General features: G+C 40.6%; 1 pseudogene; it reads right to left on the bottom strand.

Moving 5' to 3' along the window:
* Positions 1-269,250: 269,250 nt before the first annotated feature.
* On the bottom strand, positions 269,251-269,878 carry LOC102274392 (protein Abitram-like; annotated as a pseudogene).
* Between the last annotated feature and the right edge of the window lie 18,480 nt (positions 269,879-288,358).

Genomic DNA, 288,358 nt, shown 5'->3' with positions numbered 1-288,358 from the left:
TGTTAAATGTTATGATTCTTTGTGCCTTGCTTAAGAAATCCTTCTTCTACTCCCAAGGTCAGGAAGATATTGACCTATCTAAAACTTTAAAATTTCCCTTTTGACATTTAAGTCCTTCAATCATCTGGAGCCAATTTTTGTGAGTGGTGTGGGGTAAGGATTCAATTTCTTTTTTCCTCAGTGTGGATGACCACTTTGCCCATTTACTGAACAGTCCCTCCTGATCTGTGCCACTGCTCCGTCATATATCAAAGTCCCGTATGCTTATGGATTTCTTCCAGGGCTTTGTCTTTGTCCCACTGGTCAGCTAGTCTATCCTCTGCCAATAGCATGCTGTTTTGATTACCCTGGCTTCACAAGAAGTCCTGATATTTGTTATGGTAAGAACCTCCTCTCTCTTATTCTTTTCCTTGTCCTGTTCTACTACTATTTTAAAATAACTTTGTCAAGTTTCATAAAAACTTGGACTTCTGGACTTTTGATTTCAATTCCATAGAATTATTGATCAATTGGGAAAGATTAGACATTTTATAGTGTTAAGTCTTTCTAGTCATAAACATAGTATTGTGCTCCATTTATTTAGATCTTCTTTAAGGTCATCTTGCTGTAAAGTTTGAAAATTTTCTATATACAGGCCTTGCACATCTTTGGTTAAAATATTTCTCAGGTACTTTAAAGGTATTATTGCTATTAAAGATCTTTTTTAAAAACTAGTTTTCCAAATATCTGTTGCTGTTGTATAGAAATGGGATTAACTTTTGAAAGTTGATCTAATATCCAGTTATCTTGCTAATATTTTCTTTTATTTGTAGTGTATAACATTTTCAAGTAGTGGCAATATTTTTCCTATTTTCCAGTATGTTTTTATTCAAGAACTTTTAAGTTATAAGTTTACATACAATCAAACGCACATATTTTATGTGGATGGTTTTGACAAATGAAGATACCTATGTAATCACCACTCTAGTCAAGATAAATAACATTTCTATCATTCCAGAAAGTTTCTTGCCCGTTTGCATCTCACATCCCTTGTTCTTGCCCAAGGCAACTTCTAATCTGATTTCTATAACCATAAATCTTTTCCAGTTCTGGAATTTTATATAAAAGGTATAATATCATATGTACTCTTTTGTGTTTAGCTTGTTCCCTCAATATTATATCTATGAAATTAATTCATGATTCTGTGTATTTGCTACTGGTCCATTTTTATTACTAAGTAGTAATTCATTGAGTGAATATATCACTATTTGTCTACCCATTCATCTGTTCTGTTGTTTCTAACTTGGAGTAAGTGTTTTTAAAGATTTCTATTTTCAACTTTTGTAGATAAAAACCTGGGAGTGGTCTTTCTGGGTCAGAGAGTACTTTTATGTTTATAGTTTTATAATAATAAAACCAGGGTTCTCCAAAACAGTTGTGCCATTTTGTACTTCCACCAACAAAGTATGAGTGTTTCGATTATTTTACATCCAACACTTGCTATAGTCAATTTGGTATTTTTAAAAACAACTTTAATGCAATGTGTTATATACAATGGGACTTCTCCAATGGCGCAGTGGTAAAGAATTTGCCTGCAATGCAGGAGATGCATATTAGATACCTGGGTTGGGAGGATCCCCTGGAAGAGGAAGCAACAACCCACTCCAGTGTTCTTGCCTGAAAAGTCCCATGGATAGAGGACCTGGTAGGCCAAAGTCCAAAAGTGTCGCTAAGAGACAGATACGACTGAGTACAGAGCACGTCTCATGATATGCAATGAAACACATCCATTTAGGTGGATAGTTTTGGTGAGTTTTCATAGATGTATACAACCATCTAACCACCACCATAGTAAAGACACAGAGCATCTTCACCATCCACAGAAGTTAAAAACACATGCCCCTTTACGCATGGCAATCCCTTTCTCCCAGCTCTAAGCAGTTACTATTGTACTTTCTGTCACTATAGTGTTTTTTTGGTCACTATAGCCTTTTATCTTTTTACTTTTAGTCATTCCAGTGAATGCAAAATTATACCTAATTATAATTTGTATTTTCCTGATAACTAATGATATGACCATCTTTTTTTTTTTTTTTGTACTTATTGGATATATGTATATCTTCTTTGGACATATCTGTTCATATATTTCGCCCATTAAAAATGGAATGTTTGGCTTCTTTTTCAAAATATTTTTGACTATTCTAGATCTTTTGCATTTTTATATAAGTTTCACGATTAGCTTATCGATTTCTAAAAAAAATCCTGCTGGAATTTTTATTTGGATTGTGAATCACCAAGGGAATTGACACGTTAACAATACTGAGCCTTCTAATCCATGAACATAGATAGCATTCTCCTTTGATTTTTCTCATCAGATTTTATAGATTTTAGTCTCGAGTCTTTTAGTCTTACACACATTTTATATATTTTATTTCTAAAAAGTGTCTGTTGTGCTAGTGTAAATGGTACTATTTTTAAAATTTTATTTTCTAAATGCTTGTCATTAGTACATAGAAACGTAATTGCTTTTTGTGTATTGAATTTGTATCCCACAACCTTGCTAAATTAACTTGTTAACTCTATATTTTTCACTGATCCTTTAGGATTTTCTGTGTTGTTAATCATGTCTTCAAATAAAATATTTTGCACTTTTCTTCACAATATTAATATCTTTTGTGCCCTGTAATATGCTGGCTTTCTGTCTTGCAAAACTATTGAATAGAATTGAAAGTGGGCACCCTTGACTTGTTCTTGACTTTAAAGAGGGTTGTTCTAATGTTTTCCCATGTAGGATGAGGTTTGTTGTAGACTTACCCTTTCGTAGGCCTCCTTTACCTGTTTGCTGCTGCTGCTGCTGCTGCTGCTAAGTCGCTTCAGTCGGGCAGAACACTGGAGTGGGTTGCCATTTCCTTCTCCAATGCATGAAAATGAAAAGTGAAAGGGAAGTCGCTCAGTCGTGTCCGACTCTTAGTGACCCCATAGACTGTAGCCCACCAGGCTCCTCTGTCCATGGGATTTTCAAGGCAAGAGTACTGGAGTGGGGTGCCATTGCCTTCTCCGCCTTTACCTGTTTAAAGATGCTTAACTCTATTCTTAATTCACTGAGATTTTACCAATAATAAGGATTACTATTTTCAATACTTTTTTGGATATGAGTATGTAAATATGTTTTTACATTTTTAGTCTGTTGATGAAATGAATGATATTATAGATTTTAAAATACTAAGCCAACTTTGCATGTAAGTAATAAATCCAATTTGATCATAATGTACAGTGCTGGATTTTGTTTGTTAATTGTTAATCTACTGGGGCATAGATTTTTACTCAACATAACACATGGAACTACTCAAGAGAACGTAAGTTGTTTTACAGGTAGTGAGTTCACTGTCACTGGAATTATTTAAGCAGAGACTTGAGAACTGGTAGTCAGATTTACTTGCTCATTCTCTAAACATTTATCGAGGAGCTCTCCTGTGTCTGTCATCTTGCTAGTAAATGGGAATATAAAGATTCACAAGAAGTGACTCCTTTTCTAGGGAGTCCCTGAGTTAGGGTGTTCATGGGCAATGAGAGTCATAAGCTCTAGATATGATGTGGTCCAAGTTCTCAAAGAATTTACAGCTTGGTTCACAGGAACTGATTAAATACATATAAATATATAACCTACATATTTTTCATGTCATATACCTATATACATCTGCATATATCTGCTTATGTAAAGAAGTGTCAGGATCTGGTTGGAACTGAGAGTCAAGAAAAAAGATGGATTATTAACAAGAATATTGGATTGAAACTCAGAGACCTGGGTTCCAGGATACTACCTATCATTGTGACTTTGAGGAAGGAAATTACCCTCTCTGTCTTTATGCTTTCCAAGTGGCTCAGTGGTAAGGAACCTGTCTGGAAAGCAGGAGACTCTGGTTCAATCCCTGGGTTAGGAAGATTCCCTGGAAGAGGAAACGGCAACCCACTCCAGTATCCTTGCCCGTGAAATCCCATGGACAGCGGAGCATGCCAGGCTACGGTCCATGGGGTTTCAAAAGAACCAGACATGCTTAACGACTAAACAATAACAATCTATAAAAAAAAGAACACTGGACAATAATGGTGCATTTCAAACTTCAGCATATATTCATTATTATTTTTTTAATCTCAGCTATAGAGTTCTGATCTGATAGAGTTCTTTTTCAAGTGAAATTTTATGAAAGAAGCTCAACATGTTAAGTGTAAATATGTAAAAAAAAAGAAAAAAAGTTTAGTTGCTCAGCCGTGTCTGACTCTTTGCAACCTTATGGACTGTAACCTACCAGGCTCCTCCGTCTATGGGATTTTCCAGGCAAGATTACTGGAGTGGGTTGCCATTTCCTTCTCCAGAGGATCTTCCCTACCCAGGGATCGAACTCGGGTCTCCCACGTTGTAGGCAGATGCTTTACCATCTAAGCCACCAGGGAAGTCCTAAATATGTAACAAATACCAATAAAATAGTCTGAATCTCCAGCCGCTAGGTACCTCGTCATTCATCCACAGCCACCATCCCACTGATTCCTAAGGACACCAAGTACAACCGCTGTGCTGTTCTATGCTTAGTCACTCAGTCATGTCTGACTTTGTGACCTCATGGACTGTAGCCCACCAGGCTCCTCTGTCTATGGGGAGTCTCCAATAAAGAATACTGGAGTGGGTAGCCTATCCTTTCTCCAGGGGAGCTTCCCAACCCAAAAATCAAAGCAGAGTTTCCTGCATTGCTGGTGGATTCTTTACCAACTGGGAAGCCCAGTGCAATCTCTAGGACTCCTCATAGTTGAAAGCCAGCGAATAAGATGACCTATAAGGTTTATATGAGTGCTGACATTTTAATTCTATTAATCCATTCTTTTATTCTGTCTAATCCACGAAAGCCTTCCTGGAAGTAGAGGGTTCTGAGCTGGACTCTGTCAGATAAAATAAACACAGGTCATCTGGCAAATGAAAGCAAGACACTCATTTCCAGCCATAAAATACGTAGTATTTGTCTTTGCTCTATAAAAGACAAATACTTGTAGCTTCCAGCAGATGTTGGAAGACCCTGTGCTTGGGAATCATATGTGAGTTTTCATCTCAGCCTTTATCTCCTAGTAATTATGTGACTCTCAGTAGGTTAGTTAACTTCTCTGAGTCTCAATTTCTTTCTTCTTTTTTCTGTCAAATAGAGTCACTGATACAAAGGTGGATTGTTGTGAGTGTAAGGAAGGTGAGGGGATATATTACTTATAAAATCTCACAGTACAGTACCAATGAGTCAAGGGCCCAGAATGTAACAACTGATAACATATATCCGTTTTTCCTGAGGACTTCCTTAAAGGCTTTTTTCCACCCATTCCCCCTGACATTTCACAATTAGAGAATCTCTTCCAGAATTTCCACAGCCTTTGCAATTCCCATACTAGCTGTTGTTTGCCCTCTGCCTGTGCCATGTTTGATAAACACGCATACACCGTGTGCCTTTCGCCTTAATGTAGAAGCTCTTCTACATTATTCATCAAAGTATCATCTCGCAAGATCAGCCATAAAAAGTTCTTCACACAGATTCACACAAACAGGTTTTCGAACCCTTTCCAGAAGTAGAAATTGCAGAAGCAGAGGCAAAGGCGTGATATTGTTTGTAGGCCTTTAAACATTGCCTCACAAAACCACTTTTCATCTTGTTCTCAAAGGGATTGACTTCTGAGCAGTGGTGATTAACTGATGTCAGGTTAGAAAAGCAGTCAACACAAGGGTCGACCAGCCTGGCAAGATTAGTCCCCAGATAAAAAATTTACAACCTGTTTTAAGACTGTAACTGTAACTTCTTCCAAAAGTTTTCAGTACCTTGAGAAAGCAAGCAAGTTCTTGAGGCCAGGGGCCATATGGCTCACAAGCAGGCCTTGAGTGAGGAAGAAAAGGTAATAGGAAGGTTGGACCCTCCTGTCCATGGGTGCCCAAAGGAGGAGGCCACATTTGGGTACCACATTCATGGATGGAAAATAAAGTAGTGAGTCTCCTCCTATAAAGGAGTTCTGGCAAGATGCAAAAGCCACCATCCATAGGAACAACTCAACAAGCCATCCTGGATGGCCCTGGAAGCATCGGGTAGGACATGATAAGCTCTATCATGATGAAACTATGCATATCTCCTGTCCTCCCCTCCTAACACTTAACCACACTTTCCATCTTCCAGTTTTGATTTCTTTCTTCTGCATGCCTGGTTTCGAAAACTTCCCTGTCTATAGTGCAATACTTCCTCCTAACCCACTTTCATGGGTTGCTCTGAGATGGTGACTGGACCTTGGTCAGTGGACTCCCTGAAGGTACCTTGGCTTCTGTCTCTAATATGTTCCAGGGCCATGTTGGGCTTGGCAAGGTTAGGTATGGGGTTCAGCACGCAGGTCCTGGAGTCTGGCTGGGCTTGGGTTCACACAAGTCTAAACCTTAGTCTCCATATATATAAAATGAGCTTCATAATAGTACCAACTTCAAACATAATCAAGAAAAGAAAAACTGGGCCATTATCACACACCAGGCACATCAGTTCAGTTCAGTTCAGTTCAGTTGCTCAGTCTTGTCTGAATCTTTGCGACCCCATGGACTGCAGCACACCAGGTCTCCCTGTCCATCATCAACTTCCAGAGTTTACTCAAACTTATGTGCATTGAGTCGGTGATGCCATCCAACCATCTCATCCTGTCATCCCATCCTCCTCCAGCCTTCTGTCTTTCCCAGCATCAGGGTCTTTTCCAATGAGTCAGTTCTTTGCATCAGGTGGCCAAAGTATTAGAGTTTCAGCTTCAGCATCAGTCTTTGCAATAAATATTCAGGTCTGATTTCCTTTAGGATGGACTGGTTGGATCTCCTTGCAGTCCAAGGGACTCTCAAGAATTTTCTCCAACACCACATTTCAAAAGCATCAATTCTTCAGCACTCAGCTTCCTTTATAGTCCAACTCTCACATCCAAGCATGACTACTGGAAAAACCATAGCTTTGACTATATGGACCTTTGTTGGCAAAGTAATATCTCTGCTTTTTTAATATGCTGTCTAAGTTGGTCATAACTTTTCTTCCAAGGAGCAAGTGTCTTTTAATTTCATGGCTGCAGTCACCATCTGTAGGGATTTTGCAGCCCCAAAAGATAAAGTTTGACACTGTTTCCATTGTTTCCGCATCTATTTTCCATGAAGTGATAGGACCGGATGCCATGATCTTAGTTTTCTGAATGTTGAGCTTTAAGCCAACTTTTTCACTCTCTTATTTCATTTTCATCAAGAGGCTCTTTAGTTCCTCTTCACTTTCTGCCATAAGGGTGGTGTCATCTGCATATCTGAGGTTATCAATATTTTTCCCGGAAATCTTGATTCCATCTTGTGCTTTATCCAGCCCAGCGTTTCTCATGATGTACTCTGCATATAAGTTAAATAAGCACAGTGACAATATACAGCCTTGATATACTCCTTTTTCTATTTGGAACCAGTCTGTTGTTCCATGTCCAGTTCTAAATGTTGCTTCTTGACCTGTACACAGATTTCTCAGGAGGCAGGTCAGGTAGTCTGGTATTCCCATCTCTTGAAGAATTTTCCACAGTTTATTGTGATCCACACAGTCAAAGTCTTTGGCATAGTCAATAAAGCAGAAATAGATGTTTTTTCTGAAACTCTCTCGCTTTTTTCGATGATCCAGTGAATGTTGGCAATTTGATCTCTGGTTTCTGTGCGTTTTCTAAAACCAGCTTGAACATCTGGAAGTTCACGGTTCACGTATTGTTGAAGCCTGGCTTGGAGAATTTGGGGCATTACTTTGTTAGCATGTGAGATGAGTGCAATTGTGTGGTAGTTTGAGCATTCTTTGTCATTACCTTTCTTTGGGACTGGAAGGAAAACTGACCTTTTCCAGTCCTGTGGCCACTGCTGAGTTTTCCAAATTTGCTGGCATATTGAGTGCAGCACTTTCGCAGGATCATCTTTTAGGATTTGAAATAGCTCTACTGGAATTCCATTACCGCCACTAGCTTCATTAAGTGATGCTTCCTAAGGCCCACTTGACTTTGCATTCCAGTTTGGCCCCAGGTAAATAACAGGGAGGGAACACAGCCCCATCATCAGAAAATTGGATTAAAGACTTACTGAGCTTGGCCCCCTCATTGGAACAAGACTCAGTTTCCCCCTCAGTCAGCCTCTCCCATCAGGAACCTTCCATAAGCCCGTTATCCTTCTCCATCAGAGGGAAGACAGGCTGAAAATCACAATCACAGAAAACCAACCAATCTGATCACATGGACCACAGCGTTGTCTAACTCAGTGAAACTGTGAGCCATATCGTGTAGGGTCACCCAAGATAGACAGGTCATGGTGGAGAGTTCTGACAAAACGTGGTCCACTAGAGAAGGGAATGGCAAACCACTTCAGTATTCTTTCCTTGAGAACTCCATGAACAGTATGAACAGTATGAAAACACACCAGGCACATAGTAGATACTAAATAAATGCATGTCAAGTATGAAAGTGTTAGTCGCTCAGTCATGTCTAGCTCTTTGAAACCCATGGACTAAAGCTTGCCAGACTCCTCTGTCCATGGAATTCTCTAGGCATGAATACTGGAGTGGGTAGCCATTCCCTTCTCCAGGAGATCTACTTGACTCAGGGATCAAACCCAGGTCTTCTGCATTGCAGGTGGATTCTTTACTGCCTGAGCCACCAGGGAAGCTCACATGTATGCATTAGATGTCCCTGTTAGGGATTGAATCATTTCCCTTCAAAAAAGATATGTTGAAGTTTGAACTCTGAAGACCTCAGAATGTCACCTTACTTGGCAAGTCTCACTGTAGATGTAATAAATTAAGATGAGGTCGTATTGAAATCGGATGAGTCCCTAATACAATGACTGATGTCTTTATAAAAAGAACACCATTTGAAGAGAAACACAGGGAGAAAGGGACATGAAGACAGAGGCAGAGATTGGAGTCATGCACCTGCAGCTAAGGAAGCCAAAGTCTGCCAGCAAACCACCAGAAGATAGGAAGAGGCAAGGAGGCCTTCTTCTCTGGGGTCTTCAGAGGGAGCACAGCTATGCCAGCACCTTGATTTTTAACTTGGGTTTCCAAAGTGGTGTGACATTTAAGTGTCTATTTTTCAAGTCACCTAGTGTGTGGTACTTTATTACAGCAGCCCTAGTGAACCAATGGAACCCCCCACCAAGCAACACAGAGGACTTTTCTTACCAAGGCCTGCCCCCATGTTTGTTCATTCCATTCTTCTGTCTTTTCTTTGCCTGGCTCCTCTGTAAGGCTCAGAGCCAGACTTGCAGCTGCCATACAAAGACCACAGTAGGAGCAACAATGTGTGGTTGTTTGATCGATCTGAATTGAATGGGAACATAGTCACAGAGATTTACATGTTGCTGTCCCAGGTATGTCCTAGGTATAGGAGAAGCTGGTGGGTGAGATCCTTTATGAGAGCTGGCCTCTCTTCATCCTCCGTCTCACTGCACAGGTGCTCCCCTCCAGAGGCTCTGCTGACACGACTCTTCTACCCCGACTTGGACTTGCCCTAGTAGTCAGTTCTTCACTTGACCAGTCCAGTTAGCCCTGAAGACCATGGGCTCCAAGTCATGATGAGCATGTACCTTGTCATCTGAGCAGATGGTCGCAGAGCTGAGGGTCCTCTCGAACCCCCCCAACTTGTCATCCTACTATTGGAGAAAATGCATTTCTTCTTCTACTCTTTTGTGTGTATATTTTCCTTCTGAACAAAAATAACAAACCAGTTGCCCCATAATTAGATTGGATTACAGAATAATTACAACCTTGTTTGCTCTCGGCAGATTACATGGTAATTATACTTGGCATTACCATGAAGAACCAAGAAATTCCAACGATGTCATTACATGGTTATTTGTACAGTACAATGCAGCAGTGTAATTATATATGCAACATTTGTTTTCCAATAGGAGAGTGATTAAAACAATGCTAATGCTTCAAAGTGTTGACTAGGTGCCAACATGATATGACATTTATAACGTGGGGGGAGTCTGTTTCTTAATTTTTTCTTGAACACAGCAAGGTTTACCTTCCTCTAGACTCCCCAGCAACCTCAGTGGGCTGTGCTGTGGTCAAGAAGGTTTAAGTGACTATATGAAATGCTCTCTGCTCTCACAGTTCATGCGTGCGCACAGCAGCCAGGGGACTGTTAACCCAGTAAAACCCAGAGGTAGCCAGCCATTTATCCCTCAGCAAGAGACCTGCTTAGTCATTTTTCACTGTTCTGTGAGGCTGCCTTTCTTAAAGCCTTGATATGAGAGAGACCATGGGATGTGCGTGTGAAGAGAACATGGTGTCAGACACCAGCATTCTGTTTAGAAACTACCATCAACACTGCATAACTTTGCCTAAGCTGTTCCTCACACTAAGCTTCTTTGGTGGCTCAGATGGTAAAGAATCTGCCTGCAATGCAGGATACCTGGGTTCAATCCCCAGATCAGGAAGATCCCCTGGAGAAGGGAATGGCTACCCACTCCAGTATTCTTGCCTGGAGAATCCTATGGACAGAGGAGTTTGGTGGGCTACAGTTCATGGGATTGCAAAGAGTAGGACACAACTGAGTGACTAACATACTTCATCTTCAAAACCAGGGTATTGAAGGTGACCTCTAAGAGTCCCTGTAGGCCTAGGAATGTATTGACAAAAGGTGGCTTGTAGCACTTCTTATTTAAGTTTTCATATATTTTGGGATTGTCAATGATAATGACCTCGCTTTGGGAAGGGACTTCGGCTTTTTTTTTTTTTTTTTTTTACCTCCCAGAGTGCCCAACACATACTTGAAAACAAGAAGGAGTGGATATTCCCCTCTAGTGCAGATGTCACTGAGAGTCCTTCATGTAATTGGCAGATTGGATCCCAGTGTCATCATTTGGGGGAAGGTTTCTGTGGTGTCGTGGGAAGAATGGGATTTCATAGCCTGACAGTCTAGATTTGAATCCCTCTTTCAAGAAGGAAATGGCAACCCACTCCAGTATTCTTGCCTGGAGAATTCCATGGACAGAGGAACCTGGTAGGCTACAGTGCATGGGATTGCAAAGAGTCGGACATGACTGAGTGACTTCACTCACTTCACTTCAAGACCTTGAGTACTTCTTTTTCTTTTTTAACCTCTTTGAGCCTTAGTTTCCTCACTTGCTTACCCTAGAACGCTGTAAAGCTTAGAGACAAAAATATACAGGGACACAAAGTTCCTGGCACCTTGTCCTATACAAGGTAGATAACACTTGGTCAGTAGTGGCTGTCTATATGACCATCAGGCACCAAAAAGGCTTTGAGGATGTGGACCATTGAGCTTCTGACACTGAGATCTTGTTACAGCATGCAGAAGGGTTGCCCTGTGTTATGTGTCCTCCTGGACAAGTCAGAATTAGGGCCAACAGCCCGCTTGCAATGATGTGTGGCTGCAGGAGCTAATCTCCATTCAGCGCCTTGGGTGCCAGCTGCTTCCCACCTGGTCCTGCATCCATCCCTGCAAACAACTTTCTGAGGATCCCCACACATGTTTTTGCCAGTGAGAGACACAGCTGTGATATCTGCAAGAACTTGAGTCTGGTTAAAAACCATCCTGTCTTCCTCTAGTCTATGTCAGACTTGAGAAAGGAGATGAGAGTAAAAGGACTGAAAATCAGACACCCAGTTTCCAGTAAATGAATGTGGTCATGCTCTTCTCCATCTGTCTGTATTGGTGTGGAAAGTCCTGTGTGTGTGTGTGTGTGTGTGTGTGTGTGTGTGTGTGTGTGTGTGTGTTTGTGTGTGTGTGCGTGTATGAAAACTCTGCCGACTCGTGTAGAAAAACACCCATTCTTCAGACTGATGCTGGATGTTGCTGGGTCTGGGGAGGGAGATATCGATGAGTGGATGGTGGAGGAGGGGTGGTGGAAAGGACTCTGGGAAATACAACCAGTCCTATGAGCAGCTTCCAGGCCAAATGATATTTTTGCAACCTAGTGCTCGCTGAAAGCTATTTGGAAGCCTGCCAATATCCCAGTCCTGGCAGATGCAAACATCACTTATCGAAAATCTGGGAAACCAGAGACGCTGGATCACTCTGGAGTGCAGAAGTTTGGATGAGGAGGCTGGCCTTACCCAAAAGGACAGGCATACCTCGTTTTACTGTGCTTCACTTTATTGCATTTCACAGATATTGCATTTTTCATAAACTGAAGGTTTGTGGTAACCCCGTGTCAAGCAAGTCTATCGGCACCATTTTCCCAACAGCATCTGCTTACTTCTGTGTCTCTGTATCCTATTTGGCAATTCTCACAATATTTCAAGCTTTTTCATTGTTACTATATTTCTTACACGACCTGTGATCACTGATCTTTGGTGCGACTCTTGAAAAAAGATTTGGACTTGCAGAAGTTTCAGCTGATGGTGAACATTTTTTAGCAATAAAGTATTTTTTAACTAAGATATGTACACATGCTGTTTCTTTAGACATAAAATGATTTCATACTTGATAACTATAGTAGAGCATAAAGATAACTTTCATATGCATGGGAAAATAAAACAATTTGAATGACTCTATTGTGCTATTCACTTTATTGTGGTGGTTTGGAACCAAATCTGCAGTATCTCCGAGGTCTGCTATAATGGGTGTAGGTGGAGCCCACAGGAGATGGTCCATTTCCCAAGGCAGCAAAGCTTCAGGACAATGAGCCTATGGTTCTAGAGAAGACAAAACTCCCATTTGACTCAAGCACACTCTGCTGCAGGAAACCATAAAAAATCATGGTAGAAAGAGAGTAAACCCTTCTCCATACAACAGATATTTTAGAAAAATATTTTTTCTAGACAGCATTGTAAAAAAACAAAATTTTATTATGCCTCCCCAAGCCCTGTGCTACGCACTGTGTAACAGGAAATGAAAATGAGGCAGTCCTGTTTTTCATCCAGGTAGCATGAAGGCTGTGGGGGGAGGATGTGGGCGGGTGGAGGTGCAGAGGTGTACATGGTTTCCAGGGCTGGGGAATTACTGAGTATAAACTCTGTGTGCACATTTAGTCAGGCTTCCCAGGGAGTTCAGATAGTAAGGAATCCACCTGCAATTCAGGAGATGCGGGTTTGATCCCTGGGTTGGGAAGATACCCTGGAGGAGAGAGTGACAACCTACTCCAGTATTCTTACCTGGAGAATTCCACGGACAGAGGAGCCTGGTGGTCTGCAGTCCATGGGGTCACACGCAAATGTCATCTCAGCATTTCACACCAACTTTGCGGTGGGCCTGGACTGGGTGGAGTAGTAAATAGTTTAGAGTCTTAACAGGTTTGGGGAAAAAAGAGCAGGCAGGAAGGAGAGCCAGCTTTTAGAGCCCAACCACCACCAGGGGAGAGGAAGCACAGACGTGAGTCAGCAACACCAAATAGGACACCTCACCAAGGAACATATCTTCTAGTCCTGTCCTCTTCTGGGTGGTGCTTTGTCTGTCCTTTGAGTGGGTGAGTGAAAGTCGGTCAGTCATGCCCGACTCTTTGCAACCCCATGGATTACACAGCCTGTGGAATTCTCCAGGCCAGAATATGGGAGTGGGTACCCTTTCCTTCGGAGAAGGCAATGGCACTCCACTCCAGTACTCTTGCCTGGAAAATCCCATGGACGGAGGAGCCTGGTAGGCTGCAGTCTATGGGGTTGCTAAGAGTCGGACACGACTGAGTGACTTCACTTTCACTTTTCACTTTCATGCACTGGAGAAGGAAATGGCAACCCACTCCAGTGTTCTTGCCTGGAGAATCCCAGGGACGGAGGAGCCTGGTAGGCTACCGTCTATGGGGTCACACAGAGTCGGACACGACTGAAGTGACTTAGCATAGCATAGCCTTTCCCTTCTCCAGGGGATCTTCCCAACCCAGGGATTGAACCCAGGTCTCCCAAATTGCAGGTGGATTATTTACCAGCTGAGCCACAAGGGAAGCCCTGTCTGTCCTTATGTCTCACTTTATTCTCAAGTCTTCTGTTGGAGTGGCCGTGTCACTGTGGCAAGGTATACGAGCCCTGGAGCCTGACAGTGTGTGTGCTTGGTGGTGTCCAACTCTTTTCTGCTCCATGAACTCCTCTGTCCATGGGATTCTCCAAGCAAGAATACTGGAGTGGGTTGCCATTTCTTCCTCCAGAGGAATCTTACTGACCCAGGGATTGAACCCACATCACTTGTGTTTCCAGCATTGGCAGGCAGATTCTTTACTGCTAGTGCCGCCTGGGGGAGCCTGACAGACCAGAGTTCAAATGCCAGCTCTGTCGCCTCAGCTGTGTATTCTTATGTAAGTTACTTAGCCTCTCTGAGTCCTAGTATCCTTGGCCGCAAAACAGAGTAAAATATACTTATTTTTCAGTGTTGTGGTTAGAACTATGTGGAATAACTTTAGACAAAGTGCTTTCCATGGTTTCTGGAATGCACTCCAATGCTCACAAAATGGTGACCATAATTATCTTACATGTGGGTTTCCAGTGGGCTTAAGCCAGATTTCGACGAACTCTGGAAAATACCTAGAGCGGAGGACCTTGGATAAGAAGCTGTGTGGCTTCTACATGTCTTACTGACCATTGGAGACAGAACCCCCATATGGCTAGGTCCTGAGGTCACTCGCGAGGCACCCCTTAAAGTCTAACGCCTAAGCCAGTGAGTAAACTAATACTGGCCTCATATTTTGGTCTCTCTTTGCCTACAAATAAAATTCTAAACACTGGAGTGGGTATCTGGAGACGAGCCCGACTCTGTAACAAGGAGCTGTTGGACCCAGAGCAAGTTTCTTGGCTGTTCTGACCTCAGTTTCTCCAACCGTAAAATTAGGGATTTAAATTGGATAGTTCCGAAGGTCCCTTCCTGCTATAAAATTTTATAATCCTGAGAAGGATATTTTTCCCCTTTCAGGAAATGTGCCCACAGTGTATATTTGGGATGAGTTTAGTTTTACTGAGCCAAGCTTCATTCTACACATACATATGCGTACTATAAATACACACATAAGCGTGTGTCTGCATAGGCACTGAAAGAGGAAATTGTCCCTACACCTCAGTGCTTTCAATTGAGCCATCAAGTTGCTCAGGTATTTATGATGGAGAGAAAACTATGTGCACTGTTTTCCTCTCTCTGGAGGATCATGTCAGGATGTAAGACTCAGGTTGAGAGGAAGAAATCAGACATTAATGAGTGAGTGATGGCTGTACAGAAATGATAGGAATTGTCTCCTCTTTGATTCTATCTTTCCACGGACCAACAGGGCTTGTCCTCTTGGAATATTTTATGGGCCTCACTAACTGACATCCCTCTTCTCTCAAGTACGGCTGCCCTTAAAACACTCTCTGTATTTGAATTGGTTTTACCCTATCATGTCTGCATCCCCCAGTGCTATTTCCTTGGCCGGTTAATTTCTTTCTCTGTCATTCACGCAACAAATGCTTATTAGTCCCTTCCAATTAAACGCATATTGTGTCAAGATGTGTGCTCTGTGCTGGGGCTGCAGAAGTGACCAGGACAGACCCAGTATTCTCCCTCCATACTCTTGCAGGGCTGTGCTAGTTAAGATAAAGTTGGCTACCAAAAGTATCAGTGTGAGTGCCTTTCTAATGAACACCCCCAAAATCTGGTTTCTGGAGATAAGATTTCTCAGGACAGCTCTAAAGAGCCAAACTCAGTGCTTGGCAGGGGTTGTACTCCAAAACAGACAGGAGATAGATCTTCTGATCCCTGAACAAGGAGGCACTTGAGCCATCCTGGTGATGGGAATTCGGAATTGGCTAATGCCCCACTAGTCCTTGTTATGCCATATTGATGCTGTTTATGATTGCTTCATGTATTACCAATTGTCTGACCCATTTTGTCTCTGTCCAGGTCAACAAGCTACAACATGCAGTGCCAGTTCAACAAGGATATATAAAATTACAGCCAGCCATGGAAAATATCACACACCCTTAGATGGACACTGCTATAAGGACTCTGAGGCTTGAGACCAGCAAGAAGGGGAGGCCCAATACTCCTTGCCGTCCCAGTTCAGCAGGAAGTAGCCAGAAAGACCTCAAAGCCACTATTCCAAAGAATTGGGCCTCCCATCTCTTGAAGGGGGAATGTTAGGTAGTTAGAATAGGAAACAGGAGTCCAAAATGGCGGTGGCTAATGGACAAGGAAGGGAAAAGCCCGCGAAAATAGAACAAAGGAAGGGACCTCAGGTAGAACAAACAGCACTCCTGGCTAGCCCAATTTACATAGGCAGGCCCGGGGGGAGGAAAAAACATAAAAAGAGGAGCCAAAAGGCCGGGGGTCTCTCTTTCTCTCTCTCCCCCACGTGTGTGCACTCTGTCTCTCTATCTCTCTCTCGCCCGTGTGTGTGCACTCTCTGTCTCTCTCTCTTCCACGTGTGTGCACTCTCTGCCTCTCTGTCTCTCTCTCTCTCCCGTGCACATGCATTCTCTGTCTCTCTCACTCTCTCCTGCGTGCATGCACTGTCTCTCTGTCTCTCCCACGTGCGTGCACCCTCTGTCTCTCTCCTGTGTGTGTGCACTCTCTGTCTCTCTGTCTCTCTCTCTCTCCTGTGTGCGTGCACTCTCTGTCTCTCTCTCTCTCCCGTGCACATGCACTCTCTGTCTCACTGTCTCTCTCTCTCTCCTGCGTGTGTGCACTCTCTCTCTCTGTCTCTCTTTCTCTCTTGTGTGCTCCCGCACTCCCCCACTCTCTTCTCTTCGCGTCTTTGGGTCAGCATGCCCTCATGCCTCGGGGATGGATTTTCCTGCTATTTTCTAAATAAAATAGATCTGTAACATGGAGCTGTATTATTCTTGGCTTCTGTAATATCAGTTGGACTTATCTGACAGGCAGTCTTCAACATAGGCGTTCAAGGACCCAGGATCCTTCTACCTCATGATCCTGCCGTGACCAGGAGCTGTCAAGTCCCTCACTTCCATTTGGTTAATGGATAGCATGTGTGCAAGAGGAGACTCATCCATGTCTGAATCATTTTTAATCCAAAGTTTGACTCTTACCACTTGTGTTAACAGAAGTCCATGTCTCCATCCAGACTCAGGGGTGCTAGGAACAGCAAACAGGATAGATTGGGGGACACAAATCTTCAGCAGACAGATGTTAAACAGGCAGTTTCCATACAGATCTTTGGAGACAGTGAAAGAGGAGAGTTCGAGAACTATAGCAGGTCCAGTCCTGCCTAAGGGACAAAGATGGCCTAGCAAGGGAGCAAATAGGAGTCAGTTGGATATGAGAAGGTTGAAGGCTGGAAGCTGAAGTTACAAACTGGGTGTCTTCAAAGGTCATAGGGCAGGGGAAGGTGAGGATTGAGGAGTTAAGTGCATGTCAAGTGCACTGTGTCAGAGGGAGCAATGGGCTAGAGAGGGGGAGAGGAGGGGCTGCAGACCATGAAGATTCTTACAGGCCATGATGAGAAATTCTGACTTTGTGCTGAAGTCTTAGGAAGCTATGAGAAACTTTTCAGGAGGGAAAGTAAGATGATACCAGCGGCAAAGCTCACCCTGGCTGCAGGTGAATGTGTAATCCTGGAGCCCTGGGTGCTGGCAGTGGGCTGGAGAGAAGGCAGAAGATGCAAGAGGCATGGCAGTGGTCAACTCTCCAGAATGACTTGTGGGACTTCCCTGGTCAGGGCCCTCTTCCCTCCAACTGGGATCAGGATAACTGACTCTCAGCAATCTTCTCACCATCACTTCCTCCACTTCTACCAGTAAGCTTCAGTGGTGCCATCATGCCCTCTCTGGGTCAGGGCTCTGCATTGCAGTGACACTGTCCACTCTGGTCAGTCTAAGCAGGAAGAGATATATTTATAGGTAGAGAAAATGCACAGAATTACTGGGAGGGCTGGTGAAACAGATTCTAGGTGGACCTTCCTGGAGGAACTCTCGGCACCCGCTGCAGAACTGTTGGGCAGAGGAGGGGCTGGCTCTGTCATCGTTAGGAGCTGCCACCTTAGCTGCCCCCTCCACAGCCACACTGTCACCTTCTACCAGTGAAACAGATGACCCAGACCCGCCTCTTTCACCCTATAACTCTGCTCACCTCAGAGCCCAGCAAGGGCTCATCTGAGCAGTAAAATTAAATCATGTGTTTGCCTCCCCATGGCCATGGAAGCTGGGAAGTGTAGTTTGGGAGAATCTCTGATGGGAAGGTAAGTTTTACATGATGAAGAATGATTAGAATAGAAAGTGTTAAAAGGTTACAGGCAGCTGCAGGTGACAGTGACCACCACACTGAGTCTGCTTCTATCATTTACAACCCCCAACAATGCTATTGGAGGCTTTTCCTTCTCACTCACAGATGAAGAAACTGACTCAAAGAGGCTGATGAGCCGGTCAGAGAATGCACAGCCCACCGCTGGTTCAGTCCGTATTTGAACCCTGTTTTACCTGTCACCAAAGCCTACATTTTCTCCACTGTGTACATGGAATTGCAGTATTTACCACTGTTTATTAGATTCTGCTCAGTCTGCCCCCTCCTGCCCATCCAGTTTATTTTGCCCAGTGCTGCTGGGCAGGTGGGCAGACAGACAGCAGCCACCTGTAAAGCAGGCTGTCCTCTCGCAAGCCTGCGCAGACCCAGGCTGAGCCATCTGTGAAGTCAGGCCCCGACTTTCAGAGTTGGCCTTGTTAACACACAACCTGCACTGTGGCTCTGGGCTATAATGGCAGAAATACAGTCGTTAAATTTTAATTAGGAAGAAAAGAGGTTCATTATTATTTGTCATTCCTCATTGTTCCTAATTATGCTTGTTGGGTGATAAAATGAAAGAGTACATTTCATGTGCATTGTTCTCGCTCAGGGCTGATGGGAATGAAAGGTATATCCTGATTCTCCCTCCTCCACCCCCTGTCTCATCTGGACTTTCCCTCTGGAAGCATAGACCAAAGAGCCAGGAGGTGAAAAGGGAAGATTCTGGGCCAGGGGAGCCTGAGTTTGAACCCTACCCTCCACCTTCCAGAGGTCAGGCTATTCACTACAGTAGGTTCGCTTTTGCTTTGCTAAAATAGAGATCCTAGAACATTCTTCCAGAGGTTGTAGTGAAGATAATGTAACATAAGATCGTATTCATCAAGTGCCTGGCACAGGAGAGACGTTTCAGTAAGTGCCAGCTGCTTTTATTATAATTTTAAGGGTTATTATCAACCAGAGACTCACATACCAAACTAAGAAGTCTAGACACATCATGTAAGTAGTGGGACGTCTCTGAAGGGTTAGTCAGCAAGGAGTGCCATGATGGAGGAACGGGTGTTTAGAAACATCCTTCCAGCATCTGTGCAGTAAGGAAGCCGCTGGAGCTGTGAAAGGAAGAAAATTCACAGTCAGTCCTTCATATAATTTCATTTTAACTGGGCTTCCCAAAAAAGACGTGGTATTTGACTCGTTTCTCTTGTTGTAAGGATGGGTTTGCCTTGAGCTGCTTGGTACCCTGAAAGTGAAAGTGTTAGTCGGTCAGCAGTGTTCCACTCTTGGCAACTCCATGGACTGCAGCCTGCCAGGCTCCTCTGTCCATGGATTCTCCAGGCAAGAATGCTGGAGTGGATTGCTATGCCTTTCTCCAGGGGATCTTCCCGACATAGGGATTGAACCCAGGTCTCCCACATTGGAAGCAGATTCTTTACCGTCTGAGCCAACAGGGAAGCCCTTGGTATCATGGAGCGGCTGTAATTCTTGGTGGTAAAAAACAGACTGACTTTGGAATTGCCCCATTGGGTAAGAGCAAAATGGATGGATTTGGGGGTTTAGGCCTGTTCTTGTGTCATCTGTAGGCCTCTGCAGCATCACATGGGCCAAAGACTGGAACTTTGTCTTGCCCTCAAAGTTAATATGTAATCATCTCTCAGTAGGGGAATGGTTCCAGGACCTCTGAGGAGACAAAAGTCCTCTGCTGCTCAAGCTTCTTAGGGACAGTATAGTACGTCAGCCCTCTGTATCTGCAAGTTCCGAGGGCCCAGGGTACCTCCATTTATGTTTAATTATTTGAGGTCTGTAAAATTTAATTCACTGGGAATTGGAAGTTTTGCATTGAGCTGACACCCTTCTTCTGTGTGTGAAGTTCATTTGCTCTTGTGGAAAAATGAAAGAAAGAAAGTGCTTATGAATGATTTTTTTCCCCATTTGATACTAAGCCAAATATATTTATTTGGGTTAAAATGTGTAACTCCCAAGACCAATGGAAAATTTACAAGGGTGAGCATACCTCATGCCTGGCTTGCTGTGGAAACACTAACATTGAAGGAAAACTGTTCTCTGTTCTAATTCTCTTTCCAAGAGTTACTGTTAAATGAAGGAGGTGTGTGATTACCACCCTTGTAGTGAAAATGTTTCTTTTACACTTAGAAACAAAAGAATAGGATTCAGTGGGTCAGGGAATGGAGGATTAAAGAAAACAACAACCATTTGGATAAAGTTAAGCTATAGTTTTTCCAATAGTTATGTAAAAATGTGAGAGTTGGGCCATAAAAAAGGCTGAGCACTGAAGAATTGATGTTTTCGAACTGTGGCGTTGGAGGAGACTCTTGAGAGTCCCTTGGACAGCAAAGAGATCAAACCAGTTAATCCTAAAGGAAATCAGTCCTTAATATTCAAGGACTGATGCTGAAATGGAAGCTCCAATCCTTTGGTCACCTGATGTGAAGAACTGACTCATTGGAAAAGACCCTGATGCTGGAAAGATTGAGGGCAGGAGAAGGGGACAACAGAGGATGAGATGGTTGGATGCCATCACGGACTCAGTGGACATGAGTTTGAGCAAACTCAGGGAGAAAGTGAAGGACAGGAAACCCTGGCATGCTGCAGTCTATGGGATCATAAAGAGACACAACTAAGGGGCTGAACAACAATGAAAGGTTTTCAAAAGCTCTGCTGGTCTGAATTTTGGAATGTTATCGGAGGCATGGCCAGAAGCCTCTAGCAGTCAGCACCCTAGCGGGCCCTATTAGGTGCTTGTTCTCCACAGGATGAAGCTAGTGACTTTAGGATACTTAGAGGGGGTTCAGCGTCTGCCTCTCAGGGGTTAAGCAGTGGGTAGTCTTGGCAGGTGGTACGCTAAGACTTCACAAGAGGGCTGTGCACCGGGAAAGTCGCTGCAGTCCTGTGTTGGTGCTCAGCTCGACAGCATCTGAATCAAATCCTTGTCTGTCACACCCTAGGAACCCAGCCACTTTAGCCAAAGACCCCAGAGACAGAAATAGACATCTGGGTCTTCCTGGAAGGAGCATGAGCTGGTTACAAAACTGGGGACCTGCCTTCACTGCTGGTTTTTATATTACACCCTGGGCATATCTCTGGCTCCAGCAGAGATGGCTGAGGGATGGGGCTTTTGGACCCCCATGCCTACTTGATCCAGAACTGCTGTTTTAAAAATTCTGTTTTACCTACTGGGATTCTGCATGATATTGTGTTAAAACAATTCGGAAATTATTATTTTTTTCACTCAAGTAAGTAAATATCTGTCATGAAAATTTTCTCAATTTTGAAATAAAGTTATTATTTCTAATTATAAAAGTAATATAGGCATGAAACAGAATATTTGAAAAATACTGAAGAATAGAAGGAAAAGAATTTCAATTACTCCACCACTCCTTCTGACTTTGTTTCTGTTTGTATTTTTATGTGGTTCAGATAGTACTGCATTAAGCAGTGTTTTTGTTCATGATTATTTTTTACTTACAGTGACTTCAGAAGCACCTGTGTTAGGGATTTTTAAAAATTATTACTCTTACTACTACTTTTACAAACAACTTCATACATAAAATTTTTGCCAGTTTTAGATTTTTCCTAAAGATCAAGTCTCAATAGTTACTAGCATTATAGTTTTAAAAGATCTGGGTGTTGTAAATGCTCTTGGAGTATAACACAAACTTCTTTTGCGAAAATGTTTCGCTGATTCACTCATCCACAAGCCGTTTATGACACTGCTGTTGGTTCATATCTTCATCCACACTGGGTACTCTTGTTTTTAAAAATAGCATCTTGGGACTTCCTTGGTGGTCCAGTGGTTAAGAATCCTACTGCCGATACAGGAGACACAGGTTCAGTCCGTGGTCTGGGAAGATCCCACGTGCTGCAGAGCAACTAAGCCACAACTACTGAGCCTGTGCGCCAAACAAGAGAAGCCACAGCAATGAGATGCTCATGTACTGTAACTAGAGAGTAGGCCCTGCTCACCACAACTAGAGAAAGCCCTTGGGCAGCCATGAAGACCCAATGCAGTCACCAATACATAAATAATTTTTTAAAGTGATTATGCATATTAAAAAATAGTGTCTTGTTTCTTTTGTTATCATTGTTTATTTTCATATTTGTTTTCTGGTTGCATTTATAGGTATTCTTTCTAAAAACAATACTTTGCTTTCCTACTTAAAATGGCCCTTTTCACCCAGTGCCTACACACAGGACAAAATTCTGTGGAGCATATGAGTGTGAACACACATATCTGATACACACTTGAATTGGAGAAATGTTTTCCAGCCCGTTTTCCTTGCAATATTTGCATGACCTTGGATGAGTTCCTTGATCTTAGTTTCAATTTTCTTCACCCATAAAAATAGGAAAAACAACACAAAACTCCTAGACTTTCATAATGAAGATTAAATGAGATGTCCTTCGTGAGGATCTCAGGGGAGGATCTGTTATGAAAGAGAGCTTGAAATCTGTGATGTCATTCTGCCACGATGACATGTGTGACCCTTTAGGAGAGGGAGAGTCAATATTTCATGAGTGACCACTTCCTACTCCCCAGGCACTGTGCTAAGCACTTGACAAGGACTAACTCATATTCACCTCCCAGCAGCATGTGGGGAAGGTGATAGTCCTGGTGATTTGGTAGGTGAAGAAACTGAGGCATAGGGAGATCAGGCAACTTGCCCAAAGTTACAACATTCATAAATGGCAAAGTGGGAACTAACCACTTTACATTGGTTCCACCCTTTGTCTTAGAGTTGCTCACTCCAGGGCTACACAGTGGGGCCATTCCCTGACACTCCTGGCCCTCTCACTCCCAGGCCTTTGCACATGCTCCTCCCTTAGAAGCACTGTTCATTTTGTAATATCTAACATAAGTGTTATTTTCTCTGTGGTCAAAAGCAGCCTCCCCTTACTTTGTGTTCCATTCTCATTTGTACTTCTATCCCCCAAAATACTGAGTCAGTTGTGAGTGCCTGTGTCTGTGTTAGCACTTTGATTACATATTTATCTTCCACTTAGACTCAGGACTTGTTGTTCAGTTCAGTTCAGTTGCTCAGTCGTGTCTAAGTCTTTGCGACCCCATGGACTGCAGCACGCCAGGCCTCCCTGTCCATCGCCAACTCCCGGAGCTTACTCAAACTCATGTCCATTGAGTCGGTGATGCCATCCAACCATCTCATTCTCTGTCATCCCCTTCTCCTCCCACCTTCAATCTTTTCCAGCATCAGGGTCTTTTCAAATGAGTCAGTTTTTCACATCAGGTGGCCAAAGTACTGGCGTTTCAGCTTCAGTATCAGTCCTTCCAATGAATATTCAGGACTGATTTCTTTTAGGATGGACTGGCTGGATCTCCTTGCAGTCCAAGGGACCCTCAAGAGTCTTCTCCAACACCACAGTTCAAAAGCATCAATTCTTCGGCGCTCAGCTTTCTTTATAGTCCAACTCTCACATCCATACATGACTACTGGAAAAACCATAGCTTTGACTAGACGGACCTTTCTTGGTAAAGTAATGTCTCTGCTTTTTAATATGCTGTGTAGGTTGGTTCTAGTAGACACCCACTATTTTTTCTGTTATCCCTAACTCCTCATCTGATTCTAATCCCTGCTGCTGCCAAGTTGCTTCAGTCATGTCCGACTCTGTGTGACCCCAGAGACGGCAGCCCACCAGGCTCCCCCGTCCCTGGGATTCTCCAGGCAAGAACACTGGAGTGGGTTGCCATTTCCTTCTCCAATCCATGAAAGTGAAAAGTGAAAGTGAAAGTGAAGTCATGTCTGACTCTTAGCGACCCCATAGACTGCAGCCTACCAGGCTCCTCTGCCCATGGGATTTTCCAGGCAAGAGTATTGGAGTGGGTTGCCATTGCCGTCTCCGGATTCTAATCCCTAGAATGTGCCAAATACCTATTTGTCATGTGAATGAATGAATGGTGGCATTTCAAGCCCAGTGAGAGGTTGACAGGTGACAGAACCAGAAGCACTGGGCTCTCTGGTGGCCTCTGAGCGACTTATATTGGGTTCTGTATAGCGCTAGTTATGCAGTAAAATAACTTCTCCCTTTTCCATTGGCTGTTGACCCCAGCTTGCCTTCCCTGCAGAAATGCCTGTGGTCACCAGCTATACTCCCAGGTGGCCCAGAGAGCTTCAGCCACACACTTTGAGATTTGCATTCTGGCTGGTGATGCAGCCAGTGGCTGCTTCTTGTTAGCTGGTCCTGCACTTGGGTCCCACAGGCAGCCCCAAAGGAGACATCAGCTCCTACGTGGGCTCTAGAAAGCCCACTCTTTAATTATTTTTATTTTTTTATTTGGCTATGCCTGTGGTGTGTGGAATCTTAGTTCCTTGACCAGGGATCAAATCCATGCCCCCCACTGGACCACCAGGACAGGCATGGTTCATAAAATCCTGCACCTGTATCCTGATGCTGGATGGCACTTATGTTGGGTGGTCCTAAGTTGGTTTGTGTCAATCATTCTGCTTCCTCAAAAGGCACTACTGTCCATGTTGCAGATGTTGTAATTGTCTTTCAAACCAGATGTATACTTACCCTGTGCTATATAACCTCTGGTTCCTTTAGCCAAGGTGCCTAGTCCAACTTTTTTTCCGCCAATTAATTGTATCCTGAGATCCAGTGTGTAAACGCCTGCCTTTTTAGAACTTGCTCAGCTGGGTTAGAGAGCTTTATGCAAATGCACCAGAGTGAGTGAGTGTGTGTGTGTGTGTGTATACAAGGGAGAACACAGAATGCAGCTGCTCAGGTTTTGAGTCTGGATTAGGAGTGAGTGCAGTGTGTGTGCAGGCAAAGCCAGAACTGATTGTGTAGGGTGCAGTATTTTAAAATAATGTCTTACATTTCTATTGCTGCTGTAAGGCACAATCACAAATTTGGCAGCTTAACAGTCACAGGTATTCTCTCACAATACTAAAGGCCAGGAGTCTACAGTGGGTTTCAGTGGTCAGCAGAGCCAGAGACACTACAGGACACCCTGTTGCCTTGACTTTCCCAACTTCTGGAGGTTGTTCTCACCCCTGGGCTCATGACCCCTCATCACATCTCCTCTTCTCCCTGTTTCTATCATCTCATCCTCTTCTTTCTCTTCTGTTCCAAATGTCCCTCTATCTCCTTTCTATAAGGAAGGACACTTGTGGTTGTGTTTAGGGTCTCCTCAGGTAATGCAGGACCATCTCCCATATCCAGATCCTTAACGTAATTATCCCTCCTGAGAAGTCTCTGTCCAAGGACTAGGACATGGGTGTCTTTGGGGGATCACATGCTTACACAAATATGTATATGGGGTATCCTCACCACTATCCCTACCTGAGTGTGAAATGCTGGGCCCATTCATGTCATGCTGTCAGTAGCTCATTTCCACCAGCTCCTGCCCTGGACCAGAACTGTGGTAGGTGCTGGAGATTCAGGGGTGGCACGATCTTGTCTCCTAGCCAAGAAGGCGTTGCCAGTGAAGAAAAGCTGCAGATGAATGCAATGTGACAGATGCCACGAGAGAGGCTCATCAGGAACAGAGCGGGGCCATCACCTCTGGTGACAGAGGAAGGGAGGTGACTCCTTGGAGCTGGTTTTTAGTGGATGTCCAGGCAGACAGTGTGTGGGGAAATAGCAGCCAAAGTGCAAGAAACAGCAAGGATTCAGGTGTCTACACAAGTGTACTCAGAACCTCTAAGATGAGAGAGTTGGATGAGATCGTCCACTCTCTGGTATGGAATTCCCAGGTAGCTGATTTTCTATGATTCTGTGATACAAGTGATACCTGAATAATGAGGTGAGGGGCAGTAAATGGCTTGGGGATATATCCCAGAAGGCACTAGTTACCACCGACTTGCGGTCACCTTAGAAAAATCCTGCATGTGAGAGAAACAGGCTTTGGTCCTTGATCAGGGCACCTGTGGGAGGGTCTCAAAGGGCACATGCCCATTCTTTCCCTCTGGGTCTTTGGTGTCATTGATGATCTTTCCTCCATTGTGCCTGTACACCACCCAGCCCAGGTCTTCCTCACCTTTCCATCTCACCCTGGGAATCAGCACAGACATGGGGTTGAGGTCACAGTCTCCGCAACCAGATTGTGTGGGTGCAAAATCTCCTGACCTCTCTATACCTTGTTTGCACATCTGCAAATGCGGCCAGTGCAGAGCACTCAGCCTGCAGGAAAAGTGAAAGTGTGAGTCACTCAGTCATGTCCTACTCTTTGCAACTCCATGGACTGTAGCCTGCTGGACTCCTCTGTCCTTGGAATTCTCCAGGCAAGAATACTGGAGTGGGTAGCCATTCCCTTCTCCAGGGGATCTTCCCAACCCAGGGATGCAAATCTGCCTTGCATCGCAGGCAGATTCTTTACTCTCTGAGTCACCATGGAAGCCCCAGATTATAGGAGGCATCACTGAACTGAAGCTGCTGTCACTGCCATACAGTTTAACACTTGGATCCATCTGCCTTTACATCAAGTCTTCAATGGTTTTGGGAGCTAGTTTCTTCCTCTGTTGCTTATGAACCACTTGAGGGTAGAACTCATTTTTTTAAGGTTATTTTTGGCTTATAATATTATATAAATTTCATGGTGTAATGTTTTATTTAGACTACAGTATAGCATGTTCACCACCAAAAGTCTGGTTTTCATCTGTCACCATTCAATTGACCCCCTTTAGCCATTTTACCTTCCGCATCCTCTCCCTTCCTCTTTTGTAACCACTACTTTGTTTTCTGTACCTATATGTTTGCTTTTGTTTGGTTTGATGTGTTCATTTATTTTGTTTTTGTTTTGTTTGCTTTTATATTCCACGTGAAATGAGTGAAATCACATGGTACTTGTTTTTCTCCATCTGACTTATTTCACTTAGTGTAATATCCTCAAGGTCCATCCATATTGCATCAAATGGCAAGATTTCTTTTTTTTTTTTTTTCAAAATGGCCGAGTAGTATTCCATTGCACTGCAAAGTCAATTATTGGGCAGACAAAATGGACATGTCAAAATTCCATCCTTCTCCATATGTTTAATGGGTGCTGGGAGAGCTTGTGACTTCACTTCTAGTTTTATCCACCAGAAGGGAGGTTCTTTTTGAACCAGTTAGGATTTCCAGCGCTTCTTGACTCTGGAAGGCCATAACTAGCCCAGGGAACCCCGATTTACTGGAGGCAGTATGTGCAATTTCTAATCAACAAAGTAATCAATGACAGAGATATCATTTTCCCTGGGCCTTCTCATTGGCCTCTGGGCAGAACTTGCTCCATTATTCATAACAGTCTGAGAGCTACTCTGGCTCCTACTTGCTTGCAGGAGGTGTGTCTTTACCACTCCTCTCTCATTGTCTCTGGACATCTCCAAGGAACTCACAGGTCTTCATTAATAAGCTCTTGTAGTTTTCATAGGGGTCAAGTACCTGGATAGCCCCTTCAGGATGAAATTTTTCCTCTGGCATTGGTACTGTGTCTTCCTGGGAATACTGATCTCCTACCTAGAATGCTACTATTTTCTGGGCTTCCAAGATGTAAATCCTGGAGATGCCAAGACCCATCTGAGTTCCTTCCAGTTTCCAATGTTGCCAAGTTCCCAAGGTTCATGCAGAGGATGCTCCTATGTGCCTATCTGTGGACCACCCTGGGTCTCATCCAGCTTTCCTGTGGCCTTGCTGCTCATGACAGCGTCTCTTTACTTTTTGCCTCCTGCTCTTCTTCCCATGTGACTGGTCAGGAGATGGATACCATCTCTCTTTCTCTGTCTTTCCTTCCAGGTATGACTGCACTAAGTTTCTTTAGTTAGTTCTTTGGGAGCATGCCTCCAGGTTCCCCATGGATGCTTGTTAATGCCTCACTCCTTGCAGACAACAAGCCTGATTGTAGCTAAGAGCTCAGAGATGCAGGTTTTGTGGAATGATGCCACTGAAAACTCACAGGCAAACTTCTGTAGACATTATGAGTATTTGACAATGACTCTCAAGGATGGCGAAGGCCAGAGTTGAAACAAGTATACAACGCTGGCCTTGTGGAGCACACATCTCCTCCCTCCAGCATTATTTTATCTGCTGGATTAATTGCATGTGAGTGAGGAGCCCCCAGAAATAACTAGAACAGTTCAGACATGTCAGAGAGGAGGGACTGAGGACATATCCAGAAGCTAGATTTTGGGGAGAGTGACAGGAACTTGGGTTAGAACCTGCCATGAAGGAAGGAGCAATCTGACTCTGGAGCTCCCCGAGTCTTGGAACGTGAGAGCTGGAGGGGAGCAGTGGTTCCTAAAACTGTGTGTACCTGTCTCTTGAATTCGAGTTTGAACCATGCATCTGTCAGTGGTGTTTGTTATGCAGAGGAACAAAAGGTATACAAATTAAAATAGAAAGGCAAATAAAGATGTAGCTTCAAGGGACCCAAACAGGAGGTGTCGGATCCTCTTTAAAAGTGCAGAGTTCAGGGCAAGAGAAGGCTGGAGTGGAGATCAGTCAGCGGGCAAGGGTCCCGGGCAAGGGTTCCAGGTAGGGTGGGAGAGAGAAGAACTGGTGGAGGGGTAGGGAGGGGAGGGAGATGGCCTGAGGGCAGATCACAGCTCCCAGTGGGGCAGGAGGGATGGCAGCCTTTATAATAAACTCTTCCCTTGTCCCGTCCTGCACCCCCACTTCTCTGCCTCCAAACAACCCTTACTTCTTAAATGGGGTGATTCGATTCTATCTGTGTCAAGGAGCTGTCATGAGATTTCAATGAAATGAAGGTCAGGGTGTTTTGGAAACTTTCAGATGCCAAGCACATGTAAAGAAAATGTGAATCATTAAGGGATTGGAATATGATGTCATAATTTCAGTTTAGTGGAGAAAATTGTAGGAAATACAATTTGCTTTGAGTGTGAAAGCTTTTCTTTTTCCATTTTACATCTATTAACACCAGAAACTTTGATGGGATCCATGTCTCCACTCATTCATTCATTCATCGCTTGCTTATGACTTCTTCTGAACATCATGGCCTTGGCTGGGTGTGGAGCTGAGAGGAGTGGCCACATGGTGTCTGCCCCACAGGGTTCTCCTATCAATGTGGTGGTGGGGGACATGAGGAAGCAGGGTTCTGGCCTAAGAGGGTATTACAGAAAGGGTGTCTCTTTCAGGCTCTGAAAGCTGAGGATTTCAGACCCACTGAAGTACCATGTGATGCTGCAGTGTCCTTTATAAGAGCTGCTGACAGCTGTCATTAGCCTGGCTTTAGGAAGGGGGGTATGATAATCATTGCTGAGTGACTGTACACACCAAGTGTCCCCTAAGAGAAGAAGAATATTTAGACTATTAGGCAATTTGCTGGCTCGTGTCTGTGCTGGGGAGAGGGGAGGGAAGTCCTGTCCGGGAAAACATTTGCCATAGTAAAAACAGAAAATCAATCGTATGGCTTTAATTTAATTTTAATTCACATTTTTATACATGGAGTTTGTTACAAGGGCTGACATATTGCTGTGAAAATCTATAAGGGCTGAATTGTCCTTGAATTAGAAGATTTTTAAAGGAAGTTCTTTGCCACTGGGTTGCAATTTGTTAAAACAAACAATAGTATAACCACAGTACAACCGGAAGCTGAGATATCACTGGACTCAGCGAAAATCAAGTAATCTTTTTTAGGTTCTATTCTCTCCCAACTAAGCTCCCCAGCAGTGTCAGAACATGACAAATTGCAGGATGAATCTAAGAGCAGTGCCTTCAAAAATACAATAGTTATACAAGCCATCTATTGTTAATGAAGAATATAATGCAATTTGCCTGTCTGTAATACAATTATGCAAATCAAAGGAGGAACTATCCCAAAATCTCTTCACATTCCGATTAAAATGAGATAATTTATCAAACAGAATATTACTGATTATGTTTATGTGTTGCACATTAATCCTGTTACAATAATGTATCCTTCTCCTAATGTAATGGATTTGTGCAATCTAACAGAAAATGACTTTTATACTATCCACAATTATAAAAATATTCAAAGCATATCCATCCCAGTGCAATAGCACATGTCTGCAAGTGTACAATAAACCTATTAAAACAAGCAGAGCCTGTGAATGTAACCTTCATCCCAATAAAGATGACAGTACATTCAATTTCCTTATACTTATTAAATGAACAACTCCATAGGTAATATACATGAGGGGTAAATTAATTTAACTTTTTTGTTATTTTTTTTTTTTTAAGAAAAAAAGCAAACTTTAATCAATGGCATTAAAGTACTCCCTCCCAATGTGAATCTTTTTTTTGGTCAAATAGGATATGATTTTGTATATGAGAGATTTTGAGGAAATTAATCATAAATGAATTACTTCTGTTTCACCTCTAGGTAGGTCTTTGGACTTGTACGTTTTTGTAGGGTCAGGAATATATCACGTCCCATGTCTTGTGTTCATGTATATTGGGAAATACAAATGCTTCAGATGAATATATGGCTTGCATGGCAGTCATCTAAAGGGGCACATGAATTTCCATTCTAACATGTAAATCAGAGCCAAAAACTAATGAGGAGTATTGTCAGGAAAAACAAGAGCCCAAATAATTGGCTAAGATCTCACTAGTGCTGGTATTGCCAAGGATAATCATTTTTGCATTTAAACCAATCTCCTCCACCTTGAGGAGAGTCATTAGCATCTGACAGTGAGTGATAATGTGCTTAAATTTCACACCTCTTGGCCTTGTTTACATTGTCAACATTTCCCATATGCATACCTCCACACCAGGCAGACAGGTTGACTTAAACAAATGTTTATCTTTTGTGGTGAAATTGTAAACCCCAGTGTACTGCAAGTTCTCAAATTGTTTCCCATGCCTTTAAATACCTCGGAGCCAGTTTGGTTTCAGAATATGCGTGGAGCATTATTTTTCCCACAATGCATAGGGTTCCCATCCCACTTTGATTAGATAGACCTGCCAAATCAAGAAAATACACTCTATGAAGAGCAGCAATTTTTTTCACTTCTAAATAGTTGAGTATGCACTCACACACATATATGAACATAAAGTACAGTTGTTCTGTCTCTCAGTCCTGTCTAACTCTTTGCCACCCCATGGATTGCAGCATGCCAGGGTTCCCTGTCCTTCACTACCTCCCTGAGTTTGTACAAACTCATGTCCATTGAGTCTGTGACGCCATCCAGCCATCTCATTCTCTGTCCCCTGCTTCTCCTCTTGCCCTCAATCTTTCCCAGCATCAAGGTGTTTTCCAATGAGTCAGCTCTTTGCATCAGATGGCCAAAGATTTGGAGGCTTATCTATTAGTCTTCACCTCAACTAGCCAGCATTTGTCACAACAGTAAAAGAATAAATACTCTTAGAGATATCTATGAGGAAGGAATGGAATGGAAGGGAAAAAAGGAAGGAAGGAACGAAAGAAGGAAAGGTGGGTGTCATTCATTGTTCAATAAACAATGGTTTCATAGAAACTATTGAAACACGAGGGATGGGGGCAGGACACAACTTTTGAAAGAATGATGTAGCCCAGGGACACAACATAAACTGATTAGAATCAAATGGGTCCCAGATGGCTGACAAGTCAACTTGACTCCTGAGAAATATGTATGCAGGTCAAGAAGCAACAGTTAGAACTGAACATGGAACAATGGACTGGTTCAAAACTGGGAAAGGAGTAATTCAAGACTGTATATTGTCACCCTGCTTATTTAACTTATATGCAGAGTACATCATGCAAAATGCCAGGCTGGATGAAGCATGAGCTGCAATAAAGATTGCATGGAGAAATACTAATAACCTCAGATATACAGATGATCCACCCTTATGGCAGAAAGCAAAGAGGAACTAAAGAGCCTTTTGATGAAAGTGAAAGAAGAGAGTGAAAAAGCTGGCTTATAACTCAACATTCAAAAAACTAAGATCATGGCATTCAGTTTCATCACTTCATGGCAAATAGATGGGGAAACAATGGAAACAGTGACAGACTTTATTTTCTTGGACTCCAAAATTACTGCAGATGGTGACTGCAGCCATGAAATTAAAAGATGCTTGCTCCTTGGAAGAAAAGCTATGACAAACCTAGACAGCTTATTAAAAAGCAGAGACATTACTTTGTCGACAAATGTTTGTATAGTCAAAGCTAAGGTTTTTCCAACAGTCATGTATGGATGTGAGAGTTGGACCATAAAGAATCCTGAGCGCTGAAGAATTGATGCTTTTGAACTGTGGTGTTGGAGAAGACTCTTGAGAGTCCCTTGGACTGCAAGGAGATCCAACCAGTCAATCCTAAAGGAAATCAGACCTGAATATTCATTGGAAGGACTGATGCTAAAGCTGAAGGTCCAATACTTTGGCCACCTGATGTGAAACACTGACTCATTGGAAAAGACCCAGATGCTGGGAAAGATTGAAGGCAGGAGGAAAAAGGAATGACAGAGGATAAGACTGCTGGATGGCATCACCAACTCAATGGACATGAGTTTGAGCAGGCCCCGGGAGTTGGTGATGGACAGGGAAGCCTGGTGTGCTGCAGTCCATGGGGTCACAAAGAGTTGGACATGACTGAGCAACTGAACTGAACTGAACTGTACTTGCCCTCTGCAATGGCCCACACTCTGTGGAGTGTGTTTCTCTCTGAATAAATCCACTTCTTACCTATCACTTTGTCTCTTATTGAATTCTTTCTGTGATGAGACATCAAGAACCTGAACTTCATTATTGTGGGTTCTGGCTGGGTTTGAGTCCCAGCCACGTGGGTTCAGGCCCCAATCTGAAGAAGACGGTTTCACTACTGTCACTCAGCTTTTGAATGGTTTTGCCATATAAATTGTTAAGAAGTGAAATCTTGCTGCTAGCTTCCATGTCCACAGGACAGAGTCTCTACAGAAAAGGAATGACGGAGTTGGAAGATGGCTTGCAGTGGCTGGTAGGTATTCTCTTTCACGGTTTACCAGTTGGTTTGGGGAGCTGTTGCCATTCCCTCCTCAAGTGTAGACTGTCCCAAGTGGAAACATTTGATGAAGAAAGAATACATTTTACCCCTGGACGTCCTGGGCAGATTTTGCATCCCTGCTCAGGATGTAGCAAAGGACACCTTCCACTCAGAAAGACTTTCTGTAACTAGAGCAAAAAGATCTGGAAGCTTTGACCATCAAAAATGGGGGCATTAGAAATGTAGTCATAACAGTGGGAGTGAGAACTCTTAGGAGACAGCACATATGGAAGAGATCAATCTCCCTGCTGCTGACCCAGAAGAAGGCCACACCTCCCTTTCAAATTCTAATGTGGTTGAGGGTATATTTAAAACTTAGGGTTGGAAGACAATTGCAGTGAGAAATACAATTTTGATAGGTGGTCTGGACTTCCATGGTGGCTCAGACACTAAAGAATCGGCCTACAATGTTGGAGACCTGGGTTCGATCCCTGGGTTGGGAAGATCCCCTGGAGAAGGGAACGGCTACCCACTCCAGTATTCAGGCCTGGAGAATTCATAGACTGTATAGTCCATGGGGTCGCAAAGAGTTGGACATGACTGAGTGACTTTCACTCACTTTCACTAGGCTCATCAGAGCTGTGCTAGGCTGTGTGCATGTGTGTAGACATTGGGACAAGGATTTCTAGACCCCTTTGGCATGAAGCTGTGGTGGAGAAAACACATGCATGTGTCTTCAGTCATGTCCAACTCTATGCAACCCTATGGACTGTAGCCCACCAAGCTCCACTGTCCATGGGATTCTCTAGGCAAGAATACCGCAATGGGTTGCCATTTCCTCCTCCAGGGGATCTTCCTGACCCAGGGATCGAAACTGCATCTCTGGCGTCTACTCCATTGGCAGGCGGATTCTTTACCACTGGACCACCTGGGAAGCCCATGAATGAACTATTATCTTTAAGAGTCAGGGAGATTGGGCTGAGAGCAAACACAGAAGGGGGAGATAGAATGATGCCATTCAGAGCAAGATGAACAACTGCAGAGTTCATGTTTGCATTCCATGAATAATAACTGAGTGACACTGTGGGTAAGACAATGATCTTGGCACTTGGTATATATCAGTGAATAAAGGCACACAAATATCTACTTTCATGAAGCTTACACTTTTAGAAGAGTAAAGCAAACAATAAATAAGTTAAAAATGTAGTATGGTAGTAGGTGACAAATTTTGGGTAAAAATAGTAGATCAGAGTGAGAGAGATCAATCAAGAGTGTAGGGGAGTGGGATTCAGACTTAAAAAAAATAATACTCTGGTTGTCAAACTTGAAATAAAAGTTACTTTACATAAAGCATTTTTCCTGGCTAAGGCTTCTGTTGCCATGAGAATATATAATCACTTAGCATTTCCATATATTTATTCCAAATAAGTGTGAATTTTGATGCATAGATCTTTGAGGGGTTTTTGTCACTGGTAACAAGATATTACTTTGCCAACAAAGGTCCGTCTAGTCAAGGCTATGTTTTTCCAGTGGTCATGTATGGATGTGAGAGTTAGACTGTGAAGAAAGCTGAGCGCCAAAGAATTGATGCTTTTGAACTGTGGTGCTGGAGAAGACTCTTGAGAGTCCCTTGGACTGCAAGGAGATCCAACCAGTCCATCCTAAAGGAGACCGGTCCTGGGTGTTCATTGGAAGGACTGATGCTGAGGCTGAAACTCCGATACTTTGGCCACCTCATGTGAAGAGTTGACTCATTGGAAAAGACCCTGATGCTGGGAGGGATTAGGGGCAGGAGGAGAAAGGGAAAACAGAGGATGAGATGGCTGGATGGCATCACTGACTCGATGCACGTGAGTTTGGGTGAACTCCGGGAGTTGATGATGGACAGGAAGGCCTGATGTGCTGCAGTTCATGGGGTTGCAAAGAGTCGGACATGACTGAGAGACTGAACTGAACTGAACTTCCTGGAGTTTCCATTTGAAATTAAGATACAAGGAAAAAATCTTGATTCATTATTTTACTAGTTATTCTCTTCTGCTTTCGACAATAATCAGTAGTTTTAATTGGAATAAAATATTCATAATTGATTTTTGCCTGATTATGCTTTGCTGAGGCAGTTTAGCAAGGTTTCTTTAGAGGGAAAATGGCTTAGAGAGCCCAAAAGATAGCTTTAGAGACTATGCATATTCCCTAAGGTATATGGAGGGTTCAGTTTCTTGGTGGAATTTCCCATTTCAGCTGAAGATGTCAACCTCACCCTGTGCCCTTGAACCAGACCAGTTACCCAAATATGTATATCACTGACACTCTATCAAACTGAACACAGAGGATAACCCTGAAGCTTCAGTGAGCCACCCAGGTGCACCCAGATCCCCATTTAGAATGGGAGCAGTCACTTGTCCAAGCTGCTGGTCATGTTGCATGCATGCTCAGCTGCTAAGTTGTGTTCAACTCTTTGTGACCCCATGGACTGTAGCCCACAAGGCTCCTCTGTCCATGGGATTTCCCAAGCAAGAATACTGAAGCTGATTGCTATTTCCTTCTCCAGGTGATCTTCCCAACCCAGGGATTGAACCTGGGTCTCCTGCATTGACCAGTGGAGTCTTTACCACTGAGTCACCTGGGAAGCGCTGCTGAGCATGTTGGTGATGTCCAAAGTCACAGTCCCTTCTGGGGGCAGCCCTACTCAGCAATTGGTCAGCTAGTTGGGATTGTACATGCCTAGTCCCCTTGTCTCAAGGAAGGATAGCTCTGAAGGGCCCTCTCTGCTCCAGAGCCCACCAAAGGATCAGAGGCCCCTGTTGGGACTGTCCTGCATTTCAACCCCAGGCCCTCTGTCCAGCCCTGTTCCTCTTGCTGCTCAGTAAGCCTCCTGCACGCTAACTGCCTTCTCAGAGTCTGTTTCCCAGGGAATTTGTTCTAACAAACTCTATTTTATTTCTATATGCAGAGATCAACTACAGAATCAACAATTTATAGTGGTTATGCTCTTGTTCTTATATTCAATTCAATTAAATTGCTGTCAGTTTCTGATCTTTGGCTCTCCTGTCTGCGTTTTCACTTTCTTTTTAAACTAAGTGATAGCTTAAGCCCTCTGGGTTTTAACCTCTGCTTTCATCAGTTCTAGCTTTTTCTTTGACAATCCCATCAGTTCTAGCCTCAGTTACCAGAACTTAAACCTGAGGCTTGCTGCCTTTCCCTCCCTTCCCGACCATCCCCCCCACCCCCCCAGTCCCCAACCCTGATCCTGAGCATCTGACTTCAGGGATGCCCTCCCCTTACAGATCACATAGCTCTCACTTCATCCAGCGCTGAGGCTCTTGCAGGCCTTAGGAGGAAAATGCTGTGAGATTAGGACACAATGACCATGAAATTATGGGCTATTCACAACAGGATTGGGAATCCCAGGTGGCACAGCGGTAATGAATCCACCTGCCAAGCAGAAGACATGGGTTTGATCCCTGGGTCGAGAACTTCCCCTGAAAGAGGAAGTGGCAACCCACTGTAATATTCTTGCCTGGGAAATCCCACTAGGAGTTGGAAATGACCAAGCCATACGCACACAACAGAAATGGGGGCATTTCCTAACAGACGTTGGTCAAGTTTATGCTCACAGACAGGCCATGACAACACAGTGTATTCTAAAGGAAAGTGCAACAGTTGTGGCTTTCAGTGATAACATTTCCATGACGATGGGCTTGAATTGAACTTGGCTTAGAGGGACTTCTCTGGTGGTCCAGTGGTTAAGAATCTATCTTGCAATGCAGGGGATTCAAGTTTGATCCCTGTTCCAGGAATTGAGATTCCACATGCCACAGAGCAACTAGCTGCAACCAAGAACTGACACTGCCAAATAAATAAATATAATGAACTCCTGGCATAAAGGGTCATAACTGACTTAAAAACATACTTTGATTTTTCTGTAAACAATCCTCTTCTTGCTATAATATTACCATAGGGGTTTGTAGGCATGTCTTCTTTTGTTGTGTTAGTTATTCCAAGTGAAACACCACCTCTGTAAGTGACTTTTGGTGCCCCTTAATATCTCAGGAATTTTTTTCATTGCTGTCTGTCTAAAATTATCCATGGCTCCTGCACGGGTGGGTAGAGTTAGTGCCTCCAAAGAGTTATAAATCCAGTGTCCCCACTGAGCCCATTGTTTTCAGTCCAAAAGTGTATGAATTGCAGCCCCAAGATTTTTCTTTCGTCTTTGTTATGAAATAGGTAACCAGATCTCGCTGAATGGAAATCCTCCTTCGAAGACTTTCTGGCATCCAACTCCACTTTCAACTCTTGCAAACCTTATTTTGGAAAAATGGTCATTTATAATATCAACATTTCTAGCTCATGTTTTAAAGACGGTTACAGACATTTGGAGTAACCACATGCCAAAGCTGTCTACTTCTAATCTAACAACCCCCTAGGTTGAAACCAGAGCGAAACTTAGAGACAGGAGGCCAAGAGCCGAAAGACTCTTGGGGGATATTTATAATCCCCAAATTCAACCAAAATTGTTTCCACTCAAAATTGATACTTGGAAACAGATTTTGAAGCCCAAATTTAGACTCTGCCTTCAGTTTCTTGGTTCATCATGGAGCCAGCTGTTTGAAATAAATGTATTTGAAACTGATTGAACATTAAAATGATTGTCTGCTACATCTAACAGACAGATAGCACAAACTATTTGGAGAGATGACCCTCTTTATCCAGAGCTCTCCTAGCCAAGGACTCAGGGTTGGCCGAGATCCATATTGAGAAAGGGTGGTTACCAGTGTGTGGACGTACCTCTGTTTACACATATGATTCCTCTGTAGCTCAACTAATAGTCTGTTTGGTGGATGTAGTTGCAGTTCACATTTATGAAGGGAATGTGATATGCTGGGGAGCATTTTGGCCTTGGAGTTAGAAAAATCTACACTTAAAGTATTGCTTTATCAGTTCCAAATTGTGTAATCGTGCCAAATCATTGAGTTTCTTGAGTCTCAGTTTCTCCCATTGTAAAAAGAGGGTAACTAGCTCTGCTCTGCCTCTCTCTTAGAGTTGTTAGAGGCTCAAATGAAAAAATGAATGTGAAAGTTCTTTATCACTAATTCAAATGTGCAGTGTTACTGTGTGGTTCTGGTATTTTTTTGTCTGTTTTGTTTACTTTTTGAATACCAACAGTAATTGCAATCTCAAATCAGAGTATCAAATCTTATTTAATTAGTGAAAAAAGAAGCATAAATATAAAGGAAAAAGATTTGCCAAAGAGTATTCTTTATATGGACACTAATTAGGACATTGTCCTTGACCTAGCTATCCTAGAGAGATTTTTTTTTTTTTCAGTTTGAAAGGTGTTTTCTCGCCACTCATCACAACTTATTTTAAAAGTTTGAACTTTTAATTATTCATTTGTTTCTGCATTCATGCATTTCATTCTTGTTAAATTCTTTTTTGGAAGGTAAGGAGTAAAAATTCCCAAATGACATCTGTACAGCTGGTTGTGGATAATACTTTGAGCAGCAAGATATTAAGGTACTATTCGAATAATACTGGTGAGAGATGATGGTAGCTTGGACTTTCAAAGTGATGGTGGGCATGGGGAGAAACACAAAACTTTGAGATATGATATGGAGGTAGAAGAGACAGGAGAGTTGATGAAGTATGTATGTGTGAGGGTTAAGGGAGAAAGAATAAAAGATGACTCAGATTTATGGTTTGGATAACTGGATGGGGGTTAGTACATGCATGCAGGCTAATTCGATTCAGTTGCATCTCTTTGTGACCCCCTGGATGGTAGCCTGCCAGACTCCTCTGTCCATGGGATTCTCCAAATAACAGTTGTGGGGTGGCTTGCCACGCCCTTCTCCAGAGGATCTTCTCAACCCAGGGACTGAACTCTCGTCTCATGTTTCCTACATTGGCAGGTGGGTTCTTTACCACCAGCGCCACCTGGGAAGCCCATAGGGGTTAGTATCACTTATTAAAGTGTACAAAATGGATGGTATAGGTTTTTGAGGGACAGGAGGGATGAGGAGTTCTGCTTTGGACACAGTAGAGATGAGATGCCTATGACATAGTCAATGTCTATGACTTGGTGAAGTAGTTAAGTGCATTTATGAGTCTGGAGTTCAGAGTAAATCTCTAGGCTTGAGCATAAATTCATGTCAGAAACACATAGAAAGCACTGAGAACAATGGGACTAAATGGGCTAACATAGAGAATGTAGAAAGAGAAAAGAAAATGGTCTTGAATTTAGCTAATGCAATAGAAGCATGCATGTCATACCCAGAAACACTTTAGATAAACTATATAGATTGGAGGTCAGAATCTTAAAAGTCCACCAATGCCCGGGATAGCAGGTAAATGAGAGAAGAGGGCCGGCTATAAGGCAATAGAGAATGATGAGGATGGTGGATCTCAGAGGTGAGGATGACTCACCTCAACGGGTAGCTACCATCCCACTTCTCCAATTGATGTCACACAGTAGGTCTAGATCCTCCAAGTTCTCAGAAGTCAGAAATCCAGATAGATTATGAGAAACCCTTTATGTGCTGGCAACCAAGCCAATGTTTTCAAATACTATGTTGGCCAAATAAAATACATCAGTGGGATGGACCTAGCCCATGAACTCCTAGTTTGTAGCCTCTGACATAGATCCTTGAAGGTATCAGATTTAGCTGTTTTGATGATTAGTAGAGGAGGAGAGTGGAGAAGGCAATGGCAACCCACTCTAGTCCTCTTGCCTGGAAAATCCCATGGACAAAGGAGCCTGGTAGGCTTCAGTCCATGGGCTTGCTAAGAGTCGGACACAACTGAGCGACTTCGCTTTCACTTTTCACTTTCCTGCATTGCAGAAGGAAATGGCAACCCACGCCAGTGTTCTTGCCTTGAGAATCCCAGGGACGGTGGAGCCTGGTGGGCTGCTGTCTATGGGGTCGCATAGAGTCGGACACAACTGAAGCGACTTAGCAGCAGCAGAGGAGGAGAGTAGCCTCAAAGGCCAATGAAATGGAGGAATTTATAATTACCCTGAGATATAAATCTGAATCACAGTTGCTGGTATGCAGAGCTAGGGAGTGACTGAGACCAAGTATGGAGTACCCACGTTACAACAGGGCTTTGTAGTTCTCTACTTACCTCAATGTGTAATCCTTGTAATTCAGAAAAAGCAAACACACTTATTTTGTGAGGAATGGTTGCATGTAGTTTTAGTTTAAGTTGCAAAGGGGTGAACATTTGGTGGAGACTGTGTAGGCAACATGTGGTTCTAGTTGGGAAAGCAATTTAGGAAAAATCCAACAGCCAAGATAAAATTTCCACAGTCACAAATTTGAAAGTTTGAGGCTGTCTCTAGATGTTTCTTTGGAGAATACTCAGGAAGATTTCTGAATATGAAATGGAGATAAAGTGTGGTTTAGTTGAACATTAGGACACATGAAGGAACCAAGCAAGACTATTTGCTTCCTAATGGCAGCACAGATTTCTTCTAAACTGTGTGTTCAGGTGAAGGAATGATATTCTCAGAAAGAGGAGATTTATATTTGGTGTATGCTCAGTCACTCAGTCATGTCTGACTCTTTGCGACTCCATGGCCTGTAGCCCGTCAGGCTCCTCTGTCCACAGAATTTTCCAGGCAAGAATACTGGAGTGGGTTGCCATTTCCTACTCCATGGGATCTTCCTGACTCAGGGATCAAACTCATTGTGTCTCTTGCATTGGCAGGAGGATTCTTTACTAATCCATCACCTGGGAAGCCCCTTTGCATTTAGTAATGAGTTTACATATCTGTTTGGGGACTTCCCTGGTGGCTCAGACAGTAAAGCGTCTGCCTACAATGTGGGAGACCCGGGTTCAATTCCTGGGTTGGGAAGATCTCCTGGAGAAGGAAATGGCAACCCACTCCAGTCTTCTTGCCTGGAAAATCCCACAGATGTAGGAACCTGGTAGGCTACAGTCCATGGGGTCACAAAGAGTCAGACACAACTGAGCAACTTCACTTTACATATCTGTTCACATGCTTATAAATCTTTGAACTTCTAGGTCACAGCCATCTTGGGATATAGTTAAGGGTGTGGGTAATAAACCCAAGTGGTTTCAACTTAAGGTGCCTTGAGTTGACCATTTTAAAAACATTGACCAATGTCTTAAGAGGATATCTAAGTCCTTCTTTATCCCCTTCCCAGAGTTCTCCAAACATGTCACACACCAGTACACAAACGGTTCCTCTAGTTGGCATCAGTACTTCTGTTTTTTGCTCTTCATTATTGTGGTTTCAACTTGCAATTTACTGGCCAGCGTCTTTGGCAGGCTAAGAGTGAGCTTGCCACTGGCAAGAAGAGGTCAGAGCAGATCACCATTTCTGCCTACTCCACCAAAGTAAAGCTATTCTCTCAGCCTCACTTTCCTTATCTGTAAACAGAAATAATAATACAGATTTCATAGGGACAATAATGCCCAGAGTAGTGACAAATATTCAGTAGATGCTCAATCAATTTTCTTCTTTCCATTGGTCTCTCTTCATTTTCAAATTTTAAACCAAATCTCAAAGCTTTGGAATCCAAATTGTACATCTTCAAACCCTTTCTCATTTTGTCCAGGAAGCCAAGGGTAGGGGAGATGATGACCTATGGCCTGCTCCAATATCCCAGGATTCTCTAGATGGGAATGCACATCAAGTGTTTCTTCGCCCCACCCCCACCCCCGCCCCTAACCCCCAAAGAAACCCTGACCTTTCCTACACTTAATAAATCAATTAGTAAGCATGGCCCATTTATTCTACAAACTTTTACTTACTTACCATATGCTCAGTGTAAGACATGATGCTGGCCCATGAGGGGCTAGCCATCCAATGGGGAAGATCTGACTTAGAAACAAAAAGTGCCATAAAGCATTACAAATATGTATTGGGTGGCAGATGTTGGAGGCATATCACCCTCACATCTGGAAAAAATATGCATTGCAACATTTTCTGAACAATCTGTTCCCCCCAAAACTCTGCAAAACTACTCAGCAGTCCAGATCCACAGGGGATGATGGTGTCCCTGTGCTGCCCTCAGAGCTGTTGAGGCCATCTTTCTTGCAGCTTGGTGAGTCCCTTTTTTTGCTGTACCTACCTGGCAGGAGAGCCTGTAGATCATGAGGCCCCATCTCTCTGTGTGTCACCCCTGTGAATGGTGTTACCCTGTTTGAATCTGGTCTTGGAGAAGGACCAAATCAACCAGTCAGAGGGGTCAGGGCTGAGGACCTGGTACTATGTGGTGAACTGAATGCACGACTTTCCTCTTGATGGTTCCTGAGGGAGACGCCGCTCTCCAGGCTGACAGGGCTGGGAATGAATGGCCTGCAGACTCCTGTTTTCACACAGTACATCAGGTCTAAGTGAAAGGTTTGTGCTGCTGCCAAGAGCAGAAAATGATGGCTTGGCGTCGCTTTTGGAGGAGAGGATGCTTTAAAGCAGACCTTAGCTCCCAGAGAGCTTTAGAGACTGAGACACACTCCCGAGGCCTCCCAGGACATCTGGTCTGCAAAGCCCACCCAGTGTCACTCCTTCCAGGCAACTCTCAGGGCTGGGGGATGCACTGCATGCTTCAGACATCTGGGATGCTACTCAGATCCTTGCTTTCTACCTCTTAGTGAGGAGCAAAGGGGTCTATACATGAAGATTAAATAAAAATCAAACCTGGTCATTTATCAGATCAATGTAGCAAAGGCTGCTTTTTCTTTGTAGCTTCCAGGGTCTTAATACATTGATCATTGTCCAGCATGGCCACTAAGCAGGTTACCCTGGTTTGTGCCCTGGTACAGCAGCCTATGGGGCAAATGCTCGGCATCCCTTCTGGATCACGGCCTATATGCTTCACCACATTGCTTTGCCAAGCTTGAGCTCTCCTCCACACTTGTTCTGGAGCCTAGAACCTACCCTTGGCCCTTGCTTTTTTTCTTTACTTTCCATCTGCTCCCTCTGGTGCAGATTTTGCTTTTTTCCTCAGATGCATTTCACCCCCCGCCCACCACCCCCCTGCCAGGTCTCTTTTACTCTTTAGCTGTCTTCCTTTCCAGCCTCCACCAGTGATATTTACCTCTCCTGACAGTGCCCAAGGATTTCCTTGTTATCTGCCTGGACTAACTTGCTGAGGCTGTCCAATTCTTCTACAACTTTTTCTTCTCTTCTCCTTCAGTAATAATATAGATATGTCTTCATACTCTAGGTTTAACAGGTCCTAAATTAGGATAGCAATTAAGCAGACATGTGGGAAAGATGATGGCCAGGGAAAAGGTAAGGGTACATCAACTCCAGAAATTGTTGTCTTCTGCAATGCAGCCTTTGTGATGCCAGCTTTTCATATTTTCAAAGAAAAATCAGAAATATGAATTTTTATATAAATGTTTCATTATAATATTTTATCAAGTTAATATGTATACATGTTAAAAAAAGTTCCCTGGTGGCTCAGATGGTAAGGAATCTGCCTCAATGCAGGAGTTCGATCCCTGGGTTGGGAAGATGCCCTGGAGAAAGGAATGGCTACCATTCCAGTATTCTTGCTTGGAGAATTCCATGGACAGAGGAGCCTGGCAGGAAGGCTCCATGGGGTCACAAAGAGTCAGACACAACTGAGCGACTAACACTCTCACTTTTCAGTAGTATTAAAGATTTATATTAACAACATAGTACTATTCTGCCCCACTCTTTCCCATCACTGTTTCTTAATTTACCAATTTTCAACATTAGATCTATCAACTTTTAACTTTTTAATGGTAGTTGTATGAGCTTACTTTCCTACTTCCTCTTTCTTAATCATCTCAGTACTGTTAGGTCCTAGTTGTTGGTTAAATCAATAGTCAAAATTTATATCATTATCACTGTATAAAAAGCAGTAGGCTAAGTAGTTTACTCTGATTACACTTCCTTCTTCAAATAATTTTTATTTTTTGTCTTTCTTGAAATTAAATGTTGCTTGATGATTTAATTTCTTTGGTTTTCTATGAGTTTTGGGAGGTGATTTTTTTTGGTCATTTTTTCCCTAAAGATTTTGGCAACCCTCAGATACCTACTTATATTTTTATTTATTATCAAATATGTTGATTCCACTTTTTCTTTGAAGAACTATCCATGTTCCTGCTCCCCATTTGTATGAACTAGTTTTTAGCCTTTCCACATAACTTTCATCCTGAGATTTCTCTTTGTGAATTTAAAGTGTCATACATCAATATGTTTTCTTGATTTATTCCACATTTTGGTTTCTTGGAGTACAGACTCCAGTACCTTTTCCACAAAATATGAATGAGAAGTAATTTTTTATCCTTGTGTGTCTAAAAAGTTCTTAATTCTATCTATACACTTGAATATTTTGGCTAGGTATAGAATTCTAGGTTGAAAATTCAAGCTAAATGTCCTCAGAATATTGAAAGCATTTTTCCATTATGTTTGAATATCCAATGTTATAGTTTTTGACTCTCAGTCTTCATTATGTGATCTGGTAGTTTGTTTTCCTATAGACCTTTAGTATCTTATCTTTGCCCAGGATATTCTGAAAATTCAGTTATGAACCTTGACTCTCTTGCTCTCACTACACTTTGTACCAGAGGAGCCCTTTCAATTTGGAAACTAGCTCTCTTCATTACCATGGCATTTTCTTAATTTTTTAAATAATTTCATTTTCTCTGGTTTATTTGTTCTCTTTTTCAAGAATTTCTATAATTTGAATATTGGACCTCTTGGACTAAATCTCAAGCTTTCTTAACTTTCCTATTTTATCTTTATTTTTTTGTTCTGTTTTCTGCACAATTTCCTTGTCTCTATGCCATTTTGTACCATATCAGCTTGGTTAATCTGATCTATATTTTTTAGAATTCTTTACCATGAGTTGTTGCATAGTGTTGATTTTCTGCTATGTGAACTTGGCTAATACGGACCTACATTTTCCCCAAATCATGCTCTGTATGGTTTGGTGTTTTAGTGGACCCAAAGAGAAGTTTGTGTAAGACTTGGGAAGTAGACAGAAAGTAGTTATTACTACTGGAGCTCATTGTGATTAGAAGTGGCGAGTGGTGAGACATAGAGAAAGGTGCCAGCAGATTCCAATTTGTCCTGTCCATTTGCATAGTCTTCTCAGCTCTGGTCCACCTCTTTTCCTTCATGTTAGCTCTGCTGCCCAGTGGTGACTCCAGGCGCCCATTAGATGCTTGGCTATAAACTCTCTGCAGCAGGAGCTATGAAGAAGCAGTTTCCATGGACTTTTACCCATCAACCCTTCACAGTCCCACTCCTGAAGCTCAATGTGCTTGAAATCACCAATCTGTCCACCTGGACCTGTGCTTCAGGAGGGCTGGTTAGGGCTGTTCCTGAATTCTCTACTTTTCCAGCTCTTTCCACAATGGGTAAACTTTAAATTCCTATAAAAATTCCTTATTCATAGTAGTTCTGCTTCTCTGCGTGAACCCTAATAGAATATTTATTTGACATTTTACTTTAACTAGTCCAATTTAACTAATTCAATTTCCAGGTATGCTATTCTCTAGTTATTTCTGTGCTCTTGTTGCTGTTTCAGTATAGTGTCTGTATTGGGTTGAATAGTGTCGTGACCCAATTCAGGTCTACCAGGAATCTCAGAATGTAAACTCATTTGTAAATATCATCTTTGCAGATGTAATTAGCTGAGTTATTCAATAAGATGAGGTCATTTTGGATTAGGATGGAACTCAAATTTAATGTATTATGTCTTTATAAGAAGGCCATCTGAAGTTGCAGAGAGAGACACATGGAAGAAGGCCATATTCCAGGAGAGGCAGAGACTGGAGTGATGCAACCACAGGCGAAAAGATACCAAGGATTGTCGGCAATCACCAGAAGCTAGGGGATGGGCATGGGCCATATTCTTCCTCACAGTCAGTGGAAGAACCAACCCAGATGACATCTTGATTTTAGACCTCTAGCTGCTGAAAGATGAGGTAATAAATATCCATGTTTAAATCAAGCAATCTGTGGGTAATTTTTTTGTAGTAGCCTTACATAATCTCTTTTCTTATTTTGGATTGATTGTATTTTTAAAGTTTACTTCTGATTCCTTTCTTCTGTGTGTGAGTTGGTTTTTATTTTTTTGGTCTCTGACTTTTCTGTCAGCATTTCCTCAAATTACTGGTGATCCTTATCTGGCTTTCACATTTTGGAGCAGAGTAATGAAAGTTGGAAGATTCATGCATTGGATGAGACTTGTTAACTAGTGGGCTTCTCTATACTATTTGAGATGGAAATGGCAACCCACTCCACTATTCTTGCCTGGAGAATTCCATGGACAGAAGAGCCTAGTGGGCTACAGTCCATGGGATCACAAGGAGTTGGACATGACTGAGTGACTAACACATACTTCTCTGTACTATAGGGCAGTTAAGCAGTTAGTCATCACTTTCCCTGAGGGGGAATCTTAATCTCAGACTATTACCATGGCATTTCCATGAAACTATTCAGTTTAGTTCAAGAATTATCCTCAAGATTTATTTATTTCCATGAAACTATTTATTTCAAAATTACCTCCTACTTGGTAAGAGGAGTCTGCTGGGCTACAGTTCATGGGGTTGGCAAAGAGTTGGATATGACTGAGCAGCAGGCATGGCATGGTAAGTATAAATGAAGCTACTGAGATTTTAAAAACAGGACAGGGTAATATATTGAAAGCACCTTCATCAGTCCTATGTCACAGTATCTCCCACACCAAATTTGGCTTGTGCACCAAAGTCTGGAGGTTCTCAGATTCAGTTTCCCCAAAGAGAAAGCCATAGTCTCCTGCCAAGGCCAAAGTACTTGGAAAGGTCGGGGTGCTGGTTGCCAGGCTGGTTAGATGCTTGCAAGGCATGAATTCCAGTTCATCAGCTGTAACCTGCCAGGCTCCTCTGTCCATGGGATTTCCCAGGCAAGAATACTGGAGTGGAGTGCCATTCCCTTCTCCATGGGATCTTCCCCACCCAGGGATTGAACCCAGGTCTCCTGCATTGCAGGCAGATTCTCTACCATCTGAGCTACCAGGGAAGCCCCTCCATATATAACTATGCAACCACTTATCCTGTTTTCAGCCTTATACCTCATGTCTTCTTATGATGTTTCACGTTCAGAAACTCTGAGCTTTCCAAGAGTGTTCAGGGCAAATTTGGGTGCACTTTTAATAACAATAATCCTCTATACATTCCCATGTTGAGGTTCCTTCTCTCAAAGTCCACTGTCACACTTCCAACTGCCTCTAAGGAGATTTCTGTTGAAATCTCTAGTCTGCTGTTGTCTAATCTCCACGTTTTTTGGTCTTCATAGCTTAAATATTCTACAATATTTCTTTTGCTGTTATTTTTAATTTGTGGGAGACAGACTAAATACATATGTTAACTGAACATACCCTTCCAATTTTCAAAGAATAGCTCATATCTTAAAGTAAAACAAAACACAAGTAAAACAAAACAAGATGCAAGTCAAACAAAGAAGAGTTAGGGACCTATTTGGCCTGTGGATGTTTGATCTCTGCCAAGGGCTTACTGTGGAGGCCAAAACAGAGACGGGGCCTAAAGCTGCCATGGCAATGACAACTGGACCTGCCAATATCGGGAAAATCCTGGAAGGAGGGGCAAACCTGCTGGTCTGAAGGATAAGAGGAATGGTGGGTGCTTCCCTGTCCAGGACCTGACACCAGCAGACCTAGGGCTTCCCTGCCAAGGAAGTGAGGGAGTCCTGAGTGCTGGACAGGCCTCTTGGTGAGAGGTTTTATGAGGTTGTAGCAGTCATCTATTTTTGCATTACAAACTATCCTAGAATTTAGTGACTTAAAACAACAAACACGAATCATCTCACAGTCTAAGGGTCAGGAATTCAAAAGCCATTTAGCTGAGTGGCTCTGACTCAGACCAGAGGTCAGCCAAGGACTGCAGTCATCAGAAGGCTTTCCCAGGGCTGGAGAATCCACTTCCACACTCCCATGGCTGTTTGCATGAGACACCAGTTCCTCTCTGACTGTTGGCTGGAGGCCTTACTTTCACCTCTATGAGCCTGAATCCATGACATAATAACTGGTTTCTGCTGAATGAGTGATCCAGTAGAGAAAGCAGGAAGCCATGGTACCTTTTATGACCATGTCTCCAAAGTCAAACATCATTACTTCTGATTTATTTTTTGTTGTAATTGTTCAGTCACTAAGTCATAACTGACTCAGTGACCCCATGAACTGAAGCACACCAGGCTTCCCTGTCCTTCACTATCTCCCTAAGTTTGCTCAAACTCATGTCCATTGAGTCAATGATGCCATCCAACCATCTCATCCTCTGTTGCCCTTTCTCCTCCTGCCCTCAATCCTTCCCAGAATCAGGGTCTTTTCCAGTGAGCCAGCTCTTCGCATCAGGTGGCCAAAATATGAGAGCTTCAGCTTCAGCATCAGTCCTTCCAATGACTATTCAGGGTTGATTTCCTTTAGGATGGACTGGTTTGATCTCCTTGCTGTCCATGGGACTCTCAGGCATCTTCTTCAGCATCACAGCTCGAAAGCATCAATTCTTCAGTGCTCAGCCTTCTTTACGGTCCAACTCTTAGATCCATACATGACTAGTGGAAAATTTTATTTTATTTGTTAGAAATGATTTACTATATTTGTTAGAAATGAGTCATTAGGTTCAGGTTATTCATAGGAGGAGAATTTGGCTCCACTTTTGAAGTAAGGAATATAAAGGAATTTGTGGACATTTTAAAATAATCACATAGGCCTTTTTGAATACCTTTTTTTTTTAACCTCTTCTCTTTCTCCCACTCACCTTATATCTCTGGGATTTGTGGAATCTTTTTTTTTGTTTGTTTGTTTTGGTTTTTTTTTTTTTTGCTTATAAATCACCATTAATTTTAAGAGATGGAAACAAACTAACATAAAGCTGATTTTCTTAGCTAATCCTTAAGCAGCTATCCCTTCAAAACTCCCCAAGGTAGGCAGCATCCTCAGTAACAAAGTTTAGCTATTCACTCAGCAAGTAGTTTTTTGAGTGCACGCGATATTTCAAGCTCTCGGCTGGGTGCCAGGGTACAGAGCTAAACAAGATCTGGTTTTGAGCTCATCTAACTTATGTTTTAATGGGGCTTCCATTCTTCAGGAGAGCACCTGGGGGAGGTTAAGATGTGGTCCAAGGAGACACAGCTGATAAGAGACCACTACTGCCCTTTTCAAAGGAGGAGTAATGGGGACAGGGACTGAGAGAAAGGAGGGAAGGGGTTTCTTCTTGGTTGCCCAGCACTGCTCACAGCCAAGGACAGGAGGGAGGGATGAGAGGGGAATCTTCAGCCAGGAAGGAGGTGGGACATTTATCTGAGCATCCATAGGGGTGAGGCTCCGCAGAGAGGAGGGACAAGAACCCTGACACCACTGCCTTCAGTCCAAGGGCAGACATTTGTCCCCTCTGCCTCTCATTGGACTTGGTCTGGCCTTTTCCTGGCAGATTCATTTAAGGACTAAGTACTCTGTGACCTGGGGCCTTAGACACTGACCTAAGGTCAGTCCAGATGCTGACACTCACAGACATTCAGAGAGAAGCTCATGACATGTTTGGAAACAGAACTTGCATCATATCAGGGGTTCGGAGCAGGGACTCAAGCAGAAGGGAGCAATTTTGAAAGCCAGGGGTGAAAGAGAGGAAGGAACACTTGGATTTCCAGATGGGGTGGGCTGATTCTGGGGCTGCTGGAGTCTGGGTGGCTGTTGGGAGCTTTTCTGCTCTGTTGCGGTTGTAATTACAGCATCTGAAAGCTTGCGTGACATTGCTAATTTTAGAGAAAATGGGACACTGATATCTGTACGAACACTCTGGCTCAGGTTGCTGATTAGTGCTACCACGTATCTCGGAATCAAACCCAGAAATAGTGTAGGCATTAGGAAATATTATTATTAGAAGAATGTTCCTAACGATGGAAATGAAAAATGTAAATGCCAACTCTTTAGAGAGGTTTAAAGAGATTAATTGGAATAATAAAACAACTGGAAGTCAAATTGGTTATGGAACTGTGCTCTGAAATGATGAATTCCATTTGAAGTCTGTTTTCCTTTGGTACATTCTTTTTTGGTTAAAATGTAAAAATAAATTAGTAAAACATAGTTGTGTAAGTGAGCTTCTCAAATCCATGAAGGACTATATAATATGGGATATGCTGACCAAGTAGTTCCCATTTGGCATAGGAAAACAGATTTTAAAAAGTGAAAGAAAGCTGCAAGTGGAGACTGTAGGCTAAATATATAGGCAAATTTGTGGGCAGAAAGTGAGACACAGGAATCTGCCATCAAAGATCAAGATACCTTCATCTGAAAACAGAAACAATGGGACGGTTTTAAGACCACATTTAAAAATACTATAAACAAGAATACGGTTAAGAGAGAAAAAAATGAAGTGAACAATATTTAGGCCTGGAATGAATAATGCAAAAGGTTATTTGCTTATTTTGACTAAGATAGAGAATAGTCCATATGCAAAGAGCTGAAATTAATCATTGTTCTTAAGCATGGTAGCCTGAAACTAATTTGACAAAAAATACGTTACATTACAAAGATGTAGGCTAAAATCTTATCAAGTTCTCTAACATTGTATTGTTAATAGTGCAGTTTTCTAGGTTATAAGTTTAGTTTCCAAGAGGGCTGGAAAGAACATGAACTTTGGAGCCAAGTGGAGCTGGGTTTGGTCTGTGTGATCCTACACACTTTATTTCCCTGTACCCCTGTCCCTCTGAGTAAAGGGAATAATAGTGTCAACCTTTCAGGGTTGCTGTGATTAATGAGGCCATGTGTGTACAGCATCTTGGCACATATTCCACCCTTGTGAGTGCCTCTTCTTTTCCTTTACTTGAAGGGAAACTACTTAAAGAAGGGAACCTATAATGGTGCCATGCTGCCATCACCTTAAATGCCTAGGCCATGAGTCTCAATTCTAACCTCTAAGGTTTATGCCTTGAACATGGCTCTGAAAGATCTGAACTTGTTTTCTTGAACTGTTCGTGGACTCAGGCAAACTGAACATGAATCCTGCAAAGTGTTTCAGACTTCATGCTGAAGATATTGGAGAGAAATTATTGGTGTATTAGGCTAAAACAGACGTATGTGTAATAGCTGTGATTCTTAGAAAGAAAGTGAAGTTGCTCAGTCATGTCCGACTCTTTGAGACCCTATGGACTGTAGCCTACCAGGGTCATCTGGCCATGGGATTTTCCAGGCAAGAATATTGGAGTGGGTTGCCTTCTCCAGGGGATTTTCCTGACCCAGGGATCAAACCCGGGTCTTCTACATTGTGGGCAGATGCTTTACCATCTGAGCTACCAGGGAAACATTATTCTTAGTGATTCTTGAACCATACATCAAAGTCACTGATTAAGTCATTAATCATATTTTGTAAGGTATTTGCAGACAGCCTGGCTCTAGCCCTTGCTAGCAGTGTGATCTTGGTAAAAATCACTTAATTTCTCTCACACTCTGTTTTCTCAGCTCTAAAATGGGAATAATAATAGTACCCACCATTATATGATGTATATAAGCGTGCTTAACGGAGTGTTTGGCACAGGTTGGGCACTCACCAGATCTAGTTAAACAATTCAGCAAGTAAAAAAATAAAATCCTCATCCCGGCTAAAAAGTAAAGGATAAGGAGGCTTTGTGCCTGAAATCAGTCCTAGCACTTTGGTGACTGCTGGCTCTCAGCCCTGCCGTATAATTAATCACAGTAGAGTGAGCTCTCGATTATCTGCACTAGTGAAGGGCAGAGGCGTGGATAATACAAAACAAGGGGTAATCTAAAAGTCATTTATATCTTTGGCTTTGGAATCAAATCAGAGAAAGACACATATGGTGTGGGCACATGCACACACATGCATGTGTGTGCATGCACGCACACACACACACACACACATCATTCTCTTTCCTGGCAAAGGCTTCCCAAGTGGAATCCTTTATAGCTCTTTTTCTTGGGGAAAGGAAGGAAGGTACACTTGGCACTTACTTAAGGAGATAAACGATATGTAAAGTATTTTTAAATTTCTAAAGATACGCATCATATACAAATGTAGTTGTCATTACTGTTATTGATAAGAGTTGACTTGCAGATTTTTGACAGTTGACTAAAGGCATAAATCAGAGTCCAGGAGGCAGGTTGTTCTCACTCACAGCTCCCTGTGACAAACCATGTGCTAGCTGCCACACATCACCCAAGTGAAGTAGAACTGTGAGCTACAGAATATGGTTCAATCTTAGACTCCTCTGAAGTATTTAACTATGAATAACAGGACTGTCATATACTAAGAGGTCAAAAAACATTCAGGTGGGAATTGGGGTCTTTTAGGGAGATTTCTGTCAAGGTGATGTGGCCTGTAGACTTGAGATGGATCCTCCAGAGAACTCTCAGAAAGCACAAACAGCCCCGTTCACCTGAGATGGTTTCAGCTTTTATCTTTCTAAGGCTCACAACACCTTCTGGAGAGATTATTTAGTTCTTTTGCTGAAATACTGGACAGGGACAGTGAAGATGGAGAAGACTAGAGACCAAAAAGCGGAGAAAGATGTGGTGAGATTAAAGACTTTGAAGAATCTCCCAGGCTAATTCCCCACATCTCATCGAGACGTCACTCTCGGAACCAACATTTGTTTAGCATCTCTTGGAGGTCACATCTTGAGCTCAACACCAAGAGAACAGACAGGCACACACTGTATTTGAACACTTTCAAGCCTGTTTCACCTCCTGCACTCAGCTTTTCTGGGGCTAGAACCATGACGTGTTCATCTCTGTGTCCCCAGCAGTCGGTACTGTATTTAGTACTGCCCTACACACAGATCTCCACACAGGAAACTTTATCTAGTGGTTAAGAGTGATGGAGTCTATTGGTCTACTCGAGATACTTTACCCAGAAACAACAGATGTCTATGACCAGAAAAACATACCAAGAACTTAATGGTACTTGATGGGTGTAAGAATGGAGAAATGAATGACTGAGGGAGATGGAGATACAGTGTCATTTTCTTAAGGACCCTGTCACTTTTTAGAGGCAGTGACATGTCAATAAATGTCTGTAGAGCAGTTCATACAGTGCCGTTATCAGGGGCTGCTCAGAAGAAGTCTTCCTTGGTTTGTGTGGGCTGGGCAAGGCTCAGTGAAGAGGAAATGCATGGCCAGGGTCTTGCAAAAGGCTAGGGTTTAGCTAGGCAAAGAAAGACTGAGGAAGGCTCCCCCAAAAGGAGGCATAGCCCATGCAGATGCAAGGTGTGCTGAAGTAGATCTGTGTGGAGGACAAATGGGAACAGAGGGTGAGAGGCTTAGCAGAAACCAGAGAGATATTTGGTCCCTCATTCTCATCTATGCATCACTGTGGGTTCCTTATTAATGACTGGCTACTTGAATATTTTCCTGCATCTCTCTGAGGACAGTCTTTTATGCTTTTCTTTTCTTTTTTTTTTTTCTGTAAAAAAATAGGTCAGGACACAGAGCACGCAAGTCAAATCCATTTGGCTGGAATCCTGGTTCTCCCCAGGGGTGGGTTATCTGTACGTCATACTGTGCTTTTTAGCTACCAGTTTTATAGGGTCTTGACAAAGACTGTGCCCTTTGTCTCTTTCTATCACTCACTCACCCATCCATCCATCCATCCATCTATCCATGATTAAGAAGAGCAGTCACACAGACTACCTATTTTTTTTTAAAAAGTCTGCTTCTAAGTCAGTTCAGAAGACAGCAGAGTCAGGTCTCCTATGACACAGCTTGCACTGGTGGGTGCCTGAGGTTTAACTGCTTGATTTCCTTTCTTTTCCTTGATTCCACCCTCCCTCCTTCCCACCTTTGAATAAATAAAGATGCTGACGGCCTTCTATCAAGATCTCACTTGCCAATGCTCTCGATAGACAGCTCAACTTCTCATCCAGAGATGTCATCTTCACTGGCAACAACCCAGGATTGGGGAGAGGAAGAGGGTGTGAAAGAAGTTGAACCCTTCTGTTTATCTGAGACCTGCCTGAAATCAGATGCGTCTCCTCTCTCTCAGCTGGGTCATGAGGCTTTCTTAATATCCGTCCCCAACACTAAATATTTAGCACGGGCAACAAGAAGCTCAAGAGGGAGGGAGTGGAGAGGCCCCAGGTTCTGTGTTGGAGTGTTTGCCTCCCACAATGGGAGGGATTGGAATAGAAAAGATCCAGGCACTACATAAATATTTCCTATTATGGAGAAACTAAAGTCACAATGGAATCTGTCATGCTTGTGATATGAGAGATGGACAATATTTCGAAGCTGCTGCCATGCTGGCACCTGAATGGAGTTTATATTTTGTTTATGGAGCTGAATCCGAAGCCTTTTATTTTTTTGGCCCAGCCTGTGTAATTCTTCTTCATGGGAGCTCGAAATGGCTGCGGAGCAGCTCAATATTCCATTTATTTTATTTATAAAAGAAATTCAAAGGCTGAAAAGATGAAGTAATTGACTTACTGGGATGACAGTTAAACCCACTAAATTTAATCTTATCCTCTCAAGTACAACATATCGCGCTTACAAATTATCGCCAGACTCCAGGCAGCCCCGCGCTCCTCACCTAATGCAAATGGCAGGAGGCCTCTGTTATTGTATTATCTGACTTTACTATCAGCATTAATCCGGCTTAGCTCACTTAATGATGCCACTTGTGGCACTCTGAAGGCAGCGGAGAAGTCTATAAACTACTTCCATTAAAATGCAAATCGGGCCCGCCGAGAAAATAAGTGACACAAAAAAGTGGGAGAATTGGGCCCTGCGCAGCCTGGCTGCTGCCGCCCGCGTGATCCAGGGATAATGACTGATGCTGTGATTACCCAGGCCCGCAGCGGCCTGGAGAAAGGGAGCCGGCCTTGCACAGAGCGCCACAAAAGTGCTCCAACAAGCCGGGGCATTTAATTTCTGAAGAGATTTATATTTTTTTGTTGTCAGGAAATGAACAAATACTTATCAATGTAAAAACTGCTATCTCCCATCTCACTGCCAGGTTTTTTATACTGATATTATTTCACCCCATAACACAGGAAATGAAAATCTTCCCTGCCTTTCACGTTGCCACTGTATCTTCAAATCCTTTGCTAACAGACTTGCTTTCCCCTCTCCATCTCCCTCACCAGTAAACAGAAAACTTTTGTGGGCTCAGGGTTGAGAAATTCCAAGGCTTCGGATTTTCCAGCCCTGATTTGGATTTCAGGGTCCGGGAGGGCTCCCTCTGTCCCGTGCTGGGAGAGAGCTTGGGCTGGGGGAGGGCTATGAATCGCCCAGCTCAAGGGGTAACATCTGTTTTACTTAAGTGGCCTGATTCAGTTTTAGGATGACAAAGTATTCCCTTTCAGCATGAAGAGTCATGGGCCCTGGGTCTTGTATTGATTCAGAACAAGGCCTAATAAAACACGAGCAGGTGATTTAGTTTCATATTTTGATTCCTGTGTTTAAACAGTTTCTCTCAAGTTCTCCTGTGTCAGCTCAGGGATCAAGGCATCTCTGCTTTGATGTGGGAGCAAGGCAAGGGCCGGCCCCACTTGGCTTCCTCCACTCTCGGGGACAAAGGTGGAGTCCAAGGCCATTGTGTTTCTGGTGGCCTCCCAGCAGACAGCCCATCTTCTGTGGTCAGTCTCTCAGATCTGCTAGGATTTACGGTCCTCTCAAAAGGATCGATACTACATTTTAAATATTACAATGGTTTTTATCAAGACAATATTACAACAAAAGCATTTTATCCTGTCATGGGACCCAATTAAAATTGATTTCAGCCCTGTCATTGGTGGGCTTCCTGGCGTCTCTGTGTTTGCCATGTCTGAGAACATGGGCATGCTCACTCTGTCCAGCCCAGGAGGCCTGGGGACTGAAGAGTCGGGTGGAGAAAGGCTGAGATTTACCCTGAAGCCCTCGGACATGTCTGTGAGCATCCTTTTGCTTGCTCCTCCATCTTCTCTACACGTCTGGTACTCATTTAAATGTTGCCTTATAACTCCTTGAGCCTGTCTCCACTTTCCTTCCTCCAGGAACAAGGTTCTCCCTGAGGGCAGGAGCTGCTTCAGTTTGTGTTCCCAGGCTCCTCTACATGGAATGTGCCCAGAAAGGGTTTGTTGAATAATAAAAGGAATGAAGGAAAGATCAGCATTATAATCTTAACCCACATCGCTGCATACATTCAAGAAATGCCTATAAACAAATACAGCACATCCATGAATTGCCTTGACACAGAAAGAGAATCCCTCCGATCTTCTTGGTCCACTTGAACTTACTAGCCCCACGTGACACAAGTGTGGAGTCATATCTGAGTCTGTGCCCTGGCTTCTTCACTGCATAGCTGTGGATCTTGAGAGAGTTTCTGAATCCTTCTAAGCCTCTGCTTCCTCATTCCTTAATTGGGAATGGGAAAACCTGTCACACGGAGCTATTGAGGGTCTGTTGAGATGATGTTCAAGCTGGTTTTAGAAAAGGCAGAGGAACCAGAGATCAAACTGCCAACATCTGCTGGATCATTGAAAAAGCAAGAGAGTTCCAGAAAAACATCTATTTCTGCTTTATTGATTATGCCAAAGACTTTGACTGTGTGGATCACAATAAACTGTGGAAAATTCTTCAAGAGATGGAAATACCAGACCACCTGATCTGTCTCTTGAGAAATTTGTATGCAGGTCAGGAAGCAACAGTTAGAACTGGACATGGAACAACAGACTGGTTCCAAATAGGAAAAGGAGTTCGTCAAGGCTGTATATTGTCACCCTTGTTTATTTAACTTCTATGCAGAGTACATCATGAGAAACGCTGGACTGGAAGAAGCACAAGCTGGAATCAAGATTGCCGGGAGAAATATCAATAACCTCAGATATGCAGATGACACCACCCTTATGGCAGAAGGTGAAGAGGAACTCAAAAGCCTCTTGATGAAAGTGAAAGTGGAGAGTGAAAAAGTTGACTTAAAGCTCAACATTCAGAAAACGAAGATCATGGTATCCGGTCCCACCACTTCATGGGAAATAGATGGGGAAACAGTGGAAACAGTGTCAGACTTTATTTTTCTGGGCTCCAAAATCACTACAGATGGTGACTGCAGCCATGAAATTAAAAGACGCTTACTCCTTGGAAGGAAAGTTATGACCAACCTAGATAGCATATTCAAAAGCAGAGACATTACTTTGCCAACAAAGGTTCGTCTAGTCAAGGCTATGGTATTTCCTGTGGTCATGTATGGATGTGAGAGTTGGACTGTGAAGAAGGCTGAGCGCTGAAGAATTGATGCTTTTGAACTGTGGTGTTGGAGAAGACTCTTGAGAGTCCCTTGGACTGCAAGGAGATCCAACCAGTCCATTCTGAAGGAGATCAGCCCTGGGATTTCTTTGGAAGGAATGATGCTAAAGCTGAAACTCCAGTACTTTGGCCACCTCATGCGAAGAGTTGACTCATTGGAAAAGACTCTGATGCTGGGAGGGATTGGGGGCAGGAGGAGAAGGGGATGACAGAGGATGAGATGGCTGGATGGCATCACTGACTTGATGGACGTGAGTCTGAGTGAACTCTGGGAGTTGGTGAGGGACAGGGAGGCCTGGCGTGCTGCGGTTCATGGGGTCACAAAGAGTCGGACACGACTGAGCGACTGATCTGATCCGATCTGATCTGAGATGCTGTGTTGATGGTTCAGAAGAAGCATCTAAGATGACTCTTTTCCTGTGATTTTGATGAGGTATGTGTAGTAATGATGGGTCATGGCTGCCTGTTAACAATTTGTAAGAGATAAAAAAAAAAAATAATGCATAAATAAAAAGATAAAATATTTAGAATTACCTATTAAAATTCAAAATATAAATTATAAGAATGCATATAAATAAATAAAAAAAAAGATGATGTTGTTAAAAAAATAATAATGCAAATCGTTTGAATTTAAAAATGCTAAACTACATAGATTTTTTTTCTTTTCTTTAACTTTGCACACATCTTTTGTAAGTGGGTCCAGTGTAGTGGAATTGAGTGTACCCAAATTTCATGATGCTGCTCTGCTCATGACTTTTCACAGGTATATTTAAAGTGCTCACCACACGCCAGGTGCTGGGCTAGGTGATGGTATACAGAAACAAGATCAGAATACTCAGGCAGCTTCTGTTCCAGTGGAAGAGGCAAAGAAATAAAGTGAATGAGCAAATAAAGACTGTAATTGCAAATTGTGATAAATGTTATGGGAAAAAAAAATGGAGAGGGTGATGTGATAGGGAATGTCCTATGATTTCTGAATAATTGACCTTCTGCACAAATGGAAAGGGGAATACCTGGCTACAATTCTAGTTAGCTATTACTGAGAGACAAAACACCTGAAAACTTAATGGTTTAAAACATCAACAACTTTCACTTTGCTCAGAGATCAGCACTTTGGGCAGGGTTCAGTGAGGGGATCAGAGGCTGGCGTTGGGCTATCTGGAGGTTCCCCCTCTTTGCCTGTGGGAGGTTAATGCTGGCTGATTCTTGGCTGGGACCTCCGCTGGGGCTGGGGCTGCTAGGCTTCCTCATGGCCTGGGGACTGTTTCCAAGGGCAAGCATCCTCAGAGAAAGAGAACAAGATAGAAGCTCTAGTGCCTTAACCCAGCCTTTGAAGTCCCACACCATCAGTTTGCTGCATTCTGCTGATTAGAGATAAGTCACAGAGACAGACCCACATTCAAGAGAGCAGAAATAAAGCCTGTCTTTCCATAGGAGGTGTGCCAAAGAATTGGTGGACACTTTTCTAAATCACACACCTCTGGAGTCGATAAGATATGAAGTGTCCATTTGGAAGATGCTCCCAAGAGCACTGCAGCTCCACACACCATCTCCCCTTCCAACTGGTTCTCCTCCCTCTGGTCTTTCTAGTCTTGCCCTCTTACCGTGGCCAGACAGGGCCTAAATCTTCCTTTGATTGCTTGTTTCTCATTTTGTCACTTTCTCCCTCAGTGACCTTCAGTTGTCTGTCAGAAAAAGCCAAGGCTCCTTATCAAGGCAATTAAAATCCTCATGTACTTGACCTCAGCCTCCTTCTTCATTGTAGTTCAGTTGCTAAGCTGTGTCCGACTCTTTGTGACCCCATGGGCTATAGCAAGCCACGCTTCCCTGTCCTTCACCATCTCCCAGGGTTTGTTCCAACTCATGTGCATTAAGTTGGTGATATCATCCAACCCTCTCATCCTCTGTTGTCCCCTTCTCCTCCTGCCTTCAATTTTTCCCAGCATCAGGGTCTTTTCCAATGAGTCACCTCTTCACATCAGGTGACCAAAGTATTGGAGCTTCAGCTTTAGCATCTGTCCTTCCAATGAGTATTCAGGGTTGATTTCCTTTAGTATTGACTTGTTTGATCTCCTTGCTGTCCAAGGGACTCTCAAGAGTCTTCTCCAGCACCACAGTTTGAAAGCATCAGTCTTTGGTGCTCAGCCTTCTTTAGGGTCCAACTCTCACATCCGTAAATGACTATTGGAAAAACCATAGCTTTGACTATATGGACCTATGTGGGCAAAGTGATGTCTCTGCTTTTTAATACGGTGTCTAGGTTTGTCATAGCTTTCCTTCCAAGGAGCAGGTGTCTTTTAATTTCATGGCTGCAATCACCATCTGGAGTGATTTTGCAGCCCAAGAAAGTCCTTTCCTACTTTATTTCCTAAACCAATGATGTGCTCAAGTGCTAAGTCGCTTCAGTTGTGTCCGACTTTTTGCAACCCTATGGACTGTAGCCTACCAGGCTCCTCTGTCCATGGGATTCTCCAGACAAGAACACTGGAGTGGGTTGCCATTGCCTTCTCTGGGGAATCTTCCACCCTAGGGATCTAATCAGTGTCTCTTAAGTCTCCTGCATTGGCAGGCAGGTTCTTTACCACTAGCGCCACCTGGGAAGCCTAATGAAAGGAAGCTGAATTTAAGGATAAGACCCTCACCTAGATTGGGATGCTTATTATCACCTAAATGAGTCATATGTGTTTTTTCTGATACTTTCTCTGTCAGGCTTCCCTGATAGCTCAGTTGGTAAAGAGTCTGCCTGCAATGCGGGAGATAGCGGTTTGATTCCTGGGTCGGGAAGATCTGCTGGAGAAGGGATAGGCTACCCTGGCCAGTATTCTTGGGTTTCCCTTTGGCTCAGCTGGTAAAGAATCTGCCTACAATGTGGGAGACCTGGGTTTGATCCCTGGGTTAGGAAGATCCACTAGAGAAGGGAAAGGCTACCCACTCCAGTATTCTGGCCTAGAGAATTCCGAGGAGCTAGTATGAGGTACATTTGGATGCAATTGTCTGTTTACCCTAAGTTCAAGATCTTTCTACTCTGATGTCTATAAAAATCAATGCCATCTCTACAAGGTAGAACCTGGTAAGTAGATAAGCCATAAAGAAAAAGTACAGGTGGCTCAAAGGTGAGTGATCTTGCTCCCTCTGTGGAAATTGAGTTAATCAGGAACTTCCTTGTCAATGTATGGTTTCACTATAGCAATAAACAGATCTATTCAAAATTGAACATTTTTATTTGTCTTTAGCTGCATGAGATTCATGGCCAGCCATGCTTTTCAGAGTTATTATCATGATTTCCTTCAACCTCCCAGTTACCTATAGGAAAGTAATGCCTTAAAACCCAAGAGTGTTGAAAGGGAGAGAGAAAAATGGGTTAGGATTTAGGCAGCTTGGTTGTTTGTTCCACCTCAGCAGTTTTGAAATAAAGTTTTGGTGGCCTGGATAAAAAAATATGGCCATGAATTCTCCCCTTTCCTGCATACAAGCCCCTTGAAAATGTGCCTTTGATGCTTGAATGTGGTCTGGCTTGTGACTTGCCTTGACCAATAGGAAGTATTGACATGATGCAAGTTTCTGAGACTCAGACATAAGGGGTCCTGCCACATCTGTTTCATCTTCTCATGACACTTCTTTAGTCTGCCATGCCAAGAAGAAGCTGGAGTGAAGAACCACTTGGAGAGTGAGGTTCTACCATCTCTGCTCTCTCAAATTCCCTAGCTGAATCCAGACTCCATCCAACCACGGCTGGGGGAGTGAGAACTGACCAACCAACCCAAAGAACCTCAGGTAAAGGTAAATTGTTAAAGTCACTAGGTTCCGATGTGACTGCACAGTGATAGATTCTGCTACACGTGGCTGAGAATTCACCATGGAAAGGGAATTTCCTTTAGAATGCAGGTATAGAAAGGGGCTTTGGGTGTAGGAATTTGAAGGGAATGAGATGAGAGAGAAAGTTTATTATCTCCTGAAAGTTTATAAAGTTGGAAGAAAACAGGAACATGAAGGATGTTCGTATCAAGAGTTAGTATTCAGTTAGTACAGAAGAAACTAACATATCACTGTAAATCAACTATACTCCAAAAAAATAATAAAAAGAAAAAAAAAAGTTAAATCACTTCTAAGTTCAGGCTTTACCCAGCAGATACTAAGCCAATATCGACCACATGTAAGATAACACCCTGGATGCAGAGGTTTTGCATGGACAGGAGACATGGTCCCCATCCTCCAGGAGTTTCCATTAATTTAAGGGGTGGATAATATGTGTTCAATGCAGTTTGCATGATAAGCTCATGCAGCTCAATACCAGAAAAACAAACAACCCAAGCAAAAAGTGGGAAAAAGACCTAAACAGACATTTCTCCAAAGAAGACATACAAATGACTAACAAACACATGAAAAGATGCTCAACATCACTCATTATCAGACAAATGCAAATCAAAACTACAACGATATATTGCCTCACACCAGTCAGAATGGCCATCAACAAAACTCTATAAACAGTTTGCATGATAAAACAATTTTAATGCTGTGCCAGATAGAAACAAAATTACTTAATTTGCTATGTAGTAAAATCCTTAGCTTTATTAAAAATGTGAAATTCATTGCTAAAAAAAAGTTAGTATTCAAATACTGACTAAAATAAGAATCAGAGTATCAGAAAATTCCAGGGCTTAGAGGACCTTCCAAAACCATGTGGTCCAGGGATGACAAATGGATTCCATCATTCACCAATTCCAGTTGATTGGTGGTGGCTGCCTGGAATGCTTTGTTGAGAATTCTGAGGCATTGTCTGTTTTCAACAGAAAGGAGTGTTGTGATAGATTAGTAATGTCTGCCATGAGCACAGATCTTACTTCAATTACTCTATTGTGCAAAGCTCTTTCCTGTCTCAGCACTTTTACCCTGGCAGCTGCACAGTCTATCTGGAATGCTCCCCTACCCAACCACAGTTTTTCTAGTTGGCTCATCCTTCATGTCCCTTCCCTGGAGAGTCCTTTCCTGCTAAAGTAGACTCATTCCTGTTAATGCCTCTTCATCACTCTTGTCATAATTTGTCATTCTGTATTTGTCATTCTGTAATTGGTTATTAATTAACCTTCCTTGACTCCCTTCTCACAATACGAATGTAACAGCAAGCTTCCTGAGGGCAAGGGCATGTCTGTTTTCCCCAGCTGTTTACCCAGCACCTGGCACAGTGCTGGGGCACAGTAAGTTCTCAGTAGTATTTGTTGACATGGTGATAGAGAGATTGATACAGATACCAAGTTTGGGTATCCCAAACCAATCTCATTTCTTCCTCCACCATGGAGTTGTCAGGTCACATTACTTGCTCACATTACTCCTAGTCCAGTGCATCTTCCAACACACCAGATGCATAAGGCTGAGATCATAAGAGACAGTAAGCTCCAGGAGGAAAGGGGCCGAGACTGTGCAGAGAGACTGTGCAATCAGCCAATTCAGACACATAATTAAGCTACTGATGGGGAAAAATAGTGATCAGTTTACATAAAAATAATGATCTTGAAATTTTTCGCTTTAAGCTGACATTTGGTTAGGCTGTGATAGGAGCCTTTGGGTGGTGCCAAGTTGGGGATGTGCAAGGGCTGTTCTGTCTAGGGCTTTGTCTCTGCCCTCATCAACATGACACATCCCATATGTTCTGGAGTTAAATTAATGTGTGTTTATAGTACCCTGTATCCCAGGGCAGAGCATATTAAATGTAGTAAAAAATTTTCATTTTCCAAAAATCTTTCGAACATTAATAATTTGAAAAGAAGATGAATTGAAAATGAAAACTAAAGATACTTTGTCTCACTCCTAAAATTAGAAACAATAAAAATAAGTTAACTGACATATGCCCAAAGCAATCACTTTATTTGATGTAGGAAATCTTCTTTGTTCCCCAGGATCTTCCACATACAGCAGACAATTTCACTCTTTGCAAACCTTGTCTTATTAGGAGTGACCAGTGTTTCCCTGTGGTGAGTCACCTGCTCGTTGGGCTACAGAACTGACTAAAGAAAGCATTCACTCCCCACCCCACACCCCCACAATGTACAGTGAGCAAGAAACAGTTTTGGCAAAATTTATGACCGCTATATTGATAATGACCATTTGTGGGCTTTAAGTAGTGGTAGGAAACATTAACGGAGAAGGCAATGGCACCCCACTCCAGTACTTTTGCCTGGAAATTCCCATGGACAGAGGAGCCTGGTAGGCTGCAGTCCATGTCTCGAAGAGTCAGACACGACTGAGCGACTTCACTTTCACTTCTCACTTTCATGTATTGGAGAAGGAAGTGGCAACCCACTCCAGTGTTCTTGCCTGGAGAATCCCAGGGACGGGGAAGCCTGGTGGGCTGCCGTCGATGGGGTCGCACAGAGTCGGACACGACTGAAGCGACTTAGCAGCAGCAGCAGGAAACATTAAAATGATTTTAGTATGTTCTCAGTTAAAAATCTTTATTCTCTCTTTAGGATAAATCTCTCTCCAGCTCTATCCTCTAGGGCAGGGGTTAGCAAAATTTTCTGTAAATATTTTAAGCTTTGCTGGCTACAAGATGGCTCTTACAGCTCTGCCATGAAAGTGTGAGAGCCAGCAAAGACAACATGCTGAGGAATGGGTGAGGTTGTGTTCCAATGAATCTTTATTTACAAAAACGGGCGAACTGGATTTCATCTGCAGGCTGTAGTTTGCCAATACCTGCCTTATAAGAATGGAGTCAGGGCTCTGAAAAATGAAAACTTCAGCTGGTGATTTCCAAAAACTGCTCTTCACCTCCTAATATATAATTAATATAAGCAGTAAAGTATGGCCGACTTTTTATGATTTTAAAGTTATTAAAACAAAAGACTATGTTCATTGTGCCTCTAAAAAGAAGGAACAGTGTCTAATCTAAGAAACTGTTCAAAAATTAAAACGATGAATAATTTCCAAATTCTATGCAGCAGCCGTCCTGCATTTGAAATTTTCAAGTAGAATAGCTATTATTTCCCAGTGATGAACCACAAATGGGCTGAAGATATTTGCATACCTTTTTACACATGATATACACCAGTACTCTAACCTCTGATTCTTCTTACCAAATTCCATTTAATTTGTCATTAATTAGTAAATTGTTATGTGAAATGCTGCAAAGCATCTTGGGTGAAACAGCCAGCATGATGATTATTCTTCTGGAAGCTATCTGAAATTGTTACTACTGAGCAATTTCCATGAAAATAGAAGGGTCTTTGGAGCTGTTCTTTTAAAATAAGAATAAAATGGACCAAATGGGGGAGAACAAATAAAGGCAATAATAAATCAAGGACAAAAGACAGGAAATTAGCCCCCCTCCCTGCCAAAGTACCCAGGAATAAACTATATTAGTGTATTTTTGCAAAGAGTAGAAGCTTCTTAACTTTCCTTTGAAGTGCAATTAACAAAACAACAACAACTAAAAGCAAGGCCAATAGTAAGCCCTCAAAAGTCCTATTTGTTATCTGTCTTAAGAATCTTCTTATCTCTGAAAGACTTTATCTATGGTGGGGGTGGGTAGGGGAATCTTGGCAGAGTATAGGCAAGTTCAAGTTCTTTCCTTCTTTCTGTTACACCCACCATATTTGCATTTGTGCTTATTTTGCCAATTTCAGAATAATTTCTTGGAGTGATTATCATTGTTACCTTTCTTTCTCTTCTTCCTTCCTCCCTTTCTTTTGTTCTCTCTCTTGCCTTGCTTGCTTGCTTTCCTCTATTTCCTTCTTCTCTCCTTTCCTTTTCTCTCACTTAAAGCCCAGCTGAACACATCCTCCGGATAGACGGGATTTTGCCTTCAAGTTGTTGGCAGTGTTTAATTCCTCCTATGGCCACCTCCATAACCAAGTCCAAATGAAAAGGAGCCTCTTTGACCCTCTGCCCTCCCTTTCCTGCCTTCTCTTCTCCTGGGTTTCAATGCTTGATTGAACGGTGTGTTAGGTTCACTGAACTTGGTCTTGGTTTCAGTTCCACTCAGAGACAAAGTCCGCTTCCAGGTCAATTTCCATATGAAAGCAGCTGAGATCTCTTTCCCCATTTTGGAATTCCAGGCAGCACCCTGGGCTCTGATTTCTCAGACTCGAAGTTTTTGCCCAACTTTCCCCCACCCCCACCTCCCAACCCACCCCTAATCTGCTCCTATTCCCTTTTCTCTGGCCACCGGATTTCCAGTTCTTCCAGCGCACTACTCAAGCCCCGAGAAAGCATCTGTGAACTCAACTCCAGAACAACTGGCTTCATGTTTCTCTGAGTCTGATGGTGTAAGAGAGAGATTTGTTTCTTAGGGTTTGAGATGAGCAGCGGGAGGTGGGGGATGCCATGTAGGATGGGGAGGGGTGAAAGAGTCAACGCTTCTTCAGGCTGACTCTAGGAAAATAGTTAATTCTCACTGCCACCTATTTACAAGCAGACAGAGCCCCATTAAAGAATGTATCTGGTTGTAAATCTGGTTTGGGGTTTTAGGCTAACTGCCTCCAAAATTTCTGCTTTACTTCAAGATGTGGTTTTGCCAAGCTGAAATATGACAGTGAAAAAGATATTGCTCTTTTCCAGTGGATTTTTTGTGTAATCAAATGCCCTGTTTGGACCCTAGAAATGCCATTAGCAAGAATAATATCCCCAAGCCTGTCTCTATTTGAAAGCCACAGAGATGTGTATGGTCCTCACCCTCAGATCCTCATTCATCTCAAATTAGAATGTATTCAGAAGTTGCTGATGGCCGAGTCAGCTGGCTTGTGCTAATATCAGTATCTTAATGTTTCTACTTGAAGGTCTGTGCAATGTTAATACCTGGTCACATTTTGGTTATGTTCTGAATGATGCTTTGTTTCTTGCTTTTGCTGAATGTAAGGCACAGTGATTTATAGACTTCTTGTGGTGGAGCAAATACTGTAATTGTTTTCACTATGTCTCCTAATATATATCACTTTTATAATGGGGTGCAATTGTCTGGAAGGTTATATGGCTATAACTTGAACACCACAAGATTGTTACAGAATTCCTGCCATGACTATGAGGACCTGCATGTCCATATGCATAAAGAGAGTGTGAGTGTACATGTATGTGTGTATACGCATATGTATATCTGTGGGTTATGAGTGTGCTTGAATATATGATCAATGCATATGTGTGCATGTGTGTGTATTTTCAACTGAATGCACAAGGGTACTTGTGTATATATGCATAAGGGTGTGAGATGCATATGCACATGGGATATGCATGTTGATGGACATTTGAATGCATGGACCTAAATTTGCGTTAAGTGGGTACATGTGTCAGAGAGCCCTTAAATGTGCAAATCGGGATGTGGAGCACATCCAGGAAGAATCCTAGTATTGTCTCAGCAGCCAAAGGCTTTCAGAGCTCTTTGTTAATAGTCACATTCCCAGTGGGCTCCAGACCTCAGCCTCTGCCTTGAGGTGCAGTATACTTCCCTAAAGGGAGAAATTTTTGAAATGCAGAATGTCTGCTGTTGCAAACCCAAACTCACTAAGTTGTGTTGGCCAGGTCCCAGAGAAACAGCCTGGACATCACTGGACATGCAGGCCCTAAGCAAAAACATATGTGCTTGTCTCTGCCTTGGAATCCAATGGCCTTTAAGGAAATGGATCTACCTCTGTGGAAGAGGAAAGGGGGAAGAACTGCAAGGGCCCCATGGTTTGCAGGGAAGGTGCCTGGCATCATTTATTATTCTGACCAGGTAACTTCTCTATAGATTATAATAAAATAATGTGTCCCTGTTTTATCTGCAGACCCATTATTGTCCTCCACCTGGCCTTGGTAATGAATTCATATGTACACGAGTGACAACAAGGGAGAAGAGTTTAAGTATTATGATAGTGTTAGTATTGATCACAGAATAGATTAAGAGACAGCTAGGAGGAATTTCTTCGTGGAATCAAATTCTCCCCTTTCCCCACCCCCTGAGACAGCCAGCAGCAGTAAACACCAGCATTTGTCAATGCAACAATTTCAACTCTTGAGCAAAAAGTCTCCCATTCCAGAAATTTTGCATCCAACAAATCACTGTATTTTGTCCTTAAATTTACCCAGTGGCAATATTTTGGCAGGGTTGTTAGACTGTGGGCTAAGAAGATGAAGAATTTTCAAGAAAGGATTTCCCACCCCCAGCTGCTGAGCACTGAATAGCATTGTCCAGGGAGAGGTGGTGATGATTAATCATGTCCAGTTCCCTAGAACCCCCTCTCCCCTTCTCCCTCTCTCCTGTCCCTCCCCTCCTTCTATGTAGGTTTCTGTGACAAGGAGAATGATTTACTGACTAGTTGAGAATAACAGATATTAGGTCTTAGGTCCAATATAGTTTAATGTCTCTTAAATAAACAGGCCTTGCCGTGGGCCCTAACATCATTGCTTTCTCATGGTCTTTCTCCTGGACAGTGTGTCTCAGCTCCCAGTTCTCATTGCTTGGTCTCTGACCCCTTGACTTACTCTATAGCCAAACCCAGAGGCTCGGACTCTGCTGACACTCAGTTTGTGGGCTCACATTCCCAGTGCCGACTTCTGGCTTCCCTTTGGACTGCAATTCTTACCAGCTTTTCTGGTGATTCTGTTTTGGGGCTCTCTGTGGAAGCACTTTCTGAGATCCTTACCTAGAATCCCTTCTGGGGTCTTGTTAGTTCCAGAGTTGGCACCCCAACTTCCAGCCAACTCCAGCTGTGTTCTGAGATTTATTGCAAGAATGAGATTTAATAGGAAACTAAAGAAGAAAAGGACTATGGCTTATGCAGCATGTCTACCATGCCAGGTACTATGCAAGGGAATTTTATATATGTTACCTAACATAAGATAGATAGTGGTATGGGTCCCATTTAAACTTTTCAGAACATGAATTGAAGACAGCAACCTTGCCCAAGGTTACTCAGCAGAGCTAGTGAGTGGAAGAACCAGGATTTACCCTCATCAGGAAGCAACAGTTAGAACTGGACATGGAACAACAGACTAGTTCCAAATAGGAAAAGGAGTACGTCAAGGCTGTATATTGTCACCCTGCTTATTTAACTTATATGCAGAGTCCATCATGAGAAACGCTGGGCTGGAAGAAGCACAAGCTAGAATCAAGATTGCCAGGAGAAATAACAATAATCTCAGATATGCAGATGACACCACCCTTATGGCAGAAAGTGAAGAGGAACTCAAAAGCCTCTTGATGAAAGTGAAAGAGGAGAGTGAAAAAGTTGGCTTAAAGCTCAACATTCAGAAAACGAAGATCATGGCATCCGGTCCCATCACTTCATGGCAAATAGATGGGAAAACAGTGGAAACAACTCAGACTTTATTTTTTTGGGCTCCAAAATCACTGCAGATGGTGACTGCAGCCATGAAATTAAAAGACACTTACTCCTTGGAAGGAAAGTTATGACCACCCTAGATAGCATATTCAAAAGCAGAGACATTACTTTGCCAACAAAGGTCCATCTAGTCAAGGCTATGGTTTTTCCAGTAGTCGTGTATGGATGCGAGAGTTGGACTGTGAAGAAGGCTGAGCGCTGAAGAATTGATGCTTTTGAACTGTGGTGTTGCAGAAGACTCTTGAGAGTCCCTTGGACTGCAAGGAGATCCAACCAGTCCATTCTGAAGGAGATCAGCCCTGGGATTTCTTTGGAAGGAATGATGCTGAAGCTGAAACTCCAGTACTTTGGCCACCTCATGCGAAGAGTTGACTCATTGGAAAAGACTCTGATGCTGGGAGGGATTGGGGGCAGGAGGAGAAGGGGACGACAGAGGATGAGAGGGCTGGATGGCATTACCAACTCGACGGACGTGAGTTTGGGTGAACTCCGGGAGTTGGTGATGGACAGGGAGGCCTGGCGTGCTGCGATTCATGGGGTTGCAAAGAGTCAGACACGACTGAGTGACTGAACTGAACTGAACTGAACTGAATTGTTTTCCTGCTATCTTACACTTTTCAATAATCCATATCCCAGTCAGAGCACTACATATATACATATACTTTGCTAAGTAAATGTATCTGCCAGGCTGTCTGACAAATAGGTTGTCTATATGCTTTTTTACACTTAAAAAATTGAGATATGATTTACAGGCTGTAAAATTCATGCTTTTTCTTTTAAAGTATACAATTCGGTGTTTATAAGTGTATTTTCAAGGTTGTTTGGCTATCGCTACTTTCTAATTCCACAGTATTTTTTTCTTCTCTAAGAGAAGTCCTGTACCCCTTAGCAGTTACTGTTCATTCCTCCCTCTCTCTAACCTCTGACAACCACTAATCTCCTTTTTTGTCTCTGTGGAGTTGCTAATTTTGAACATTTCATATAAATGGAATCAGGCAATATGTGGCATGTTTTTTGCATCTTTGCATCTGGCTTCTTTCACTCAGCATAATGTTTGCAAGGTCCAGTTGTAGCATGTATCAGTACGTCATTCCTTAGGATGACCAAATAATACTCCACTGCTTGAATGTATCACTTTTTTTCTTGTTACTTTTCTTTCTTTCCTTTTTTTTTTTTTTTACCATGGCTCTCATTACTACCCTGTGAGGTATCTGCAGGTCCATCTTCATAAATAAACATAGGTAAAGCTGTTGTTGCTGTTCATTTACGAAGTCCTGCCGCACTCTGGGACCCCATGGACTGCAGTACACCAGGCTTCCCTGTCCTCCACTATCTCCTAGATTTTGCTCAAATTCATGTCCATTGATCAGTGGTGCTATTTAACCATCTCATCTTCTGCCACTCCCTTCTCCTTTTACTGACAATCGTTTCCAGGATCAGGGTGTTTTCCAATGAGATAAAACCATAGAGAGATTCAATAATTTGCTTTAGTTCATATTCTAGGAAAAGTCTGTGAAATATAGTTATTTTGCATCTGTATTTTCAGTTTAAATTGCTTACTGTCTGTCCCTAGCAGAAGATGGATGAGGCTTGGAGCATCCACGTAACATGGATATAGGATGAATGCTCATTACGCAAAGGCTTCGCATAGGTTATCCTCACTCAGAGGCTTCCCTCTTTTTCACCTCAGGATTCCACTTCACACTCTGCCTTTCAGGAGAAGTCCTGGACCCACCCCATTCCCTGAGCTCTGCAGTTCTGCAGTGCAACCTGGGACCATAGTCTAGATTGGAGGGTAAATTAAGAGAAGCAACATTCCTCTGATGGGACATTTGATTCCGTTCCTCAGAGGGCAGTGTGTCCATTTATAGCCTACGCCTCAGACAGAGCTGAGGGTGTTGGAGTTTTTCTTTTCCTGACAAGGATTCCAGGGACCACGTTGTTCAAAGAGAATAAAATGGTAAAAACCGAAAGAACAGATTGTATATTACAACAGTAAGTAAACAACTCTTTTGTCAATACAATCAGATTTCATGTCAACTTCTAACTGTTCCAGTCTGGCTTTAAGATATTAAAATACTAAATAATCTCCCATTGAAGATCCTATATAATGAAGGCACAGTTTATCCCCAGCAGGGACTTCCACTCAGAGTAGGGAGCTAGGATGTGTGTGAAAAAAGCTAATTGACATAGCAGACTCTGCATGCTGGATCACATACTGGCATTGGAAGTAGATGTGCTAGGGAAAGGAAGGTCACATGAGCTGGAGCGGGTCGGGAAGGCTCCCTGTATTAGAGGAGGAGAAGGTGGACTAGAGGCAAGAGAGGCCTTTCAAGGAGGACTGGAATTTAGTCAAACATCCAGAAGAGGATAGCAGTAGAGAAAACTTCCCAGGGAAAGACACAGAGTTGTATCAGTTGGATGTGGTTGGACAATGATGAATAACCTGTCTGGCTGGAGTTGAAAGGATGTTGGGATGGGGCTGCTGAGGGAAGTGGGTATTAGACTGTGGTGGGACAAAGAATGTGGATTTTATTTGCTAAGCAAACAAAAACCAGGGTGGAGGAACAGGCAGAGTCAACCTGAATGTGGTGCAGTCAGCTGGTAAGACAGGAAGACCCAGGTAGCAGGGGAAAGTTTTCCTAACTTTATTGTTCTTGAGAAATAATGGCAGAGATCTGGAGCTTGGACTCATCATGGAGGGTGTGCTTAGAGTGGTGTGTTTTCAGGGCCCTGGAGGCTGGTAAGAGTACAAAGCAGATAACAAGCTATGGGAGCTTGTGCGATGATGGAAGCCAAAGTGAGTGCTCTGAATGTGTTAGGGCATCAGATAGCACTTTTTTGAGTTGCCCGATTTGGTAGCCAAGTCAAGGAGGTGGGCTCAGGGGCAGAGAATGAAAAACTGAGCCAGCATCTGGGATGGGTTGTCCTTGCACCTGAATTTGAGAAATGCATTTCTAATTCAGCTCAAGATCTGGATGATTTTGAAGGTCCAGTTTTAAAAGATAAATGAGAAATTTTCATTCTCATGAGAGTTTGGGGTATGTTATAGAGTACAATGAAACATTTCAAGAGAGGTTGAATTACTTGGCAAGATAAAGTGAAAAGAAAGTGAAAGTGAGTGTCACTCAGTCGTATCCGACTCTTTGCAATTCTATGGACTATACAGTTCATGGAATTCTCCAAGCCAGAATACTGGAGTGGGTAGCCTATCCCTTCTCCAGGGGATCTTTCAACCCAGGGATCGAACCCAGGTCTTCTGCATTGCAGGTGGATTCTTTACCAGCTGAGCCACCAAGGAAGCAAATAGCAAGGTTAGGGTTCAGCCCTTGTGCAGTGGCACTTAAAGCCCATGTTTGTCCACTTACTTCGGTTATATCCATGTAGATTTTCATCTCAGTCATCCTGACTTTTGACTTAATCCGCACATGAGGAATATGACACAGCATAGTTATGTTTCTCTGCTTTTACCTAAAATGTAGATGCTGAACACAAAGCCAGCCAGGTCCAAAACCTTGGGAGGTGGGTGTCTCCAGGCTTTAAAAGGAAATTCAATAAATATTCTCTGTTCATATCCATGGATTTTTATGCCACAATCACATGGCTGAATTTTCATGCCATAATCACATGGCTGAATTTTCCTGCAATAGCTCAACTATTGCTAGTATTTCTCTCTATATTTGAGTTACTTTTTCTGCAGGAAGATTTCATCATTCAGAAATAGACATTGTTATTTCACAGCTTTGTGTACGTCTTGGCCTGTTCATGATGTTTGCTGGGGGAGCATAGGCTTGTGTTTGTAACGTGTATGTGTACATGTAAACACCTTCTGCTTTCATTATTGGATGAGAACTAATTAGGGAATGGGCAGTAGTCTGTTGCAGGAATGTCTCTCAGGGGTCCGATAAGGTCCAGCTGCAGGGTCTATGCTATAGGGGAAGGGTACAAGGGTAAGGGAGGACCCCTCCCCTGACCTTTCCACCCAGGATTCTGGCACCAACATTGACATTCCAAGCATCCTCTCTGAGGGCACTGCCTGGGGTTTGAGACTGCTTGTGGCAAGCCAGGAAATTTCATCCATATGTTTCTGATTCATTTACACCCATAAAAATGCGATTTTTAAGAGCAATGTGACATGCAATAAGCTTTCTAGGCCCTCTCTCCTTCTCTGCATCTCTGCGTAGAGGAGAAGACAGATCCGTTTTGCCAACAGAAAACGGGTTCAGACTGCAGGATCCTCAACCCTAGAGGCAGGAACGTAAGCGAGGCTAACGCAGATGGTTTTCCACCAGTGTAAGGCAACTCATGACAATGTATACTGTCAGGCTGAAACTGTGCCCAAGATCTAGCTTTTGCCCTTCCCCAGGGAGCACTGGTTCAACAACCCCATGATAATGATGGCTTTTTCCTTGCTATTTTTATTTTCTCTATTTCTGATCCTTCTGTTTGCTCTCATTACCCAAGGAGCATTGATTCCCCGGCTCTGCTCATTGCTCAAAATATATGCAGCTTCTATTGTACCTTTGTTCTCTTCAGATGAGCTCATCGTGAGCCAATCCATTGACTCTTTTTGGTTTTTGTTTTTATTAACTGAGATGTTGCAAATTGTCTGAAAATAGTGGAACTCTGTTTCATTCTCAAACCCATACTGCCTTTTAGGCCCTTTGGCTCAAGAACGGTGTCTCTTGGCCTCTAATGAGTTGACTGAGTTTTGCCACCACGCTATTCCTAGCCTGTTCATGTCTTTTGTTTTGCTGGCCAGCCCTGTCTGGTTTTTCTCTTTGCTGCTCCTGGAGGTGTTGGGTGAGGTCTGCTTCTGTTCCCAGTGATGGGGAACAGCTAAATGCTGCTGCTCCCAATTAGGGGAAAGAGAGGAATTTGGAAACCCACAAACTGGTAAATTATTCCTGACCCTACCACTTCTTAGTTGTCTGGCCTTGGATCTCTTTAGGTGTTTCCTCTTCAATATAGTGAAGATGGTAAAATTTATGTGACAAAGCAGCTCTAAGAATTTAAGAAGGCCATGCCATGTTTTCCCTGAATCCACATGGCCCAGTTCTGGACCTGGTACATAAGAGGGGCCCTTTCATGTTGGATAGAGTCAATGTCCTTCAACCAAAGGCCACCAGGGACAAGACTGTGGTTGAGAAAGTTGAGTTTATTACTCATTACAGTGAGGGAGTGCATAGATTCTGGGAACTGTGGAATGTCTCACTAAGAGGGTGGACCTACAATAGGATTTGGGCTTTAGTTGAGTGATTTGGGAGCAAGTCAAAGAAAGTGGAAGTTTGATTCAGTCAGAAAATGGGGGTAATTCTATAATTGAGTATCTCAATAAATCTGATCTCTAAGCAGGGGAGACAAGAGTAAGAATAAAGCTGTAACTGATGAAGAAGTAGCAGTCACTCCTCCTGTCCAGAGATGGAGGTGCTGGGTGTGTCGTGCATGGCACAGTGACCTTGCTGTTGTCTTTTCTTAAATGCAATTATGACGTGAGCTTGCTTGGTCTCATGTTATCGTGACCTTGGAATTACCTTGCTGTGGTTGGTGTTCTGTGAGTTTACATCTGAGAGGAGACTAACACAATGATTAGCTATGCCAGGTCAACGTCTCAATGTGAGGGCCTGCTCTTTTTTTCTTGCTTGCTAGCTTTCTCCATTTCTCTCTCTCAGAGGGACAGCAGATTGGGCAGTGTTCTTTGTACAAAAGTAGAATTAGGGATGAGTAGCCTATATGTCCTATTATTATATCAAATGGCTTTCATGGAACCCAGGTCTGTGAGAATGTGAATCTGGTTGGCGAGCAGTTCAGGGGAGAAAAAGGAAAGGACTGGGGAGGAGGTTGAATATTATTTGAATTCTATCTGGATAACTGGAGGACTAGAGGTTGCAGGAGCTGGGGCTGCACACACAGAGGATCTGAAATCCCCAGAGGCTGCAGAGCATGGATCAGTCAGGTGGCTGGGGGCAAAGTCATACACAGGGTGCACACAATGGATCCAAGCTAAATGAGGCCAACCACAAATGTGAAAGCGAGTACAGGAAACCAGAGAAACACTGGAAGTGGTGAGATGAAGAAAGAGGCTCAAGTATTAGTACTTAGAAAAACTTTATAAAACCCCAGAGTAGGGAGGCAAGGAGTTTATGAGGTGTCTTGGTCCTCACCTGCTCAATAGACCTGGGTATGGCATATGCTCTCTTGGAGGAGGTCACCATTAATCTATCATAGAGCCTCCAGAACTTACACAGGACAGGGGAAACAGACTCTGGGAGGGCACAAACAGAACCTTGTGAGCACTAGACCCAGGAGAAAGAAGCAGTGACCCCACAAGAGACCGACTCAGACTTGCCTGTGAGTGTCTAGGAGTCTCTGGCAGAGGCATGGGTTGGCGGTGGCCTGCTGCAGGGTTGGGGGCACTGAGTATAGCAGTGTGTGCATGGGACCTTTTGAAGGAGGTTGCCATTATCTGCATTACCTCCACCATAGTTTGACCTCAGGTCAAATAACAGGGAGGGAATATAGCCCCACTCTTCAACAGAAAAAGACCCAGTTTCCCCCTCAGTCAGTCTCTCCCATCAGGAAGCTTCCATAAGTCTCTTATCCTTCTCCATCAGAGGGCAAATAGACTGAAAACCACAATCACAGAAAACTAACCAATCTGATCACATAGACCACAGCCTTGCCTAACTCAGTGAAATTATAGGCCATGCCGTGCAGGGCCACTGAAGACAGATGGGTCATGATGGAGAGTTCTGACAAAACGTGGTCCACTAGAGAAGGGAATGGCAAATCACTTCAGTATTCTTGCCTTGAGAACCCCATGAACAGTATGAAAAGGCAAAAAGATAGGACACTGAAAGATGAACTCCCCCAGTGGGTAGGTGCCCAATATGCCTACTGGAGATCAGTGGAGAAATAACTCCAGGAAGAATGAAGAGACGGAGCCAAAGCAAAATCAACACCCAGTTGTAAATGTGACTGGTGATGGAAGTAAAGTTCAATGTTGAAAAGAGCAATATTGCATAGGAACCTGGAATGTCAGGTCCATGAATCAAGGCAAATTGAAAGTGGTCAAACAGGAGATGGCAAGAGTAAACATCAACATTTTAGGAATCAGTGAACTAAAGTGGACTGGAATGGGTGAATTTAACTCAGCTGACCATTATACCTACTACTATGGACAAGAATCTCTTAGAAAAAATGGAGCAGCCATCATAGTCAACAAAAGAGTCTGAAATGTAGTACTTGGATGCAACCTCAAAAATGACAGACTGATCTGTTCATTTCCAAGGCAAACCATTCAATATCCCAGTAATCCAAGTCTATGCCCTGACCAGAAATGCTGAAGAAGCTGAAGTTGAACGGTTCTATGAAGACCTACAAGACCTTCTAGAAATAACACCCAAAAAAGATGTCCTTTTCATTATAGAGGACTGGAATGCAAAAGTAGGATATCAAGAAATACTTGGAGTAACAGGAAAATTTGGCCTTGGATTACAGAATGAAGCAAGACAAAGGCTAACAGAGTTTTACCAAGAGAATGCACTGGTCATAGCAAACACCCTCTTCCAACAACACAAGGGAAAACTCTACACATGGACATCACCAGATGGTCAAAACCAAAATCAGATTAATTATATTCTTTGCAGCCAAAGGTGGAGAAGCTCTATACAGTCAACAAACACAAGAGCTGACTGTGGCTCAGATCATAAACTCTGTATTGCCAAATTCAGACTTAAATTGAATAAAGTAAGGAAAACCACTAGACCATTCAGGTATGATCTAAATCAAATCCCTCACAACTATACAGTGGAAGTAACAAATAGATTCAAGGGATTAGATCTGATAGAGTGCCTGCAGAACTATGGACTGAGGTTCATGACACTGTACAGGAGGCAGTGATCAGGATCATCCCCAAGAAAAAGAAATGCAAAAAAGCAAAATGATTGTCTGAGCAGGCCTTAAAAACAGCTATGGAAAGAAGAGAAGTGAAAGGCAAAGGAGAAAAGGAAAGATATACCGATCTGAATGCAGAGTTCCAAAGAATAGCAAGGAGAGATAAGAAAGCCTTCCTCGGTGATCAATGAAAAGTAATAGAGGAAAACAATAGAAGGGGGAAGACTAGAGATCTCTTCAAGAAAATTAGAGATACCAAGGGAACATTTCATGCAAAGATGGGCACAATAAAGGACAGAAATGGTATGAACCTGACAGAAGCAGAAGATATTAAGAAATGGTGCAAGAATACATAGAAGAACTATAAAAAAAAAAAGATCTTCATGACCCAGATAACCACAATGGTGTGATCACTCACCCAGAGCCAGACATTCTGGAATGTGAAGTCAAGTGGACCTTAGGAAGCATCACTACAAACAAAGCCAGTGCAAGTGATGGAATGCCAGTTGAGGTATTTCAAATCTAAAAGATGATGCTGTGAAAGTGCTGCACTCAATATGTCAGCAAATTTGGAAACTCAGCAGTGGCCACAGGACTGGAAAAGGTCAGTTTTCATTCCAATCCCCCAAAAAGGCAATGCCAAAGAATGCTCAAGCTACCACACAACTGCACTCATTTCACAGGTTAGCAAAGTAATGCTCAAAATTCTCCAAGTGAAGCTTCAATAGTACATGAACCAAGAACTTGCAGATGTTTGAACTGGATTTAGAAAAGGCAGAGGAACCAGAGATCAAATTGCCAACATCCATTGGATCACTGAAAAAGCAAGAGAGTTCCAGAAAAACAACTACTTCTGTTTCATTGACTAAAGCCTCTGACTGTGGGAACCACAACAAACTGTGGAAAATTCTTAAAGACATGGGAATACCAAACCACCTCACCTGCCTCTTGAGAAATCTGTATGCATGTCAAGAAGTAACAGAACTGGATGTGAAACAACAGACTGCTTCCAAATTGGGAAAGGAGTACATCAAGGCTGTATACTGTCACCCTGCTTATTTAACTTATATGCAGAGTACATCATGAGAAACGCTGGGCTGGAAGAAGCACAAGCTGGAATCAAGATTGCTGGGAGAAATATCAACAACCTCAGGTATGCAGATAACACTACCCTTATGGCAGAAAGTGAAGAGGAACTAAAGAGCCTCTTGATGAAAGTGAAAGAGGAGAGTGAAAAAGTTGGCTTAAATCTCAACATTCAGAAAACTAAGATCATGGCATCCGGTCCCATCACTTCATGGCAAATAGATGGGGAAACAGTGGAAACAGTGACAGACTTTATATTTTTGGGCTCCAAAATCCCTCCAGATGGTGACTGCAGCCATGAAATTAAAAGACCCTTGCTCCTTGGAAGAAAAATTGTAACCAGCCTAGACAGCATATTAAAAAAGCAGACATGACTTTGCCAACAAAGGTCTGTCTAGTCAAAACTATGTTTTTTTCAGTAGTCATGTATGGATGAGAGAGTTGGACTATAAAGAAAGCTGAGCATGAAGAACTGATGCTTTTGAACTGTGGTGTTGGAGAAGACTCTTGAGAGTCTCTTGGACAGTAAAGAGATCAATCCAGTCCATCCTAAAGGAAATCAGTCCTGAATATTCATTGGAAGGACTAATGCTGAAGCTGAAATTCCAATACTTTGCCATTTGATGCAAAGAGCTGACTCATTTCAAACAACCCTGATGCTGAGAAACATTGAAGGTGAGAGGAAAAGGGGATGAGAGAGGATGAGATGGTTGGATGGCATCACCGACTCAATGGACATGAGTTTGAATAAGCTCTGGGAGTTGGTGATGGACAGGGAAGCCTAGTGTGCTCCAGTTCATGGGTCGCAAAGAGTTGAACACAACTGAGCGACTGAACTCTGTGCTAGAGTGTGCTAGCTATAGACTAAATGTTTCAGTTAAGTTCATTCGCTCAGTCATGTCCGACTCTTTGTGACCCCATGAATCGCAGCACTCCAGGCCTCCCTGTCCATCACCATCTCCCAGAGTTCACTCAGACTCATGTCCATCGAGTCAGTGATGCCATCCAGCCATCTCATCCTCTGTCGTCCCCTTCTCCTCCTGCCCCCAATCCCTCCCAGCATCAGAGTCTTTTCCAATGAGTCAACTCTTTGCATGAGGTGGCCAAAGTACTGGAGTTTCAGCTTTAGCATCATTCCTTCCAAAGAACTAAATGTTTATGTCCCCCAAATTCATATGTGAAAACCTAATCCCCAATGTGATGGTATATGTGGTGGAGCCTTTACAAGGTGATTAGGTCATGAGGGTAGAGACCTCATGAATAGGATTAGTGCCCTTATAGAAGAGACCCAGAGAGTTTCCTTGTCTCTTCTGTTGTGTAAGGACATAGGGACCATGCCATTTAAGAACAAGGAAGTGGGCTCTCATCAGACAGTTAATCTGCTAGCAACTTGATCTTGGACTTCCCAGCCCCCAGACTTGAGAGAAATAAATAATCTGTAATTTAATAAATACCCAGCCTATGGTATTTAGTTATAGTAATGTGAACACACTCAGAAACAACTCTGCAAAGAGACAACACTTTCTTCTCCACATGTCTTATAAGTGACTGCCTGGCAGGGAGGCCTGCATTTGGGATGCTTTCCTCAACAAAGTCAGTGTCAGAAATTGTCCTTTCCTTGGCTCAACTCTAGCCACTGCTCTAGGCAGAGGACAGTAAGTGGAAAACTTGGACTCTGATCGTCTGTGGCCCAGTCTGTGGTCCCTGTTATTGCTCTACCAGTTTTTTAGACTCTTTCCTAGATTCTTTGTCTAGTTTCAGACAAATTAGCCTCTTTGATTTTCTGAATTCTCACTACCAGACTACCTGGAATTCTATGTGCTTGATTCTTCAAGTCTTTTTTTTTTTTTTGCATATTGGATTTCTTACTTACCATGAGAAATTGGCGTTTGGCCCTAAATTCTTGGGTCACATTGACTACCAGCTTCTAGGTCCAGCCTCAGGTCAGCTCAGTTCCAAGTCTTTCCTAGGTCAGGCCCTGGTTCCCTCCCTTGACTTCTTTTTTTTTTCTTTCTTTCTTTTTTTTTTTTAAGATTTTTTGATGTGGATCATTTTTAAAGTCTTTATTGAATTTATTCAGTTCAGTTCAGGTCAGTTCAGTTCAGTCCAGTTCAGTTCAGTTGCTCAGTCATGTCCGACTCTTTGCGACCCCATGAATCGAAGCACGCCAGGCCTCCCTGTCCATCACCAACTCCCGGAGTTCACCCAGACTCATATCCATCGAGTCAGTGATGCCATCCAGCCATCTCATCCTCTGTCGTCCCCTTCTCCTCCTGCCCCCAATCCCTCCCAGTATCAGTCTTTTCCAATGAGTCAACTCTTTGCATGAGGTGGCCAAAGTACTGGAGTTTCAGCTTTAGCATCATTCCTTCCAAAGAAATCCCAGGGCTGATCTCCTTCAGAATGGACTGGTTGGATCTCCTTGCAGTCCAAGGGACTCTCAAGAGTCTTCTCCAACACCACAGTTCAAAAGCATCAATTCTTCGGCGCTCAGCTTTCTTCACAGTCCAGCTCTCACATCCATACATGACCACAGGAAAAACCATAGCCTTGACGAGACAGGGATCAAGACCATCCCATGGAAAAGAAAAGCAAAATGGGGAGGCCTTACGAAATTGAATTTGTTACAATAAAATAAAAAATTGTTTCTGTTTTGTTTTTTTTGGCCAAGAGGCACATGGGATCTCAGCACCTTAACCAGGGATTGAACCCAGACCCCTGCACTGGAAGGTGAAGTCTTAACTATTGGCCACCAATGAAGTCCCTCCTCCCTTCATTTTTAACACCCATCAGCACCCTCTTTTTTCTTATGAGGCCTGCCATTCAAAATGATGAAAGTGAAAATAATATATTCAGTTCAGTTCAGTCACTCATTCATGTCTGACTCTTTGCAACTCCATGGACTGCAGCACACCAGGCTTCCCTGTCCATCACCAACTCCTGGAGCACATTCATACTCATGTTCATCATCCAACCATCTCATCCTCTGTCATCCCCTTCTCCTCCTGTCTTCAATCTTTCCCAGCATCAGGATCTTTTCTAATTAGTCAGTTCTTCACATTAAGTGGCCAAAGTATTGGAGCTTCAGCTTTAGCATCAGTCCTTCTGATGAATAGTCAGGACTGATTTCCTTTAGGATGGACTGGTTGGATCTCCTTGCAGTCCAAGAGACTCTCAATAGTCTTCTCCAACACCACAGTTCAAAGCATCAATTCTTCATTGCTCAGCTTTCTTTACAGTCCAGCTCTAACATCCATACATGACTACTGGAAAAACCATAGTTTTGACTAGATGGACCTTTGTTGGTAAAGTAATGTCTCTGATTTTTAATATGCTGTCTAACTTTGTAATAGCTTTTCTTCTAAGGAGCAAGCGTTTTTAAATTTCATGGCTGCAGTCACCATCTGCAGTGATTTTGAAGCACAAGAAAATAAAGTCTGTCCTTGTTTCCATTGTTTCTCCATCTATTTCCCATGAAGGGATGGGACTGAATGCCATGATCTTTTAGTTTTTTGAATGTTGAGTTTTAAACCATCTTTTCCACTCTCCTCTTCACTTTCATCAAGAGGCTCTTTAGTTCCTCCTCCCTTTCTGCCATAAGGGTGGTGTTATCTGCATATCTGAGGTTATTGATATTTGTTCTGGCAGTTTTGATTCCAGCTTGTGCTTCATCCAGCCTAGCATTTCTCATGATGTACTCTGTACAGACGTTAAATAAGCAGGGTGATAATACACCCTTGATGCACTCCTTTCTCAATTTGAAACCAGTCTGTTGTTCCATGTCCTTTTCTAACTGTTGCTTCTTGACCTGCATACAGATTTCTCAGAAAGAAGGTAAGGCGGTCTGGTATTCTCATCTCTTTAAGAATTTTCCACAGTTTGTTGTGGTTCCCACAGTCAGAGGCTTTAGTCAATGAAACAGAAGTAGATGTTTTTCTGGAACTCTCTTGCTTTTTCAGTGATCCAATGGATGTTGGCAATTTGATCTCTGGTTCCTTTGCCTTTTCTAAATCCAGCTTGAACATCTGCAAGTTTTTGGTTCACGTACTATTGAAGCCTCGCTTGGAGAATTTTGAGCATTATTTTGCTAGCCTGTGAAATGAGTGCAATTGTGTGGTAGTTTGAGCATTCTTTGGCATTGCCTTTTCTGGGGACTGGAATGAAAACTGACTTTTTCCGGTCCTGTGGCCACTGTTGAGTTTTCCAAATTTGCTGGCATTTTAAGTGCTGCACTTTCACAGCATCATCTTTTAGGATTTGAAATAGCTCAGCTGGAATTTCATCACCTCCCCTAGCTTTGTTTGTAGTGATGCTTCCTATCTGACTTTGAACTCCAGTGTGTCCAGCTTCAGGTGAGTGATCACACCATGGTGGCTATCTGGGTCATTAAGATCTTTTTTTTATAGTACTTCTGTGTATTCTTGCCACCTCTTCTTGATATCTTCTGCTTCTGTTAGGTCCATACCATTTCTGTCTTTTATTGTGCCCATCTTTGCATGAAATATTCCTTGACATCTTTAATTTTCTTGAAGAGATCTCTATTGCTTTCCCTTATTTCTTTGCACTGACCACTTAAGAAGGCTTTCTTATCTCTCCTTGCTATTCTTTGGAACTCTGCATCCAAATGCATCTTTCTTTTTCTCCTTTGCCTTCACTTCTCTTCTTTTCTCAGCTATTTGTAAGGTCTTTTCAGACAAGAATTTTGCTTTTTTGCATTTCTTTTTCTTGGGAATGGATGGAACCCATACTGCCTGCATTGGAGGGCAAAGTCTTAACTATTGGATCACCAGTGAAGTCCCTCCTCCTTTGATTTCTAACACCCATCAGCACCTTCTTTTTGTCTATGAGCACGGCCATTCAAAATGAGGTAAGTGAAAATAATATATTCAGTAGAAGATAGTTTGGACTGTAGAATCCACTGAATAACTATTGAGGAAGATATATTGGTAGAGAGATCAACCTTATTGGAAGTTCGTCTGGTTTTATGAAGAAAAACCTGTTGTGATTCTTAAATAGATTGTATTGATGTTAGGGTGCCCAAGGAGGTCTGCACTGCTGTCCCAGGGCTCCAGGGAATATATTTCCTGCTTGGTTCCTAAACCTGAGTTACATAACTCTATTGCCTCATGATTTGCAGAGCTAGGGAGTAATTTTCACCTCTTTGAACTCTACGCATTACCTGTTCTGCAAACTTTTCATCTTGGCCCAATTCTACATTCTATTTCAATTATTCCAAATGAATAGTCCCCAGCTGTGCCATGAACTTCATTCATTATATTCTCTTTTCACTACTCCCCACTCCCATCTCCTCCAGGTTCCTAATTTTTCTAATCCTCTTTACTCTAAGCAAAAGATACCAGATTCTATCTCACAAGGAAAACAGAAGAGCCAATGGGTGGCATGTCTCTCTCCTTGTGCTTCTCCACCACAAAAATGTTCTTGCTTTGTGCTCACCCTTCTCTTTTCTCCAATGAAAATGCAAGAGGTGGCCCTCTTCCTGTTTAAGGTTACTTTTCCTCTGCCTCCTAAATGACTATTTTTCATGTTGTTTCCCCCAAATTATCCAATTTTCTTTACACCATTTATTAAATTTGTCCATTTTTCCCCCCTGAGGACTTAAGATATCAACTTTTATCATATACTAAACTCCATATATTTACAAACTTTAGACTATTTTGTTTGATTATCAGAGACAAACAAAGCTGGAGGCGAGTGCTAAAGATAGATTTTAATCAGTAATATACTATTGCAATAGAGAAAACAGTCCAGGATGAACTGAACTCAGTTTTGATTTGTACAGAGGAGACTCGGTGTTTTTAAGGGAGAATGATCAATTAGGAATCCATGTAAGTAGGGACTCAGTAGAGTCAGGGAAGTGAAACACTATTGATACAAACTGCAGGACAATGGTCTTGTTCTTGTGAAACCCTCTGGGTTTGCTGCTGCTGCTGCTGCTGCTAAGTCGCTTCAGTCGTGTCTGACTCTGTGCGACCCCATAGACGGCAGCCCACCAGGCTTCCCCGTCCCTGGGATTCTCCAGGCAAGAACACTGGAGTGGGTTACCATTTCCTTTTCCAATGCATGAAAGTGAAAAGTGAAAGTGAAGTTGCTCAGTCGTGTCCGACTCTTCGAGACCTCATGGACTGCAGCCCACCAGGCTCTTCCATCCATGGGATTTTCCAGGCAAGAGTTCTGGGTTTGCTGCTACTGCTGCTAAGTCACTTCAGTCGTGTCCAACTCTGTGCGACCCCAGAGATGGCAGCCCATCAGGCTCCCCTGTCCCTGGGATTCTCCAGGCAGGAACACTGGAGTGGGTTGCCATTTCCTTCTCTAATGCATGAAAGTGAAAAGTGAAAGGAAGTCGCTCAGTCGTGTCCGACCCTCAGCGACCCCATGGACTGCAGCCTTCCAGGCTCCTCCATCCATGGGATTTTCCAGGCAAGAGTACTGGAGTGGGGTGCCATTGTGGCCCTTATTGAAGGGCCATAGAGGCCCTTATTGAAGGCCCATAGAGGCTGGGAGACTGGGACTCCATCTTCAGGTGTTGGTTGGAACAAACAGTAGATTCTTTTGGGCAGCCTTCAGTTTTCCCAAGCATGCACTTGAAGGAGGGCCAAGGTCATCCCAGGGATGTGGCCTTGAGCAGTTAGAAAGTATGTTATGTTTTGCTCAAGTCATTATTGGCTAAGGTTGAGGTCTAGTCAAGAAAAGGGCTCAGAGAAGCCTGGCTAGATTTTGGGCAAGAGGAGTCTTTCTCACTATGCATCTTTTGTCTATTCTTGTATCACTGCCATAGGGTTTCGAACATTATAGCTTTATGTTACAATTTATACTTAACAGAGGCTATTGTTGTCTGTGCTTATTTCTTGTCTCCTTCAGTTCATTTCAGTTCAGTTGCTCAGTCATGTCCGACTCCTTGCGACCCCATGAACCACAGCACGCCAGGCCTCCCTGTCCATCACCAACTCCCAGAGTCCACCCAAACCTTTGTCCATTGAGTTGGTGATGCCATCCAATGATCTCATCCTCTGCCATCTCCTTCTCCTCCTGCCCTCAATATTTCCCAGCATCAGGGTCTTTTCCAATGAGTCAGCTCTTCTCATCAGGTGGCCAAATATTGGAGTTTCAGCTTCAACATCAGTCCTTCCAATGAACACCTCCTTTGAGGTGTTCATGAACCGATGAACTGATCTCCTTTAGGATGGACTGGTTGGATCTCCTTGACTAGACAGACCTTTGTTGACAAAGTAATGTCTCTGCTTTTTAACATGCTGTCTAGGTTGGTCATAACTTTCCTTCCAAGGAGTAAGCGTCTTTTAATTTCATGGCTGCAATCATCATCTGCAGTGATTTTGGAGGCCAGAAAAATAAAGTCAGCCACTGTTTCCACTCTTTCCCCATCTACTTGCCATGAAGTGATGGGACTGGATGCCATAATCTTCGTTTTCTGAATGTTGAGCTTTAAGTCAACTTTTTACTCTTTTCTTTCACTTTCATTAAGAGGCTCTTTAGTTCTTCTTCACTTTCTGCTATAAGGGTGGTGTCATCTGTATATCTGAGGTTATTGGTATATCTCCCGGCAATCTTGATTCCAGCTTGTGCTCCATCCAGCCCAGTGTTTCTCATGATGCACTCGGCATATAAGTTAAATAAGCAGGGTGACAATATATAGCTTTGACTTACTGCTTTTCCTATTTGGAACCAGTCTGTTGTTCCATGTCCAGTTCTAACTGTTGCTTCCTGACCTGCATACAGGTTTCTCAAGAGGTAGGTCAGGTGGTCTGGTATTCCCATCTCTTGAAGAATTTTCCACAGTTTATTGTGATCCACACAGTCAAAGGCTTTGGCATAGTCAATAAAGCAGAAATAGATGTTTTTCTGGAACTCTCTTGCTTTTTTGATGATCCAGCGGATGTTGGCAGTTTGATCTCTGGTTCCTCTGCCTTTTCTACAACCACCTTGGACATCTGGAAGTTCACGGTTCACATGTTGCTGAAGCCTGGCTTGGAGAATTTTCAGCATCATTTTAATAGCGTGTGAGATGAGTGCAATTGTGCGGTAGTTTGAGCATTCTTTGGCATTACCTTTCTTTGGGATTGGAATGAAAACTGACCTTTTCCAGTCCTGTGGCCACTGCTGAGTTTCCCAAATTTGCTGGCATATTGAGTGCAGCACTTTCACAGCATCATCTCTCAGAATTTGAAATAGCTCTACTGGAGTTCCATCACCTCCACTAGCTTTGTTGGTAGTGATGCTTCCTAAGGCCCACTTGACTTCACATTCCAGGATGTCTGGCTCTAGGTGAGTGATCACACCATCATGATTATCTGGGTCATGAAGATCATTTTTGTACAGTTCTTCTGTGTATTCTTGCCACCTCTTCTTTATATCTTTGGCCTCTGTTAGGTCCCTACTATTTCTGTCCTTTATTAACCCCATCTTTGCATGAAATGTTCCCTTGGTATCTCTAATTTTCTTGAAGTGATCTCTATTCTTTCCCATTCTATTGCTTTCCTCTGTTTCTTTGCACCGATCGCTGAGGAATAGTTTCTTATCTCTCCTTGCTATTCTTTGGAACTCTGCATTCAAATGGGTATGTCTTTCCTTTTCTCCTTTGCTTTTTGCTTCCCTTCTTTTCACAGCTATTTGTAAGGCTTCCTCAGACAGCCATTTTGCTTTTTTGCATTTCTTTTTCTTGGGGATGGTCTTGATTCCTGTATCCTGTACAATTTCACAAACCTACATCCATAGTTCATCAGGCACTCTGTCTATCAGATCTAGTCCCTTAAATCTATTTCTCACTTCCACTGTATAGTCATAAGGAATTTGATTTAGGTCATACCTGAATGGTCTAGTGGTTTTCTCCACTTTCTTCAATTTCAGTCTGAATTTGCCAATAAGGAGTTTATGATCTGAGCCACAGTCAGCTCCTGGTCTTGTTTTTGCTGACTGTATAGAGCTTCTCCATCTTTGGTTGCAAAGAATATAATCAGTCTGATATTGGTGTTGACCATCTGGTGATGTCCATGTGTAGAGTCTTCTCTTGTGTTGTTAGAAGGGAGTGTTTGCTATGACCAGTGCGTTCTCTTGGCAGAACTCTATTAGTCTTTGCCCTGCTTCATTCTGTACTCCAAGGCCAAATTTGCCTGTTACTCCAGGTGTTTCTTGACTTCCTACTTTTGCATTCCCGTCCCCTATAATCAAAAGGACATCTTTTTTGGGTGTTATTTCTAGAAGGTCTTGTAGGTCTTCATAGAACTGTTCAACTTCAGCTTCTTGAGCATTACTGGTCAGGGCATAGACTTGGATTACTGTGATATTGAATGGTTTGCCTTGGAAACGAACAGAGATCATATTTTCCACAAAGTGAGGATGTTGTCATTTTTGCTTGCTGTTGGGTTGCCAGCTCAGTGATGGAGGTTCAATAGCTTTTTGTTCACAGAGTGAATTTCCTGTGCTTTTAGTCTCTCCTTCTCATTTGCTTCCTTATCAACATTTAAACAAATTCTTTCATTAAAAAAATAAGACAACTCTCCCTGTACCTCATTCTCCCCTCAGCTACTGCTCTTTTTCTATTTCTTCAGTCATACTTTTTTTTTTCCAGAATGTTGTCTTCCCTTTATCCTCAGTCCATTCACTCCCCACTTCCTGTAGTCTGACTTCTGCCTCCATCACTCCATGGAAATTCTCCTGTTATAGGTACCTGGAATCTCCGTTTCTAGAATAATCCATGCCCCTAAGTCCCAACCTAAGCAAGATGCCTTCTGTTAGTTTAAAAGCTGTGTACAAACTATTTTCATCAAATGATCCACAATGGAGCTTACAATCCTCCCTTTCCTTTCCTAACCAGCTCTTTGCCCAGTATTCCTCATCTCAGATAATGACGTTGCTGTGGAACCAGTTGTTCAGATGATAAACCCAAGACATCTTCAGTAGTTTGTGCTTCTTCACCTTCCAATTTCCAACATCCAATAGTTACTGAGTACTCCCTAAATCTGCAGTTAGTTGATTCTCTTTTGATAGTTCAGGTCACCATCATGATTTGCCTGGATTATCATGGCAGCTTCCAGCCTTCATACTTTCCATCTTCCTTCCCCAAGACTCAGTCTGCATTCCACAGCCAGAGAAAGCTTTTGAAATGAATCTCCACTTCCGTACTTCCACTTTAATTCCATTACTGGCCCGAATTGACTATGGAACGAAGCTCAAACTCTGAAGCATGAGTTCATATTTCTGATCTTCTCTTTAATAGCTACGTAAATATACACAAGATATTCTGAGACTTAGTTTCTTCACCTTTAAAGTGAGAATGATAATACATGCCCTTTCTATTTTGTAATGAGGGGGGAAATATCATCAGATATATATAAAGTAAGGTGCTTTATGAAGTAAGGAATAATAATAATCCACTGCTCGATACCTATCTTTTGAGAGGATAAATGAATTGCTTCTGTCACTCTGTTCCCCCATTCAAACCCACTGGATGGGAGGGGAGGCAGAGCAGTAGGGGAGACCATTTCTAGCCCCTTAAATTTGAGGGGGCTGCTGCTTCACAATCTGGGACCAGCATGTTTAGTGTTGACTTTCCTTCTCCTCAAGTATCTTTATTGTATCCATTCGTAAATCCAGCTGTGGAGGAACCACTTCAAATAAACCTTTCTCAGCATGTATCACCACCCTCTAAGGAGGGTATGTTCTGTGAAGTTAAGTGCAGAAATACAGATTTTTCTAGAAGAGGAGAAAAAGGAAGAACTTTCACTTTTATTCAAAATTATCACTTCAGCAGCTGTCTACATAACTTGGAAAATTCCCCTCGTATCTCTCAATGGAGTCTCCATTGTCAAAGTCCCCGTTCTCACTGGCTGACAGAGACTAGTTTTTAGTGCCAAGAATATTTGATGTTGAAATGCAGAAGGAGGTGACATCAGTATCTCTTTCTCCACATTAATCTCTTCATTATTTCTGACATAGATATTATAACGTTGTCACAGATTTAATAGAGGATAATGGTATTACAATTCTAATGCATTAGGTGTGATCTGGGGTGACTATAGTCTAAACTTTTAATATAAAACAGATATTCTCTATGTGAAGGTAAATGAGCTTGAACACAGACTCACACAATGGCTATCACAAAGGCACTGCCTTCACAATAGGGAGTGAGAAATGAACTTTTCATTACTGGATATGATTGACATCTTTTTGTGTCCATTCATGGTTGCAAAAATCTCGAGTGTCAGAGCAGAGAAAATGAAGAATTTCTCCACAGCTGTGATGGAGGCTTTCAGGCACAAAGTTATGGAGGTTTGAAGTCAATTGTTTCCAAAAATGCTGAGCAAAATGAATCAATTTTGCACCTTGCTGTTAGTCACGATGTTTCCTTCTAAGGCATTTTTTTTTTCTTTTTTAATGCAGTGGTATCTAAATGATATATATCTTTTCAATAGCCACAGGTGGTAGATGTCTGTTCCAAGGATTTCCCTTTAAATGTTTCCAGCAGGCCCCCATGGAGCTAAAGAAACAGGAGAAAATCACTGCCTAGTTTTTCAGCTCCAGGCCATTCTAGTTTTTTAGAGCTAACTTATCTTTCCTCATTTTTCCTTTCTGTTTCTTGTTGTCTTTTATGTGGATTTTGCATCTGGACTTCCCCTCTTTTCCCCATGTCCCCAGTGATTAGGAACTCAGTTCTAACTGTTAATCTCTAACTTGATATTTACTCCCGTGAGTTGATTTGTTTTTCAAAATCAGCCTCTCTGATCACAGTTAAAAGAGACACAGCACCCTCTTTCCACTGCTGGGTCTCTAGGGGCTCTTCTCAGAAAGCCCTAGAACATTGCCCAGCTCTGCTTATCCTGCAAAAGAGATCAAGTAATAGGTCATGAGGATAGTGTCATGCGGCTCATTCTATGGGTGGGAAATTTTGCTTGGAAAGGTCATGGAGTGAATCACCTTAACTCCCCAAGTCAGTGCTCTGATTCATAGGAGATTAGGAAGAAGAATTGGAATGGAGATAGTTTCCTGTATGTATCATAAGCAAAATATTTTAGGACACATTAGAATAGATTCACACAGGTGGTGGGAGTTTCCTTTAAGTTTGGCTGCAAAAATTTCTTTCTTCGGACATGTGTTTCTCAAGAGTTTCTCAGACTCTAACAAAGGTAAGCTATTGAGACTTAACAGGAAAAGTTCTTGCCATAATAGAAAAAAGAAAGAAAGAAAAGATAAAACAAAATTTAGCAAAAATCTCTTAGAATGTCACATAATTATGAAATATAATACTATGTCTTGCAAATGAAATATAAAACTATGTCTTGCAAAACCATGATCTCTCTAGCAGATTTATAATGAGTAAATTTGTAAACCTAGATATACACACAAAAACGTAAAGAGCATTCTAGTTTATAAATCAGTATTTCCTAGTGTGTCAGTGTACTTGGTTTGTCTTTTTCTAGAGGTATTAGATTCAAATAGGAAGTCATGAAAAGAATCAAAGTAATTTCATAGAGCTCAACTGGTAAATCCACCTTGTGAAGTTAGAAATTACCCTATCACACTGGTCACTTGAAGCATGTTGTTAATAAAATATTAAGAAGGAGAAGAAGTAAAAACATTTAGATTCTAAGGAGCAGAAGTACGAGGAGTAAAGACTGGGTAGAAAGGATAAAAAAGTAGCTGGTCAGACAACATAGTTAATATTGCAATGATTACCATATATTGAGCTCTTACTAGTGTCAGGTGATTTATATGCATTATCTTTGGTTTTTCACAATAACAGTACAATGTTGCTATTATTATTCCCATATTGCTGGCAAAGAAAGAGAGCTAGAGCACTTCAGCTGAATTTCAATGGTTCTACCGTGGACAGCCTCTGTCTTACTTGCTGGTGTTCAGCCCCTTGTGCAAGCCCATTCACCTGATTCCGGGCTGGACCACCGATGTTCTTCTAAGGAACATAGTGTGGTCAAAGTGATAGGCTATCACTTCCAGATTAGGTTACAAAAGTCTGTGATTTCTGCTTTTTCTCTCTCGGGTACTTCTCTTCCCTTTATGTTTGCTCACTCTGATGAAGTAACTTCCATGCTGCGAAATACTATGTAGAAAAGCCCATGCGACAAGGAACTGAGGGAAGCCTCCAGCTAACAGCTCAGGAGAAACTGAGACCTCAGTCCCACAACCACAAGAAACTGAACTCCTCCCAAAACCACAGGCATGAACTTGAAAGTAGCTTCCCCAGGTGAACATTCAGAAGAGAACACCACCTTGACTGTGGCCTGTGAGAGACCCAATGAGGCTGTGTCAGATTCTTGACCCACAAACACTGTGGAATAATAAACACATGTCATTTTAATGTGCTATGTTTGGGGTCAATTTGTTATACAGCAATAGATAACTAACACATTACAAAGTGGCTAAGTTAGAATTTAAACTGAGAACTAAGCTGACCCTCAAAACTGTTTCCTTTCCACATTACTGTAAAGTCATCCTCAACATTACTGAACATTGCCAATGTGCTGGCCATCATGTTAGACACTGGGGTGCACAGGCACAGTTCCTCAGAAGAAAGGAGTTAGGATTTGAACTTGGCCTTGCCTCAAATGAAGGAAGGTCACATGCCAAGCATGTGGAGAAGTGTGAGTATGGATACAGAGACTAGGACCAGCTTAAATAGACCCACTGAGTCAGAGTGGAAGATTTTCATCTGTGGCTTAAGAAAACATGGCTCCAATGAAAAACCTATGTGTTCTCAGGATACAACTATAAAGGACCTTAGACTATTTTGTTATATATATATATAGTAGCATTAAAAAAAAAATAACCTTGCTTTAGGAAAGACTCTAGGATGTAATCTCTCAAGATCTCTTTGAATTGATATCAACCGATTTCCATGGCATATTGTTAAGAGAATAAAGCAAAGTGACTGGTAGAAGTAGTCTAGCTATTTAATAAGAAACTCTGAAAGGATAAATCAGAAAGTAATAAAAAAAATGCTTATTTTGGGGACAGGGTAGAGGAGAAAAGTGGAGGGTAGTAGATGGGAACTATACTATTCTGCATGTGTCCTTCTGTACAGTTTTACTTTTGAAATTTGTGAATGTCTTAAATTAAGAAAAAGTAGACATTAAAGTCAAAAATAAATAAAATAATATAATTGCACCTAAAATTAAAGAATAATCCCAAGGGACATTTGAACACTGGCTTCTGACTGAGCCAGCATAGAGGATATATTCTTAGAACAAACAGAAATGAATTCATTTAGTATTTTCATGTTAGAAGTAATACTGATATAATTTTAAAGACTATTTAATGGAGATCACGGGGTAAAGCAAATAAGTTATACCACTGTTGTCAGGAGACAAGATTTTCCATATAAGAGAAAAGAAATGTAGCTCCCAGGTGGTGCTAATGGTAAAGAATCTGCCTGCTGATGCAGGAAACATAAGAGACACAGGTTTGATCCCTGAGTGGAAAAGATCCCCTGGAGGAAGATATGGCAACCCACTCCAGTATTCTTGCCTGGAGAATCCCATGGACAAAAGAGCCTGGCAGGATGCAGTCCTTGGGGTCACAAAGAGTCGGACACAGTTGAAGCCAACTTAGCACACTCAAGCACGACAAGACGGGCCTAGTTCACTTCTTACATCTACTGCCCTAAACCTAGAATCAGGCATTTCTCCAACAACTTCTGGTTGCTCAGAGTGCAAAAGTGAAAGTAGAAGTTGCTCAGTCCGGTCCTACTTATTTGTGACCCCATGGACTGTAGCCAGTCAGGCTCCTCTGTCCATGAAATTTTCCAGGCAAGAATACTGGAGTGGGTAGCCATTTCCTTTTCCAGGGGACCTTCTTGACCTAGGGATGGAACCCAGAGCTCCTGCATTGCAGGCAAATTCTTTACTGTCTGAGCCACCAAGGAAGTGGTATCTTAAAAAAATAATCTAGATACTAGAGAATATTTAAAAAAAAAAATCTCACTTGAGTCCTTTTATTGCCCCTGGATCTGGATGTTGTTTTGGTTTATTTTTACCTCCAGCTCAATGGGAGTAGCAGGAGAAGAGTTTGGAGGGGGTGAGTGCTGGCAGATGGTAAAGGGCACTAAATGCATCTTATATAAATCTAGACATGTTCAGTGGAGGGGAACAGTTGTTTGTTACTGGGACTGAGGTACCTGCTGCTGATGGCAACAAATAATAATGCTAGGTCTGGTACATGTTTTATACCTAAGTTATGTCTCCAGATCTAACATCAGGGTTCATAATTTCTTGTTTGCTAGCATTCCATAACCCAATTATAGAATGAATGCAAAGCCTCTTATACAACTTTGCAGATTCTGGTATTATTGCTTATTATACCATTAGACCTACTTCAGCTCCTGGGCTTATGCCAGTGGGATTTTAGTTTTATCTTCTTATAGAGTCATTATGACAATTTTAGTTAAACATAATAAACTTTAAACATGTAGATAAGAGCTATGCAAGGCAGTCCAACACTTGTACTAATCCAGAATGTCTCCACATTCACTTCTTAAGAAATGCATTTACTTTGTTGTTACACCCTAGTTTGTAAATTATAGAAATAATTTGCTATTGTTGTTCAGTTCCTGTTGTGTCCCACTCTTTGTGACCCCATGGACTGCAGCTTGCCAGGCTCCTCTGTCCTCCACTATCTCCCGGAGTTTGTTCAAATTCATATCTATTGAGTCAGTGATGTTATCTAACCATCTCATCCTCTGCTACCCACTTCTCTGTTTGCCTTCAATCTTTCTAAGCATCAGGGTCTTTTCCAATGAGTCAGCTCTTCACATCAGGTGACCAAAGTATTGGAGATTCAGCTTCAGCATCAGTCCTTCCAATGGATATTCAGGGTTTATTTCCTTTAGGATTGACTGGTTTGATCTCCTTGCAGTCCAAGGGACTCTCAAGAGTCTTCTCCAGCACCACAGTTTGAAAGCATCAATTCTTTGGCACTCAGCTTTCTATGTGGTCCAACTCTCACATCCACACATGTCTACTGGAAAAACACACCTTTGACTATATGGACCTTTATCAGCAAAGTGATGTCTCTACTTTTTAATACACTGTTTATGTTTGTCATAGCTTTCCTTCCAAGGAGCAAGTGTCCCTTAATTTCATGGCTGAAGTCACTAGCTGCAGTGATTTTGGAGCCCAAGAAAATAAGATCTGTCACTGCTTCCACTTTTCCCCCTTCCATTTGCCATGAAACAATGGGACCAGATTCCATGATCTTCGTTTTTTGAATGTTGAGTTTCAAGCCTACTTTTTCAATGTCTTTCACCCTCATCAAGTGGCTTTTTAATTCTTCTTTCACTTTCTGCCATTAGAGTGGTATCATCTGCATATCTGAGGTTGCTGATATTTCTCCTGACAATCTTGATTCCAGTTTGTGATTCATCCAGCCCAGCATTCTCAGGATGTACTTGGCATATAAGTTAAATAAGCATGTAGAAATAATAAACTTAGAAGAAAATAATTGATATAATACAGAATAGTAATAATTGAGAAAATAAAAGTCATCCTACCCCCACTTTCATTTCCTAGAAGATTTTTTTAAATTTTTGTCCATTGGGTCCATGATAATTCCAAATGATAAACCAGTTTTTGATTTATGGACTCCCTCATTTTGAAGATGAACAATTTAATAACTCACTTATACATACTATCTTTGTTTCTATGTGTCTTCTGAATTTGTTGGTTAAGTTGTTATTTTCAGTTGTACTGATGATCTTTAAAATGTTTCTTAATGTAATGGAACCTCTACTTTTGGTTTTATCTGTTTTAGACACACACTCTCTTGATTCAACATTATTCAGAAATAAACTACCTTTGTGTTACATTCCATTTTTTTTCCCCTGGCCCACTTCCCATTCTCCATCAGTTTTATTATTATTTTTTTTTTTTTTTAACACTATCAAGGTTTTGGCATGGATATTCTTTTCAGTAATTATTACATGCTAAGTGCTTCGTCCATGGGTTTACTACAAATATTAAAAATCCATAAATAAAATTTGTAATATCATTATCTGTAACTATTGTTTACTACAGAACTAAGTAGTGTGATTAGATCCCTGGAGAAGATAAAAGTAATTTCATATCAACAAAAATGTGCTGTTTATAAAATAATATTCCAAGTGTCAAGGCCAATGAAATTCTTTTTTTTAATATGCCATAAAGTACTTAAATTAATGCCATAATTTAGCATGCTTTCCTTATAATTCATTATTTTCCTAGGCATTTTCATTTTTACTAGGCTTATATTTCAGAGAAGGCAATGGCATCCCACTCCAGTACTCTTGCCTGGAAAATCCCATGGGCAGAGGAGCCTGGTAGGCTGCAGTCCATGGGGTAGCTAAGAGTCGGGCATGACTTCACTTTCACTTTTCACTTTCATGCATTGGAGAAGGCAATGGTGGCCCACTCCACTGTTCTTTTTTTTTTTTTTAATCATTTATTTATTTTAATTTGGCTGCACTGTGTCTTAGTTGCTGCATGTGGGATCTAGCTCCTTGTCCAGGGATCGAACCCAGGCCCCCTGCATTGGGAGCGCAGAGTCTTAGCCACTGGACCACTGGGGAAGTCCCTCCACTGTTCTTGCCTGGAGAATTCCAAGGACAGAGGAGCCTGGTGGGCTGCCGTCTCTGGGGCTGCACAGAGTCAGACATGATTGAAGTGACTTAGCAGCAGCAGGCTTATATTTATATATTTTTTCTTTTTTGAGAAAAAAAGCTGTACTGTTTTAGCATGGTACTTGGATCTTTCAGTTTCAAAATCAATTTTTGTTGAATAAAATGTATTACTTTTGAAGAAACTTTCCTTTAAATCTTCCAAAGACTAGTTCCAACTCACATGAAGCTGGTATTGCTTTTGTTGCTCTCTGTAGTAATCTCCTTGTAGTCTTTTCTCAGAACCCATCACTTCATATTTCATAGTCTCTTTTTCTTATGTACTGAAGTATCTCCTTAAGCAATTTTTTTTTTCATAGTGTGTGGTGGGTAAACTTCATGGCCTCGTTGAAAATATCTAGCAGTGGTTTAGTCATTAAGTTGTATCGAACTCTTGCAACCCCATAGACTGTGGCCCACCAGGTTCCTCTATCCAGGGGAATTACCAGGCAAGAATACTGGAGTGGCTTGCCCTTTTCTTCTTCAGGGGATCTTCCTGACCCCGGGATTGAACTTGTGTCTCCTGCATCGCAGGTGGATTCTTAACTGCTGAGTCACGAGGGAAGCCTTGAGAATACCTATCTTCACTTTCTTTTTGAAAGTTTTTCTGGGTATAGAATTTGAGTCTCAATATCATTTTTTCTTCAGAACATTGAAAAAATTGCTCTGTTATCCCCAGTATCCAGTCAATCTTGATTCAATATCTTTTCTTGCTGCTGCTACTGCTGCTAAGTTACTTCAGTCATTTCCGACTCTGTGCGACCCCATAGACGGCAGCCCACCAGGCTCCTCTGTCCCTGGGATTCTCCAGGCAAGAACACTGGAGTGGTTTGCCACTTCCTATCTTTTCTTAGGTCTGGAAAATTTATCCTTTATTCTTTCACTGGTTATTTTCTCCCCTTCATGTTCTCTCTTCTTTTTTACCTGTAACACCTAACTAGAGAGTGATGACTTCCTGCATTATCCCTCTACGATTCTTACCATTTTAAAAATCTCAAATTTCTATTTCCTTGATCTTTGGCAGTTCTTAAACTACTTAAAGTAGTTTCTGTTATAAATTCTTTTAATACTTGGGTGTGTTTTTATTTAGGCCATCTTATTTTTAATTTTGATACTTACTTGAAATAAAATTTTATTGCTCCTGTTTAGTTGTAACCTACTCTTGTTTTGTAAATTCCTTGAGCACATTATTCTTAAAACCTCCCTTTCCTCTGAAGTCTAGTATTCTCTAATCCTTTCCATCTCTATTGCTGGTTTTCTCAAACATCTGCTGATCCTTGGTGCTCTTTTTTAATTTTGAATTAAGCACAGAGATCTGTAGTAGAAGACTGAATGCTTATGGTGTGGATGAGAAAAAAAGGGACCTTTAGAGGAGGAAGAAAACTTGAGGAGTGTTGCAGAGTTGAACCAAGGAGAAAAGCCCTGGTGAATTCTTCCTCTTCAAACTGGAGGCCAGGTTGTGATGCTCTAATTATCCCAGATACAAAAAAGCTGTTCTGTTTTCCCACTAATGATATAGCCAAGGCAATAGACTTTGTAGAGTGTCAAGCCTTGGGGCAAAAAGAGAAATAAAAGAGACTAAGTAAAAAAAAAAAAAAAAAAAAAAGACAAAATGCACTGTTTAAAGTCAGGTAGAGTGTCCTGTCTGCTGATGCTTTGTGAAGTTCCGCTCTGCATCTCCAGCTGCCTCATGCGTTTATCCCTTAACTCTGAAAATGTGAAATTGTGTTCTCCCGTCAGGAGAAAACCTTCTTGACAGTTGCGAGTGCTCGGCGGGAGTGTTTGGAGCAGGGTTGGCTGACAGTCTGTCACTCCTGGGTTAATCCCTGCCCAGCAGCTCCACAGGAGGAAGCGCTGGACAGAGGCGAGAAGGCCCTCCACAGAAGGCCTTCTCCTCACCCTAGAGTCCACTTTAGGGAAGGGGTCCTGCCACCTGGTGAAGAAGCCACATTGTCCCCTGGGCCTGAAATGCTCAAGAAAATCCGCTCACATTTCAGTGGAAAAATTACTCCCCACCCCTACTTCTTTCATTTCAGCACTCAAGAATTCTAGCATGTGGCTGGGTGAGGCGGTTTCCAGATGTCCCTGACATTAGGGGCTGAAAATGAAATAACTGGAGATAGCATTTTGGTTGCACCCACTATTACATACTCTGTCATACAATGCTTTCAGCACCTATTTCAATCCTCACAGCTTTTTCAGAGAAGGTAGTCTTGTCTCCACTAAATATGCAAGTAAGTAGAAGCACCAACATTTCAGTGCAGGTCTGGCTGGCTTCAGATTGCTACTTTTTCCATTAGCATCCTTGTATATCAAAGTACTGTCAAGCACTGCATTAAAAATCCCCTTTCGCTACTAAAATCCCCCTTTTCACCACAATTGGATGATTCCAGGTAAAGTAACCTTTTTGGACTTCAGATTTTTTTATCTGTAAAATGGGGGTAATAATAACATCCATGCTGTGATCTATCCTGTGCTTTAATGACATATGTATAAAACTCCATACATGCCTGGTACATTGTTGCTGTTGTTATTTAGTTGCTAAGTCATGTCTGACTTTTGCAACCTCATGGGCTGTAGCACTCCAGGCTCCTCTGTCCATGGGATTTTTCCAGGCAAGAATACTGGGTAGGTTGCCATTTCCTTCTGCAGGGGATCGTCCTGAACCTGAGATGGAACCTTCATCTGCCTTGCAGGTGGATTCTTTCCTGCTGAACCACCAAGGAAGGCCACCTGCTACATAGTACACATTCAGTAAATATTTGTTGAATAAATGAATAAAAAAACAAAAATAGTCTTATAGAACACTCTTTTGGTTAGCGCAGGGTTTCTCAACTTTGGCACTATGGACATTTTGGACTGGATAATTCTTGTTGTGGGGTGGGGTAGGATTGTTGGCTGTGCACTGTAGGCATGTGGAGAGTCAAACATGACCTTGACCAGTATCCTTTTCATAAGAGCACATTCCTACAAGATGACTAGACAATAAAACTGTCTTCAAAGAGTTCCACCTACATGTGAGTGAATTTCTCCATTCAGAGGGATCCTTGATCCTCTGTAGCCACTGAATCTGGAAGGATAATAGGGTGAGACAAGAGAACAGCACTGGAAAGATGGAACAAGTATATACAATTGTGCTTCAGGGGCCCTGAACACAAATTTGGCTGACTCTTCAAATCTATCAATAAAGGATATGTCCATTTTAGACCGAAGAGGAAATGGCACAAAAGTCAACTCTATTATTTGGCAAGGATGTAATTAGGCTTACAAATGGGCCTTTATTAATAAGGAGTACTGAAATCCTTCTGTAAATAGTACCCTACAGCCATCATGTCAACTGCCTGCAAGTTAATGCATATCCCTTGTTGTCATAATGATACTCTACACATCTGTCTCAGAAGAACACAAACATCAACCTGAACAAATACACTGTCACAGTGCCACAGGTAGGATCCTTGCCAAGTGCAAGCAAGAGAGTGGTCCACGGAAAGCAAGAAGTCTGAGTTAGATTTGTTTAGGTTCCACTTCCTTACTTCATTTAACTTGCATATGTAATTGCGGCTTTATTAGCAAAGAGCTCATTTTCTTATCATATCTTCATAATTGTCACTAATAATGGGACTAGATTTTTAATCTGTCTTCTTCTTCTTCATTTTCCCTGGCCCTTTCTCCATATATGTGAGTTTTCTGATTGTGTTCCCATTATTAGGAATGCCCAATTCCAGCTCAGTGCCTGGCAGAGATTGATACCTCTTAGACACCTCTCCTGACCTCCTCAGGGCATTGTATCTACCTGCTCTAAAATTTTATAGCTCTGCAGTATGTTCACTTATATGGATCTTAGTCCACTGGCTTTTTATTGAGCTATGTGGGAGCTCTTTCTGGTTGGAGGCCTCAGTTTCTATTTCTATGGGCTCCCCAGTGGCTTACGTGGTGAGTAAATGTTGTTTCATTAGTTGATGGCTAATCATCTAAAGATTTGTGAGGCTAGGTTTTGGCAAGATCAAAGGGTTAACAACGGGAAAGTGTGTTGAATGTTTTTACAAGAATGTGATGTTACTGCTGCAGCACTTCTATAAAAATAATAAATACTATTACTATCACTACTATAGAGGCTTCCCAGGTGGTCAGGGGTAAAGAATCTGCCCGCCAATGCAGGAGAGACAGAGAGGCAGGTTTGATCCCTGGGTCCGGAAGATCACGTGGAGGAGTAAACGGTAATTCAGTTCAGTATTCTTGCCTGAAAAAACCCCATGGACAGAGGAACCTGGTGGGCTTCAGTCCATAGGGTTGTAAAGAGTTGGACACTACTGAGCAATTGAGTGTGCACACACACACACACACACACACAAGATCCCTGGTGGCTTAGATAGTAAAGAATCTGCCTGCAATGCAGGAGACCCAGGTTTGGTTCCTGGGTGAGGAAAATCCCCAAGGAAATGGCTACCCACTCCAGTATTCTTGCCTGGAGAGTTCCATGGACAGAGGAGCCTGGTGGGCTACAGTCCATGGGGTCACAAACAGTCGGACTGAGCAACTCACACACACCCACTCCAACCACCACCATTTTTACTACTGCCACTTCAGTACTACTTTTACTGCTAGTGTCTAAAAAAGGCCTCTAAAAAAGGTCTAAAAAAGGCTAGTGTCTAAAAAAGGGAAACACAGAACATGTGAGCAGGACAAGAGAACTACTGAGTAGTCGTATTGAAAGCAGGTAGAGGGAGGATTCTGAAAGTGAAAGAATAAGGCTGGAGGAGAAAAAAAATACTGTGGGAGGGAAAGAGAAAGAAAGGAGGACTGAGATTCATTCCCTGATGCAGTAGAATGCTGGGAATAAAAAAAATTAAAATGAGATAAAGAAAAAATGTGTTACATAAAAAATGGTGTAATACAATTTATTCCCATGGGTGGGAAGACATTTAACCCCTCAGTCTTATAAAAGATGCAGAAGCTGTTTGCCCATGAACAAGTGTGACAAATGGCTCAAAGAAGCAGGATTGTCAAGTCTATAAAACCACTTCTTCAGAGATGCAGCTTTATTCTTTCACTGATTCAGTTTCATTGGAATAATTTGAAACTGTTTCAGGGATCATGGAGGTCAAGGGCTTCTCAAGGTATAGCTTCACTTCACATCAATCCAGCTTGGATGGGAATTAGAGCTTTGTGGGTTTGGCAGTTTGGGCTCAGCTAAGAACTGAGTAGTTTGATTCTTCCCCCAGAATGATAAAGGTAGAGAAATACCTAGATCAATATCACCAAAACCACCAGTAGATTTGTCATAACCTTCAATCCTCATTTACTGCCCAACTGGGTTCATTTCCACAGGTTTTAATTTTAAAACAATTTACAGTTTTAAAACACCTTTAATTTCAAATTTCTCTAATATCCTAGATGGAGTTCCTATCATTCTATCCCTTCAAAGTGAGATCGTTCTTTTCTTGGTTAATTTATTAACTGAGCTTCCTACATTGTATGTGATGGCTCTTGATTCAAAATGTCCTGCTGAACACATCAATCTGTCTAGCTGCTGACTTTCAACTTCCCAACTCAATCAATCACAAAGTACCCTAATCCTTCTTGGTTTGTCTTGAATTAAATTCAATACCAGTCCAACCTTATCTTTAATAAGCTCACCTAGGTAATTTGCATATAACAAACAAATTAGGTCTTCCAATGATTATTTATATGGTGCCAAAGCCATAAATCAATCTAGAAATAACCTGCTACTAAAGTCCTTCCCATTGAATGGGGCAACAGACCCAATGAACAATTTAAAGTTAAATCCTTCTCTCAAATTCAATTCTTTTTATAACCATACAGTTTCATCTGTCATATACAATTAACTGTTAAATTTAGATCAGAAATGAAATTCATGTTACTGTTTTTGTATAGATTCTTTGATTATTTTGAGCATGTGATCACAATTTGTGATGTTTCCGTGTTCTACTTTCATGGCTCAACTGAAAGTATGCATGTGGAATGGTACAAAGCAGAGACATGGGAAATATGGATTCTTTTTCTGGCTATGACATATAGTACCTGTGACCTCTTCATTAATATATTAACATTCCCCCAATTTCTCCACTCTAAACTGAGGGGAAGGGGCCAGTGCACAAATTTCAAGTATATTTTTAATGTGCTTGTGCATTTATTTTTTCATTTTAGACAGAGGTCCATAGGTTTAATCAGAACCTATTTCTGGCATTAAAAGATTAAACATTATCAGATTAGAGTATTTTAGAGTAAATTCCATCCATATTTAAGTACTTACATAATAATTTGATTATGAGTTTATGTTTTCAAAGGAAAATTCTATTTTTCAAGCCAGGGTTTTATTCCCTCAACTGTGTGCCCTAAATTGACTGCACTCCAAATCAGGAGGGTGAAGAAGGATTGACTTTTGACAGACTATCTTGGGATAATTGGTCATTCATGTGGAGAAAATGAAAACCTTACCTCACACCATACACAAAAGCCAAATTCTGGCTGTTAAAAACCTGTGTGAAAAGCCAAAATTAAAAATTTTTAGGCAATATTGGAAAATATCCAGAATTATTTATAAAATAAGATAAAAATTATATGCCGTGGAGAAAAACATGGATACATTTTACTGTGCTATAGTTGCAGACTTCTGTATGATCAAGACTTCTAGACAAATTTAAAAATAAGTCACAGGCTAGAACAAAGTATTTCAAAATTCATCTCACAAATATTAATATTTTAAATATAGTACAATTTCTTTCTTTCTCTTCATTAATAATAAAATGATCAAAATACAAAAAACAGGGAAATATATGAAGAGGTGATAAAATGCAGAGAGACATGATGAATGGCCTCTACTATTTACATCCCTTCAAACTCCAACATGTCCTGCTATTACTTTAAAATTTATTCTATGCCATTTGTCATGGTTATCTACTTCATCTGAGCAACTCTCTTTGTTAAATTTCTTGAGACAAGCAGTATTTTAAAATTTTTAAATATATCTATCTGACAGTCCTTAACACATCACTGGATACACAGGAGAAACTCAATAAATATCGTATTTTTTAACACTTAAATATCTTTGAAATTGAGATGCACATTACAATTTTTAGCATTTGACACCATCAGTCAAGTAACATTCAAGACACAGTTGCCTTTAACTGCACAAGCATGAACTTGGTTATCACTGCATCACTATCATCACTTCAGTTGAGTTATATGCTTTACTAGCACTACATTTATTGAGTTTAATTGTAATTTAAATACATTTTATACTGTGATTTGATACTGATACAAAATGTTATAGTGAAGACAGAAGACATGGAAATAAAGCAGTGGAATTAAAAGCAAATATGATTGGACAATCGCCACAAGTCTGCATCTTCCTGAAATGTGGAGACCAAGTACTTTATGGAGGCTCAAAAAGGAAGAGACCCACAGATATATGAAGCTGTGAAAAAGTCTGCATTTGCGTTATGTGCAAAAGGATTACTTATCATAGTCCAAGCAATACAACCCAAAGCAAAATGAACTGCCAAGTCTCTGGAAGAAATTCAAAGCAACACAGGGCTAATGTAACTGATTCAAGCTACCTCTTAGTCAATCAAGAAAATATCAGCATCAAAACTTGAATAATGCATGTTAGCAGCTTGGAAGAAAATTCTAGATGTAACAGTGGAGTAATCTTTAAGACATGCTGCCTTGATACATGGAGAAGGCAATGGCAACCCACTCCAGTACTTTTGCCTTGAAAATCCCAGGGATGGAGGAGCCTGGTAGGCTGCAGTCCATGGGGTCTCGAAGAGTCAGACACAACTGAGAGACTTCACTTTCACTTTTCACTTTCATGCATTGGAGAAGGAAATGGCAACCCACTCCAGTGTTTTTGCCTGGAGAATCCCAGGGATGGGGGAGCCTGGTGGGCTGCCGTCTATGGGGTGGCACAGAGTCGGACACGACTGAAGAGACAGCAGCAACAGCAGCACTACATATTAGCCTTCCTCATGTCCTAACCAAACTGCAGAATCATAAGTAAACAAAAATGGTTGTTGTTTTAAGCCACCAAGATTTTTTTTGTAGGAGAGCTGGGAGGAAGAATGGTTATATGAAAATGCCACATTATTTATGAGACAATGTAATATATTTTCATTAATCTAACAGATTAAAAGCAGTTTTCATTTTTGTAGCTAACTTTAGAAACTAGCTCTTGTTTAAAATGAGACTCATATAATATGTCTTTTTCTTGTTAAATCTGCATGCTAGAGAGGAAAGGGCATATATTTTGGGGTTACAAATTCTGGGTATTAAATTCTATTTCTGCCATTTATCTGCTCTGAGGCCATATTAAATGAGTTCATCTTTCTGAGTCAAGGTTTACTATTCTGTAAAATAAAGATAATAATTCTGACATAGGTTTTTAAAAGGATGAGATATGCTAATATGAGATGGGACCATATATACCTGCATAACCTGTTGCTTAGTCACTTCAGTCGTGTCCAACTCTGTGCGACCCCATAGACTGCAGCCCACCAGGCTCCCCCGCCCCTGGGATTCTCCAGGCAAGAACACTGGAGTGGGTTGCCATTTCCTTCTCCAATGCATGAAAGTGAAAAGTGAAAGTGAAGTCGCTTAGTCGTGTCTGACCCTCATCGACCCCATGGACTGCAGCCTTCCAGGCTCCTCCGTCCATGAGATTTTCCAGGCAAGAGTACTGAAGTAACCTACATGATTGTATATGGTGATGCTGTTGTAAAACATAAAGTACAATTCCTGGCACACAGTAGGCATGTGAATAGTGGTAATTAATGGAACCCTTTACTAAAAGGGATATTTTTAGACATAGAAATGCATCAGACTTCAAAGGAAGGAAGCTATAACAGCAGACTGACAGATGTTTGGGTTATTAAGTTAAATAAATGAATAATGAGTTTATACTCATAAAGGAATTGGAACAGTGCTTGTGCACATAGTAAACATTAAGTAAATGCTACCTAGTATTATTACTGTTGTTGCGGCTGCTATTACTTGAACAGGTGGCTTCACCTAACATCCCTTTTGGTCAAATCTGGGAGAAAGTGTTTATGTCAAGTTTGGCTTTATATCTAGGTATCTCATGCTGGCAAGCCATCTTTGGGACATGCTATGCCCCACAGGGGAAATGAATGACACCACAATTTGTATCCCTTGCCCAACAGATGTATCTATTTCATTCTAACATCTTCAGTTAACCTTGCATCTTCTCTACCTTAGAAATTTTTGGTCTTTGAATGAATTTAATAGTTTTATTACTATTACTATTATCTAAAAAACACAGACTTGGAGAAATGCTTAGTTGATAAAACTAAAATATTCCTAAGAATGTTCTATTTCTTTCCTTTCTTTTTCTCTCTTTTCACTAATTTGATAACTGATCATGTTTCAAGGAGTATTTGAAAAAAAATTCATTTGCTTTACATTAATTTAGTCACTTACTTTTTAGTTCAGGCATTTTTTAGTTTTAATTTGGTGCTGACATGTGGTTTTGACCCAAGTGGTTTCATCTGCAGCCTCAGTTCCTTTGTATTTCTGGCCAAATATCCAGACTTTCTGACAGAATCAGTTACCTGATGCTGCATAATAAATCACCCTAGTACTTAAGTAACATAAATAATCCATTGTTATTATTTCTTAGTTTCTGTGGGTTAGATATGCAGGAGAAGCATGACTGGGCTATACTAGGGATCTCTATGAAGTCACAGTCAGGTGTTAGCTGGGGCTGCAGTTATCTGAAGGACTGCCTGTGGCTGGAGGATCCTCTTCCAAGGTGACTCACTCACGTGGCTAATAAGTTGGTACTGGCTATTGGTAGGAGTTCTCAGTTCCTTTCCAGGCAGGTCATTTCACAGGACATCTCGAGTCTCGTAACAGCATGATGCCTGACTTCTCTCAGAGCAAAAAATCTAAGAGAGCAAGTCAGAAGCTTCAATGTCTATTGTGACCGAGCCTAAGGAATCAAACCATCACTTCCCTCATATTCTGAAGGTCTCACTAGCAGACCTCTATGGAGACTACAGAAAGGAGAGAATACTAGAAGGTACTAGATTGTTGAATGCTATATCAAAGACTGACAACCACATAATCATCATGCTTCATTGAGGTTTCAAGAGTGGATCTAACTCCAAAATTCTGGCCAGTCCAGCTGAAAAAAGGTTCTTTTGTATTTTATGAAACTACTTTCCTCCTTAACTTTCTTTAGAGCTGTTATTCTCAACCAGTGGTTCTCAATGAACTCCTCAATATCCTCTTTTATTTCAGAAAGAAGGGAGGAAGAGAGGGAGAGAAGTAAGAAAGAAGGGAGCGTTAACTACAAATTGGCACCTACCAAGAGCATTGCCAGTGATTGTACAAGGGAACTTGCCATCTGCCTCTGCAGATGAACCCTCTGGAGACTGAACCCTGTGCTGTTGCAGCTGTTGACTTTCAACAGCCCCTGAGAAATTCAGGGTCGAGTGAGGCATTCTGTGCTCCAGGGAATCTGGTGGGACAGGTCTTTAGATAGTTGGATGTTTTTAGGATCAGATTTTATGATCTCAATCCTTGCATCTCCTCTTATTTCTAGAAAAGTACTAAATCCCTGCATGGTGACATCAGATCCTCATGACTAGCAAAAAACCTTTTGTAAAATGAGGATTTAATGGTATTGGACTCCCCCTTTGCCAAAGTCTTATGTGTTGACCTTCCTCCCAGTGCCTCTTTGGAGCAGTCTTTCAGAGTTATCTGGGGTATTGCCTCCCTGGCTTCAGTCCTCATTTTGCCCCAAATAAAACTTAACTCACAGCTCTCAAATTGTGCATCATTTTAGTCAACAGGAGGAAAATCCTACCTAACATTTTTGATCGTTGTTCTTAAAGTGTTCTGGAGTCCAACTGTCATACTGAAGATAGTGTTTTCCAGCATCTCATTTTGAAGGATTAGGCCTATTAATAATTTCCAAACTTAGAGTTCTTCTTCTACTGGCTGTATCAACTTGTTCCTTGGTATTTTTTTTTTTTTTGACAGGTTCTCATACTGCCTTTATGATGTGAAGAGTGATATTTTTACAAATGTGATCTCTTTGGTTTAGATTTTCTCTATATATACAGAAGATATTTAGTATTTCCCATCAAACACACAAGATGTGTAGTGATTAAAATTTTTGCCAGTGTCTGCCCTGAATATATATTGCTTTGGAAAAAAGCATGTATTTGCACTTGAAAACAAAGATCTACACTGATGGTGTAGTCCACAGTTTGGTTTTCCTTTTGCCAAACTGGTCAAGTTTTTCCTCTAAATTATGTGGACTACAAGCCTCCTCATAAAGCACATAAATGTTTTTAGGCAAAATAATCTAATGAGTAAGAGCTTGGACTCTGGCATTTACACCTGAGTGTGAATCATGGTTCTGCCAATTACAAATTGGGAGCTTTTGGCGGGTTATTTAAATTTTCTATGCTTCAGTTGCCTCATCTATAAAATGAGATTAACAATAGAACTCATTCTATAAGGATTATCAGTTCACCCTGGTCCTTTAAAAATCAGTTTTGAAAAGGAAACTATCAATATAACAGCAGTAGTCATTCTGTTAATATGTGAAGTGAAACTGTTTCAGGAAGAGGGAACCCTTCCTGGGCCCGAAACTGGGCTCTTGTGTAACATTCGGAAATAAATTGTCCGAGGAGACACATGTGCTGACAAAACAAGAGATTTTATTGGGAAAGGGCACCCGGGTGGAGAGCAGTAGGGTAAGGGAACCCAGGAGAACAGCTCTGCCACACAGCTTGCAGGTTTTATGGTGATGGGATTAGTTTCCGGGTTGTCTTTAGCCAATCATTCCCACTCAGAGTCCTTCCTGGTGGTGCACGCCTTGTTCAGCCAAGATGGATGCCAGAGAGGAGGATTCTGGGAGGTGGTCGGACATGTGGTGTCTCCTTTTGACTTTTCCCGAACTCTTCTGGTTGGTAGTGGCTTATTAGTTCTGTGTTCCTTACCAGGACCTCCTATTGTAAAATAACTCATGCAAATAGTTACTATGGTGCCTGGCCAGGGTGGGCAGTTTCAGTCAATATGCTTCCCCTAACAAAATGGTATAGGAGAAACTGCTTTGAAAAGCTAAGACCACTCTGACAATATTCTGAAAACATACCTGTTTGTATCCTTCATGCAGATGAATTCAGACAACTGCTACTCTGGGAAAACACCTAATTTGTCACACTAGTAGATGTATCCAGTACAAAATAGCATAGATAAACTTCAGCTCTGACATACTTCAGAATTTTTAAACATCAAATTCAATATTGAATGGAAATCAAGTTTCACTTTTTGAGAGAAAAATTAGGTCTTTGTCTTTGATGTCTTCATAGATCCAGGGTTTTCTATGGCAGTGGGGTCCTCTTTTAATAGAACACTTCTGTCAATTGAAAAAAAAAAAGAGAGAACATGAACCTTAACAATATAAGAATTTTTAATTTATAAAGCATTAATATACAGAATTTCTATGCTAATAAAATATTATATACATTAAGAATATATGCAAAGAATATAAAATTTCACATAATGAATGAAAAAAAAGTGGTTGCCATTTTTCTCTGTGTGTTTCAATGCATTATCTTGTGCAAATGATAGGATATACACATCCTACTTGGGAGACAGCTGCTTACTCTTAATTGAATAAGAACAAATGGCTGATCAAAACAACAATGAGATACTACTACACACCCATTAAAATGCTAAAATCTGAAACAAAGACAACAGGAAATGCTGGTGAAAGATGCAGAGCAAAGGAACTCTCATTTATTGCTGGCAAGAATGCAAAATGGTGAAGTCACTTTGGAAGACAGTTTGACAATTTTTAACAAAACTGAACACGGACAGGGAGGCCTGGCATGCTGCGATTCATGGGGTAGCAAAGAGTCAGATACGACTGAGCGACTGAACTGACTGAAACACAGTATTATTACAGGATCTAGCAATCAGGCTCCCAGGTATTTACTCAAATGAAGTGAAAACTTATGTCCACACAAAAACATGTGTATAAATGTTTATAGCAACTTTATTCGTAATTACCAAAGCTTGGAAGCAACCAAGATGTCCTTTCATAGGTGAATAGATAAATAATCTGTGATAATCCATACAATGGAATATTATTGAGCAATAAAAAGAAATGAGCTATCAAGCTATAGAAAAACATGGAGGAAACAAATGCATTTTGCTAAGTGAAAAAAGACACTTGGAGAAGACTGTGTGTGTATGATTCCGCCTGACATTCTGGAAAAGGCAAAATTACAGAGACAGTAAAAAGATCAGTGGTTGCCAGGGTTTCAGATGGGGGGATGGTGGGAGAGTGGGTGGAGGAATGAATAGGTGGAGCAAAAGCAGTATAACTATTCCATATGACACCATAATGGTGGATATAGGACATGCATTTGTCAAAACCCAAGGCAAAAGTGAACTGTATGGACTTTTCCTAATAATAGTATATCAATAGTGGCTCACAAATTAGATATACCACAGGAATGCAACATGTTAATAGGAAAACCTGGATGTGGAAAGAGGGGGACATAAGATATCTGTTTGCACCTTCTGTGTAATTTTTAAAATAAACCTAAAATGGTTTTAAAATAAAAACTATTTTAAAAGTCTATATTCAAAAAATAATTAGTCACTTTGACTGATTTGACTTTAGTGGCTCTTTGAGAACAATATCAGACATTAGAGTGAAGTCTTCAGGGATCATGTTTACAATATGGTAAGGAAAGGCCTGTGTTTTCCAAACCTTCTGTTCGAGGTGAAAGTCTGTGTTCCCTTTCTGGAAGGACTTTGAAGCAGGCCAAATTTGAATCTGTACTCTAATACTTATCATCACATAGCCATGAGCAGTTCACTTAACTGTTATCTCAGTTTCCATATCTGTAAAATGGAGACAACTGTACAATGTCTAACCTTATAGGATTAATATAAGGAATAATTCAGGAGACATATGTAAAAAACTAGCTAGCACGAGGCACCAATGAACAAACAGCTTTTGTTAGGAAAACCCAAGTAACTATGTCCTAAGAACTATCATTACATATTCTACCTTAGCTTATACACTTATTGAAATTAAGACTCATGATGTCTATTAGAAATTCTCTCAATGACACTCAACTTTACTGAAGCATAGGAAATAACTGGGAACTGTAATAGTTCTAAGAAATGAAATAAAATGAGGCTAATGTAAATAAAAAAGAGTTACCTACTGGCTTTTCCCAATTAATTAGCATACATTCAATTATTCATACCTTAGGGAACTCATTTAGGCAATCAGGTATCCCATAAATATTCATCTTATTTACCTTCAGTGTCTCTGTCATTAGGATTGGAAATTGGCAGTGTTTTCTCAAGATATTTCACAACTGGTTGCTTTGAAAAAAATTACCTGGGACTCAACTCGTTAGTCATTAACAGTGAAAATGATCCGCCACAAGAATGCTGAATTAACAAAGGGATGCTCAGTCCTCATTGTCGCCCATTGGCTCAGGCATCCATCCTCTGAGACAGGAGCGCTCTCAGTGGGTCGGCAATGGGACTGCAAAGGTGCCATTCTGACCTTTGGCCACTAGCATGTGCTCTTGAATAGTTTTTCATGGCAGTCAGGCCCTGGGCCCAAAGGAATGGAGAGGCTACACCTCTGGTTCTAATTTGTGGAAGAGGCAGAAAGAATGTGATTTATAAGTGTGAAAGCAGTGCGCCACCAACGCAGACATGACCTCATATAAGGAGACTCTTCAAGAGACCAAGATTGGCAGAGACAGCATTAGCCAAGGGGAATATGCCATCAGGATGGGCCACATAATTTGCAGGACCCAGTGCAAAATGAAAATGCAGGGTCCTCTGTTCAAAAATTAAGCATTTCAAGACAGCAACGGTGGGGTCCTTCTGAGTGTTAGGCCCTTTGCCTCTGTGCAGGTTGTACTCTCGAGGCTGGCCCTGTGTGCAATACAATGATACTTTCTTCTGAACTGCCTGGCCTCAGACAACAAAACAAGGCTGAGTGACCCTCCCTGGTTTTTAGGAAGCCAGTTTTGCATTATAGCTACTATCTATGAGTGCTTATTAAAGCCAGGTCCTATGCTAGGCTCTGACATTATCTCTAACCCTTAGGATATGCCTCCAAAATAGACTTCAGTGTCTCCATTTTAAAGGTAAAGAGATTATTAGAGAGAACAAGTGACTTACACAGAGCACAGAAGTGACTGAATCAGGGTAGAAACCCAGGTTTGTCGCTCTGCCTTCAAAGCCCATGTGCTTCTTATGTGGATCATGTTGCTAGTGTAAAGTAGGAACTTAGAAACATCTGAAATATAGCATGGTGCTGTTTGGGGGGTAACTTTTCTATTTCCAATCATTTTATTTACCTTTAAAGATATTGCGGCACTCCTCAGTTCCCCTCACCAAGTTGAGCACTCCCTTCTTCCTGTGATAGGAAACACTGCAAAATAAAATTTACAGAACAAATTACAAGTGTGGCTTCCACCTCTTGCCCTCCAGGCTGCAGACAAAAGCTCTTTTCATTGTGTCAGCTGAATAGTATAAACTAACAGGACGATTTAGTTTCCAAGAGGAGCCTAGTCTAAACGTTTTTGATTCACATTTGAAATAAATCAATATGGTACAGGACGGGTCATGAAAGACCCTTTGAGAAGGGAAAGGTCTTCAGAATATAGAGTAGGTCCAAGTTTTCCTCTAACTTTCCCACTCACAAATTGTGTAAAAAACAGGAGTTTGGGTGTGGGAGTGTATCATGGAATGGCATTTTGAGGGTCTTTTCTTGCTTAATGGTAAGGAAACAATTCCAGAATGTCCCCACCTTCCGAAAGGAAGGCTCCTTTTGTTTGAAGCTTAGCTACTTTGGTTGCCATGAAGACAGAATCAGTCCAAAGGACCTCTTTACGCTGTGCTCCTGTTGGAAGCCATGGCCCCTCGCAGCCAACAAACAGCATGAGTGGTCCAGCTTTCCCAAAGCTCCGCAGCTCATTAGAGCCATCAGTTAACCCCCTGCCCCTGCCCGTTGCCTACTTATTGTAATTAATTTTATGGCCCCTTTAAAAAAAGAGAGAAAAGAAAAGGGAGACCTCTACATTTTATGCTACATTGCACAAGCAATTGAAAGTTGCAGGGAAGGAAAAAAAAAAAAAATCCCAGCACCAAATGTTTAGCAGTCTTTTCTTCTACTTTAAATGAGCAACCTATTTAAATCAATTATCGGCTCAAAATGAGCAGGCTGATCTAATTAGTCTTGGCCCCTGGTGGGTTAATGAGTGAAAGGGAGGTGTTGGGTAGATGTGGGCTTTCTCTGGAGTCTTTGGAACTGACCACACTAACATAGATCCCTTCTGGGTTTCTAACTCTTACCAGGAAGAATTATAGAAATAAATAAAGAGAGGCAAAGGGTGAGAGAGTAGAATGAGAGGCACAGTGGAGAAATATTAGTTCCATTAGCAGAATGACTAAGCATTGCATGGCATATTTTCAGCCTGTGTTTTACTAGGCACTGATCATTAGTGTTTGATAAGTAGTTCAGAATTGTAAATAAATCAATTTGTGTTTTCTTTAAGCGTGTTTGAAATGGAACAACGTATTGACTTCAGAGGAAAACATGCTGGTGAGTGATAGCAGCACAAGCCCTGAATCTTTGCACAAAAACCTCCTCCCTCTTCCCAACCTCATATCCAGCCCTCTATTCAATCACAATGGCACAGGGAATTAACATATGGTTAATTAGGGAACTAATATAAGGAAGCAGGAGTGGGAAATTGATCAACAATAAGTTTGTGACTGTTGGACTGGAAGGTCTTAAGTTTCCCATTTTTTTAAATACATCTTTGCGAGTATTCCTCTGAGCAAGGAAATAGATATTTGCTTTTTGGGTTATGACATTTCTTACCCCAAATGTTAACTCTCTGGTAAATGTTACAAGTGTTTACAGTTTGGGAATCTGATGTCTGTAACTTTTTGGGTTACTCCTTTCTAATGGAAATTACATGGGTCTTGAAGTCAAGCAAACCAGCTCTGTTTCTGAAATGTGTGACCTTAAGGAGCATTTTCCCCCTATCTCTGACCCTCAACTGTCTCATCTTTAATATGGGGACAATATCACTTGGTTGCTCTGAGAACTGAGATGATATCTGTAAGGTGGCCACTATGTATGCCCTATGTCTCTCCTTTGAAGAGTGTACCTAAGGATGTTTTGGCAAAAGGTAGAAGAGTTCTTATATTTTTCAAAATGATGCAACAGGATGTGAATCTTTCTGTGTTAATTTTCACTTGAATGTGATCACTTTTTTAAAGACACTACTTGAAGAAATGTAATAGTGAGTCTCGGGTAACCAAACTCTTGCCTCCAATTGAGGTTGAAGAGCAAACAGAGAGACTCCATAAATGCCCTGGTATTTAATGAAGATAGCCAACAAGTATTTCTGCATTATAAAAATGTCAATGACAAGCTGAAAATAACCAACATTGCCATTAGATTTTTAGGAGGTCAGTCATCATGGGATAGAATAGGAGGAGGGGTGAGTTGGGTGAAGATATTCAGGCTGCCTGAGCTGAGTCCATGATGGAAGGAGGTAACAGCCTGAGGAACTGGTCTAATACATACCACTAGATATGGAAGAACCACTCTCCATAACTCCTCTGCCTAGTTCTCCTTCCTGACCAGTTTTTATTTCATCAGGGTCAGACTGTTTTAGGGAAAATCGAATCATCTTTGAACTACAAACTGATTATGTGGGCTTATATGGCAAGATACTTCTTAGCTGCAAAGCAGCTATACTCTTTCAGATATTCCTAAGAACTCAGTCTTTAATCAGTGAAACGTCCAGATACATTGCCCTTTACAGAAATCAAAACCCTACTGTTTAATGACCACTTGGAGATATCATGATTCTTTTCACCCATTCTTGGCATCTTATCATCCATTGCTTAAGACTAAGAAGTCTCACACTGAAACTACAAAATCACATTGGAAATGAAAGTTTTGCAGACTCTTATGTGAACTGGATTTTGGCTTTGTGGGGCAAAGAGTGGGTGTGGGAGCATTCAGGAGCACATATAAAGGAATGGAAATAATTTGCTATTTTTAGAGACACAGAAAGACACAGAGAAAAAAAGGGAAGAAAAAAAATCTTTTGCAGCCAGGGAATGCAAACTTTGTAGTTCATCATAGTTTCAACATGGGTTCTTACAATGATTTATTCAATTAACCTCTTGCCTGTAACCCCCATCTTTAAATAAGCAGAATCTGAGAACAACAATTATAACTTTGCTAACGAGAAACTGGGTAAGTATTAAGTGTTTAAAAATCCCACTATTGGAGCCTGGTAATTTTTAAACATATAATTACCTCTTTTATAATACTTTGATTAGATTAAAATTAATGCATTATTAAGTCATGAGATGTTCAACCATCTAGACCTCTGTATAGACACAGATAGCAATTCCTTTATTTCCCCTTCCCCAGGTCTAAGTTAATTAAATTCCCTTTAATTATAATTTACTAAAAAGCTTCACTTTTGCCACTATTATGTCTTTTGAACTTTGAAATTTGAAAAAAAAAAGGGGGGACCTTAAAATGGTCTTTTACAGGAGAAATGAACTGTCAGCGAATTCAGGCAAAATTAATTATTTCAGCTTGATAAACCTTTTCATCTATTTGACTCCTTATACAGAAAAGCCAATTAATAATGTCAAACATGCTTTGCCTCCAGGGACCTGCAAGTTCTAATGAGTCTGTTTACTGTGGAGTGGCTAGCAGAATGAGCTTCATGTAGAAATTTTCTAATCGCGCCACACCTGTCAAGCTCAGTCATTATCTGTGTACCAAGGGCAAACCTCATTTTGTCAGTAGTGGTTTTCGAAGAACTAACAGATGCCTGGGGGAACATGCAGGACTGTCCGCCAGTAGACGAGTCACTTAATTACCAATCAGAGCAGCGGGGTGAATGCCTAATGTTCCTTAGTCCTGACCTTCCTCATCCCAACTCCACGCGCCCATCTTGTCAGCGACCGGGGACCTCGGTCTTTCTCAGTGCTGAGTGCTCGTCTACCAGGACCTCTTTCTCCTGTGTGCTTTGAGGCGATGATTGATGAAATGGGTCAATCAGGGGCCTTGGACTCCACCTGCCCTGGAGCTGATAATTGTTTGCTTGGTGGGGAGGAGCCTGTAGGGGAGGGTGTTGACATAACCACCCCTAAATGAAACCACATATTCCTTCTCACTTTCCATTTGCCTCCTTGACTTGCAGGAAGCCCAGATATACAAACTTGACTGCAGGCAGAGGCCCAGCATTCGGGGAAGTATTCATACTTCAGAGCAGTGCTTCTCAAGCTCTGATGCACCTATGAGTCACCTGGGGATCTTGTTCAAACTATTTTCTGATTCAGTGAGCCTGGGACCTGAGATTATGCATTTCTGACCAGTTGAAACTGGATGCAACAAGGAACATGAATCATATACTGAGGCCAGGGTTGAAACTAGCGGTCTTAGACAAAATGCTAGGCCTTTTTGCACCTTCGAATTCTCACTACTGTAAAATATTCAGAAGATTCAGTGTTTCCCTGTTGCCTTTAGAATAACAGACAAAATCCTTCATGCTTACAGAAACCACAATCTTCCCGGAACACCTGGAAAGCTTAAACTGCTTATTCTCCCCATCCCTGAGAAAGGATGATACCGTCCGTCTACTCTGAGTTCTGAAGATCAACACACTTCTCCATGCTCTTGTTTGAAGAGAATTTGTCTTGGCTGGGCCCCCATCTGTAGCTCTTGAGGTAATTTTGTAGTACTGCATCATGCCTGAGAAGGACTGACATTGAAAGAGAGCCTGGAGAGGCAATCAGATTCGGGGATCAGATGTCCAAGGTCCTGAATTCAAAATGGAAGTCTGCCATTTGTGGGCAAGTCACTTATTCTTGCTCTGGCTCAGTTTCCACTTCTGTAAAATTGAGGGATAATATCTAACTCACCTATCATGATAGGGATTAGAGACAGACTGGAATAAGTGGTAGATATTTATTACTATGCGTTGAAGTAATCTGCGGAAGGGCTTTGACGTTAGGTAAGTGCCATCCATGTGCAAGACATCAGTACTTTAAATTTTCAATTTATTCACAGGTGTTTTTCTCTGTTTTCTCTGAGAAATGCAGTGTCACTGGGCCATGGACTTAAGGTCTAAAAGAAACCAGACAATTCATGTAAAATTAGGCAGTGGGCTTTGAGGAAATCAAACATAGTTAGCCTGTCCTTTCATTAGCTTTATTTCCCCAGGAAAACTGTGCTTCTGGAGAAATGTCATTGTGTAGCTGATTCAGCCAGAGCCTTCTAATTTCTTAGCCCAGGAAGTAAAAGAAAGCTGGAAAATGGAGGGTGATTAATTCTGTCAACACTTTACTAGATTGCTTTCTATGCTGCCCTCCTGTTGAATATTGGGCACAGAGATGGCTAGATGCCAAGGGACTCTTCTCTCCTCCGTGTATGCTTCAGTTAAGCTGGCATTGTTGTGTTTCCCTTAGACCTTTAGACTGTTGGTCACCAGAAAAATATCCCTAGGCACTTTGCAATGATTAAAAAATTTTTTTGAGCAGTATTTCACATTGTCCTTTTTCAATATGTGGAAAAGGCTTAGTCCATTCTTAAGTATGATGTTTTTCCATATTGATGTCAATTTGTTTACCAAAACAATAAATTGCCACCTCTTATTTTATGATGTTAAGAGAGAATTAGGCATTGATATGGAAACAAGTCACTTGAGAGACGTGTCTTTTGGGTCAGAAATTTTCATACAGTTCTGTGAAGCCCTAGGTTTCCCAGGAAATATCTTGCCATCTCAAACAGGAGGGAGCAAATGAGGAGGTGGAGCCACAGGATTCCCGTCCTAGTTTCAATCAAGTCTGCTTGTATCTTTTTTATATATTGGGATTTCATTAAGACTTTATGTGAGAAAGGGCAATATGACTTTTAAAATGTTGAAAATCACTGCTGTAGTTCAAATTTCAGTGCTAACAGGGATGTCAGATCTTAAAACTTCAGGGTCCTCATCCCTCAACACCATGTCTTTGCTTACCACAGCCAGAATTGCGTATCATGTCCTAATGCAGAGATTCACAGCCTCCCCATTATCCTGATGAGCTTCATGCTTATGGAAAAGTCTACAGAGAATCCACAGGTCATTATGATGACATCTTTGCTGATAAATAGCTATGGCGGAGGTTGTCCATCTAGTTTCCCTCTTTGTATCATAAGGGACACTAGAGAAAGTGTAGAACATACGTAAAGGACATGGCTAGCCCACTTTATTCACATTGATGGCAGGCAAGAAAGTTATTTGGGATTCCAAAATTCTGTTTCCCATCATAATTTTAGTACTGCCAAATGCCCTTCTATATTTTAATGGAGAACTCATTTTTAGGGACATTCAAGTTCTCAACGCAAGAATACTGAAGTGGTTTGCCATTCCCTTCTCCAGTGGACCACATTCTGTCAGACCTCTCCACCATGACCCGACCGTCTTGGGTAGCCCCACATGGCATGGCTTAGTTTCATTGAGTTAGATAAGGCTGTGGTCCATGTGATCAGATTGGCTAGTTGTCTGTGATTGTGGTTTCAATCTGTCTGCCCTCTGATGCCCTCTCTCAGTGCCTACCATCTTACTTGGGTTTCGATTACCTTGAAGGTGGAGTATCTCTTCACAGCTGCTCCAGCAAACTGCAGCTGCCGCACCTTACCTTGGACATGGGTTTGCTCCTCTCTGCCACTGCCCCTGACTTTGGACATGGGGTAGCTCCTCTCGGCCAGCCACGCTTCCATGCCATCGCAGCCACTGTGCCGCGTACCATGTGAGTTACGGACGGATGTTGGCGGCACTGTACAGGAAACAGGAATCAAGACCATCCCCAAGAAAAAGAAATGCAAAAAAGCAAAATGGCTGTCTGAGGAGGCCTTACAAATAGCTGTGAAAAGAAGAGAAGCAAAAAGCAAAGGAGAAAAGGAAAGATATACCTTTTTGAATGCAGAGTTCCAAAGAATAGCAAGGAGAGATAAGAAAGCCTTCCTCAGTGATCAATGCAAAGAAATAGAGGAAGACAATAGAATGGGAAAGACTAGAGATCTCTTCAAGAAAATTAGAGATACCAAGGAAACATCTCATGCCAAGATAGGCTCAATAAAGGACAGAAATGGTAGGGACCTAACAGAAGCAGAAGATATTAAGAAAAGGTGGCAAGAATACAGGAAATAACTGTACAAAAAAGATCTTCACAACCCAGATAATCACGATGGTGTGATCACTCACCTAGAGCCAGACATCCTGGAATGTGAAGTCATGTGGGCCTTGGGAAGCATCACTACAAACAAAGCTAGTGGAGGTGATGGAACTCTAGTAGAGCTATTTCAAATCTTGAAAGATGATGCTGTGAAGGTGCTGCACTCAATATGCCAGCAGATTTGGAAACTCAGCAGTGGCCACAGGACTGGAAAAGGTCGGTTTTCATTCCAATCCCAAAGAAAGGCAATACCAAAGAATGCTCAAACTACGACACAATTGCACTCATCTCACAAGCTAGTAAAGTAATGCTCAAAATTCTCCAAGCCAGACTTAAACAATACATGGACTGTGAACTTCGAGATGTTCAAGCTGGCTTTAAAAAAGGCAGAGGAATCAGAGATAAATTGCCAACATCTGCTGGATCATGGAAAAAGCAAGAGAGTTCCAGAAATACATCTATTTCTGCTTTATTGACTATGCCAAAGCCTCTGTGTGGATCACAATAAACCGTGGAAAATTCTGAAAGGGATGGGAATACCAGACCACCTGACCTACCTCTTGAGAAACCTGTATGCAGGTCAGGAGGCAACAGTTAGAACTGGACATGGAACAATAGACAGGTTCCAAATAGGAAAAGGAGTATGTCAAGGCTGTATATTGTCACCCTGCTTATTTAACTTATATGCAGAGTACATCATGAGAAATGCTGGGCTGGAGGAAGCACAAGCTGGAATCAAGATTGCTGGGAGAAATATCAATAACCTCAAATATGCAGATGACCACCCTATGGCAGAAAGGGAAGAAGAACTAAAGGGCCTCTTGATGAAAGTGAAAGAGGAGAGTGAAAAAGTTGGCTTAAAGCTCAACATTCAGAAAACGAAGATCATGGCATCCAGTCCCATCACTTCATGGCAAGTAGATGGGGAAACAGTGGAAACAGTTGCTGACTTTATTTTTTGGGGCTCCAATATCACTGCAGGTGGTGACTGCAGCCATGAAATTAAAAGACGCTTACTCCTTGGAAGGAAATTTATGACCAACCTAGATAGCATATTGAAAAGCAGAGACATTACTTTGTCACCAAAGGTCCATCTAGTCAAGTTTGGTTTTTCCAGTAGTCATGTATTGATGTGAGAGTTGGACTGTGAAGAAACCTGAGCATTGAAGAATTGATGCTTTTGAACTGTGGTGTTGGAGAAGACTCTTCTGAGATCAGATGAAATCAAGCACATTCAGGGTGGTATGGCCATAGACTGGAGAAGACTCTTGAGAGTCCCTTGGACTGCAAGGAGATCCAACCAGTCCATCCTAAAGGAGATCAGTCCTGGGTGTTCATTGAAAGGACTGATGTTGAAGCTGAAACTCCAATACTTTGGCCACCTGATGTGAAGAGCTGACTCATTGGAAAAGACCCTGATGCTGGGAAAGATTGAGGGCAGGAGGAGAAGAGGCCGACAGAGGATGAGATGGTTGGATGGCATCACCGACTCAATGGACATCAGTTTGCGTGAACTCCAGGAGTTGGTGATGGACAGGGAAGCCTGGTGTACTCTTTGGGTCGCAAAGAGTCGGACACAACTGAGTGACTGAACTGAAGTATTAAGGATTTTCAAATTGTGCCTATAGACTTTATACATAGAACATTGAACTTTCTGTGACTATGGAAGACTTCCCCCTTGTGTAGTTGAAAACTACAGATTTCAAAACTTGACAGAACTGTATTTTGTTCTACCATTTACTAGAGAGATACCTTAAGTAAGCTAGGTAATCTTAATACTCCATTTCTCCCTATATTTCTGGAAAAACAGGTCGTGTCTATCTTTTCCCATCATGATTGAGAGCCAGCCTATGTTTGTAAAGATATTTTGATCCAATCTGAAATACAGTGGGGTTTCTGATAGGAAAGAGTGTTTCAAAGTTGATTTCAATTCAATCTAATGAAATTCATTATTCATTTACTAAGCACCTATCTTAGGGCAAGCACTATTCAAGGTACAGTGAGCATGACATACAGAGGTGAGTCATATATACACCCTGGAGCAGAGAGATGCAGACCATAGCCAAGCTGGGGTAAGGGCTGCACTAGGAATTACACTCTGACACAATGAATGACTGACTTCACGTGCTATAGACCTTCACTAAGACCGGGATGTTTCCTCAACTGCTCCATTCCCTCCATTTTATGGGGAATAAGCCAAGGTTCTGAAATGAGGATAGCCTTAGAGAAGGTCACATTTCTTTGTCCCCCAGATTATAACATTTTTTCTTTTCATATAGGTGGCACCGTATCACACCATCTGATGCCCCATCCTGGGCAGTTGGCACTAACTCCCTATTCATTTATGCTTTAAGTCCACCTTCTTTTAGTAAGTCTGGAAGCTTTTCCCACTTTTTAAAAGAATGTACCTCTCACTCTTCACAGCTTTCCCATTCCATTACCATATCTGTCCAGGTCTCCTGGAAAGCCCATGAGTACTTCAGAACTCGACAGAGCCCTGTTGTTAGAAAGAGCTGGTGGAAGTTAATGTTAATTTCTTGCTGTGTTGTCAGTTCTGTGACCTCCCAAGGAGAGAAATTCTACACCTCCTTTTATCAAAGCAACTAGGAAGCTGGAGGCAGAGGATTTACAAGCTCAGTAGAGGAGAAACTCTGCCTGGGGATGCCATGGTGAGTGGTATTTAAGTTCAGTGTCTCATTATCTTCCTAGGACAGAACTGAAAAGCTCACACTCATGCTCTGGGCTATGACTCTCCATGAAGTTTGCTTCTAGAGAAGATTTCAGTGCTGCATTTCCTGGGAAGCCATCGCTTGCTGAACTTCTTCATTTTGATGTAAAGACCGTAATACCCAGGCTATAAAAGTGTATAACATAGCTTATCTTAAAAAAAAAGAAAATGACTGAAGTATAGTTGATTTACAGTGTGTGTTCATTTCTTCCTAACAGCAAAGTGACTCAGTTATACATGCATATAAAACTTAAGCCTAACTTTGAGAAATGGAAAGTATATCATGGAAGTAGGGATGATATTTATTTATTTATTGGCTTTATTATAGGCTAGATACTTTGTAAAATTGTGAGGATTAAGAAATGAGAAATTTATGCAGTTATGATGCAGTAAAGAAGACCTACAAGAAAATGTGGGCTGGTATTCCAGGCTGGTAAGTGAAATAATAATACGAAGTTCAAGCAGTGCTGGCATAAATATATCAATGAAAACTTCATAGAGGTGGTTAGAAGTAAATTGGATCTCTAAGGGTGAGTGAAGGTTCTCTGGGGGCAATTTCAGACAGAGACAATTTCCTGGGGACTCTCAGGCCTGACAACTAGACATTTAATCCTAAAATCCCATGGAGCCAGTTGGTTATTGAAGACCTTAAGGCAATATCATGATGTTTTAAGAGCAGACTCCAGATCTGATGGCCTGAATTCATACCAACTCTTAGGTAAGTTATTCTGTATAAATTTTTACCTCTCTGAGCCCCAGTTTCCTCATTTGTAAAATGGGTATAATAGCAGCTTTCTTGTAGATGGTCATGAAGATTAAATGTTACAGGTAATCCACATTAATTGCTTAATACAATTGCTTGGTGGTTAGTATACATTATCTATATAGTGTCATTTGTCCTTCTCATATTCAAATATCTTTATGATTTCATTGTTACAGTGCCTGCTAGTAGAACTGATGGTGTGTTAAGCAACAGGGATCAATTATCTTCCTGACAAAGTGTCATTATCTCATGGGCCCAGATATAGTCAGAGATAGCCTGATCTCTTAGCAATATTTGCCATGGATATGGGAGGAGGAGTGCCAGCATATATGCTTCTTAGTTGTCATTCTTTTCTGTAGGCCTCTAGGAGGTAAGAACTGGAATAAGGAAGCCTCAACTGTGTGAATGTCAGGGGGAAGCAGCCAGTAAAGGGGGATGTCTGGATAGAGGAAGCAGAGCACCAAGAGGATCAGGACAGCTAGGAAATGCTCGGGAGGTGGATTGGGAAGGATGTAAAGCAGAAGATGGCATTCAGAAAGCTAAATTTACCAGTTTTAGGAGATTTAAAGCTAGGGTGGTGGCACCAAAGAGGGAATTACTGATTTTTTGTGGGTGAAGGAAGTATCAGAAGTGTCAGGTGATGTCATGCCTCATTCATTTGTTTACTGAGCTCCTCCTAGGTACCAGGAAAGATCATGGCAAGCCTTTCATGATGCTTATATTTTACATACATGAAATTTACATACAATCATTACAAATTACCTATAAAGGAGTATGTAACATGTAAGATGTTCTAAATGCAATAATGAAAAATAAAACAGCATAAGAGGAGAGAGAGAATGGTGAGAGGGATTCCATTCTGAGAGAAAGTTTAGGGAGAGCCTCTCCAGTAAAGTAACTTTTGAGTAGAGATCTGGAAGAAATGAGAGTATGAGCTGTGCTGATATCTGGGGGAAGAACACTCCTAGCAGAAGGACTATAAGTGTAATTGTGGTAACTGGCCCCCAAGAAGGTCCCAGAGACTGTTGCCTCCTAACGCACATGCCCCAGTGTAGTCCCTTCTGCCTTGAGTAGAGCTGATCAGTATAACCAATAGAACATCGTAGAACTAGGGTTGACTTCCAAGGTTTGGTCATAAAAGGTATTGCAGCTTCTTTCTTGCTCTTTCTTTGAGTACTCACTCTGGGGGAAGCTCACTGCCATGTCATGAGGACAGTCAAGTCACTCTGTGAAGGGGTCCAAATAGGGAGGAACTGGGACTTCCTACCAATGGCCAGTATCAACTTGTCAACCATATGCATGAGCCATCTTGGAATCAGATCCTCAAGCCTTCAGAGACTGTAGCTCTGGCTTATTTCTTGGCTGCAACCTCATGAGAGATTCCCATGCCAGGACCATCCAGCTAAGCTTCTCTCTCACTTCTGACCCACAGAAACTGTATGACATAATAAATGCTGATTGCCATTTTAAGCCATTAAATCTTGGAATAATTTGTTACACTGATAAGTATAATAGTGAAAATTTATTTTCAGCAGAATTGCTAAATATGAGGAGTCAGCATTGAGATATCTCCTGGGACCTGCTCAACGGGGAAGCAGAGCAGAGAAACAGTACCCAGGTTACTTGTTTTGTGGGATTCCCTGGTGGCTCAGACAGTAAAGCGTCTGCCCACAGTGCAGGAGACCCAGGTTTGATCCCTGGGTTGGGAAGATCCCCTGGAGAAGGAAATGGCAACCCACTCCAGTACTCTTGCCTAGAAAATTCCATGGATGGAGGAGCCTGGTAGGCTATAGTCCATAGGGTGGCAAAGAGTCGGACACGACTGAGCGACTTCACTTTCACTATGCCTTTTCTATGCTCTCCCATCACAAATATTCCTCTTTCTTGTCATCACACCTGGTTTAACTTCAGGCCTAAACTAAGATGCTACGCTCTAATCTTGCCTCCTGCGTTAAGCATTAAACATCTTGTTAGTGAACTCTGGAGGAAGAAGTGAGAGGAACGTGAATTTATTGGGTTCATGTTATATGTACAGCCCATTACATGTATTATCTAATATAATCTCCTACAATCTTATGAGGTAGTTATGATTACCTGCTTTCTATGGATGGAAAGAAAATGAAGTTCAGAATGGTTAAGTAGTTTATCCTAGGACACATAGCAAAGTGATCATTTGAATTTAAACCTAAATTTAAAGCTTTGGGCTTTAATTTTTTTGTTTTTCTTTTTTCATTGTATAAGACATTGGCTATGGAAAATTTGAAAAGTGTAGGAATGCACACACACAAATTGTTAGTAATCCCACAATTTGGAAAAAACTGCTAACATTTGGGATTGATCTGTCTAGTTTCTTTTAAACATTTTTTTCAATTTACATAATTAGATTAGACTACACAGTTTTTAAAACTCTTTTATCCTCTAATATATCATAAACACTTTTTGTATTGTTACACACTTCGCTATAGGTAATTTTTAATGGTTGCATGTAAATTTCATGTTTTAGGAAATCAATATATTTAATGAGAATTTACTATTGTACATTTATGTTGTTTCCCAATTTTCTTGTTCTAAAGGATCAGGCAACAAGCATACTTGAAGACAAATTTTTATGTACACTTATGGTTATTAGGATAAATTTTTACAAGTAGTATCACTGGTAAAATTTAAATTAATGCTTACTTTTTTTAAGTTTAAAGTAAAAACACAGGTAATTCCTTTGACACACGTCATCAGGTTGCGCTCCAGAAAGGTTATATAAAACCTACTCCTTCCAGTAGTCCGTGAGGGTGCTCATGTCTCCACACATTCATATGCATTAGAATTTTTAAAATCCTGTTAGCTCTTTTATTTATAATTAAACTCAGATTTTAATTTTGAATTTTTGGAACTCTGTTGATGGGTCACTGAAAGCTACCCAGAGAAAGCCTGGTGAAAATTAGGCACACACCCATTAAAAATGTTCACAAAGTTCTTGAGTCTAAGGACACATAGATAGTGTAACATTTGTCCAGGTGCTGTATTGGCTAAGTAGAGAGACATAGGAGACACTTGCCTCCAAATATTAGTTTGTAACAGTTGAGGCTGAGGAGCATTTTTCACTACTATTCTACTATTGTTACTACCATTCCTGGCAGTGCCAGTGCTAGAGATGAAGTCATCTACACCCAATATAATCTAATGTGGGTTTGCATTATTGCAAGGTTTGTGAAAGAACTGGGGCAAGCCTTTGAGGCTTGTTAAACACAATCACGTGACTTTGAATCTGTGTTCGCACACTGTGTGCCACCTGGGTCTCACTATCTGGATAGATGCTAACTGGTGTTGCTGTGCTGTACAAGGCACCATTTAGGCCCCTTACAACAGCATCATGACATGGGCGTAACCATGTTACTATCATCTTTGAGGCTCCAGGTCACATAGCAAGTCAGTGAGTGGGTAGACCCAAGGCTTGAGTCCGATGAGTCTGACCCAATGCTTATGTTTTGCCTACCCCTGCTTTTGCACAGACTCCACACAATTGTTGAAGTCTGCTCCCCTGCTCCACAACTGGGCTGGCTGGCACAGTGCCTCCTTATCTTCTGATCATATTGTACTCAGCACCTGCCTCTGTGGCAACAATGGAGTCACTAAATGGTACTGTATGTTTGCATGCCCGTCTCTAGTGTGAGAATTCCTTGACAGAATGATGCTTAACTAATCTGTTCTGAGCTTCTGGCATTATAACCATTATGATGTTTTCATTAAATGTTGCCAACTTACAAAAGAAAAGTAGAAAAGGATAGAGGTAATGAGGAGAGGGAGGGGGAAGAAATGAGTGAAGGAAGGAAGGAAAAATGAACTTGAATCTTGTCCTGTAATTTGCCCCAGGGCCCTGAAAACCACTGTGACCCAGTGTGTTAACTCTCCCAAGTAATGGCCTGTGAAAAACAGATGATTTACCTGTAGTTCTGAATTAATAGTGGTGGTAGAGTTGAGCAGAGTGAATCTCCTGGAAAGACTGACCTGCACTTGGTGAGGAGTGACTCCATCTCTGGGTAGACTACCCTTCCTTGGGTTTGGAGCTTTTCAGTGGATCTCAGGGACTCCTGGTGACTCTAGGACCGTTGGCAGTGACTCTGTGCTCTCTTGGTAGTGGTCATCTCTCTTCTAGGGTGTTCCCTGGGTATCTTTTAGTTTAGTCTCTAAGGTGTGCCTGCATTTCATTTCTCATTAGAATTGCCACAGGGCTCATGGCTGAGCTTGATTCCAGGTCCTGATGAGAAAGTGTTTTTGGTCTTTAATCCATTTTGAGTTTATTTTTGTGTATGGTGTTAGAAAGTGTTCTGATTTCATTCTTTTACACGTAGTTGACTTGTTTTCCCAGAATCATTTGTTGAAGAGATCGTCTTTTCTCCATCATATATTTTGCCTCCTTTGTCAAAGATAAGGTGTCCATAGGTATTAATCTCCAGGCTTTCTATTTCCATTGATCTCTATTTCTATTTTTGTGCCAATACACTATGGTTTTGATGACTGTAGTTTTGTAGTATTGTCTGAAGTCAGGAAGGTTGATTCCTCCAGCTCCATTTTCAAAATTTCTTTGGCTATTCGGGGTCTTTGTGTTTCCATACAAATTGTGAAATTATTTTTCTAGTTCTGTGAAAAATATTGTTGGTAGTTTGATAGGGATTATGTTGAATCTATAAACTGCTTTGGGTAATACAGTCATTTTTCACTATACTGATTCTTCTAATCCAGGAACATGATGTATCTTTCCATCTGTTATAATAGCAAATGAAACAACTGACAAAGAATCTCCAAAATGTATAAGCAGCTCATACAGCTTAATACCAGAAAAACAAACAACCCAATCAAAAAGTGAGCAGAAAACCTCAAAAGACATTTCTCCAAAGACATACAAATGGCTAATAAACACAAGAAAATATGTTCGATATCACTCATTATTAGAGAAATGAAAATCACGATGAGGTATTATCTCACACCGGTCAGAATGGCCATCATCAAAAAGTCGACAAGCTATAAATGCTGGAAAGCATGTGGAGAAAAGGGAATCCTCTTACATTGTTGGTGGGAATGCAAAGTGATACAACCATTATGGAGAACAGTATGGAGATTTCTTAAAAACTAGGAATAAAACTACCACTACACGGCATATACCCTGAGGAAACCAGGATTGAAAAAGACACATGTACCTCAGTGTTCATTGCAGCACTATTTACAAAAGCTAGGACATGGAAGCAACCTAGATGTCCATTGGCAGATGAATAAATAAGATGAATGGATAAGGAAGCTGTGGTCCATATACACAGTGGAATATTACTCAACTATAAAAAGGAATGCATCTGAGTCAGTTCTAATGAGGTGGATAAACCTAGAGTCTATTACACAGAGTGAAATAAGTAAGAAAGAGAAAAACAAACATATTAATGCATACATTTGGAATCTAGAAAGATGGTACCAATGATGCTACATGCAGGGCAGCAAAGGAGACACAGAAGTAAAGAACAGACTTTTGGACTCAGTGGGAGGACAGGGTGGGATGATTTGAGATACTAGCACTAAAACATATATATTACCACATGTAAAATAGATAGCCAATGGGAATTTGATGTATGACACAGGGAACCCAAAGTTGGTGCTCTGTGACAACTTGGAGGGATAGGTGGAGAGGGATATGGGAGGGGTGTGCAGGAGGGAGGGGACACATGTATGCCAATGGCTGATTCATGTTGATTTATGGCAAAAACCACCACAATATTGTAATTATCCTCCAATTAAATAAATAATTTTTAAGTGCTTTTGGAAAGGACATTTTCACCAAAAATTTTTTTTACAAAGAAAGTGAAAGTGAAGTTGCTCAGTCATGTCCGACTCTTTGAGACCCCACAGACTGTAGCCTACCAAGCTTCTCCGTCCATGGGATTTTCCAGGCAAGGTACCAGAGTAGGTTGCTATTTCCTTCTACAGGGGATCTTCCCGACCCAGGGATCAAACCCTGGTCTCCTGCATTGCAAGCAGACACTTTACCCTCTGAGCCACCAGGGAAGCCTAAAGAAGCAGATCTTAACCTAATATTCAAGGTGTCATCCTTTCAAACTTTCTCTTTTAAAAATGAGAAAAACAAAGCACACTCTGCACAACAACATGCCAGAACATTACAGTTTCATAGTTTTTTAAAAACTTTTTTTTTTTTTGAAAAATGCTTACTCCACAGATCCTACTGAAGAAACCAGTGAGAGAACATTCTCTTCTCTGGTGTGGTTTAGTACAATGATTATTACTAATGACAGCAATAATGAGCCACATTCACCTCAAGTTATAAAAATTAAATGATAGCCCTTATAAGACTGTAAGGGTGTGATGCTTCTGTAATTCGCAGAGCGTGCCCACAAACATGATCTCATAGGATTGCCACAGCAGCCAGGTGTGATGGGGAAGCATTGGTGTAATTGGTCCCATTTTCAGAAGAGATGGAAAGAGGTCTAGAATCTTGCTCAAGGTCTTATAGCCTATCAGTGGATGGTGGAGTCTGGGCCCCAGCCTTAATAGCCCCACTTCTCTTCTAGACCACTTGGGACTAACTAACATGACTGCTGCTGTACCTGGCTGTAGAATTCTAAGGTTGGGTCTCTGAACTTTTCTCTCCTGCTGATACCATCAGCCATGACAAGAGCATAACTCCAAGCACTCTCCCAGGCTGTCAAACCCTCCCATCTTTTACCAGGAAGCTCCCTGGCCAGCAGGATGCATCTTTTCAAATATGGGTAACTTTAATAGATGGTTCAACCTGAGATTTTGTGAGAACACACTCCTTCCTCCTTTGGCCCCAGGACAGAACTAGGCTGTTTAATGATACAGTTAGGGGCTTGGGCTCTGGGGACAGCAAACCTGGCTTTAAATCCAGGCTCTAATCCTTACTGATGTGTGACTTTGAACTGAAAATTTCACCTAGCCCATTTCCCCATGTAAAATTGGTTTGATAGTAGATGCAGAGATGGTTTTGATAATTAAATGAGATATAAAGAACTCAGCACAGAGGAAGCACTCAATACATCGTAGCCATTATGATTACTAGTATTATTATTACCTGGTAGGATGGAAATAATCTAGAGAACCCATTCATGACTTTGGCCTCAGTCATTTGGACCACAAAGATGGTAAAAAACACTGATGCCACCACAAATTCAGAAAGCCCCCTAAGCATGGAACTGAGTGAGGTTTCCAGAACCTGGCAGCCCAATTTTTGGTATAATGTTAGTTTCCTGTGTCTGCTGCCACAAACTGAGTAGCTCAAGACAACATAGATTTATTATCTCACACTTCTATAGGTCAGAAACCTGATGTGGGTTTCACTGGACTAAAATCCAGATGTTGGCAAGGCTATATTCTTTCCTGGAGGCTCCAGGGAGAATGGTTCCCTTGCCTTTTCCAGTTTCTAGCTGCTGCTGCTGCTAAGTCACTTCAGTCGTGTCCAACTCTGTGTGACCCCATAGATGGCAGCCTACCAGTCTCCCCCGTCCCTGGGATTCTCCAGGCAAGAACACTGGAGTGGGTTGCCATTTCCTTCTCCAATGCAGGAAAGTGAAAAGTAAAAGTGAAGTCGCTCAGTCGTGTCCAACTCTTCATGGCCCCATGGACTGCGGCCTACCAGGCTCCTCCATCCATGGGATTTTCCAGGCAAGAGTACTGGAGTGGGGTGCCATTGACTTCTCCATTTCTAGAGGCGCCTGCAATTCCTGGCTACCTTCCTCTGTTGTCAAAGCTAGCAACAGTGGGCTGAATTCTTCTCACATTGTATCACTCTGACCTCTTGTCCCCTTCTTCCAGTTTTAATGACCCTGTAATTACGTTGGGCCAACAGGATAATTTCGTATCTTAACATTGGCTGATTAGCGACTTTGATTCCATCTGAACCCTTAATTCCCTCAGTTTTATGGAATAGGACATGGACATTTAGGGAAGAGGCATTATTCTGCCTACTGCAGGTATTAATGTATGAACTCTTCTCACTGAATTAAAATGTGGAAGCAGAGTTAAGCACTTGGGGCCCACTGCAAGGCCTAGAGAATGAAGAAAGCCATTTGGCTAGGCAAACTGCTCCACAGCTCAGGATTGTTGTAGTTGCTTTTTATTGTCAGTTATCTGTTGGACAATTTATATACATATTCTGTTTAATCCACACAATCATTTAATCTTGTTAGCCTCATTTTATACCAGGAACCTGAGACTTGGAGCAATCATTTTTTCCATGGTTACCTGATGGGGCTAAGGTTTAATTTAGGCTTGACTCCCAAAGCCTGTAAAGGTGTTCCTCAAAGAATGTTCTATGCGTCTGCATCAAATTTTCTAGAGGGGCTTGTTAAAATGCAGATTCCTGGAATCAGTTTCCCATGCAAACATCCTGATTTAGTGAGTCTAGAATGGATCAAAGAAGCTGCATTTAACAACTCCCTGGAAGTGTAGGTGATTCCAACATTGACTTACTCATAATTCCTATTCTCCTAAATTTGTTGAGGTTTATTTTGTGAGCCTCCCTGGTCGTGCAGATGGTAAAGAATCTGCCTGTAATGTAGGAAACCTGGGTTTGATCCCTGGCTTGGGAAAATCCCTGGGAGAAGGGAATGGTTATCCACTCCAGTATTCTTGTTCTATGGACAAAAGAGTCTGGCGAGCCCCAGTCCACGGGGGCACAAAGAGTCAGACATGACTGAGTGACTAACACTTTCACTTCACTTCAATTTTGTGGTCTAGTACATGATCTATCCTGGAGAATGTCCCTTATGCACTTGAAAAAAAAAAAGTGTATTCTGTTTTTGGATATAGTTTCCTGTGGATATGTATTAAGTCCAACTATTCTATTATTATCATTTAAAACTATTGTTGCCTTATTGATTTTCTGTCTGGATGATATGTTCATTGATGTCAGTGGATGTATTAAAGCCCCCAACTATTATTGTATTATTGTCAATTGCTCCCTTTACATCTGTTAAAATTTGCTTTATATATTTAAATGCTCCTATAGTGAATGCATATATGTTAACAAGTATAACATCTTCTTGCATTGATATCTTTATCATTTTATAATGTCCTTCACAAAGCCTATAGCCTCTCTAAGGCACACAGCCCTGAGGTGAATATGGCACCAGAAGCAAACAAAATCCAGAATTTCAGCACAAAGAGGACAAGGATCCATAAATAGAGGGAAGACAATAGATCCCATTAAGTGTCTTCTGATGGATGGCCTGAGTCAGGACAGGAGTAAAAGATGAGATCGAGTCTGGGACCTAACCTGGACCTGGTTTCTCAGTTTTCTGGCTTCTCTACCATCAGGGAGTTAGAAGACTGGCCTGGAATTCACATAGCACATAGCCTTTGTGCTGCTCAGAGAGAGGACAGAAAGGAGCCCAGTTTTATGTCACTGGAAACAGAACCATAATGAGTGTAGATTACCTGCTCCCTTCTTTGGTGGGGAATTGCAGGGCAGGGGTGCCTCCAAGGACACTGATTACTGCTGAGGAATGTGCAGGGCCTCAGGACACTGAGCCCTCCCTGCCCACCACACTTCTTTCCCTTCAGGCCCAGGGTCTGTTCTCCAGATATCAGGCAGAGGCCACAGAGGAGGGTACCAGGCTGAACCATCTTTCCCTTGGAGGAGCATTGGAATGACCTCATGTAAGGTTAGGACCTCCTTTACAGACTTGTTCTCACAGAAGGAGGTGGCATCCTTACCTTGGACAGTTTCTCTAACAAAGATGTTTGTGAGATTCTTGTTTTGTAGCAAGTTCAGCTTCTTATTACCTGAGGTGGGCACTGGTACCATTTGTCTCCTTGTCATGTAGTTCCTGTTTTCTCCATTAACCTTCAAAAGTCCCATCCCTTCATTGGTCCCCAGGTCGGTTTCAGATGTGTACAAACAAGGGGGTGCAGCAGTGCTGGGATCTGGGATGCCCTGAACAGGCTTTGGCCCTTCTGTGATCTCTTTCTGTGCTTTCATAGTACCCCTTCTCTTGGCAGTCCTGGATTTCTCACCAAATTAACTTCCCAAGAGGACAGACATAGGTAAGGGCATTATCTCCCAATCAGTTCAGTTCAGTTCAGTCGCTCAGTTGTGTCTGACTCTTCGCAACCCTATGGACTGCAGCACGCCAGGCACCCCAGGCCATTATCTCCCAATGGCCCTATCTAAAGTCCACGAGACACCTACACCAGCTGTTTCTCTTATTCCCATGTCTTTCCTGAGACCACGTATTTTTACCAGACCATCTTTTTCTGAGGGTTCAGTTGACATAGGAAGGAAGAACAATGATGCCCAAAAAGGAGGAGAATTTTTACCAGACAACTTTGGTGCAAGTCCCAACAGAACTTTTTGCTTGCTGTCATCTTGGGCAAGTCCCTTAACTTCCCTGGGACTCATTTCACTTGGCTGACTCACAGGGTCATTTTGAGAATTAAATGAGATAACGCATATAAAAACATATTATGAAGAGTAAGATATTGTACACATTCATTACAAAATTTATTGAGTCCATTTATTGAGTGTTTATTCTACTTTAGACCCTGAGCGAGGCACTGTGGGTAGTGGACATTTAAGATACGGTGCATACTGAAAGCCTCATAGGGCATGGCTTTTGCTGTTATGATTAATAATAAGCTAAGAAGGCCAGCATGCTAAAGCTGAAACTCCAGTACTTTGGCTACCTCATGTGAAGAGTTGACTCATTAGAAAAGACTCTGATGCTGGGAGGGATTGGGAGCAGGAGGAGAAGGGGACGACAGAAGATGAGATGGCTGGATGGCATCACTGACTTGATGGACGTGAGTGTGAGTGAACTCTGGGAGTTGGAGATGGACAGTGCTGCAATTCATGGGGTCGCAAATAGTTGGACATGACTGAGCGACTGAACTGAACTGAACTGAAGAAGGCCAGCAAGTCTAGCAATGGTGACAAAAGTGTGGGGCCATATGGGGAACCAGCCATGGTGGCCACCTGGAAGCCAAGATATGGGGACAGCTATTTCTTGTTAGCCATCTAGGGAAAGCCAGAGACATGCACCCATGTCCCCTGGGATGGAATCTAGTCTACAGGAGGGAAGGGTTCTTGTTTGGGGCTTCTATGTCCTGCTTCCTCTCCTGACATCTACCTCTTGAGATAGTCTGAGATTTATCAATTCTACTTGGAACCTCTTTGGGCAGCCACTGGACTTTGGTTCCTTGACTCCTGAACGTAGAGAGACTCACAAACAGTCCCTTGTCTGGACTTCTTTGAGTCTGATATGTTTCAGAAATCAGCTTAAGGTTTTAGAAAAGCAATACCATCCATATATTTCATATTGTCTTTTCAGAATTATACCCCCAACTTCATTTTTAAAGATGTTAGTGTATTTGTGCTAAGTGACTTCAGTCCTCAGGAGGATCTGGGCAGCACCCCCAGTCAAACATGGAAGCATTTCTGTAGAAAATACACAACTTCCCATACATGAAATATACAAATTCCCACTCATGAAACTCTTTGACTCCCAGCATCTGTCTCTGTTCACATTTCCAGGCTTTGGGGTGTCAACAAGAACAGTGTCTCAAACTAACAACCACTATCTTACAGTTCCTTTTCCAGTGCTCTGTGGTGCTGTCAGCTTCCAAGCACCCATGGAGAGTCACAATAATTGCTGTGATTATCTAGGAACATATAACATGCTAAGTAATAACCATATTTTATTTGACATTTGTATGGTGTTTTTACTCCTTGGAAGAAAAGTAATGACCAACCTAGATAGCATATTGAAAAGCAGAGACATTACTTTGCCAACAAAGGTCCATCTAGTCAAGGCTATGGTTTTTCCATTGGTCATGTATGGATGTGAGAGTTGGACTGTGAAGAAAGCTGAGTGCTGAAGAATTGATGCTTTTGAACTGTGGTGTTGGAGAAGACTCTTGAGAGTCCCTTGGACTGCAAGGAGATCCAACCAGTCCATTCTGAAGGAAAATCAGCCCTGGGATTTCTTTGGAAGAAATTATGCTAGAGCTGAAACTCCAGTACTTTGGCCACCTCATGTGAAGAGTTGACTCATTGGAAAAGACTCTGATGCTGGGAGGGATTGGGGGCAGGAGGAGAAGGGGACGACAGAGGATGAGATGGCTGGATGGCATCACTGACTTAATGGATGTGAATCTGAGTGAACTCCAGGGGTTGGTGATGGACAGGGAGGACTGGCGTGCTGCGATTCATGGGGTTGCAAAGAGTCGGACATGACTGAGTGACTGAACTTAACTGAACTGAACTGATGGTGTGTTTTTATATACCAGTCACTGACATCTAGGGCTTCCAAGGTAGCTCTAGTGGTAAAGAACCTGCCTGCTAATTCAGGAGATGTAAGAGACATGGGTTTGATCCCTGAGTCAGGGAGATTCCCAGGTGGAGGGCATGGTAGCCCACTACAGTACTCTTGCCTGGAGAATCCCTTGGACAGAGGAGCCTGGTGGGCTACAGTCCACAGGGTTGCAAAGAGTCAGACATGGTTGAATTGACTTAGCAAAATCACACTGACATCTATTAAAAATGAAGTTGGGGATGTAATTCTGAAAAGACATTTCTGAAATTGCATTTTGTTTCCCATACGCATAAAAGAACTATTTCAACGTTAATATCTTTTTATGGATTAGTGTCCTCATGCCAAGATGGAAAGGAAGCTGGCCCTGATCTGGCTGCCAATACTCGCAGGCTTGGTGGGGGCCACGGCTGTTACAATTCAAAGAAAGGATGAAAAGAAGAAAGAAAAATGTCCTAAGGGAAAAAGGGAGAAGTTAGAGGAAAGGGCTTGGAGACCACCTCCCTTAAAGAAAATCTGGCTTGACTCATTTAGAAATAGGCTCTGCTTTGAAGATTATTTGTAAAATCCATGTAAAAATCCTTTCTCCCCTCTCCATAAGACAAGAGCTCATACAACTGCTACCTGACTCCTGCCTGTAGATCTAGCTCCATCCCAGGCCCTGAAAAAAAACCTGTTCATTATCAGTGGGATTTTAGGAAAGAGTAAATCAACATAGGGCTTGTCGTATCGAGGGAACTGGAAGGTTCCTCTGAACAGCTTTATTTGCCCCATCAATTGATGAGTGGGGATTAGCCAGGTGAAGGGTGAGGGGGAAGATGCACCAGGAAGAGAAAATGGCACGTATGGGAACACCCTGAGAAGGGAAGTAAAATGAGCGTGGGTCAGAATAGTGTAAAATTAGGCTGGATTGTATGACCCAGCCATTCTCCTCCTAGGTATACACTTCACAGGAAAACATACACTGTGCACCAAAAATAATGTGTGCAAATGTTCATAACAGCAGTCGGTGTTGGTAATATCCCCACACTGGAAATTACCCAGATGCATATCAACAGAAGGATGAATAAATGAAATGTGGCACATTCACACTGGAAAACGACTCAGAACGCAAATGAACCACAACTATGCACAACAATATGGTGCAGTTTTACAAACAAAGTTTGGGTGGGAGAAAAAGTGGGTACACTGTACGATTGTGCTTATAGAAGGTGCAAAAGTTGAGTAGTGGTTCTTCTTTGCAGGGTTAATGACCAGAAAGTGGTTATGAGGAAGATTCTAGGATGCTGGCAATATTCTGTTTCATGATCTGGGTGCTGGTTACTTGGATGTGTTTAGTTTGGGAACATTTATTAAACTCAGTTCAGTTCAGTTCACTTCAGTTGCTCAGTTGTGTCTGACTCTTTGCGACCCCGTGGACTGCATCACGCCAGGGCTCCCAGTCCATCATCAACTCCTGGAGTTTACCCAAACTCAAGTCCATTGAGTCGGTGATGCCATCCAACCATCTCATCCTCTGTTGTCCCCTTCTCTTCCCATCTTCAGTCTTTCCCAGCATCAGGGTCTTTTCAAATGAGTCACCTCATCTCATCAGGTGGCCAAAGTATTGGAGTTTCAGCTTCAACATCAGTCCTTCCAATGAACACCCAGGACTGATCTCCTTTAGGATGGACTGGTTTGATCTCCTTGCAGCCAAGGGACTCTCAAGAGTCTTCTCCAACACCACAGTTTAAAAGCATCAATTCTTTGGTGCTCAGCTTTCTTTTCCAACTCTCACATCCATACATGACTACTGTAAAACCCATAGCTTTGACTAGATGGACCTCTGTTGGCAAAGTAATGTCTCTGCTTTTTAATATCTCTCTAGGTTGATCATAACTTTCCTTCCAAGGAGTAAGCGTCTTTTAATTTCATGGCTGCAGTCAACATCTGCAGTGATTTTGGAGACCCCCAAAATAAAGTCAGCCACTGTTTCCACTGTTTCCCCATCTATTTGCCATGAAGTGATGGGACCGGATGCCACGATCTTAGTTTTCTGAATGTTGAGCTTTAAGCCAGCTTTTTCACTATCCTCTTTCACTTTCATTAAGAGGCTCTTTAGTTCTTCATTTCCTGCCATAAGTGTGGTATTATCTGTAAATCTGAGATTATTGATATTTCTCCTGGCAATCTTGATTCCAGCTTGTGCTTTATCCAGCCCAGTGCTTCTCATGATGTACTCTGCCTATAAGTTAATTAAGCAGGGTAACAATGTACAGCTTTGATGTACTCCTTTTCCTCTTTGGAACCAATCTGTTGTTCCATGTCCAGTTCTGACTGTTGCTTCTTGACCTGCATACAGATTTCTCAGGAGGCAGGTCAGGTGGTCTTGGTATTCCCATCTCTTTAAAAATTTTCCACAGTTTATTGTGATCCACACAGTCAAAGGCTTTGGAATAGTCAATAAAGCAGAATAGGTGTTTTTCTGGAACTCTCTTGCTTTTTTGATGATCCAGCAGATGTTGACAATTTGATATCTGTTCCTCTGCCTTGTCTAAAACCAACTTGAACATCTGGAAGTTCATGGTTCACGTATTGTTGAAGCCTGGCTTGGAGAATTTTGAGCATTACTTTACTAGCGTGTGAGATGAGTGCAATTGTGTGGTAGTTTTGAACATTCTTTGGCATTGCCTTTCTTTGGGATTGAAATGAAAACTGACCTTTTCCAGTCCTGTGGCCACTGCTGAGTTTTCCAAATTTGCTGGCATATTGAGTGCAGTATTTTCACAGCATCATCTTTTAGGATTTGAAATAGCTCAGCTGGAATTCCATCACCTCCTCTAGCTTTGTTCATAGCGGTGCTTCCTAAGGCCCACTTGACTTCACATTCCAGGATGTCTGACTCTAGGTGAGTGATCATACCATCGTGATCATCTGGGTCTTATTAAGGTACACATTTAAAATATATAACCTTTAATTTATGAATGCTATACTTCAGTAAAAAGTTCAAAATATAAGACTAGGCAGAGAGGTAGCGACATTATAGGTCTGTAGGTTTTGAGCTCCACTCTGCTTATGCCCCTGACCCAGGAACTTGGGGCTGACTGCTCTGTGTTTCTATCTTTGATTAGCTGACTCCATACCTCAAGTCTCACATGGCAATCTGGCCCCATCCTTGCTGCTTTGTTCTGTATTCTCTCCTGCCCAGCTGCCTCTGTGTAGATCACAAGCTCTGACCACCACCTGAGATTCTTACAGTATCTGTCCCTCATTCCAACTTCTTGTCTCACCTCATTTCCTGTCTGCACCAAATATAATACCCGTCCCTTGAGTCTAGTGCGCAATGTCACTGGAACATAAAGGGGAAATATTTGTTTGTTTCTAATTTATTTGGCTTAATGCCTAAGACACCACAGATGATCTCTCACTTAAGATCTTACTCAGAATGTTTTTAAAGCTTATTATCTGATTTGGGTCAATATTTACCTTCTTGTTAAGTGACAGAATAATGACCCTATATTAAGTTAATTTTAGTTGTCTCTTTTGTTAACCTGCAGCTATAGGCATTCCAACATGCATGCTGCAGTTTATAGAAATAGCAGCAGCCACTGCCTGTTCTTGATCTGCTTCTACAAGGGGTGGTAATCAAGGAGTTTAAACTCTTGGAGCTTCAATTTCTCTATTATTAACTTTGAGGGTCACACCAGTTTAGTACTTCTAACATTTCGGTATTTACTTCCTATCTTTTTTATTTTTACCATATTTTCATGCCACCTGAACTTCACTAAGTACTTTGTATTTAAATGGATCCCCCTTTGACAACTTAAATTTACTTCATAAGCTACAGCTATATCATTACTCCAAATAAAAACCAGAATCACTTACAACATAAAGAAGAAAATGGTGACGTAAATACAATGTCAACAAAAATATACCAACCCTGTGGTATATTCTGGCTAGGTTCTGCTGAGTGTGGAAAGCAAAAGGGAGTAGCCAATGCTGGAGACCTCTTTGATATAATCAGAAGCCTTACAGAATATTTGAAAGGGACTCATTTTGTCATGGTGCAAACCACTGCAGTTTCATGCCTTGCCTGCACACCACCTAGAATCACCCTTATAACCCTTGGGGGAGGTACTGTATCACTGTGGAAACTAGCCCAATGATTCTTTAGAACTCGGCTAGCAAATGGTAGGGAAGTGGAATAAAATAGTTTGTAGAAGTCATTCCCTTTGGTAAAGGGAAAAATGTGAGACAAACACTTTGCTTTGCAAGTGTCAACTGGTCACTTGTCCCTGCGTCTCTTCTTTCTTCTCCCTCATTGTTTCAATGGAAGCAGCAACACGATGCTGCCCACATCACCAGGATAAAGACAGAAAGGGGCCAATGCTGCTGATATCTGCCCTGCAGTGGTCCTGGCTCTTTCCTCACCTTCCACGCCTGTCCCCACCAAGATGCAATAAGAGCCCAGAGGTCCTCTCAGTGTCGGGGCAGCTTCCTGCAGCCCCATCCTGTTCCCAAATTAAAACCAGACCCGTCATATCTTTGTATTTTGCATTTTGGCTACATGGTGGGATCTCTTCAGGGTACTGTTCCCAGTCTATATGGAAGTGAGTTGTGAATGATGAATACCATAGATCATCTTGTTTGTGAATGGCACCTTAATATGCTGAAAGTAATATGAAGCCATATATCTTTCCAGAAGAATATATCCAGGTCCCGAAACAGCTTAATAGACTCCCCCACCCCCTTCAGTTATTATTGAGGTTCATCAAATGGAGCTCACCAAAAGACATTATGGCTTTTGACCAAAACTAAAATTTCCTGTCTCTGATTTCCTGTAATTTTGAAGTTATTTCCCTTCTGTCCTGTAACTTGCAAACCCAAATCCCCAAAGTAAAAGAGGCCCTATACCTTGGCTTCTTCCATGGCCCTATAATAAATAATTAATATCTTACTGTTTTATGGGATTGCTTTGCCTTCAGTGAGTACTGCAAGACTTTGCACATTCCACGGACTTCTATGGATGCTCCTTCAGTTCTCAAGGAAGCTAACATTGTCAGTCATTTTAAATTTTAATTAAAATGTTCAGAAAGAATAAAAAGCCTGTAAAAGGTTCTGGGTAGTTTATGACTAATATTTCTTTAAGCAGGTACTAATTTTTTAATCTCCATAGTAACTGGGACCATCTATGAGCTTGCTTCTTTAACCCATGATAACCATTTTGTTGGCCATTCATCTTTAGATGTCTTCTAGTTACTTAAGTCATCTTAGAAAACCACGTCCATTTTATTTTTGCTTTTGTCCTCTTCAAACTTATAAAATGTTCTTACATTTCTTACGTGTCTGTACTTACATGTCTGTTTCTTCTCTCATTGTTTCAGTCATTGTCTTAGGTCAGCATTTTTGAGACGTCTTATGCAGAAGGGTAATTCTAGGACATTTCAAAGTCAAAATACTTTGCAAGATGACACTTTCTTCTACTCTTGGAGATTCCCAATGCATTTAAAAGGTTCTGAGAATCCTATGTAGTTAAGAAAACTGTTTAACATTGTATAACTACATTTTGCCAAACTCATGCTCCCTCCGAGTGATGTTTGGCACAGACTTTCAACAGTTAATTCTAGAGCTGCACTTAGATAGTGGATTTGTATCCAAAGGAAGTACGGTAGTTTTAAAACACGGCTTCATAGTTTATGTCTACTCCCCTTGAATCTGGTTGGCTTTAATCAATAGAATACAATAGAAGCATGCTCTGAGTAAATCATGCATGCCTAAATAGCTTTAGCCACATCACATTTGGAGTTCTAAGTAACCAAGTATGACATCTAGTTAGATGTCATATCCTGCAACATCCATGATGACAAGGCTGCATGTAGGCATATTGATCAACAACTAAGCCATCTAGTTAGCCACTCTGTAGAAGGGTCCAGTCATCTTGGATCCAACAGACCCAGCTTATGCACCAAGTTGACATTCCAGCCAATGTCAATTGATGTCATGTAGAATGGAATGATCTCCCAGTTGAGTTCTGATTAAATCCCTAACCTACAAAATGGTGAGAAATAGTAAATTAGTTGTTGCTTAAACCTGTAAGTTTTGGGTTAGTTTGTTATATAGAGATGGATAACTGAAACAGGGATGGTTAAATTCATAGATGTGGTAGAGAAGCCTGAATGGCTTCTCTGAGACACTTCAAAACTAGAAAGGCCCAAGCTCATTAGGGAAAGCTTGGAGTCAGGGAATACCCAAGGATCAGCACTTTGATCAGGTTTGATAAATACAGTCATAGGTTTAATATCAAGGAAAAGTATGATCACAACAAGACCAAGCTGGAAACTGAAACATTTCTGTAATATCATACCTTACCTTGTATATGGGTGTGCTGACTGGTGTATGGATGTGCTAGGCTGAGACAGAGAGAGCAATCGCCTTTGCTGCCTGGACCTAAATCTTCTGATGTAGACATGAAAGAGTCAACCACACTCTCCTATCATAAAGGCTTTGATGTCTCTGTCAGAGATGCATTCATGGGTTGGGTGAAACATGGAGAAGATTCTGATGTTCTTATGCCTATTAGGAGAAAAGGAGCAACAGCAGGAGGATACTCATGTCTAGAAGGGTCAGAGTAGTTATGATTGATCACTGGTCAGTGCTCAACTCTTGTGTTTAGAAAGCTTATCACTCTGTCTTCCTATTAAAGTTCAATTATCAGTGCTAATGGAAAAGAGAACAGGATTATCACAATTTGAGAGATCATAAGATCCAAATGTCTTGACTCATTTTCTAAGATTCTGTATTCAGTGTACTCTGGGCCATTCAGTGGTATTCTAATAATCCATCATTATCTCTTTTTTTGGCCTCTGACTAGTTTCCTAGTTTTTTCATCTAGGTTCTTCTCTCTGTACACATATTCATGTACATGTATGTGCCTTTGTGGTAGGAGAGTGTGGTTGACTCTTTCATGTCTACATCAGAAGATTTAGGTCCAGACAGCAAAGGTGATTGCTCTGTCTCAGCGTAGAACATCCATATACCAGGCAGCATACCCATATACAAGGTAAGGTATGATATTCCAGAGATGTTGCTGTTTCTAAGAATATATTGGTCAGGAATGAGTTCCTCTCTTGATAAGCTCTCAGTTCAGTTCCATCACTCAGTCATGTCTGACTCTTTGCAGTCCAATGGACTGCAGCATGCCAGGCTTCCCTGTCCATCACCAACTCCTGGAGCTTGCTCAAACTCATGTCCATCGAGTCAGTGATGCCATCCAACCAGCTCATCCTCTGTTGTCCCCTTCTCCTCCTGCCTTCAATCTTTCCCAGCATCAGGGTCTTTTCCAGTGAGTCAGTTCTTCGCATCAGGTGGCCAAAGTACTGGAGTTTCAACTTCAGCATCAGTCCTTCCAATGAATATTCAGGACTGATTTCCTGAATATTTTTGGATCTCCTTGCAATCCAAGGAACCCTCAAGAGTCTTCTTCAACACCATAGTTCAAAAGCATCAATTCTTCGGTGCTCAGTTTTCTTTATAGTCCAACTCTCACATCCATATATGACTACTGGAAAAACCATAGCTTTGACTAGATGGACCTTTGTTGGCAAATAATGTCTCTGCTTTTTAATATACTGTCTAGGTTGATTATAGCTTTTCTTCCAATGAGCAAGCGTCTTTTAATTTCATGGCTGCAGTTACCATCTGCAGTGATTTTGGAGCCCCCCAAAATAAAATCTCTCACTGTTTCCATTGCTTCCTCATCTATTTGCCATGAAGTGATAGGACCGGATGCCATGATCTTTGTTTTCTGAATGTTGAGTTTTAAGACAACTTTTTCACTCTCTTCTTTCACTTTCATCAGCTCTAGGACCTTCCTATTGACTGCACTGCACTTCCTATTGACTGCTACTCACCAAGTGAGCCAGACACAAAGCATTTGATACTAGACTCCAATGTGAACTGAAAGATGGGGATAAGGGAGAAAATGTGCTATTCCCTTACAGTCCTCACAGGCTTATATTCAAATGGCCAATGCTTATGTGTAAATACTCTTAACTAATTAGTTATGAGAACTTGACAATGCCACCTCCTAAATATATTATTAATCTAATTCATTCTCTCAGTCACTGCTCCAGCTCAGACACTCATCATCTCTGTCTTGTATAACATCTTCCTTCTTCCAGTCTCTTCCCACCTGTTGCCTCAAGGGTTTTTCTAAAGCATAAATTAGACATCATTTCCGTGGATAAGACCCTTCTTATTGGGCATAGGGTAAAGTACAAATTCTGTAGTATTACTATATTAGTCATAATCCAGTGAGGAAAAAAGCAATTATTCTAGGTTTTCAAATAGATGGAGCTTAATAGAGAGAATTGTTTTCATAGCTAATAGAAGAGCTAAAAAACCAAATGGAGGATGATAAGGAAATGCAGACATTAGCAAGGAGTAGATAGGAGTAGAGGTGGGGCTGATTTCTTTGAGAGGGGGTTCCAGCAGAAGCTTCAGCCACAGAGATAAGGGGCTGACACTGGGAAGGCCACTTAATGAGGAGCAAGAAACAAAAGCACACTGGAGGTCCAGTGGCTAAGACTTCACCTTCCAACACAGGGGGTGCAGGTTGGATCCTTGGTCGGGGAACTAAGATCCCACATGCCTCATGGTCAAAAAACCAGAAGATAAACAATAGAAACAGCGTTGTAACATATTCAATAAAGACTTTAAAATGGTCCACATACAAACATGCTTTTAAAAACATGTTTCACCATTCCCCCAACTTCTCCTCTCCCCTTATTTGTACTGAACTCTTCAGAATTCCCCAAATGGAACATTTTCTTTCATTGTTGATGAATGGTCCTTCCACTTATAATGTCCTCCCTTGATAGGATTAGAGAATTAACACTTATTTTTCAAAACTCACCTCACTATCTTCTATGTTAAAATGTTCCTTACATTGCTCCAAAATGAGTTAATCAGGCCTTTATGTGTTCTACCCCTACATCCCATTTCTCTATAATAACATTCTTCACTTTGCATTCAAGGTGAGGCAGATAAATTTTAGTTCTGTGGAGAAGGGAACGACAGAGGATGAGATAGTTGGATGGCATCACCAACTCGATGGTCATGAGTTTTAGTTCCCTGTTGGTGATGGACAGGGAAGCCTGTCATGCTGCAGTCCGTGGGGTCACAAAGAGTTGGACACGACTGAGCAACTGAACTAAACTACCCAACATTTTTCTCTCTTATGATAAGAAGACCCCAAGTTTTCTTTTGGGAGCCTTCTCTCCTCCTGTCCTCCTGATGATAGAGAGGCAGAAAGTGAAGAGGAACTAAAGAGCCTCTTGATGAAAGTAGAAGAGGAGAGTGAAAAAGCTGGCTTAAAACTCAACATTCAGAAAACTAAGATCATGACATCTAGTCCCATCACTTCATAGCAAATAGATGGGGAAACAATGGAAACAGTGACAGACTTTATTTTGGGGGCTCCAAAATCACTGCAGATTGTGACTGCAACCATGAAATTTAAAGACACTTGCTCCTTGGAAGAAAAGCTATGACATAGCTATGCTATGCTACCTAAATAGCATATTAAAAAGCAGAGACATTACTTTGCTGACAAAGGTCTGTCTAGTCAAAGCTTTGGTTTTTCCAATAGTCATATATCGATGTGAGAGTTGGACTATAAAGAAAGCTGAGCACTGAAGAATTGATGCTTTTGAACTGTGGTGTTGGAGAAGACTCTTGAGAGTTCCTTGGACAGTAAGAAGATCCAACCAGTCTATCCTAAAGGAAATTAGTCCTGAATATTCTTTGGAAGGACTAATGCTGAAGCTGAAAATCTAATCATTTGGCCACCTGATGCGAAGATCTGACTCATTGGAAAAGACCCTGATGCTGGGAAAGATTGAAGGTGGGAGGAGAAGGGGATGACAGAGGATGAGATGGTTGGGTGGAATCACCAACTTGATGGACGTGAGTTTGAGCAGGCTCCCAGAGTTGGTGATGGGCAAGGATGCTTGACATTCTGCAGTCCATGGGGTCACAGAGAGTTGGATGTGACTGAGTGACTGAACTGAACTGAGAGAGGCTTCCAGTCACAGGGATTTATCTCCTTGTTCTTGAAATTGACTTATGACTCATGTTGAACAATGGAGTACTTTGTAGTGATTGGACTGTGATGGATACATGAATAAATAACCTATAGGAGTTTTTTTTTAAGAGAGACTGATATGGATATTAGAGGATGGAGTCACAATCTTTAACTGTTGGAGTAACACAAGCTAGAGATTCTGGTGGTCATCTTTGTCACCTCTTGGAAAAAAATCTGCCGGAGAATCAAAAGAAAGCAAAACAGGACCAAGTGATAAAGAAGGAAGGGTTCAGGATGGAGGGGACACATGTATACCTATGGCTGATTCCTATTGATGTATGACAGAAACCATCACAATATTGTAAAGTAATTATCCTCCAATTAAAATAAATAAATGCATTTAAATTAAAGAAAGATTGTTGACATTGTTTGGGCACCTGAATGAAGTTAACCCCTAAACTTCTCAGGAACATGAGTCAGCAGATAACTTCCCTTTTTTTCTTTTAAATTAAAACACTTCTTATGTACATGCAAAAGAAGATTTATTCTCTCCTATTGGAATTAAGAATTTGATATTTAGCCATAAGATCTACATTACAGATTGTGTTACCTAAGTCTTTGGTGCTTACAATTTTTTTATTTGTCTTTTTACTATAAGAAATGTGTTAAAATCATCTTGTATTAATGCATTTTTCCATGTTTTTCCTGTAGTTTCTGTTTTGAGTTGTTATTATATTGGATACATAGATATAATCATATGTTTATGGTGAATTACAGACTTTAGCATTTATAAAATGTGTGCATGTGTGCTCATTTGCTTCAGTAGTGTCCAACTCTTTGCAACCCCATGGAATGTAGCCCACTATGCTCCTCTGTCCATAGGATTTTAAAATATACACCCCCACCCCCCACCAATAACTGCATTTTAGCTTGCATTGTGTGCACATGTGTTATACTATGTGGTCTGTTCATTTGCTTTCTTCCTTTCTTTTTGATATTTCTCTTGCTGAGAAGGCTCATTTTTTCCTTATTACCTTTCAGTGAATATCTTTATACAATACTTTTTTAAAAAAATATACAATACTTTTAATTCCCTCTTTTTTAGATACTGCCCATTGGTTTCTTACTATACACAATATTAAAATAAATCAATAAATAATATTTAGCACCTCTCTTTTCCCTCACAGCAGAATTCTACTCCCAGTTAATACCTATAAAACAATTAGCAAGCTTATTTACTTTCCATATAATTCCTCACTCTTTTTTTTTGTTTCTAAAATAATTTTCATAGTTTTTCTTATGAATTGTTTCCAAATCTAATAGAGGTCAATCATCATTTTTTAAAAACTTTGCCACCTGTAGTCAAATTTATGGATTATATATAAGTGCCAACAGTTTCCTGTGTCAATCACTTTCAACTGGAAAGCGTCTCTCCTTAAAAACAGCATGAACACTCACTTTCTAGGTAAGCGATCACTGTATATGTTTCATGGGGAAAAAAAAGACAAAGTATTTATAAACATGAATTTGCCTTTGAATGGGAATTACTCTAAGTGAGAATCACTGCTGGTCATGTTTGCCTTCTCTGTGCTTCCCTCCTCTCATTAGGTCTCTATAGACCAAGGTCACCCTGTTTGTCATGGAAGCAATCTGCCTAGGGAGCACCTGTGGGTGGCCCTCGTGGTCTGAAGGGATGTGTGTGCTCAAATCATGCAATTCTGGGAAGAACTTTTGAGAGAGGCTTCAAAGTATGTTGTCATTCCTCATCTTTTGTGTTCTCTGAGTTTCATCTTGGCTGGTATAGGTTTGATTTGTTTGTTGGATACTCTGACCTCCTCTTTTTTTCCAGCAAGCCATTAAGATGATTCTTTTCCTTTTCCTCCTCCCCATTTGGGTTCCCTCCAGTGTGAGACAGAATGAGGCAGGCAAATCTCATTATTGACTCCTCCTTTCTGAACAACTCTGGCTTAATAAATTCCTCAGTGACAGAGGAGGACCCCTTGCCTCCTCCACAGCATCACTTGGCCTCATGCTCCACTACATACAAATCCTGCTCTACCGTGGAGAACACAAATGTTCAGGGTTTAACGCCCTCCTGGGTCCCTTCACCCTGACTGTTCACTCACTTAGGATTACTCCTCTCCTCCTGCTTTCTCCTTCTGTTCTCTCCTCAGCTTTATGCCTTCCCCCTAGCTTGCTAATTTCTGTTTCCTTTCCCTCTCCTATCAATGGCCTACACAAATAATGAATGACATTTTAGCTACTCTCCTACCAGCAATTTTTCATGCTCTATGTCAAATGCTTCCAGTTGCACAGAATATTAAATGCAGAGCATTGGAAAAGGTGCAAAGCCTGAATTTAAGTCCTGGCTTGGTCACAAAACAGCTGGGAAGTCTATATTTAGTAAATCCGTTTTGCGAAGAATTGCACTACAACCATGCCTTAATGCTGTATCTGTAAATTGAAAACTCTCACAAGATTTGAATTAAATATACATCAGATAGAGTCATTTTTGGACAGAACATCCACTCTTCAAGGAAGAAGGGCAGAAGATATAGCCAGTCATGTTAGCTGCTTTTCTAAAGTTCCTGAAAGCCTGTCAGCATAAACAGCTTACGAGCTTCCACCCCTCTCCCACTGGGCTCCATCAAGCACCCGCCCACCACTTCTCCCACAGTGGGAATATTTGGGAAGGCTCTTTTCCTCTTGGACTCATTTTAAATTACATTCTGGCAGCAGTTAGATAAATTCTATCTGTCTTCTGAGCCCAGGTCCCCACCAAGAGAAATACTTATAATTAAAGAAAGAACAGAAACCAAAACTTGACCCAGGCAGTTTGGGTTTATGTGCTTTGTCAGTTTACCTGGGTAATTCCCTAGAGGACCAGGAGGCTAAAGTTACCTAGGAGTGAAAAGTAAGAAGGAGAGGTCTTTACAGTGGGGGCTCTGCTTTACATGAAATAAAAATGAACAGGCAATCTTTGACTGAAGTGCTTTTATACACAAGAGGTCAAGTTAAACAGCTTGGAATCCATGGTTAGTCTTCATATAAACATCCAGCCTGGAGTAAGTGGAGCATAATTGCTTTGCATGGTGCTTTGTACCAGGCAAAAGTGCAGTTAGTTAGAAGTGTGTTAATGACTCAAGGGCTCTGGATGTGATTTCTACCCAGGCAGAGCTCTGCCATGGCTGCAGACTTCATGAAAGACTGAGTATTCCCCAAAGCCCTAGGATCAGCTCTCAATGTTCTCATTCTATACCCTCTCCATTTGAAAACACATCTGGCCTGGTGCCTTTAATTACTACCCCAATATAAGCAACCTTTCAGAGCTGTATTTTCCATCTTTTGCTGTATTTGGATCACTGATTCAAAGACTCAGGTGAGGTGCCTACCATGTTCCGACTGTCTCAACTACCCAAGCACACAACTCTCTCCAACACCTAAAACTGCTTTTCCCTTTCCACCTTCTTATCTTTGGAAATGGTGCCTTTAAAGGAGGAGGGTACCCTCACATTAAGAAAACTCATTCAATAAAAAGTAGCCCTGGGGACTTGCCTGCTGGTACAGTGGTTAAGATTGTGTGCTTCTAGTTCAGGGAACACAGGTTCGATCCCTGGTCAGGGAACTAAGTTCCCACATGTTGTGGGGCAACTAAGTCCACACGCTGCAAATAGAGAGGCCCGTGTGCTGCAATGAAGAGCCCATATCCCACAACTAAGACCTGACACACCCAAATAAATATTAAAAAGAAGAAGTAGCCTTGAATTTTCTAAAGCTGCATGTAGCAAAATAACTAAGCCCTCTTACTTAAGTAGTGATCCAAAACTAAGTACCTTTCTTTCTCTGTAGCTTTTTGGCAGCATAGAATTGACTGCTCTATTATAGCTATAACTATTTTTGCCTGATTCATTCCCTGTTTTAGATTGTGTGAGCTCCTTCAGTATAGGAGCTGTTTTGCCTGTTTTTTGTGGCCCCACAGAAAGTCAAATGGTGATTTTGTAGTATATGCTCAATAAACATTTACTAAAAGAATAAATAAGAGAATGAACAGAATAAAAAGTAAGATATTCTCCTAGAGGAACCCCAGCACTGAATTTTCTGGCCTTCAGAGACTACAGTGGGCACTACGGTATTTCAAAAGCATGCCTTCTCTGAAAATCTGTGACTCATATTTTCTAAGAGTTTAGTGTATAGCTAGTAAGTGGCTTCTAATGCTGTTAGCTACATTTAAAAGGTGAGATGGTTGGCATTTGAGTCTCAGAGGCTTTGAAAATCAAATTTATAAATACTTATGTCTTTCTTCCTCACTTGAAGGATGGAAAAGTGGGACAGTCCCCTGGAAAATGCACATTTAAGGAAAGACTATAGGTTGGATTAGGGTAAAAATGCATTACCATTTTAAATTTGATACATATCATTGAACTTTGAGCACTAATCTTGTGGGAACCATATTGTGAAGTTAATCTGGAAAGTGCTGCAATTCCGCTAGAGGCATTTCTTCTTGGGATATGAGATTCATCCAGATGTCTAAGAATTTTGAATGCAAGGTTGCAGACTGAAGTTTTATATTTTTTCCTTTTCAAAAGAAATGCATAAAACTGCATAGTAGAATGAAGAAACCAGGAGGGGGCAAGATAAGAAATCTAACTAATGAGGTGAGACTGGGTGATGTCTACTATCCTTTCCACCTCAACAAGTCTGAGTAGTATATGAAATAATGGTCAAATACACTAGGGATTTTAGTCTTAGTAAGAAATCAATTCTGTGTAGTCCCTAATGACCAAGATTACTATAACCAAGCAAGTGACTGATCATCATGATATAATTGTCTTAAATCAGTCCACTGAATGAAAGTCATATTCATGCCCAATGCAATGTACATGAACTTGGGCAATCTCCAGGAGATGGTAGTGCACAGGGAAGCTTGGTGTGCTGTAGTTCATGGGGTTATGAAGAGTCAGACATGACTTGGTAACTGAAGGACAACAAGAACACTCCAGTGAATAAAAGTCAAACTCCTTACTATGGGTCATAAAGTCCTACATCACACCCCCACCAATTTTTCCTATCTCATCTCTTGCTATTCTCCCCATCACTCTCTATGTTCTACCCAGATCAGTTCTCTGTTTTTCCTTTGAAAATATTAAGTCTATGCCTCATGCACTTTTTTCACTTTCTAGTATACTATGCCCTATGCTAAGAATATTCTCCCACATCTGTGCATAATTGGTCAATTCTCAAGTTTCTTAATATTTACTGGAAAGTAACATTTCAAAGTTATCTTCAGTCATTTTATTGTGCTTTGTTTTTTCTTATAATTCTTTTCATGGATTGAATTTATCTATAGCTTATAAATAAGCAAATATTCCCTATTGCTTATTTACCTATCTCTGTGCTTATTGTTTTTCTCTCTACTAGAATATAAATTCCTAAAAAAGATGGGCCTTGCCAGTATTTTCCAAAAGAGAGCTTGCACAAAGTGTGTGCTCATTCTAAAAAAGTAGGAAATCACACACACAAAAACATACCTCCCAACCTATCTATAAGGAAAAAAAACTCGATAATAGACAAAATCAAATTTTCCTTGAGCCTGTCAGAGACTGAGGTTATAAGACAACAGATGAACTAAATTCCAAGAAGTGTAAAACCTCTTTAAAGGGGGATGAGTCACAGAAACTGCATTCAACAGACAGGAGAGAAAGAGAAAGAGATAGCCTCCATTAACTTAATACATTCTTAAGGCCAAGTGTGAACTAGAGTGACAATTTAGAATAACTGAGAACCCCATCCACAAGAGAAATCTGTACTCACTTGCAAGCTATGTATTATGAGCTTCCAATCTGTTCTTCAAAGGAAGAACAGGGACAGGTCAAGAGACCAGACGACTTCTCCCCATGGTATAAGCAGTCAGGAAGCTTTCAATAGCTGGGGGGTGAGAGAAAAGGCATGAAACACCATGCATATCTCTGAACCTTTTTCTCACATGTAACAAAGACAAGTCACTGAAGGTGAGGTAAGAAATCTTTCTGCCCTGGACTCAGGAAAACTCCATCGGTTCTAAAAGAAAGAGGAGAGGTCAAAAGCTGTTTTTCTCTGAAATGAGAGAAAAAAACATTTTTAGTCTTAGGGATTCTGCATAGATACAAAGCAGTAGTTTGTTATCATTAGGAAGGGGCAAGCAATTATCTCTGTCCAAGAGCTTCCACAAGTAAAAGGAACTTGCATGGGTGGGCTTCCTTGCTGGCTCAGATGATAAAGAATCCATCTGCAATGTGGGAGACCTGGGTTTGATCCCTGGGTTGGGAAGATCCCCTGGAGGAGGGCATGGCAACCCACTCTAGTATTCTTGCTTGGAGAATCCCATGGACGGAGGAGCCTGATGGGCTACAGTCCATGGGGGTCACAAAGAGTCAGACATGACTGAGTGACTAAGCATAGAATATAACACATGGGCAGGGAAGGGCAGAAATACAGAAAATGCTCCATTCCTGAAGCATGCGCATAGGGTAAGTGTAAAACTCAAGCTAATCTATAAGAATGAAGAATCTTCTTGTCCCAGCTACTAGCTTTGCAGTGAATAACAAGCAACATGTGTCTAATTCTAGAGGAGAGGTCAGACGTGGCATATGTGTGTAGAGACTCCTGAAAGTTGACAATGGAGTCACGGCACTGAGAAAAGTCTTCCCACATCTATACCTCATTCGAAGCACAAGTTAATAGCACGCTATTGAGAGAGAAACTTAAAGTTCTCGGTCAATCTGCAACAACCAAGCAAAAATCCAAATTAATTATTACCTATATTAACTCAAACCACCCCCCACCACACCCCAACAGATACACACACTCTTGTTTGCTACAAGAAGACACATGGATACTTTCAGGCAGTATTATTTGTTTCTATCTCTATTGTCTTTTTACATATAATAATCAGGTATGTAATAAAAACTATGAGATAGAAGCAAAAAAAAAACAAAAACTACCCCACTGTCAAGGGAAAAGATCACTGACAGAAATACACTCAGAAACTCAGAGATAACACAAATGTTGGAGCTATCAGATAGATAGTTTAAAATAACTATAATTTATATTAAAGATCTCATGAAAAACACAAATAGCATACATAAATGAATGGAGAATTTCAGCAAATGGATAATTATGAAAAATAATCAAATAGAAATACTAGGGAAAACTGCAACAGGATATCAGAGATGAGTAAGTCCCAGGATGGGTTTATAATAAGACAGGATACACATGAAGAAAGAGGCAATTATTTAAAAATATATCAACAGTAATGATCCAAACTGAAACAGGGAGAGGGAAAAAAAAGTGACAAAAACTAGCATCCAAGAACTGTGGGACAATATCAGATGGTCAAATGTAAGCATGACTTAAGATCCACAAAGAAAGGAGAGAGAAAATAGGGTCAAACAAATATGTGTACTTGAAGAGATGATTACTAAGAATTTCCCCTAGTAAAAGACTGCAAACTATAGATACAAGTAGAATGAAAACACACACACACACACACACACACACACACACACACACACAGTAATAGAGACAGAGAGGACATACACATCAAGATAAATGATAATGAAACTGCTGCAAATCAAAATTAAAGAGCAAATATTGAAGGTAGGTGGAAATAAAAGAAACACTACAAACAGAGCAGTGAAGAATGACAGCAGACATGTAGCCAAAACTATGTAAGCCAGGAGACAATAATGAGGCATCTTTAAAGCCCTGAAAGAAAAAAGCTGTCAATTCAGAATTTTATACTCAGGTCAAATATCTTTATAAAAATGAAGAGAAAATAAGTTTTTTTCAGACACACAAAAGCTGAAAAAATGTATTGCCAAATGACCTGCATGAAGCATTAAGAAATGTTAAATGAACTCCTTTAAGGGAAACAGTGGAAACAGTGTAAGACTTTATTTTTTGGGGCTCCAAAATCACTGCAGATGGTGACTGTAGCCATGAAATTAAAAGACACTTACTCTTTGGAAGGAAAGTTATGACCAACCTAGATAGCATATTAAAAAGCAGAGACATTACTTTGGCAACAAAGGTCTGTCTAGTCAAGGCTATGGTTTTTCCTGTGGTCATGTATGGATGTGAGAGTTGGACTGTGAAGAAGGCTGAGCACCAAAGAATTGATGCTTTTGAACTGTGGTGATGGAGAAGACTCTTGAGAGTCCCTTGGACTGCAAGGAGATCCAACCAGTCCATTCTGAAGGAGATCAGCCCTGGGATTTCTTTGGAAGGAATGATGCTAAAGCTGAAACTCCAGTACTTTGGCCACCTCATGCGAAGAGTTGACTCATTGGAAAAGACTCTGATGCTGGGAGGGATTGGGGGCAGGAGGAGAAGGGGACAACAGAGGATGAGATGGCTGGATGGCATCACTGACTCGATGGACGTGAGTCTGAGTGAACTCCGGGAGTTGGTGATGGACAGGGAGGCCTGGCGTGCTGCAATTCATGGGGTTGCAAAGAGTCGGACACGACTCAGCGACTGAACTGAACTGAACTGAAGCAGAATAAATATGATAATAGATGGACATTTAGTTCTACACAAAGAAATTACAATATTTTATCATTGTAAATGATAAAATTAAACAAAGCACAGTATATTAACACATAAATAGAATAATGGGAGAAAACTATGTCATCTCAATAATTACATAAAAAATCACATAATTGCAAATTGTATCAAATTTAACCTTGGTTCACAAAAATATTCTTACCAAACCAGGAATAGACAAAACTTACCCAAGTCTAATTAATGAATTTCTTACAAAAACTTTTCAGTCAACATGATTTATAAACAAGACAAAAATATCTGCTATCAACAACAGCAAAAGGAATGACTGGTGGTCCCTGTATTTAGAAAATAATTTTTCTACTGAAATAAAGGTATTATATGTATCTGCTGTCACACTTCTATTAACATTGTCCTGGAAGTCCTAGGCAGAGCAAGAAAACAGTACATACATACATCCATACCATTTGGATGGTGGGGTGTGTTAATTTCCTGTGACCAATGTAACAAATTTCCACAAACTTGGTGGCTTAAACTACAGAAATTTATTCTTTTTATAGGTTTGGAGACTAGAAGTCCAAAAACTGAGAGGACTGTGCTTCCTCTGGGGGCCCTAGGGGAGAATCCATTCTTTGTCTCTTCTGGCTTCTGGTGGCTGACCTAGTGTTCCTTAGTTTGTAGCTTTATGACCTCAGTTTTTGCCTCCATATTTGTATCAGTTTCCTCTCTGTGTGCCTATTATCTCTCCTTCCTTCTCTCTAATAGGGATAACTCATAATGGCATTTAGGGCCATCCAGATAACTCACAACAATCTCCTTAGCTCAAGATTTTTAATTTAATTATATCTGCCAAAAGCCTTTTTCCAAACAAGATAATATTTATGAGTTTCAGAAATTAAGATTTGATATCCTTGGACAGTCATCATTCATGCTTCTACAGGTGGAAAGTGAATAAATAAAATTGTCATTATTTACAGACAACATGATTTTATAAACCATAAACTGAAAAAATCTATGGGTAAACTATAAATGACTTTACTAAGGTTGCTAGATATAAAGCACTATTTTAAAATTAATTACTTTTGACACACAACCAATAAACAACTAGAATATACACTTTTATAAAGATACCATAAGCAGTAACTTAGAAATCCACCTGATACCTAGAAATAAACAAATAATGCAAAACACCTCTGCTGTAAAAATTGCCATAATTGAGGGAAATTGGAGAAGACCTAAATAACTAGAAAGATATATCATGTTTCTTAGTCTGAAATATTCAATTTTGTAAAGGTGTCATATCTCCCTAAATTGATCAATAGATTCAAGACAATCTAATTCAAAGTTATCATTGCTTTTTAAAATGGAAATTGACAAGCTGATACTAAAATATGTATGGGAATACAAAAATCCAATAATCATCAAGATAATCTTGAAGAAGAGCAACAAAGATGTAGTTTTTCTACTGCCTGATATTAAGGCAATAGAAAATTACAGTAATTAAGACTGTGGCATATAAGACATGTCTGTATACTCATGGAAAAAACAGAATCACTCTTTCCTTAATACTTTATTCTCCCAGAATCTACCTCTAATTTCCCTAGTCTCTCATATTCTCTTTCTCTTTCCTGACTTATTTCTCCTTATCATAGACATTTTTATTAGATAGTTGTCTGTACATTGACCTTAACTCTCTGCTACCGTAAGTTTTTGGAGGGACAGAAAAATATTGGTACCTCTTTATATATAACAAATGCTAGCTTTCTCTGTAATTTCGGAAAGGAGGCCCAGCAGGGTAACTTCTAGAGGGACTGATAGAACTCCCACATCTTATTGAGCCCGCTTCAATTCTGAGAGATGAAGAGATTTGCTAGAGTAACATATGAAGTTAATGCGGGAGCCAAATCTACAGTCTTGGGAAGAAAAATTCTAAACTGACAGGGAATTCTAACATCTCTGACTCACATGAAAAATACAAATACACTCTCCCCATACATATATGTATTTATATATATAAAGACTCTTGCTCTTTGTGTATTTCTTGTAATATTGTCATCTGTTTTATATGAAGTCTTGGCAGGTCTCCTCAGAATGGATTTTCACATAAAGAGTCAATCCTCTAGGGAAGGAGTGGTCTGGAGAGGGAGGCAGGAGAGAACAACTTCAGGATCTCAACCCTCCCTGCTCTATTCAGTCTAACCCTTGAGCAGGGCGGACATCCTGACAAGCACTCCTGCTGGTGCTTTCAGGGTGTGAGGAGCAGGAAGGGTAAGGCAGTGCCCACTTCAGGAGAAGGGTGAGGGAGAAGGAGACCTGCAGTTGGCTGCAGGCTGAGGGAAGCTGAAGTTCCATCTTGAGAACCATGCTCTGAGTTCTCAATTGACTTCCTCTTTAAAGTCCTACTGCTTACAAAGTTCATTTCAACTCTGCACAGTGTTTCTTGGGAACAGCCCTAATCCTGCCTCAGGAACAGAGTGTCAGCAAACAGTGGTCACTCCTCTCCCTGGAGCTCAGTGCTGTGGGCCAGGGGTAATCTCAGAAAGCTCCCAGGAGAAGGAGAATCCTGGGGAGCAAAAGCAACAAACTTTGTGACCTGCTGACCCACCCTAGCCAGAAATGCTCTCTAATGTACACTTAGATGATTTAAGATTTCTTTCATTAAGGAAGTTACTTGTATCTTTACATCCTTTATCATCTGTTTCCTTTGGCATGTGAACCATTGCACTCTAGGGAATCTGACCTCATTTCACATCTCTGGCCATCCCTTTCTCTCAACAAACAATTGGTCTTTTTGACATATGGGAGATTAGTTCACAAACAGGCATTCCACCTTGCAACAAGCCAACTTCAATATTAAGTCAAGAAATTCACCCTCTGCTTCCCAACATATCCCTCCATAATGCTCTGCTATGTCTAGGACAAAGAATTAGGGGAGGGGAGGTGTAGAAAAAATGGTGAGAAAATTTCACCACATCAAACTGCCTCAATCCCTCTTTTTACAGATATCATAGAAAATGGAGGAAGTATTTAAGTCTTTGGTCCATGTGTTTAAAAAAACAATTGTAAGAGAACTATGCATTTCATGCATCAAGCATTTTAAGACACTGGAGTATGAAGTTCACAAAAGCCCATGCTTAGGTCAGAACACTGGTTGACATTCATCACTTAACATAAACCTTGACTTTAGTGCCTGGATTCCTGGGGAGCTGGCATCTGTGTTGGCAGTTCCCACCAGCTTTCACAGTTTATAGCCCTCTAGGATCATGTGTGTGCATGCTAAGTCACTTTAGTCATGTACGACTCTGTGTGATCCTATGAACCTTAGTCTGCCAGGCTCCTCCATCCATGGGATTCTCCAAGTAAGAATACTGGAATGGGTTGCCATGTCCTCCTCCAGGGGATCTTCCCAACTCTGGGATTGAACCCACGTCTCTTAGGTCTCCTGCACTGGCAAGGAGGTTCTTTATCACTAGCGCCACCTGGGAAGCTCCTCTAGAATCACAGTTTCACATTTCAGGAGAACGCATCATATTCTAGGTATAACTTATGAAAATGGCCAAGGAATATGTTGAAGCTGAATCTTTTTCTTCTGTGGATTCCTTTCTTTTTCCCTTTTGAAGTAATTTCTGCAAAGTTCAGAAGATTTTCTAGGAGCCATAGGGTTTGGAACCCTGGTAGCTCTGCTGTAAAGACTCTGCCTGCAATGCAGGAGACCCTGGTTCAATTCCTGAGTTGGGAAGATCCCCTCGAGAAGGGATAGGCTACCTACTCCAGTATTCTTGCCTGGAGAACCCCTATGGACAGGGGAGCCTCGTGGGCTACAGACCATGGGTCACAAAGGACACGACTAAGCACAGCACACACAGGTTTGGGAGAAATAAAATGCATGATCACTGTATGTGAAAAAATACACAGTAGGACAGAATGGTCAAGGGAGCAATTCTAGAGCTTGATTACCTAGCTTCAATTCTTACGTCTACTACTTACCAGCTGTGTGTACTTGGGCAAAAATGTAATCTATCTACACCTTGAAATCTTCATACATGATAAAATGGAGATCATAACAGAACTTAGCCTCATACAAGCATGTAAAGGAACACATTGTTAGTGAGTACCTATTAGTGGGATGCATTAAAAATTTAGACTTTCCATTATAAGTTTAAAAACCTATAACTTTCAATTCAGTTTATTTCAGTTGCTCAGTTGTGTCCAACTCTCTATGACCCCATGGATTGCAGCACACCAGGCTTTGCTGTCTGTCACCAACTCCTGGAGCATGCTCAAACTCATGCGCATGAAGTCGGTGATGCCATACAACCATCTCATCCTCTGTCATTCCCTTCTCTTTCTGCCTTCAATCTTTCCCAGCATCAGGGTCTTTTCCAATGAGTCAGTTCTTCACATCAGGTGGCCAAAGTATTGGAGCTTCAGCTTCAGCATCAGTCCTTCCAATGAATATTCAGGACTGATTTCTTTTAGGATTGACTGGTTTGATCTCCTTGCAGTCCAAGGGACTGTCAAGAGTCTTCTCCAACAACACAGTTCAAAAGTATCAATTCTCCGCTGTTCAGCTTTCTTTATGGTCCAACTCTCACATCCATACATGCCTACTGGATAAACCATAACTTTGACTATACAGACCTTTGTTGGTAATGTAATGTCTCTGCTTTTTAATATGCTGTCTAGGTTTGTCATAGCTTTTCTTCCAAGGAGCAAGCATCTTTTAATTTCATGGCTGCAGTCACCATCTGTAGTGATTTTAGAGCCCAAGAAAATAAAGTCTTTTACTGTTTCCATTGTTTCCCTATCTATTTGCCACGAACAGATGGGACTGGATGCCATGATCTTTGTTTTTTGAATGTTGAGTTATAAGCCAGTTTTTTCACTCTCTCCTTTCACTTTCATCAAGAGGCTCTTTAGTTCCTCTTCACTTTCTGTCACAAGAGTGGTGTCATCTGCATATCTGAGGTTATTGATATTTCTCCCGGCAATCTTGATTCCAGCTTGTGCTTCATCCAGCCTGGCATTTCACATGATGTACTCTACATATAAGTTAAATACATAGGGTGACAATATACAGCCTTGATGTACTCCTTTCCCAACTTGGAACCAGTCCATTGTTCCATGTCTGGTTCTAACTGTTGCTTCTTGACTGGCATACAGATTTCTCAGGAGGCAGATAAGGTGGTCTGGTATTCTCATCTCTTTAAGAATTTTCCACAGTTTATTGTGATCCACACAGTCAAAGGCTTTAGCGTAGTCAGTGAAGCAGAAGTAGATGTTCTTCTGAAATTCTCTTGCTTTTCTATGATCCAGCAGATATTGACAATTTGATCTCTGGTTTCTCTGCCTTTTATAAATTCAGCCAGAACATCTGGAAGTTCTCAATTCACATGCTGTTGAAGCCTAGATTGGAGAATTTTGAGCTTTACTTTGCCAGCATGTGAGATGAATGCAATTGTGTGGTAGTTTGAACATTCTTTGGCATTGCCTTTCTTTGGGACTGGAATGAAAACTGACATTTTCCAGTTCTCTGGCCACTGCTGAGTTTTCCAAATTTGCTGGCATACTGAGTGCAGCACTTTCACAGCATCATCTTTTAGGATTTGAAGTAGCTCAGCTGGAATTCCATCACCTCCACCAGCTTTGTTCATAGTGCTGCTTCCTAAGGCCCCCTTGACTTTGCATTCCAGGATGTCTGGCCCTAGGTGAATGATCACACCACTGTGGTTTTCTGGATCTTTAAGATCTTTTTTGTGTAGTTCTTCTGTGTATTCTTACCACCTCTTTTTTACTATCTTCTGCTTCTGTTAGGTCCATATTTTTTCTGTCTTTATTGTGCCCCTCATTGCATGAAATATTCCCTTGGTATATCTAATTTTCTTAAGAGATTGATAGTCTTTGCCATTCTATTGTTTTCCTCTATTTCTTTGCATTGATCACTGAGGAAGGCATTCTTATCTCTCCTTGCTATTCTTTAGAACTCTGCATTCAAAGGGCTGTATTTTTCCTTTTCTCCTTTGCCTTTAGCTTCTCTTCTTTTCTCAGCTATTTGTGAGGCCTCCTCAGACAAGCATTTTGCTTTTTGCATTTCTTCTTTGGGGATGGTTTTGATCACTGCTTCCTGTATAATGTTATGAACCTCTGTCCATAGATCTTCAGGTACTTTATCTTTCAGATCTAATCCCTTGAATCTATTTGTTATTTCCACTGTTTCATCCTAAAGGACTTAATTTAGGTCATACCTGAATGGCTTAGTGGTTTTCCCTACTTACTTCAGCTTGTCTAAATTTTGCAATAAGGAATTCATGATCTGAGCCACAGTCAGCTCCTGGTCTTGTTTTTGCTGACTGTATAGAACTTTTCCATCTTCAGCTGCAAAGTATATAATCAATCTGATTTCGGTATTGACCATCTGGTGATATCCAAGTTGTTTCTTGTGTTGTTGGAAGAGGGTGTTTGCTATGACCAGAGTGTTCTCTTGGCAAAACTCTGTTAACCTTTGCACTGCTTCATTTTGTACTCAAAGTCCAAACTTGCCTGTTACTCCAGGTATCTCTGGACTTCCTACTTTTGCATTCAAGTCTTCAATGATGAAAAGGACATCTTTTTTTGGTGTTAGTTCTAGAAGGTTTTGTAGCTCTTCATAGAACCATTCAGTTTCAGCTTCTTCAGCATTAGTGGTTGGGGCATAGACTCGGATTACTGTGATACTGAATGGTTTTCCTTGGAAATAAACAGAAATCATTCTGTCATTTTTGAGATTGCATCCAAGTACTGCAATCTGGACTCTTTTGTTGACTATGAGGGTAACTCCATTTCTTCTAAGGGAAGGAATTCTTGCCCACAGTAGTAGATACAATGGTCATCTGAATTAAATTCGTGCATTCCAGTCCATTTAAGTTCACCGATTCCTAAAATGTCAATGTTTTGCCATTTCCTGTTTGACCACTTTCAATTTACTTTGATTCATGGACCTAATATTCCAAGTTCCTATGCAATATTGTTCTTTGCAGCATCTGACATTACTTCCACCACCAGTCACATCCACAACTGGGTATTTTTTTTTTTTTTTTGCTTTGACTTGACTCTTCATTCTTTCTGGAGTTATTTCTCCTCTCTTCTCCAGTAGCATATTGGGCACCTACTGACCTGTGGAGTTCATCTTTCAGTGTCATATCTTTTTGCCTTTTCATACTGTTTATGGGGTTCTCAAGGCAAGAATACTGAAGTGGTTTACCATTCCCTTCTCTAGTGAACTACATTTGGTCAGAACTCTCCACCATGACCCATCCATCTTGGGTGGCCCTACACCACATGACTTATAGTTTCACTGAGTTAGACAAGGCTGTGATCCAAGTGATTAGTTTGGTTAGTTTTCTGTGATTGTGGTTTTCATTCTGTCTGCCCTCTGATGAATAAGGCTAAGAGCCTTATGGAAGCTTCCTGATGGGAGGGACTGGCTGTGAGGCAATCTGGTTCTTGCTCTAATGGGCGGGGCCATGCTCAGTAAATCTTTAATCCAATTTTCTGTTGATGGGTGGGACTATGTTCCCTCCCTGTATTTTGGCATGAGGTCAAACTACAGTAGGGGTATTGGCAGTAATGGTGACCTCCTTCAAAAGGACTTATGCCAGGACTGTTGTATTCAGTGCCCCTAACCTCATGTCAGGTCACTGTTGACCCATGCCTCCACTGGAAACTCCTGAACACTCACAGGCAAGTCTGGCTCAGTATCTTGTGGGGTCACTGTTCCTTTCTCCTGGGTCTTGGTATGCACAAGGTATTGTTTGTGCCCTCCAAGAGTCTGTTTCCGGAGTCCTGTGAAGTTCTATAATCAAATCACACTGGCCTTCAAAGTGAAATTCCCTGAGGGTTCTCAGTCCCTTTGCTGAAACCCCAGGTTGGGAAATCTGTTGTGGGCCCTAAAAGCTTCACAACAGCATGAGAAGTTCTTTGGTATAATTTTCTCCAGTTTTTGGGTTGTCTGCTCATTGGTTCTATGGTGGGGCTTACATGCTGCGTCTCCCAGGTCTGCTGCAGCCAGAGCCCCTGTCCCCATGGCAGGCCACTGCTGACCTGTGACTCCACAGGAGACATTCAAACACTCAAAGGCAGGTCTGACTGAGCCTCTTGTGGGGTCCCTGGGTCCTGGAGCACACGAGCTTCACACAAGGTTGTTTGAGCCCTTCTAGCATCTCTGACTGGTATGGGGTTAGATTCTAAATGTGATTTTTTCCCCTCCTACCACCTCTCCTACCAACTTTCCATTACACACTAAAAACAATTTGGAAAGTACTCAAAAGTAGAAAAGAGAAGAAAAAACATACTTGTCCTACTCAAGAGGAGACATTAATTAAATTTGGGTATGTTTCCTTCTAGTCTTCCTCTGACATAGATAAAAGGAAAAAACATACATATAGATGTGAATTTTCTACTAATATCAATCCAAAAGAAGGTACCTTGTAAATGTATCCATCCTGGGTAGCTCAAAGCTGGACATGACCTCATTTTACCTGGTGCATTGTCCAAAGTGGTCTCTGTGGTTATTCCGTGGAGAACTTAATGCTTCTGCAGATGAGGGTAAGAGCTCCAAGGGAAAGAAATACAGTTTTGTTTTGTTTTTTTTTCATTTTATAATCCTCATTTTCACAAACACAGGTCTAAGCATATAATAGATTCTCAATAAATAGTCATAGAAGAGGCTTGAAAAGCCATGGGATTGTTTATTATTATGGTGCATGCTTGCATGCTCAGTCGTGTCTGACTCTTTGAAACCCTATAGACATCCACAACTATGGATTGTACCCTGTCAGGCTCCTCTGTCCATGGGATTCTCCAGGCAAGAATACTGGAGTGAGCTGCCATGACCTCCTCCAGGGATCTTCTTGATCAAAGAATCGAACCTGCAACTCCTTCATCTCCTTCATTGGAGGCAAATTTTTTTTACCACTGAGCCACTGGGGAAGCCCTATTATTATGGCAGTAATGTTGAAAGCCTGGAAAACTAGCTAGAATGGACCAAGAAACTTTGTTTGCTAAAATAACATGTGTTTCTAAGAAGTTCTAAAGGCTTCCCTGGTGGCTCCTGCCTGCAATACAGGAGACCTAAGTTCGATCCCTAGGTTGGGAAGATCCCCTGGAGAAGGAAATGACAACCCACTCCAGTATTCTTGCCTGGAGAATTCCATAGAGAGGAGCCTGGTGGGCTACAATCCATGGCATCACACAGAGTCAGACATGACTGAGAGACTTTCACTTTCACTTTCTAATAAGTTATTGTTAATGAACAAGAATTCTAAGTACTCTGGCTTACTTTTCCAGGGCAACCTTTGCTCCTATTAGGGATAACAGAATATTCAGAGCTGGTTTGGAGATTTTCTTAGAGAAGCAAAAAACTTTGAATATCTTGGGTCAAAGTTGAATGCTCTAAACTTTTTTAAGTACCCAGATAGGGGGGATGACAGATGGGATGATAGAGGAAGGACATATCTATTTAGTTGGCCCCATCAAGAGTTGGTGGTGGGCATAATCTAATAGTTCTTGCCCTAGATATTCTCACAGGATTGACTCTCATGCAGAAGTGAGAAGTGTTTGTCTTTTAGGTCCTCCTGATCTTGAGTGGCTACTCCTATACCTACGTACATAGACCTTTTGAGATACTTCTGGGCTATGCAGAGTTGATTTTAGGAAATCAGTACCTGTCTACCATTTACATCTTAGAAGGAATGAATCACTGTGCTCTTTCCCTCTGGTTATTAATTTTTAAGTCTCATATGTCTTTGTCAAAAAAAGTATTCTGTCTTCCACAACAGCCAACAGAGAAGGGAAGAACTTGGGGAGCATTAGATCCACTCCAGATCTTAGATTTGGACTATGGAGATAGTCTCGTCATTATATCTGTCTTTATTCTTACTTTGCCCAATGTTCCTGGAACCCTCCTTCTCTTAACACTTACTTCAGTATCCTTCTTATCTTTCTTCAAACCAAAGAACTGCAAACATTGGTTTTCTCACTGGATCTTCACAATAACTAGTACAGCTGATAGGGAAGAAACTATTATTTTCACTTCACAGATGAGGAAATTAAGATTTCTTAACTTAAGAGTAAGAAGGATTGTCATGTGTAAAAAACTTTTAAATTTAATTTGGTCCCATTTGTTTTATTTTTTATTTTTATTTCCATTACTCTAAGAGACAGATAAAGAGTGTTTAGCCTATGTTTGCCTCTAGGAGTTTTATAGTATCTGGTCTTACATTTAATCCTTAATAACTTTTGAGTTTATTTTTGTATATAGTGTTAGAGAATGTTTTAATTTTATTCTTCTATATGTAATTGTCCAGTTTTCCCTGCACCACTTATTGAAGAGATTGTTTTTTTTGTCCATTGTTTATTCTGACCTCCTTTGTCATAGGTTTACTAACCATAAGTGAAATGAGTTTATTTCTGGGCTTTTTATACTGTTCCATTGATCTATATTTCTGTTTTTATGCAGCACTGTACTGTTTTGATGACTGTCTTTGTAGTACAGTCTAAAGTCAGGGAGCCTGAATCCTCTGGCTCTATTCTTTCTCAAGATTGCTTTTGCTCTTCAGGATCTTTTCTGTTTCCACAGAAATTAAAAAAAGTTGTGCTAGTTCTGTGAAAAATCCCATAGGTAATTTGATAAGGGTTACATTGAATCTATAGATTGCCTTGGATAGTATGGCTATTTTAACAATATTGATTCCTCCAATCCAAGAACATGGCATATCTTTCTGCTGCTTGTATTTTCTTCAATTGGAGAAAAAGGAACTCTACTACACTGTTGGTGGCAATGTATATTGGTGCAGCTACTATGGAGAATGGTATAGAGGTTCCTTAAAAAACCAAAAATATTGTTGTCATATAATCCAGAAATCCCACTCCTAGGCATATATCTGGAGAAAACTCTAATTTGAAAAGATACATGCTCCCCAATCTTCATAGCAGCACTATTTACAATAATCAATACATGGATGGAAGCAACCTAAGTGCCCATCGACTAATGGATGGATCAAAAAGATGTGGTATATATATGCAGTAGAATATTGCTCAGCCATAAAAAGAATGAAATAATGCTGTTTGCAGCAACATGGGTGGAACTAGAGATTATCTTACTAAGTGAAGTAAGTCAAAGAAAGACAAATATCATATAATATTGTTTATATTGTAATCTAAAAAATTTTACAAAATTACAAAAAAAAAATAGACTCACAGACATAGAAAACAAACTTATGGTTACCAAAGGGGGAAGAGAAGGGAGGGATAAATTAGAAGTTTGGGATTAAAATATGCACACTACTGTATACAAAATAGATAACCAACAAGGACCTACTGTATAGCATAAGGAACTATACTCAATATCTCATAATAATGGAAAATCATCTAAAATTTTATATATATACATAAATTATGCATATATCTCATACGTATAACTGAATCACTTTGCTATATGCCTAAAACTAACACAGCATTGTAAATCAACTATATTTCAATAAACGTTTTAAAAACAGTTCTCTCAATCACTTTCTTTTTAAAACAAGAAGAAAAAAAAATTAAAAGATGGACTATGAAAACAAAGATACACAGGGCTTAGTGGCAGAGCCAGGAGTAGAATCCAATACCTTGACTTAAGTCAGAATGTTTTCCTCACCAGGACACTTACTGTGATGAGCTGGTATCTAAAGTTCTTCCTCAGGGTTGGATCTTCCTTCCATTCATTCAAGTAAGGCTTTTGTGGAAAAGGTTATATGACTCCAGTGAGATGCCACCTACCTCCACAGTCCTGCCCATAGGTAATAAGAGAGGTGTTGACTAGGCCAGGTAGCCTGAACTGATTATCTTTGGCCTCTGCCATCACCATTCCTGAACAAGTCTAGAATTTCTTTCTAGTGTGGATGGATATTTTCTCCCAAACACTTAAGAGAAAAAAGGCCTAGCATATGTAATCTAACTCTCTCCCTAGTAATTTAAGATCCAAAAGGACTTTTTCTACAGTCTCTATTTACTGTTTATTCACTTTCATTTATCTGTGATCTCCAGGGTATCATTCCTATAGATACTTGCTGCAAGATGGAGACTATAGAGAGGGTGTAATATAGATTGAGCCATGTTGTTATGAGAATGGGGTGGCTATTCGTCCCAATCTGTCAGGTCTGTTGATGAGGCTGAAAAAGCAGCTATACTTTCTTTCCACTCAAAATTAGAGTTTGGCTAGTGTAGGAGACTTTTAGTGCCTACAGCCACTTCAATCCTGAAAAATCTGAAAATGTTGCTATGCAGTGAAACCCAATGTGCTTTTCCTATGAGAGTCTGTTGACATGAAAGAGTTATGCTGTATAACAAAAATAACTGTTATAGATAAGGTTTACTGAGTATTTATTATGTCCTTCAATGCAATGATTTGCATGTTTGTGTAAGTCAGTACAGGCTGGGATATGTCACAGTAACAAAATTACCTTGCATATCAGTTTCCTATTCTGTCATAATAAATTATCATCAATTTAATGGGCTAAAACACAGATTTATTATTCTTCAGGTCAGAAGTCTGATCCAGGTTTCAATAGATTGAAATTTAGGTGCCGGCAGGGCTCTTTTTCTTTTGGAAAGCTCTAATGAAGAAACCATTTTTTAAATTCATGTTGTTGGTAGAACATGTTCCTTGTGGTTGTAGACTCAGGCTCTCTCTTTCTAGCTGACTGTAAATGAAGACCCAATTCCTGTCATTCTTTGGCTCATGGTCCCCTTTGTTTACCTTCAAAGAGCCAATGGCATGTTGAGCCCTTCTCACTTTGCATCTCACTGACCTACCTGGGAAAAGTTCTTTGGTTTTAGTGATTCAGGTGATTAGACTGGGTTCCTCCAGATAACTCAAAATAAATCTTTCCCATTTAACAAAGTCCATATCTTTAACAATATCTGCAAAATTCTTTTTGTCATATAAGGAAATATATACACAGAGTGTGAGCATTTTTGGAGGGTTATTTTCTTGCCTACCGTAACCTGAAATCTCAGTGATTTAACACAGTAAAAGTTTGTTTCTAATTTCCATAAAGTCTAGTGGGAATAATGCAACTTTCCTCTGTCTTGTATCCCTACCATTTAGGACATGTGACATTGAGGGCAAATGCTATTGCTAAGTTAAAAAGCAGAGACTCAACAAAGGACTGTTTAGTCAAAGCCATGGTTTTTCCAGTAGATGTGAGAATTAGATCATAAAGAAGGCTGAGTGCTGAAGAATTGATGCTTTTGAACCATGGTGTTGGAGAAAATTCTTTAGAGTCCCTTGAACAGCAAGGAGATCAAACCAGTCAATCCTAAGGGAAATCAACCCTGAATATTCACTGGAAAGACTGATGCTGAAGCTTAAGCTCCAATACTCTGGCCAAGTGATGCAAAAAGCTGATTCATTGGAAAAGACCCTGATGCTGGGAAAGATTGAGGGCAGGAGGAAGAGGGCACAACAGAGGAAGAGATGATTGGATGGCATCATTGACTCAAGGCACATGAGTCTGAGCAAACTCCAGGAGATAGTGAAGGACAGGGAGGCCTGGTATGCTGCAGTCCAGGGAGTTGCAAACAGTCAGACACACCTGAGAGACTGAACAACAACAACAAAAAGTTAAGTAAAAATGGAAACTACTGGATTAATAAGATGGCCTTAACTAATGTAGAATTGGTAGAGACGCAGGATGGAAGCCTGCTTGGGATGGATTCAAGAGATATGGAAGAAAAGTATAGACAAATATTATTTGCATGTTGTAAAGAAGAGGCTTGAGGGACAGGAGTTGTCTTTGTAAAGTCTAGAGTTTTCTTCAGAAAAACTGAAAAGTTGGTGAATTTTATCTTGGAGCCACTCCATTAGGGTAAAAATTCTAGACTGACACTAAAAAACTCCAGGTCTAGACTCCAGCCTTTACTTCTCTGAGTATTTTGACTATGGGCCCTTGGTCTCAAACATAGGCAATATATTTAATGTGCAATACATATGAATGTATAAATATATTGACATATACTTATTTACCATGCATCAAATATTTGTGGAATTGATTTGAACTGAATTAAACAAATAAAGTACTATGCAGGTATTGGACAAAGACTACTTATATCTGATAATAAATTAGTCTATGTTAAATTAGACCTCCATTATACATTATAGGTTCAATTAATTCCCTGTTATAAGAGGATCTGCCCAGGATGAAAACAAAGGAGACAGTAGCATATGATCATTATGAGTATTGGTCTGGAACCTAACACTCTTAGGCTTAAATTTTGCCACTTACAGCTATGTGACCATGATCAAGTTAATTAATTTTCTATGGTTTCATCTTTGCACCTGTAAAATGGATAGGATAACATCCCCATCTTGTTCAGTTCGGTTCAGTCAATCAGTTGTGTCTGACTCTTTGCAGCCCCATGAACCACAGCAAGCCAGGCCTCCCTGTCCATCATCAACTCCCAGAGTTCACCCAAACCCATGTCCATTGAGTCAGTGATACCATCCAAACATTTCATCCTCTGTCATCCCCTTCTCCTCCTGCCCTCAATCTTTCCCAGCATCAGGGGTTTTTTTTCCAATGAGTCAGCTCTTCACATCAGGTGGCCAAAGTATTGGAGTTTCAGTTTCAGCATCAGTCCTTCCAATAAATACTCAGGACTGATCTCCTTTAGGATGGACTGGTTGGATCTCCTTGCAGTCCAAGGGACTCTCAAGAGTCTTCTCCAACACCATAATTCAAAAGCATCAATTCTTTAGTGCTCAGTTTTCTTTATAGTCCAATTCTCACATCCATACATGACCACTGGAAAAACCATAGCCTTGTCAAGACGGACCTTTGTTGGCAAAGTAATGTCTCTGCTTTTTAATATGCTATCTAGGTTGGTCATAACTTTCCTTCCAAGAAGTAAGCATCTTTTAATTTCATGGCTGCAATCACCATCTGCAGTGATTTTGGAGCCCCCCAAAATAAAGTCAACCACTATTTCCACTGTTTCCCCATATATTTTCCATGAAGTGATGGGACCGGATACCATGATCTTAGTTTTCTGAATGTTGAGCTTTAAGCCAACTTTTTCACTCTCTTCATCAAGAGGCTCTTTAGTTCTTCACTTTCTGCCATAAGGGTGGTGTCATCTGCATATGTGAGGTTATTGATATTTCTCCCGGCAATCTTGATTCCAGTTGTGCTTCTTCCAGCCCAGCATTGTAGGTGAGATAAATACAGAATTCATGTAGAGCACAAATAACAATCCTCAATAAAAACTATTACAATTAATTGGATGTGGTGATAAAAGGATGAAGGACTCAGAGAAAGCAGAATAGGAAAGCCTTTTAGGCAGGTGTTTAAAGGGTAGGTTCAGGGGTGTGAATTTTCAGATAAAAGTTCAGTTCTAAGTCTGTTTTTAGTGCATGTGATAATGAAGAGGACCTGAACTAAGGCAGTGGCTATAGAGATGGTGAGTATAGGACATATTTGAGAGTTGTCTGGAAGGTAAAGTCAGAAGGCCTTGGTTGTGGGGAAGGAAAGAGTTGAGGCTAATCCCCAGGGTTCAAGTCTAGGAGACTAGATGCTGTCATCAAGCGAATGACGTTTTGTAAGTGAAGAAATGAACTAGGTTTTGGCCCTTTACACTTCCATGTGCTGGGAGGCACTCGAGTACGCATAACTACAATCCATTGGCTCTGTGGCTTTGAACTTCTTTGTTCTCTCCATCTCATTCAAAAACAAAGATTTGGGTAGTATCTTCATAGCAGTAGAAGTGGAAGCCATACGTGCGATTGTTGTCACCCATGGATAGTATAGAACACAGAGAGTATAAAACAGCCACAGATAGTATAAAATCTCAACCTAATTACTACAATTTTGGATGGGATTGCTTTTTGTTGTTGTTATTGTTTCTGTTCCTGATTGGGGAAGTGGAGACTTGCCTGCGCATTGGAGGATGTTTCCCTTCACTGGCCTCTACCATCCCTGGCCTCTACGCACTAGATGCCATAACATCTCCCCAATACAGTTATAACTACTAAAAATATCTCCAGAAGTTGTAAAATGTTCCTGAGGACACAACTGGCCTTGGTTGAGAACCACTGTTTAAAATAAAGTCAAGAGGTCAAAGGACAGAACCCTGAAGTTCACCAATATTTAAAAGTAAGGTAGAAAAAGAGGAGTTAGTGTGAACAATCAAGATTGCAGAGTTCCAAGAAAGTTATTTTGAAAAGTCAACCTCTCTAGAGAGGTTGGGCTTCCCTGGATACTCAGTTAGTAAAGAACCCACCTGTGGGAGACCTGAATTTGATTCCTGGGTTGGGAAGATTCCCTGGGAGGATGGCATGGCAACCCACTCCAGTATTCTTGCCTGGAAAAACCCCATGGACAGAGGAACCTGGTGGGCTGCAGTCCATGGGATCGCAAAGAGTCAGACACAACTGAGCGACTAAGCCCAGCATAGCTAGAGAAGTTATAAAAGAAATGGACAGAACAAAATGATCTTTGGCTTTGGTGATGGGAAGGTCTTTTGTGACCTTATTCACAGGCTTGGGGAGGGCAGGAACCTGGAGGTGAGGAATAAATGAAATGCATGGGAGTAGAGGTATTTAAAGTAAACTTTACTTTAAATAAGCTTGAGTAAGAAATGAGTAAGTGAGAACAATCCAAAAGGGGTAGGGTATCAAGATCAGTCATTAAAAGGATCTTCTCAGAAATAGAACTTCTTGTGTAGCACTCCTTGCAGGCTATGACTACATCTTGTTACTTTTTGAAATGTCTCACTTGATTTGTAGAAAAGGCTCAATAAATATAGATTGGTTGAAGCAGAGACTTATTTTGCTACCCTTTCTTGGACTGTGGATATTTTAAAACAACTCCAGAAAGAAAGCAATGTTTAACACAAAAGGATGAATCATAAATGGCAGAATTTCAGACATGAGTCAGAGATATTTTGGGTGTAGTCTTGCCCTGTGTCCTCTAACCATAGCACCTACTCACCTCACATTTCCCATATGAACCGACTGTTCCCTTTTTTTGCTGCCAACCAGACTTTGTTCCCTAACTCAAGGCATGGGCAATTACTTCACCCTTGACTAATTGACTGTGACAAATAGCTACTAAATTGGGTAGATAAGGAGAACAAATTTGGTGTCCTTGTCTTTCCCGGACTCTTCAGACTGGGAGAGATGGGAATGTTCCCCTGGATTGAGTTGCACAAAATTGTACCGTCAATCTTAAGAATGTCTGCTTAGCTAATGAAATGCAAATAGTGACATGTCAAAGAAAACAGTCCAACTGAAAAACCTCATAACTTATAATGCTGTCCTAAGGGCGGCAGTAGAGTACATAAAAGAAGGGGGAAAAACACAACTAACAGTAAGATTTTGAATGATGAGTTGTTGATTTATCTACAGCTTATGGGCATAATCTCAGGCTCAAAAGACAAATGAGAAGATGTTTCAAGAAAGAAAATCTCTTATTTGAAGATGTAGAATTGCAGTTTTGTAAAGGCAAAGTTTATTTTCATTTGCTTTTGATCATAGCTCATCTCTTCTCCCACAAAAGAATTCATAACTAGACATAGATTTTTTTTTTTTTAATTTGGTAGTCAATAATTGACAGCGAGAAGCCAGGACTTACTTGGGCCTTATTCAAGGCTGTTCTTTACCTCACTTAGCCTGGTGCCTGACATTTACTTGGTTCATGCTTACTGAACTAAAAAGGAGTGATGTTTTGAATTGATGTAGGTTAAAGTAGGATTTTGAATGTCTAATTTGATTTTAAATAAAAACTCAGAAATGTTGCCTAGCATCAGGTGACACCATTGGCCTTGAAGAGAACAGCACTTAAGTAAGCCCTAACTTTTGATGTATTGCTAAATAGCCAGCTTAATCAGAATGCTTTTCTTGAAGCCTCCATGATGAGCACTGACACGCTAATTGAAATGTACTTTCCCCAGTGAACCACTTAACAATTTATATAAATATCAAAGCCCTGGGTTTACTGTCAGTCTTTGTTTTGGAATGAGAAATTTATAAAAAACATATGTTTCCAACTGTCATTGACAGAGTGTTCTGAAAATATGGCCACTGAATCACATCCGACTTTGCTTTCTGCAGACACTGAACTCGTCAGGGTACATTTCTCTGTTAATAACATCTCCTTTCAGAAGGAATCTACTCCACACCAGGGTTTCATTACTAAATTCTGGAGAGCTGTTGATAGTGGAGGTGGTGTTGAGGGAAAGAATGTCCAGGGAGAAAGAGCAAATATATTTGAAATTCTAATTTGGGCAGATGGGAAAGAGAAGCAGTTATTAGAGAAACTGCTGGTCTTGTTGATGGTTTGGTAATTCTAATGAATATTGTCTTCTCTGATAACTTTTAGACATGAGTCAGTGTCCCTTTCACAGGAAAAGTTCTGTGGCTGTAAGTGAAATCCTTCCTGAATCTGGAGACCTTCCTGTTTGAGTCAGAGGAGGGACAGTCGGACTGTAATCATAAGTCTGGCTTATAGAGGACTTGGGAGTTGAGCTGAAAGTGTGAAATCCTACAATAACTGTATCATTGTGCCAGACAGAGCTTCTTTTGTCTTTTTAAGCTATCTGACTTTCCCATAGGGTTTCTTTTCCCAAATACGCCTCAAATGGTGTTGCTTAATGAAAAATGCCACTCAGGACAAGGTAGCTTTCACCAACGACTGTACGTGGTGGACATTCGAGTAATTCTAGTCATATGGGAAGGCAGGACAGGCTTAGAGAGCTTGGGAAAATGAGTTCTGAGAGTGGCACCCAGCACAGCCCGGCTGGTGGGGCAGAGGAAATGGGTCATATGTCAGCCTGTGTCCTCCACACGTCTCTCCAATCCATCTCGAATATGCCCCAGACCCTGAAAACCATGCAATTGTTTTGCTTCCAGTCTACATATAAATCTTTTAATTGCATGTCCTAAGCCTTGAGACATTTATGTGGAATAGTTTAGGAGAAAAAAAGAAGGGAAGGAAGGAAGGAAGGAAGAAAATTCTGCTGGCAGCCAAGCAATCTGCATTTCATTTCAATTTAGATTTGCTCTACATTTTTTTCCCAAGGTTTCCTGGATTTCAATAATATATCTTTCATCACCAGATCACCAAAAACTGGTTGTGTTGAGCTGTCCCTGGGGCTTTGGAGTGGATATCAGGGATTACATTATAACTGGGAACTTATGAATTGTATGGGGTTTACAAATGACTTGTTTTTCTCAGTTTAATGGTCAAACTATGAAACTGATAACTTATTCCTGGAAGGGTATATGTCTGATACATTAACAGGTCTTTGAGAACAGGATTAAAAAAAAGAATCCAAACACAGACATACACACTCAACTAGTTTTAAATAAGATATTTGCTGAGTAGATGAGCTCTGACTGCCACAAATTGCAGGCTTTAAGATGTCCATTTTAATGTGTTCTTATGTCTCTCTACCTTTGACCCACTTAGCCCAACTACTCTAAGAGCTTTGGGGGTGAATATTTTTTAACCTCTTGGCAGCTGTCATTTGACCTTGCAGATGACATCCAGTGGACTTCTGGCAGGACCCACAATGGAAAAGCCCTGAGTGCTGGCATTTGCTGGCCTGCATCGTAGAAGTAACTGAGTTGGCAGTGGGTTCCAGGGAGCTGGGTAGGGTGGGGGAGGACCAGTGCCTTTCTGAGCACATCTGTTTTATTTCATATCAGCCTGATGGCTGCAGCAGGGCAGGGGGTAGCAGGAGTGGGGGTCAATAGGTATGGGGTTTCTATAAAAGTTATGTTTGGATTTCCAGTTTACAGGGATGAAAGAACCCATGTTTGCCAAATTACAAGTCCATAGACATATCCTGAGCTGGGAGCAGGGAATTCAACTGCAACATTTGGAGTGCAGGTAATTTACGACTGGCCAAAGGAAGAGTCCAGGTCCACACAGTGAGGGAAATGGGGACTGAGGAAGCAGAACAAGAAAATGAAAGAAGGAATGGAATTTTTCTGACTCTCCAATAGCTCTCTCAATATACCATTGTGATGCTGCTGCTATGTCACTTCAGTCGTGTCCGACTCTGTACAACCCCATAGACAGCAGCCCACTAGGCTCCCCTGTCCCTGGGATTCTCCAGGCAAGAACACTGGAGTGGGTTGCCATTTCCTTCTCCAATACCATTGTGATGAGTTGGGTGTAAATGAATCAGAAACATGTGAATTAAGCTTCCCTTCCAGTGGGGAAATAGTGGGAAATAATAGTTGTCGAGCTGGGGGATTGGATGATTCCAATGTGAACTCAGTTGAAAAGCTTCAGTTGACTGACAAGTGAAAAAGTCTTCCATGATGACCTCTCTCCAGCTTTGGAGGACACATTGAAAGCTGGTAGTTGAAACTGCCTTTATTGTTTACAAGATGATGGATGCTCTGGGATTCACTTCCCACCCCTTTCTGCAACCCTCAACCTCCACAGCCGCCTCCAAACCATAAAGTGGGTGTAACCATAAGGTCTTTCCATGGATTTTCAACACAGTGATTTTAGTGGTAATTTTTCCCAAAGATGTGGATTAAAATGTGTGATGTTTAAAGTTGGAGAGTCTTTTCTTCAGTTTACCCTTGCAGGCCCTGCCATATGCAATTTTTGTTAATGTTAAAAACATCAACACTTTCATCTAAAGAGGTTTTAGTTCTGTGACGTGTTTCTAGGTGGCTGGAGTCACTCTTGGGATAAGGCATACTTGAGGGGAGGTTGGAGGAGGAAGAAAGAGCAAAGACTGCAAAAGTTCTTCTGAAGATATTTGAAGATAATCTGAATATGAGGCTGAACTTAGCTATGCTGGTTCCACTTCTGCATGTAATAATAACTGTAGCATTTCTGGAGCACTGGCAATGCTCTGGGAGCTGTGCTAAGTCCCCAGATACATTTCTCCATTTAGACCTGACTCTCAGAGCTCATTGGAAGAGACTGTATGATACCTGTTTACAGGTGGGAAAACTGAAGCAGAATGATTTTAATCACTTTGTATGTTTCCAAAGTTAGTAGTACATGGGGGATAGGGTGAGGCAAATGGGACATTTACTAAAGACTTCTATAAAGCTCAAAAAATCAAAATTAAAGAATTTAAATTAAAGATTAAAATTAATTAATATAGACACCAAAAAATTTGTGATGATTCCATTATTGTGATGGTCATGACCCTGCACTTACCCAGTCCTTCTTCCTCCTTCACCCCTCCTCATGAGATAAGGATGTAAGAAATTGTGGCCTCAACCTGCTCCAGTCAGGTGCCTCCTCCACCCACAAGCTCTGTGTCCCTGGGGCTTGTAACTTGAAAAGACAAAGTTAGAAACGAGAGAGGGTTGAGAGGACATGGGATGAGGCTCATGCCATCTCTGAGGAGGAGAAAACCATTGAACCCAGAACAGAGGAAAACAATGAGATCAGAAGGACTAGGGGACATGCCTGAAACCAAAAGTCTCCAGGATCGTGGGAAGAAACTAAAGCAGAGAAGGAGTGCATCCAGGAGGCTGGGGGAACTGTTGTTTGCTTGCTGTGGTGCTTGTTTCAGATTTTCCACCTCACTGAGGGCAGAGAGCCATGGTGGGACCAGGACAGGGCACCGCAGAGGCCAAAAGTACATGAGGTTGAAGACACTGAGGGGTTTCAAAAAGATGCTGCCAGCAGCTGGGCGGGAGGGATGCAGGGCTCCTGCAGGCCCCAGGGACGGCTGAGGTTGGCAGATGGTGAAGAAATGGGAAGTGGCAGTCAGGAAAAGAATACAGGGGAAAGGAGCACAGCTGGAGAAAAGAAGAGCCACGTGCTCCACCTCTATCCCATCTCCACCTTAGAGAAAGTAGCCCAGGAGAGTGGCTACACCTGAACAACTAAGCCACCTCCCAGCAACCACTAATGGGAGCTTTCATCATCATCACCATCACTGTTATTCCTTTTGGAGATAAGGAAACCGAGGCAATGAGACATTCAGTCATTTGCCCAAACTCACACAGTTGCTAAAAGGCAGAGTCAGGATATGAGCTCGGAGTTGGCTCCACTGCTCCTGACCACCAGGTGAGAGAGATGAAGAGAAAGCAGGAAAAATGCAGAAGACCAAGATGGAGAGTTTAAAGCTAAATCCTGCTTGGGCTATCCCAGGTAAAATCTGAGTGGTGTGGAGAAATTCTTGCCACCTACTAATCACAGCTGGGGATGCATAAAATTAATCATGCCCTGATTTTCCATCATCAATTCATAGAACAGGCTAGGCAGCAGAGAGACCCAGACTGGAGTCCACTTCAACTACTTGAGTTTCACTTTTCTTATCTGTAGAATGGTGATAATAATACCTACCAGCAGAGAGCAGGGGTGAGGAAGAAAGAAAATGCAGTTGAAGACAGAAGACATTTAGTAATCTGAGATGTACCAATACTTTTAATATCATGGAAGCAACCTAGATGCCCATCAGCAGATGAATGGATAAGAAAGCTGTGGTACATATACACAATGGAGTATTACTCAGCCATTAAAAAGAATACATTTGAATCAGTTCTAATGAGGTGGATGAAACTGGAGCCTATTATACAGAGTGAAGTAAGCCAGAAGGAAAAACACCAATACAGTATACTAACGCATATATATGGAATTTAGAAAGATGGTAACAATAACCCTGTATACGAGACAGCGAAAGAGACACAGATGTATAGAACAGTCTTATGGACTCTGTGGGAGAGGGAGAGGGTGGGAAGATTTGGGAGAATGACATTGAAACATGTAAAATATCATGTATGAAACGAGTTGCCAGTCCAGGTTCGATGCACGATACTGGATGCTTGGGGCTAGTGCACTGGGACGACCCAGAGGGAGGGTATGGGGAGGGAGGAGGGAGGAGGGTTCAGGATGGGGAATACATGTATACCTGTGGCGGATTCATTTTGGTATTTGGCAAAACTAATACAATTATGTAAAGTTTAAAAATAAAATTAAAAAAAAAAAAGGAGTTAGATAGTTGTCATTGTGAATCTCATGTTATACCAGAAACAATAATAGTAATAATAAGCTAATATTATCGAGTGCTTGGGGGCTTCCCTGGTGGCTCAAACAGCAAACAACCTGCCTGCAATGTGGGAGAATGGGGTTTGATCCCTGGGTGAGGAAGATCCTTTGGAGAAGAGAACAACAACCCACTCCAGTATTCTTGCCTGGAGAATCTCCATGAGCAGAGGAGCCTGGTGGGTTTCCATGGGGTTGCAGAGTTGGACACGACTGAGTGACTAACACACACATTGAGTGCTTACCATGTATTAAGCACTGTATTAACTCATTTCTTCATTTAAAACTGCCTCTGAAGTAGGTTCTGGACTGTACTCATTTTATTGTGAAACTAGTCTAAGCACTGATGTTTGGGGCATGGGTTGACCACTCTGTGTTTGGTTCATCCATGATACATTTTGAAATTTAGAAGGCGTTTTGCAGTAAATTTGTCTTGTGTGCGTGTGTGCATCCTAAGTCACTTCAGTCGTATCTGACTCTCTGCCCCACTGTGGACTGTAGCTCACCAGGCTCCTTTGTGCATAGGATTCTCCAGGCAAGAATTCTGAGTGGATTGCCAGGCCCTCCTCCAGGGGATCTTCCTGACGCAGGGATCAAATGTTCACCTCTTGTAGCACCTGCTTTGGCAAGCGGGGTCTTACCACTAGTGCTACCATTGTCTTAGCAGAACAAATTCAGTGTCTGCCCCTCCTCAGAGCTCAGGGCAGCCCTTACTCCCTCTGTGCAGTCTCTGGGACCAGTACAGCCTGCCACAGTTCCTTCCACTGGTGAACATGTCCCACTTATTCTGATAGCAGTAATGCAATTGGTCAGGAAGTCGGTGTGGTTTTGTCACTGCTTTTACGTTTTCTCCTGTTTCCTTTCTGTTTAGTGGATAACTTGTTGCCCCAGTTGTATACACTTTGTATGGATCCACCATATAGACTTGATGAATGACTAAATGGTATATCAGAGAATAGTCCATGATGCAACAGACTTGTTCATATTTAGCTTGAATTAAATGTTTGTGATTTTTATTCTCAATTGTCACCCTTACTTATGGTGCTTCTGTCCTATTTTATAGGTGATTTTATGTCCCTCTGCCAGAAAAAAAAGAAACATGACCACTCTGTAGAGCCTCTTGATGAATGTGAAAAAGGAGAGTGAAAAAGCTGGCTTAAAACTCAACATTCAAAAAACTAAGATCATGAGATCTGGTCCCATCATTTCATGACAAAAGAAGGGGGAAAGGTGGAAGCAGTGACAGATTTTGAGTGCTCCAAAATCACTGCAGATGGTGACTACAGCCATGAATTCAAAGATACTGGCTCTTTGGAAGGAAAGAATGGCAAGCCTAGATAGCGTATTATAAAGCAAAGACATCACTTTACTGACAAAGGCCCATATAGTCAAAGTTATGGTTTTTCCAGTAGTCATGTATGGATGTGAGAGTTGGACTAAAAAGAAAGTTGAGTGCTGAAGAATTGATGCTTTTGAACTGCGGTGCTGGAGAAGACTCTTGAGAGTCCCTTGGGCAGAAAGGAGATCAAACCAGTTAATCCTAAAGGAAATCAACCCTGAATACTCATTGGAAGGACTGATGCTGATTGAAGCTCCAGTACTTTGGCCACCTGATGTGAAGAGACAACTCATTGGAAAAGACTGATTCTGGGAAAGATTGAAGACAAAAGGAAAAGGGGACAGTAGAGGATGAGATGGTTAGATGGTACCACTGACTCAATGGACATTAATTTGAGCAACCTCTGGGAGATAGTGAAGGACAGGGAAGCCTGGCCTGCTGCAGTCCAGGGAGTCACAAAGAGTAGGACATGATTTAGTGACTGAACAACAACAGAATCCTAGGATGCTTTCCTGAGTGACTATGCTTTGAGTGTTTGTCTTTCTAATCTTTATTCCATGAAAGACCTTAGAACATATGCAGGGGAGGGCGGTAGGGAAAACACTAAAAATTCAGGCCATATCTCCTTGGCTCTGTGATATGATGAAAATAGCTCCTTGAGACTTGGAGATGTCAACATGCTGAATGCATGACAGGCAGTGAAAGAGAATTGCTCCAACACATTATTCTTATGGGCTCATTGGCTCAAGTTGTGGAATAATAGAAATAAACCTGTTTGAAAATATAACATCACATTTACAGATAGACTTAAAACCCTGAGAACAGTCAATGCAAGTGGAAACCTGGCTGGGGGGAAGCATGCTGTAAGAGCTATTGATTTTTATATCTCCATGGGTAGTAGAAGTCTATGAGAGATGGAGGATAAGTAGTATATATGCTCCCATTCCCCACTCTTATCTGTGACAGACAACACTAATAAGTTATAGCATCTTTCCCAGGTTGCCTGGTCTAGTCTCACAGTTCTCAGTACAGCATTCCAGACTGTCACTTTCAATCAGATGGAACTGGAATGAGAAATGCAACTTATTTGTTAACGATAACTATCTTTCCCATGGATAGGATCATGCTGAGTTTAATACTGTTTAGGAGATACAATGAGTTTGACTTTTAAGCCAGAAAAAGCACCATCTATATATGTTTCACTTTACAAATGTTACTACCTATTTTTTTAACCTTCGTTTACCCATCTCTAAAGTGGAGAAATAATGAAAACTCCTGCAGGGCTATGGATTGATATTATATAAGATATAAATTTAGAGTCCCTAAATTTGGACTATGAGGGGATATACAACTGGCTTTGATCCTCAAAGAGCTTGAGGATCCATCTGGCCCATGACTCTGTGCGTAGACAGAGTTGAGCTTAAGCCCTTCCCATACCAAAAATGGGTATGATTCTCAAAAGGTGAGAAAACTTCACCTGCTTTCTTCCTCAGCCTCTTATAAGTTTTATTATGTGCTTATCACATAAGTAAATTTACTTATCACAAAGGCTTATGTGATAATATGAATTGGTAAATTCTCTCATCATGTTTTTCCTTCTAGAGGTCATTGCTATTGAAATTGATACAGAGATTTGAGTTTAATGTAGTGATCATTTGGATAAATTTGTAAAATCTACTTGAGTAACTAGAATGCCATTGCCTACCATTGTTACCATGTTAATGGCCTTGGAATTGGTCCCCTACTCTTACCCTTCTTCAGTGCATACTTCACATGATACCAATGTATTTTAAGTGCAAATCTGGCAATGCCATTCTCTCTCTTAGAGATTTTTAATGGCTTTGCACCAGTCAGTATTTTGGGGTAGGAAGAAAAGATGGCTCAAATGGTAAACTGGGGAGTTCAACAAAGGAGTGACTTACAAAACTGCTGTGGACAGGGGTAAGGGAAACCAACAAGGGAGGGTGGTGCACCCCCAGTCTCGCAACAGTGGGAGCCACCACCAATGATCCTTTGGGCTAAAAGGTCAGTGTGAGGGAACAGGTATCCCTCAGGATTTCTCAGTAGGAGTGATATTACTCCCGTAGAGAGGGGGGCATGTGAAAAAAATTCTTATTTTATGTGTATAGCACAGAAAAGCAAGAGACTTCCAGAAAAACATCTATTTCTGCTACATTGACAATGGCAAAACCTTTGACTGTGTGGATCACAATTAACTGTGGAAAATTCTGAAAGAGATGGGAATACCAGACCACCTGACCTGCCTCTTGAGAAACCTATATGCAGGTCAGGAAGCAACAGTTAGAACTGGACATGGAACAACAGACTGGTTCCAAATAGGAAAAGGAGTACGTCAAGGCTGTATATTGTCACCCTGCTTATTTAACTTATATGCAGAGTACAACATGAGAATCGCTGGACTGGAAGAAGCACAAGCTGGAATCAAGATTGCAGGGAGAAATATCAATAACCTCAGATATGCAGATGGCACCACCCTTATGGCAGAAAGTGAAGAGGAACTAAAGAACCTCTTGATGAAAGTGAAAGAGGAGAGTGAAAAAGTTGGCTTAAAGCTCAACATTCAGAAAACGAAGATCATGGCATCTGGTCCCATGACTTCATGGGAAATAGATGGGGAAACAGTGGAAACAGTGTCAGACTTTATTTTGGGGGGCTCCAAAATCACTGCAGATGATGATTGCAGCCATGAAATTAAAAGACGCTTACTCCTTGGAAGGAAAGTTATGACCAACCTAGATAGATATTACTTTGCCAACAAAGGTCTATCTAGTTAAGGCTATGGTTTTTCCAGTGGTCATGGATGGATGTGATAGTTGGACTGTGAAGAAAGCTGAGCACCAAAGACGTGATGCTTTTGAACTGTGGTGTTGGAGAAGACTCTTGAGAGTCCCTTGGGCTGCAAGGAGATCCAACCAGTCCATCCTAACAGAGATCAGTCCAGTGTGTTCTTTGGAAGGAATGATGCTAAAGCTGAAACTCCAGTACTTTGACCACCTCATGCAAAGAGTTGACTCATTGGAAAAGACTCTGATGCTGGGAGGGATTGGGAGCGGGAGGAGAAGGGGACGACAGAGGATGAGATGGCTGGATGGCATCACCGACTCAGTGGACGTGTTTGAGTGAACTCCGGGAGTTGCTGATGGACAGGGAGGCCTGGCATGCTGCAATTCACGGGGTCACAAAGAGTCGGATACGACTGAGTGACTGAACTGAACTGAACTGAACAGATACGCAGTGTGCATAAATACATTTCACTTGGGAGTGATTAGTAAAATAAAATGTCTTAAAAGGTTCCATAGAGAGGCAATAAAATAGATGGAGAAATAACATCTATGATCTTATGTAGAGAAATACAGTGGTCAGGTTGGGGAACAGATGCCCTGACCTCCCTCCTCGCCTCCATCTGATCTGCATGTGCTTCCCATGGGCTGACACAACTGAAACCAGAACATATGGGAGCTTGTTAGTATAGACAATTCAAGTCAATCTCCATGGGGTGAGGAAGTTACAGAGCATTTGTAGGGGCAGATGGAGAATATCCAATAGTACCACCAAGAGTTCTTAAAGGACCAAAGATTTATTTCGGTACGTAAAGATCTATACAACTCGTCTGGGATTCCACCCTGCTCTTCCCTCTTACTCTCACTTGACTCCATCTTCTCATATTTTTGGTTTCCAAAATGTTAATCTGGTTACTGACTCAGGACCTTTGCTCTGGACATGCTCCTTCTTTGCCATGGTACATGTTTACTTCCCCCTTCTTATTTTTGACTCTCAGCTTAAGTCACTTTCTCAGGGCCCTTCCTGACCCCCTGGTGGAGATCCATTCTCTCCATTATAGTTTCTCCAAGAAGCACTCAGAGCTTCTTTATAGCACTCATCATAATCATAATTCCAATACTTATCTATATAATTAGTTGCTTAGTTTCTATTTCTCTCACCAGACAAAATGCTTTATGATGTGAGAGCCTATCTAGCACACAGTAAGAACTCAATAAATATTTGAGGAATCGGTACATGCCAGCTGGAAATAAATATACCAAAAACAGAACCTTCCTGGAGCCTTTGTATTAGAAACATAGCTTTACTATTGATGAGCTGTTTGATCTGAAACAGGTTGCTTAACCTCTCTGAGCCCTAAACTTGACTCATCTGTGAAATGAAGTTAATAATAGTAGCTATTTCATAGGGCTGGAAAGAGGACAATGAGGTTAGTACATGTAAAGTGCTTGTAAGGGTTCCTGGTAATTGCTCAATAAATGACATCATCATCATCATCATCAAGCCTTCATTGTGTAATGCTTTTATTGTTGACTGGCTGGTGATGACACTTGCACTAATCAGAGAAAGAAAAAAGGTATGTTAATCATAGACAGCACTGATCATAACCATATCATTTTTTAGAACTAAGAACATAATTTTCTTGATATCAACTACTGAAAGCAATTTAGTTTTTCTCTTGTCATATAGTTAAAATCTGGGAAAGGTATGTGACAACTAATTGAATTTAACCTATAAAAAAGCAGAAATTAGTCCTTTTTGCTACTGAGATGAACATGAAAGCTTAGGCTGTTCTGCGGGTATTTATTTGTTGTTTTTTTTCCCAAGGCTTTGCTTCTGACTCAACACCAGACAAATTAGGCATAAAGGGGTAGAAAGTGACATCACGAACATTCTGGGTTCCAAGAGACATGGTCTTGGGATAGTTAGAGTTGCTTTTTCGAAGTCACTGGAGATGCAAGGGGACCAGTTGAGGGGATGCTAGTCACACTGAGTGTAGGGACTGAGGATCAAGGACTAAAGGAATAAACAAGGTAACAGGAATAATACCATGAGGCTGGAGCATTGACCCCACCTGTGAGAAATACTGCATAAATTTTTGTGGATGGTGCATCTCCTAGCTGAGAATAATTTTACCAAATTGGGCACACACACACTGGATTTTGCACTGCAGTGGTTTGAAGTTGTTTTTTGATTTTTCCTGATGCTAGGCATAGGCTGAATCATGGAGTCCTATGGTAGTCAGAACCTTTCCACTCTACCCTTTAATACTGGAGAAAAGTAAATTCTGAAGAGGTCAAGTGATTGACCTCAAGTCATGAAGCGCTGATAGAATTGGTGCATGATCTCACATTTCCCTGACTCCAGACCAATATTACCGCCTTCCTTGACTTCCCCTTACTCCTCTTACTGTCCTCTATTTGGCCAGAAATGAAATAAATTTCTATAAAGGTAATTTCCATAAAGTCACACTTGTGACTACTCCCTTCCTTGAGCCCTACTACTCGAGTCACACACACACACACACACACACACACACCACCTGCTGTCTCAGCTCTGTTTCTGGAACCTGAGCAATGTCAACACCATGTGTCCTTAATTTTTATGAGTGAACCGTGCATTTTACATAGGTGGGGGCATGTATGGCTGAGCAATCACTGTCACAGAGGGAAGAATTTATGTTTGCATCTGCGTCTCACCTCTTTCCACATCTGGCCTTGATAGACCTTTGGAAATTTGCTGGGAAATGGGAAGGAGAGCAGCGAAGAGGGTTCTTGGTACTATGGGAGCCAGGGCTGAATAAAGATGAGATAGCCACTCTTCCACCTTGAAAAAAGCAATGGGTTTTGACTATTTGGTGGTTTGGTGTCCTTGGTCTGAAGGTTCTCTTGTGAGTCATTAGGATTTTAGAAAAATCACATAAGGTTGCTTTCACGGTTTACCAAGCCAGGGTTTTTTTTCCCCCAGTGAGTCACCAAGGTAAAAAGTGTATTACATATTCAGGGGTGCGTCTCAAATACTCTAGTTCCCCATATTAACCAGGGGTAGATTTTATCACTCGAGAATGCATCCAGACTCTTTTAAAAATAGTACATTTCTTTATCATCTTTTATGTAAGATTCTGTTTGCATAGGCCATGTTGATAAGTGTTAGTTGCTCAGTTGTGTCTGACTCTTTGCAACTCCATGGACTGTAGCCTACCAGGCTCCTCTGTTTGTGGAATTCTCCAGGCAGAAATGCTGGAGTGGGTTGCCATTTCCTTCTCCAGGGGATCTTCCAGATCCAGGGATCAATCCCGAGTATCCCACATTGCAGGCAGATTCTTTACCATCTGAGCCACCAGGGAAGCTCTCATGCTGATACAGTGGGTTGCTATTTTTCCTGTGACAGTGGTGGGAATTACCATAACTTCAGAACTCAAGGAGTGAATGGTTAAATTCTTCTAGATTTTACAAATGGGCAATTTAATCTCTTTTTGGTCTTTATTCTCAGAATTAAAATGTCTACACACTTAGATCAGACAATGGTTCAGTGTCTCAATCCTATTGCTTATCATGAGAGCCTCCTGACTCTTTGGATGTCAAGAACAGAATGATATGCCTTATTTCCAGGTCTAGATATATCACAAACTAGGAGTAAGTATGGGGGGAATGTCTTCTGTTGTTTTATTCTTATCTTTGGAAATGCCACACGATTGGAAAACATTGTCGTTGTTGTTAGGATTCATCACTTCTCTTCTCTGCAACAGCATACTGTGGATGGATAACATCAAGGAGAAAATGATCCACCATGATTACTTCTTTTGTGGAGGTGGGTTCAGTTGCCATCACTCTCCAATAGTGCCCATTCCACGCTGATGCCAGTTGGACAGCTACCTGCCCCCTTTCCAAATGCTGCTGGGCTATACGCTGCTGAGCACACGGCCTTCTTTCATCAGTCCTATTGTTCAGCACTGTTTGCTTAGCACAACGGGTAAGAGCATGGTGTGGATGGCACCCCGCTGGCCTAGGCACTCCCTCTGCCTGGGTCACGGCACTGTAAAGAAAGGCACGTTCACCATAGGAACTGTTCTTTCTATGAGAAAATGACTCAGTGTCTCCTTATGGCTATGTATTCCAAATATATTTTCTCTGCAATGCCTAGTAATAAATATATTTCACATTGCAAATCAGTGCATACACATGCACATAGCTAACACCAAAACTTCACAAAATGATACTCTTGTTAAGTGTGATAAAAGGTAAAAATACATGAAGGAACACCATCCCAAAGAGTATTTTTTTCAGATGCTAGTCTATACTAAATTATTTTTTGACACTAACTGCTGAGACTAGCAGTTTAAAAACAATAGGTTATAGTACTTTTATATGAAAAATCCTAATGTTTTCTTTTTATTCTTTTCCTTTTTAAAATTTTGTTTCCTTCCTCTTTCATCTCACCCCACTTCCTCCTTCCTTTCTGTCTTTCTTCTTCTCTGTATTTTTTTCTTTTCTGAGAAAAACTGTTGGAGAGAAATCAAAATGCAAAGTTAGCAACATGACAATCTGATTCCCACTATAAGATCTATAACTCATGCAATTTCCCAGTCTATGATTCATGTTCTGGGTCATAGACTAGGAGTGTCTTCAACATTACTTGCTGCCAAATTGTACCTCATAAGGTTTACACCAATTTACCTTCACAATAGTAACATATGAGAATTCCCAAGTTGCCAGATGCTGGTATTGTGAAACTTTAAAAAATTCTGCTCATCTAGTGTGAAATTATTCAAAGATTCTTTCCATAATTATTAATGAAATTGAACATTTATTTGACAATATTGATCAAACTTTCTTGTATGTGAAAATGGCTATTCATATTTTTGGTTTATTTTTCTAGTAGGCACTATTTAATTATTAATTTGCAGCATTGTTTATATATTTGATATACCAATTATCTGTATACTAAGCATCAGCTAATTATATGCATTGCAAATATACTTTTCCAGAATGTAAAGAAATAAGAATTGCAATTAATTTTTCTCTGATTCTTCCCAGCCATACATGATGTAGTCTTTCTTTACCCTGTGATTTGCTATACCATTCTGTCAATTTATAGAATTTTAATCTATGCACAGTTCTCTTTCTAAAATTTATAGTCTCTTCTATTGCTTTATTTATTTACCTTTCAGCCAACACCATACCGTTTCAATTACTACAGTTTTATAATGAGCTTTAATATCTGGAGAGGTGAGTCTTTCCTCTTGTTCTTCAAATTTTACTTGACTACTAACTTTGAACTTTGATTCCTTTATGTGGATTTTAGTATTTTTTTTTTAACTCTATGAAAATTCTTATTGGTGTTTAAATGGAATTATGCTGAATTTATAGACTAATTTGGGTAGGATTGTTATCTTTTTTAAACATTTCAAAATTCGTAACGAGATCTATACTTTTACTTGGATTAACCTCCATTTTCCCTAAAAATATTTTGTAATTTTTCTTTATCAGTTTATTGAAAAATGTCTTCTTTTAGATTTATTCCTAAAAATTTATTGTTTTGTTAACATTTACAATATTATCTTTTTTTCCATGATATTTTCTAATTGTTATTTTCAGTGTATAGAAATGATAATGATTTTTGTATGTCAATCTAAAAATCACTTTAACTGATTTTTATCATTATAATTGACATACAATGTTATATCAGTTTCTCATATACAATGTAATGGCTTGATATTTGTATATATCATGAGATGATCATCACAATAAATCTAGTTAGCATCCTTAACAACATCCTTCATCCTTTTTTCCTTGTGGTAAGAACTTTTAAGATCTACTATTTTAGCAGCTTTCAAATATGCAATACAGTATTACTAACTACAGTCATCATGCTGTATGTATATTCCCAGGACTTATTTTTTTATAACTGGAGGTTTGTACCTTTTGACCACCTTCGTCCATTTTACCCATCTCCCTCACCTCATCTCTGGCAACCACCAATCTGTTCTCTGTATATATGAACTTGCTTTTTGTTTGTATCGTAGATTTCACATGTAAGTGAGATCATATGGTGTGATCACAGCCTTTCCTTGACTTGTTTCACTTAGCGTAATCTGCTCAAATTCCATTAGCAATCTTTAGGAATTTTCTTATTGCTTCCAAACTTTTCTGAGATTTTCTAAAGGTATTTACATTATAAATATAAAAATGACTTTATTATTCTCAAATTTTTATAGGGTTCGATTATTATAAATTAAAGTGTCATAATTTTCATGTATAAATATTTGAGTAGACAAAAGTTTCCATTTCTCATAAGTAAAGAGTGGGATGACTGATGCATGGTAAGTAAATGTTTAACTTCCTAGGAAAATGTCAATCTCTTTTCAAAATGATGGCAAACTTTCCCTTGCATTCCCACTAGCAGTGTGAGAATGTTCTAGTTGCTTGGCATCCTTGCCAACACTTGATATGTTCAGCCTTGTTAATTTTAAACATTGTACTTAGTATGTAGAAGCATTTTACTACAATTTTAACTTTCATTTCCCTAATTAACCTTATGAAGTTACATATTTTTTCATTACTTGTCATCTGAATATTTTATTTGGTGAAATGTCAGTTCATATCTTTTGCCCAGTTTTTGGAATTGGGCTGTCTGTCTTCTTATAATTAATATGTAAAAGTTCTTTATATATTTAAAGTCTTTTGTTAGATAGACTAACAAATAGTTTACTAACTATTTTATCCTAGTCTGAAGCTTGTCTTTTCATTTTCTTAACAATGTCTTTTGTCTCTTTTTTTGTTTGTTGCCTTGTTTTTTATATTTTTAATCATTTTCTGTTAAAGTATAGTTGATTTATGATATTGTTTTAGTTCCGTTGTGCAGCCAAGTGATTTGGTTTTTATATATATATATATATATATGGATAGATATTCTTATTTTATACATATATATTCTTATTTATATATGTACATATTCTTTTTCAATTTTTTCATTATAGTTTGTAACAAGACATTGAATGTAGTTCCCAGTGCTATACAATAAATCATTGTTTATCTATTTTGTATACAGTAGTGTGCATCTCTTAATTCCATACTCCCAATTTATCCCTCTTCCCTTTCCCTTTTGTAACCATAAGTTTGTTTTCTATATGTGTGAGTCTGTTTCTATTTTGTAAGTAAGTCCATTTGTATTATCTTTTAGATTCCACATATAAGTGATATATTTGTCTTTCTCTGTCTGACTTACTTAGTATGATAATCTCTAGGTCCACCCATGTTGCTGCAAATGGGATTTTTCATTCTTTTTTATGATTGAGTAAGGGACTAGATCTGATAGAGTGCCTGATGAACTATGGACGGAGGTTCGTGACATTGTACAGGAGACAGGGATCAAGACCATCCCCATGGAAAAGAAATGCAGAAAAGCAAAATGGCTGTCTGAGGAGGCCTTACAAATAGCTGTTAAAAGAAGAGAAGCGAAAACCAAAGGAGAAAAGAAAAGATATAAGCATCCGAATGCAGAGTTCCAAAGAATAGCAAGAAGAGATAAGAAAGCCTTCCTCAGCTATCAATGCAAACAGATAGAGGAAAACAACAGAATGGGAAAGACTAGAGACCTCTTCAAGAGATTAGAGATACCAAAGGAACATTTTATGCAAAGATGGGCACGATAAAGGACAGAAATGGTATGGAACTAACAGAAGCAGAAGATATTAGGAAGAGGTAGCAAGAATACACAGAAGAACGATACAAAAAAGATCTTCATGACCAAGATAATCACAATGATATGATCACCTACCTAGAGCCAGACATCCTGGAATGTGAAGTCAAGTGGGCTGTAGAAAGCATCACTACCAACAAAACTAGTGGAGGTGATAGAATTCCAGTTGAGCTATTTCAAATCCTGAAAGATAATGCTGTGAAAGTGCTGCACTCAATATGCCAGCAAATTTGGAAAACTCAGCAGCGGCCAAAGGACTGGAAAAGGTCAGTTTTCATTCTGATCTCAAAGAAAGGCAATGCCAAAGAATGCTCAAACTATCACACAATTGCACTCATTTCACACGCTAGTAAAGTAATGCTCAAAATTCTCCAAGCCAGGCTTCAGCAATATGTGAACCGTGAACTTCGAGATGTTCAAGCTGGTTTTAGAAAAGGCAGAGGAACCAGAGATCAAATTGCCAACATCCGCTGGATCATGGAAAAAGCAAGAGAGTTCCAGAAAAACATCTATTTCTGCTTTATTGACTATGCCAAAGCCTTTGACTGTGTGGATCACAATAAACTGTGGAAAATTCTGAAAGAGATGGGAATACCAGACCACCTGACCTGCCTCTTGAGAAACCTATATGCAGGTCAGGAAGCAACAGTTAGAACTGGACATGGAACAACAGACTGGTTCTAAATAGGAAAAGGAGTATGTCAAGGCTGTATATTGTCACCCTGCTTATTTAACTTATATGCAGAGTACATCATGAGAAATGCTGGGCTGGAAGATGCACAAGCTGGAATCAAGATTTCTGGGAGAAATATCAATAACCTCAGATATGCAGATGGCATCACCCTTATGGCAGAAAGTGAAGAGGAACTAAAGAACCTCTTGATGAAGTGAAAGAGGAGAGTGAAAAAGTTGGCTTAAAGCTCAACATTCAGAAAACGAAGATCATGGCATCTGGTCCCATCACTTCATGGGAAATAGATGGGGAAACAATGGAAACAGTATCAGACTTTATTTTGGGGGGCTCCAAAATCACTGCAGATGGTGACTGCAGCCATGAAATTAAAAGACGCTTACTCCTTGGAAGAAAAGTTATGACCAACCTAGATAGCATTTTGAAAAGCAGAGACATTACTTTGCCAACAAAGGTCCGTCTAGTCAAGGCTATGGTTTTTCCTGTGGTAATATATAGATGTGAGAGTTGGACTGTGAAGAAAGCTGAGCGCTGAAGAATTGATGCTTTTGAACTGTGGTGTTGGAGAAGACTCTTGAGAGTCCCTTGGACTGCAAGGAGATCCAACCAGTCCATCCTAAAGGAGATCAGTCCTGGGTGTTCATTGGAAGGAATGATGCTAAAGCTGAAACTCCAGTACTTTGGCCACCTCAAGTGAAGAGTTGACTCATTGGAAAAGACTCTGATGCTGGGAGGATTGGGGGCAGGAGGAAAAAAGGACGACAGAGGATGAGATGGCTGGATGGCTTCACCAACTTGATGGACATGAGTTTGAGTGAACTCCAGGAGATGGTGATGGACAGGGAGGCCTGGCGTGCTGCAATTCATGGGGTCTCAGAGAGTCAGACATGACTGAGCGACTGAACTGAACTGAACTGACTGAATATTCCAATATATGTATACGTAGCACATCTTCTTTAGCCATTCATCTGTTGATGGACACTTAGGTTTCTTCCCATGTCTTGGCTATGGGAAATAGTGATGGTATGAACACTGGAATGCATGGATCTTTCTGAATTAGCATTTTTGTCTTTTACAGAGTATGCCAGGAGTGGAACTTCAGGATCATATGGTAGATCTATTTTTAGCTTTCTAAGGAAACCTCACGTTTTCCATGGTGGCTACACCAATTTACATTCCCACCAACAGTATAGGATGGTTTCCTTTTCTCCACACTCTCTCCAACATTTTTTATTTGTAGACTTTTTTATGATGGCCTTTCTGACCAGTGAGGTGGTATCTACTATAGTTTTGATTTGCATTTGTCTAATACTTAGTGATTCCTGGTAGCTTCCCTGGTAGCTCAGTTGGTAAAGAAACTGCCTGCAGTGCAGGAGACCCGGGTTCAATCCCTGGGTCAGGAAGATCCCCTGGAGAAGGAAATGGCAATCCACTCCAGTATTCTTGCCTGGAGAACCCCATGAACAGAAAAGTCTGGCAGGTTACATACTGTCCATGGGGTTGTAAGAGTCAGACACGACCTAGTAACTAAACCACCACCACCAGTATTTAGTGATGTTGAGCTTCTATTTATGTGCCTGTTGTCCATCGATATGTCTTCTTTAGAGAAATCTCTGATTAGGTCTTCTGCCTAGTTTTTGATTGGGTTTTTGTTATTGAGTTGTATGAGCTGTTTGTATACTTTTGAAATTAAGCCTTTCTTGGTCCCATTATTTGCAAATATTTTCTTCCATTCCATACGTTGTCCTTTAATTTTGCTTATGGTTTCCTTTGCTGTGCAAAAGCTTCTAAGTTTGATTAGGTCCCATTAAAATTTTTTGCTTTTATTTCTATTGCATTGGAAGTGACCTCAGAAAACACTGCTGTGATTTATATCAGAGAATATTTTGCCTACATATTCTCCTTGGAATTTTATGGTGTCTTGTCTTGTTTTTAAATTTTTAAGCCATTTTACATTTAGTCTTGTGTATAGTATGAGGGAGTATTCTAATTTCATTGATTTACATGTGGCTGTCCAGCTTTCATAACACCGTTTTCTGAAGAGAATGTCTTTTTGCCATTATAGAGTCTTGCCTCCTTTGTCAAAGATTAATTGACCATAGGTGTATGGGTCTATTTCTCAGCTCTCTTTTCTATTCCATTGATCTATATGTCTGTTTTTGTGCCAGTACCATGCTGTTTTGATTACCTCTTGAAGAAGGGAGTTTTAAAAGTCATATATATTGATTTTTTTCTTCTGTAGTTCATATTTTTAATGTTGTGCTTAACATTATTTTTGCCAAATCCAAATAAGGCTTTAAAATTTTTTCCTGTTTTCTTCTCTAAGTTTTATTTTATAATTTTAGCTCTCTCATTTAAAACTTATCCATTTTGAGTTAATTTCTGGCATCAGGTAAGAGTTTATGTTTTGATTTTTGTTTTGTTTTGTTTCATTTTTTGCATCTGTTTATCCTATTGTTCTAGAACCATTTGCTGAAAAGATTCTCCTTGGCAATGTTGTTGAAAATCAATACTATAAATGTGAGACTTATTTCTGAATTTTCAGTTCTGTTCCATTAATCTCATCTCTGTCTTTTTGTGTAAACCTCTGCCACTGCCTTGAGGTTTCACTGTAGACCTATAATACATCTTGAAATCAGTTATTAAGTTCTCCAACTTTTCTCTTTTTAAATGTTGTTATTCTAGGTCATTTGCATTTCCATGTAAATTTTAGAATCAGCTTGTCTATTTTTTTTGAAGAATAAACTTGATGGGATTTTGATTTGTATTATATTTAATATATAGATCATAGCAGCCTTTGTTGTAACAGCCTCAAACTGGAAAAAACACAAATGTCTATCCTATCCAAAGATTAATGAATAAACAAATGGTGATATATCCATACGGTGGAATACAGCTCAACAAGAAATAGAAATAAACTTTTGAGACATGCATGCAAAATCATGGATGAATCACAAAATCCTTAAGATGAATAAAATAATCCAGACAAAAAAGACTTTATGTTGCATGATTCCATTTATATAAAGTTCTAGAAACTGCAATAATCTATGTAGTGACAGAAAGCACATCAGTGTTTACATGGGGCTGAGTCTTGGGTCTGGGAGTATAAAAGAGTGTTACAAAGGGACATGCAATAATTTTTAAGAGTAATGGGTATATACTTTACTTTTATTGTGGTGATAGCTTTAAGCTTAGCAAACTGAACTCTTTAAATATGTACAATTTATTATATTTCACTTACAGTTTAATAAATCTGTTTAAAAATCTCTAGCAATTAATTTTGATCTTTTTCCCCATTGACAATTCTATGCATGGATGGTAGGAACCTTTGTATTGTTCCTGACTTTAATGAAATGCTACCGTTTTGTAAGGGCTTTCTTCTCTTTTTTCCTTTTCTCTCCTTTCCTTCCCTCTTCTCTCCCCTTTTCCGTTTCCTTTTCCCTTCCTCTCTCTCTCTCCATAGGTTTATGATTAAGTCTATTAAGGTAAAGAAGTCCCTAAATCTCTAACAGTTTTATTTTATTATTTATAAAATCATCAGTGACTGTTGAAGTTTGCAACTGTTTTGTTTCATTTAGAAATTCTTATAGGTTTTTATTCTTATTTTGTTAAAGGACAATACTCATACATATGAATATATAGGAATTTCTAACTATCTTAGCATTTTTGAGATAATCCTTACTTACTCTTGAAACACTTTTGTTCTTAAATTGATAGGTTTGATATGCTAGTTTTCCTTAGGATTTTTTTTTTTTTGCATGAATGTTCACATGTGGGATTGATCAATAGTGTTTTCTTGTTCATGTTTTTCCAGTGTTGATGTCACATTTGGGCTCATAAAATATGGGGACATTTTCCTGCCTTTTTTTTTTTTCTGAAACAACTTATGCAGTATATAGCTTATCTGATCTTTAAAGGTTAATGAGATCTCATTTAAAATCATCTGTTGGTACCTTAAAGATGTAAGCTGTAAATCTATAAGATATAGATATTTATAGATTCAATTATTTTAATGATTATGAATCATTTAGGTTTTCTAGTCCTTCCTTAGTCAATTTTTAAACAACTTTATTTTTAGAGCATTTTTCAGTTCACAGCAAATTGAGTGGGATTTACAGACTTTCTATACTTCCTTCTGTTGCTACACATGCATAGCCTCTCTCATTACTGATAACCACCCCTCCCAGTGTGACACATTTTTTACAATTGATGAACCTACACTGACACATCATAATCATCCAAAGTCCTTGGTTTATACCATGTAGTATGTTCTATGGAGAAGGCAATGGCACCCCATTCCAGTACTCTTGCTTGGAAAATCTCATGGATAGAGGAGCCTGGTAGGCTGCAGTCCATGGGGTCGCTATGAGTCAGACACGACTGAGTGAATTCACTTTCACTTTTCACTTTCATGCATTGGAGGAGGAAGTGGCAACCCACTCCAATATTCTTGCCTGGAGAATCCCAGGGACAGGGGAGCCTCGTGGGCTGCTGTCTATGGGGTTGCACAAAGTCGGACACAACTGAAGCAACTTAACAGCAGCAGCAGCAGTATGTTCTAAAGGTTAGAACAAATGTATAATGACATGTATCCATCACTGTAATATCAAAGAGAGTATTTTCACTGCCCTAAAAATAATCCATGCTCTGACTATTCATCCCTCCTTCCACAACCCTTTGCAATTTGTGATCTTTTAAGTGTCTCCATAGTTTTGCCTTTTCCAGGGTGTCATGTATATATTTTGGTCATACAGAATATGGAGAAGGAAATGGCAACCCACTCCAGTACTCTTGCCTGGAACATCCCATGGTTGGAGGAGCCTGGTAGGCTGCAGTCCATGGGGTTGCGAAGAGTCTGACACAATTGAGTGACTTCACTTTCACTTTTCACTTTCATGCATTGGAGAAGGAAATGGCAACCCACTTCAGTGTTATTTCCTGGAGAATCCCAGGGACAGGGAAGCCTGGTGGGCTGCTGTCTATGGGGTCTCACAGGGTTGGATACCACCAAAGCGACTTAGCAGCAACAGCAGCATACAGGATATCTCCACCTCAGATTGGCTTCTTTCACTTAGCAATATGTATTTAACATACCTCTGTATTTTTTCAAGCCTTAACAGTGTGTTTCTTTTTAGTGCTGGATAGTATTCCATTCAGTATCACGGTAATCCAAGCCTATGCCCCAACCAGTAATGCTGAAGAAGCTGAAGTTGAATGGTTCTATGAAGACCTACAAGACCTTTTAGAGCTAACACCCCCAAAAGATGTCCTTTTCATTATAGGGGACTGAAATGCAAAAGTAGGAAGTCAAGAAACACCTGGAGTAACAGGCAAATTTGGCCTTGGAGTACGGAATGAAGCAGGGCAAACACTAATAGAGTTTTGCCAAGAGAACACACTGGTCATAGCAAACACCCTCTTCCAACAACACAAGAGAAGACTCTATACATGGACATCACCAGATGGGCAACACTGAAATCAGACTGATTATATTCTTTGCAGCCAAAGATGGAGAAGCTCTATACAGTCAGCAAAAACAAGACCGGGAGCTGACTGTGGTTCAGATCATGAACTCCTTAAGCCAAATTCAGACTTAAATTGAAGAAAGTAGGGAAAACCACTAGACCATTCAGGTATGACCTAAATCAAGTCCCTTATGATTATACAGTGGAAGTGAGAAATAGATTTAAGGGACTAGATATGATAGAGTGCCTGATGAACTATGGACGGAGGTTCATGACATTGTACAGGAGACAGGGATCAAGACCATCCCCATGGGAAAAAAAAATGCAAAAAAGCAAAATGGCTGTCTGAGGAGGCCTTACAGATAGCTGTGAAAAGAAGGGAAGTGAAAAGCAAAGGAGAAAAGGAAAGATATAAGCATCGGAATGCAGAGTTCCAAAGAATAGCAAGGAGAGATAAGAAACCATTCCTCAGGGATCAATGCAAAGAAATAGAGGAAAACAACAGAATGGGAAAGACTAGAGATCTCTTCAAGAAAATTAGAGATACCAAGGGAACATTTCATGCAAAGATGGGCTCGATAAAGGACAGAAATGGTATGGACCTAACAGAAGCAAAAGATATTAAGAAGAGGTGGAAAGAATACACAGAAGAACTGTACAAAAAAGATCTTCATGACCCAGATAGTCACGATGGTGTGATCACTCACCTAGAGCCAGACATCCTGGAATGTGAAGCCAAGTGGGCCTTAGAAAGCATCACTATGAACAAAACTAGTGAAGGTGATGGAATTCCAGTTGAACTATTCCAAATCCTGAAAGATGATGCTGTGAAAGTGTTGCACTCAATATGCCAGCAAATTTGGAAAACTCAGCAGTGGCCACAGGACTGGAAAAGGTCAGTTTTCATTCCAATCCCAAAGAAAGGCAATGCCAAAGAATGCTCAAACTACCGCACAATTGCGCTCATCTCACACGCTAGTAAAGTAATGCTCAAAATTCTCCAAGCCAGGCTTCAGCAATACGTGAACCGTGAACTTCCAGATGTTCAAGCTGGTTTTAGAAAAGGCAGATTTAGAAAAGGCAAATTGCCAATACCTGCTGGATCATAAAAAAAGCAAGAGAGTTCCAGAAAAACATCTATTTCTGCTTTATTGACTATATCAAAGCCTTTGACTGCGTGGATCACAATAAACTGGAAAATTCTGAAAGAGATGGGAATAGCAGACGACCTGATCTGCCTCTTGAGAAACCTGTATGCAGGTCAGGAAGCAACAGTTAGAACTGGACATGGAACAATAGACTGGTTCTAAATAAGAAAAGGAGTACGTCAAGGCTGTATATTGTCACCCTGCTTATTTAACTTATATACAGAGTACATCATGAGAAACACTGGGCTGGAAGAAGAACAAGCTGGAATCAAGATTGCCAGGAGAAATAACAATAACCTCAGATATGCAGATGGCACCACCTTTCCAGCAGAAAGTGAAGAGGAACTAAAAAGCCTCTTGATGAAAGTGAAAGAGGAGAGTGAAAAAGTTAGCTTAAAGCTCAACATTCAGATGACTAAGATCATGGCATCTGGTCCCATCGTTTCATGGGCAATAGATGGGGAAACAGTGGAAACAATGTCAGACTTTAGTTTTTTGGGCTCCAAAATCACTGCAAATGGTGATTGCAGTCATGAAATTAAAAGACACTTACTCCTTGGAAGGAAAGTTATGACCAACTTAGATAGCATATTAAAAAGCAGAGATATTACTTTGCCAACAAAGGTCCTTCTAGTCAAAGCTATGATTTTTCCAGTGGTCATGTATGGATGTGAGAGTTGGACTATAAAAAACGAGCACCAAAGAATCGCTGCTTTTGAACTGTGGTTCAAAACTGTGGTTGGAGAAGACTCTTGAGAGTCCCTTGGACTGCAAAGAGATCCAACCAGTGCATCCTGAAGGAGATCAGTCCTAGGTATTCATTGGAAAGACTGATGTTGAAGCGGAAACTCCAATACTTTGGCCACCAGATGCGAAGAGTTGACTCATTGGAAAAGACCCTGATGCTGGGAGGGATTGGGGGCAGGAGGAGAAGGGGACAACAGAGGATGAGATGACTGGATGGCATCACCAACTCAATGGACGTGAGTTTGGGTAAACTCCGGGAGTTGGTGATGGACAGGGAAGCATGGCGTGCTGTGATTCATGGGGTCGCAAAGAGTCGGACACGACTGACTGACTGAACTGAACTGAGTATTCCATTGTATGGGTGTACCAAAATAGTTATTCTCTTAGTCAATATTTGTACTTTATGTTTTTCAGACACTTTACCATTCTATGTTTCAAAATTTATTTAAAATAATATCCGTAATACATATTTCTTTACATCTATTAACAATACATGTTACACACTATATATTAATATATATGTATATATGGTGGTCATAGGATAAAGATCTGCCTGCAATGCTGGAGACCCAGGTTTGACCCCCTGGATCAGAAATATCCCCTGGAGAAGGGAATGGCAACCCCCTCCAGTATTCTTGCCTGAAGAATTCCATGGACAAAGGAGCCTGATGGGGTATAGTGCATGGGGTTGCAAAGAGTTGGACACAACTGAATGACTAATACTTTCACTTTTTCACTTTCATAGACACAGAAAGAGAAAATCTCTATTATATCCATAATTTTGTCTTATTTGTAATTCCTAGTGTTATTTATTTGTGTTTTCTACTACTTGCTTGACTGGGCTTGCTAAAATTTGTCTTATTTAAAAGAACTAGATTTTGATTTTGTTGATGTGTTTGATTTATTAGTGTGTTTTCTAATCCATTAGTTTCTGTTCATATCACTACTTATTTCTTCCTTCCACTTAATGTTTTACTGCCTTTCTAATTTCTTGAACTAAACACATCATTTTTCAATAAATACATTTAAGACTATAAAATTCCCACTAAGCACATCTTTAGCTTCAGTTTACAATATTTAGCATCTTTATCTTCCTGCTAAATCTGAGTTACGTCCTTAGAACTATCTTGCATTTCACAGTTTGTTCTTTGTGTCCAATCCAAACTTTATTCTTGAAGTTTTGCTTATTAAGTTGACTACACTTATTATTTCCAAGGTTTGTTATTGGTTGTTGTTTTTACCTAAATTTCTGAAAAGTATTTTTCAGGGAAGGAAAATTCTAGATTAGAGCATTTGCTCTCAGCATTTTAAGATATTATTTTATCAGTGTTTTATTGTTAGCTTTCAGTTTTATTGTTGATTTTTTTAAAGTAACATGTTCTCTGCCCCTCTGCATGCTTCAATTTTCTTTGTCTCTGTTTTTTAGTCACTTGACTCTGATGCATTTAAGTATGGTTTTCTTTGTGTTTACATTGCTTAGAGCTTCTGAATCTGTAGGTTGGTATCTCTTATCAGTTTTGCAAAGTTTTCACTACAATAGTACCTATTTTTATTCTCTCTTTCTTCTCCTATGAACCTTTAGGCAGACTTGTAAGCAGCTGACCACTTCAATCTAATCAGAACTTGAGCCAGGTTGAGACTTAGTTGAAGTTTTAGTAAGATTCATCTCGTTCATCTCTGTTTCCTTTCACTTCTTGGGCATGTTTCTCCTGAGCTTTTGTTCAAGAGTCCCAATTTGACAAATGTCTTGTGGAGGAGGGCAGGCATATGGTTGAGGTAGGCCATACTCTTCAAGCAGGATAATTTCTCCTAAATATTATAAGGCTAGCTGATATTTCTTGTCTAGCATTTCATATAGCCTTAAATTTTGAAGATTAACTATGCAAAAAAACAATTGTGCATTAATGTCTCCTGAGGTTCCAAATTGTTAAGACAGCTCCATGCATGCATGCTTGCCAAGCTGCTTCAGTCATGTCCGACTCTTTGCAACCCCATGAACTGTAGACCACCAAGCTCCTCTGTCTGTGGATTCTCCAGGCAAGAATACTGGAGTGGGTTGCCATGTTCTCCTCCAGGGGCTCTTCCCCATTCAGGGATCGAACTCACTTCTCTTATGTCTTCTGCATTGGCAAGCGGATTCTTTACCACTAGTGCCACCTGGGAAGCCCCAGGCATCTCTATTCAATTTTTTTTTTATTATTATTATTTTTAATATAAATTTATTTCTTTTAATTGGAAGCTAATTACGTTACAATACTGTATTGGTTTTGCCATACATCAATATGAATCCACCATAGGTGTATACATGTTCACCATCCTGAACCCCCCTCCCACCTCCCTCCCCGTACCATCCCTCTGGGTCATTGCAGTGCACTAGCCCCAAGCATCCTGTATCATGCATCAAACCTGGACTGGTGATTCATTTCACATATGATATTATACATGTTTCAATGCCCTTTTCCCAAATCATCCCACCCTCTCCCTCTCCCACAGAGTCCAAAAGACTGTTCTATACATCTGTGTCTCTTTTGCTATCTCGCATACAGGGTTATCGTTACCATCTTTCTAATTCCATATATGTGCGTTAGTATACTATATTGGTGTTTTTCTTTCTGGCTTACTTCACTCTGTATAATAGGCTCCAGTTTCATCCACCTCATTAGAACTGATTCAAATGTATTCTTTTTAATGGCTGAGTAATACTCCATTGTGTATATGTACCACAGCTTTCTTATCCATTCATCTGCTGATGGACATCTAGGTTGCTTCCATGTCCTGGCTATTATAAACAGTGCTGTGATGAATATTGAGGTACACGTGTCTCTTTCAATTCTGGTTTCCTCGGTGTGTATGCCCAGCAGTGGGATTGCTGGGTTGTATGGCAGTTCTATTTCCGGTTTTTAAAGGAATCTCCACACTGTTCTCCATAGTGGCTGTACTAGTTTGCATTCCCACCAACAGTTTAAGAGGCTTCCCTTTTCTCCACACCCTCTCCAGCATTTATTGCTTGTAGACTTTTGGATCGCAACCATTCTGACTGGTGTGAAATGGTATCTCATTGTGGTTTTGATTTGCATTTCTCTGATACTGAGTGATGTTGAGCATCTTTTCTTGTGTTTGTTGGACATCTGTATGTCTTCTTTGGAGAAATGTCTGTTTAGTTCTTTGGCCTATTTTTTGATTGGGTTGTTTATTTTTCTGGAATTGAGCTGCAGGAGTTGCTTGCATATTTTTGAGATTAATTTGTCAGTTGCTTCATTTGCTATTATTTTCTCCCATTCTAAAGGCTGTCTTTTCACCTTGCTTATAGTTTCCTTTGTTGTGCAGAAGCTTTTAAGGTTAATTAGGTCCCATTTGTTTATTTTTGCTTTTGTTTCCAATATTCTGGGAGGTGAATCATAGAGGATTCTGCTGTGATTTATGTTGGAGAGTGTTTTGCCTGTGTTTTCCTCTAGGAGTTTTATAGCTTCTGGTCTTACATTTAGATCTTTAATCCATTTTGAGTTTATTTTTGTGTATGGTGTTAGAAAGTGATCTAGTTTGATTCTTTTACAGGTGGTTGACCAGTTTTCCCAGCACCACTTGTTAAAGGATTGTCTTTTCTCCATTGTATATTCTTGCCTCCTTTGTCAAAGATAAGGTGTCCATAGGTGCATGGATTTATCTCTGGGCTTTCTATTTTGGTTCATTGATTTATATTTCTGTCTTCATGCCAGTAGTGTCTTGATGACTGTGGCTTTGTAGTAGAGCCTGAAGTCAGGCAGGTTGATTCCTCCAGTTCCGTTGTTCTTTCTCAAGATTGCTTTGGCTATTTGAGGTTTTTTGTATTTCCATACAAATTGTGAAATTATTTGTTCCAACTCTGTGAAAAATACCGTTGGTAGCTTGGTAGGGATTGCATTGAATCTATAGATTGCTTTGGGTAGTATACTCATTTTCACTATATTGAGTCTTCTGATCCATGAACATGGTATATTTCTCCATCTATTTGTGTCCTCTTTGATTTCTTTCACCAGTGTTTTATAGTTTTCTATATATAGGTCTTTAGTTTCTTTAGGTAGATATATTCCTAAGTATTTTATTCTTTTCATTGCAATGGTGAATGGAATTGTTTCCTTAATTTCTCTTTCTATTTTCTCATTATTAGTGTATAGGAATGCAAGGGATTTATGTGTGTTGATTTTATATCCTGCCACTTTACTATATTCATTGATTAGCTCTAGCAATTTTCTGGTGGAGTCTTTAGGATTTTCTTTGTAGAGGATCATGTCATCTGCAAACAGTGAGAGTTTTACTTCTTCTTTTCCAATTTGGATTCCTTTTATTTCTTTTTCTGCTCTGATTGCTGTGGCCAATACTTTCAAAACTATGTTGTCTATTCAACTTTCAAAAGCTTTACTCATTTCTGTTTCCTCTAACAAATCCCTTATGTTGGTTAGGCCTGACTCTTAGCCAGATCCAACAATCATAAAATGACTATTCACTTAGAAGGACTGGCTTTTATCTGAAATTTTAGTTCATTTAGTTCTTTGTTTCTACAACTCTCCAGTCTTTACAAACATGATTTTTTTTTTTTAATTTATCTAGACTTTCAAATTGCTGCAGGAAAACCAGTGGTCTGCTACCACCTACTACATTTTCATAATCATACTTTAAAGTCATTTTTAGAGTTCTCTCTTATTTTCATTTCATTTGGGATTTTAAAAAATCTAATTTGATTTTTTTAAGCTGACTTTTTAAAAAAATCATTTTTCTTCGTGTATTCTGGGACTTTGGTTTGCAGGTCCATCTTGAATAAGAATTTTTATTTTCTGCTTTCTGTGTCTCTTGGCTCATCATGTAGTGTCTTATGGCTCTGTAGTTATGTCCCTCTCTCCTCCTGGGATGACCCAGACCAGCACTGTGGTTTATACTGTGGTTTGGATTTCCCATTCTCATGGGAATAAGGAGTCAGCAGGATACTTCTCTTAAGGCTTAATCATAAACCTTCTCTTCATCCCTAGGACAAGGTGGACAACAACTTCTTTAGCTTTTAGTTACAGGCAGGAATGACCTGCTTCAATTTCTGGTTCTAACCAGTGAACTTAAGTCTGCTATCCTGCTCCAGGTGTGTGTGTGTGTGTGAAGGAGGTGGTATTTTTAGCCTGTTAGCCTAGGACATGAATCCATTCCCACATATCATATAGATCTGGAATCCTGCAGGTCTTATCTGTTTGTTATTTCTATTCTATTTTTCTATGGAGATACGCATTGTATTTTTTAGTATGATTATCTTTTTAATTATCATTTTTAGTCCATCTTAGCTATGTATTTGAGTTGAGAGTGATGACCATGTTCAAAGCATAACTTCACAAAGCAGTTTCTTCCAGAAGTTGAATTTTTTTAGCCATTGTTTTTTCACTTTAAATAGTGCACATATTCTTCCTTTGGATATAGTAGGACAACACTTTCCATTATCATGTTGGTATGCCAAAGAACCTCAGTGTCACACAAGCAGCTTGGCTCTGTCACCTTTTCAGGATGTAGTTTTAAATTTCACCAAAAATGAGTAATTAACAGGACTCTCCACAGATTTCACAAATAAAGGAAATGAGTTTTAAATGCAGCCTCTAAGTGCCTTCAATCCATAATGATGTATATCTAACACACCTTACATACCAAACATTGGGCCCGATATCTCTCACCATTGTCATCAATAAATAAAAGACCAGAGTCTTTGAGCAGATTTGTATTTCTTTTTATATGTAGCTAATTGGTAAAATGTTCAGATATCTTAACATTTTTACATCTGCCCTTGAATCACTCAGCATTCACTGGTCAAATATTTACTGAGAGTTGCAGTGTGGTTAAGATATGTCTCCTTAGCACACTGGCAAGATTGTGCTAGTGTGATTCTAGACACCTAGACACCTAGACAGCTTCTAGGCAACATCTATTCAACAATTTCTTTTGTTGTTTTCCTAAAAATATCTCCCCAGCTTTCTTGATGATATGCCCATCATCCCTCTCTCGCAGCAGGGCAGAGGGTAGGAGTTTGTTATAGTCAAATATCTTGCTGGATTTTCTTTTTGAAGAGTCTAATTTCCATGATACATTGGAAGAGATTGGTTTAACCCTGATTTGGATGGGACAGAAGTAAGCATGAGAGGGAGATATCCAGAGCAGGATATTTATGGTGATAGTGCAATCCCCTGGGCTGCCAGGAGATTGTGGGAGGGCACTATTTATTTATGATAGACAGGAGAGATAAACCTAAGTTGTGAAGGAAGATGATTCTAAAACAAAAAGTTGAGAACCATTATGGGTTTGCAGAGGAACATTTTTGAACTGGAGAATCTGAAAACTGCATCTGGTATGTACAGACCTATATGGAGATGTCCATGGAATTGGACAAATAAAAGCAAACCTACTAAAAGGGAGCCCAGAGTGAGTGGAAGCAGTGTGTGTGCATGCCTGTTGCCCCCCTGGACCTAGGTGTCCATCTCTAGGAATCACAGTGTTAGGGTTGCTGAATAGTTTAGCTCCTCTGGCTTTTCTGCAACTGCCTGACTTATGTCACAGCTGGCCTGGCATGAACATGGGACTATTTCAGGAATCCCATGCATACTATACAGAAAATGGTTCTGATATAAAAGGTATCTTCCAAAGTATCTTAACAGACAGGAGTGGGAACAAGTCTGAGTTGACTGCTCCTAGATGCAGATGATCTCTCAGAAACAGAATGAAAACACACTTGCAATGTTGTAATATTTACTCACTGATTGATTTATCTGTTCATTTTTTCATTAGGCTATTTGGACTTCCCTCCTAGCTCAGTTGGTAAAGAATCTGCCTGCAATGCAGGAGACCAGGGTTTGATTCCTGGGTCAGGAAGATCCTCTGGAGAAGGAAATGGTTACCCACTCCAGTATTCTTGATTGGAGAATCCCATGGACTGGAGCCTGCCAGGGTCTTGAGACTGGGGTCTCAAGAGTTGGACACGACTTAGCGACTAAAGAGAGAGAGAGAGAGATTAAATACTTATTGAGTATTTCCTATGTGCTAGGCACTATGTTAGGTGCTGGAAATAAAGATGAACAAGATATAGTCCCTGTTCTCATTGGGCTCACAGCCCATTGGAGAAGACAGACAAGTGAAGAAGGAAATATCAAGAAGAGTGGCAAGCACTCAGGATGTCCCCTCTCAAGAGTGGGGAGTTAATGGCCACACCCAGGAATTCTGAGGGGCTGAATTCTCCTCTAGGACCCCAGAGGATGCTGCTTCTTTCAAGTTTACCCTGAAAAGAGATGAAGAATAGCACCCTTTCTTTCACAATATGAGAAGGAAATGTACAGTAGTGAGGAAAATCTACATCTTGGGTGCAAGCAGTGCTAGAAAGCCCAGAGGTTTGTATCTTCTTTTGAAAACTAGTCCTCCCTGCCCTCATCCTCTTACCCCTACTTTCCAACCAGCAGGAAAAAGACAGTGGATGAGCAAGTATGAGGCATAAACAGGACCTGTGGTAACTTGAACTTGGCTGTCAGTAACATATCCAGACATACAATACCTTGGTTTTGCCCTCTCAAAAACTCAGACTAAGCTGGTCTTACCGATTTGCAGGAGGAAAGGAGTTAGTACTGAAAACAATCCTCTACTATCATAAGGAGTATGGTTCATTGAGCACACACTGTGTTCCTCCATTAAAAAAATTTAAAAACTACTAGGAAAAAGAAAACCTAAATATTCTAACATCTTCATTTATGTGACATTGAAATATCTGCCTGGTCACAAATATCCTAAGGTTGAGCACAGTGTAGAGTAATATTTGCTGCCATTTGTGGAGATATTACTATGCAGTAGGTACTGTATCAAGTGCTTTATAGGCATAATCTCATTTAATCCTTGTCTTTTACTATTATCCCTACTTTATATGGTGCTAGTGGTAAAGAACATGCCTGCCAGTGAAGGAGACATAAGAGACACGGGTTCAATCCCTGGGTCAGAAAGGGGAGGAGGAAATCCTTGGAGGAGGAAATGACAACCCATTCAAGTAGTCTTGTCTGGAGAATGCGTTGGACAGAGGAGCCTGGCAGTCGACAGTCCATAGGATCACAAAGAGTCAGACACTACTGAAGTGACTGAGCATGAATGCATTATTTTATACATCAGGAAGTCGAGGTTCAGTGAGTTTTTCTCACTTGCCTGAAGTTACACAATTTATAATTAGTAGAGCCTGATTTCAAACCCCAGTTGACTTTCTTTTCAATAAACTATTTTTCCTTTTAAAACTTCTGGCTATTTCACTGAATGTGGTCTTGTCAATTCATAACTCTGTTGATTCATTATACTATAAGTTTTTAAAAATAGGTTCAGTTCGGTTCAGTTCAGTCGCTCAGTCGTGTCCGACTCTTTGCGACCCCATGAATTGCAGCATGCCAGCCCTCCCTGTCCATCACCAACTCCCGGAGTTCACTCAGACTCACGTCCATCGAGTCGGTGATGCCATCCAGCCATCTCATCCTCTGTCATCCCCTTCTCCTCCTGCCCCCAATCCCTCCCAGCATCAGAGTCTTTTCCAATGAGTCAACTCTTCGCATGAGGTGGCCAAAGTACTGGAGTTTCAGCTTTAGCATCATTCCTTCCAAAGAAATCCCAGGGCTGATCTCCTTCAGAATGGACTGGTTGGATCTCCTTGTAGTCCAAGGGACTCTTAAGAGTCTTCTCCAACACCACAGTTCAAAAGCATCAGTTATTCGGCACTCAGCCTTCTTCACAGTCCAACTCTCACATCCATACATGACTGTTCTCATGTTGATGTACACCTTACTGGATTATAGACTGCAATGTTTTCAAAGTCAGGAGGTGCACATGGAAGCCAGCACAAGGCTGAGCTCCCTCTAGGTAGTGACAATGGATTAAATGATATGGAATAAAGTACCTACCATGTCATACTGGTGTTGAAGGAAATGGCAATCTACTTCAGTATTTTTGGATATGGACAAAGGACATGGACAGAGGAGCCTGGTGGTCTACTGTTCATGGGGTCACAAAGAATCGGACATGACTGGGTGACTAAGCACATATCAGACTGGCTCAATATGTTTGGGATTGTGCCCCAGGCCTGGAATATCCTTTCTTCTTCTTTTGGGGAAAGACTGCACCATTATTTATTGAACTTTTAAAACTTATTAATTATTGATGCCCTGCTGCACAAGGGATTTGGTCCAGGGGTATGCAGCAATCTAGGGCATGGTTCTCACCTTCAACAAGGTCATAGAGAAGTTGAAGAAACAGACATAGAGCAATTTCAATGCAAAGTGTGTGCTGAGGCCTGCCTTGCAGGCACGACCAGTCCCTGCTGGAGCACTAAGGCACATCCATGTCACTACATCTGGAGGGGTTGGAAATATCTCTTTGAGGCAATAATGACTTGAAGAGATCTACAAGCAGAGCCAAAAGTATGCTCAAGGGTCCAGATGAGAACATGGTGCCTCCTGGAAAGTGAGAAATCTTCTGCCTGCCTGCAATGCAGGATACCCGGGTTGGATCCTTGGGTAGGGAAGATACCATGGAGAAGGGAATGGCTGTCTACTCCAGTATTCTTGCCTGGAGAATCCCATGGACAGAGGAACCTCCTGGGAAGTGAGAAAGAGCAGATTATACTTGGCAAGGGTAGGGGGATAATACTGAGGGATGAGCCTGAGAAATAGGAAGGGACACATAATGAAAGGCTAAGAAATGTGGATTATTTTGATTAAAAGACAAAGCAAATGAGATAGAGGACTTATCACACTTAAATGCCCAGCCAACAGGAAATTTTAGCATTGTTACTTCTCTCCCATCCCCGAGGTCCCCCAGTTGTTTCTTGCTTGGGAAATACCCTTCAGTGACAGGCCTCCACCCACATACCAGCCAAACAAACTCTCTCCTTTCTGATGACTGGTGCATCAGCTTGTGGGAAAGGAGCCAAATGGGGCTGCAACCCTACATCTCCCCAGGGTGGAGCTAGTGAGGGCAGGGCAGCCACCAGCTTTGGCCTCCGCTGGGCTTGCCCAGCAAATGGTTTTCTCTGGGCCTAATTAAGGATGACTTGATGTCTACATGGCCACACTTAAGTCTTTGTTGGTCTGCTTATTGTTTCCATTGAGCGTGACAAGGCTTAGGAGCTTTATTCTGGGTGTCTCAGCCAAGTGCCAAAGGGAAAGAAATAAAAAGAAGAAATCACTACTTTCATTCACTAAACATGCCCATTTACTTGTTTTTCTATTTTATTGCATTAGTCATTGCCATAAAGCCAGCGTGGTCTACTCTTTTTTTCCCCTCTTTTTATGATAGCAACATTCCAGAGCCAGGCAAGCACTCCCACCATGAGACAGACCAATAGTGCATATCCAGAGGTGTTGGTTTCAGTTCCCACAAACAGTCCTTCCAGGTTCAGCCTCCTAGGACTTCCAGGCTCCTAGGACTAGGAAACTTTCATCACTGGCTCTATGGATGCCTCTGAGACATCAGTGGGATTGTAGTCTCAGTCAATATCATTTTGGTGCAGGTGTTAACCATACTATTTCCTTCTTTATTCCAAAAACTAGAGTTTCCAAATTTAGCAATTAAAAGTAGAAGAAAAAAGGGCTTCCCTGGTGACTCAGACTGTAAAGAATCTGCCTTCAATGCAGGATACCCAGGTTGGATCCTTGGGTAGGGAAGATACCGTGGAGAAGGGAATAGCTGCCTACTCCAATACTCTTGCCTGGAGAATCCCATGGTCAGAGGAACCTGGCAGGCTACAGTCCATGGGGTCATCTAGGAAACCTTCATCATTTGACTCTTTGGAGCACTTCTGAGAGATAAGTGGAACTGTGGTCTCTCTCAATAACATTTTGGAGTAAGAACTGACAGTATTGTTTCTTTCTTTGTTCCAAAAACTAGAGTTGCCAGGTTTAGCAAACAAAATTATAAGATGTCCAGCTAAACTTGAATTTCAGATAAGCAACAAATAATTGTTTACTATCTGTATGCTCCATACCATATTTGGAACAGACTTACACTAATATGATATTTGATTTGGCAGCGCTACCACTAAGTAAACCCTATGAGCAAGTGCTGAGTGGCGTTTCAATGCTATGCACTGTTAGGTGCTAAGGGGTCAGGGATGATTCAGGCACAGTTTTCCCCTGAAGGGAGTCAAAGGCTTGTGAAGGTGGCACTAAGTAAACTACTAGTAAAATTAAACCAAATACTGACAAGACAACTTACACAGACACACCCATACAAATACTCATGCACAAACACAACTGTTGCTGAATCTTACTTATCAATCTGAATGCACATAAAGTGGGAATTGATAAAATGTCAGCATAAGAGAGTATTCAGGACTACAAAAATTAAGAATAATATGCTTCAACAATAAGGATTCAACCTGGGAGTTCAAAATGCAAATATCTACCAATGGAATACACCACACTATTATGTCAAAAATTGATAGTATCAACATGTATTAAAAAGGAACTTCACTAAGTAAATATTTATTCCTGAAATTAAAAAGAAAAAAAAAACAGTAAAAACAGGAATAGATAGACCAGGTTCTTAATATGATAAAATAAAGAAATAATACTTATTCCTAACTATGAGAATAGTAACCAAAAAAGTCATAGTAAAACAGAAATAAATATCTCTGTCTGTGTGTTCAAACCAAAAGTCAGTATCATATTTAGAGAAAGCTAGTAGAAATGTTTCCTTTAAAACTAGGAATGAAACAAAGACAATATCATAATTACTATCTAATAATTTGCTAAAAGTATTAGCTGTTTTAACAGGACAAGAGAAAAAATAAGAGATATGAATGCTTAAAAGAAAGTGGTGACTTTGTTATTTTTAGACATATAATTATAGACTCAGAAAATATATGATACTTTAAAACCCACTTCAAACCTAAAGACACATTTAGATTGAAAGTGGGAGGATGGAAAAGTATATTTCATGCAAATGGGAAGCAAAAGAAAGCTGGAGTAGCAATCCTCATATCAGACAAAATAGACCTTAAAGATATAAGAGATAAGGAAGGACAATACATAATGATCAAGGGATCAATCCAAGAGGAAGACATAACAATTGTAAATATCTATGCACCCAACACAGGAGCCCCTCAATACATATGACAAACACTAACAGACATAAAAGGAGAAACTGACAGTAACACAGTAAAAGTAGGAGACTTTAACACCTCACTCACACCAATGGACAGATCGTCAAAACAGAAAATTAATAAGGAAACACAAGTCTTAAATGATACATTAGATGAGATGGATCTCATTGATATCTTCAGGACATTCCATCCAAATGCAAAAGAATATACTGTCTTCTCAAGTGCACATGGAACATTCTCCAGGATAGACCACATCTTGGGTCACAAATCAAACCTCAGTACATTTAAGAAAATTGAAATTGTGTCAAGCATCTTCTTGAACCACAACACTATGAGACTAGATATAAATTACAAGAAAAATAACAACAACAACTGTAAGAAGGACAAACACATGGAGATTAAACAACATGTTTCTAAATAACCAACAGGTTACTAAAGAAATCAAAAGGAAAACCAAAAAATTTCTAGAAACAAATGACAATGAAAACATGACAACTCGAAAGCTATGGGATGCAGCAAAAACATTTGTAAGAGGGAAGTTTATAGCAATACAATCCGACCTCAAGAAACAAGAAAAATATTAAATAGACAACCTAACTTTACACCTAAAACAACTGGAAAAAGAAGAACAACACCCCCGCCACAACCCAAGGAAAGAAATCATAAAGATCCAAGCAAATAAATGAAATGAAATAAAAAATAATGAAGATTAATAAAATTAAAGGCTGGTTCTTTGAGAAGATAAAATTGTCAAACCTTTAGCCAGACTCATCAGGAAAAAAAGAATCAAATCAAGAAAATCAGAAATGAAAAAGTAGAGGTTACAACAGACAATGCAAAAATACAAAGGATTATAAGAGACTATTATGAACAACTATATGGCAATAAAATAGATCACCTGGAAGAAATGGACAGATTCTTAGAAAAGTTCAATCTTCCAAGACTGAATCAGGAAGAATAGAAATTCTGAACAACCCAATCACAAGCACTGAAATTGAAGCTGTGATCAAAAATATCCCAAAAAACAAAAGCCTGGGACCAGATGGCCTCACAGGAGAGTTCTATCAAACATTCAGACAAGAGCTAATGCCTATCCTTCTAAAACTCTTTTTAAAAATTGCAGAGGAAGGAACACTCCCAAACCCATTCTACAAGGCCACCATCACCCTGATACTAAAACCAGACAAAGACAACACAAAAAAAAGAAAACTGCAGGCCAATATCACTGATGAACATAGATGCAAAAATCTATGTTCAGAAATAACATAATAAACAGAATTCAGCAACACATCAAAGAGCTCATGTTACACAATGATCAAGATGGGTTTATTCCAGGGATGCAAGAATTCTTCAATATATGCAAATCAATCCATGTGATATACCATATTAACAAACTGAAAGATGAAAACCATATGATCATCTCAGTAGATGCAGAAAAAGCCTTTGACAAAATTCAGCACCCATTTATGATTAAAATGCTTCAAAAAATGGGCATAGAAAGAACCTACCTCAACATAGTAAAGGCCCTATATGATAAGCCTACACCAGGCTTCTCCATCCATTGAATTTTCCAGGCATGAATACTGGAGTGGGTTGCCATTTCCTTCTCCAATAAGCCTACAGCAAATGTTGTTCTCCATGGTGAAACACTGAAAGCATTTCCCTTAAGATCAGGGAATATCCACTTCCACTTTCACCACTATTATTCAACATAGTTGTGGAAATCCTAGCTATAGCAGTCAGAGAAGAAAAAGAAATAAAAGGAATCCAGATCAGAAAAGAAGAAGTAAAGCTCTCAGTGTTTGCAGATGACATGATACTGCATATAGAAAACTCTAAAGATAGTATCAGAAAATTACTAGGACTAATCAGTGAATTTAGCAAAGTTGCAGGATACAAAATCAATACACAGAAATCACTTGCATTTCTATATACTAACAATGAAAAATCAGAAAGAGAAATTCAGGAATCAATCCCATTCACCATTGCAACAAAAAGAATTAAATACCTAGGAATAAACTTACCTTAGGATACAAAAAAACTATACACAGAAAATTATAAGACACTAATGAAAGAAATCAAATAAGACATAAACAGATAAAAATATTGCATGTTACTAGGTAGGAAGAATTAACATTGTGAAAGTGACTATACTACCAAATGTAATCTACAGATTCAATGTGATCCCTATCAAATTACCAATGGCATTTTTCACAGAACTAGAACAAAATATTTCACACTTCATATGGAAACACAAAAGACCCTGAATAGCCAAAGCAGTCTTGAGAGAGAAGAATGGAGCTGGAGGAATCAACCTTCCTGACTTCAGATTATACTACAAAGTTACAGTCATCAAGACAGTATGGTACTGGCACAAAAACAGAAATATAGACCTATGGAACAAAATAGAAAGCCCAGGAATAAACCCATGCACCTATGGGTGCTTTATTTTTGACAAAGGAGGCAAGGACATATAATGGGGCAAAGACAGCCTCTTCAATAAATGGTGCTGGGAAAACTGGACAGCTACATGTAAAAGAATGAAATTAGAACACTTCCTAACACCATACAGAAAGATAAACTCAAAATGGATTAAAGACCTAAATGTAAGACTAGAAACTATAAAACTCTTAGAGGAAAACATAGGAAGAACACTTCATGACATAAATCAAAGCAAGATCCTCTATGACCCACTTCCTAGAGTAACTGAAATAAAAACAAAAGTAAACAAGTGGGACCTGATTAAACTTAAAAGCTTTTGCACAGCAAAGGAAACTATAAGCAAGGTGAAAAGACAACCCTCAGAATGGGGGAAAATAACAAGTGAAGCAACTGACAAAGGATTAATTTCCAAAATATACAAGCAGCTCAATACCAGGAAAACAAGCAACCGAATCAAAAAGTGGGAGAAAGACTTAAAAAGACATTCTCCAAAGAAGACATACAGATGGCTAACAAACACATGAAAAGATGCTCAACATCTCTCATTATTAGAGGAATGCCAATCAAAACCACAGTGAAATATCATCTCACACTGATCAGAATGGCCATCATCAAAAAGTCTACAAACAATAAATGCTGGAGAGGGTGTACAGAAAAGAAAATGCCCTTATACTGTTGGTGGGAATGTAAATTAATACAGTCACTCTGGAAGATGGTATGGAGTTAAAAAACTAGGAATAAAACCACCATATGACCCAGCAATCCGACTCCTAGGCATATACCCCAAGGAAACCAAAACTGAAAAAGACACATGTATCTCATTGTTCACTGCAGCACTATTTACAATAGGTAGAACATGGAAGCAACCTAGATGTCCATCAACATGAATAGATAAAGAAATTGTGGTATATATACACAATGGAATATTACTCAGCCATAAAAAGGAACACATTTGAGTCAATTCTGATGAGGTGGATGAACCCAGAACCTATTATACAGAGTAAAGTGAGTCAGAAAGAGAAAGATAAATATCGTATTCTAATGCAAATATATTGAATCTAGAAAAATGGTACTGAAGAATTTATTTACAGGGCAGCAACAGAGAAACAGACATAGAGATCAAACTTACGGACATGGGGAGAGGGGAGGAGAGGATGAGATGTGTGGAAAGAGTAACATGGAAACGTACATTGCCATATGTAAAATAGATATGCAATGGGAATTTGCTGTATGACTCAGGAAACTCAAAACAGGGGCTCTGTATTAACTTAGAGGGAAGGGATAGGGTGGGAGAAGGGAGGGAGATTCAAAAGGGAGGGGATATATGTACACCTATGGCTGATTCATGTTGAGGTTTGACAGAAAACAACAAAATCCTGTAAAGCAATTATCCTTCAATACAAAATAAAATTTTAAAAAATGCATAAGTGAAAAAAAAGAAAATATATATACTTTAAAGCTTAGAAAAAAATTCAACGTGGAAGAAACAATCCTATAGGGTGTTAGTTAATAAATGAGTGCACGAAAATCAACACATTTTTCTGTGGAGAAGCAAAAATCAGAAAACATAGCAGAATAAAAATCCCACTAATAATGGCAACTAAAGATATAATATCTATAACTAAAGTTAATTTAACATATATGCAATTCCTAAACAGAAGAGTTTAAGAGTCTCAAAAACAGTTATACTGTGAAAAAAGATACAACGAATTGTTTGATAAAAAGCTATCATTTTTTTAAAATTAGTCTCTAAACTGCAATCTTAATTAAAATATATTATGTGACATTTAGCTGGAAAAATAAATATCAAAACTTCTGGAAAAACAGAAAAATGAAAGAAGACTGCTGCTGCTACTGCTAAGTCACTTCAGTCGTGTCTGACTCTGTGAGACCCCATAGATGGCAGCCCACCAGGCTCCCCCGTCCCTGGGATTCTCCAGGCAAGAACACTGGAGTGGGTTGCCATTTCCTTCTCCAATGCATGAAAGTGAAAAGTGAAAGTGAAGTTGCTCAGTCGTGTCCGACTCTCAGCGACCCCATGGACTGCAGCCTACCAGACTCCTCCATCCATGGGATTTTCCAGGCAAGAGTACTGGAGTGGGGTGCCATTGCTAGGTTTACTAAATATTAAAATATGCAGTCACAGTAAATAATGTACTTTGGAGACCTGAAGAAAATAATTTCAGGAAGAAAAGTTAATGGAGTAAAATGGAGAGAACAGAAATAGACACAAATATATGTGGGCTCTATATAGAAGATAAAGCAACAACTTAAAATCAGGAAAAAGAGAGATTATATTTTTAGTAGTTTTAGGACAATTGCATGGAAAAAGATAAGCTGGATTACCCATTTTAGAAAAGATGTTACAATTAGACAAAAGACTTAATTATATGAAAACACAAAGTTACATTAAGTTTTGGAAGACAAGAAGTGCAATAAGCATTTACAGAGCAGATACATTATTTAGAAACCATAAAAGCATAGACTGGCAATGCTGATGATTTAAAAATTTAAAATATCTGCAAGCAAAATTATATACAGAAAGCAAAAAGACAGGAAAAAACCTAAGGAAAAATATTTGTTACACATATCACAAAAGTCTCATATTTTTTAATTAACAAAGAACATAAAAATCAATAAGTAACAATTCAATCAAAAAAATGTGTGAGGCTTATGAATAAGCTGCCAGTAAAGAAGGAATAATTTCTGTTATAATTTAATAAAAGCAACAGTAATTTTGGTAGCTTAGATGGCCAATTATTAAAGGATTTGATGATGCATGAGGAAGTTGGCTTTATATACACTGTTGATGGGCATTTATGTTGGGATAACCTTTCTAGAAGACAGTTTGGTGGCACCTGCCAGAACTTGCTCCCTTTGATGGAGATCACTTACAGGAATTTATCTTTTGACCATATGTAAGTCCCTTGGACTGTAAGGAGATCCAACCAGTCCATTCTGAAGGAGATCAGCCCTGGGATTTCTTAGAAAGGACTGATGCTAAAGCTGAAACTCCAGTACTTTGGCCACCTCATGCGAAGAGTTGACTCATTGGAAAAGACTCTGATGCTGGGAGGGATTGGGGGCAGGAGGAGAAGGGGATGACAGAGGATGAGATGGCTGGATGGCATCACCGACTCGATGGACGTGAGTCTGAGTGAACTCCGGGAGTTGGTGATGGACAGGGAGGCCTGGTGTGCTGTAATTCATGGGGTCACAAAGAGTCAGACAGGACTGAGCGACTGAGCAACTGAACTGAACTCAACTGAACTGAAACATTCACCAAAGAAGAGATACAAGGTTATTCAATATGGGATTGTTTGTAATCTGGGGGGAATAGTGGAAGCAAAGTGACCATCAATAAGGAACTGGTTAAAACTGTCACATTCAAATGATGAACACATTAGTAACCAACGAAAGTATGTGAGATTCGAGGTGCATGCTTATGTGGAAAGATCTACAAAAAAAGTGTAATTAGAGTGTAAATATCAAGTGGAGATGAATGCTATATTACAGTTTCTTGTGAAAAAGAATTACATACATGTACTATATAAATATATTATGCAAAATATGTAAAAATATAGAGAGATCTCTGATGTTTGGATACTGATAAATGCATACATTTAGGTAAGAACAAACATTGCTAATTGTGTGACGGTTGAGAGCTGAGAGTCAGAAGGAGGCAGATGACTTTTAATTTCCTGCCTCTCTCACACTTTGAATATCCTAAGCATGCACATGTAGCAATTTCATTTTTCCCCTATGTCAACTGGTGCTATTTGGGGCTACAAGGTTAAAGATTATTTTTGTTTCTTTCTTTCTTTCTTTTTAAAATTATCTCTGTTTTTGAAAGTCAGGCTCGTTTTACTTAAGACCAAATGTGACACGAGCAGTACACGTAATCTCAGAGTGGTTGTCCAGGTTCTGTAACACCATGTGCAACCAAGTTCATGACAGTCGTTCCCTTGCCTCTTCCCCAGCTCCTGGCAGTACAGCCCAGGGTCTCAATTTCTTAGGTGTCCTTCCTCACTTCTGCTCCACCCTCCATCTCCCTAGCCTCTAACTCAGGTCCCAGCACACATGGAAAATCGCTGCATTGTTTTAACTAGACCCACTCACAGCTTCAATCTGTTGCATCTGCCACACTCCTGGGTGCCCTTTCTCTGGCCACCAGTGCAAGACTAGAATCTCTTATGCTTGCTGTGTTGTACTGGCCTGCTCCTGGTCTGAGGAATGGGGCTACATGTCACCTGTCTTCCCAGGAAGTCTGCATAGTGATTTAGCCTGACTTGGATGGAAGTAAGATTTTATGTAGGTGCTACCTCTTGTTGGCTGATGATCCTGCTTCACTTCTCCAAGTCTCAATACCTTCAACTGTGAAATTGGAATAATAACATTTCCCTTTTAACTCTGCAGCAGATATTCAATGAAATAATGTACATTCTCACTCAGTGATCAAGAAAAGCTAGCTTTCCTTTGTTTTTTTTTTTCACTGCCATAGAAAAGCATTTTATTTTCAATATAGCAGTGTGTCAATCCCAAACTCCCAATCTATCCCTCTCCCCGACCTTTCCCCCCTGCTAACCATAAACTCAATTCTCTAAGTCAGTGAATCTGTTTGTATGTTATTAATAAGTTCATTTTATCTTTTTTTTTTAAGATTCTAAACATAAGTGATATCATATGATCTTTGTCTTTTACTTCTTCACTTTCCTTTTGCTTTTTATTTCCCTTTACAAATTTATTTCTCCTTCCTAATGATTGGGGGAACAGGGAAAGGAAGCTACTGCTGTATCACTTCCCAAAGATACTTAGAGTTATGACATGACTTAGCCATAAGAGCCTTAAAGCTATACATCCTCCAGGTCCAGTCAGTTTATTCATTAACCCTTCCCGCCATGACAAGGTACTTGAACTAGGGAGCTGATGGGCTCCTGGAAGCTCTCCTGGGGAGCACCTGATGTTTGTTAATTCTTATTTCTTCATCATTTGACTTACAAGACTTTATGCCTATGATCTGGAGGTCTCTGGGTGCCGGCATCCAAACAGAAAAGAACCATTAAAGTTCAATCAAAACTCAAAGCTTGTGGGTAAAGTTCCAAGTCTGCATGAGCCAAGAGTCTGGAAACCTAAGCTTTCTATTGGGGTGCACTGCCAGCCCCAACCTTGTGGAGGTGCAGACAGGCTCCAGTCCTTGCTTTGATCCTTTTACCAGGATTGTGTGCCAAGATCCTATTGTACTATTGACATTATAGAGAATTTAGCTTTTATTGTTTTTCCTTTAGAATTTTACAATTCTCCTTCAAGATGAGTCAAATAAACCCATAGTTTTAACGCTTGTGTTATTTTAAAAAGTCATGAAAAAAATGAAGATGATCTGCAAGATGATTATGGAAGCACCCTCTGGAGTCCACACATCTGGATTCAGATCCCAGGTCTGCTGCTGCGAAGCAGAGGCAGGATTTAAATATTTCCAGCATTAGTGTTCTCATTAGGAAACTGGGACAACAACATTCTCTACTCCAGGCTTAAATTAGGCAACACATGCAAAGCACCTCACACAGACCAGGCACACAGTAAGCCTGAAAGTGGTGTTGGCCATTACTCTTACAGGTTAGCACCATAGGGAGTGATTTAAGGGTGAATTCCAAAGAAAGATCTGGAGTTCAGATCAGTATTTTGCCATTTGCTGGTTGCATGGCGTTATCAAATTACTTAACCCAATCTACCCACCTGGGAAACAGGAATAGCAAAGGTTTCTACATCATACAGTTGCTGTGAGAATTCAATCAGCTAATAGGTGCAAGGAGCAAGGTGCTATTTAAAATGCAGCATATAAAGGTACTATAAAAATAATGTATTTTTAAAGTATTATTAATGACAAAAATGGAGAAAGAAATGGCAACCCACTCCAATATTCTTGCCCAGAGAACCCCATGGACAGAGAAGACTGGAAAGCTACAGTCCATGGGGTTGCAAAGAGTCGGAGATGACTTAGCAACTCAGCAATGACAAAGAACCAACTGAAGGAGTTCAAAGTAGCAAAATTTTAAAAAAGCAAAAAAACCCCAAACAAACCTGCACACAACTACCCTCAGTGAAAGCAGGCAGAAGGCAATGAGATGAAGTCAGACTTCAAATTGTTAAATCAGAAAAATAAGACTGATAAATAAATTGAAATGAAATAAACATCCACACAAATACTTAAAATTCAAGCCTTTGATGAACATAAAGGGATAAAAGACATATAAATAAAATAATCAACAATGAGCATGAATTTCCTCCAAACTGAGGCTGGAAATGCCTGCAGCTGGAGGAGGGTCCTGCACAGTCAGGAGTTGATGGAGTTCTTTTTTGGCAGAAGGCCCACTTCAGAGACATGCAGTCTGCCTGGGGCCGTTTCCACCTCTCCCAGCCTGGGAATCAGCCACCTGGTGCCAGCTGTGCAGCCTGAAGTGGGAGCTGGCTTTGTCATCACCTGTCTGTCTGTGGGCCTCTGAGAAGAGCCCTGATGTTGGCACCATCTTACCCTGGAGCTCTGACTCGGACCCCCTCTTATCTTCCCTAACTGGTCTTGGAATAATCATTGTCTCAGCCCGGTTCCCATTGACTAACCCATCCATGGACCATCTGAACCCTTGAGACCTAAAAAAGGATGAAAGGAATGTTCCACCTCCTCTTTCAGTCAATCCTCTGACACCAATCTATGCCAAAACCCTGGGAAATTGATATTCATCAATAGGTATGAATTTGTACCTGGTACCTGTGTATTATTTTTTTTTCAACCTGTGCATTATTGAGCTGGAGTGGTAGTATGTTTTGGCATATAAGGAAAATTATTGACTTTCTACTGCTTTCCAAGAGCTCAAAATAGTTGAAGGGAGAAAAGGTACAACCAAGAATAAGTCAAGAGACAAACAACAGAGTTTGAAAACTCTAAGCATTGGACCCTTGCAGGGAGGGCAGTTGTCTGCACAGGGAAAGAAAGAGATGGCCATACTGTATTACAGTCAGGAAAGGAACCACTTCATGGAACAGAAGATGTGGTGGATGGAGAGACAGCTGAGAGTCCCCATGAACAGAAAGGATCATCACAGTCACTAGAGCACACACTTCACTCATTCTCTTTTCAACATCACCATGTGGAAGGTGCCTCTATCATGGCCATTTTATAGATGAGAAGACTGAAGTGCAAGGAAGTTAAATAACTGGCCTCAGGGTCTCACAGACACTAAGCAGATGGATGAGACTCACTGCTCTGTGATACACACAACAATGAGAAATGGGATATGTAAATTATGATATTCCATTCAATGTAATTATTTACAGGCATTCAAGACAAGGTTTTCAAAGACCGTGTAACAGTTGTTTCATTTTATTTTTAGTGAAAAATACAATGACAGAAAATTGTGTAGAACCTAAGATTGTAACTATTAAAGCTATGTGTGAACACTAGGAGCAAACACACCAAACTGTTAGTAGTAACTTTCTACTATTATATTTCTAGAATTTTTTAAAATTCTCTGTTGAGGAATATTTTTTTCTCCTCTGTTTATTGTCTTTTCCTGAATTAAAAAAAATATCTATGATCGTAAACAATTTTTATCATGGGAAAACCATGCAAGTGTAAATTTAAGTTGTACAATAGATCTGCACTGATTAAAGTATTTTCCAGAAATAAGCAATAACTTCTGGAGTTTATATTTATGACCTCTAGTGCAATATGCAACTTCCTCTTCCTGATTTTGAGAATTCAGAAGATATTTGAACTAGTTGTGCTTCAGAGTATTTTGGTGTATGCATGAATCTTTATAACTTTTAACTGCAGTATTATTCATCACACATGTGCACATCCATGTGGTATAGATTGATACACACACACACACAGAATCAGAAGGTAGTTGGGTTGGGGAAAGGAGGACAGATGACTAGACTGGTGGGTAATAGAATAGGATAGATCCCTAGTGTGTGCTGGCAAAGTCAAAGATGTGTCACAGACTCAGAGAGGCAAGACATTCTATCAAAACTCATTCTCTTCTGAAACAGGCTTAGAGTCTGAGAGACAAACGGGACAACAGAGACTATTTGTAGGTTCCTTCTTTTCTCTCTTTCTCTCTCTCCCTCCCTCTCTCCACCCCCTGCTCCCCCATGCCACCCTCTCCTCCTCCTCCCTCTCATCTCTTCGTCTCTGACTGATGTATGACTTGTCCAGCCCCAGGGGCTGCAGCTACAAGAACACCGTCTCTGGGCAGTGTGCCGGCTGGAAAAGAGGCAATCAGGTCTTTGGAAAAACATTTCTGACAATGACAAAAGCCAAAGTGGTCAAAATGGACTGATTTTTGAGAAGAAAGATCTATTTTTAGACCTCTGGGGCGGGTCTGTGTTTTCAAAATAGGTATTTAAGGTTGTGTGTAATTTATTTAATGTGCAAGGAAGTTACTAATTTCATAGAAAATAAAGATCCTCAGAACCCAGATTCCTCTGAACTCAACCTCAGCCTTAGCCTCGGGTGATTACTAACTCTTTTGGTGAGAAGATAATTTTATTTTAATTCTCATGCAATAGCTGAATAACTTGCATACAAATGCCAGCTATCAATTTTTATGAGTAAATTATTGTCCTCACTGTTAGGGTGTGGTATAGGAGAGGATGACATACTTTAAGAGCTATAAAGCTTCTTGGATATAATTTTCTTTCTAGGCCATTATAAACATAACAGCCTTATTTTTTTTTAACAGTTTAAGTGAACAGCATGTCAAAAGAGTAAAAATAAAAGACTTTAACAACATGCAGATACCACTTTGATAAACGAGGATCAGATATTTATTTTTTTCATCCCATTTTAGAAAGAAAAATGACATTTCCCCCTCATACTTTAAAATGAGAATGAATTAATTTTACTTTAAAATTTTCTTGACACTCCTTGAGGTAACTGGAGCCACATGTGGTGAAATTGGATTTGGCAAGCAACCCTGTCTGTCCAGGCTTTTTTTTCCCTTGCTTTTTTGCTTTCTTTCTGATGCAACTAGTTTTTGAGGACCCCCAACTCATTGGAGCAGCACATCTTCAAGAGATAAGATACCCAGGCCTGACATTCAAGACGTGACTGCACTGGAGAAATAAACACTGGCTCTTTATAGGCGCTTGGCTTTGGGCTTCTATGAAAGCAGTGACTATTCATAGTTCGAAAGGACAGTAGACGTCATATGCTCTCTGCCTTTTTTATATCTGATGAGGAAATTAAAGTTAATGGGCTCAAATAACTTGCCAGGATCACCCACTGTTAGTGACCCAGGACTCTGGATAGGAGCCCCAGCCAGTTGCTCCACCAAAGGATGACCCCAAAGGATGCCAGAGCCCTTTTCCAGATGAACAGAGTGGTGGTATCTGCCCCAGAGGTTGTGCAAGAGTGAAGTGAGCCCATCCATGCAAAGTGTTTCAAACAGTGCCTTCTTGTTCACTCTTCTTGTTGTTACGTGCTTAACCAGAAGAATGTATGATGCAGTGAAAGGTGTTTAGCACTGACCAGCAATGCAAAGATGCAGATACCAGAATCATCTCTCATCATATATAATAATTCCTGTAAGAGGAATTCAAGTCATTCAGGCTTTCTTCAGACAGTCACTGTTGTCAGTTTGAAAGTGAGGCTTTGGAGTTAGAGCTGTTTGCTTCAAAGATACTTTAGTTTTATTCTGAATCTCTTTGTAAAGAGAAAGAAACTGGGTTAATACAGGGAGGATTGGTGTTGTGGTCACACATATTATAAGAAAGCACTTATTCCCTGTGTTAGGACTTAGTTTAATTAAGAGAGAATATTTCTTTATTTTTTCCTGGAGAAACTGGATATTGTTTATACTTACCCAACAACCCTCAGTGTATCCTGAGTGAAGTAGAGCCTCTGTGCGTTGTGTCTTTATTAAAAAGGATACAAGGATGCACCTTTATTTCTTATGTATGTTGATTGAAAAATGAACTGAAAGTGTTAGCTGATCAGTCATGTATGACTCTGCATCACCAAGGACTGTATGTAGTCCACCAGGCTCCTCTGTCCATGAAATTCTCCAAGCAAAAATACTGGAGTGAGTTGCCATTTCCTCCTCCAAGGGATCTTTCCGACCTAGGGATTGAACCCGGGTCTCCTGCATTGCATGCAGATTCTTTACTGTTTGAGCCACCAGGGAAGCCCCATGAATATTGTATGGTTTTATACAATTTGTTGTTCTGAAAGAAGAAAACTGCTTTATGGAAATGAGAATTGTGTCTGTGTTGTCTTTTTCAAGACACTTTTTCTGAAAGATACACATCATGTTAGCACCTAGGCTTGCTAAATTTCTAAGGAGTTGTCAACTCTCCTGTGCTCCCACTCTGATCCCCAAAGGCCAGAAATTAGCTCCACCCCGCTCCACCCTATACAGGTTATGCCACAAAGATACCCATGCCCAACTCCAGGCAAGCACAACTGTTCAGAAAGGGACAGGCAGCTTCAGGAACATGAACTTGACATCTGTGGGGAGCTTAAACCTGTGTTTGCGGTTGACCTCTGTGGGCAGGTGGCATGATTCTTCCTTAAATGCAGGATTCTGCTGCTTAAAGACTTCTGCTGGGTCATTAGGGCTGATCGTTACAGAGAAAGTAACCGGCCCACCATGGCTGGCCTGCCAGACTAGTTGCTAATAAATGGTGTCCTTCTGGAGGATTTACTTTGTGCTTGAGACAGTGTTAAGTGCTTCTACACAGTATCCCTTTCAATTCCCCCAGCAATCCTTCAAGAGAGGCCACCATCACCCTCATTTCCCAGACAGAGCTCTGCAGGATGCAGTGCTCAGCCAAGTTCACACAGCCAGCAAGGGGCAGAGCTGGCCCTCAGCTTGAGCCCCCCATCCTGGCATCACTCAGGACAACAGGGTTGACCCCTAATTTCTCCTTTTTCCTCCTATGTAAGAGAGAAAAATTACATGTGGCCTTTGCCCCTAGAAAATGGGCTGTCCTAGTGCCTGGAATCTGTAATCTTCCTGAATGACAATGTCTGGCTCATTTGTGAGGTGAGGGACTACAGTTGGTCTTTTTTTTCTTAGATCTATATCAGTCTGTCTGACATGTTCCTTGCATTTGTGAAAGCCTTAAAATGTAAGCAGAAAGTTTTTAGGTCTAAGACATTGTTTTCCTGCTTGTGCTTTCCCAGAGTTTGCTTTAAATTGGGAAGTAAATAGGACAAAACCATTTTTACTTCAAATCTACTTGATTCTCTTTTGGCAAAATGAAAATGGGAAAATTCTCTTCCTTCAGGTTTCACTTGTTTTTAATATTAGACTCCAAATCTGGAGATGAGGAAGGACATTTGAAAGGCAGCCAGTCAGGAAGAAGGCTGCCGTCTATGGGGTCGCACAGAGTCGGACACGACTGAAGCAACTTAGCAGCAGCAGCAGCAGCAACCCCTCCTCTGATCCTCCATGTGCATGTAAGTCCTGGCTGGTCCTCTTCAACAGGCCATGATCGCTGACATCCTAGTTGGGTTTACCAGCCAGTGTCCTGAAACCTTCCATGACTTCTGTCCATGAATGCACTGGACGCTGCTTCTTTTTGAAGCAACTTACTCTTTCTAAGAGTTAGTTTGGGGCCATAACTCGGACTTTTTTTTTTTTTCCTTAAATAAATCTTCATGTCTTTTGACTTTGTACCTATTTATCACAACCAGTTCCTTTCCTCAACTGAGTTTCCTCCCAAACAAGTTCCCTTGTGACTGGAATTTCCAGTTGATTTTACTTCAAGTTTTTAAAGGCCTCTACTCTTCCTACTTTCCCCCACAAAAGTAATGCTGTATAGCAGTGACAAGCATTGAGAGTTTTGTTGGGGATTAATTTTAGCCTTAAATTTGACTATCCAAAGGGTTGTGTCAAGAGGCACAATTTGGCCCTTTGAAAAACCAAATCAGTGTAATAAATCATGATTTTTTTTTTTTTCCAGTCTGGGGCTCTATCTTCACATGCTCAGTTACTCAGTCGTGTCTGACTCTTTACAACCCTATGTACTGTAGCCCGCCAGGCTCCTCTGTCCATGAGATTTTCCAGGCAAGAATACTGGAACGGGTTGCCATTTCCTACTCCATGGGATCTTTCCGACCCAGAGATTGAACCCGCGTCTCCTGCATTGGCAGGCAGATTCTTTACCACTGAGCCACCAGGGAAGCCCCTCCATCCTCATGACCTGCACCTAAATCCCATGTTCCGTCTATTTTCTAAACCCATATCCCAAGGGCAGCAAATACTCAAACTTCCCCTTCATTTTCCAAATGCGCTTAGCTTATTAATTTTGGTTTAATAAAGAGAATAGTTGGTAGGAATGAGCCAGGCTCTGAAACACCAAGCAAAGTGTTGAGGGTTCTGAAGAAAAAAAAACAAGGTGGCAGAGAATGAAATATATGCAACTAAGCACTTTTCACATTAAACAGTTTGATACCATTTTTTAAAAGAAGGGAAGAAATATTTTAGATATTCTAAGCATAATGCTTAAACCACAAATTCTATAAAAAATGAACAGCCTAACCTATTAGCAGCTGTACGCGTCATAAACACCTTAGGCGAGACAATCAGATACTAATGCCAAGAACACCTCTGAGCCATCAGTCTGCAGAGCGCCCGACTCCTGCAATTTCATAAGATAAATGCCTCTGCTGTTTTAAGATGATGAAACTACGGCTGAGACGAATCTCCGTATTTTTCACCAGTGATTTAATAAAGGCCAGCTCAGAATAAATATGGAATGGCTACTCTGAAAGCTTTTTTAGCTTTGTGCTGAAATGCATTGGAACTTTCTTCCGTAAATTGATTGTATCCAAAGTTCCGATTTGTCCATGCATGGAAGAGAGACATAGACTAACTTGTGGACTTTAAGCATTCCATGTAACATGCTGTGGCTTAAGGGGAAATTTAGGGAAAGATGTTTTTTGGGGCAAAGTGAGGGGCCGGGGATCAAAAAGTTGACTTGACTTTTCCTGAGCTGAAATGGCTACCAAAACAGACAGAGGAGAAAAGAATCTGCACCTGGGGATTTTGCTGTCCCTAATCTTAAGCTTCTCATAAAAAGTGCTTATGTCCATATGATGTCATACTTGCCTTCTGGGTTATTTTTGTGGCTTAAGATATGTTAAGCACACACTCAATTGATAAGCAGGAGGCAGTTAGATGGATATATAGGTAGACAGTCAGAAGGATGGAGAGCTAGATAAACATACTTCAGTCTATTATAGGCAATTATTTCCCAAAGTGTTTAAAATCCTAGGGGAGAAGCCTGACTATAATTTTAGAGTATCTATTTAAATCTTATATTCATGAGTAAGAAAAGTTTTTTCTTTCCATTTTGGATGAGCAACAGAGGAGAGCAAGTGAGGAAGAGAGAAGGTGAGGAAGAACTGATTTATTAATATTTCTTTGAGGCCCGTGTTCAGCAGCTGGCTCTTTTAGTACGTCCAGTAAACCCTTACGGAGTTACCAATAGGCAGAGGGCGTGCATGCACGTTCATATGTGTGTGTGTCTGTATGTGTGTGCGGTTGTCATTGGTCTATCAGCCCACTTTTCAGGTTGATGAGAGCCTGTCAGGGAAAAGCTGGATCCCGTCACAGCTTTTGGCTGGGGGCCCAGCACAGTTGACTCCTCCGAGCTTGAGGAAGCCCCCCCTTCCACTGCTGCAGCCGGGCCGACACGTCTGTCTGTCCGGCCTGCCCCCTGCACAGGCCCTGCTGACTTTAATTACACCCTCTCAGCGGAATTCACAGGTGGCTTCCCTGGGAGGAGGCGGTACCTCTCTGCCAGACCCCCAGCTGCTCATTTCCTCAGTGGATTAGCAGGGCCACGATGAAACAGAAGCTTGTGCCTTCTCCTTTCTTTACACAACCTGGTGTTAGAGGTTGACCTTTCACCCCTGGAGATTCGGAGGATTAAGGCCGCTTTCAAGTCCCGCTCTGGTTACTAATCCACCACTTTCACTTGCTGTTATGTAAGCACTTCCTGACTTACCCTTTAAATCCTGTAAACATAATAAAACAGAGTTTAACCTTTACCTTTGGATTTCCCCACTATCTTCTGCACGGTCGAATCAACTGTGGAAGGATCCAGGAACAGAAAGCTAATAAGTGATAGCCTGATTTCTTTTTTGCCCTGGGACATGTAACAAAACATTACAATATTTAATATATTCAGGTCAAATAGTTGTGGGGGAGCACTGAAAGCATCAGACTGGGCAAATAACGTTTCCCCTTTAAGTAAGTATATTTTCCCACAAAAGAATGAGGCAGATGGTTTGGGGGTGTTCCTTCCCCTCCCACTTTTCAAGGAATTAGAACCAATGAGGTCGGCATGATAGAGGAAAAATATGTTTTTGAGGTGGTTTGCAGTAATACAGACTTTCAGTCCGTCTGTCTCTAGTCCTGCCACTTCCTGGTGCTGTCCCCAGAGACCCCACTTTTGAAGACTTGGCTTTCATTAAAATAGGAATATCATTAGCTAGCCTTGATTTCTCGATCTAAAGAGCAAATCCAAAAGTGTTCCAAACGTAAAATTCATCTATTCATCCTTCCCTTTTCTCTGTTCACCCTTGAACTGATTAGGCTTCTTTCCTGAACACTCTTTCTCAGAGTCTGCGTCACAGGGTTGATGTAAATGGGGTCTAAGGGCCCTTCTGTTTGGTAGAAGTTTGTCACCATGTTTCCAGTCAGCAAGGACCAAGCCTTCCACAGGTTGCTGCTCTCATTACACCCAGAATTCCTGAGCTGGCCACCTTTATGACATTTCTTATGGGTAAAAGAAAGGACTTTAGGTTAAATTAATTTATGTTTTGTTTTTGTTGGCTTTGCGCCTAGGGGAATTTCTAGGCAGCAGAGATCTAGGCAGCAGCTGGTGGTGAAGGGGAGCAGGCAAGTGGAGTATCCACTAGACTGCAGGCCAGGACACAGGACATCTTGAGACCAGCCAGCCTGTGTCCCTGTGGGTATCACCGACCATCTTTGGCCCTCAGGCTCTTAATCTACAGGTGGCCATAATGTCATGACTCCTTTCTCTGGATTGCTAAAGGAAAGACTGAGTGTAGTGCTTTTGTATTAACACATGATTGAGTGTTTCAGATAAACGTTTGAATGGTGAGGTGCCCAGTCATTTATAATCATTATAAAGAAATGATTATAAAGGAATATCCTCTATCATTAAAGACTAGCTGACTCATTGGAAAAAACCCTGATGCTGGGAAAGATTGAGGGCAAGAGGAGAAGAGGGTGACAGAGGATGAGATGGTTGGATATCCTCACTGATTCAATGGATGTGAGTTTGAGCAGACTCCAGGAGATAGTGAAGGACAGAAAAGCCTTATGTGCTGCAGTCCGTGGGGTCACAAAGAGTTAGACACGACTTCACAACTGAAAAACAACAATCTAATTAAATAATGGGGATGACTGTCCTTTCAGATGTTTAATGTGCTCTATAAATTTGTCTCATCTTCACTCCATGTGATCTGTGGATAAAATCAAAGATCTGACTTCATCTGTAATATCCCCAATTTCAGTTTTAATTTTTCTAACAGGAAAGTTTTATAGCAGAGTCACTCCTATTTGAGATAATGAGGAGCCATAAAAATAAAGTATGATTTATTTCAGTGGATGGATATTTTGGAACATTCCCTGGAGAAAATGATATGCCCTGGGTGAGGGTGGGCGGCGGGAATCAAAGCTTTGTGGGCCTAAGCAGGTGAAACATCGCTGGCTTCTGTGGGGGATGGAGGATGCATGGGGGAATTTCCCTGGGATTTCTTTAGGTTCTCTGCACGTTTCTGCCCCTAGAAATTATCTGAAGGCAATGACTCTGCAGTCTGTCTCTGCTAGGGAGAGTCCCTCCTGGATTCCTCAAGAATAGAGGTTGTGAGAGCCGAAGGGTAAGGAACTGCAGCAGTCTGATGCTCCTCCACGTTCCTGACTGCACACCTCCCCTGCTGGGGAATTAATGGGCATCCGAGCACCTAAGAACTGCTGCTGGATGAGGAACCTGTGTAATTTTCATCCTGCAGTAAATGCTTTTCTGGTGAGTCTCTGCAGAGTTGTAATGTCCTGTTTGTGATGAACACGTCCTTTCTTGTAGGCAGATGTGTCACTGCTCTGCTCTCATGGGATGCCCTTGTGCGTGGGGACAGATGCTCCCACTAGGATGTGCCCATGGGTCTACCCCATATGCCACAGGTTATAGCCGGGGGAGGAAGGGCTCCGCCGGGCCCAGCAGAACCTTCCTTGCTATTCACTACATGTTCCTGCAGTGATGAGAAGCCAGAGAGAACATGACAGGGGAACAAGAACAGAGACACTCCAAAGCAGATTAAAAACCACATCCAACCCAGCTCAGGGACCATGGGCTTCACAACTATAAAGTCCCCCAGGTGTTCACATGCTGTGCTCGCTCTCTCACACACTCAGCCCCATTTACTTCCTCTCTCCTTACAGAGTTCACCAAGTCCAGTCCTTCCTGGGTCCAGAAAGGGAAACATTCAGGGAATTCTCTTCATCTGTGAAATGGGATGATTTATACCTGCCCGCTGAGTCCTGAGAGTTTTTCCAAAGGTCGCATGTGAAGACGGATACGATCACATTTTAAGACGGCCATTCAAACAGAAAACTCGTAGAGAATATAAGTTCTGTGAAGACTGGTACTTTCTTTTATTCATTACGATATTTTCAGTCTCTAAAACAGTACCCGGCACTGAAATGGAAGTGCAAGTGTTAGTGGTTCAGTCCTGTCTGACTCTCTGTGACTCCTTGGACTGCATGTAGCTCTCCAGGCTCCTCTGTCCATGGGATTCTCCAGGCAAGAATATTGAAGTGTATAGCCATTCCCTTCTCCAGGGGATTTTCCCAACCCAGGGATCTAACATGGGTCTCCTGCATTGCAGGCAGATTTTTTACCATCTGAGCCATAAGGCAAACAGTACCTGGCACTGAGTAGGTCTTCAATTAATATCTGATAGATCAATGACTTAATCATTGCACAATACCAATAAAAAGTAATATAATTTATCACAAACCATGGAATCCTATTGCTATTTTAGGTATTCTTGCAATGGAGCACTGTATAAATGAATGTACCAAGTAACAAAGGGCTTTTGATTTTTTCAAGCCAACATTACTTTAAAGGGTGTGAGGCAGCATCTCAATATTTAACAACATATAAGAAGGGTTCTTGTAGTTGTAATAGAAGCAATCATAGCAGTTATGGTGAAATATTCTTAATTCAAAGTCACTTTCCTTGCAACCAGGGGTCTGAAATGCAGTTGAGGATCCAAAAGAAAACTAAAGTACTGAGTGGCTAATATAGGTGTCCTAGTGCTCATATGTTAGTGCTTAGTTGTCCTACTTGGAAGCTATTTGCTCTTCAGTTCAGTCGCTCAGTCGTGTCCAACTCTTTGTGATCCCATGAATCGCAGCATACAAGGCCTCCCTGTCCATCACCAACTCCTGGAGTTCACCCAGACTCACGTCCATTGCGTCAGTGATGCCATCCAGCCATCTCATCCTCTGTCGTCCCCTTCTCCTCCTGCCCCCAATCCCTCCCAGCATCAGAGTCTTTTCCAATGAATCAACTCTTCGCATGAGGTGGCCAAAATACTGGAGTTTCAGCTTTAGCATCATTTCTTCCAAAGAAATCCCAGGGCTGATCTCCTTCAGAATGGACTGGTTGGATCTCCTTGCAGTCCAAGGGACTCTCAAGAGTCTTCTCCAACACCACAGTTGAAAAGCATCAATTCTTCGGTGCTCAGCCTTCTTCACAGTCCAACTCTCACATCCATACATGACCACAGGAAAAACCATAGCCTTGACTAGATGAACCTTTGTTGGCAAAGTAATGTCTCTGCTTTTGAATATGCTATCTAGGTTGGTCATAACTTTCCTTCCAAGGAGTAAGCATCTTTTAATTTCATGGCTGCAGTCACCATCTGCAGTGATTTTGGAGCCCCCAAAAATAAAGTCTGACACTGTTTCCACTGTTTCCCCATCTATTTCCCATGAAGTGATGGGACTGGATGCCATGATCTTTGTTTTCTGAATGTTGAGCTTTAAGCCCACTTTTTCACTCTCCACTTTCACTTTCATCAAGAGGCTTTTTAGTTCCTCCTCACTTTCTGCCATAAGGATGGTGTCATCTGCATATCTGAGGTTATTGATATTTCTCCCAGCAATCTTGATTCAAGCTTGTGTTTCTTCCAGTCCAGCATTTCTCATGATGTATTCTGCTTATAAGTTAAATAAGCAGGGTGACAACATACAGCCTTGACGCACTCCTTTTCCTATTTGGAACCAGTCTGTTATTCCATGTCCAGTTCTAACTGTTGCTTCCTGACCTGCATACAGGTTTCTCAAGAGGCAGGTCAGGTGGTCTGGTATTCCCATCTCTTTCAGAATTTTCCACAGTTTCTTGTGATGCACACAGTCAAAGGCTTTGGCATAGTCAATAAAGCAGAAATAGATGTTTTTCTGGAACTCTCTTGCTTTTTCCATGATCCAGCGGATGTTGGCAATTTGATCTCTGGTTCCTCTGCCTTTTCTAAAACCAGCTTGAACATCAGGAAGTTCACGGTTCACATATTGCTGAAGCCTGGCTTGGAGAACTTTGAGCATTACTTTACTAGCGTGTGAGATGAGTGCAATTGTGCGGTAGTTTGAGCATTCTTCAGCATTGCCTTTCTTTGGGATTGGAATGAAAACTGACCTTTTCCAGTCCTGTGGCCACTGCTGAGTTTTCCAAATTTGCTGGCATATTGAGTGCAGCACTTTCACAGCATCATCTTTCAGGATTTGAAATAGCTCAACTGGAATTCCATCACCTCCACTAGCTTTGTTCGTAGTGATGTTTTCTAAGGCCCACTTGACTTCACATTCCAGGATGTCTGGCCCTAGGTCAGTGATCACACCATCGTAATTATCTGGGCCGTGAAGATCTTTTCTGTACGGTTCTTCTGTGTATTCTTGCCATCTCTTCTTAATATCTTCTGCTTCTGTTAGGTCCATACGATTTCTGTCCTTTATCGAGCCCATCTTTGAATGAAATGTTCCCTTGGTATCTCTAAGTTTCTTGAAGAGATCTCTAGTCTTTCCCATTCTGTTGTTTTCCTCTATTTCTTTGCATTGATCACTTTGTACCTAATCATAACATACGTGGTGATTTTATCTCCCCAAACTAGAAGTGAGAGTTCCTGGTAAGACAGAGGGCAGAAAAGTCACTTAAAATAAAGAGTCATACACACTGACAATATCTAACTTAGGGCTTCCCTCGTGGCTCAGATGGTAAAAAATCCACCTGCAATGCAGGAGACCTGGGTTTGATACCTGGGTTGGGAAGATTCCCTGGAGGAGGGCATGGCAACCCACTCCAGTATTCTTGCCTGGAGAATCCCCATGGACAGAGGAGCTTGATGGGCTACAGTCCATGGGGTTGCAAAGAGTCAGACATGACTGAGCGACTAAGCACAACACAGTGTCAACTGATGCAGAGATAACTTTCTCACAAATTCTAATAGTCCTTAAGTATTCACTTTTGAATCTTTAAACAACTTGGAATCCTCAACAATAGTTCAGAATTACCAAGAAAAGCTTAAAGAATCCTCTGAATCTACTTTTAAAAGAAAAGGGTGCAGATTTCTAACCACAGGTACCTCCAATGGCATCTAGAGGGGCATCTAGTCCCGTAGGGTCACAAAGAACATGGACCAAAGACAGGTCCAAATCCAAGCCTTTCATTACTGTGAGCCATTGGACACGTGGTCTCAGTTTCTTCATCTATTAAATAAAGGGTTTGATCATGAGGATTAAATCATAAAATATGTAAATATGATGCTTGGCATATAATAGAAATTTACTAGTGAAGGCTTTTTATTATTTTTACCTGAAAAGTTAAATGATGTTGAGTGCTCCTGTCTCACCATCACCACAACAGTCTGTTAATCAGAATGACAGCAATAATTAATCATCATATCAGTTGTCATCCAAAAGATGACCACAAAAGAATCTTAAAAAAAAAAAAAAAACCAACCCTAAGTATTAAGAGGACATTTTTTTCCTAGAAATTTTAGTCAAATATTCCTAGTAGCAGATGCATTTGTTAAATTTCATGCCATAAATAACCATATCCATTTAGAATTATAGTTACATGGCTTTCTTGTAGCTCTCACACTTATTAATCAGTAGGGGTTGCTAAGGCCAAATAGTTACCAAATAAAATGGAAGTGAAGAAGAGAATCCAGGTAGATGTATTTTATGCCATGACTCCTTTCAAATTGAAGTGTGAAAAGAATCAATTCAGCCAGGTCCCTAACTGTCCCAAGAGTCTAGGTAAAGCAATTATGGAAATAACAAAAATGGATGCAAAGAGAAAAAATGTAAAAAAGGGTCTTCTTACCAAGGTAATTCTGGAAAGGCGATTTAGCACCTTGTAAACCTTCTGTTTCCATAGCTCCCCAACAAACAATGGCTTTTGACTCAGGGAAAAATTGCATGAGTTACAGTCGAAACATTCAGTGTGAAGGTGACTTTTCTAGAAGGAAATGTGATAGAGTTAGGGTTTTGAAGTTCCTAGATAATTCCCTTAATGTAAAACCCGTTTAATATTTTATGGGTAAGAAATGGCTCTCTTTCAGCCTTCACTTTGCCTTCTGTCAAGGGAGTTAAGTTTGTGTTTGTTGAGCTCTTTTTAATGAGGATCTCCTCATTCAGAGGGTAAAACTGAGAAACAGAAATCACTTTAATTCATGCTGAGGCCCATCCACTTTACTGCCCTTTCCTGCACCTGAGGGACCTATGGAAACTCAGAGGGACTTTCAGAACTCAGTGGAGACCATCTGAAAGGTACTTTCTCTCCTCACCAAGATCTAATTGTCTACAGTTATTTATCTCTAATACTCAAGAATAATCTTCCCTACCCACAAATTTCCCATGGATAAGGACATGTTTAAAGGGTCAGGACTGCTAGAGAATATTTTAAAGTTTATAATAAGAGGAAGCCAGCTCTAAAATGATAAATATGGCAGTATGAATGACATTTCTGATGATAGCACATCATAACCAAATAGCTCTTGGGAAACCCAGAGCAGTGAGAGCTGGCTACAGTCAGGGTTGCAGTCAATAATGTGTGCCTATCAGTCTCATAAAATGCCCAGGGGAAAGAGACCCCTACTCTGTTCTTCAGGATCTGAGCTCCAATTCATTACCTGGAGTGGTACTCAGTGAATAACAGAAGAGTCAGGGTAGGGAGAACCTTAGAAGTCAACCAGTCCATCCCCCTGTGTTCAGACAGTTCTGTACCATTGTCTCATGGTTTCCAGGGATGAGCTTCTGTGACACTTTTCAGTCACTCTCTCTTGTCACCTCTGTGATGGAGAAGTCCTTTCCTGATAGCTAACATGAACCTATCATGCAGAAATCAGTATCCATTTTTTGTCTCTCTAGAGCAATGAAGAATTGCTAATGACTATTCTCAACACCTTTGAGCTTTCTCAAGTCCCATATCTTCAGTTTATTTTTGCCTTGGTGTGGAAATTGCAAGTGACTTCAGCTACAGACATTGTGAATTAATTTCCTATGCTTGCCCCTGGGGTCCTGGGAGGAAATGGGTGCACCTGCCCCAAATCAAATGAATAATTCATATTGCATCTGGGTCTAAAAGGTGATAGGCAGCATAGAAATGCAGAAACAGCTGGAAACAAGATTAAGGATGTCCCCTCTGCAAAACACTAAGGTAAGGAAGGCAGACTTATTTAGGTGATTATGCTGGTGCTCATTCTTCTGAGCCTCATCGCTCAGGGTTCTGTCATGCATATTTCTCTGAAAGCAATGGCTGGGAGCTCAGATAACCAGCAAGTCAAAGGAAGACAAGGCTCAGGCAATACCACCTTCTCCATCCACCTCCAGCTGAGAGATTATGCCTCTGGGTACACAGACATCCATAGAACAAATGTGTCTCCTTCCAGTGGGGAAGCTGGTATTGTTGTAAAAAGGCAGGGGTTTTTGTGCAGCCAATCTGGGAGAGGTGTCCAATCAGCCTTTTGACAGTTGGTCACTGTGGGAGATTGTTTTTATAAGATGTTCAATATATACTCCGTTCCAAGTGCTCTTCTTTAATGTGACACTGACATTGATCTTTGAGAAGTAGTAGTCTATGTTTTCTTCCCGTGAACCTGGATGAACATTTAGAGTTGTTTTAATGAATAGAATATGGTAGATGTAGTTTTACATGGCCTCTGAGGTAAGGACATAAAGGGCATAGCTTCTAGGTGGTTCAGATGGTAAAGAATCTGCCTGCAATGCAGGAGACCTGGGTTCAACCCCTGGGTCAGAAAGGTCCCCTGGAGAAGGGACTGGCAAACCACTCCAATATTCTTGCCTGGAGAATCCCATGGACAGACCATGGGGTTGCAAAGAGTCAGATATGACTGAGGGACTAACACTTTCACTTTTCTCTGGACATTTGCTCTTGGAATCTAGGTTCCATGTTGTAAGGAAGCCCAGGCCACATAAAGAGGCCACACATTAAGTGTCCCAAACAACAGCCCCAATAAATGACCAAAATCAACTTCCAGAGATTTGAGTGAGCTGGCCCATAGATGAATCTAGTCCCCAGCTTTCAAGTCTTCCATGTGAGGTCCCAGACATAGAGCAGGAAAAAAAAAAAAAAATCTACTGTTCCCAGTAGGATTCCTGGCCCATAGAGACTGTAGAGACAATAAGTTAAAGTTTTAAGGCACCAACTTCTTTTAAAGCATTAGGTTTAAGCTGCTATGCAATAGATAGCTAAGTAAGCCACTTGGGCAACTTATTTGCCTTTTTTTGCCACTGTTTCCTTATTCTCTACAGGATCTGCTCTCAAGGGTTTTCAGGTGAAGGAAGACATATGTTAGATCTAAAGGACTTCTGCCTTATATGTGGTGTATAAAAGGGAGTGAATATAATATTATGGGGGTTGAGACAATTTGGGACATATCCTGTAGGTTGATGCCTTTGGGCATCTTTGTAATCACCTTACCGGCTGCACTGCATACACATGGCCATTCTTTGCCTCCCTTTTTTCCCTACACTGACATTATTAGCATTGTCATTATTATTAATGATTTGAAAGCGACCAGTGCACTAGCCTCAGAGTATCTGCTCTTCATGATGGTTTTGTCATCAGCTGGGGAATTCTGAATGTGAATTCAGAGGGACCATATGTTTCTCTGAGTTCTAAAGCAATGACATGGGCAATAGCAGTAATGCTGTCAGAAGATCAAGGCCAAGGGGTGGGACTCCTCCCATTTTGCTCCCACTGTATTTAGAGCAGAGGAAAACAAAGTGATTGGAAAATAGACCAACCAAAATTTGCTTCCTCTGGCTCTAACCCCATCCTATGGCTCAAGGCCATGGTCAAATGTGAGTCCTCTCAGGATTCTTTTCCAGGTGATGCTTGTCCCTTTTCTCTCTCCTTTTCCTGAACCATTCCTGCCAGTGCAAATCATTCAGGGACCAAAACTTAAAAATGGTATGGTGCCCCACAGAAGTAATAAAGAAAAAAATTGTAGTAGCTCTCAAAATAAGAGGGGGAAAAAAAAAACACCTGATTTCCCCCATAATTCCCTTCCAAACTTTTAAAAAATAAAATTCTACTTTTAATGGTATTTTCCTCATTTTTTTGGTGTCCTGGCTTTGCTGATCTCTGAGCGTGCTTGTTTTCTGCTGGGCAACTCAGTGCGGCTGCTGATGCTCAGGCAAAGGGGGAGGAAAGTAAGAAAGAAGAAAAAGAGAGAAGGATGGGTTCAGATGATGGGAGCAGACGTCTGCTGTGCACAGACCCTTTGCCTTTTAGTCCTGTGAAATCAGTGTAGGGGAGGATGAATAAGTAAAATGAAGTGTGAACCCCTTTCCCAGGGAACAGCAAGAAAGTCGAGGAGGGAAGAGAAAGCACTGCTGAACTCTCCTCTCCAACAGCTCTGCAGTCACAAACCCACAGCTACTGTTTGAGGAAACATGTTAGGTAAAACATGGTGAATGAGAGTCATACAAGGTATAATACTAAGGTCTCAATTAAGAATGACCAATGATGATGCTATTGAATGAAGCATTGTTCTAAAACATAGAGGTGACTATGTTGCTATATTCTTGGGTATAAAGCAACTTTTATAAGACTTTTCTGGCCTAGGTAATGTTATGACTTCTTCACTCATCCTGAAAATACTAATCAAGATGTAAAATATCTGACAGGGAAAATCCTATAAATGCTCAGTGCTGTTATAGAGGCGAGGGGAAAAGGACTTCAGCGTGCTTGCCTCATGATTTCACTGGGCATGCATTGCTTTCAGCACATAGGCATGATCTCAAGGTATGAAACTAAGGAAAACCTCTAGAAGTACATTTCTTATCTGTTAAATAGGTTTTTCATTATTTATTTTTAAAATTTGTTCTATAGTTAAAATATGAAATATTTCATTTGTATTTTATAGTTTTATACTGCAGAGTTGATTAACAATGTTGTATTAGTTTCAGGTGTTCAGCCAAATGATTCAATTAAACATACAAATGTATCTATTGTTTTTCAAATTCTTCTCCCATTTAGGTTATTACAGAATACTGAGCAGAGTTCCCTGTACTATCAGTAGGTCCTTATTGGTTATCTATTTAAATATAGTAGTGTATACGCATCAATCCTAAACTAAATGCATGCGTGAATGTAGATTCTTTATCTCTGCGCCACCTGGGAAGCCCCCTAAACTAAATAGGTTTTTTAAAACTATGGTCTTAATTATACTCTGGGAAAGAGATTCTGCTAACAATCTAGAAAAATTCTGAGTGAAACAGTAAGGTTTTATATTTTCTTTTAACCATAGGACTGTTCAGATGGCCTCATTGGTTATGACCCTCTGTTGGAAATTCTTGCATCAAGAACAAATCTAAGGAGACATTTAAAAAAACAACAGAACACTGTTTAGGAAACAATTTAGAAAAAAGATCAGACAAACCAGTAGGTGAAAGGGCCCTTATCTTATATGGCATAGAGTACTCTGTACCAGCTAAAATCGCCATTAGAAATTAACTGAGGAATAGGATAAAGCATTTTCCCTGGTGTTTTCATTTACATGCAGATGCTTCTGAGTAGACCAATAAGTTGGAAGAGAATAGGAGCTTCTATTGATGAGGGCTCTTGAACTTCAACTATTTTAGGTGGACCTGGTTAGAAAGAAAACCCAAGGGACTGAGATATGCACGGGGGTTGAAGATAATATGGTAAGAAGAAAGAAGGGGAGAAGAAAAAGAAAAAGGAGGCAGGTGGGCACCACTTCAGAATCATCTTGGAGACTCCAAAAAATAGTACATTTAGAAGCAGTGGATAAGAACCTTAGATCAATTAAATCAGAATTTAAGGTGTTAGGATCCAAGTGACACAGTACTTTTAGAAATCTCATCATGTGATTCTACAGTCAGCCAAGGGTGAGAACGATCCTTTAAGGTTTATTTACAATTTGCTTGCAATTCAGGTAGTTTCTACAAGGCGGTGGCTGACCAGTTTCCTAAGCAAATGATTAGACTCACTTCTGACAATTGAGAGAAACCAAGATTTAAAATGTCGCAAACATGTGCTTCCCATTAAAATATATATCTTTTTCCTGAAGATGAAAGCTTGCATATTAATTAAACTATAATTTCTACTTTGAAATAACAAACTTAAAATTTAGAGGATTTTAAATAACTGTAAACACCTAAATTCGACTTGAATACTCACCAAATTTATAATTATAATTATTCACTGCTTACGTTTTCTCTGGTTTCTAGAGAAGACCATCTTTGCTTACCTGAAAATCATTTCAACTCCCAAGAATGACTCTGGCTCTTCATCTTAAAACTGCTTTAGAGTTTAGGGTTGAGATGAGGGGGAAGCAGTATCACAGACAAACCAGCATTCTGTCCCTAATGAAACAAGCGAAAACTAATTTTTTAGGACCTTCCCCAAACTCACCAATAACAAGCAGGGAGAGGGGAACAGACTTGTAACATAAACAGATACAGTTTATGTGGTAGTCAAGGCAAGAAATTCTTCAGTCAAGTCTGAGTGTCCATCCTGTCAGAGCTTCTGACCCTGTCTCCACACCACAAACAGACCAAGGGCAACAGAACAGTGCAAAAGTCAAGAAAAATCAGATGATTATTTTTTAAACTGAAGAGAAGAGGACCAACGAGTTAATTGGAGTTGCCCTGAGGAATGTAAAAAATGTCACTGAAAGAAGGGATCTTAACATATGCTGTGTCCTCACACCAGGGCAGGGAATGCCATCCAAGCATCCCATAATCCAAAACAGTCTGATAGGTGGGGGAAAGATTAGCTAAGTCCCCAAACAGCATATACCTTGGCTGAGTGGAGTAGCCTCTGGTATAGGACATACAAAATGGTCTCAAAGAACAACAAAATAAAATTTTAAAATAGAAAAAAAAGAAAACAAGAAAAAACAGAAGAAAATTTAAAAACAAACAAACAAAAATATCTCCAAACAGAAAGTTGAATGCAGACCTTTCAGCCAGAGCTGTATCCCACTGCCACTGAGCTCTGTCTTCTCTATCTCTGCATCACTGAGCCACAGAGAGGTAATGGATAAACAAGTCTCAGCTCTCAAAATGCAGCTGTAACAAAAGACAGAGAAGATGAGAAGAATTCAAAAAGAAAGCCCAAACTACATCAAAACAGCAGGAGGTCTAGACATACATATTCCGGTTAACTATGAGAAAAATAACTAGAAATGTCATGAGAATTATTTAAATACACTACACCAGAAACACTACTACTACCACAACTACTAATTGATAATCAAATGAAAAATATGGACTATAACTTGCAAAGAAAGAGGTGAAGGACCCAGTCTGAAAGAATATACATCTGAAAGAACATACAACTGAGAAAACACTAGCAGGTTTCTGCAGGTGCTATGTGCTATGAATACTAATCAAAGTATTCTTTGTTATTGCTGTTCTTTAGTCGCTAAGTCATGTCAGACTCTTTTGTGACCCCATGGACTGTAGCCTGCCAGGTTCTTCTGTTCATGGAAATTTTCAGGCAGGAATACTGAAGTGGGTTGCCATTTCCTTCTCCAGGGGATCTTCCTGACCCAGGGACCAAACCCATGTCTCCCACATGCATCTTCTGCATTGCAGGTGAATTCTTTACCACTGAGCAACCAGGGAAGCCCATTTAAAAGAATACTAATTAAATAAAAAGGGTGCAAAGACAAAATCATAAAAGCCTTTACATCTTGTTTTGTTGCTAATGCTAGATTACATTTTGCCCATCTCAAAGGACATACATTTTTTGCACCATCTTTTCTAGGAGAGAACTTTATTCCATGTGGCTCTCCCCTTTTCAAATCAAAACATCCTCTCTTAGAATAAATAACAGCTTAAAGACTGACTCCCAGAGTATGCAACAAACCCTGCTGATAACCTTTTGAAAATTAGGAGTTGGCTCCTGTATTCACCAGATTAATTCACCTTCATTTTTTAAACTAAACATTATGTAAACCCCTCATTAACTATGATGGTTTCTGAAGTTATTTTGGCATTGAGTTCAGACATCTGCTCTCTTAAAAATACTTGCCTCTCTAAACTTTAAAAACACATAAATAGGAATATAATAATTATTAAATATAGCACCTCTATGGTTAAATGGTAAAAATAAAGTTCAGGTTGGATGTCTGTGCAAACTCTGCTAGATTACATTTTCAGTCCAAAATACAACTGGACCATCAAGAGACTCTAGAAAGACAGTGAAAAAAAGTGAGAGTGTTAGTCACTCAGTCATGTCATACTCTTTGGGACCCCATGAACTGTAGCCCGCCAGGCTTCTCTGTCCATGGAATTCTCCAGGCAAGAATACTGGAGTAGATAGTCATTCCCTTCTCTAGGGGATCTTTCTTATCCAAGGATTGAACCCCTGTCTTGCACATTCCAAGCAGATTTTTAACTATCTGAGCCACCAGGGAAGCCCAGAGAAAGACTGCACTTCAGCAATAACAAGAACATGTCCAACACTTCAGCAATAAAGAGAAAATCTCTGTTCTTTATTTCTGGACTTGGAACGTATTTGCAAAAAGGGCAATTACTCAACCAAGAAAGTATCACAGTCAACTATTGCTCATTAACACAATGAAGGGAAGAAGACAATACAAAAATAATTCTCTTAGGCTTTGATCTACACGGCATGACCTGGTGGCCACAACCAGTCAATTAACAGACATCTACTTAGTGTCTGTGGTATATTGAGAGCCAAGTCAAACACTGAGAACCAGTTTGACATCCTAGTCTGCACAGATAACAATTGTAGGAGTCTGTGTGCCATCCAGGTCATAGGGAAGAAGACCCAGGAGGGTGTGGAACAGTGGAAAAACCCAGGCTGGAATTAAAAGTCAGCCACATGTAAACCATAAACAGGAAAATCCTCTCCTGCAAAACGGAGAATTGACTACACAGGTGCAGACCAGGCCAAGCTAGTTAAGACCTGCCCTGTGCCATGGGGAGCTTGGGTTGAGAGCACAGCTCAAGGCCTCAGATCTGTAGCTTTGTTTTCTCCTCAAGGGCAGTACCATATTCTACCGAAAAGCTGGGCTGGAGGGACAGTCATGGGTTTTCTCATCCTTTCCCCTGTCTCATGGCTGGACAGTGAATGGAATTCTTGAATGAAGTGTTTCCGTGCTTTGTGGTTGCCCCCAAAGACACAGTCCACATTGTGCCATTCTCGCCTGAGGCTCAGGTTTCTCCTTGTCTAGTTCCCACTGGAGGTGGAGAAGGACTGGCCCAGCCTCTCCAGGAGGATGCCTGGTGCTACTTGCCTGGCTTTGTGAGTTTTGATACTGTTCCTACAAAGGTGCCTGTTACTGTGCCTGCCCTTGGAGAACGTGCCCTGGGAACTCTGGCTCATGCCTGGTGGGGCCTAAACAGCTGGCCTTCAGTCTCTGCTGTAATTGGTGGTTTCAACTCTGGTGACACATTATTATCCTGGGCAGATTTTAAAATAGGTCCATGCTTGGGCCCACCCAAGATCAAATGGATCCAAATCTCTATGGAGGCAGCCTGCACTCCAACATGTTTAGAAGCTCCCTGAGCAATTCTAGCCAGACAGGGTTGAGAACTGATTGCTAAGGGCACTCTTAAGCTAATTAATCTCTTTCAGTCTGTCTTTCCAATATCCTTCAAGCCCCCAATTCAAATTTCTCCCACTTTTTGAGAGCCTGGGATCACAGCCCCCGCTGCTGCCCGGTGGGTGCATGACCATGCATTGCAGATCCTGGATCTCTTGGTTGCCTAGACCTCCCACCCTGGGACAGAAGCTAATGTGTGTGAAGTCCCATACAGTTCAATCAGCATTATCTCTAGTGCCCATCACAGAAGACCTACCCGACAGAACATACAAGGAGAGAGGGATCCAGAGAGAGAAGGACCTTGAGAATTTCTTTCTTCTATATTTCACCTCAGTGTCCTGAGCCTGGATGTTCTCAGTGTTTTTTAGAGCACTTGTACCTAGATCTGTTCAGAGATCTTTCTCACCACTATTCAGAGAGCCATGCCCCATTTCCACCCTACCCCCACCCCCAGCCCTAAGCCTCACTCTGCCCCCCTGCACACACTGGCATTGCTGCTCCTGCTGGCAAAGAAGCCACTGCCCAGGGTGTCTTCTATAGATGGTAGATATACCAGGCACCTGAGGTTCAGGCTTCTCCTTGTCTAGAAAGAAAAAAACGCTCACTTCAGAGGAGCAGCCATTTCCTACGGGGATTAAAATGTACACTTTATATGACACATAACCAGAGCTGCTCAAAATCTGGGCAGGTTTTCCAGTGAATTCTCTGCCACACACAGGCAGCAGCCCCACCCGAGGGCTCTGATGGTTCCTGGAGAAGATGTGGAATAAAACACTACGAAGTGACAAAAATCATAATGCTCATTAACCTTGAAAATCAAAGGGGGATGTTCTAGAATTCAAAGCTACCACTTCTTGCTCTGTAGTCCTGGTATGAAACAATCAGAGCCTTCATTTTCTCATCTGTAAAATGGAGAACTTCTGCCAGGATTTAATGGGGCAATGCAGGTAAGGTGTTTAGTGCAGCAGGATAAGTTCCTTGTTGTTACTTTACCTTGCACTTTCACCTGTAATACTTACTCCACCTTCCTTCCCATCTTCCAATGTCATACCTCTGTACGACTTCTGTGGGGCTTCCAGGCGGCACTCCTGGTAAACAACCCATCTGCCAATGCAGGAGACATAAGAGACATGGGTTTGATTCCTGGGTTGGGAAAATCCCCAGAAGGAAGGCATGGCAACCCACTACAGGATTCTTGCCTGGAGAGTCCCATGGACAAAGGAGCCTGGAGGGCTACAGACCATAAGGTTGCAAAGAATCGGACACAACTGAAGTGACTCAGCATGCACACACACGCAACTTCTGCACATGAACTCACATTTCTCTGCCTCAGCTGAGACCTCATAGCTCCTGCCAGGTGCTGTCATTAGGTCTTCTCCAGACTCTTAGCTACCATCCCTTCCACATTCCAGGCTGCCGTGATGCTAATTTTATCTGTGACTCCCTTGCTGAAGACTCTTTTCATGCCTTCAGGCTGAAGTCCCAACTGTCAGTTCCCCATGTAAGTCTCTATGGAATTTGGTCCTTGCTAATCTAGCCATCTTGCTTTGTCCCCACAAGTTTCTCAGCCTTCATGGACAGCTCTTCATCTTCTGGAAATTGTACCCCCGCCCCCTCTACCACCCCTCAGTGGATCCACTCAACACAGCAGTGCCTTCATTTTCTGAGTGAGCTCCAAAGATCTCCTTTTGGAAGTCTTTCCTCACCCATCACACCCGCATCCTACATCTGTGTCTTTCAACAGACTTTGATCACTGTATTTGCACAATTAGTCATGTATGTGCCTTACTTCTCATACATCTGTGTCCATCTTGACAAGAGAGACATATGAATAATAATAATAACTACAGCTTAGGTTTATTGAGTGCTTGCCCAGTGCCAGGCACCATTCAAGGCACTTCAACAATTATTATTAACCCACTTAATCGTCACTGTCCAGTGAAGTGGGTTCTATTATTATTGTCCTATTTTACATATGAGGAGATCAAGAGACAGAACAGTAAATAATGGTTTCAAGATCAAGCAAGAGTAGGTAGCTTATTCTCGAATTTAACATAGTATCAGTGCCCAGTAAGTGCTCAGTAAATTTTAGGGGACTGAAATATTTTGCTTGTGGTTGAACTACACCCAATCCAGTCAAGTCAAAGGCCAAGTTCTCCTGCACTGGTCCAGACTTTTTATTTAGAGGTCATTATCTTGTATTTGAGGCTGAGACACATGGCATGGGATTCAAGTGGGTGACTGGCTGGCAGTCATTCCTCTCCAGGTTCTCAGTTAGTTGTTCTGTGAATTCATAGCACACAAATATTTTATGACTGCATTTATTCTTCATAACAATATGAATGAGCAACTGAATAAAAGCCAAATCCCTTGTGGAGTCAGAGGAAGAGTGATTAAATTATAATCATCCTGGATTAATTAATCTATAATATTTGCTCTTTATATGAAAGAAGAAAATCAGTCTTCAACATAAAGGTTATGTACTCCTGAGGTCTGTGTCTTAATAAAGGAAAGGCTTGGGGAAAAAACTTGACAAGCCCCCAAGATACGACATGTTGTAAATGTAGACAGAAGGTTATTACTGATATAAAATATATTCAATGTAATTATCAACCACAACAAATAATCAGAGTGATGATAATGAATAATTAACATTTTTATACTCCTATAGTAATGTGTCTAATAGATAAGTGCACAACATTGAATTAATTTATTGTGCTATAGTGTTTTTAGTAATGAAAATTGCCTAATCAAAACATCTCTTCTATGGCATTTGGCAGATATTGGGAGAAATCACTGATAAGGTTTATTTCTTTGTTTTCTGATCTAACTCTAGCAGAGATGCTGTGAAATACTTTTAAAAACCGAAGTACAGAAACAGGACGAATGAACTCAAGGCAAGCTATTAATCTTACTTTAGGAGGAAATAAATTTAAAGACATCATTTTTGGTCTCTGGAATTAAGTGTTAATAAAGATGTAGGAAGCAATTTTGTCCCTCTGAGAAGAAAGCCTGTCCACAGAGGAGAGGAATCTTGTGAGTCAGAATCATAGAGGTTTTTCACACATGTCTTTTCATTCCAACTGCTGCCTCTTCAGGTCTTCCTTTCTACAAAGCAGGAAAAGGAAAGATGGCCTTTGTCAGAAATTTCACTGTGGAATTCAAAACACTTCTTCTTTACTGCATGTCACATTGCCCGCTAGGCCAGACTGATATGCTCATGACAGCTGCCTTCTTCATCAAGAATAGCAAGGGCCATCTCCCATTATCCTTTTTCTCTTCTGGGCCTAACTCAATGCCTGGATGCTCAGTAAAATCACTGACGAATGAATTGCAAACCTATCTACTTTTACCACCACTGGGAGATATAAATGTTAATGGGTCCAACATAGTCATAATCTCATCCCTCTAGAAACTATTACCTAAAGCAAGTGTGGTAGCTGATGAAACTGAGGAGCAGGAGCATGAGAACAATGACTGATTCCACTTCTATTAATGATTCCCACAAAGCATAAGTGAAGAAATAAAATGGCCTCCTATTTTGAGTGTGGAGGGAAGTCAAGCAGGGCGTGACATCAGTTCAGGCTTGTGGGAAAGACTGAATAGTGTCTTAGACCTCTTATTCTCATTATTTTTTAAACTTTCTCTAAAGCAGCCTCTCTTCAAACTTAGCATGGGTACACATCACCTGCAGATCTTGTTATAATGCAGATTCTAAGTCAGTAGATTTGAGATGGGGCCAGAGATTCTGCGTCACTGAGAAGCTCCTTGCTGATACCCATTTTGCTGGCCTATGGATCACACTTTGAGTAGCAAAGATCTGTAAGACCTCTTTCTTTCTTTACTCTCTCTGTTTAGCTGCTTTTAGATACATATTTATATTTGCATGATGCATACATAATTAAGGAGAGGTAATCTTTACGACCCAGATAATCACGATGGTGTGATCACTCACCTAGAGCCAGACATCTTGGAATGTGAAGTCAAGTGGGCTTTAGAAAGCATCACTATGAACAAAGCTAGTGGAGGTGATAGAATTCCAGCTGAGCTATTTCAAATCCTGAAGTTGATGCTGTGAAAGTGCTGCACTCAATATGTCAGCAAATTTGGAAAACTCAGCAGTGGCCACAGGACTGGAAAAGATCAGTTTTCATTCCAATCCCAAAGAAAGGCAATGCCAAAGAATGCTCAAACTACTGCACAATTGCACTCATCTCACATGCTAGTAAAGTAATGCTCAAAATTCTCCAAGGCAGGCTTCAGCAATACATGAACTGTGAATTTTCAGATGTTCAAGCTGGTTTTAGAAAAAGCAGAGGAACCAGAGATCAAATTGCCAACATCTGTTGGATCATGGAAAAGGAATAGAGTTCCAGAAAAACATGTACTTCTGCTTTATTGACTATGTCAAAGCCTTTGACTGTGTGGATCACAATAAACTGTGGAAAATTCTGAAAGAGATGGGAATACCAGACCACCTGACCTGCCTCTTGAGAAACCTGTATGCAGGTCAGGAAGCAACAGTTAGAACTGGACATGGAACAACAGACTGGTTCCAAATAGGAAAAGGAGTACGTCAAGGCTGTATGTTGTCACCCTGCTTATTTAACTTATATGCAGAGTACATCATGAGAAACGCTGGGCTGGAGGAAGCACAAGCTGGAATCAAGATTGCAGGAAGAAATATCAATAACCTCAGATATGCAGATGACACCACCCTTATGGCAGAAAGTGAAGAGGAACTAAAAAGCCTCTTGATGAAATTGAAAGAGGAGAGTGAAAAAGTTGGCTTAAGCTCAACATTCAGGAAACGAAGATCGTGGCATCTGGTCCCATCACTTCATGGGAAATAGATGGGGAAACGGTGGAAACAGTGTCAGACTTTGTTTTTGGGGGCTCCAAAATCACTGCAGGTGGTGATTACAGCCATGAAATTAAAAGATGCTTACTCCTTGGAAGGAAAGTTATGACCAACCTAGATAGCATATTCAAAAGCTGAGACATTACTTTGCCAACAAAGGTTTGTCTAGTCAAGGCTATGGTTTTTCCAGTAGTCATGTATGGATGTGAGAATTGGACTGTGAAGAAAGCTGAGCACTGAAGAATTGATGCTTTAACTGTGGTGTTGGAGAAGACTCTTGAGAGTCCCTTGGACTGCAAGGACCAACTAGTCCATTCTAAAGCAGATCAGTCCTGGGTGTTCTTTGGAAGGACTGATGCTAAAGCTGAAACTCCAATACTTTGGCCACCTCAAGTGAAGAGTTGATTCATTGGAAAAGACTCTGATGCTGGGAGGGATTTGGGGCAGGAGGAGAACAGGACAACAGAGGATGAGATGGCTGGATGGCATCACCAACTCGATGGACGTGAGTTTGAGTGAACTCCAGGAGTTGGTGATGGACAGGGAGGCCTGGCATGCTGCCATTCATGGGGTCGCAGAGTTGGACACGACTGAGCGACTGAACTGAATCTGTTACTGATCTTAATTTACCATGCATATGATTGTCTTTCTAAGGAAGCTATGAAGAGATCAACATTGCTGACCTGGTATCAGAATAGTCCAGCTGTATCTACCTAAAGAGAAACAGCTGCTTCTTAAGCACTAAGCTTGTATGTATGCTAAATGCATACATGGTGTGACTGTGTCTCATTTTCAAAAGTAATGGGGTCACATGGTATGTAGTCTATGACAGCTGCAACATACCTGCCTCTGTAGGTTACATATCACCTTTGTATTACCATCTCCAAACTCTTTTCACACCAACAATAGGAAATTTGTTCAAAGAGTGAAGGAGATAAAAGAAGGGGAAGAAAAACAAGCACCAAGTCTATCATACCTAATAATGATCATTTATTCAACAATTTTTGGGAATCTGTTTCTGTGCTAAGATCTTTACTTTGCAGCAAAGGCAACTGAGACCTGGGGAATTTATGTATCTGACTAAGTCATAGATCTTAGATATTTCTCAGCTGAGAGCAGAATCCATGCCTGCACAATGCCAAATGTCATAGATTGCACAGTGCAGTGACTGTCCCAACCATGTTTGAGACCATGTCTCAGTCATGCATGGTCTTAGGCAATAAAAGACCAGAAATAAGATGCACAACCTATAAGGACTTACACTTGGATAACTGAGACAAAACATATTTATGACAAAGAGAAATTACCATGGCTCTGTGGATTCACCCCAAATGCAGTGAGGGCACAACATCAAACAGCTCAGAGAAAAAGGTATCATCAAAGCAGAATGGAAACTGATGGCTTCATGAAGATGGTTAGAACTGACTTCAGCTCCAGGGACTAAAGTTAGAGTTTGATTTAAATAAGAATGGAGCAAGAGGAGGATCTGGCAAAGGTGGATAAGAATAAGACAGCAGGGAGCAGCAAACAAAACCATCTTACCAGACTAGAGGATTCTGAGCCCCTTAGGAATCCTGCTCTGCATCAGACTCATCTGCAGAATAGAATCAGAACACAAGCTCCCAACCTCCCCTTTCCCCAGGTTGACAGCAGCAGCATCTCCTTGATAAAGCATTGACCACGTGATTCCCAACAGTTGCCCGCCCAGATCTGGAATTGAGGTTGACCTATGGGAACACTCTACCAGCCCAGGAGACTGTGATATCTCTGGAGCCTCTAAGGACAGGACAAACATTCTTCCTTTTGGTGCTCCCAGTTGTTGTAAACTGATGGGCATGGAGTGGAGCGGGGCTCAGTGCTGGTAGGAAAAATGAACCAAAGTGGCTTCAGGGAGGAGAGAGAGATGAGGAGGCTTTGTTTAGAGAATCATTAGGTTAAGTTTAAAGCACTTAACTCTTTGCTAATGGAGGAAAAATTTTGGAAATGTCTTCCTATGGAATAGACTCCATCTCAAATGTATGAAAGCTGTGAGTCTTTCGGCTAGGAATAGAAGTGAGATGCACCAAGCCTGGCAGTACCTGAGACCTCCCTTGTGCCATGACTAGGACAGAGTCAGGGCCTCGAGTGAACTTGGTGAGGCAGGCAGGGTCAAGTTTAATGAAGAACACATGCTTTTCTCTGCAACTACCCCCAAGGCAGCCCTGATCCCCTTCTCAGCCTCCATGAGGACTCCTTCTGAAATCTCTTTAATTCTTATTTTCAGATTTCTTGAGGGGTCCAAAGAAATTTGAAATTAGGAACTTCAATGTTTAGCCAATATTGATTTATTTTGGTTCCGGTTGACAGATTTTTATATAAAAACAAAGAACAAAGGAACTCTCCAGGGCTAGCCTAAACTGATTACATTAGAGCCTGTTTCACCTTGTGGAGCTGGGGAGGGCTTGATTTCCATCTGAACAGCAAACCTGTGACCAAGAAAGATGCATCTATACCTGTAGAGGGAAAAGAAAACTAAAAGCAAATACCTGGATATTTGGAAAGTAAAGTTCTGCCAGTTATGAAAAGAGTAAGGCAAGCAAATGATTTTGAATGATTTGAGTCAAAATCCCAAATAAGTTGGTTGAGGTTCACTGATTGAGTGTGTTACCTTTTATCCTCTGGACTTCATGAATGTGGACACACAGCTTCAAAAATATGTCAGTTAGAAACTGTTTGACTACAAGTGAATCTGCAAAGCAGTGGATTAAACCATTTAAGGGCAACTGAGGTACCCGGAGGTAGGTCATCCAGGGATGCTAAAAAAGTTTTCATCAGGGTCTCAGACTCCTTCTCTTTTCTGCTCTATCATCTTTCCCATCTGCTTATTGCCTCATTGTGATAAGATGGTTGCTCTACCGTCACCGTTGCTTCCAAGATCCAGGCATAAAGAAAGAAGGTAAGAGTCAGTGGGACACATACTAGCTGGAGCTGCCCCCCACCACCACTTTTTTTTTTTTTAAAGCAGATTGCCTTAGAAGTTTCACCCAACAACTTCAGCTTGTATCTCATCTATCTGAAGTGCTCCCAGTACCATAACCAATTTATAAACCATTTTCATTAACTCAAAAGTTGTCCTTATGTCCATTCAAGTCAATCCCCACTTCTATCCTTACCCAGGACTGATCTGATCTCTACATTTTTTGAAGAGGTCAAATCACCACTCAGTGCTGAGAAAGACCAGGATAAGACTTCACAGCAGAAGATGGTGAGTCTAGAAACCACAGTAATATATGTACATGGTTCTGGGGCTTATGGAGTCTTTGCTATTGGCAGGGCACAGGTAGTTAATGGAATCTGATTTGGTAAGATACAAGAAAGGAGAAAAGAGCAAAAAACATAAGGAGGTGAAAGGCAGAAGAAGGAAATAGAAAAAGGAAGGGAATGTTAATCCATTTGATGAGAGGGAAGGATTCAGACAAAGCTTCACTGACGAAATTCAATATATAAGATTCTAAAGCTATGACAGCAATTTCCAACTGGACTAGGAGAAAAGGCTTTCCTAGCAAGGAGAACCACAAGATGGGCACGTGGAAGCTTGAAAAAATATGAACTGTAATTAGTTATGGCAAGAATGACTCTAAGAAAGACAGGCAGGGAATGAATGAGTAAGGATAACATACACCATGGTAAGCACTGTGCAAAGAGGAGAGTCATTAGAGGATTTTAAGAATGGGGAATCATATGATTGGATTTGCACTTTAGAAAGTAGACTCTGGCTGCAATCTTTAGGAATGATCGAAGGAGAGCAAGAGTAGGGCAGTTGGAAGCTGGTACAATGATCCAGGTGAGAAGTGGTACAGGTTGATATAAGTAAATGGGAAAGGCGAGGAGATGACTTAATAAAGATAGTAAGAAAGCAGAATAGTCAGGGTACATAAATTAAGCAAGGTCACAGAGCAAAAATGAAGCAGAGTGGAAATTAGAACCTGGCCATGTAACCATGAGCAACTTACATCAACTTGGACCTTACCCTTGTCATTTGTAAAATAAGAGTAATAATTGTTGGTATCTTGAGTTTCTCCATATCTTGTGAGGAAGGCATTGACATCCATTTGTTTTGGACTATCTTTCAAGGATGTTTATATGGTCTTGAAAGATAAAGACCATGTCTTCTTCCCTCCAAGTAAAGGGTAGGCATGTTTACTACCCATTGTAAAAGATTCAGGTACCCTAAACTCAGGATTTATCTCCTGTAATTCCACCCACTCTGTGTACAGATATCATTTGTCCCTCTCTGTAGCACTCTGTAAAATTGTTACGAAAACACTGATACTTTAGCTATTTATTGCTCTCATTAATACAATGAGCTTTGTCTCTAAGCCAGGAAACTAGCATCTTCTACCAGCATCCCAGAAATGGAAGCAGGTTAATGATAGCTTGCAAGTCTGGTTATATCTTAGATCCTTCATGGCTTTTAACACCTATACTACTCACTAGTTTTATTCCTAGTGTTTTGAGGAATCTCCATACTGCATTTCATAGTGGCTGCATCAATTTACATTCCCACCAACAATGCAAGAGAGTTCCCTTTTCTCCATGCCCTCTCCAGCATTTATTGTTTGTAGATTTTTTGATGATGGCCATTCTGACCAGTGTGAGCTGATACCTCATTGTAGTTTCGATTTACAGTTCTCTACTAAGGGTTTCCCCGGTGGCTCAGTGGTAAAGAAACCACCTGCCAATGCAGAAGATGAAAGAGACTCCCATTCAATCCCTGGGTCGGGAAGAACTCCTGGAGAAGGAAATGACAACCCACTCCAGTATTCCTGCCTAGAAAATCTCATAGACAGAGGAGCCTGGTAGGCTACAATCCATGGGGTGGCAAAGAATTGAACATGACTGAGCACACACACACACACACACACACACACACACACACACACACTAATGAACATTGCTGAGTATCTTTTCATGTGTTTAATAGCCATCTGTATATCTTTTGAGAAATGACTGTTTAGGTTTTCTGCCCACTTTTTTATTGAATTGTTTGTTTTTCTGGTATTGAGCTGCATAAACTAGAAAGCATAATGTTTTTAAATTATGCCCTCCGAATCTTGACTGCCTGGGTTCAACCCTGGCTCTGGCACTTCACTAGCCTTAACTTAGGACAGTTACTTCTCCTTTGTGTCTGTTTCCTCATATTGACAACAAGTATGGTGTTAGTAGTCATCATAACTACCTCAAAGAGTTGTTAGGAGGTTTTAATGAGATAATGCACAAATGATGCTTAATGCAATATCCAGTACATAGTGAGCTTTTAATAAAGTATAGTCATTATCATTACTGTATTTATTATTGGAGGAGACAGCTCATTATTCACAGAAATAGAACTATTAATTTACCACATTTCAAGAAATTGTTCACCAACATTGCCTATTTGTGGGTATAAGTTTCATTTCAACTTTAGGATGACAATGATGGTGGTGGGAATAACTAACAAGTATTGGATATTTTTATGTGCTGAACACTATGCTATTAATTTTGTATTTTTTTTTTTTAGTTGCTAAGTTGTGTCAGATCCTTTTACAATCCCCTGGATTGTAGCCCACCAGTCTCCTCTGTCCACAGGATTTCTCAGGCAAGAATACTGAAGTGAGTTGTCATTTTCCTCTCCAGGACATCTTCCTGACCCAGAGATTGAACCCACGTCTCCTGCATTGGCAGGCGGATGCTTTACCACTGAGCCACTGAGGAAGCCAATTACTTCTATGTTTATCACAATTGTCAAAACCATCCTATATGATATTATTTTTGTTGTTTTTCTGAAGAATAAACTTAAAACCACTTGCTTAAAGAAATTGTGGAATAGTGATTTAAACCAAATGTAACTAATTCTGAATTGTATGAGGAGATAAAACATTATCTCAAACTGCTACTGACCCCATGCCCTGAGTGTGGTGGTTTGTCCTGTCATATGAATTTTATTCCAGTTTTACCTAAAGAAACTCATAGATAGACCTCCTAGGCCAGTCACACCTGGACCACTTCCTCTACATTTCATATCACTAACCTCTCTGACTTACCAGCAGCTACCCAGCCAGAAGCAGAAATTGCCTGGGAGCTTTAACAGGAAAATAAGCCATTCCTTCATTTCTACAGTTAAAGGAGGTGACTAGGCAACTCATAACTTTCAGTTGTACATAATTGAAAACTCCATCAAGTAGCTTAATAAAGAACATGCATTACCCCTTGAGATTAGTTGATTCAGTAGTAAAGTGATAGCTTCATGACCTAGGTTCTTGGCATATGTCTTTTCTATCATCTTCACCATGTTCACTCCATTCTTTATTGTCTAATTATCATGAGAAGTCCCCATAAATATCTCCCCACGACCCATTGACCTAAAGTATCTGTCTTTTTCATGCTCAAGCCAATCAGCAAAAGAATATGATGTTAAAATAAATAGCTTAGACTAATCAGAATTCACACAAGAGAATGGAGTCTAGCTCTCCTAAATCACATAGCCACATAGTTAAACATGGAAATCTGAATAAAATGTAGTACTATTTGGAAACAATGCATGTTGGTTTCAGTTCAGTTCAGTCGCACAGTCATGTCCAACTCTTTGTGACCCCATAAATCACAGCATGCAAGGCCTCCAATTCCCGGAGTTCACTCAGACTCACGTCCATTGCGTCAGTGATGCCATCCAGCCATCTCATCCTCTGTTGTCCCGTTCTCCTCCTGTCCCCAATCCCTTCCAGCATCAGAGTCTTTTCCAATGAGTCACCTCTTTGCATGAGGTGGCCAAAGTACTGGAGTTTCAGCATTAGCATCAGTCCTTCCAAAGAAATCCCAGGGCTGATCTCCTTCAGAATGGACTGGTTGGATGTCCTTGCAGTCCAAGGGACTCTCAAGAGTCTTCTCCAACACCACAGTTCAAAAGCATCAATTCTTTGGCGCTCAGCTTTCTTCACAGTCCAACTCTCACATTCATACATGACCACAGGAAAAAACCATAGCCTTGACTAGACAGGACCTTTGTTGGCAAAGTAATGTCTCTGCTTTTGAATATGTTATCTAGGTTGGTCATAACTTTCCTTCCAAGGAGTAAGCGTCTTTTAATTTCATGGCTGCACTCACCATCTGCAGTGATTTTGGAGCCGCCCAAAAATAAAGTCTGACACTGTTTCCACTGTTTGCCCATCTATTTCCCATGAAGTGATGGGACCAGATGCCATGATCTTCGGTTTCTGAATGTTGAGTTTTAAGCCAACTTTTTCACTCTCCTCTTTCACTTTCATCAAGAGGCTTTTTAATTCCTCTTCACTTTCTGCCATAAGGGTGGTGTCATCTGCATATCTGAGGTTATTGATATTTCTCCTGGCAATCTTGATTCCAGCTTGTGCTTCTTCCAACCCAGCATTTCTCATAATGTACTCTGCATAGAAGTTAAATAAACAGGGTGACAATATACAGCCTTGATGTACTCCTTTTCCTATTTGGAACCAGTCTGTTGTTCCATGTTTAGTAGCCAATAAAGTTTACTATAACTTACTGGGGAAAATGTGCTGGTTCATTAAAATTTTTCCATCCATACAGAAAGTCCTATTTCCCTGCCCAACAATTGACTGGCAAAGCTAGCTCTTTTCCAGATAAAGTGAAATATAAATAAGAAAAAGAAAGAAATGTAACTTCTATGCTATTCAGAGGTCTGTCTGAGGGAAGGCTACTGAAGGCAGAATTTTCCCCCTTCAACTAGTGGATCTTTCCAGACACATTCTAATCACTTCGTCTCCTAGAGTGAGAATGAATTAGGCTCAAGCATGAAAAACTGCTATATATGCCTAGGAAAGCTTAGGCTCATATACATATTGTGTAACTTGAAGGAGGGTAAAAAGTGGTGAACCTAAGATTCAAGCCTAAGTATTGGATGGTGCATTTCTACGTCTCTCCCTACTTGAGGAAAGAATGCAGAGGTAGGAGCAGATCTGAAAAGGACTTAATATTTTGTTTCACAGTATTAGCTTAATGAGAGTGTATATGAAGCACATGGTATATAGTAGGCAGAAAAAGAAAAGTAGACAGAAAAAGACAGCAAAGCCCAAAGATACACCGAGAGGTACAAGGATACACAGTCGGAGAAGCCAGGATGAGAGCTCTCCTGAACTGAGGGTCATGGAGAAGAAAATAAATATTTTTTGGCTAAGCAACACTGCATTGTAAACAATTTTGTTTTCTTTTGTTAAAATTATCTGCTTCTATATATAAAAGGGAATATTTTTTAGAAAAAAATTCTGAATCACATTGGCTTTTTTTTTTTTTTAAGATAAGCATTTAGAACTCTGCAGTAATTAAATACTCTCTACTACCCAAGTTCATCTCCTGTTTATTTTATTGAAAAAATGAAGATCCAGGTTAGCAAAGCTTTCACCTTCCTATTAAGCCACCTCATCAGTAAATGCCTAAGGTGATATGAAAAGCGTGCTTTGGTGTCTTTCTTCTTCAGATTTCCCCCATTATTCCATGCATATGTTTATCTGGAAGCATTCCCAAAGCTGAGAAAAGGTGTAAAGCGACTAGTAAATAACATGTTAAATCACAAAGGATTTATCATTTGTTCCAAATATAAAAAAGGATTTCTAGATGAAAGGCTCACATTTTATAAAATCAGGAATAGCTACACAATCTGTAACAAACTAAAAGCCATTGCTCTATTTCTGATCAAGATACACCTGACCTAAAATTTCAATTTTGTATATTCCATCTATTGCCTGTATTTGATTTTCATCTTTAAGTAAAATCTCAGGTTATGTAGATGAGTTTTTAGAGATTTCTCTTTTGTCTCAGCCAATAGCACTTATTATATGAAAAGGATACATGAAAGAGAAAAGGAAACAGGCTTCCCTTTACATTTGGGAAGCTATATGCCTATTAGGGCTTCCCCGGTGGCTCAGATGATAAAGAATCTGCCTGCAATGCAGGAGACCCAGGCTTGATCCTGGGTCAGAAAGATCCCCTGGAGGAGGGAATGGCAACCAACTCTGATAGCCAGCCTGGAGAATTCCATGGACAGAGGAGCCTGGAAGGCTACAGTCCAAGAGGTTGTAAAGAGTTGTATACAAGTGACTGACTGACACTTTCACTTTCCCCTTTAATTCCTGTTTACTCAGTGGGAAGTTTCCATTGATCACTGATATAAATATTATATATTGTGTGCCTGATAGCAAGCCAGGATAAGACCTCAAATAACTGAAATATAAGATATTGACCTTGAACCCCACAGTGGGAGCAGATGTATCCCCAATTAGGAATGTCTCTCTCAAAGCCAAAGTGAATGACACTTGAATTTCTTAAACAGCTTAAGTTGAATATCAAACATAAGCCAGGAAGTAGAGTTGAATATTATACAAGAAGTAGAGTGAACACTAGGAAATCATTTAGGCCAAAGAGAACAATCAATAACATTTAGATTAAGAATACAGCAAGGAATGTGGATAGGAGAAAGAAAGAACTGCTTTCTAAGCCACTCCCTGGAGTAAGAAGAAGCTGGAGGGGAAAGATTTCTTTGCCATCCTTACTAGTTCACCATGCTTCATTCTCATTTTTGGTGAGATGCTCTGAGATGTGAATTGACTCCCCCCCAACTAGTTGAGTTGAGTCAGGTTTTCTGAATCCCAGACAATTGTTCTCAACTCTTAATTCATCTTTCAGTTACCAAAAGTCTCCCAGTAAATCCCTCTGCCCAGGAAGTCCACACCGACTGCGTGAGCCTTGATAAAGATATATCAAGGTCCAGAGAATTTCCAAGTTAGAAGAAACATCAGTGGAAACCTTTCTCTCCTTCCACTTCTCTGCCCACCCTTAAATCCAGATAGCAAGTGCTAAATACGTTCTTATTCTCTACAACCAGCATCTTTTCTCCTCCATTTTCCCCATTCCTTAGTTCTCACCCAAGTTTTTATAACAACTTCTCATCATACACAAGCTTGTCCAACTCCAATCCATTTTCCACATTTCCAGAGAGCAGATCTGACAAAAGCAACAATCTCCAGATGAAAATCTATTATGGCTTAGTATCTTTAGAATAAAATTCAAACTTGCCATATTATTGTATAAGATCCTTCCTGATCTGATCCCTGCCTTCTCCAGACCCACCTCCATCATGTGTTAATTCATGCAATACATATTTATGGAGGGTGTAATACATGCCAGGAAATGATCTACGCATAGAGTGCACAATGCTTACCCGTATACTGCCCTTTACTCTCCTGTTTCAGCTGTGCTGAATGGCTTCAAGCTCTCCAATGTGTCATGCTTTCTCAAAATGTTATCTACTGCTATATTTACTCTCTTTAGCCTTTCTCACTCCTTCTTATACTTCCTTTGTTTTGTTTTATATTTCTAACTTCAGTTTTCATATATTCCCTTCCAAGAATCAAATCATTCTCTGCCTTGACACATGAGTGATTGACATTTTCCCATAGTTTCCAGAGCTTGTCAAGCAGTATACAAATAGTCAGCTTGTCTTTATCTCCCACTGTGCTGTAAACTTGTAGAGAACAAGGGTTATATCATTACCTTTGTATCCCCTTACCTAACTCATGAACTTCCCTGGTGGCTCAGATGGTAAAGCATCTGCTTACAATGTGGGAGACCTGGGTTTGATCCCTGGGTTGGGAAGATCGCCTGGAGAAGGAGATGGCAACCCATTCCAGTATTCTTGCCTGGAAAATCCCATGGATGGAGGAGCCTGGTAGGCTACAGTCCATTGGGTTGCAAAGAGTCAGACACGACTGAGAGACTTCACTTTCACCTAATTCATGACCTGGTATGTAGTAGCATAATAGGAATTCAATAAGTATTTGTTGAAATAATTATTATATGAATTAAGTCTTGTCCCAAACAGATGACTGTTAGTCTTTCTCAGTCATTGTTAGGGAATTCAGCTGTTTGAGTATACATTTCCCTTTACAATTTTATCTCTGAGATGGCATGAGGGACAATTCTAGATCTAGCAAAAGAAAAAGGCTATAGATTTTAGTACAGACCAAAAGAAGATGGACATGGCCAGGACAATTCTTCTACCACTGTTTTCTATGTAACCCTGCGCAAAACACACCTTCTTCTTAGTTTTCCATTTGTAAATGGTAATAAAAAGGATTGAAATTTACTCTAAAGCTATGCACATCTTTTGACAACATAGTTAACAAGTGCATCAGTACTGACTGGTAGGAAGTCAACCAGAGAACACATTCCCACTGGCACAGGTCTAACCAAAAAATGAACCTCAGTGTGTTTGTGTGTGTGTGTATGTGTGTGTGTGTGCACAAGCCTAGGAACTGAAGTGGTATAAGGAGAGGTGATGAATCCTCATCTCTCACACGCCCTACAAAAAAATAGAAAAAATCTTCGTTTTGACCTTTTGGTCTTAAGAAAATTACCCAAATTTTCTAAGTTTACTTTTATCATCTGTACATTAAAGCAATATTCACTTAGTAAACTTGAGGAGCATCAAGAATTGTGACAGAACAGTCGCACCATACATGTAAATTGTTGTATTTTTTTAAGTTGAATTTGTTATATACCTTGAAAGAGGAGAATTACTGTAAAGAACAACAAATAAAGACAGACCAAAGTCATTAAAAATCTACTAGAATTAATAAACAAGTTCAACAAGGTTGAGGAAACAAGATCAATATGTAATTGATCAAAAATCAACTGCAATTCTATACAATGTTCAGTCGCTCAGTGGTGTCTGACTCTTTGTGACCCCATGGACTATAGCATGTCAGGCTCCTCTGTCCATGGAATTTTCCAGGCAAGAATACTTGGAGTGGGTTGCTGTTTCCTACTCCAGGGGATCTTCCCAATCCAGCGATCGAATTCAACTCTCCTGTGCTTCCTGCATTGCAGATGGTTCTTTACCATTGCAGCACCTGGGAAGGCAGTAGCAATTAGCAAACAGTCAATGCAATTTAAAAAACAGGTCAATTTACAATAACATCAAAAAGAATAAAATACTTGGGAATAAATTTAACAAAAGGAGTGCAACATTTATACTTTGGAAACTATAAAATATTGATAAAAAAGAGTAAAGAAGACCTGAATAAATGGAAAAGCATTCCATGTTCATGAATCAAAAGACTCAATATGGTTAAGATAGCAATACTCCCTAAACTGATCTATAGATTCAAGGCAATCTATCAAAATTCCAACTGACTCTTTTACATAGATTGACAAACTGAAACCTAAAATTCATATGGAAATTTTAAGAACTCAGAGGAGCAAAAGAAATATTGAAAAAGAAGAAAAAAGTTGGAAATTTTACACTTTCAAATTTAAAAACTTACTATAAAGCTACAGTAATCACGATAGTGTGATACTTGGCTTAAGGATAACCACATGGACTAATGAAATAGAATTGAGAGTCTAGAAATAAACCTTAACACTTACAAATAATTTTCAACAAGGATATCAACACAATTCATTTGAAAGAGAATACTTTTTTCAACAAAGTATACTGGGGTTTTGGGACATTATATGGAAAAGAATGAAATTGGAACCCATCTCAGATAACATCATTGTTATTTAGTCACTAAGTTGTGTCTAACACTAACTCTTTGCAACCCCATGAACTACAGCATGCCAGGCTTCCCTGTCCTTCACTATCTCCCAAAGTCTACTCAAACTAATGTCCATTGAGTTGATGATGCTATCCAATCATCTCATCCTCTTTTACCCCTTCCCCTCCTGCTCTCAATCTTTTCCAGCATGAGGGTCTTTTCCATGAGTTGGGTCTTCTCATCAGGTGGCCAAATTATTGGAGCTTCAGCTTTAGCATCAGTCTTCTTAATGAGATTTAGGGTTAATTTCCTTTAGGCTTGACTGGTCTGATCTCCTTGAAGTCCAAGGCACTCTCAAGAGTCTTCTCCAGCACCACAATTTGAAAGTATCTTGAACGGACAGCATATAAAAATCAATTAAAAATGAATCAAAGACCTAAGTGAAAGAACTAAAATCTGAAGCTCTGAGAAAAGCGTAGACTTAAACTTCATAATCTTGGATTAGCAATGGTTTCCTAGATAGTATTTCAAAAGCACAAGTGATAACAATAAAAATAAATTAAATGAATATAACTTAAAATTCAAAACTTCTGTACTTTGGATGTGCTTTTCTATGCTTATGTGTTTGTTTGTTTGTTTTGCTTTAAATTAAAAAAACTAAGATCATGGCATCAAGTCCCATCATTCATGGCAAATAGATGGGCCAACAATGGAAACAGTAAGAGACCTTATCTTTTTGGGCTCCAAAATCACTGCAGATGGTGACTGCAGCCATGAAATTAAACAATGCTTGCTCCTTGAAACAAAAGCTATGACTAACCTAGACAGCATATTAAAAAGCAGAGACTTTACTTCAATGACAAAGGTCCATCTAGTCAAAGCTATGGTTTTTCCAGTAGTCATGTATGGATGTGAGAATTGGACTATAAGGAAAGCTGAGTGCCGAAGAATTGATGCTTTTGAACTGTGGTGTTGGAGAAGACTCTTGAGAGCAAGGAGATCCAACCAGTCCATCTGAAAGGAAGTTAGCCCTGAATATTCATTGGAAGGACTGATGCTGAAGCTCCAATACTTTGACTATGTGATGTGAAGAACTGACTCATTGGAAAAGACTCTGATGCTGGGAAAGATTGAAGGTGGGAGGAGAAAGGGGTGATACAGCATGAGATGGATGGATGGCATCACTGACTCGATGGACATGTGTTTGAGTAAGCTCCGGGGGTTGGTAATGGACAGGGAGGTCTGGCATGCTGCAGTCCATGGAGGCACAGAGTTGGACAACTGAGTTCACTTGCTCAGTCACCAGCTCCTAGAGGTTATTCAAACTCATGTCCATACAAGAGACTCTCAAGAGTCTTCTCCAACACCACAGTTCAAAAGCATCAGGTCTTTGGCATTCAGCTTCCCTTATAGTCCAACTCTCACATCCATACATGACTACTGGAAAAACCATAGCTTTGACTAGACAGACCTTTGTTGGCAAAGTAATGTCTCTGCTTTTTAATATGCTATCTAGATTGGTTATAACTTTTCTTCTAAGGAACAAGCATCATTTAATTTCATGGCTGCAGTCACCATTTGCAGTGACTTTGGAGCTCCCCCCACCAAAAAAATAAAGTCTCTCACTGTTTTCCCATCTATCTGCCATGAAGTGATGGCCAGATGCCATAATCTTAGTTTTCTGAATGTTGAGCTTTAAGCCAACTTTTTCACTATCCTCTTTCACCTTCATGAAGAGGCTCTTTATTCACTTTCTGCCATAAGGGTGGTGTCATTTGCATATCTGAGGGTATTGGTATTTCTCCCAGCAATCTTGATTCCAGCTTGTGCTTCATCCACCCCGGTTTTTCTCATGATGTACTCTGTATATAAGTTAAATAAGTAGGGTGACAACATACAGCCTTGATGTACTCCTTTACCTATTTGGAATCAGTCTGTTGTTCCATGTCCAATTCTAACTGTTGCTTCTTGACCTGCATACAGATTTCTTAGGAGGCAGGTAAAGTGGTCTGGTATTCCCATCTCTTAAAGAATTTTCCACAGTTTGTTGTGATCCACACAGTCAAAGGCTTTGGCCTAATCAATAAAGCAGAAGTAGATGTTTTTCTGGAACTGTCTTACTTTTTCGATGATCCAATGGATGTTGGCAATTTGATCTCTGGTTCCTCTGCCTTTTCTAAAACCAGCTTGAACATCTGGAAGTTCACAGTTCACTTACTGTTGAAGCCTGCCTTGGAGAATTTTGAGCATTACTTTGCTAGCCTGTGAGATGAGTGCAGTCGTGCAGTAGTTTGAACATTCTTTGGCATTGCCATTCTTTGGGATTGGAATGAAAACTGACCTTTACCATTCCTGTGGCCACTGCTGAGTTTTCCAAATTTGCTAGCATATTGAGTGCAGCACTTTTACAGCATCGTGTTTTAGGATTTGAAATAGCTCAACTGGAATTCCATCACCTCCACTTGTTCTTAGTGATGCTTCCAAAGGCCCATTTGGCTTCACATTCCAAGATGTCTTTGCATTGATAGCTGAGGAAGGGTTTCTTATATCTCCTTGCTATTCTTTGGAACTCTGCATTCAAATGGGTATATCTTCCTTTTTCTCCTTTGCCTTTAGCTTCTCTTCTTTTCTCAGCTATTTGTAAGCCCTCCTCATACATAAGGTGAAAATACAACCTGTAGAATGGGAGAAAATGTTTACAAATTGCATATCTGATAAAGGATTTTTGTGTAGAATATATTAAAAAAAACTCACCACTTAAATGGGGCTTCCCTGATGGCTCAGTGGTAAAGAATCTGCCTGCCAATACAGGAGGCCCAGGAAACTCTGGTTTGATCCCTTGGACAGGAAGATTCTCTGGAGTAGGAAATGGCAACCCACTCCTGTATTCTTGCCTAGGAAATCCTGTGGAGACAGGAGCTTGGCAGGCTACAGTCCATGGGATCACAAAGAGGTCAGACACTACTGAATACACACACACACTACTACTCAATAATTAGGCAAAAATTCCTATAAAAATGGGCAAAAGACCTAGATAGACATTTTTCCAAAGAAGATATACTAATGGTCAACATGTGCATAAAAAAGTCAACATTATTAATAGAGACTGCAAAAAAAACCACAGTGATATATTACCCCCACACTTGTTAGAATGGCCTACATCAAAAGCATGAGCAATAACAAATGCTTTTGGGGATATGGGGAGAAGGAAATCTTTTGAAAACTGATTTAGCCACTATGGAAAGCATTATGAAAATTTCTCAAAAAATTAAAAATAGAACTAGCACATGATCCAGCACTACACTTCTGGGAATATATCAAAAGGAAGCAAAAATATTGACTTGGAAAGCATCTCTGCACCTCATGTTTGTAGTAACATTATTTACAGTAAAGTTGTGGAAGCAACACACCTAAATATCCATGAGTGGATGAATAGATAAAGAAGTTGTCGCATACGTGTGTGTGTGTGTCTATACACACACGCACACAAAATGCAATATTATTCAGCCATTAAAAAAGAAAGGAATAAAAACGAATGAAACAAAACAAACAAACAAAACCTTAAGGTAAACCTTGCCATTTGCAACACAGATGGACCTTGAAGGTCTTATGGTGGTGAAATAAGTCAGACAGAGACAGACAATTCCTATATGAGCTCACTTCTATGAGGAATCTAATACTTAAAAAATCATGGAAGAGAAGATTATATTTGTGCTTAGCAGAAGAGAAGGTGAGGGTTAATTGAAGAGAGCTGGTTTAAAGGAACAAACTTCCAGCTATAAGATAAATAAGTACTAGGAAAGTACTGTACAACATGATGACTATAGTTAAGTTGTTAAGAGACTATATCCTGAGTTCTTATCACAAAGAAAAATTTATCATTTTCCTTTTATTGTCTCTAAAATGAATACTAACTAAACTTATCATGGCAATCATTTCACAATATGTGTAAGTCAAACCATTTACTGTACACTTTAAATGTATACTGTTGTATATCAATTGTATATCGATACAACTGGAAAAATGGGCACTAGATTATGAATAGACATTTCTTCAAGTAAGATATGCAAATTTCCAATGAGCACATGAAAAAAATGAACAGCATCATTAGCCACCATGGAAATGCAAATTAAAACCACAGTGAGATACTCCTTCACACCTACTACTGCTGCTGCTTCTGCTAAGTCGCTTCAGTTGTGTCCAACTCTGTGCGACCCCATAGACGGCAGCCCACCAGGCTCTGCCATCCCTGGGATTCTCCAGGCAAGAACACTGGAGTGGGTTGCTATTTCCTTCTCCAATGCATGAAAGTGAAAATTGAAAGTGAAGTCGCTCAGTCGTGTCCGATTCTTAGCGACCCCATGGACTGCAGCCTACCAGGCTCCTCTGTCCATGGGATTTTCCAGGCAAGAGTACCAGAGTGGGTTGCCATTGCCTTCTCCGTCACACCTACTAAGATGACTGTATTCAGACAGACACAAACAAGTGTGACGAGAATGTGGAAAAACCGAGACCCTCTTACACTGCTGAATGTTAAGTGGCAAAGTTGCTTTGGGAAACAGTCCAGCAGTTCCACAAATGGTCAAGTATTTTTACCGTGTGATCCAACAATGTTATTCCTAGGTACATACGCAAGAGAAATGGCAATATGTATCCTTATAAAAATTGGTACATGAGTGTTCACAGCAGCATTATTCATAATAACCCCAAAATGAAGGCAATCCAAACATTCATCAGCAAACTAATGGATACATAAAATTGTGGTGTGTCCATATAATGGATTATTGTTCAGCCATAAAAAGGAATGAAGTACTGATTTATGTTATAACATGGATGAACCTTGAAAACATGCTAAATGTAAGATGCCAGTAGCAAAGAACAACATATTGGATGATCCCATTTATATAAAATACTCAGCACAGGAAAATCTAAAGATTAATGATTGCCTAGAGCTGAGGGAGTCAGGGGGATTGGGGAATGATGGGTAAGAGGTTTCTTTTCCGGGTAGTGAAAATATTCTAGAATTGACTGCAGTGATGGATACACAACTCTGTGATTGTACTAGAAACCATTGAATTTTACATTCAATAAATACAATTGGATAAATCGTATGGTGTGTGAATTATATTTCAATAAAACTGGTGAAAAAAAATAATGGAAAAGCTAAGGTCCTAAAACCTAAGCTGTTTTTCATCCAGAGGGCCTTCTCTTTTCGGGGTCTCCATACCCTGTGCTTTACACCAACCAGCCAAAGGCTTGATTTTCAAATTCTTGTATGTGTGCATATCACACACATACTCACACATGACATGTAAACACACACATAAACACACATTTACACCAACACACTCACACAGACATGCAAAGACAGTAACACAGACTCACACACACAGACATATGCACTCACACTTACACACCAACCTGCTCCTTGGTCAAGGGAACTACCCTGCTTTCTGGTTGAGGCAATAACAAGGGGCTAATACAAGTCCGTACCCAAATCACTGTTTTAATTTCTTTTTCTGTGAGTGGAACCAGCGGGTGTGGAGAAAAAAAGAAGAATGCAAGGCATAACTTTGAACTTCATATTCACCACACACGTGGGACTCTGATCTTTATTCAGCAGCCTCAAAGCCTTTGACTGTGTGGATCACAATAAACTGTGGAAAATTCTGAAAGAGATGGGAATACCAGGTCACCTGACCTGCCTCTTGAGAAATCTGTATGCAGGTCAGGAAGCAACAGTTAGAACTGGACATGGAACAACAGACTGGTTCCAAATAGGAAAAGGAGTGCGTCAAGGCTGTATATTGTCACCCTACTTATTTAACTTCTATGCAGAGTACATTATGAGAAATGCTGGGCTGGAGGAAACACAAGCTGGAATCAAGATTTCCGGGAGAAATATCAATAACCTCAGATATGCAGATGACACCACCCTTATGGCAGAAAGTGAAGAAGAATTAAAGAGCCTCTTGATGAAAGTGAAAGAGGAGAGTGAAAAAGTTGGCTTAAAGCTCGACATTCAGAAAACGAAGATCATGGCATCTGGTCCCATCACTTCATGGCAAATAGATGGGGAAACAGTGGAAACAGTGGCTGACTTTATTTTTCTGGGCTCCAAAATCACTGCAGATGGTGTCTGCCATCATGAAAGTAAAAGATGCTTACTCCTTGGAAGGAAAGTTATGACCAATCTCGACAGCATGTTAAAAAGCAGAGACATTACTTTGCCAACAAAGGTCAGTATACTGAAAGCTATGATTTTTCCAGTGGTCATGTATAGATGTGAGAGTTGGACCATAAAGAAAGCTGAGCACCAAAGAATTGATGCTTTTGAACTGTGGTGTTGGAGAAGACTCTTGAGAGTCCCTTGGACTGCAAGAAGGCCCAACCAGTCCGTTCTAAAGGAGATCAGTCTTAGGTGTTCATTGGAAGGACTGATGTTGAAGCTGAAACTCCAATACTTTGGCCACCTGATGAGAGGAGCTGACTCATTGGAAAAGACCCTGATGCTGGGAAAGATTGAGAGCAGGAGGAGAAGGGGATGACAGAGGATGAGATGGTTGGATGGCATCACCAACTCAATGGACATGGGTTTGGGTGGACTCCCGAGTTGGTGATGGACAAAGAGATCTGGCAAGCTGTGGTTCATGGGGTCACAAAGAGTAGGACATGACTGAGCGACTGAACTGACTGACTGAAGCACAGAAAGTGAAAGTGTTAGTTGCTCAGTTGTGTCTGACTCTTTGTGACTCCATGGACCATAGCCCTCCAGGCTCCTCTGTCCATGCAAGAATACCGGAGTAGGTTGTCCTTTCCTTCTCTAAGGGATCTTCTTGACCCAGGGATCGAACCCAGGTCTCCTGCATTGCAGGCAGATTCTTTACTGTCCGACCCACCAGGGAAGCCCCAGGAGGAAAAGAAATGATAAAGTCTAATTGGACCAGTCAGTGCTGCCCTCCTTGTGTCTATGAGGGCAGCACTGTGTGCCTCATTGGTGTGATTTCAGCTGAGCCATACAGGGTTGAGTACAAATCTCTACCCTGTACCTATCACCTCTTGCCACACGTGAGGCTGGTACTGGAAGCTAGTACTACAGATTGCTTCCAGACTGTTGTCATTCTCATGATGGACTTTCCAGCATCTTTCCATCACTGTGGCTCTTATCTCAAGAGACAGACTGCTTGGTATAAGTACAATCCCAAATTCTTATTTCAGGAAAAAATTCTACCCTGTCTATGGTCATTGGCGTGCAGGAAGAAGTTTACCATCAACTTTTGTAAAGTTCTTCCAACTCTTTAGAAAGCCTAGAGAAGCTTCTCGCTTTCTCTCCCTGGATAAGAACTATGTGATGTGTAGCCCTGATTGCTCCTGGGAGTCATCCTGCACCCGCAAAGGAAACTAGGCTCAGAGTGAAGATGGTTCTGCAAACGGCAGGGAGGGCGGTGACAGGATGAAATTCCGTCCCTGTTGACAGTATCCAGATCAATCAATCCATTCTGGACCTCCTATCATATTCAGCAATAAATCTGTCTGTGGTTAAACCCAGTTTGAATCGAGACTTTTGAGCCTTGGGATTAAGGCTCAAAACTGTAACTGTTGAGATTTCTGGAAGGGATGCATGGCAGCTTGGAGGGGACCATGACAGCAGTTGATGTGTGTGGAGAGCTGTGGAGACAATGTTCTCCCATTTGCTTGTGTATTTATGAGTGGACATTAATATGTGTGTATGTGGATGAGTACAATGATATACTTGGACCACTGAGTTCTCTTATCATTCACTCCTTCATGAAAAAAGCCTGTATTAAGCCCTCACTGTATTCAACAAATCTCCTAATGTGAGGGGAAGGGTATAAGTGTATGAGTATGTGTGCGATCTCAGAGAACATGTGTGCAAATGTTCAATGTGCCTTCTTTCTGCCAAAGGATTATTGAATTTGTCTACAATCTGCTCTTTTGGCTGGAATGAGTGTCTCCATAAAGAGGAGCCCTTATCTCCACCTCATCTCCATGTCTCATCATTAATTCTGTACTGAACAAAAAGTTGAAGATGACTGGGGTTTGGGGCGGTCAGTGCCAAGTGGCGTACAAATGACAGGTTCTGGCACTCATGATCTTTGTACCAGGAAGCAAGATCTTGGCCCTCCAAGGGGGCAATGGCACAAAACACATCCAAACAAGGTTCATCTCCTATAATTGATTTCTTCTGGCAGGTCTGACCTCCTAATGGTGTCCTGCCTAGGCTGGCACTATTATAATTAGTCTCTGAACCCTGAGACGCCAACCACATGCTGGCTTATAGAGACTGACTGCCTGGGTTTAGAAACTTGTCACAGGCAATTCATAAAACAAATAATTCACTTAATAAAATAGTACTATGCTTTGATTTCCCTTTTTACAATGATAAATTCCAGGTAATTTAATATTTAGATATTTAATATTATATGGTGTTAATTATGTTAAATAAGAAAAAATGTATGATCTATATAGATACCAAAAAAGGCATGGGATTAAACTTTGCTTGCCTTTTGACTTTTTAACTTTCTATGTAAACTAGAAGTAGATATATATTTCTGCAAAATAATAAAATGCTATTCAAACCAACCACCAGTGTTGTGTTTAATGATTAATCACTAGGTTAATTTCTGTCAAAATCAGGGAAAGATGAAGGTAACCTTGATTAAGCATTATTATTTAACATTGGTCTGGGAATTCTAGCCAATGAAACAAAATTTTGAAAATCAAAACAAGAGATAGAGAAACAAAAGGAAAAACAAATTGTCATTATCTTGCAGAATTTTGACAGATTTTGTTTTGACAGTGATCTTAATGATTAGACCTGACTTCTAAATGATTTAGATACTTACAAACACAGATAGAAAGGTAAATACTTTTCTCTACAGTGATCATTTGAGCTTATGTATTGACTTCAACCAGATAATTATTGTCCAGCAACTAAAGGTTACTTAATTCAAAACTCAAATTATCATATTCAGCAAATGTTCTCCATGATAAACTGTTTATAAACAATAATTAAAAATAATACCTTGGGAGAAAAAAATTTGCAGGTACCATATTTCTTTGATTTTTAGCTGCAATTTTAAAAACTGTAAATATTTGAGAAATTGGGGCACATCTTACAATTGATGTGTATGCTTAGTGTGTTAGTGTGTTCTTTTTACAGAATGGCTGTTATTATTTTATAGTTTTAGCATGGAGTCAACTTTGCTGAAAATTAGATGTGTGTTGGGGGTTTTGTCTACAGTCCATAGGGCTGCAAATGGACATGACTGAAGTGACTTAGGATGCACATACACATAACAGAAAACTCACAGAGATGTGAAGCAGAAACTCATACACAGCAGCACTAACACATTAAGTGAAATAAATTGTTCTGGGGCCCATCTGAGAGGGTAAGTTAAGCAGAGTTTGAGGTACCTAGGAGAGAGGCAAGAGGAAGAGTCATATTTTTCCTAGGAGTGGGGAAAACTCACCAGAGGATAGAATGCAGGTGTTTTCGTCCTTGTGGGTCTGAGTGCATTTTGGACTTAGAAGCTCAGGGCCACTGTGACACTGGGCTTGTGTCCTGCAGTAGCCAATCACTTTGCTGCCTGGAGAACATTATAGGTGGTTCAGAGAGTGGCCATACCTCTCAGAGAATTCTTAGACCCCACTTCCCACATCCTGGACCTTTCCTACCTCCCTCTTTCTTTTATGTCATTCTATGTGAAAATAAAAAATGTTACTTTGGCAGCTCATGCCACAGGTGAAGGGGATGACAATTTGTCACAACTGCATGGCCCCTAAGAAGACCTGGGTCCTGATAAGTTACTTGAACTTCATGTTGCTAGGGTGGGGCCTATGAGCCAGGGCCCAGATGTTGGACCTGAGATCACTGTTCTGGTTGGAAACAAAGGGAAGCAAACAAGATTCCCGTTACTAACAACAGGAGGCCAGGCAAAAACATAAAGGTAGAAAAGAGAAAAGGTGATAAACCATGAAGCTAAGCACCTGGGATCCTTTCGTTTCCACAGAGAAGGAAATCTCTACTCAGCCTGTATGTTACTATCCTTGCAGATATTTATTTTTTAAAACAGCTAACGCCAGATCCCATTCTCAAAGAGTCTAATTTATCAGTCTGGAGTGAAGCCTTGGCTTCTTTTCTTTTTTTTTTTTTTTAAAGCATTTCTTGTAATTCTGGAGAAGGAAATGGTAGCTCACTCCAGTGTTCTTGCCTGGAAAATTCCATGGACAGAGGTGCCTGGTGAGCCACAGTCCATGGGGTCGCAAAGAGTTGGACACAGCTGAGCACATTATCCTTATGTAATTCTAATACACTGCTGGCATTGAGAACCACTGCATCAAGCCTGTTTTGACACTATTCCTACGATGCAGTTTAAGAAGCCCTGACTTGACTGAAAGAGAACTTTGGAGCCTTGCTTAAGTGGACACAGAACTCCATGCTCCTCTCCTTCCTCCCACTTACTTCAGTTCCATTTTTACATTTCTGAATTACTTGAATAATGTCTTTCTCTTAACTGGACTATGAACTCCATTGGTCAAGAACACAACTGTTTTTTTCATAATTGTTATCACTCCAGAAGCTTGGGCATTCAATCAATAGTTGTTAAATGAATGCATGCTTAGTCACTTCGCTCATGTCCAACTCTTTTGCAACCCCACAGACTGTAGCCTACCAGGCTCCTCTGTCCATGGGATTTCCCAGGCAAGAATACTGGAGTGGGTTGCCATTTCCTTCTCTATCGGACCTTCCCAATCCAGGGATTAAAACTACATCTCCTGCATCCCTGCAGAAGGTTTCTTTACCACTACCGCCACCTGGGAAGCCCCCATTAAATGAATAGGTGAATAATTCAAGAACACTTACCAACTTGTCTTACATCCAGTGGGGGCCCGCTAAAACTGATTGCTCCATGACAAATTCTTTTCATAACAAGAATGCTAAGAAGAAGAAAGAGATCAACTCAAAGAAATAATAATATTCACTGACTTCCCAAGAGATAATGAGCATGGAGCTTAAATCCTTCAGTTTTTTTTTTTTTTTTTTTTTTTTTGAGTTAATTTAGGTCCTCAGCTTGTGGACCTGAGATGAGCCTAGGGGGGACACTGACTTTGAGGGTCATAGTGAAGAAAGGGATGTGGGCCAGTCACAAGGCGGATGTTTACTTGAGTTATCTAACTGTAGCATAGCTGTAAGTGAAATCTAGATTGTACTGAAGAGGGAAAACATCATAGGTAGAACCTCAAGTCAAGAGCTTCAGATTGAAGGAATGAGATGAGGAGATTCCAGGGAACTGATATAACGAAACATGGGATCAAAAGCTAGAAGGATGAGAGACAATTTGTGATGTGGAGTACAGGATGAGAGAAACCAAACTTGGGAATAATGGGAGGGTAGCAAGGCTCCAGAGAAGGCAATGGCACCCCACTCCAGTACTCTTGGTGGAAAATTCCATGGACAGAGTAGCCTGGTAGGCTGCAGTCCATGGGGTTGTGAAGAGTTGGACACAACTGAGCGACTTCACTTTCACTTTTCACTTGCATGCATTGGAGAAGGAAATGGCAACCCACTCCAGTATTCTTGCCTGGAGAATCCCAGAGATGGTGGAGCCTGGTGGGCTGCCATCTATGGGGTCGCACAGAGTCAGACATGACTGAAGCGGCTTAGCAACAGCAGCAGCAAGGCTCCAGGTTTTATAGAGTTGGAGGAGTTAGGCAGCTAAATGGTGGGGGGTTATACCTGCAACACTGGGAAGTAAATACAGGTAACCAATTGCCAATCACAAGAAGTTAACCAATTCACCTAAGGAAATGCTTGCCTAAGGGTTAAATCAATTTCCAGCACAACAATGATGAAACCAGAGTGAGTTCATCCTGCATAGACTCCCTAAACATACAGGTTACTACAGAATTCATGTGTAGATTATTTTCTAAATTTCCTTGCCTTATATTCCAATATCTCTTTTCTCCAACCAAGAAATCCTTCAACTGTTTCTTCACCAGTTACTATGAATACCATGCGCCTAATATACTCATTATATTACTCTCTTTCAATTTTCAAATAAAGAACCACATGCTATGTTAAAATTGCATTAGTTATACTTAAGTTTTAAGTAGCTAGTATAGAATCAATCCGGAGAAGGCAATGGCACCCCACTCCAGTACTCTTGCCTGGAAAATCCCATGGACAGTGGAGCCTGGTAGGCTGCAGTCCAGGGGTCGCTAAGAGTTGGACACGACTGAGCAACTTCACTTTCACTTTTCACTTTCATGCATTGGAGAAGGAAATAGCAACCCACTCCAGTGTTCTTGCCTGGAGAATCCCAGGGATGGGGGAGCCTGGTAGGCTGCCATCTATGGGGTCACACAGAGTCGGACACGACTGAAGTGACTTAGCATAGCATAGCATAGAATCAATCATGGAGTAGCTAGTATCATTAGTTCTCTATGAAAACAATTATAAAAACAGAATATAATCTGACAAAAACTGTGTAAAGACACTGGAGAGCAATAAGGGAAGCCAAGACTTATAGACAAAAATACGGAAGGAAATACAAGTGCTTTGATTTCAATATTATGGGTTGAATTATGTTCCCTTCCCAGACTGATATATGGAAGTTTTAACCCCCAGTATCTCAGAATGTGATCTTATTTGGAAACTGAGTCTTTGCAGATGTAATTAGTAAGGGGACATCATACTGGAGAAGGATATACCAATAGGACTGTGTACTTACAAAAAGAAGAAATTTAGACACAGGGAGAGTACCATGTGAAGATATGCTCCGACAAGCCAAGGAACTACCAGAAGCTAAGAGAGAGGCCTAAAACTTATCCCCCACCCCCACCTTTTTTACAGGATGATGGATAAATTGTTCTTATTTTGCTGTCTTTTCAAATTTTCCTCAAAATGCTTTGTTTGTTGGTTTTTAAACAGAAAAACATGTCTTCCTTGCCAGTTGTTAGAAAGAGAAAAGTAAGAGAAGAAGAGAATGAGTAAGTGGGCAGGCAGATCTGGGAGGTTGAAGACAAAACAGAATCAAGGCTTGTTATGCAAGACAAAGAAGGAAAAGCAGATCAGGCCTCCCGGTAGATGACCAGGTGTGAAGTACACTTCACCAGTGCCCGTTCTTCTTTAGTGTACTGACTAGCAGGCCAGGTAAGGAAAGGATGCCATGATGCTTTTTACTCCATCTCAGTCCTCACCCCTAATGAGGTAGCTGCTGTGGCTTTCATGCATTTCACTATAATTTCTTCATATTCTTCTTGGGTCAGTAACCCTCCTGTTTCACTTTTATTTCTTCAAATTTGGGCAGCACAACTGTAATGTAGCCTTTGGTGGATGGCTTCTCTTGAAGAATAGATGGTTTATGGATAATGTTTACATTCACTTTCATCAACCACCCTCTAACACAGTTAGATATGATATATTCTTCTCCACCTGAGCAGTAAATCTTACACAGAGGTGCAAGTTCTGTGAGAAACTGTGTCCCCCGCTTAAATTTCTCAGAGACTTTGTTCTGAAGGCTGCAACAGTTGGTACTGATTTGATTTAAAAATTCTTTTAATTGTTTTTTCCACTTTGAAGAACTGAATGAGATCCCACCAACATGATGACATGTATTCGGTTAGAGTGCTATAGTATACAGTGGTCCTTGCAGGGTTTTCCTTTGATGTCCTGTTTTTCCACATCTCTGCAAATGCCATTCCCTTGGCCTGCTTTGTATCAGTGAGTAAAGAAACGATCCACAAGCAACAGCATCACGGGCTCAGCAGCCAAGGTGGCCACAGGGTCCTTGGGATTGGTAGTCATGGCAACCTCGGGTGCTACAAACCTTCCTAAACCTTATTCTTTTGTAGCATCTTCAGGGGGAGAATGGTCCTGTCAATACCTTAATTTTAGACTTCTAGCCAGAGCTGTCAGATAATAAATTTCTATTGGTTAAACAACCAGTTTGTGGTACCTTAATATAGCAATGCTAGCAAACTAATACCACGAGGTTGGCATTTTGTTTACAATTTCCTCTCAGGTCATTTGTCAACATTTAAGTTACATATTGATAAGCCAAGTAAATACTGAAAAGTTATTAATAAAAGTGAGACAAATTTCCACAAAGTTAGTGTTAAGGGGAAAACCCTTGATCTCAGAACCCACTGAAGAGGAGGGATCTTGTTAAATAAACGTGGCAAACAGATGTGAAAAAAATGGAAACAATGAGACTTCACTTCCTTGGTCTCCAAGATTACTGCAGACAGTGACTGTAGCCATAAAATTAAGAGATGCTTGCTCCTTGGAAGAAAATCTATGACAAACATAGACAGCCCATTAAAAATCAGAGACATCACTTTGCCCACAAAGGTCCATTTAGTCAAAGCTATGGTTTTTCCAGTAGTCATGTATGGATCTGAGAGTTGGACCATGAGGAAGGCTGAGTGCTAAAGAACAAATACTTTCGAATTGTGGTGCTGGAGAAGGCTCTTGAGAGTCCCTTGGACAGCAAGGAGATCAAACCAGTCAATCCTAAAGGAAACCAACCCCGAACACCCATTGCAAGGACTGAGGCTGAAGCTCCAATACTTTGGCCACCTGATGCCAAGAGCTGATTAACTGGAAAAGACCCTGATGCTGGGAAAGATTGAGGGCAGGAGGAGAAGAGGATGACAGAGAATGAGATAGTTGGATGGCATCATAGACTGAATGGACATGAGTTTGAGCAAACTCTGGGAGATAGTGAAGGACAGGGAAGCCTGATATGCTGCAATCCATGGGGCTGAAAGAAGTTGGACATGATAGCAACTAAACAACAGCAACAAGTAATATTAGCTTTAAAATAATAATAGTGTATCATGGGGATTAAAAGTTCTATAGAATTGAAATACACACTATCAATAGGACAAACCACAATGTGGGAGGGTAAATGAAGTTAAAGTATTTTAAGGTTCCTATATTGTACAAGAAGTAAAAGATACAATTAAAGGTAGATTTAAGGATGGATGCTATAATATCTACAATAACATCTTAATTTATATATATATATATACATATATCGGAGAAGGCAATGGCACCCCACTCCAGTACTCTTGCCTAGAAAATCCCATGGACGGAGGAGCCTGGTAGGCTGCAGTCCATGGGGTCGCTAAGAGTCGGACACGACTGAGTGACTTCACTTTCACTTTTCACTTTTCACTTTCCTGCATTGGAGAAGGAAATGGCAACCCACTCCAGTGTTCTTGTCTGGAGAATCCCAGAGATGGGGGAGCCTGGTGGGCTGCCATCTATGGGGTCACACAGAGTCGGACACAACTGAAGTGACTTAGCATAGCATAGCATATATATATATATATATGTATCTCCAACTCTGAAATATATTTTAGATTGTCTTAGATAGGGCTATATTAATTGAGGTAAAGTAGACTTGAATGCAAGAAATATTAATAGAGACACAGAGGGATATTTCACAATGATTAAAGGGTAAAATCAACTAAATGAACTACAGTTCTAAATATGGATGCATCTAATAACTTTGCTTTAGAATATATAAAGCAAAAAATTGACAAAATGGAAAGGAGAAATAAATAAATCCACTATCTCTGCTAGAGACATTAACATATATCTTTTAAAAATAGCAAAATATCAATAAAGGTATACTGATGGTTCAAAATGCAGAATAAACCAAAATACCTAACAATATATTGACTTCCAGTTTTTCAAGGACAGAGCCTAGAAGTCACTACTTCATCCTAACAAATAAAAAGCTGAACAGACTAAAATATTAACAAATCTTCTTAGATCTATAAGAGAGGGGAGAACACAGGGCAAACCATTGCCCCCAAGACTGGAGAGACAGAGAGGTAAATCCTGGGATTCAAGGCTTACCAGAGCAGAGACTGACAAGCAAAAACCAATGTAACCAGTACCAGGGTAGAAAAACCTAAACTATAATCAGCAAACTATTGAAGGCTCAGTGTGGACAACTCTGAGAGTTAAAAACTCCAGGGGAACCAAATCATAGGAGCTCCCCCAAACTTTTGTAAGTTTTACCTCCAGGAACTTGACTAGGTCCTCAAAGGAAATATCAGAGAAAAATCCCAGTGTGCTTCCAGTAACGATAGGGAATCAGTATGAATATGCTCAGGTACTGTGTTCATCTTAACAAATCCTGCCCTCAGGGGAAACTAGTTAACCAGAAATCAACCTGCTGGGGTAATATCAGAACTCACATGACCCGGGGGAAAGAAAATACCCAACTCAGTCAGCACTAGTATTTCACATGGGAGAAGGGAAATACCCAACCTGAACCCACTTCAGTCATCCTGTCCCACATAGCAGTGAGAAAAAAAAACCTGAATACTGGTGAAGTGTAAAAATTCAGAGGTAAAATACTGAGACCTCATCATAGGCTACAGAGTTCTTCCTCTTCCCCAACACCTCACCACCACATTTCTAAAGGCCTGTTTATAACAGTTTCTTTTACCTTGTATATAATGTTAGGCTATCAAGAAAAAAAATTATAAGACATACAAAAAGGCAAAAAAATACAATGTGAAGAGACAGAGCAAGCATCAGAACAAGACATGAAGAAATTGGAATTATCAGACTGGAAATTTTAAACAATTATGATTAATATGCTAAAGTAGAAAGCATGCAGCAAAAGATGGGTAATGTAAACAGAGAGATGGAAGAAGAAGCTAAAAATTCTTCTAAGAATCCTAAGAACCAAACAGAAATGCTAGAGATAAACATACTATAACAAAACAAAAACCCCCCAAACACTAACTGGAATGAAGGATGCCTTTGATGGGCTTACTAGTAAGCTAGACAAGGCTGAGGAAAGAGCTTGACAATGTGTCAATAGAAACTTCAAAACTGGAAAAGCAGAGAACAAAGACTGGGGTGAAAAAAAAAAAACAACAAAAGAGAAGAGAATACCCAAGGACTGTGAGACAACACAGTAAAAGGTGTGATGTGATATACCCATAGTGGGAATACTAGAAGGAGAAAAAAAGAGAGAAAGGAACAGAGGAAATATTTGAAACAATAATGACTGCTGCTGCTGCTAAGTTGCTTCAGTCGTGTCCGACTGTGCGACCCCAATAATGACTGAGATTTCCTCAAATTAATGTGAGACAGCCAAAACACAGATCCAGGAAGATCAGAGAATATCAAGCAGGATAAATGCCAATAACATATGTGGAACATTACACCTAACAACTGGAGAATAAATATTCTTTTTAAGCGTATGCAAAGGATCTACCAAAGTTGACAATACACCCTGGTGGCACAGATGGTAAAGAGTCTGCCTGCACAGTGGGAGACCCGGATTCGACCCCTGGGTTAGGAAGATCCCCTGGAGGGGGAAATGGCAACCCACTTCAGTCCTGGAGATTTCCATGGACAGAGGAGCCCGGTGGGCTACAGCTTACAGGGTTTCAGAGAGTTGGACACGAGTGAACGAGTAACACCAAAGAAAATATCACCAAATAGTAAAAGGCTGCAGTCACAGAGTGTATTTTCTGACAGCGAATCTAAGAAAAATTCAGAGACAAAAGATAACTTAAAAACTCTCCAGATTTTTTTAACTTATTTATTTTTATTGAAGGATAATTACTTTACAGAATTTTCTTGTTTTCTTTCAACCCTCAACATGAATCAGCCATAGGTATCCATAAATCCCCTCCCTTTTGAACCTCCCTCCCATCTCCCTCCCCATCCCATCTTGCTATGTTGATACAGAGCCCATGTTTGAGTTTCCTGAGCCACACAGAAAATTCCCATTGGCTATCCATTTTACATATGGTAATGCAAGTTTCCATGTCACTCTTTCCATACATCTCACCCTCTCCTCCTCTCTCCCCATGTCCATTTGTCTATCCTCTATGTCTGTTTCTTCACTGCTGCCCAGTAAATAAATTCTTCAGTACCCTTTTCCTAGATTCTTTATATATATGTGTTAGAATACAACATTTATCTTACACTTTCTACTAACTTCACTCTGTATAGTAGGCTCTAGATTCATCCACCTCCTTAGAACTGATTCAAATGCACTCCTTTTTATGGCCAAGTAATATTCCATTGTGTATATGTACCACAACTTCTTTATCCATTCATCTGTCAATGGACATCTAGGTCACTTCCATGTTCTAGCTATTATAAATAGTGCTGTAATAAACAATGGGATACATGTGTCTCTTTCAATTTTGGTTTCCTCAGGGTATGTGCCTAGGAGTGGGATTGCTGGGTCATATGGTAGTTTTATTCCTAGTTTTTTAAGGAATCTCCATACTGCATTCCATAGTGGCTGTATCAATTTACATTCCCGCCAGCAATGCAAGAGTGTTCCCTTTTCTGTATACCCTCTCCAGCATTTATTGTTTGTAGACTTTTTGATGATGGCCATTCTGACCAGTGAGATGTGATATCTCATTGTAGTTTTGATTTGCATTTCTCTAATAATGAGCGATGTTCAGCATCTTTTCATGTGTTTGTTAGCCATCTGTATGTCTTCTTTGGAGAAATGTCTCATTAGGTATTTTTCCCACCTTTTCATTGGGTTGTTTGTTTTCCTGGTATTGAGAGGCTTGTATATACTGGAAATTAATCCTTTGTCAGTTGTTTCATTTACTATTATTTTCTCCCATTCTGAGAGTTGTCTTTTCACCTTGCTTATAGTTTCCTTTGCTGCACAAAAGCTTCTAAGTTTAATTAGGTCTTACTTGTTTACTTTTTTTTTTATTTCCATTGCTCTACGAGATGGGTCATAGAGGATCTTGCTTTGATTTATGTCATGGAGTGTTCTGCCTGTGTTTTCCTCTAAGAGTTTTATAGTTTCTTGTCCTACATTTAGGTCTTTAGTCCATTTTGAGTTTATCCTTCTGTATGGTGTTAGGAAGTATTCAAATTTCATTCTTTTACATGTAGCTGTCCAGTTTTCCCAGCACCATTTATTGAAGAAGCTGTCTTTGCTCCATTATATGTTCTTGCCTCCTCTGTAAAAAATAAGGCACCCATAGGTGCTTCGGTTTATCTCTGGGCTTTCTATCTTGTTCCATTGGTCTATATTTCTGCTTTTGTGCCAGTACCATACTGTCTTGATGACCATAGCTTTGTAGTATAATCTGAAGTCAGGAAGGTTGATTCCTCCAGTTCCATTCTTGTTTCTCAAAACTGCTTTGACTATTCATGGTCTTTTGTGTTTCCATATGAACTGTGAAGTTTTTGTTCTGATTCTGTGAAAAATGCCATTGGTAATTTGAAAGGGATCACTTTGAATATGTAGATTGTTTTGGTAGTATAGGCATTCTCACTATATTGATTCTTCCTACCCAGGAACATGGAATCTCTCTCCATATGTTTATATCGTCTTTGATTTCTTTCATTAGTGTCTTATAATTTTCTGTATATAGTTCTTTTGTTTCCTTAAGTAAGTTTATTCCTAGATGTTTAATTCTTTTTGTTGCAGTGAGGAATGGGATTGATTCCTGAACTTCTCTTTATGATTTTTCATTGTTAGTATATAGAAATGCAAGTGATTTCTTTTTTTTTTAATTTTTTTTAAATTTTATTATTTTTTAAATTTTATTTTATTTTTAAACTTTACAATATTGTATTAGTTTTGCCAAATATCGAAATGAATCCGCCACAGGTATACCCGCGTTCCCCATCCTGAACCCTTCACCCTCCTCCCTCCCCTACCCTCCCTCTGGGTCGTCCCAGTGCACCAGCCCCAAGCATCCAGTACTGTGCATCGAACCTGGACTGGCGACTCGTTTCATACATGATATTATACATGTTTCAATGCTATTCTCCCAAATCTCCCCACCCTCTCCCTCTCCCACAGAGTCCATAAGACTGATCTATACATCGGTGTCTCTTTTGCTGTCTCGTACACAGGGTTATTGTTACCATCTTTCTAAATTCCATATATATGCGTTAATATACTGTATTGGTGTTTTTCTTTCTGGCTTACTTCACTCTGTATAATAGGTTCCAGTTTCATCCACCTCATTAGAACTGATTCAAATGTATTCTTTTTAATGGCTGAGTAATACTCCATTGTGTATATGTACCACAGCTTTCTTATCCATTCATCTGCTGATGGGCATCTAGGTTGCTTCCATGTCCTGGCTATTATAAACAGTGCTGCAATGAACATTGGGGTACACGTGTCTCTTTCCCTTCTGGTTTCCTCAGTGTGTATGCCTAGCAGTGGGATTGCTGGATCATAAGGCAGTTCTATTTCCAGGTTTTTAAGGAATCTCCACACTGTTCTCCATAGTGGCTGTACTAGTTTGCATTCCCACCAACAGTGTAAGAGAGTTCCCTTTTCTCCACACCCTCTCCAGCATTTATTGCTTGTAAACTTATGGATTGCAGCCATTCTGACTGGCGTGAAATGGTACCTCATAGTGGTTTTGATTTGCATAGAAATGCAAGTGATTTCTGTGTATTGATTTTGTATCATGCCACTTTGCTAGATTCACTGATTAAATCTAGTAATTTTCTGATGCTATCCTTAGGGTTTTCTATGTACAGTATCATGTCATCTGCAAACAGTGAGAGATTTACTTCTCCTTTACTGACCTGGATTCCTTTTATTTCTTTTTCTTCTCTGATTGCTATAGCTAGGACCTCCACAACTATGTTGAATAATAGTGGTGAAAGTGGACACCATTGTCTTGTTCCTGATCTTAGGGGGGAACGCTTTCAGTTTTTCACCATTGAGAATAACGTTTGCTGTAGGTTTCTCACATAGGGTCTTTACTACATTGAGGTAGGTTACTTCTACGCCCATTTTTTGAAGAGCTGTAATCATAAATGGGTGCTGAATTTTGTCAAGGCTTTTTCTGCATCTATTGATATTATCATATGGTTTTTATCTTTCAATTTGTTAATATGGTGTATTACATGGATTGATTTGCATATATTGAAGAATCCTTGCATTCCTGGAATAAAACCAACTTGATCATGGTGTATGAGCTTTTTGATGTGTTTCTGAAATTCTGTTTGCTAGAATTTTGTTTAGGATTTTTGCATCTATGTTCATCAGTGATATTTGCGTGTAGTTTTCTCTTTTGTGTGTTGTCTTTGTCTGGTTTTGGTATCAGGGTGATGGTGGCCTTGTAGAATGAGTTTGGGAGTGTTCCTTCCTCTGCAATTTTTAAAAAGAGTTTTAGAAGTATAGGCATTAGCTCTTGTCTAAATGTTTGATAGAACTCTCCTGTGAAGCTGTCTGGTCCCGGGCTTTTGTTTTTTGGGATACTTTTGATCACAGCTTCAATTTCAGTGCTTGTAATTGGGTTGTTCATAATTTCTATTCTTCCTTGGTCTATTCTTCTAGTCTTGGAAGATTGAACTTTTCTAAAAATCTGTCCATTTCTTCCAGGTTATCCATTTTATTGCCATATAATTGTTCATATTAGTCTCTTATAATCCTTTGTATTTTTGCAGTGTCTGTTGTAACCTCTCCTTTTTCATTTCTAATTTTGTTGATTTGATTCTTCTCTCTTTTCCTGATGAGTCTGGCTAAAGTTTTGTCAATTTTGCTTATCTTTTCAAAGAATTAGCTTTCAGTTTTATTAATCTTAACTATTGTTTCTTTCATTTCTTTTTCATTTATTTCTGCTTGTATCTTTATGATTTCTTTCCTTCTACTAATTTGGGGTGGGGGAGGTTTGTTCTTTGTCCAGTTGTTTTAGGTGTAAAGGTAGGTTGTCTATTTGATGTTTTTCTTATTTCTTGAGGTAGGATTGTATTGCTATAAACTTCCCTCTTAGAACTGCTTTTGCTGAATCCCATAGGTTTTGAGTTGTTATGGTTTGAGTTTTATATTATAGGTTTGAGTTTTCGTTGTCATTTGTTTCTAGAAATTTTTTTATTTCCCTTTTGATTACTTCAATAACCTATTGGTTATTTAGAAACGTGTTGTTCATCTCGATGTGTTTGAATTTCTTACAGTTTTTTTTTCCCTGTAATTGATATCTAGTCTCATAGTGGTGTGGTCAAAGAAGATGCTTGACACGATTTCAATTTTCTTAAATTTACTGAGGTTTGATTTGTGACCCAAGATGTGGTCTATCCTGGAGAATGTTCCATGTGCACTTGAGAAGACAATGTATTCTTCTGCATTTGGATGGAATGTCCTGAAGATATCAATGAGATCCATCTCATCTAATGTATCATTTAAGACTGTGTTTCCTTATTAATTTTCTGTTTTGATGATCTGTCCATTGGTGTGAGTGAGGTGTTAAAGTCTCCTACTATTACTGTGTTACTGTCAGTTTCTCCTTTTATGTCTGATAGTGTTTGTCTTATGTATTGAGATGCTCCTATGTTGGGTGCCTAGATATTTACAATTGCTATGTCTTCCTCTTGGGATGATCCTTTAATCATTATGTAGTGTCCTTCCTTATCTCTTGTAATTTCTTTATTTTAAGGCCTATTTTGTCTGATATGAGGATTGCTACTCCAGCTTTCTTTTGCTTCCCATTTGCATGGAATATATTTTTCCATCCTCTCACTTTAAGTATATATGTGTCTTAAGCTCTAAAGTGGGTTTCTTGCAGACAGCATATATATGGGTCTTGTTTTTGTATCCATTCAACCAATCTGTACCTTTTGGTTGGAGCATTTAGTCCATTTACATTTAAAGCAATTATTGATATATACATTCCTATTGCCATTTTCTTAATTATTTGGGGTTGATTTTATAGATCTTTTTTCTTCTCTTGTATTTCTTGACTATATAAGTCCCTTTAACATTTTTTGTAAAGCTGGTTTGGTGGTACTGAATTTCCTTAACTTTTGCTTGTCTGAAAAGCTTTGATTTCTCCATCAATTTTGAATGAGATCCTTGATTGAAGATTTTTCCCTTCAGCACTTTGAATATATCCTGCCATTCTCTTCTGGCCTGAAAGATCAGCTGTTAAGCATATGGGGTTTCCCTTGCATGTTACTTGTTGCTTCTCCCTTGCTGCTTCCAATATTCTTTATTTGTATTTAGTCTTTGTTAGTGTGATTAGTATTTTTCTTGGCATGTTTCTCCTTGGGTTTATCCTGTATGGGACTCTTTGTGCTTCTTGGACTTGATTATTTCCCTTTCCATGTTGGGGTAATTTTCAACTATGGTCTCTTCAAAAATTTTTTCATACCCTTTCTTTTTCTCTTCTTCTGGTACCCTATAATTCGAATGTTGGTGTGTTTTATATTGTCCCAGAGGTCTCTGAGACCATCCTCAGTTCTCTTCATTCTTTTTACTTTATTCTAGTCTTCAGAAGTTATTTCCACCATTTTATCTTCCAGCCCACTTATTCATTCTTCTGCTTCAGATATTCTGCTATTGATTCCTTCTACAGTATTTTTAATTTCAGTAATTGTGTTGTTTGTCTCTGTATGTTTATTCTTTAATTCTTCTATGTCTTTGTTAATTGATTTTTTAATTTTCTCCATTTTGTTTTCAGAGTTTTTGATCATCTTTACTCTCAATATTCTGAATTCTTTTTCAGGTAGTTTGCCTATTTCCTCTTCATTATTTGGACTTCTTTGTTTCTACTTTGTTCCTTCATTTGTGTAGTATTTTTCTGCCTTTTCATAATTTTTTTTAAACTTACTGTGATTGAAGTCTCCTTTTCCCAGCCTTCAAGGTTGAGTTTTTTTTTTTTCCTTTTGGTTTCCTGCCCTCCTAAGTCCAGTGGTTTGTGTAAGCTTCCTATAGAGTAGATTTGTGCTGAGTTTTTTTTGTGTTTTCTTCCTATAGCCAAAGCTGAGTGAGGTGGTAATCCTGTCTGCTGATGGTTGGGTTTGTATTTTTGTTTTGTTTGTTGTTTAGATGAGACGTCTTGCACAGGGTGCTACTGGTTGTTAAGTGATGCCAGGTCTTGTATTCAAGTGGTTTCCTTTGTGTGAGTTCTCACTATTGGATACTCCCTAGGGTTAGTTCTCTGGTAGTCTAGGGTCTTGGAGTCCGTTTTCCCACTCCAAAAGCTCTGGACTTGATCCCTGGTCAGGAACACAGATTCCACAAATGGTTTGTTATGGCATTAAGTGAGGTTAAAACCAAAAACAAGAAACCAAAGCTAAACCCCAGACAAATGGCTGTTACAAAATCAGACAAATAATAATTAAAATAATGGAATATATACATATACACGTACAGCCATGAGCAAAATCAAAACAGTCCAATGAAAATAAAGTATAGGAGATTGATCCAGTGAATAAAGGAAATAAAAAATTATATTTACCAGTTAAGAACAAAACTAACTAAAGCACAAACTGGAAAATAAAACTAAAGCAGGTGCCAAGTGAGGAATAAAGCATTGAAAACAAAACTAACAAATATGTTGAGAGAAAAAGAAATAATTGATATGCAAAGTTAAATAGAGGCATATGAAGAAGATTTATATACATTAAAGATTAACTGCAAGGGGAAAAAAACAGAAGGAAAGGCTAACAAAGGAATAAATGTAGAAAAACTACAGTAGATTAAAAAAAATTAAAATTATAAAAAAGAGAAAAAGAAAAGAAAAGGAAGAAGACAGAAAAAGAGAAAACTCCACAGAACTGCAAAAGCCCAACATAGAGGCAGAGGTTTATAACAACAATAAAAAGTGTGACTGAATATACACAAATACATACATACCCACAAGCAAAATCAAAACAGTCCGTCAAAAATAAAGCACAATAGATTGACCCAGCGATCAAAGGAAACCAAAAATTACATCTACCATTTAAGAACAAAACTAACCAAAGCACAAACTGGAAAATAAAACTAAAGCAACGTGCTAATTGGGGAATAAAGCAATGAAAATAAAACTAACAAATATGTCAAAAGGAAAGGAAAGAAAGAAAGAATGGATATGAAAAGTTAAATAGAGGTAGCTAAAGAAGATTTATATACATTAACGATTAGCTGCAAGTGGAAAAGAACAGTAGGAAAAGCAAACAAAGGAATAAATATAAAAAAAATAATAATAGGTTTTAAAAATTAAAATTAAAAAAAAGAGAGAAAAGAAAAGGAAAATGCCACAGAATTGCAAAAGCCCAACGTACTGGCAGAGGTTTATAATAACAATAAAAAATGTGACTGAGAGAAAAAAAAAAAAAAACTCAAAAGCTTAATTAGATTTCATAGCACCAATAAAAAGACAACTACAATGGAGGGGGTCGCGGGTGCAGGATGGGAAAAATTTTTTTTAAATCCGAAAGAATCCACAGAACAAGTCAAAACAGAAGAAGAATAAATGTTTTTCTTGAGTCACTGCTGTCAGAGTCATTTCCCTTGCTGAGAGTCACAGTCCACCTCACCTCCCTAGAATGCTCTTCAACATTGTGCTAATCTCTGGACCTGCTGTGGAGGCAGCTAAGATTCTAATCTGGTCCTACTCCTGTGTGTTCTTGCCTCCAGTGTCCACAGCTATCAGAACAAGTGCGTTTTCTTTTGTTCAGTTCAGTTCAGTTCAGTCGCTCAGTCGTGTCCAACTCTTTGTGACCCCATGAACCGCAGCACACCAGGCCTCCTTGTCCATCACCAACTCCTGGAGTTCACCCAAACCCATGTCAACTGAGTCAGTGATGCCATCCAACCATCTCATCCTCTGTCGTCCCCTTCTCCTCCTGCCCTCAATCTTTCCCAGCATCAGGGTCTTTTCAAATGAGTCAGCTCTTTGCATCAGGTGGCCAAAGTATTGGAGTTTCAGCTTCAACATCAGTCCTTCCAATGAACACCCAGGACTGATCTCCTTTAGGATGGACTAGTTGGATCTTCTTACAGTCCAAGGGACTCTCAAGAGTCTTCTCCAACACCACAGTTCAAAAGCATCAATTCTTTGTTGCTCAGCTTTCTTTATAGTCCAACTCTCACATCCATACATGACCACTGGATAAACCATAGCTTTGACTAGACGGACCTTTGTTGGCAAAGTAATATCTCTGCTTTTGAATATGCTGTCTAGGTTGGTCATAACTTTCCTTCCAAGGAGTAAGTGTCTTTTAATTTCATGGCTGCAGTCACCATCTGCAGTGATTTTGGAGCCCAGAAAAATAAAGTCAGCCACTGTTTCCACTGTTTTCCCATCTATTTCCCATGAAGTGATGGGATCAGATGCCATGATCTTCGTTTTCTGAATGTTGAGCTTTAAGCCAACTTTTTCACTATCCTCTTTCACTTTCATCAAGAAGCTCTTTAGTTCTTCTTCCCTTTCTGCCATAAGGGTGGTGTCAACTGCATATCTGAGGCTATTGATATTTCTCCTGGCAATTTTGATTCCAGCTTGTGCTTCTTCCAGCCCAGTGTTTCTCATGATGTACTCTGCATATAAGTTAAATAAGCAGGGTGACAATATACAGCCTTGACATACTCCTTTTCCTATTTGGAACCAGTCTGTTTTTCCATGTCCAGTTCTAACTGCTGCTTCCTGACCTGCATATAGGTTTCTCAAGAGGCATGTCAGGTGGTCTAGTATTCCCATCTCTTTCAGAATTTTCCACAGTTTATTGGGATCCACACAGTCAAAGGTTTTGGCATAGTCAATAAAGCAGAAATAGATGTTTTTCTGGAACTCTCTTGCTTTTTCCATGATCCAGCGGATGTTGGCAATTTGATCTCTGTTTCCTCTGCCTTTTCTAAATCCAGCTTGAATATCTGGAAGTTCACAGTTCACGTATTGCTAAAGCCTGGCTTGGAGAATTTGGGGCATTATTTTACTAGCATGTGAGATTAGTGCAATTGTGCAGTAGTTTGAGCATTCTTTGGCATTGCCTTTCTTTGAGATCAGAATGAAAACTGACCTTTTCCAGTCCTGTGGCCACTGCTGAGTTTTCCAAATTTGTTGGCATATTGAGTGCAGCACTTTCACAGCATCATCTTTCAGGATTTGAAATAGCTCAACTGGAATTCCATCACATCCACTAGCTTTGTTCGTAGCGATGTGTCCTAAGGCCCACTTGACTTCACATTCCAGGATGTCTGGCTCTTTCTTTTGTAGGAGCTCTCAATGTCCTTTTATATATTGCATAGACACAGAGTCTGCCTAGTTTATTGTGTGGATTTAATCTGCAGTTTGTACAGCTGGGAAGGTTTTCGGTCTTCTTTCTTAGCTACACTGCCCCTGGGTTTCAATTGTGGTTTTATTTCCATCTCTTCATGACAGAGAATCCTGGAAGGCCACAGTCTACAGGGTCTCAAAAGTTGTACATGACCAAAGTGATCCTGCAAGCATAGATGCAAGATTTTTTTTTTTTTTTTTTTTGCACGTGGCAGCTCTGCCGCAGTGAGGGTCGAACATGAAGGTGCCACAGCTGCTTGGCTTCCAGGGACCCTGGCAGCACCAAGTGTCCAGGGACATGGACTGCCTCCACCACAGGAATTATGGCCCTATCAGAGTCTTTTTTCAAGTATCTTGTAACCGGCTATCAGAAGGCCTCTTTGGGCAGTCTTTCTCTGTAGTTCTGCCCATTCAGGCACTTTGAGGGCTCCCTTGCCTGGGGTCCTTCTTTGTTGTTCGGCACATCAGGCACATAGAGGGGCACCCCTGGCTGGGGTCCTACTCTGTAGTTCAGTGCATCAGTCACTTAAAGGAGCACCCTGGCTGGGGTCCTACTCTGTAGTTCAGTGCATCAGGCATTTGATGGGCCAGCCTCTCTATTGTTCAGCTGTCAATGCTGGCTTGTAGTGAGAGAGAGGCTATGGTGATGGCTCCACCCCCTATGTGTGACTCAGCAGTATCTCCTTGCTTCCATGGCTGCTTGGCTTTCCTCCACAGGTATTTCCCACCACAATCTCCTCCCTCACATCCCCTCCATCTGTCTCTCCACAGTCAACAGCAGCCCTCACCATGGAATTGCTCCACAATCCCTAAACTCTGGCTTCCAGCTTCTGAACCTTCCAGGGAACCTGCGTTCCTGTCTGGGGTATGTATGGCTGCGGCAAGGACTGTTAGGCTGCCACAGATTAGCTGTTTTCACTCTCAGTCTTAAATGTCTCTCTTCTGACTCAGACAATTGCCCTGATGTGGGGATCGGACCCCTGCTTCAGTTCCCCTACCTGCCAAGGGCAGGTCCAGCCCTACTAACACTCCTGTTTTTCCCCTTAGTTCCTTCCTCCTACCGAGTGTTGCATGATTCAGTATATTCTTTTCCTCTGGTCAGGTATTCCTGTCCGCTCTCAGCTGGTGTTCTGCGTGCACTTCTGTGTCTGAAGGTGTATTCCTGATGTATCCATGGAGAGAGATGTACTCCACATCCTCCTACTCCTCTGCCATCTTGTTCTCTCTCCAGATGTTTTTAAATGAAACAATATGCTTTTAAATAACCCGTGGACCAAAGAATAAATCACAATATATATTAGAAAATAATTTGAAATGCATCTGAATCAAAAGATGACATATCAGTGTTGGAGGATAAATTTGAAATAGTGCTTAGAGGGAAATTTGTAGCCTTAAGTGCATATGTTAGCAAAAGAGGATAAAAAGCAACAATCTAGTCTCCATCTCAAGAAAGTTATTTTACTTAAATCCAGAGAAACTAAAACAAAAAAAGAAGAGCAGAAACCAATAAAATTAAAAGCCAACATACAATGAAGAACATCAATAAAGTCAAATTAAAATGATTAACTGATAAACCCCTAGCAAGGTGACTGAGAGAGAGAAGACTATCAGAAATGAAAAAGGGGATATTATTATACAGTCAACAGATATTAAAAATTTTATAATTTTTATTTGCCTATAAATTTGAAAATTTAGAAAATAAAATGAACAAATTCCTGGTCACAGTTTTCAAATGTACACAACAAAAAATAGAATAATCTAGATAATTTTTATTTATTAAAGAAAATGAATCTGTAATATAAAACTTTGACCAAAAAATAATTCCATGCCAAGATAATTATACTGTTGAATTACTCCAAACATTAAAGGAAAAAAATAATAACAATTTTACCTAAACTCTTCTAGAGCATAGTAAAAGATGGAACATTTCAAACTCATTTTATGAATCCTCCACAATTGTAATACTAAACCTGAAAAGAATATTACATTAAACAAAATATAGACCAGTATCCATCATTAACATAGATTCATAAATAACAAGAAAAATATTAACCAATTAAATATACCAATTAATACAACCAATTAAATCTATACCAAAAGGTAATTTATCAAGAATGCCAACTTGATTTAACATTTTAAAAAATCTATGTAATTTACCATATTAAAAAATAAAGGAGAATAATTACATGATCACCTCAATAAAGACAGAAAGAGCATTTAATAACTTTCAACACCCATTCATTCATGATTTAAAAGAAGAAAGGAAAAAAAATGCACCTTTAGTAAGGAGATAATAGAATGTGCTCTCCTAGAGTACATCGAACATCTTACGTAGTGTTAAAACAACGAACTTTCTGTCTGAGAATAGGACTGAGGTTAAGGATGTCTGCTATTACCTTTATATTCAGTATTGTACTGAAAGTCCTTACTAGCATAATAGGTTAAGAAAAATAAATAAATATTAGAGAGGAATAAATAAAACTGACTGTATTTTCAGATGGTGTATTTTTGTGTGTTAAAGATCCCAAAGCAAACATATGTACACCTATGGCTGATTCATGTTGCTGTTTAACAGAAAACAACAAAATTCTGTAAAGCAATTATCCTTCAATTAAAAAATAAATAAATTTTTAAAAAGCCCAAAGCATATACATATAAAGTATTAGAATTCATAAGTGATCTCAAAAATATTTTTGGATGTAGAGTAAAAAAATTAATTACATCAATGTTACTCTATACTATGCTATGCTATGCTATGCTAAGTCACTTCAGTCGTGTCTGACTCTATGTGACCCCATAGACAGCAGCCCACCAGGCTCCCCCATCCCTGGGATTCTCCAGGCAAGAACACTGGAGTGGGTTGCCATTTCTTTCTGCAATCCATGAAAGTGAAAAGAGAAAGTGAAGTCGTTCAGTCGTGTCCGACTCTTAGCGACCCCATGGACTGCAGCCTACCAGGCTTCTCCGTCCATGGGATTTTCCAGGCAAGAGTACTGGAGTGGGGTGCCATTGCCTTCTCCGGTTACTCTATACTAGCAGAAATAATTCCTGGTTCTCAGGTGGTTCAGTGTGAAATGCATGAAGACATGGGTTTGTTCCCTCAGTTGGGAAGATCCCCTGGAGAAGGATATGGCAACCCACTCCAGTATTCTTGCCTGGGAAATTCCTTGGACAGAGGAGCCTAGCAGGACTAGAGTCCATAGGGTCACAAAAGAGTCAGACATGACTTAGCAACTAAGCAACAAACAAAAACAACAGCAGAAATAATTAGGAAATAAAAATTTAAAACACAAACATATACAATAGCATCAAAATAATCACTTAGGAATAAGTTTAACTAAAGTTGTACCAGACCTCCAGAATACTGAAATGGGTTGCCATTTCCTTTTCCAGGGGATCTTCCCTACCGAGGGATCGAACCTGCATCTTCTGCATTGACAGGCAGATTCTTTATCACTGAGCCACCAGGGAAGTCCCACATATAAGGGTAAACACTGATAAATTGGACTTTGGTAAAATTAAGAATTTTTGTTCATCAAAAGTTATCACTGAGACTGTAAAAGAGGAGCTATAGAAAAATTTGCAAACACATACCTGACGAAGAATTGATAATCAAAATAAACAACTTCTATGTATTAATTAAAAAATACAGGTAAGCCAATTTTTAAAAAGTGGACAAAATGCTTGAGTAGGCACTATTCAAGTTTTTTACAATAACTACTGAAAGTGAAATTTTGCAGACCTTTGAACCTAGCAATTTCACTTTCTTGACTAAATTCAATTTCCAGGATCTTGGCCTGAGTTACAAACAGAACATTTATCATCTAGCCTCAAATGAGGTTGAATACACCAAGTTTACATTTGAAAGTGACATGGAGGGCATATTAAGAGTTAAATCAGAATCAAATTGCTGAAGTATGAAAAACATTTTGTCTTATGTGATAGGAAAGAAAATTAAAGAGTATAAATAATTTCAGATAGTGTTTGATGCCAGAAATAAAATGATGTCATCAGGACCCAGTTACTCTCTCAGCTGTGCTCCCCATGTTGGTTTTATTCTCAGGGACCACTTAGTGGCAAATGGTGCCAACAACTCTGGTCCTCCTTCTTCCCCATTTTAAATCCAGCTGAAAACTGAGCATTACCCAGCCCCACCCCCACCACAAATTGTTACATTGTAAGCTGCAGACATAGTCAATAAAGCAGATAGATGTTTTTCTGGAACTCTCTTGCTTTTTCGATTATCCCGTGGATGTTGGCAATTTGATCTCTGGTTCCTCTGCCTTTTCTAAAACCAGCTTGAACATCTGGAAGTTCACGGTTCACATATTGCTGAAGCCTGGCTTGGAGAATTTTGAGCATTACTTTACTAGCATGTGAGATGAGTGCAATGAGTGTGGTAGTTTGAGCATTCTTTGGCATTGCCTTTCTTTGGGATTGGAATGAAAACTGACCTTTTCCAGTCCTGTGGCCACTGCCAAGTTTTCCAAATTTGCTGGCATACTATCATGGGAAATAGATGGGGAAACCGTGGAAACAGTGGCAGACTTTATTTTTGGGGGGGCTCCAAAATCACTGCAGATGGTGACTGCAGCCATGAAATTAAAAGATGCTTACTCCTTGGAAGGAAAGTTATGACCAACCTAGATAGCATATTCAAAAGCAGAGACATTACTTTGCCAACAAACGTCCATCTAGTCAAGGCTATGGTTTTTCCAATAGTCATGTATGGATGTGAGAGTTGGACTGTGAAGAAAGCTGAGCACCAAAGAATTGATGCTTTTGAACTGTGGTGTTGGAGAAGACTCTTGAGAGTCCTATGGACTGCAAGGAGATCCAACCAGTCCATTCTAAAGGAGATCAGTCCTGGGTGTTCTTTGGAAGGAATGATGCTAAAGCTGAAACTCCAGTACTTTGGCCACCTTATGCGAAGAGTTGACTCGTTGGAAAAGACTCTGATGCTGGGAGGGGTTGAGGGCAGAAGGAGAAACAACAGAGGATGAGATGGCTGGATGGCATCACTGACTCGATGGACGTGAGTTTGAGTGAACTCCGGGAGATGGTGATGGATAGGGAGGCCTGGCATGCTGCAATTCATGGGGTCGCAGAGTCGGACATGACTGAGTGACTGAACTGAACTGAACTGAAGCTGCAGAACTCACTCTCATTGGAAGAATTTGAATCATTTGTACAATACTGAAATAACTCTGATCACAGCAATGAAATTACACTGGTTAGACCTGGGTCACATGCT

The sequence above is a fragment of the Bos mutus genome, chromosome 2 (assembly GCF_027580195.1).
Source record: "Bos mutus isolate GX-2022 chromosome 2, NWIPB_WYAK_1.1, whole genome shotgun sequence".
NCBI classification, from domain to species: Eukaryota; Metazoa; Chordata; class Mammalia; order Artiodactyla; family Bovidae; genus Bos; species Bos mutus.
Note: the sequence above shows the minus strand (reverse complement) of the source record. Positions and strands in the feature narration are given on the sequence as shown.